At 58.4% G+C, this 267354-nt stretch overlaps 4 protein-coding genes, 3 long non-coding RNA genes and 1 pseudogene across 34 annotated transcripts; 3 read left to right on the top strand and 5 right to left on the bottom strand.

Annotated features, from left to right (window-relative positions):
* The first annotated feature begins 475 nt into the window (after window positions 1-475).
* LOC121817489 (uncharacterized) lies at window positions 476-9926 on the top strand. The gene is made up of 2 exons (XR_006057425.2): window positions 476-526; window positions 1066-9926. It is a non-coding gene; the product is annotated as an uncharacterized LOC121817489 (long non-coding RNA).
* Window positions 9927-57124: 47198 nt separating this feature from the next.
* Window positions 57125-105878, top strand: BRSK2 (BR serine/threonine kinase 2). Of its 23 annotated transcripts, none has more exons than XR_006057417.2 (23): window positions 57125-57277; window positions 85385-85479; window positions 85737-85822; window positions 87994-88134; window positions 89036-89152; window positions 89574-89607; window positions 89795-89863; window positions 90050-90196; window positions 90835-90866; window positions 91155-91319; window positions 91405-91502; window positions 91571-91721; window positions 93139-93204; window positions 94190-94213; window positions 94999-95059; window positions 95358-95934; window positions 96295-96343; window positions 99568-99691; window positions 100244-100424; window positions 100519-100608; window positions 100793-100887; window positions 102894-102941; window positions 104444-105878. XR_006057417.2 is itself a non-coding variant. In XM_042237777.2 (22 exons), exons 1-22 carry the CDS (start codon window positions 57184-57186, stop codon window positions 104461-104463), a joined length of 2469 nt encoding a protein of 822 aa, XP_042093711.1. In that variant the 5' UTR covers window positions 57125-57183; the 3' UTR covers window positions 104464-105878. The 23 variants fall into 23 exon arrangements, 18 of the variants coding, with proteins under 18 accessions (XP_042093711.1, XP_042093707.1, XP_042093706.1 ...); XR_006057418.2 differs by lacking the exon at window positions 104444-105878 and adding an exon at window positions 104034-104098; XR_006057419.2 differs by lacking the exon at window positions 104444-105878 and adding an exon at window positions 103986-104031.
* Window positions 81929-85858, bottom strand: LOC114110049 (uncharacterized). The gene is made up of 3 exons (XR_003586431.3): window positions 83502-85858; window positions 83306-83365; window positions 81929-83077 (listed from the first exon to the last, which is right to left on the bottom strand). It is a non-coding gene; the product is annotated as an uncharacterized LOC114110049 (long non-coding RNA).
* A 7942-nt stretch (window positions 105879-113820) lies between the features above and the next one.
* On the bottom strand, window positions 113821-165761 carry MOB2 (MOB kinase activator 2). 5 transcript variants are annotated; one of them, XM_060404380.1, is made up of 7 exons: window positions 165688-165761; window positions 134838-136490; window positions 134530-134722; window positions 127227-127390; window positions 126540-126633; window positions 114934-115058; window positions 113821-114695 (listed from the first exon to the last, which is right to left on the bottom strand). In XM_060404380.1, exons 3-7 carry the CDS (start codon window positions 134652-134654, stop codon window positions 114403-114405), a joined length of 801 nt encoding a protein of 266 aa, XP_060260363.1. In that variant the 5' UTR covers window positions 134655-134722; window positions 134838-136490; window positions 165688-165761; the 3' UTR covers window positions 113821-114402. The 5 variants fall into 5 exon arrangements, with proteins under 5 accessions (XP_060260363.1, XP_060260364.1, XP_027815887.1 ...); XM_060404381.1 differs by having other exon boundaries at window positions 134842-136490; XM_027960086.2 differs by lacking the exons at window positions 134530-134722; window positions 134838-136490.
* Window positions 165762-175500: 9739 nt separating this feature from the next.
* On the bottom strand, window positions 175501-191340 carry DUSP8 (dual specificity phosphatase 8). Its single transcript, XM_027959541.3, has 7 exons — window positions 191244-191340; window positions 185452-185789; window positions 183868-184006; window positions 180080-180246; window positions 179389-179548; window positions 179135-179258; window positions 175501-178879 (listed from the first exon to the last, which is right to left on the bottom strand). The coding sequence occupies exons 2-7, from the start codon at window positions 185680-185682 to the stop codon at window positions 177841-177843; spliced, it is 1860 nt and encodes a 619-aa protein (XP_027815342.1). The 5' UTR covers window positions 185683-185789; window positions 191244-191340; the 3' UTR covers window positions 175501-177840.
* A 1349-nt stretch (window positions 191341-192689) lies between these two features.
* Window positions 192690-263913, top strand: LOC121817488 (uncharacterized). 2 transcript variants are annotated; one of them, XR_009597891.1, is made up of 3 exons: window positions 192699-193525; window positions 254136-254266; window positions 263472-263913. It is a non-coding gene; the product is annotated as an uncharacterized LOC121817488 (long non-coding RNA). The 2 variants fall into 2 exon arrangements; XR_009597890.1 differs by lacking the exon at window positions 263472-263913 and having other exon boundaries at window positions 192690-193525; window positions 254136-257869.
* LOC106991825 (small ribosomal subunit protein uS19-like) lies at window positions 219600-220466 on the bottom strand (annotated as a pseudogene).
* KRTAP5.4 (KAP5.4 keratin protein) lies at window positions 241523-242630 on the bottom strand (the record flags this gene model as incomplete). The annotated part of the gene is given in 1 exon segment (NM_001009398.1): window positions 241523-242630. A coding segment is annotated over 1 exon segment (576 nt).
* Window positions 263914-267354: the final 3441 nt, after the last annotated feature.

Below are 267354 nucleotides of genomic sequence, written 5' to 3'. Positions count from 1 at the left end.
CATGGCAGCCCGCTCCAGTATTCTGCCTAGAGAGTCCCATGGACAGAGGAGCCTGACGGGCTGAAGTCCATGGGGTCGCAAAGAGCCAGACACGACTGACGTGACTGAGCAGAGCCCAGCATTACACACAGAGCGCCGACTGCTGTCTGTCGGTCCAGTGGCGGATGCCTGGCTTGTCTCCACTCTTGGCTGTGGTGAACGAAGCTGCTGTGAGCACGGGCGTGCAGGTTCCCCTCTGAGACCAGCTCTCATCTCTGCTTCGTCCTCCTTTTGGCCAAACAGCAGTCCGCTGTGTGGATACAGCTTCTTGCTCCGGACCCGTCCCTCGCTGGGCGTTCATTCGGGCTGTTTCCGCTCGTTGCTGCTGCCGCTGCAAGCTTTACGCGGGCGGGTTTTCATTGCTCTCCGGCATTCGCACGTGTGGTTTTTTCCCCACGCCCCCCAGCGGTTCTCCGACACCAGCTGGGCGTCCCACACACTCGATCCGGTTCCAGCACTGGCTTCCTGGCCAGCGCCAGCCCCTCAGGTAACAGGCTCAGACCCCCGGGACGGTCCCTGCCTGCACCTTAAAACGCCAGTCGTGGGTCCAGGTTGTCGCCTGTGCCTCTGACAGACTGGGTGTAGGTTGCAGGTCCTAAGACTTGCTTCCTCTTTGGGTTTGATTAGTTTCCCAGAGTGGCGCTCAGAACTCAGAGAAACGGCTTCCTTGCTAGGTGACCAGTTTATCATACAAGGATGTAATTTGGGTGGGAGGGTGCTCGGGGCAGGGTGTGGAGAAGGGGAGAGCTCCTGGCGGCTCCAGGAGCGCAGCGGCCAGCACCGGTCCTTATCCGTGTTCTGGAGGCTTCGTTACCTGATCGATTAGCTCACTGGCCACCGGTGATTGACCTGGACTGTCTGGGGGGATGGGAGTGGCAACCCTCTAACCATGTAACTGTTCCCCTAGTGACCAGCATTTTGTCAAGGGCAGTTACAGATCTTAAAACTCTTCTCTACAAATAATGAAAGGTTTAGCTGGGACTTCCCTGGTGAGCCAGTGGCTAAGACTCTGCTCTTCCGTTGCAGGGCTCCAGGCTGGATCCCCGGTCAGAGACCTAGATCCCGCATGCTGAGGCTAAGACCCAGCACAGCCAAAAGATAATGAAAAATTAAAAAAGGAGGAGTCAAGGGTCAGGAATGCAGGAATATTTAAAAAAAAAGACTTTAGCTCTCTGAGTGCCAGGCTTAACTTACTCCAACTGTTGTTTATAAACTAGTGAGTTTTGTAGTGTACATGATTCATGAAGCAAGTTTAGAAATGAAAACTGTGAGATCTCTGTCTTCGTCTGCCTGGGTGACTGTGTGTTTTGTCTATCAATGTACTCATCGATACGGTATGTTTCTGCCACTGGACGGTATTGCCAACGTTAACTTGTAAGAGAGCTCTATATAACGGGCTTAAAGAAAACTACATGCTTATATAAGTGTTCAGAAATAGAATAGAAACGAACCCATACGTATCTCAGGCTCATGTGATCTGGGAGATTTTCAACATTAAATTAATATCTGATATTAAAACTAGTTTGTTGGCTTAATTAATACAGACATTTCTTCAGAGTCATCAACAGTAAGTATACTTACTTTTATTGTACCTAGGTTTACTAACATCAAAAAATTCATGTTATCTTTGTTATAAAATTTGTCAAAAAATAATTGACATAGTATTTTCATAAGTGAATTAAATGTAAGTTGTTAGGTGAATTCTTTAAGAATAATTATGTTTTATGATACTTAAAAATAGTTTCTCCAAACTTTTTGGTAACTGGAAACTTCGGAGTTTTGTTAAATGATGGAAATTTATTAAGTATCCAGATCATTCCCAAATAAAATAAGATGCTGAAACATTAATGACTGCATATGGAAATGAAAGCGAAAGTCGCTCAGTCGCGTCTGACTCTCTGCAATCACGTGGACTGTCCGTGGGATTCTCCAGGCCAGAATACTGGAGTGGGGAGCCTTTCCCTTCTCCAGGGGATCTTCCCAACCCAAGGACTGAACCCAGATCTCCCGCGTTGCAGGCAGACTCTTTACCAGCTGAGCCCCCAGGGAAGCCCAGTTACGGGAGTACAATTACTGTATGTAGACTTCCTTTCACAGAGAAACTGAAGGTGTTCAGGACTACTATTAGCAGAGAAACCTGATACTACCCTGAGTGATTATCTGTGAGAAAGTACATGTTTCTAGAAATTATAAAAAATACTAATAAGTTTGTCAGTCTGCAGAATGCAAATGTAACCGACAGTCCATAATTTCTTACTCCTTACCAGAAACAAAAGTTTTTAAGGGTTAAAATTCTAATTTATATATATAATTAAAACTGCTAAAATTAATAAGGAAAATGTCTTCATATGCAAGGTTTCGTTAAGGGGAAAGAAAGTGAGTTTTGTGTTAAAGCTGGTGATCTCTAAACGGGAAAGAAAACAAGGGACAGACAATGTGGGCACAGGAAAAGGAGTCTTTAGAAAGGAGCTTTATGTGTGGCCAGAACTGGCTGAGCTCAGAATGAATTCAGTACTTCTAAGTCAGTCATTTTTAACATCAAGAAAAACAAAATTAAACTTTCTCTGCCGGAAGGAAAAGTTTCCGTAGCTTGCTGGTCTGACCCTTTTCTTTGATGGAAGCTCTCTGCACTGTCTACTCCTTGCCGGCCGCACTGGGCCCTCTCCCCTGCAGGGCTTCTCTCTGCCTGCCGTGAGCTGGGGCAGCTCTTCGCTGCCGTGTGGGGGCTTCTCTTCGTGGGGGCTACCCTGGTGGCCAAGCGGTGTCTCGGGCTTTCAGGCTTCAGTAGATGCGGCAGATTATTGGACTGATCTTTAATGAGAAATTGTCAACAGAGATTTTCTTCATAATTTTATAACTTTCTTTATGAACTTTATAATGTAAAGTTTTTTTAACCTTCTTTCTAATGTACTATGTTTTCAAAAACAAAGATTTTATATTGTGTAACTAAGGATTTTTACAACATATATAACCTTTTGCCTATTTGGCTATGAAGTCTTTGTTACTTTGGTTAAATGAATAACTAAGTATTGCTTCACAGTGACCTATGACCCTATTTGACCAAATGTTAATTTTTTTAAAAAACTTCTGTGTTTGTTTTTTTTTTTTTTTGCAAACTCAAATTCTAAATGATGTTTTTTTATTTAGAACTAACTTTGAATTATGAGATGTTTCATGAAAGTCGCTCAGTCATGTCTGACTCTTGGCGATCCCAAGGACTATAGTCCGCCTGGCTCATCTGTCCATGGGATTCTCCAGGCAAGAACACTGGAGTGGGTTGCCATACCCTTGTCCAGGGGATCTACCCAACCCAGGGATCGAACCCAGGGTCTCCCACACAGATTCTTTACTCTCTGAGCCACCAGGGTAACTCCGAGATGTTTCTTTGGGCTCCCAAAATATCTCAAAGATTTGTTCTCTCTTCTAATAAAAAAAGATGTTAAACTAAGAAGGCTTAATTGATATACTAAATTACATGAGCAGCATTGTCAAGTAAGAAGTAATGCTAAAGCCTTCTTTATGCTGTGTCTGTATAGGTATAAAATGTGGTTTCTGAAACTCAAATTTCTGGGAACCTGATATATCCTGGTATACTGTCATCAGGCATAATTCCAGTTATTATCTTAAAATGTTGTAATGTCCCAGAAATAAACTGCTTTCCTTGTCAATGCACTGTGATTAGGTCACGATGCTTAATCTTTAACCAGCGATTTTAAGTTTTTTGTCATTTGTACACGTGGTTTTACTCTAATCTTTAGAGATACGTTTCCTCTTCAGAGAAGTTCATGGAAAGGGCTCTGACGCTTCTCCAGAGGACATGGACACGGTTCTGATAAACTTCTGCATCATACCATTCAATCGGGTGAGAATTTACAGAAGAAACTGATGGCTCCATAAAACTGCTAACGGAAGATCAAGAGCAGTAGTTAATCCCCTGGGGACTTCCACTGTCGGCCGGTGGTTGGGACTTTGCCTTCCAATGCAGGGGTGCAGGTTTAGCCTCTGGTCAGGGAACTAGGATCTCACATGCCACGCGGCGAAAACGAAAACCAAAGCATAAGACAGAAGTAATGTAACAAATTCAATAAAGTTTAAAAAAAATAATTCCACGGAAATGATTCAGTTCAGTTCAGTTCAGTCACTCAGTCATGTCCGACTCTTTGCAACCCCATGAATTGCAGCACGCCAGGCCACCCTGTCCATTACCATCTCCCGGAGTTCACTCAGACTCACATCAATCGAGTCGGTGATACCATCCATCCATCTCATCCTCTGTCGTCCCCTTCTCCTCCTACCCCCAATCCCTCCCAGCATCAGAGTCTTTTCCAATGAGTCAACTCTTCGCATCAGGTGGCCAAAGTATTGGAGTTTCAGCTTCAGCATCAGTCCTTCCAATGAACACCCAGGACTGATCTCCTTTAGGATGGACTGGTTGGCTCTCCTTGCAGTCCAAGGGACTCTCAAGAGTCTTCTGCAACACCACAGTTCAAACGCATCAATTCTTCGGCGCTCAGCCTTCTTCACAGTCCAACTCTCACATCCATACATGACCACAGGAAAAACCATAGCCTTGACTAGACGGACCTTTGTTGGCAAAGTAATATCTCTGCTTTTTAATATGCTGTCTAGGTTGGTCATAACTTTCCTTCCAAGGAGCAAGTGTCTTTTAATTTCATGGCTGCAGTCACCATCTGCAGTGATTTGGGAGCCCAAAAAAATAAAGTCTGACACTCTTTCTACTGGTTCCCCATCTACTTCCCATGAAGTGATGGGACCAGATGCTATGATCTTCGTTTTCTGAATGTTGAGCTTTAAGCCAACTTTTTCACTCTCCTCTTTCATTTTCATCAAGAGGCTTTTGAGTTCCTCTTCACTTTCTGCCATAAGGGTGGTGTCATCTGCTTATCTGAGGTTATTGATATTTCTCCCGGCAATCTTGATTCCAGGTTGTGCTTCTTCCAGCCCAGCGTTTCTCACGATGTACTCTGCATGTAAGTTAAATAAGCAGGGTGACAGTATACAGCCTTGACGTACTCCTTTTCCTATTTGGAACCAGTCTGTTGTTCCATGTCCAGTTCAACTGTTGCTTCCTCATCTGCATACAGGTTTCTCAAGAGGCAGGTCAGGTGGTCTGGTATTCCCATCTCTTTCAGAATTTTCCACAGTTTATTGAGATCCACACATCTGATTACGGAACTGATTACTCAGCGATTAAGAAGAATGGAATCATGCCCTAGGCAGCGACGGGGGTGGACCTGGAGGTGGTCACACTGAGTGAAGCGAGTCAGACAGAGAGGGAGGAACATCACACCACAGCCAGTATATGTGGCATCTAGAAAGAGATGCTGCAAGTCAGCCTATTTACAACACAGAAAGGGACGCGCAGACTTGGAGAACAAGCTCGTGGTTTCCGATGGGAAGGACTGGGAGGGAAGGGTGGGGCGGACGGACAGCTGGGAAGTTCGGGATGGACACGCACACAGGCTGTATTTAAGATGTGTGGCCAACAAGGACCTCCTGCATAACACGGCAGAACTCTGCTCAGTGTTGTGCGGCAGCCTGGATGGGAGGGGAGGTCGGGGGAGAATGGGTGTGCGTGTACGCATGGCCGAGGCCCTTAACTGTCCACCTGAAACTGCCACAGTGTGGTTAGTCAGCTTTATTGTACAGAATTATACGTTTTTTAAAAATGATCAGAGGAGAGAAGGGAAGGGCAGAGGCAGGATAAAGGTAGGGATTTAAGAGGTGTAAACTGCTATGTATAAAATAAATAGGCTGCAAGCCCTACAAGGCTAAATTGTACAGCTCAGAGAAATATAGCCATTATTTTATAGTGAGTTTAAATGAAATATAATCTGTAAACATTTTGAACCACTTTATTGTTTACCTGAAACTCGTATAATACTATAAATCAACTATACTTCAGTTTAAAAATATAAAAATTTAAAAAAAAAATCAAATAGTAAAAAAAAAAAAAATTAGATGAGCCAGAATTCCAAATTCATTTCTATTCTATTTTTTTTATTTGTGAGACTGAATATCTTTATGCCCTATAATGAAAAAAAATATGCTTTAGTTTTTTTTTTTTTTAATTCATTCCATGGAACTGAATGGACTAATTTGGAGGATTACCATTTTTATGACTTTTTGCTCTAAACATTGCAGGTTCTTTTCTGTTTTGCTTTTCCAGATTTGAGAAAACCTTTCCTCTCAAGCTATCTATAACTTGCGACAGTTAGATAAAGTAAACCTTTGGAGACAAAGATTTAATAGCTATCTTTTCTCCCTACCTGCTCCTTCCAGAAGCTGGAAACTCTGAGTGAATGTTATTTTCAGTATCGTTTCAATACAACTCTGTTCTCCTTATAACAGCACACGTTAAAAACATCTGTTCTTTTACCAAGGCTTTGACTGGAACGTCCTATTTGAGCGGGACGTGCCCGGCCTCAGGCCAGAGGGCTTCAGTGTCAGTCGCTCACTTGTGTCTGGCTCTTTGTGATCCCACAGAGTGAGCCTGTCAGGCTCCCCTGTCCATGGGATTCTCCGGGCAAGAAGACTGGCGTGGGCAGTCATTCCCTGCTCCAGGGGATCCTCTTGGCCCAGGGATTGAATCTGAGGCTGTTGCGTTGCAGGCAGACTCTTTACCATCTGAGCCCCCAGGAAGTCTCCTTGAGGAACTAGGATCAACTCTGTGGAGCCAATAAGCCACCTGGGATCTCGCTTACAGGGTCCCAAGCAGCCTAAATGTGTATGCAAGGAAAGCCACTTCCTGGTAGGTACGGAAATCTCAAGATATTTGGGGGACCTGAAGAAGAGAGGGATTTAACCAGATCTGAAGGTATTTCGGGCGAAATCTGATGCCAAGTTCCTGCTTGGTTTTCCTGGCCTCAAGAGACCTTTAAAATTTCATTCTGAGATTCTTTATGAAAAGTTCCAGCAAAACCATTTAAAAGATAATAAAAACGTGATCAATTGCTATTCTTGTTCCACTTATGTAAATAATTATATTGAGTTAATTGAAACCTGACCAAATTAATCTTAATCTGGCTATCTTTGGTGAAAATGAAGGTGATTTTAGCAAAGTTGCGCTCCAGTAATATATTTTGTGGATATCAGGTTCTAGTGTCGTTGAAAGTATCTTTGAGATTTTGGTATTTACCTGTAATCTAGACTAGATCCTGAACTCCAGTTTCCGCTAATATCTGGCTGTGACTCTCGAAACTAATGGTCCGTTTTCCTTGCATCTTTTTGACTTGGAATCGTTGGGAACTAAAAACGCCCTTTTCCCAAAGTTATGTAAGCTAACATTGGACAACTTGCTATAAACGTCAGAGAAACCACCGTAACAACTCATGTATAGACGATCTTTGGGTCTGTTGTTGTATGAGCTACTCAGGACGCTTACCTAAACCCTTGATGACATAATCAGAGACATTTCACACTGCGAAGGACGCTCAGACCCTGACACCGAGACATCTTCAGCTGACTCCCTCTGGACTTGATGCCTGATTGTGACTTGGATTGCGACTGCTGCCCTCACAGGAGTGGTGATTGTGTGACGTCGGGATGACTGGCCAGTCCTGTGAAAGCCCTCCCGATGGAGATCCACAGACTTCTCCTATACTGAACACTGCCTAAGACTCACTTTTCAGAGGACTTCTTGCTCAAATGTGGCCAAAATCTCTCTGAAAGCGAACCTGGCGCTCAACCGTCTCTCTCTCTGTGGGATACGACTCTCTGGGAGTGAGCCTTCCAGGAACCACATGAGTTGGTACCAATGCCGAATAACCAAAGAGCTGATCATCAATGCTTTCTAAGTCTTCCCAGGTGGCGCTAGTGGCAGAGAACCCACCTGCCAATGAAAGAGATGTAAGAAATGTGGGCTCAGTCCCTGGGTCGGGAAGATCCCCTGGAGACGGAAATGGCAATCCACTCCAGTATTCTTGCCTGGAGAATCCCATGGATAGAGGAGCCTGGCGGGCTACAGTCCACAGGGTTGCAAAGAGCTAGACACAGCTGAAGTGACTTAGCACATTTTCTAAAGAAAAATTTGGGTCAAAAGGGGGAAACGTGAAAGCCAATCAAGCTAGAGTCAGAACTGCTGAGAGAGCTCTCCAGAATGGAGCCTGAGAACTGGGGATACACTGACGAAGTATGTCTTATGTGCATGGCGGCCTGGGGGGAAGCTGACATTGTGACCTGTTGATGCCATCCAGAATATCTGCCAAAACTCCAGGATGCTTATCAGATCCCTACCCTAAAATAACCTGTGATTCCTTAAGAACGAAACTTCTCTAGCTTACATCAGCATCAATCCAGCTCTCACCGGACAACTCTTACAGTCTCATGGTTTTGTCCCTATAAGCCCCTGATTTTCTCTTACATGTTGTTGCCGTTCAGTTGCGAAGTTATGTCCACTCTTTGTGACCCCATGAACTGCAGCACGCCAGGCTTCTCTCGTCTAGAGTTTGCTCAAACGTATGTCTATTGAGCTGGTGATGCCATCCAACCATCCCATCCTCTGTTGCCCCCTTCTCCTCCTGCCCTCAATCTTTCCCAGCATTAAGGTATTTTCCAATGAGTTGGCTCTCCACATTAGGTGGAACTTCAGCATCAGTCCTTCCAGTAAATAGTCAGAGTGATTTCCTTTAGGATTGACTGGCTTGGTCGCCTTGCTCTCCAAGGGACTCTCAAGAGTCTTCTCTAGCACCACAGTTTGAAAGCATCAATTCTTCGGCTCTTACTTGGAACATCTCTTGAGGTTACTAGAATCTGTGCCTCCCAAATCCTTAGAACCCCAAATGAAGTCTACTTGCTTATTTGCAGCCTCCTGGAAATTTTTTTTTGTCTGACAATGGTACCTCTGGTTAACATTTTGAACAACTGCCGCACTGATTTCCAAGATGAATGCATCTCACATCTCCCTAAGCAGCATAGGCGGGCTCTGACCGCTCCACCTCCTCACCAACACTTGCTATTTTCCATCTTAAAAAGTGCAGCTGTCCTTGTGGTACAAAGCGGTCTCTCACTGTAGCTTGATTTGCATTTCCTTGATGACGACTGGTGTTGGGCATCTTTCCATGGGCTTATCTACTGGCCGTCGCATATCCTCTCTGGAGAAGTGTCTCTTCAGATCCTCTGCCATTTTTGTTACTGTTTTAGTCGCTAAGTCGTGTCTACTCTTTTTTGGGACCACATGGACTGCAGCCTGCCACGCTCCTCTGTTCATAGGACTTCCCAGGTAAGAATTCTGGAATGGGTTGCCGTTTCCGTCTACAGGGGATCTTCCCGACCCCGGGACTGAATCAAAGCCTCCTGCATTGGCAAGTGGATTCTTTTGTTTCTTTGTTTGTTTGTTTCAGTCTCCAAATACTTTTTATTGGAAAGCCATGCATTGCCTTCATTTATTGTATTTCAAATCACTGTACATTTACTTTTATGAAAACACTGCTTCCATTTCCTAGTACAAGAAAATTGTTTCAGGCATGTAGAGAAATATGCAACTTAAATAGTGAAAAAGTGCACCATAATTACGACTGCATTGCAGTCGTTTCTGCATTTTCCGTGTTTCTTAAATAACTATCTTGTCTGATAACACACAATATAAAGAGCATTTGTGAAAAACAGACATTTACATATACGTCTAAAGTCCTATTGAGAATATCCTGTCGGCATCAGACAACCAATCACAGGCGCAGCTGCAGCCACAGGACATGCGTCCGTCTATCGGTTCACGCCATCAGCGAGCGGACTCTGCCGCTGAGCCACCCACTAAACTGGGCTATGTGTCTTCATTGTTGCGTTGTAAAAGCTCTTTATCTCTTCCGCCTCTATATGCTCTAGGTACGAGCATATAAAGAGAAATGATTTGCAACAATTTTCTCCAACTCAGTGGGTTGTCTCTTCACTTCTTGACGGTGTCCTTTTCGTGTTTTAATTTTTTTTTTTTTAAATTTGGCTGCACCCATGGGTCTTAGCTGCGTCATGCAGGATCTTTAGTTGTGACATGTGGGTTTTAGTTCCCTGGCTAGGGATTGAACTCAGGCCTCCTGCATGGGGAGTGAGGTGTCTTAGCCCCTGGACCCCCAGGGAAGTCTGACATTGCAATCGTGACGAAGTCTAATTGATGTGGGTCTCCTTCCGCTTGCGCTTCTGGTGTCAAAGACACCACTGCCTGATCCAGTATTTTGACGATTTACTCCCAGGTTTTCTTCCAAGGGTTTTCTAGTTTAAGCTCCTGTGTCAAGGTCTTTGATCCACTTCGAGCTCATTTTTCCATTTTCCTGTGCGGTATCTGTCCTGACCCCTGATTCCTGCTCACAAGTCCCTCCCCACCACCTGTGACCTGGAAAACGCCTGTGTTTACATCAAGACCCTGCCGTGCGTCTCCTCTCGTGTTAAGGCAAGGCTGTCTCCACACGCCTGGGCAGCTGGCACTGCTCCCTGGGATGGGGGCTCACAGCCAGTCCTGCTCTGAAGCTGCTCATCTCTGAGTCAACGCTTGGGTGCACAGGAGCTGTCGCTGAAGGGGCGCTGATAAGCAGTCAGCACCGACGGCAGCGCCCGCCAGCCGGACTCTATGGCGGGGACTTTGCACACCCCGCCCCACTCTGCCCAGGGGCCACACAGATGGGCTCACACAACACAAATGGGGAGAAGGGCTCAGGGAGCAGGAGCACTTTCCCGGAGGTCACACACGCAGCAAGTGACGGACAGCTGGCCAGATGAGCGAGTGTGCAAGGAGATGGTTCCACCTGGAGACACTGAACTGGAACCAAATCTCTCTCTTCAAGCCCCCAAGAGACTCTTACAGGTGTGCCCTGAGAAACACAAAGACCAGATTCCCAGCGTAGGGAATGTTGACAGATAAAACAGCTACCCTGGAGAGTGACCTCCGGATCCCTATAACTAGAGGCTCTTGCAAGACACTGTTAATTTTCCAAGTGTTTAATTCAGAGATGTTTGGAGGGGAAGTTTCAAACAACACCATGTCTGGGGACAAACTCCTCTGTAGCAAAGCTGGGTCTTTGCTTTTCACACGTGTCCTGATACACCAAGATGGAGCCAGCCTTCCGGCCAGTTTTCTCCAGGGGGCCCTCCCCTGCCTGGCTGTAGGTGAACAGGTGCAATGAGGGGGGCAGTCTTGTGGGTGCTGGCCTCCCTCCCTCCTGCCCGCTCCCTGTGCCCCCCGGCTTTAGCCCTGCAAGACTGCTGGGGGCCAGTGCTGTGTCAAAGCCCCTGCACCATCCTACCACCCCCAATCTCCTGCCCAGCTCACCCCAGCACCCCCAGCCCGCACTGCACTCCCCCTCCAGCCCCACCCGCAACCCCACTCCACCCCAGCTCCAGGCACCTCACCTCACCTCTTCCTACCTGAACCTAGCTCATCCCACCCCCACCCTACCCCACCCACACTCCACTCCACCCCGGCTGCAGCCCCACCTCCCTTCCCCTCTCCCTATCTATCCCAGCACCCCCGACTCCCCGCTGCCCCATCCCATTCCTTCCCCTTTGGCCCACTCTGGACCCAGCTCAGAAACACGCCCTTCCGTGACTCCATGCTGCCCACGTGCAGAGTGCAGCACGGCTTCCGCAGCATCGAGTGCGCAGGGGAGAAGCAACCGCTGATGGGCAGGAGCTCAGAAGGCGCTGTCACCACGGCGCTCCTTAAATGTGACCGTATATAAACTTACAGTCAACCTGCAGTAAAGCCAGAACCCACCGCTTCCTAGCGACCTGCCGGCCTATGCTCCTCCTCCGCCCGCCGGGAGGGACAGACCTGCCTGGGGGGCAGGGGTGGCCACACCTCCGCCGGCTGGCACTGGGACCCCGCGTGGAGGCCTTAGCTGGGAAATTGGCAAGGCCCACCTCAGGCTTAAGCTGTTTCTACTGGTGGTACCCCGTCAGAGGCGATTTTGTTGTTCAGTTGCTCAGTCGTGTCTGACTCTTTGTGACCCCATGGACTGCAGCACACCAGGCTTCCCTGTCCTTCACCATCTCCTGGAGTTTGCTCAAACTCGTGTCCATTGAGTTGGTGATGTCAGCCAGCCAGCTCATCCTCTGTCGTCCCCTTCTCAGCGTCCTCAATCCTTTCCAGCATCAGGGTCTTTTCCAATGAATCAGTTCTTTGCATCAGGTGGCCAAAGTATTGGAGCTTCAGCTTCAGCATCAGTCCTTCCAATGAATATTCAGGACTGATTTCCTTTAGGATTGACTGGTTGGACCTCCTTGCAGTCCAAGGGATGGACTCTCAAGAGTCTTCTCCAACAGCACAGTTTAAAAGCATCAGTTCTTCAGCACTCAGCTTTCTTTATAGTCCAACTCTCACATCCGTACATGACTATTGGGAAAACCATAGCTTTGACTAGACGGACCTTTGTCAGGGAAGGCATGTCTCTGCTTTTTACTACACTGTCTGGGTTTATCACAGCTTTTCTTCCAGAGGCAGTAGAGTGTTTATAATGCAGATCAAACCCAAACATGTGCTGTGAGGCGTCCTCACACTGAGTACTCTTCCAGAAGGTGAGTTCCTCCAGCAGAGGCTGGCCGCGTGGAGGCCGTCAAGGCAGGCCAGGGTTCGGCTCAGTGACACCCTGCTCCTCTGGGCGAGCCCTGCTGGACGGCCTGTGCCAGTGCAGGCTCCACGTCAGGTGGTCCACTAGGACCCTCTGTCTCAGGCTCACCAAGCCAGCTCCTGGCAGGCACCTCTGCACGCCAGGCCCAGCCCCCAGCCCGGGGGCACTGACGGCGGTGACGGTGGTAGTGCAGATGCTGCGGGCGCGGCGGCTCTGTGCTGACCGAGCCCCGACTTCGGGGCCCCTGGGCCCTGACCTCTCCGGCTGTCGTCCCCCGCTCTTCTTTCCTCCCGGGGAGGCTTCCTTCTGTCCCTGTCGGCTGGCTCCCCTTCCCCACAGGCGTGGTTTTTATTCCACTTCATCGTCACTGGTTAGAGTTTGGGGGAGCAGTTCTGAAGTCCCGCGTCCTCTGCTCCCGGGCTGCGCTGCCCGCTGGCGACCTCCTCGCAGGGTTAGGGTTAGGGTTAGGGTTAGTGCCTGCAGGGGCGGGTCAGCAGGGAGAGAAGGGGGCGTGAGGGGCGGCACAGGGCGGCCCCCCGCCCCGGCCCCGCTCTCCCCGTCTGGTCCGGACGCCTGCCTCCGTGCCCCCCACGCCAGCCCCCTTCCTCCTGCTGTCTCTCCCTCCGTCTCAGTCCCTCCGTGTCTCTGTGTCTCCCCGTCTCTGCGTCTCCCCGTCTCTCTATCTCTCCCCGTCTATCTCTCCCTGTCTGTCTCTCCCCGTCTGTCTCCTCATCTCTGTCTCTCCCCGTCTCTGTGTTTCCCTCCACCTCTGTCTCCCTGTCTGTCTCTCCCCATCTCTCTGTGTCTCCCCATCTCTGTCTCTGTGTCTCCCTGTCTCTGTCTCTCCCTCTCCCCGTCTCTGTCTCTCCCTCCATCTCTGTCTCTCTGTCTCTCCCCATCTCTCTGTGTCTCCCCATCTCATCTCTGTCTCTGTCTCTCCCTCCACCTCTGTCTCCCTGTCTCTCCCCATCTCTCTGTGTCTCTCTACCTCTGTCTCCCTGTCTCTGTCTCCCCATCTCTGTGTCTCTCTGTCTCTCTGTCTCCCTGTCTCTCTGTCTCCCCGTCTATGTCTCTCCCTCCATCTCTGTCTCCCTGTCTTTCCCCATCTCTCTGTGTCTCCCCATCTCTGTCTCTGTGTCTCCCTGTCTCTGTCTCTCCCTCCATCTCCGTCTCCCTGTCTCTCCTCGTCTCTCTGTCTCTCTCCCCTCAGGGTTCTCCCTCCTGGCTTTCCCCCTTGCTGGACTTGGTCCTCCTGTAGCCCCCAGTCGGGTGGTATTGATGTCCCCCCTCCCTGGAGCTCGCTCACCCGAGGCCGCGGGGTCCAGCCCTCCGCCACCCAGGTCCCCATCTTCCTTTGCCCTGTGCCCCTCTCAACCCCTGGGCCCCGTCCTCACAGTGGGCCCCAGGCTGTCGCTTGTTCTCATGGCTGGAACTGTCCCGGCACTGGGGCCCCCTCAGTGGCCACTGGCCAACGACTCTCTGCAACCCTCGAGGCGTCTGGGCTGGCAGCGGCCAGCCATCTGGAAGGCTAGACTCTTGCCAGCTGCTCAGCCACCAACAGGAAATTGTTTTCTCTTCCGAGCATCTATGGAAACTCACGCAACACCCCCGAATGGACAGAACCGTGGCTTCTCCTCTGCCCCTGCCAGCGCGTGCGTCCTGCCTCCTGAAGCAGTCCCGGGGCGGCGTCGGGCGCCCCCAGCTCCTGGTGTCCGGGGCGCAGAGCAGCAGAAGGGGCTGAGCCCTGCCACTGGGGGGCAACGTGATGGAGCGTGTGCATGTGTGTGTGTGCGGGCGTGCGTGTGTGTGGCCCTGCCCACGAGTGGGTGGTGTGTCTGTGCTCACGTGTGCACCTCTGGGTTTATGGGGGTGTTGCAAACTCAGCAGCTTCTCCTCTTGTTTCCGAGAAGGGCAGGGATGCTGGCTGACCGCGCCTGAGGAGGGTGATGGACGCCCAGCCCAGGAGCGCAGCGGAGTCCAAACACCACGACCAACAGGCGGAGTGTCTGTGCCTGGTGTCACCGCACTCTGACCTCCTAGGTCATGTTGATAAAATGTCTCCCCAGAGGGGAGATCAACCTCCTCTGTGATCAACAGGAGGCTGATTCCAGGCATCAGCAGAAAAATATATAGTAACATATGTATTAAGATTCTGTAGATAATCAGCAAGGACCTGCTGTGCAACACAGGGACCTTCACTCAATATCCTGCGGTTACCTATACAGGGAAAGAGTCTGAAAAAGAGCAGACACAGGCGTCTGTCCGGGAGGAGGAAATGGCAACCCACTCCAGTGTCCTTGCCTGGAAAATCTCATGGCGTCAGTCCGTGGGGTCCCAAAGGGTCAGACACGACCGAGCGGCCGCGTGCATGGGTGTGTGCATACAAGGCCGCGCTTGAAGACAGCAGTGTAAATCAACTCTAATATAAATGAAAATTTAAAAAAGGCTTTAAAGGCAGCCACCAGGAGAAGAGAAATAGGGTGAAGAGCTTTCAAACTACAATCAAGACAACGGAATAAGGAAAATCCAATCAATACGACGAAAGGCTGTGGGGGAGGAGCACCGGTAAAAACCACAGTGAGCAAGAAATGGGAGGCGCGATGCCTAGACGAGCGCAGAGCCGCCACTCCCCACGGAAAAGTGCCACGGGCTTAGGTCCCTGCGAAGAGTCTTCCAGATCTGAGGGGGTTGGAGAGGGATTAGTGGGCCATCTGTGTGCTGATTATAAGAGACACGGTCAGCAGCTAAATGAGAAGAGCCTGCGGACACAAAGGGACGGAGGAGGTGAAAGCAGCGTGCAGACGGCGCGCGGCTGTGCTGTGGGACTGCGCCCGGACAAGTGTCGGCTCACGCAGAATGAGGACCGGAAGGCTTCGACCAGACAAAGAGGAAGGTTTCATGTTGACTAAAGGTACAGTCCTCCAGAAGGCGGAGCAGGTCTGAGCCGTGCAGCTGAGCACTCACCTTTTCAGGTGAGATCGACCCTCACAGTGAGAAACCAGACACTCCCACAGACGCTGGTGGAGTAGTGGGTGAGTAGGTCCCCAGGGACGGAGCCACCCGGTTGGAGGGCAGGCCGAGCGTGTGGCCAGTGAAAGCAGCGGAGACCTGGGCGAGGGGGGGAGTGCCCATGAGTCCCTTGGTGCCCAACGATGGCCCTGCTCCTCAGGACCCTTTAAAAAGACTTTTGTAAACAACCTCCTGCTTAAAGCCACCCGGAAGTGACCTGTCTGAGCTGCACAGCAGCAGGGGGCGGGCGTGGAGGGGAGGCTGCTGCAGCCGCAGAGCATAGCAGATGCGCCCGGTGGGAGGGGAGGGCTCACGGAGGGCAACGAAAGCAGAGAAAACAGGAAACCGCCAAGCAGAGGCGCCCAGGAAAACCTCAGCTGGACTTCGGGGGGGAAATGAATTTTATTAAAGAGAAAGATGAAAAGTAACATAAGGACAGAAGGCAAAGGTGCGGAGAGTCAAAGCTACGGCTTTGCCGGCAGTCATGCATGGATGTGAGGGTCGGACCATAAAGAAGGCTGCTGCTGCCGCTGCTGAGGTGCTTCAGTCGTGTCCGACTCTGTGCGACCCCATAGACAGCAGCCCACCAGGCTCCCCCGTCCCTGGGATTCTCCAGGCAAGAACACTGGAGTGGGTTGCCATTTCCTTCTCCAATGCATGAAAGTGAAGAGTGAAAGTGAAGTCGCTCAGTCATGTTCGACTCTTAGAGACCCCATGGACTGCAGCCTACCAGGCTCCTCGTCCATGGGATTTTCCAGGTAAAAGTACTGGAGTGGGGTGCCATTGCCTTCTCCGAAACAAGGCTGAGCACTGAAGAATTGATGCTTTTGAACTGTGGTGTTGGAGAAGACTCTTGAGAGTCCCTTGGACAGCAAGGAGATCCAACCAGTCAATCCTAAAGGAAATCAACCCTGAATATTCATTGGAAGGACTGATGCTGAAGCTGAAGCTCCAGTATTTTGGCCACCTGATGGGAAGAGGCAACTCACTGGAAAAGACCCTGATGCTGGGAAAGATTGAAGGCAGGAGGAGAAGGGGACGACAGAGGATGAGATGGTTGGATGGCATCACTGGCTCAATGGACGTGAGTTTGAGCAAGCTCCAGGGAATGGTGATGGACAGGGAAGCCTGGTGTGCTGCAGTCCATGGGATCGCAAAGAGTCAGACACAACTTAGCAAGTGAACAGCAACAAAGAGAAAGATGAGTAAAATAAAGACAAAAACCAAAGGGACACACAAAGTCAACAGAGAGCTTCACGCACAAGTTTCTACCAGGAGCCTGAAGGTCTGGGTGAAACTGAGCAACGAGGGCATGGGAGGGGCTCGTTCATTTACCTCCAGGTGTTTGGGGGTAATGCGCCATGATCTGGGGACACACAGACCGATGGGACCCCAGTCCTCGGGGCACTGACTCGGTAAGGAAACCAGAGACCAGGAGGACGTGAGGCGGTGAGGGAGACCCACAGCAGGGCGAGCTGCGGGCAGCACCTCCTCGTGGAGGCGTGGCTGAAAGACGGACAGGGCTCCCAGCCCTCGGCCGGCAGCTGCCCACCCGCGCCAGCCTGCAGGCGTTCGCACGCTCACAGTCACGCACACACACGAACACCGGGTAGTGCATACAGACACACACAAAGGAAAAGACAGTGAAGGAAAATCCCAGGCGGCGTCACAGGAGACTGAGCTGGCAGGCCCGCCTCTACCCGAGCCACACACAGCGTCCTGCGCAAGGCAGATGCACCAGGCCCTCCCCTTCCCGGAGGCAAGCCCCTGGCCATCTGGAACTTCTCGGGCATGTCTACGCGAAAGCAGGTCGTGTTCCAAACCCGCCTACATAAAACACCGCCCAGCGAGGCGTCGTGCGTAGCTGGGCCCCCTGGGAAGCAGGCCTCTTCTCAGCCTGCGAGGGGCTCCCGCCCATCAGCGCAGGTGTGTCCCTACGTGAAGAGAGCTCAAAGGTGGAACTTCTCAGCGAATCCGGGGCGCCTCCTTCCCTTCATGAACCTGGAAACCTAAGCAACTGTCCTGTCTGGTTCTTAGACCTTAGCAGCATTCCGTTAAAATCTGGTATGAAACATTGACAGCAACTCTGGGGAGAATTGACACCCTGACAGTATTGAGTCTCAAGGTCCATGAATATGGCGTTTGTCTCCATTTTTAGTGAAAATCTTTAAATTCCCTCGAAATGGCGTGATTTTCACCATAGTGGTCTTACACATCTTCTGTTAGGTTCATAGTTATCTGGTATTTCTTGATGCTTATTATAAATATCACTTTCCAAATTCTACTGTGAATAGTCTGCTGCAGGCACCTAAATAACTGGTGTCTATGTGCTGATTTTTGTTTACTGTGGTAAAATATATGTGCGACAAAACTTCCCATTGTCACTGTTTTCAGGGGCACAGCTCAGGGTCACTGAACACAACTACATTGCTGTCCTGACATCACCACCATCCGCTTCCGGAACTTTCTCGCCACCCCAGATAGAAACTGTCACCCTGTGTGCAGATTTTGAAATCAGTCAATCAAGACTGAATTAGTTTGCTAGGGCCACCGTAACAGCATCCCTCACACCAGGCAGCTTAAATAACAGACGTCATCTCCAGTCCTGGAGGCTGGAACCCCAGACCCAGGTGAGGGCAGGGCTGGTCCTCCTGAGGCCTCTCTCCTGGGTGTGCAGACAGCCGTCTCCTTCCTGCATCCTCACAGGGTCATCTTCTGTGTCCTGACCTCCTCTTCTTATAAGGACACTGGTCACCCTGGCCTAGACCCACCCTAGTGACCACACGCCCACTCAGCCACTTTCTAAAGGGCCCAGCTCCAAACACAGCCGCATTCTGAAGTCTGGGAGTTCGGACTCCAGCATGAGAACCTGCGGGCACAGTTTAGCCTGTGGCGTTAGCTCTTTGGGGTTTTCTGTGTGTCCAAGCATGTTGCGTGTGAGAAGGTAATGTGATTTTCCCCTTTAATACCTCTTTCTTGCAGCAGTGGTTGGGACCCCAGCACTGAGCGCAGGCCCCAGCCTCAGAGGGACTGGCCTCCGTGACTCCCTTCCTGCGCCGGCCGCTTTCTCCTTCAGTGGTCTTTCCAGCTTTTCTTCGGGTCTGCGTGGCTGCACGCGGGCTTCCTCTAGCTGCGAGCGGGGCGCTGCTGCGCGCGGGCCTCTCGTTGCAGCGGCTTCTCCCGTCGTTGTCTTCGGGCTCTAGAGCTCGGGCTCCAGCAGCTGCGGCACACTTAGGTGCCCTGAGGCACGTGACATCTTCCTGGACCAGGGAGGGAATCCGTGCGCCCGCCTTGGCAGGCGGAGTCTTGTCCGCTGTGCCTCCAGGGAAGTCCAGCTAGTTACTGTTTGAATCCAGCGCAGCTACGCTGGGTTTTTCAAAAGCGTCCTCAGCATCTGCTGAGGTGCTCCCAGGGTTTCCTTCTTTGACTTGTGAGCCACGCTGACGCATCCACGGGGCCTTCGCCAGGATGCACTGTGTTTCGTAAACTCCTAGGCATGTTTTCTCTCACCACTTAATATCTCTGAAGTCAGGTGCAACTGTTGCAGTGAATGTTGTCTTTTCTCGTTATTAGCAAAGTGTATGCGACGTACCATAGAACGTAAATTACAGGTGCATGATACGGTGACGGGCCTCCCAGCTGGTGCTAGTGGTCGAGAATCTGCCTGCCAATGCAAGAGACACAGGAGACGCTGGTTCGATCCCCGGGTCAGGAAGATTCCCTGGAGCAGGAAATGGAAACCATTCCAGTACTCTTGCCTGGAAAACTCCGTGGACAGAGGAGCCTGGTGGGCTACTACAGTCCATGGGGTTGCAAAGAGTCAGATGCAACTGACCGCATATACACGTAACAGTGATTCACAGTTTTTGAGGGTTATACTCCATTTATGACTATTAGGCAACATAAGCTATTTTCCCTGTGTTGTACGATATATCCTTGTATGTATCATCTACAGCTATATAACTAGGTAGGTATATAACTATACCTAACAGTTTGTCCTCTTAACCCCCAACCCTACGCTGCTTTTCCCCCCATCCCCCGCCACCTCCCCGCTGGCGACACTTCGCTATTCCCTAGATAAGTGAGTGGGAGTGGATATTGTCTCATAATCACTGTCCCCCTGATGGCGGCTGTGATGTGGACATTTGGTCACCACCCCACCCCCCTGCACACAGGAAAACTTGACCTTCCCTCCTGTGGGTCTGGCTGGACAATGACCAGCCCTCCACAGCTGTCACCCAAGAAGCCCTGTAAGGACCATCTGGAGAAAGAATCTGGGTTCTCTCTCTTGTCTGAAACCCTGCTTAACACCTTCCAGTAAGGTTTTTTTTTTAATGTCAGAACTTACAGAATTGGCATCAGCTGCTTAGAAGGGAGAGACAGCGGACCACTATTTTGGAAAACACCAGGCTGAAACCCACGTGGGGAAAACTTTAATACACGCCGGAACACAATGTTGTAAAGCAAATTATATTCCAATAGAAATTAAATATAAAAATAATAATTAAAAAAGACACTCTGGCAAGGGGCGCAAGTCGGTGTGAAGAAGTGGAATGACATCCCACCACCTTGGACCTAACATATAAAATGTCATTTCTTCCCAATTAATTTTTAAATTCAGTGCAACCCCAACTGAGATACCAAGACACACTCACGGAGTTACACTGGTTGGTGATATAGATCTTGCGTGCCCAGTCGCTTAGTCGTGTCTGACTCAGTGTGACCCCATGGACTGTAGCCCACCAGGCTCCTCTGTCCATGGGATTCTCCAGGCAAGAATACTGGAGTGGGCTGCCATTTCCTCCTCCAGGGGACGCAGATCTTATGTAGGAAGAACCAGGAACACCCTGAGAAAGGAGAAACTGAGGACCCGGCCGAGGGGCTTCCCTGAGAGCTCCCTTGGTAAAGAACCTGCCTGCAGTGCAGGAGACCCCGGCTTTCTCCTGGGTCAGGAAGGTCAGCTGGAGAAGGGACAGGCTGCTCACTCCAGGGCTCTTGGGCTTCCCTGGCAGCTCAGCTGGGAAAGATCCGCCTGCAGTGCGGGACACTCCAGTTCAGTCCCTCAGCTGGGAAGGCCCTCTGGAGAAGGGAAAGGCCCCTCCAGTGTTCTGGCCTGGAGAGTTTCATGGACTGTATAGTCCACGGGGTCACAAAGAGTCGGACACGACTGAGCGATTTCACCTCCACTTTTTCACTTCTCAGCAGACGTGACACCTCGAGGCCTCTGTGACCGTTCAGGGCCGTGTGGTGCTGGCTCTGGAGTGGACCTGGGCCAGGGACCCGGGTGAGCTGGGTGGAGAGTTCATCTATGACAGAGGCGGGTCACAGGTCACAGGTAAAGACAGAACCTTCAGTGATGGTGCTGGGAGGACCAGGCAGCCTTCATAAGGGAGACTCACGGCCGTGAGGGGTGAGTGGCCCCTGGAGCGCCTGCTCTCCACTGAGCGCAGGCACCATCTTCCAGGCCAGAGGGGACACGCGGCATCTCTCAAGGCCCTCTCTGGCTTTCTCACCCCCTGCTGTCCACCCGAGATGTCTGTCTGTCTGTCTGTCTGGTGGGTCTGCTGCTTGCCCCGACCACCACGGAGGCCTCAGGGTGGCTGGGGTGCCGGCCTTCTCTGTCAGTGGCCACGGAGTTTATTGTTTGGGGCGATGATCTGAACATGGAACTTTCCACACTCAGCTCCAGAGAAAGCCAGTCTCCTCTGCCTCAGTCCTCCTGCCCTCTCAGGCCTGGCAGGTGGGGAGGGATGGGAGGAGCTTCTGGCTAAAGTGCCACAAACTCTTGAGGGTCCCTTGGACTGCAAGGAGATCCAACCAGTCCATCCTAAAGGAAATCAGTCCTGAATATTCACTGGAAGGCCGGTTGCTGAAGCTGAAAATCCAGTACTTATATGCCACTTGATTCGAAGAGCTGACTCACTGGAAAAGCCCCTGATGTTGGGAAAGATTGAAGGCAGGAGGAGAAGGGGACGACAGAGGATGGGATGTCCACTGACTCGATGGACATGAGTCTGAGCGGGCTCTGGGAGCTGGTGATGGTCAGGGAGGCCTGCGTGCTGCAGTCCATGGGGTCGGTGATGGTCAGGGAGGCCTGCGTGCTGCAGTCCGTGGGGTCGGTGATGGTCAGGGAGGCCTGTGTGCTGCAGTCCATGGGGTCGGTGATGGTCAGGGAGGCCTGCGTGCCGCAGTCCATGGGGTCGCAAAGAGTCGGGCACGGCTGAGCGGCTGGACTGAGCTGATGGCTGCATTTTTGCGGGGAGGACCTGCCACGCCCCTCACTTGGTCGTCCAGGCAGCGGCCCGTCACTGTGTGCCCTTCGAGCCCCTGGTTCCTGTCGGCTGTGTTTTTATTTCTAAGTCATGGCGGCTGACCTGCCTGTGTTCTTCGCTCTGTTTAGTCACTCCACGTTTGAGCTGGCTCAGGGTCGAGCTCACCCACTTTACAGTGGCATCTCCTTTTATTTCTTCACTCACTTCTGAAGCAGACGCTGGAAGTCCTGCCCGACCCTTGGGCTCTCAGAAAGTGGAGGGAGAACTGCTAGGGTCTCCGAGAGGCTCCGGTGTTTGAGGCGTTTGAAAATGTTGTCTGCGGCGCTGCAGGAGGCTCAGATCCCACAGACATGATAATGAGTGAAAACGGACACGGAGAGGATGTGGCATCTGATCTCACTGTCACCAAGTCCTAGAGGAGCTCAGTGGCAAAGAACCTGCCTGCGATGCAGGGGACTCGGCTTTGATAGCTGGGTCGGGAAGGTCTCCTGGGAAAGGAGATGGCAACCCACTCCTGGATTTTTGCCTGAAAAATCCAATGGACAGAGGAGCCTGGCAGGCTACAGTCCAAAAGGGCCTCAAAGAGTTGGATATGACAGAGGAACTGAACACACAGAGCTGGCAAAATGGATCTATTGATAGAAACCTGGTCGCTGGTGGTCTGAGATGGGGCATCAGGGATTCACTCAGTATAGTTCAGTCCCTTGGTCGTGTCTGTGACCTCATGAGTTGGTCTGTCGCAGACTCTGTGACCCCGTGGACCCCAGGCTTCCCTGTCCATCACCAACTCCTGGAGCTTGCTCAAACTCATGTCCATCAAGTCGGTGATGCCATCCAACCATCTCACCCTCTGTCATCCCCTTCCCCTCCCACCTTCAATCTTTCCCAGCATCGGGGTCTTTTCTAAGGAGTCAGTTCTTTCTATCAGGTGGCCAAACGATTGGAGCTTCGGCTTCAGCATCAGTCCTTCCAATGAATATTCAAGACCGATTGCCTTTAGGATTGACTGGTTGGATCTCCTTGCAGTCCAAGGGTCTTCTCTAACACCACAGTTCAAAAGCATCAATTCTTCAGTGCTCAGCTTTCTTTATGGTCCAAGTTTCATACCCACACATGACTACTGGAAAAACCACAGCTTTGACCAGACAGACCTTTGTCGGCAAAATGATGTTTTTGATTTTTAATGCTCTGTCTAGGTTTGTCATAGCTTTTCTTCCAAGGAGCAAGCGTCTTTTCATTTCATGGCTGCAGTCACCATCTTTAGTGATTTTGGAGCAAGAAAATAAAGTCTGTCACAGCCTGGCAGGCTACAGTTTTTGGGGTCACAAAGGGTCGGACATGACTGAGCAACTCACTTTGGGGGCCAGTGTTGTTCGTTACTGATCAAGCTGCTGTTGGAGAATACGAGGGAAGTAATCTTTTTCATCAGTTCAGTTCAGTCGCTCAGTCGTGTCTGACTCTTTGCAACCCCATGGATTGCAGCATGCCAGGCCTCCCTGTCCATCAGCAACTCCCGGAGTTCACTCAAACTCATGTTCATCGAGTCGGTGATGCCATCCAGCCATCTCATCCCCTGTCATCTCCTTCTCCTCCCGCCCTCAATCTTTCCCAGCATCAGGGTCTTTTCCAATGAGTCAGTTCTTCGTATCAGGTGGCCAAAGTATTGGAGTTTCAGCTTCAGCATCAGTCCCCTCAGTGAATATTCAGAACTGATTTCCTTTAGGATGGACTGGTTGGATCTCCTTGCAGTCCAAGGGACTCTCAAGACTCTTCTCCAACACCACAGTTCAAAAGCATTGGTTCTTCAATGGTCAGCTTTCTTTATAGTCCAACTCTCACATCCATAAGTGACTACTGGAAAAACCATAGCTTTGACTGGATGGGCCTTTGTAGGCAAAGTAATGTCTCTGCTTCTTAGTATGCTGTCTAGGTTTGCCATAGCTTTTCTTCCAAGGAGCAAGCGTCTTTTCATTTCATGGCTGCAGTCACCATCTGCAGTGATTTTGGAGCCCAAAAAATAAAGTGTGTCACAGTTTCCACTGTTTCCACATCTATTTGCCATGAAGCGATGGGACCAGGTATCACGATCTTAGTTTTCTGAATGTTGAGTTTTAAGCCAGGTTTTTCGCTCTCCTCTTTCACTTTCATCAAGAGGCTTTTTAGTTCTTCTTCACTTTCAGCCATAGGGTGGTGTCATCTGTATACCTGAGGTTACTGATACTTCTCCCAACAATCTTGATTCCAGGGTCTTTCTCATAGTGACCCTCAGAAGGTACAGGCTTACCCTCCAGGCCCAAGTGTCCCCAGTCTTTCCCCAAGGGTAGAGGCTGGCCCTGCAAAGCTCAGAGGCTGGAGCAGCAGAGATGGTGCTTGGGCAGTTTGGTTCCCAGGGAGGCGTGGGGAGTCCCTGTCCTGCCCTTCCGCTTAGCTATCCAGTCAGCAAGGCCCCCTCCTCAGTCTACAAGAAGACCCCTCAGGGCAGGGGCGGCAGGGGACATGTCCACCACCTCTTGATCCCAACACAGAGCTGGTGGGGGTTAAAGAGCCCCCTCTTGGGAATGCCCACTGCTCTCTGGGGCCTCTGCGGGCAGTGCAGCTATTTCCTCCAGGAGGCTCTGGCCAGTTAGAGCTACCCTGGACCCCAACGCTGTTCTCCATCTGCGACTGGCTGAATCATGTTCCCTCAAATTCCTGCGCTGCAGACCTCAGCCCTGGACGTCAGAGTGTGACTGTGTTTGGAGGCGGGGGTCTCTAAAGAGGTCCCTAAGGTGAATGAGCTCATTAAGCCACGGACCCAAGACACACAGGACAGGGATCTTTGTAAGAAGGAGGCCAGGACACAGACACACACAGAGGGACGGCCGTGTGAGGAGGAGGCGGCCGTCTGCGCGCCCAGGAGAGAGGCCCCAGGAGGACCAGCATGCTCCCACCTGGGTCTGGGGTCCAGCCTCTAGGACTGGAGACGGTGGACGTCTGCTGTGGAAGCCCCCATCTGTGACGCTTGTTACAGCGGCCTGAGCAAGCTCATACCCCAGCCCAGGAGTGAGCACACCTCCCTCCTAGTCGCCAGGCTTGCTGGGTCTGGCCGGGGTGTCTGGAACAGGCTGTCAGAGGCTCTGGTGACATCATGAACATACTCCCAAACTCGGGCCCAGTTATGCTTCGTCCCTGCAGCAATAAGAGCTAACACTTCCCTTCCGTCTACTGAGAATGAGTCCTTGGAAGAGCTTTCACACGAATTGGCTCCATTCTCTCTCGTGAGGCTGACTTGCTGTGAGCCTCGTTTATCTGGGAGGAGAGGACAGCAGGCTCCTGTCCTAGATGCTGTCCAAAGGCTCGAAGGCAGGGAGAGGCCAGGCTGGCCTGGTGACCCAGCACTGGGGCCCAGAGCCTGGACTCTTAACTCGGGCGGTGGCTTCTCCCAGTTGCCAGCCCTCCAGAGATGCCCCAAACTCCACACGGCCATCTGCAGTGGCCCATCCGAGGGAATGTCAGGCCCCGGGCGGTGGTCTTGTCAACGCAGCTGGACCGGGGCCACCAGCATCTTCAGGACACAGCTGGCCAGAGAGGAACTGGGGGCTTGGGAGAGGAACAGAGACCAGCAGCCTCCCCATTCTCTTTTAAAATGAAAGACGGAGAGGACAAGAGGGCGGAGGAGTCGGTGGGCATGGAGCACGTCTCTCTCCACGGATGCATCAGGGACACACCCTCAGACACAGAGCTGCATGAGAATGCCAGCTGAGAGTGCGCAGGAGGGCCTGGCCAGCAGAAAAGAATAGACAGACCCAGGCAAGACTCGGGAGGATGGAGGAACTAGGGGGAGACAGGAGTGTCAGAAGCGCTGGACCTGCAGGGGTCCGTTCCCACACCGGGGCGATTGTCTGAGTCAGAGGAGAAACCTTTACGGCTGAGAGTGAAACAGCTGATCTGTGGCGGCCTAAATGGAATGAGAATCAGACAGTCCTTGCTGCAGCCACACACACCCTGGACAGGGACGCAGGTCCCCTGGCAGGCGTGGCGGCCAGGAGCTGGAGCTTAGGGATTGTGGAGCAATCCCAGCGTGAGGGCTGCTGTTGACTGCCGAGAGACCCATCGACGGGATGTGAGGGAGGAGACTGTGATAGCAAACGCGGGTGGAGGAAACCCAGGCAGCGGTGGAAGCAAGGCGATACTGCTGAGTCACGCATAGTGGGTGGAGATATCACGCATAGGGGGTGGGGCCATTACACATAGTGGGTGGAGCCGTCACGCATAGAGGGTGGAGCTGTCACGCATAGGGGGTGGAGCCATCACACATAGGGGGTGGAGCCGTCACGCATAGGGGGTGGAGCCGTCACGCATAGAGGGTGGAGCTGTCATGCATAGGGGGTGGAGCCATCACACATAGGGGGTGGAGCCGTCACGCATAGAGGGTGGAGCTGTCATGCATAGGGGGTGGAGCCATCACGCATAGAGGGTGGAGCTGTCATGCATAGGGGGTGGAGCCATCACACATAGGGGGTGGAGCCATCACCATAGGCTCTCTCTCCCCACACTCCAGCATCGGCAGCTGAACAATAGAGAGGCTGGCCCATCAAATGCCTGACGTGTGAACTACAGAGTAGGACCCCACCAGGGTGCGCCTTTAAGTGACCGGTGCACCAATCTACAGAGTAGGACCCCAGCCAGAGGGGCCCCTCTATGTGCCTCAAACACCGAACAACAGAGAAGGACCCCAGCAAGGGAGCCCTGTAAGTGCCTGAATGGGTGGAGCTACGGAGAAAGACTGGCCAAAGAGGCCTTCTGATCGCCAGCTATAAGAGGCCGGAGAAAAGACCCTGATTGGGCCGTAACTCCTGCGGCAGAGGCAGTCCACGTCCCTGCACACTGGGCACCGCCAGGGTCCCTGCAAGCCAAGCAGCTGCGCCACCTTCATGCTCAACTCTCACTGGGGCAGAGCTGCCAAGGCAAAAAAGTCTTGTGTCTACGTGCCCGGGGTCGCTTTGATCGTGTCCAGCTCTTTGCGGCCCTGTAGGCTGTGGCCTGCCAGGCTTCTCTGTCAGAGGGGTTCTCCAGGCAAGAACGCTGGAGCGTGTGGCCGACACTGGCTGCCCTACCCTGTCCTGCTGCTCCAGCCACCAACTGCCCCGAGTACCCGGTGCTGCCAGAACCCCTGTGACCCAAGCAGCTGCACCACCTCCATACCCGGCCCTCACAGGGGCAAACCCAAGCCCTCCAGGGCAGCCGCAGGAGCAAACCCCAGTGGACAACCCACACGCAGAGGTGGAAGTTCAGGTCAGTTGCTCAGTCGTGTCCAGTTCTTTTCGACCCCATGGACTGCAGCACACCAGGCCTCCCTGTCCATCACCAACTCCCAGAATTTACTCAAACTGCTGTCCATTGAGTCGGTGATGCCATCCAACCATCTCATCCTCTGTTGTCCCCTTCTGCTCCAGCCTTCAATCATCCCCAGCATCAGGGTCTTTTCCAATGAGTCAGTTTTTCCCATCAGGTGGCCAAAGTATTGGAGTTTCAGCTTTTGCATCAGTCCTTCCAATGCATATTCAGGACTGATTTCCTTTAGGATGGACTGGTTGGATCTCCTTGCAGTCCAAGGGACTCTCAAGAGTCTGCTCCAACACCACAGTTCAAAGGCATCAGTTCTTCAGCGCTCAGCTTTTTCCAGTGCAACCCTCACATCCATGCGTGACCACTGGAAAAACCATAGCCTTGACCAGACGGACCTTTGTTGGCAAAGTAATGTCTCTGCTTTTTAATCTGTTGTCTAGGTTGGTCATAACTTTTGTTCCAAGGAGCAAGTGTCTTTTAATTTCATGGCTGCGGTCACCATCTGCAGTGATTTTGGAAGAAGACTCAAAACCTTCCCACCAGCTGTACAAGCTGCAGATTGAACCCACAAGATCAACGAGGCTGACTCTGTGTCCATGGAGTACATAAAGAGATGCTGAGAGCTCCCACAAAAGAGAACACACTAGTTCTGATAGCTGTGGACATTGGAGGCAAGAACACGCAGGCATAGGACCAGATGAGAACCTGAGCCGCCCCCACAGCAGATCCAGAGACAAGCGCAGTGTTGGAGGGCATCCTAGGGAGGTGAGGTGGACCGTGACCCAGCAAGGGAAAGGACTCTGACAGCAGTGACTCAAGGAAAACATTTATTATTCTTACGTTTTCATTTGTTTTGTAGATTCTTTTGATTTCTTTTCTTTTCTTTTTTTACCTCCCCTCCCCACCCCATTGTGGTTGTCAATTTTATTGGCACTATGAAATCTAATTAAGCTTTTGAGCTGTTCTTTTCCCTCAGTCACATTTTTTATTGTTGTTATAAACCTCTGCCTCTCTGTATGTTGGGCTTTTGCAATTCTGTAGAGCTTTCTTTTCTTTTTTTCTTTTCTCTTTTTTTAACTTTAATTTTAAACCTGCTATGATTTTCTCTACACTCATTCTTTGCTTGCCTTCCCTGATGTTCTTTCCCTGCAGTTAATCTTTCTTGTATACAAATCTTCTTTATCTATCTCTGTTTAACTTTGCGTGTCTATTCTTTCTTTTTTCTTTCCTTTCCTCTCAACAAATTTGTTAGTTTTGTTTTCGTCACCTTATTCCCCAACTGGCACCTTGCTTTGGTTTGTTTCCCAGTTTGTGCTTTGGTTAGTTTTCCTCTTAACTGGTAGATATCATTTTTGGTTTCCTTTGTTTGCCAGGTCAATCTCTCGTACTTTATCCTTGTTGGACTGTTTTGATTTTGCTTATGGGTGTATATGTATATGTGTGTATTCACACTTCTTATTGTCGTTATAAACCTCTTCCTCTATGTTGGGCTTTTTCAGTTCTGTGGAGTTTTCCTTCTTCCCCCCTCTCTCTCTTTTTTTGTTTCTTCTTCCTTTTTCCTTTTCTCTTTTTTATAATTTAAATTTTTTAAAACCTATTACATTTTTTCTACCTCTGTTCCTTTGTTTCCCTCTTTCCCCCTTGCAGTTAATCTTTTTAATCTACTTCTATTTAGCTCTGCATATCTAGTCTTTCTTTTCTTTCTTTCCTTTCCTCTCAGCATAGTTGTTAGTTTTGTTTTCGTCGCCGTATTCCCCACTTGGCATTTTGCTTTGGTTTGTTTTCCAGTTTGTGCTTTAGTTAGTTCTGTTCTTATCTGGTAGATGTAATTTTTGGCTTCCTTTGTTTGCCGGGTCAGCCTAGTGTCCTTTTACTTTAGTTGGCCTGTTTTGACTTTGCTTATGAGTGTGCATGTATATGTGTATATTCCATTATTTTAATTATTATTTTGCCTGATTCTGTAACTGCCATTTGTCTGGGGTTCATCTCTGGTTTCTCACTTTTGGGTAATTGTTTTAATCTCACATAATGCCGTAACAGGAGAAGGCAATGGCAGCCCACTCCAGTACTCTTGCCTGGAAGATCCCATGGACAGAGGAGCCCGGTGGGCTGCAGTCCATGGGGTCGCTAAGAGTCGGACACGACTGAGCGACTTCACTTTCACTTTTCACTTTCATGCATTGGAGAAGGAAATGGCAACCCACTCCAGTGTTCTTGCCTGGGGAATCCCAGGGACGGGGGAGCCTGCTGGGCTGCCATCTATGGGGTCGCACAGAGTTGGACATGACTGAAGCGACTTAGCAGCAGCAGCAGCAGCAACGCCATAACAAACCACTTGTGGAATGTTGGTTCCTGACCAGAGATGAAGCCCTGAGCCTTTGGAGTGGGACCGCGGACTCCAAGACCCTAGACCGCCAGAGAGTGGACCCCAGGGGGCGTCAGACAGACAGAGCTCGCACAGAGGAAGCCATGTGGACACAAGACCCACATCACCCAACCAGACCTCAAACACAATAAGTTAAAAAAAAAAAAGAAATTAACGAAAAGACAGAGAAGTATCACACAAATGAGGGAACAAATCAGAAACACAGACGTCCAGATAGATGAAGGGGAAACAGGCAAACTACCTGAAAACGGATTCAGAATGATGACAGTAAAGATGGTCAAAAGCCTTGACAACAAAATGGAGAAAATGCGAGAATCAATTAACCAAGACCTAGGAGAATTAAAGAATAAGCATACAGAAACAAACAACACAGTTACTGATATTAAAACTACGCTGGAAGGAATCAATAGAATATCTGAAGCAGAAGGATGGATCAGTGGCTGGAAGATAAAATGGTGGAAATAACTTCTGAAGAGCAGAATAAAGTAAAAAGAATGAAAAGAATCGAGGATCATCTCAGAGACCCTGGGACAATATCAAACGCACCAACATTTCAATTATAGGGATCCCAGAAAAAGAAAAGAAAGGATATGAGAAAACTTTTGAGGAGATCATAGTTGAAAATTTCCGCAACATGGAAAAGGAAATAGTCAACCAAGCCGAAGAGGCGCAAACAGTCCCATACAGGATAAACCCAAGGAGAAACGTGCCAAGACACATACTAACCAAGCTAACAAAGACTAAACACAAAGAAAGAATATTAAAGGCAGCAAGGGAGAAGCAACAAATAACATACAAGGAAAGCCCCATGTGCTTAATAGCTGATCTTTCAGCAGAAACTGTGCAGGCCAGAAGGGAATGGCAGGATATATTTAAAGTACTGAAAGGGAAAAATCAACAACCAAGATTACTGTACCCAGCGAGGATCTCATTCAAAATTGGTGGAGAAATAAAAAGCTTTTCAGACAAGCAAAAGTTAAGAGAATTCAGTACCACCAAACCAGCTTTACAGCAAATGTTAAAGGGACTTATATAATCAAGGAATAGAAGAGAAGAAACAAGATCTACAAAATCAACCCCAAACAATTAAGAACATGGTAATAGGAACAATCAGTTCAATTCAGTCACTCAGTTATGTCCAGCTCTTTGCGACCCCATGAATTGCAGCACGCCAGGCCTCTCTGTCCATCACCAATAGGAACATATATATCAATAATTACTTTAAATGTAAATGGATTAAATGCTCCAACCAAAAGACACAGACAGTTAAATGGATACAAAAACAAGACCCATATATATGCTGTTTGCAAGAAACCCACTTTAGACCTAAAGACACATATAGACTGAAAGTGAGAGGATGGAAAAATATATTCCACACAAATGAGAAGGAAAAGAAAGCCGGAGTAGCAATACTCATATCAGACAAAAACAAAATAAAGTGTATTACAAGAGATAGGGAAGGATACTACATAATGATCAAGGGATCAATCCAGGAGGAAGACATAACAATTGTAAACATCTATGCACCCAACACAGGAGCACCTCAGTACATAAGACAGACACTAGCAGACATAAAAGGAGAAATTGACAGCAACGCAGTAAGAGCAGGAGACCTTAACACCCTCTCATACCAACGGACAGATCATCAAAACAGAAAATTAATAAGGAAACACAAGTCTTAAATGATACACTGGATGAGACGGATCTCACTGGTATCTTCAGGACCTTCCATCCAAATGCAGAAGAATACACCTTCTTCTCATGTGCACATGGAACATTCTCCGGGATAAACCACAACTTGGGTTACAAATCAAACCTTAGTAAATTTAAGAAAATTGAAATCTTATCAAGCATCTTCTCCAACCACACTATGAGACTAGATATCAGCTGCAAGAAAACAACTGTAAGGAACATAAACACATGGAGATTAAACAATGTGTTTCTAAATAGCCAACAGGTTACTGGGGAAATAAAAAAATTCTAGAAACAAATGACAGTGAAAACACGACAGCTCAAACCTCTGGGACGCAGCAAAGGCAGTTCTAAGAGGGACGTTTATAGCAACACAGTCCCACCTCAGGAAACAAGAAAAACATCGAACAGACAACCTAACTCTACACCTAAAACAACTGGAAAAATAAGAACCAAAAAAACCCCAAATTAGTAGCAGGAAATGAATCGTAAAGATTAATAAACTAAAAACTAGTTCTTTGAGAAGATAAAATTGACAAACCTTTAGCCAATAATTATTATCAATTTAATCAAGAAAAAAGAGAGAAGAATCCAATCAAGAGAATCAGAAATGACAAAGAAGACAGCAGACAGTGCAGAAACAGACGATTATAGGAGACTATTATGAACAGCTCCATGACAATAAAACAGATTACCTGGAAGAAGTGGACAGATTCTGGGGAAAGCTCAGTCTTCCAAGGCTGAACCAGAAAGAAATAGAAATTATGGACAACCCAGTTACAAGCACTGAAATTTAAGCTGTGATCAAAAATCTTCCCAAAAACAAAAGCCCAGGACCAGATGGCTTCACAGGAGAATTCTATCACACATTTAGAGAAGAGCTAATGCCCTATCCTTCTAAAACTCTTTCAGAAAATTTCAGAGGAAGGAATGCTTCCAAACTCATTCTGATACCAAAACCAAAGACAACACAAAAAAACGAAAACCACAGGCCAGTATCTCTGATGAACACAGATGCAAAAATTCTCAGCAAAATTTTAGCAAACAGGATTCAGCAACACATCAAAAAGCTCACACACCACTATCAAGATGGGTTTACCCCAGGGATGCAAAGATTCTTCAATATATGCAAATCAATCGGTGTGATACACCACATTAACAAATTGAAAGATAAAAACCATATGATCATCTCAATAGATGCAGATAAAGCCTTTGACAAAATTCAGCATCTATTTATGATTAAAACTCTTCAAAAAATGGGCATAGAAGGAGCCTACCTCAACATAGTAAAGGCCGTATATGATAAGCCTACAGCAAACATTACTCTCAATGGTGAAAAACTGAAAGCATTCCCCCTAAGGTCAGGAGAAAGACAAGGGTGCCCACTTTCACCACTGTTTTTCAACATGGTTCTGGAAGTCCTAGCTTCAGCAATCAGAGAAGAAAAAGAAATAAAATAATCCAGATCGGAAAAGAAGAAGCAAAGCTCTCACTGTTTGCAGATGACACGATACTGTGTACATAGAAAACCCTGAAGATAGTATCAGAAAATTACTAGAGCTGGTCAGTGAAATTAGCAAAATTTCAGGATGCAAAATCAATACACAGAAATGACTTGCATTTCTGTATAGTAACAATGAAAAATCAGACAGAGAAATTAAGAAATCATTGCCATTCACCATCACAACAAAAAGAATTAAATATCCAGGAACAAACTTATCTAAGGAGATGAACTGTACACAGAAAATTATAAAACACTAAAGAAAGAAATCAAAGATGACATAAACAGATGGAGAGATATTCCATGTTCCTGGGCAGGAAGAATCAATATTGTGAAAATGACTATACTACCAAATGCAATCTACAGAGTCAATGCATCCCTATCAAATTACCAACGGCATTTTTCACAGAACTAGAACAAAAAAATTCACAATTCATATGGAAACACAAAAGACCCTGAATAGCCAAAGCAGTCCCAAGAAAGAAGAGCGGAGCTGCAGGAATCAACCTTCCTGACTTCAGATTATAGTACAAAGATACGGTCATCAAGACAGTATGGTATCGGCACAAAAACAGAAATATAGAGCAATGGAGCACGATAGAAAGCCCAGACATAAACCCGTGCACCTATAGGTACCTTATTTTTGACAAAGGAGGCAAGAATATACAACGGAGCAAAGGCAGCCTTTTCAATAAATGGTACTGGGGGAAATGGACAGCTCCATGTAAAAGAATGAAATTAGAACACTTCCTAACACCATACATAAAGATAAACTAAAAAAGGGTTAAAGACCTAAATGTAAGACCAGAAGCTATAAAACTCTTAGAGGAAAACATAGGCGGAACATTCGATGACATAATCCTCTACGACTCACCTCCTAGAGTAATGGAAATAAAACCAAAAGCAAACAAGTGAGATCTGATTAAACTTAAAAGCTTTTGCACAGCAAAGGAAACTGTAAGTGAGGTGAAAAGACAGTCCTCAGAATGGGAGAAAATAATAGCAAATGAAACAACTGATTAATTTCCAAAATATGCAAGCAGCTTATATAACTCAGCAACAGAAAACAACCCAATCAAAAAGTGGGGAAAAGACCTAAACAGACATTTCTCCAAAGAAAGATACAGATGGCTAACACACACATGAAGAGATGCTCAACGTCACTCATTATTAGGGAAATGCAAATCAAAACCACAATGAGGTATCACCTCACACCGGTCAGAATGACCACCATCAAAAAGTCTACAAACAATAAACGCTGGAGAGGGTGTGGAGAAAAGGGAACTCTTGCACTGTTGGTGGAAATGTAAACTGATACAGCCGCTATGGAAGACGGTATGGAGATCCCTTAAAACACTAGGAATAAAACCACCATCTGACCCAGCAGTCCCACTCCTAGGCATACACCCGGAGGAAACAAAACTGAAAAATACGCACACATCCCACTGTTCATTGCAGCACCATTTACAGCAGCCAGAACATGGAAGCAACCTAGACGGCCATCAACAGATGGACGGACGAAGACGCTGTCGTGAATATACAGAGTGGAATATCGCTCGGCCATAAAAACGAACGCCTTCGAGTCAGTTCTAGTGAGGTGGATGAACCTAGAACCTATTATACAGAAGGAAGTCAGAGAGAGAAAGCGAAATATTGTATTCTAACACATGTATTCAGACTCTAGAAAAATGGTACTGAAGAGTTTACTTACAGGGCAGCGGTGGAGAAACAGACAGAGAACAGACTTATGGCCGTGGGGAGAGGGGAGGAGGGGCACCTACATTACCACGTGTGAAACAGAGAGCAATGGGAATTTGCCGTATGGCTCGGAAACTCAAACAGGGTTTGACCTAGAGGTCTGCATCAACCTAGAGGGGTGAGATGGGAGGGAGGTTCAAAAGGGAGGGGATATGTGTATACCTATGGCTGATTCGTGTTGAGGTTTGACAGAAAACAGCAAGATTCTGTAAAGCAATTATCCTTCAATAAAGAAAAAATAAAAAGGGAAAAGAAAAAAGGAAAGAAATATATAGATATATTTATAAGGAAACACTGAACGGGTATAGGAGAAACTAATAAAAATAGTCACTAGTAGGAGGCCATGGGGGTGACAGGATGAATAAGGAAGACAAGGATGGGAGTGAGACTTCTCAATATAAATATTTCCATAACTTACCTTTCCGAAAAAGTAAATAAAAGTGTATAAACACACACACACAAAGTAAGATAAAATAAGAGACATTTATTCTGGGGCTTCCCTGGTGGCTCAGCTGGTAAAGAATCTGCCTGCAGTTCGGGAGACCTGGGTTCGATCCCTGCGTTGGGAAGATCCCCTGGAGAAGGGAAGGGCTACCCACCCCAGTACTGCGAGAGGAACAGAGACCAGCAGCCACCACGCTGTCTTTTAAAATAAGAGACATTTATTTTGAGGTCATGGTGATAAACACGTCAGGTGAAATTCAGCGTCACAGCCGCGTCCAGCTGGCATCTGGCAGGTTCACGCGGGCTCTGGTTGCCCCATGCTGGCAAGTCCTCCTCCATCTCCAGCCGTGGTCGAGGCACCAGCAGCAGCCCAGGGGCCCTGCACTGAGCTTTCTGGCAGCGGATCGGTGCTGGCGGGTGGGGCGTGGACACCCTGCCTCACAGGAGATGGACGGGGTAATTTCTTGGTGCATCTGGGGGTGATGGGACCCTCAGAAGGGGTACACGGCTAGAGGGGGTCCTGCAGCAGGGGACACGGTCTGAACTGTGTATCTCTGGTGAGCGATTAGTTGGACACGCCTTTGGAACTAGCTTCCAAGTCCAAACCAAGACTTGAGTCCTGGGAGTTCTGGGCACACAAGGCCAGGCGGGGGTGAGGGGGTGGGGAGTTCCCGAGTGGACCCTGGGGCAGAGAGGGAGCTGGGCTCACCCTAGTGGGGGGCACCGGAGGATGAGCCATGTCCTGCCGCTTGGGGAGGGGGGGCATCTATAATTCATGCGGACAAAAGGCCAGCTGCACCAGAGCCCCTTGGAAAACCCAGCCTCCCTCATCTGTCCACCACACAGCCCTCCGCTAGTGGTCCCGCAGGTGTCGGGGGAGGGGCAGCTCTGCGGCCCTGTTGGAGGAGTTTGCTGCCTCCCTGTGGGTCCCCGGGAAGGCCACCCAAGGCCCGTGCTCCTGGGGGAGTGACCACACCTCTGCATGGTCCTCGTGGGGCCTTGTGACCCTGCGGTGGACAGCTCTCAGCCAGGAGGCCAGCCCCGGAAAGTCCCTGCCTCCTGGCCCCCTTCGCATTAATTTCAATGGGGCCTTCAGTCTGATGGATGATCCCTGGCTGCCACTGGGCCCCGGAGCACAAAGGCCCGGGCCCCGAGGCCCACCTGCCCCATCTGGCCTGATGGACAGGGACAGGCTGCTCCCGCCTTTGTGGTCTTTCCCCTCCTCCCTCCTTGGAGACCCTGGCTGCAGGCGCCTGCCCTGCAGGCCTGTGGGGCAGCCAGAGCTGGCAGTGACTGTGGGAACTGACCTGGCGCTGGGCTGGACGGCCATTTAGACAGAGAATTGCCTGCCTGGAGGCCCTGTGGACAGACAGCCCAGCTCTGACCCAAATGGACTGGTGCCCCAGTGGCTTCTAGAACCTTCTGATGGCCCCTTTCCCCACCATCTCGCAGGGTCTCAGCCAACTCTTCCCTCCTGACACCCAGCCCCCTCCTACCCGCGTGCCATCCTGGGGGCCCCACCCATCAGATTTTCTTCCATCCATCAGTGCCCACAGGGGTCCCCTCGGCCACACCTCCGGTGCTGGCTACCCCTGACGTCCAGCCCTGCAACCTCTTTCCTCCACCTCCGGGGACCCCTCCCCTCCCCCCAAGGAATGCACATCCCCCTCTCTTCCCAGGTTCCCCCCAAATCTGGCCTTCTCCAGACACGCCTGGCCCCATGAAGGCAGGCATTCCGTCCAGAACGGAGTCAGTCTTGGGGCAGTCCCTGGTCTGAGGGCCTGCTGGGTGCTGGGGCAGAGTGGAGAGCAGAGGCAGGCGGTCCTGCGCTCTCTGCAGGGGGTGGCCGAGGATCTTGGGTGAAGCAGGTCCTGGCTCTCTGCCTTTGCCCTTAATGTCACCTATCTGCCAGGTGCCACCTGCTGCTGCCACGCCTCCTCCCGAGTGGGCGTGGCCTCCCACCCCTGGACACGCCTCCCTGCTTGTGCTCAGCCCTTGGCCCAGCTCTGTGGTCTTGGGAAGGCCTCTGTCCACTCTGGCAGGACCTAGTCCACGTGGCCACACAGGGATGCTTCTAGAAGCTTCACTCGTCATGAAAGTGAACACTTCAAGGCGTTCCCCACGAAGTTTGTGGCAGTTTGGTAGAGCAGCAGTAGACAGCTCTAAGGCAGGGCAGAGAGACTGGGAAGAATTAGAGATGAAAACACGGTTACTGATGCAAGCGGACTGTGTGCCAGTAACAACCTCCGGGGAAACAATAGGCTGCCCAGGGAAGGGAATGGAGTGGCACTGTGTGTCTGCTGGGGTGGGCAATACTCAGCTGCTGCTGCTGAGTCGCCTCAGTCGTGTCCGACTCTGTGCGACCCCACAGATGGCAGCCCACCAGGCTCCCCCGTCCCTGGGATTCTCCAGGCAAGGGCACTGGAGTGGGTTGCCATTTCCTTCTCCAGTGCGTGAAAATGAAGAGGGAAAGTGAAGTCGCTTCAGTCGTGTCCGACTCTGTGCGACCCCATAGATGGCAGCCCACCAGGCTCCTCTGTCCATGGGATTTTCCAGGCAAGAGCACTGGAGTGAGGTGCCATCGCCTTCTCTGGATATTTAGCTACAATGGTGTAAATATTGACCGTTGATTCAAACTTAGAGGAACTCTCTATATTGAGCACACAGGGAAGGACAGGTGAGGGACGGGTAAGGAGTTAGAGCGAATCCTCATCTCAGTCACTTCAGTCTCAGTCGTGCCCGACTCCGTGACCCCCTGGACTGCAGCTCGCCAGGCTCCTCTGTCCATCACCAGCTCCCGGAGCTTGCTCAAACTCACGTCCACCCAGTCAGTGATACCCAGGCTTCTCACCTAGCGTAATGGAAATGAGTGAGTAACACCAAAAACTGACCAGTTAAGGACTTCCCCGCTGGCCCAGGGGTTAGGGATCTGCCTTGCAAGGCAGGGGAGGTGGGTTTTGATCTCTGGTCAGAGGACTGACATGGGGCAACTCAGCCTGAGTGCTGCAACTGCCGGACCCACTCTCCACAACGAGAGAAGCCTGTGCCTGGCAGTGAAGACCCAGCACCGCCAAAATAAATGAATAAACAGACCAATCAGGAACTAACAGAGGAGGCTTTCCTGGTGGCTCAGTGGCAAAGAATGCACCTGCCAGGGCAGGAGACACAGCTCCGGTCCCTGATCTACGAGGACCCCGCACACCTCAGAGCCTCCAAGCCCCGGCAGCCACAGCTGCTGCAGCCCGTCTCCTAGAGCCTGCGCTGTGCAGCGAGAGAGGCCACTGCACTGAGAGGCCCGCGCGCGCCGCGGCCGGGAGTAGTCCCCGCTCGTCCCCACTGGAGGAAAGATTGTGCGGCAGGAAGACCCAGCACTGCCAAAAATGAAAGAGTAAGTGATTTTTAAAAACAAGTGAAAAGCCCCGAACGGTCCATCCTGGCCCCTGGCCCTTCTCGCCAGGCAGGAACCCTGACTTTAGGGAAAGTACTTTCCGTCACTGCTTGGGAAACAGCTTCATTTTCTTTTTCTGGGTGACCTTCAGTGAATGAGAATGTTCAATTTGTCCGCAGGCTGAGTCTTTGACCCGTGATCACAATTCCAGCTGCCTGGTGCTGACTACCACACACAGCATACCCTGCTGGCTCAGAGTGTAGCCCTGTCGAGAATTAACCCGTTTTATGGAAACCGAGTCCCAGGAGGCGTTAAGGACAAGGGATACGACCAACAGGTGATGCGGGGCCGGGGGCGGGGCAGGGCGGGGCCGGGGGCGGGGCAGGGCGGGGCCGGGGGCGGGGCATGGGGGCGGGGCATGGGGCGGGGCGGGGCATGGGGCGGGGCATGGGGCGGGGCATGGCCGGGTGTGGCTGGGGCGTGGCCGGGTGTGGCCGGGGCGGGACACACCTTGGCGTGAGACAAGTGTCCACACCAACAACACCCTTCTCCTGCGATCCTGCCTGTGAGGGGGAGCCCTCTGGCTCCTCCCTGAAGTCCCCTCTCCTGCCGTTGCTCGCTTGCTTCAGGGCGCACCCTCGGCAGCTGCACCAGCTTCCGGAGAAGTGGCCACGGGCAGCCATTCTCGAGGCTGGGTGGTGGGCGCCCACGTGCTCTTGTGCACGCACGGTGCTCCCAGGATGTGACCTGGTGGCCGCAAACACCGCATCTCAGTGCTGAGTGCCAGGTGTAGGGCTGAGGTGGGGAGGGTGTCTGACCCCATAGCCACCGGCCCATCTTGGCTGGAGGAGGGCAACGGGTGGGCAGTGGAGGGGCCCCTGGGATCTGCAGAGAGGGCGGCCAGTCGAGGGGCCATGCGTCACGAAGAAGGAACTGTCACGGCCGCAGATGCTGCGTCTGGCGTGGGCGGTGGAGAGGGGCCCCTCACGGGTGCCCCCGGCCGCGGTTCTGAGAGCGGGAAGGTGAGGAGCCGGGAGCGCCTGGCCACCACACGGCAGCTCCTGGGCCTTCAGGGCCCTCCATTCACCTGCCCCCCTCACACCAGCAGGTCAATTATCTGTGGACACGCCGCCTCAGCCTCAGGAGTAGGTACTGGCCATTAGGAAACACGGCTATCTGTCCTGCATTTGAGGAATTCTAATCAAAATGGAACGTCTCGACTTCCTTTCTGCTCCCGTTGATGTCTGTTGTGCACAGGTCAGACCCTCTTTGCTCTCGTAGCTGTTGGCCGGGGAGCTCTGTCCAGGGAGAAGTGGCCTTGGGGCTGACACCGGGACCGGAGGCCCCAGGGGGCATCAGCAGGTCTGCCCACTTGGGAGCAGCTGGGCCAGCAGCCCTGGATGGCGAGGACTGCGAGGGGGAGGGTGCTGATGCAGGCTGGGTTCACACACAGGGGGGTGCACCCCACTCACGCCGCCCTGGGACCACTCCCTGTCTGTTCACTCATTGCTGCAAAGTCCTCCTGAGAACCAACGCCGAGCTGGTAGTTTTCGCAAGCAGCCTGAGAGAGGCCGCAGAGCTGAGGAGGGCGCGGCCGGGGTCAGGGCTGTGGCTCGCGGCTGTGCTTGGGGTCTACGCGCAGTGACCCCTCTGGAGAGGCCCCTGAGACCATGCTCTCGGTGACGGCAGGAGCTCACAGGGCCCTCAGGGCCTGGCTGGACAGCAAGCCGCCACTGGTGCCTGCATCTCGTTGGCCAAACCAAATCTCACAGCCACGTCGCCCTGGGGAAGTGCCCATGGAGGCGCGCCTTGTCTTCGGCGGTGGCTGAGCGCCCGCCTGGGAGGCCAGGCTCTGCCGTCCTCAAAAGCCCGCTTAGGTCAGGGAGCAGCGGGAGAAACGGTGGCGGGCATGACTGTGGGCCCTCCAGGGCTGCTCTAACAACATCCGAACACGGGCTCTGAAGTCATTCACTGTTTCCTGACTGGAGGCTGGAATCCCACGTCTGGTGTGGGCAGGGTGGTCCTCCTGAGGGCCCCCCCCAGGCGTGCAGACGGCCACCTCCCCGCTGTGTCCTCACGGGGCCGTCCCTCTGCGTGTCCGTGTCCTGACAGCTTCTTCGCATAAGGGCCCCGGTCCTGTGGGATCAGGACCCACCCCGGTGCACCTCAGTCGTCTCACATCACCGCTTTAAGAGGTTGTGTCTGCAAATACAGCCACACCGGAGGCGCTGAGGTTTGAGCTTCAAGACGGGACCCTGGGGGACACATGCCAGGCCACGGCAGGGAGGCGGTCGGTGGCACAACCAGACCCCTTCCTGTTCCTGAGGTGGGAACATCCCAGGACATGGCCGAGGCCTCAACAGGGGTGGCAGCCCTGTCCGGGCTGGGCCCCCAGCCTTGCTCAGGCCAGCCCCCTGCTCCAGGGCTAGGCCTTCTCGGGCCAGGCCTGAGACACGCTGCTCACCAGGATGGTCGTTCGCTCGCCCGCCCTCTGACCCGGCCACTCGCCCCTTCACAGAGGCGCCCGAGCCGGGGCCGGAGAGGCCAGGGTCACTGTTAGGGGCCAGCGATGGGAGGAGGAGGCAGAGCCGCCTGGCAGGGCCCGGGCGCAGTGCGATAAGGGGCCCACCCATCGGGGGGCTCGGAATCGGGCCGGGCTGCACCCTCCACTGGAGGGAGGGGTGCTGTGGGCCGGGGACTGCTACTGGAGGGGCCGGGGGACTGGGGCCCAGAGGGGTGGGGCCCCCTCACGGTGACGCCCCGTGAGGGGCGGGGCAGGTGGCCGAAGGGGCACAGTCAGGAGGCTGAGACAGACCCAGACTGGGAAGCAGGGCGGGGCAGGGGACGGCGCCACGCCGGGGCTGGGTGGGGCCACAGGGCCCACGGGGCTCTGAGCACAGGGCACGCTTCGGGGGACGTGGCTGCCTGGAGCCTCCATGGGGATGGGCAGCAGAGAAGGGGCTGATGACCTCGGGAGCGGGCAGCTCCCTGGGGCCTGCCCTGGAGGTCGGGTTGGAGGGGCTGGATGCTCTAGGGGCTCAGGGATGCTCAGCTGCCTGAAGGTGGCCACCGCTCGTGGCCAGTGCCAACCAGAGCCGAGGAGTATACGGCCGTGGTAAGGGAGCGAAGGACTCGGCCCCGGGCTCCAGCAGGGCCGCTAGGCGTTGCCCATCTCGGGTCCTGCAGCCACTGGGCCGGACCCCGCCTCCCTCCGCAATGGGCCGAGGCCCCTCCCGGGAGGGGCAGCCCTGACAGCTCCTGTCCTAGCTACTGTGCTCCTGGGGCCCGGCCGGGGCAGAGGCGCAGGCCTGAGGACGTGGTCTCAGGGAATCTACACAGGTCTCCAGCAGCTGCACCCAATCCTGAAAGGCTCCACTTTCCAGCGACCAAAGAGGCTTCCAAGTCCTCACCCAGGCCTGTGCTCCCCCGCGGTCCCTCACTGCAGTAGGCTGCTTCCCGAAGCGCTGGTGATGGCCCCGGAGATCCTCCCATGTGTGCCCGGCAGAGTGGAGCCCACGGATGACCAAGGTCAACCACAGGCTGCCTGGCCTTCACAGGGGGCTCAGGAACCGGGTCAGGCCCAGACCGAGTGGCTGATCGTGTCAAAGGGGTCCTGAGGAAACAGGAGCAAAATCCCGTAGTGAAGGCCAAGTTCGTGGGAAACACTAACACTGCGAAAATGCAAATCTGCCAGCTATTTGCGTGCAAAGAATAGATGCGCAGGCTTGCCTAGCGATGAGACGCGCACACTCCGAGAAATATGGACTCAATCCACTGAGTTATATTAACTTTAATTATTAACATTCAACATAATTATTAGATATTTTTCTTCTGCTCCCATCTGAGGGAGACAGTTTGCTTGCACTTTGGAGACATCTATCTGACCGGCTTCTGGGGGTGTGAGGATGTTTGATGCACTTCTCCTAAATCTGAAAAAACAAATAATAATAAAACCCAAATTGAAAACATAAATAAGTGGTCTCACTGCAAGCCAGGAGCAGACAGAACGGGAAGGTGGGCTGAGGCACCTCCGCATCCCCTGCAGCATTCCAGGGCCAGGACCTCTCCAGGGTCCCCGGGGCCCCGAGTCGTTAAGCAAGTAAATACAAGGACAGTCTCACTGAAAACGCATCGAATGTTAAGCTGCAGCTCAGCCAGTATGAGCACCATTAAGTCTGGATTCGCCCATACCAGTCAGGTGGGGACTCCGCCTGGGCACGTTTCTTTTACATCAGCTCTTGGTGGTCAGCTCCAAGGGGAATGAGGGAGGAGAAATGCGCAGGCCCTGCCCCTACACACACACACACACACACAGTCATAGACACACGCAAGTGCACACACATGCACACACTCACAGACATGCACGTGCACACACACAGACACACATGTGCACACACTCAGACACACACACGCACACACTCACAGACACGTGCGTGCACACACACACATGTGCACACACGTACAGACATGCACGCGCTTGCACACACATTCTCACAGACGTGCACAAGCACACAGACACACACAGGTGCGTGTGCACATACACTCAGACACACGCATGTGCACGCACACTCACACACACGTGCACACACAGACATGCACGTATGCACACACACAGAGACACACAGGTACGCGTGCACACACAGACACAGGGGTGCACACACTCACAGACACACATGCACACACACAAACACGCATACACACACTCTCACAGACACACACACGTACACACACACACACACACACACGTCCCCACCCAGCACCCGTGTTCACTGTTTGTCTAACAAGCGTCATTGCCAGCCTGGCCTGCTGCCCCTTCGTTGGTGGTGGCACCGACCCGCGAGCACAGGCTCCTGTGGCAGCTCCGCCAGCGAGGGAGGAGGGGCCGATGGCTGGGCAGTCTCTCGAGGAATGGGATTAATGCTCCAAAAATAGGCGGCCAGCGCTGGGAGAGCCGGCTTGGAAACAAGGCCCTCCGCCCCGCTCCCTCCCACGGCCAGCGCGCAGACCAGGGCCAAGGGGCCGAGCTCCCTGAGCCGTCCAGCCACACCGGCTCCCAGCGGTCACAGGCTCCCTGTTCCCCCACCAAGTCCCAGGGAAGGGAGGGGAAAGGAACAAAGCCCCACCGTGAACACTGTGACTCCCATCTTTTGTCCAGCCTGCTTTGCACATTTTTAATTGTGGTTGAAAATAGAAAACTTAACCCTCTTAGACATTTTTAAGTGTGCAGTTCAGTGGTATTAAGTACCTTCACATGGTTCCGCAACCGGCTCCAACAGCCTGTTTTTTTAATTCCCCATTTCTTATTCAAATGCTGATGGGAATACACAGCTACCCCAGAGAGGAAGCAAGGCCAAGGGACCCGGGATCTTGACTCTGCGGCAAAAGACATCCCTACACTCTGGAGGCTGCTCCACCCTGTCCCACCAGCCGGTGTCCCCACCACCAAGCTGAGGGCGTGGCTCAGAGCCTCCTGGGACCCAGGGCAGTCCATTCACCTCTGAACTACTGGAAAGTTTCTGTCCTCAGGCCAGATCCTGATCCCTGGAACCTGTGCCTCTTGGCCTTGGGGTCCCTCAGGAACAGGGCTCCCCATCTTTCCTGGTCAGCCCTTGATGGCCTGAAGTACCCACAAACCCTGGGCCCTCCCGGGGCCCCCCACTCCCTCTCCAGGTGTCCAAAGAAGGGGAAGGAGCTTGTGTTCAGCAGGAGGCTGGGGGGCGGGAGGCTGGGGGGCAGGAACCTGGAGCAGCTTGGGCTGCAGGGGCTTGGTCCCTCCCCCTGCAGACAGAAGTGTGGGGGGCGGGGCTGCATGGAAGAATTGCCTCTGAGACCTCGCCAGGGCCAACCCACTCCGAGGGCCAGACACTGGGAAGCTGGGTGTGTACCAGCATGGCCCAGGCAGGGAGGCGTCTGAGACTGGCCCTGGGGGTCACCTGCTCCAAGCCCCCTGCCCTTGTCATCTCTCCCTCGCCACCCTGAGCTGGAGGGGTGGGGTGAAGGGGTAGAGTGGTGACCTCAGGAACCAGCGACCAGCCCAGCCAGAAGACAGTAAAACTTCCCCTTGGGGTCCCCCTAGGACAAGCTGGGGGGCATAAGTTAGGGAGGCTTGCCTGCTCACAAAAGTCTTGATTTCCTGGAGGACAGCAGATGGTAAGGCTGCCAGACACACCCGAGTGCTGGCGTCTCGTCCCTGCGGGGCTTGACCAAGGCTCTGTGGGGGCAAATGACCCCCCCAGCTAACAAGCCAGAGATGCCCAGGGACCCAAACTGGCCTCCCAGGCCTGGGGAACCTTCCAGGCCCAGGGTGCTCTCTCCACCCCAACAGCTTGTGTTCCGCCCCCCTTCCCGGCCTGCTCACCTCTGCCACCCTCTCTCCCGGCCCCCTCTTGGTAATCTGACTGTTCCTGCATCTCAGGGCCCCTAGGGGCCACCCCATGCTCACAGCTCCCAGGCTTCTTGGTCCTCGGGAGGAATGGGCAGCAGTGCCCGCTGGGCACCTCTGGATCCCAGTCCCAAATGATGAGGAGGGAGGCCCTAGTTGGCCCCACGTGGGCAGACAGGCCTCCTGCCCCAAGGCTGCTATTGCAGGGCACCAGCGGATTCGGCTCAGATGTTAAGGCCCCTGCAGCAGGGGGGCGCCATCAGGGGTCTCTTGACCTTGCTGGACTGTAGAGGGGAGACTGCAAGACCTGGCGGCACAGACACCGGCTACACATTCAGCCCACGAAACACTGTGGCCATGAGTGCGGGTCAGAGAACGGGCCTGGCAGAAACATCTGCAGCCAGCGTGCCAGGGACGCTGATGTCTTCAGCACCGAAAGGCCTCTTGCAGATCAGTGAGACGAAGCCGAACACCTTGAAAGAAAAGCAGGCAAACACATGAAGAGCTCAGTCACAAAAGAAAAATGCAAGTGGTTTCCAGAGGCAGAAGAGGACACCTTTAGCCTCGCCAGCGCGTGGAACCGCCCTGCGAGTGAAGGGGGCGGCTATCAGAGTATCAGAGCCTCCCGGTGTCAACACATGACGCCGTTCCGTGGGGGCGGACGGACAAAGGTGGTTCATGAGCATTCACATAAAGGGGGGTGAGCAGGAGAGCCCGGGAAGTCACCGCACCTGTTCGAGAGCGAGGGCGGGGGCGGCGCGGGGGGGTGGTGGAGAGAAGGTGTATAAAATGCAGCATCCCGCGCCCTGACCGCCCTCTGCTGGGAAATTCACTGCAGGAAAGTGATCAGAGAGGCAGGTCAAACACACGACTGCAGGTGGGCCAGACCAGCATCCTTGTTTGTAAGTGAAGACACAGTGTGAGCGTGGATTTTACACGGCAACTCGTTTGGACCACCGCGGGCCCAGACATTTGGTCAAACAAGAGTCTGGGTGTTTGAGTCAGTGCTAATGAGGTGGATGAACCTAGAGCCTACTATTCAGAAAGAGAAAAGCCAATATCGTATTTTACTACATATCTGTGGAATCTGGAAAGAAGGTATTCGCCGGGCAGACATAAAGGACAGACTTGCGGTCACAGTGAGGGAAGGGGAGGGTGGGGCGAGCCGAGCGAGCAGCGTTGGAGCATGCACAGAGCATCACCGTGTGGGAACAGGGTAGCCTGTGGGCATGTGCTGTGTGACGCACAGAGCTCAAGCCCACTGGCAACCTAGAGGGGTGGCTGGGCGGGAAGCCCAAGAGGGAGGGGCTCCATGCCTGTGGCTCATTCTTGTCGATGTATGGCAGAAACCAGCACACCATTATAAAGCGATGACCACCCAATTAACAAATTTAAATATATATCTGTCTAAAGAGTCGTGGTGTGTCTGGATAAGAGGAACATCTGAATTGGTGGACTCTGTAAAGCAGATGATTCTTCCAGTGGTGGGTGGGCCTCATCCGATCAGCTGAAGGCCTGAATAGCCCAGAAGGCTGAGCCTCCCCAGGTAAGAGAGAATCCCTCCTGCCCGACTACGTGACCTGGGACTTCAGTCTGCTCTTGCCTGCAGACTGGAACCGCACCACCTGCTTCGGGGGCCTCCCGCTCTCTCCCTCATTACAGGGAGAGAGACGGGAAGATCAGAGAGCCAGGGGCTGCACAGATCTGTGGCTTCCGTCCCCGGGAGACCCCAGCTAACGCTCACCGTCACGAAGCCTGCACCTGCTGCGGCCCCTGGAGCTCACGCTACAAAGGGACCTGCAGGGAAGGGAGCGGCTCGCTGGCTGAGCACCAGCCTTGTGCCAGGCAGGGCTCTGGCTCCCAAGATTCATCCAGAAACAAGACAAGGATCCTGCCTCCGAAGGCTGAGTTCCACAGCGGGAGATGGGCCAAAGGTAATGCAGAATGGACCTCAAAAGATGATACCTGCCATGGAAAAGGAAACGATGAGCAGGGGAGGGGCGAGCAGGGGAGGGGCGAGCAGGGGAGGGGCGAGCAGGGGAGGGGCGAGCAGGGGAGGGGCGAGCAGGGGAGGGGCGAGCAGGGGAGGGGCGAGCAGGGGAGGGGCGAGCAGGGGAGGGGCGAGCAGGGGAGGGGCGAGCAGGGGAGGGGCGAGCAGGGGAGGGGCGAGCAGGGGAGGGCCTCAGGGAGAATGGAAGGTTATGGGCTGAATCCTGTGCCCCAGATTCCCGTGTTTAAGCCCTGGAACCTCAGAGTGCAGCTGTCTGGAGCTGGGCCTTTAAAGAGGTGATCAAGGCAAAATGGGCTCCAGGCCATGGGATCACTAGAGTTGGACATGACTCAGCGTCTAAACAGCAAGGTAAAGTGAGGTCACTAGAGTGGGCCCTAATCCCCCGGGACTGGGGTCCTTACAGGAAGAGGAGGTCGGGACACGGACATACTCACAGGGACGACCCTGTGAGGACTCGGGAGGAGATGCCCGCCGTCCGCACGCCCGGGAGGGAGGCCTCAGGAGGCCCAGCCCCGCGCACACCTGGGTCTGGGATTCCAGCTCCAGGGCTGGAGACAGTGAGCGTTTGCTGTTTAAGCCAGCCTGGCGGACAAATCCTCTGACACTTGATGAAGAACATGCAGGCCCTTCCAGGCTGCGAGGACAAGTGTACCTGGCACCCAGGTGCCTGGCGAGGAGCCGGGTGAGGCAGGCCAGCTGGGGGGAGAGGAGGCCTGGGAGGGGAGCCGTGGAAGGGACGAGCCGAAGGGGCCAGGACCTGACTTTCCAGTCCCAGCCGCTCAGAGGCCCAAGGCGAGACCCAGACAGCAAAGGACTCAATTGAATAAACGTGTGCTCCAGCAGGCGCGTTCCTGGAAAGATACAACCAACCAAAACGAACTCCGAAAGAGATGGAAAATCCAAACAGACTTATCACAAGGAAAGAGGTCAAATTAATAATTTAGATTCGCAAAAGGACAAACCCTTGCCCAGATGGCTTCTCTGGTGAGTCTGACCAAACGCTAATGAAGAATTAATCCTAATCATTCACAAACCCTTCCAAGAAGAGGGAAGAACACGTCCCGACTCATTCTACGAGGCCAGAACCACCCTGATAGCAAAGCCAGATATAGACACCACAAGAAAAGAGAGCTTCCGACCAGCATACCCTACAAATAAAGACACAAAAGTCCCCGGCGAAATGTTAGCAGGCTGAGCCCATCAGCACTACATACCATGGCCAAGCAGTGTTGATCACCGGAATGCAAAGCTGGTTTGGTGTTTGAAAATCAGTTACTGTCATCCACCACGTCAACTGGACTTTAGAAAGCCGCATCACCTCAACAGACTTAGGAAAAGCGTTTGACCAAATGTAACAGCCTTGCGTGATAAAAACATTTAACAGATTAGGAATTGAAGTGAACTTCCTCCACTTGACAAAGGGTACTTAGGAAAATCCCACAGCTCACACCATATTAACAACGGAAGACGAGCTTTCCTCCCGACATCAGGAACAAGACACGGATGTCTGCTCACCTCCACTTGTATTCAACACTCTCCAGGAGGTTTGGGACAGGATAATAAGGCAAGAAAAAGAAATAAAGGCATCCAGGTCGGAAGAGGAGTAAAGCTGTCTCTGTATGCAGACAGCCTGAGCCTGAATATAAGGAGCGTAAGGAATCTGCTGAAAGCCGCCAGGACCAGTGAGGGAGGCAGGTTCACAAGAGGCAGCGCAAGAACCACGTGCATCTCTATACACTAGCAAGAGCAATCCGAAAATGAAAACACTGACACTTATAATGACATCATCAAGAATAAAATGCTTAAGAATACATTTGACAAAAGAAGCACGACACTTGTGTCGAAATGCTCCCCATGAGCACATGCTCCTTGGTAATCAAGACCCCCACGAGCACCACCTTCCCCACGGAGCCTAGGGACACGTGGTCCCACCTGCCCTGTGCCCCCTCTGCCCCTCCTCCCATCCTGGGCCCCCTGGTCCGCCTCCTCTGCCTTTGCAGGCCTGCCCAGGGTCCCATCTCTCCGTGGGCCTCTGGCCTGTCTTCAGAGCTGCACACCCTCCCTGGGGGCTTCGCTCCCACACAGCATCACATTCCTTCATGGCGGTGACTTGGTGACTCAGGGCTGTGAGCGTCTCCCCAGCTCAGTTGTGCCACCAGGCCTCGTAATCATCTACGCGCATGATTCTCTGTCCAGAGGCTGCCACCCCGTCTTTAATCCCTGCGGCCACGAGCCTCATCAGGCCACGTGGAGGGAGTGAGTGATGAGTCCACCTGCACTTGGCCTCAAAAAGCAAGAGCTGAAAAAAAAAAAAGCAAGAGCTGGCGCGTGGAGCCGGAGCCTCTGTCCCCGGGGATGCAAGTGGGCAGGACGGTGGGCAGGTGAGAGAGACCCTCTGCTGCAGTCACGGCCAGCCAGACGTCCCGTGTGGCCCCCGGACCCCCTCCCGGGGGAGCTGCTGGGCCTGAGCCCCACAGGCTGCCCTCCTGCCGCGGCTGGTCCACTGCCCTCTGCCCCTCACGGAGCTGAGTGACTAAGCCTGCTCGTTCCAGATCGTCCTCCTGAGGGCCTGTGCATGGGCTGTGGGCACTGTGGACCCACAGGATCCACGCTGACCCGGTGCAGTAGATGTGGGAAGGCGCAGCGGCGGCCGGGTACCCCTGCCCTCTCCTCTGAGCTCGGACCCTCAGGCAGCTCAAGCCCACCTCCTCCGTGAGGCCTTCTGCTGCTCACTGCCCACAGCCGGGGAGTGCTGAAAACGGGCAGAGGACGCAGGCTTTCTCTCCCCACCTGGCCCTCAGCTCCTTGGGTAGATCCCATTTGTGCCAGTCAGCTTTAGCCAAGCAAAATTCACAGGCAGCAAAACTGCCTGGGTTACGTGTGTAACTCGACGAGCTTGACAAAAGCCACAGCTGCATCACCACCACAGGGCCCTAGAGCACGCCCGTCCCCTGCAGCGTCCCCCTCTGCCAGCGACCTCTGTCCCCGCCCCGCACCTGGCCGCCCCGTCTGCTCCCCTCAGCGGCCGTCTTGCCTCTTCTACAGGGTCACACGTGACATCGCTGCACGCCCCTTGAGCCCAGACTGTTGGTGCGACGTGCTTGCCGTTCATCTGAGTCACGGCGGGCATTCGCCCCAGTCCTGTTTACTGTGGGGCAGGTGTCCACCGTGGGGATCGACCCCGGCCTACCCATCCTGCCGCTCACTGGAGGGCATTTGGGTTGCTTCCAATTTGGGGCCATTATGAATAAAGCTGCTGTGACCTACTGTATGAACAGCTCAGGGAAACTGCTCAGTGCTCTGCGAGCACCTAATGGGAAGGAAATCCCCAAAAAGAAGGAATATATATAGAGAGACAGATATATACACACACACACGTACGCGTATACGTGGGCTTCCCAAGTGGCTCAGTGGTAAAGAACCTGCCAGCCGACGCAGGAGACTTGGTTTCCGTCCCTGGACCACAGGAGAAGATGACAGCCCGCTCCAGTATTCTTGCCTGAGATACCCGTGAGTAGAGGAGCCTGGGGGGCTGCCGTGCAGGGGGCCACAAAGAGCCAGACGTGACTGAGCGACTTAACAACAGCAGCAACCCCCGATACGTATACGCACAGCTGGTTCACTCTGCTGAGGGCAGAAACTAACACAGCGCTGTAATCAATATATGCCAATGAAAATTAATTCAAAAAGAGAAAGCAGTTTCAGACAGCCTGTAACTTGGAGACGCCCCTGTTTTCAGTACAACCGTCATGTGTAATAATCTAAACCATGATGTGTTCAAGTAGCAACGCTTCTGGTTCCACACAGACTAAAATAAAACAAATTAAAACAAAAAACAAAGCTGCTGTGAACACTGGCATGCTGGCTCAAGTGGGCCGAGCTTCGCTTACTTGGGAAAATACCTATGAGTGGGATTGTTGGATTGCGTGGTAAGTGTATGTTGAACTTTATAAGAAATTACCAAACCGCTTTCCAAAGCGGCCAGGCGTCTGCATCCCCGTCAGCAACACACACAAGAGTTCCAGCAAGAGGTGCTCACTGCCCGCACGGGGAGTTTCAGTCGTTCCGACAGGCCTGTAGCTGCGCTTGCGCCTTTCCTGGATGGCGTGACCAATCTCTGCGGCCATTTCCCCCCACGTGCTTATTTGCCATGCTTTTCCCTTCTTGGCTGAAGCGCCTGGCCCAGTCTTAAACTGGTGTTCTATCTGTGTAGGCTGGGCCTTCGCTGCCGCGGGGGCCTTTCCCTGGTTGGGGCGAGCGGGGCTCCTCCGCGTTGCGGTGAGTGGGCTTCTGATTGCCGCGGTTTCTCTGGCTGCGGACCGCAGGCTCCAGGCACACGGGCGCCGGTGGCTACAGCGGTCGCGGCTCGCGGGCTGTAGCGTGCTCGGGTTTCAGTAGGTGCAACACAGGGGCTGGTCGACTGCGGCTCACGGGCCCCACAGCATCGGCTTCAGAGGCTGCAGCAGGCGGGCCCAGCAGCTGTGGCGCGTGCGCTTACTGCTCCGCGGCACGTGAAACTTCTCCAGGCCCCCCATTGACCGGTTGGCTTCTTATCCGCTGTGCCACCAGGGAAGTCCTGTTTTGCTCAGTTTTTAAATCAAGCTGCCTTCTTACTGAGTGGCAGGTGTTCTTTGTCTACTCAAAATGCGAATCTGTTATTGGGAATGTGTTTTGCAAACACTTTCTCCCAACTTGTGGCTTTTCATTTTCTTTACAGTGTTTTCATGGAGCACAAATATTTTTAATTTTGATGAGGTCCAGTTTATTATTTTAAAAATTGTATGGTTTGTGCTTTCCGTATTTTATCTAGAAAAGTCTTCACATAAACTCAAGGACAGAGCATTGTTTTTCTCTTTTCTTCTAGCAGTTTTATGTCTATAAGTCTTACATTTTTATCTGTACAATTGCTAGTTAATATGAATAAGCATTCGTCTAGTTGATATTTGTATCAAAGATGGTGAGTGAGCTTTGCGGTTCTTTTTTAAAGTTCCATTTATTTATTTATCTCTGGCAGCCCTGGCAGCTAGTGGGCTCTAGAGCCTGGGCTCAGTAGTCATAGCACCCGGGCTTAGTTGCCCCAAGACGTGGGATCTTCCTGGACCAGGGATTGAGCTGGTGTCCCGTGCAGTGCAGGGCAGATTCTTAACCGCTGGACAACCAGGGAGGCCCCAGGTTCCTTTATTAACAGCTGCTGCCTACTTATCTCCGCGCCTTCTGCTGGAACGAGTGTCTTTTCTCTGTGGATGGCCTCTGCACCTTTGTTGAGACCCTCTTGTCATAAATGCAGGGACAAAGCTCTAAGCTCTAGTCTCGCCCTCTGCTTTATCTATCTTTAAGCCAGCACTGTTCTGTCTTACCTGCTATAGCTTTATAAGACTTGGAATCTGGTAGTGTAAGTCCCTCAACTTCCTTCTTCTTTATTATTGTTGGAATTTTCTTCGTCCTTTGTATCTCTTTATAGTTTGGAATCATCTTTTCAAAGTCTTTTTAAAAACTGGGTGGTTTTGCTGGGAATCGCATTGGACCTAGAGATCACTATGGGGAAGCATCAGCACCTTAACAACACAGTCTTGGAACCCACGACCACGAGACTGAGCGGGACCCTGCGGGGGCTTCAGGCACAGAGTCCCCCGGGCCCCACACCTCTTGTACACAGGAGGGCTTCAGCCTCCGAGGCCTTCCCTGAGTTCTGAAGAGCAAATTTAATCGGAGAAGTGAGAAAAGGCATACACAAAGGCAAGGAGTCAAGAATGAAAAATAACGAGAGTCAAAGGCCAGGCTCCCCCTCAAGGGCCGTGGGAAATACTCTGAGCCATGGCCTCGAGCTGATTCGCAGGTGGAAGAAGTTAACTGCAAGCTGACCACCAGCATGGAGACCCCAGACTGGCTGGAACTGGATGGTTGATGACTGAGATTCCTGACACTTCACCAGCAACCCATCAGAGAATTGTGCACACCCTGTGACCCCCCCCCCACACACACACTGTCTATAAAATCCCTTCCCTGAAAGCTGTAGGGGAGTTTGTGCCTTTTGAGCACAAGCTGAGCTGCCCATTCTCCTTGGTTGACCTTGCAATGAAATGCACTTTTCTTCATCACAACCTGGGGTCAGAAGATTTTGGCTTTGCTGCACGTTGGGTGAGTGGGTCCAGGATTGGCTTGACCACAAACATGGCATGGCTCTGCATGCATTTAGGTCTTCTTAGATCTCTCGGCGATATTTTATAGTTTTTTGGGTACATGTCTCACACACATTCTGTTAAATTTTCCTCTAAATAATTCATGGTTTTTAAAATTCTATTTATAAGTTGCATTGTTCTTACACTTTCTCTAAATAATTCATGGTGTTTTATTCTGTTTAAAAGTTATATTGTTCTTACAACTTCAACTTCTATTTGTCCACTGTTAGGACACAGAGACAGGATTTTTATATTTTGGCTTTTTATCTTGTGACTTTGCCAAACTCACTTGTTAGTTCTAGGAGTATCATGTAGTTTAATCTACAGACAAAAATGTCATCTGTGGATCAAGATTGTTTCAATTTTCCCTTTCCAGTTATATGAAAATATTATTTTCCTTGCCTTATTACTTTGGCTAGGTGCTCTAGTAAAGTGGTGATGGATGTGTGCTGTCTTTTCCGTCGTGTCTGACTCTTTGCAACCCTATGGATTGTAGCCCACCAGGCTTCTCTGTCCGTGGGGTTCTCCAGGCAAGGATAGTGGAGCGGGCTGCCATGCCCTCGTCCCAGCGGTGTTCCGGACTCAGGGACGGAACCCCCATCTCTCCAGTTCGCGGCATTGGCAGGAGGGCTCTTGACCACTAGCGCCCCCTGGTGGCAGCGGGTGTTTCGCCCTCATTCCCACTCCGTCTTTCACCATCGAGTGTAACGTCATTGGGTTTTTCTAGATCCGCTTTCTCAGCTGAAGCGAAAGTCACTCCGTCGTGTCCGACTCTTTGTGACCCCATGGACTTTACAGTCCATGGAATTCTCCAGGCCAGAATACTGGAGTGGGGAGCTTTTCCTTTCTCCAGGGGATCTTCCCAACCCAGGTCTCCCGCACTGTGGGCGGATTCTTTACCTGCTGAGCCGCAAGGGAAGCCCAGGAATACTGACTGCTGCTGCTGCTGCTAAGTCGCTTCAGTCGTGTCTGACTCTGTGCGACCCCATGGACTGCAGCCCACCAGGCTCCCCCGTCCCTGGGATGCTCCAGGCAAGAACACTGGAGCGGGCTGCCATTTCCGTCTCTACTGGAGTGGTAGCCTACCCCTTCTCCCGGGGATCTTCCGGACCCAGGGATCTAACTGGGGTCTCCCGCCCGCGGATTCTTTACCAGCTGGGCCATCAGGAAAGCCCTTGTCCGCTGAAGGAGCTCCTGTTCGTCCCAGTTTACTGACGTGTGTGTATGTGCTTAAACCATAAATGGGTGTTGCATTTTGCCAAATGCCTTAATTGTTTTGCATTTATTGAAATGCTTTTGTGGTTTTCTGCTTCAGACCACTCGCATTGTGAACTGTCAGTTCTGAAATGTGATATTAACTTACATTCTTGGAATTAGCCTTGCTTGGTCATATGTGTTGTCTTTTTGTAAAAAAAAAAAAAAATTATTTATTTTTGGCTGGGCTGGGTCTTCGTTGCTGCCTGTGGGGTTTCTGCAGCCGTGGTCTGCGGGCTTCTCGCTGCGACGGCCCCAGTGCTGCGGAGCACAGGCCCTGGAGCACTGGGCTTTAGCAGCTGCGTCACAGGGGTTCAGTAGTCACAGCTCCCGGTCTCGAGAGCACAGGCTCCGAAGCTGTTGCTCCGAGGCTTGTCCAGGATCAGAGATCAAACCTGTGTCTCCTGCACTGGTAGGTGGATTCTTTACCACTGAGCCACCAGGGAAGCCCTTGTCTTCTTCTAATACTCTGGTAAGTGCTTCTGTCTGGGCTCATGAAGGGTACTGGACTTAAACTTCCTTTTCATGTCGTGTCCTCTCTGGACTTGGTACCAGGGTTAAGATGGTCTCACGAAAGTGTTCCCTCCTCCTCTCTGTCCTGAAAGCACTCTGCAGTGACCGTGTTATTTCTCCTTTAAAGGTTTGCTGAGATCCTCCAGTCAGGCCTCCCACCTGGACTTTCTCTGCATCAAGGCCAGTGCTGGGCCAGGTGGACGGAAGCCCGGCCAGGAGGGGCCGTGCACAAAGATGGTTCTGTGCTGTGTTAAGTGTGAGAGTTTGTGCAACCGATAGCAGGAGAGGTGCAGGAGGGAGGCTGCCCTGTGGCCCTGGAGTGAGGGCGGAGCGGGCAAGGGTGATTCAGGAATACGCTGGAAGTAGACAGGAGAGGCAAGCAGAGGGTCCCCCACGGAGCCCTGAGAAAGGACGATGGGTGTGGGCTGCACGGACACAGGAGCCTGGGAAGTGTCCAGAGAGGGAAGACCCCAGGGGCACAGGGTGCAGTGTGGGCAGGGGGTGGGAATCTTGAAAGCCAGGTGCTTTAGCCCAAGAGTATCCAGATAAGAACTGTTAGCTGGCCAGTGCTACTGAGGGCACAAGGATGTGTCTGGTAAGTCCTGCAGGCTGGGGAAACCAGGGGGCCGCAGCAGGCGCGGCTCCAGCAGAGCAAGACAGGCAGGCCACAGGCTATGTCCCTTCCCTGGCAGCTGCCCCCCTTCGGATGCCTGGGCATGCTGCCCTCCTCTGTGTGCCGATGGCCCTGGCCCGAGTCCTGCCCATCCGGACCTGACGACTCCTGTTGCGCCTTCAGCCCCTGGAGTCTCCCGTCCAGAGTCCCAAACTCTCCGTATATCCAGTTAAACCTGTGCCCACCCCTCAAGCCTGGAGCTGTCTGCAGCAGTCTGTTCTGTGGGGTGAGGCTCTGCACACCTTTGGAGAACCCAGCACCTGCCACCTGAAGACTCACTCAGTCTGCAGCGTTTTAAGAAACAAGCAGGAAGCAAGGCGGCGGGGCGGGGGGGGGGGGGGGGGGGGCGGCCTGCACGGGCGGAGGGCTGGGGTTGGGAGGGCTGTCTCCCTTTCCTGAGCGGAGAGAGGGGAGAAAAACGCAAGCCGGCCCTCCCAGCGCGGGTGCTGGGACGATCTGCGGGTTCCCTGAGCTGACACAGCCCTCCCTTCAGGCTGGGCCGGAGCAGGGCATTACCCTGACTGGAGTGCGGGCTGGGGCTGGGGCCTCGGAGCCCGCAGAAAACCTGCTGGAGAAAGGTGGCCACCCGGGACATGGCGGCAGATCAGAGCCACAGCAGGGCACCCAGCGGCTCAGAGGGTGCGGGCCGCGCCTGCACGGTTGGCGCTCCCTGCTCCCGGCCCTCACCTCCCCTCCTCCACCCCCCGCCTCTGCGGCCCTGGCTCAGGAAGCACGTGTGTTTTCCGCAAGAAACAGGGGGCCCCCCAGGTCAGGCTTCCCTCTGCGGGGTGGGCCAGCACAAAGGCCTGCTGTGTAGCCTTGGATGAGTTCTTGACTCCGCTGTGCTGGTCACCGTCGTGTACCCGGGAAAACCGAGTGGAGGAGCGCAGTGTCCCGGGCACTGCCTCCGGGCGCGCAAGGTCACGGCTGGGCCACGCGCCACGCAGCGCCGCAGCCCCCGCGAGGGGGGTGCGGAGGGGCTAGTAACGCCTTTCCAGCCTGGTGGTCGAGCCCAGCAGGGACGGCGCCGGGAGCCGGGGTCGCAGACCGTCCACCCCAGAGCCTGCCGCCTGCCCGGTCCTGGGATGCGCTTTAAAGGCGGGCCGCCGGGCAGCCGCAGCTCGCCCCCTGGGCGGGGCCGGGGGCTTGGGGGCGGTGGGCGGAGGTCAGGGGGCGGGAGACGCGCAGGCCCCGCCCCCGCCGCGGCCTCGCCCCGGCCCCGCCCGGACACCGCCCCGGCCTCGCCTCCCGGAGACCAGCTCCCGGGAGCGCCGGCCTCGGCCTGGCGGACGGGGCGGAGGCGGGGCCGGCAGGGGAGGCCGCTGATTGGTCGGCGCCGCTGATTGGCCGGCTCGGGAGCCACTCGCGGCCGCCGCTGCGTCGGGCTGCGCTCGTGCGGGCTCGGCTCGGCTCGGCTCGGCTCGGCTCGGCTGCGCGGCCGCGGACGGACGGACGGGCGTGCGCGGGGGGCGCGGGGCGCGGGGCGCGGGCCTCGGCGGCGGCGACGGCGGCGGCGGCGGAAGCCTTGTGCCCCCGCCCGCCCGGTCCTCTCGCAGAGGCGGAGGCAGCGCGCGCCGGCCGTAGCTGAGCGGGCGCAGGCGCGGGGGGCGGCGGCGCGGGGGAGGCGCGGGGTCTCGGAGCGAGCGCGGCCCGCCGGGCGCCGCCGACCCGGCCCAGCCGACGGACGGACGGACTCGCGCGGACGCGGCCCCTCCCTGCCGCCGCCCGCCCGCGCGCCCGCCCGGGGCGCCCACCTCGCCGGCGCCGGGCCCGGGAGCGATGACATCGACGGGGAAGGACGGCGGCGGGGCGCAGCACGCGCAGTATGTGGGGCCCTACCGGCTGGAGAAGACGCTGGGCAAGGGGCAGACAGGTGCGTGCGCGCCGGCCGGGGCCGGGACGCCGGCCCGCGGCGGGGCCGGAGGGCCAGGGGCGCCGATGGGCGCCGGGGGAGCCAGGGGACCCGCGAGGGCCGGGGGCGCGCAGGCCCGCGGCCCGGGAGCGCCGCGCGGGGGCCGGGGAAGGAGGCCGCCCCGAGCTGGGCGCCGCAGGCCGGGCCCGCGGATCCGGCCGGGAGCCGCGAACAATAGGAGGCCGGGCGCCCAGGCCCGCCGCGGAGCCCCGCAGGCCGCGCGGTAGCGGTCGGCCGGGCGCGGCCCAAGGACACGCGGCGCGAGCGGCGGGGCCCGGGCCCGGCCAGCGCCCCTCGGCCCGGCTGCAGGTGCGCGGGCCCGGCCGCATTGTGAGCCCCAGCGGCCCGGCCCATTGTGCCGCCGAAGGAGGGGGCCGGCGGGCGCCCATCTGCCGTCTGCCGCGGCCGCGCTAATCGGCGTGCTGCCCGCGCAGCTGCGTCCCGGGCCGCGCGCCCCCGGCCGCGACCCCAACTCCGGCGGCCGGCGCGCGGGGAGGTCGCCGCGCGCGTCCTGCGGGGACCGGCCGCTGCGGCCAGGCCCGGCCGTCCCTCACGGTGGGAGTGGGAGAGCGCCCGGGCCGCTCACGGGGCTGGACAGCGCCTCTCTCTCCTCCCCGCCTCGGCTCGTCTGCGACACTGCGCTCCCCCGGGGGAGGGAGAGGGAGGCTGCCGACGGGCCCGAGCGCAGAGCCCGGCCCGGGATCCCGCACAGGCAGCGGGGCAGACCCGCGGCCCGGGGGAGGAGGGGGCTCACCGGCTGCTCCTGGCCGGCGGTCTTTCTGGCAGCTGGGTTAGACCCAGCCGGCGGCCAGTTCCCCATCTGCTTTGTGAGAGGCTGCGCTCAGCCATTTTCTTCTTGCCGCTGGTTGGGCCTCTCTCGCGGCCCAGAGGTCCGATTGGCACTGATCCCTGCCCCTGTCTCCCTGGGAAGTTCCTGGGACCTCAGAGGAGGGTGCGGCAGGCGCGGGGTCCAGGAGGGAGCCGCTCCAGCCAGGGTCGCTGCCGGCCCTCCCCAGGCCCCCCAGGGTGGCCCAGAGGCGGAGCCTGGAGGTGGCAGGAAAGTGGGCCAAGCTCGGGGCTGGGTGGGGGTTGGGTGGGGGCTGTGATGTAACTGAGGCCGACAGAGGGTGCCTGGGCGGGGGAGGTGGGTGCTCTCCCCCTCCTTCTGGGTGGATAGCCCTCGCTGGTGCCAAATGCCAAGGCACCTGGGGCCCTGGGCTCTGGTGCAGCTGGCTTTGGAAGTGGGGGCGGCGGGCCGGGTTCAAGGAGGAGGTGGCAGACAGCCCTTGTTCAACTGAGTTCAAAATACGCATGTTTCCTGGCAAAAACAACCGCCGTTGGTGAAATCCTCGATGGCGGAGGGGCGTGGGGCAGCAGAATGCAGGAGGCAGTGAAATAATCTAATTATTGCACCAATAAAATGTTGTTATAAGGAAACATCGGCCTGTGAGGGGTGACAGCAGTGGATTATACGGCAGCGTGTCTCCGTGGGTAGGGCTGGTCTCCGTACTCTTCCTGAGTTGTTCTCTCGTGCAGTTAATTACAGGAGGTTCCCACTGTAGTTAACAGTGATGAGCACAAAAGGACGTGTGTGGCGTGTGAAGAGCAGGCCCCGCGAAGTTTAGAAGCAGCTCCTCGGGCCCCTGTCTCGGAGTGGGGCCCGCTCTCTGGCTGAGGCCCCTCTGGGGGTCTGTCTGCCCCTGCTCCTCCTGGCCTGAGTGCTCAGAGCTGCCCCCGAGACCCTGACGGCTGGAGCGCCAGCTTCCTGTTGGCCCGGCTCTTTGTCCCTTCTGTGGCAGGGTCGTCTAGAGTTGGGTGGACACGGCGCCTCGTGGCCTGCGTCCACCAGGCCTGCTCACTTGGCCTGCTGGCTGCTCTTTGGCAGCAAATGCCCAGAAAGCTGTGGCTTCCCAGGCCTGTCCCTTCACTCCTGAGGTAACTGCCTGACCTCATCTGGGGGCCAGGCTTCCTGCCAGGAGCCCTCGGGGAACAGTGCTCTGCGGGGGAGCGGCTCCCCCGAGCTGTGCGGTGCCCCCAGGCCCGGAGTGTGGGGGGTCCAGCCCAGCCCCCCTCGTCTTATGGACGCCTCCGACCTCCCCACGCGTGGCCTGCCCTCTGCCAAGGCTCTGTATAGGGGAGCTGGCAGTAGACGTCAGTGGCGGTGGGCCGTGTGCGGTGGCTGGTCCGGCCCTCTGGCCCCGGGTCCTGGGGGAGCACGTCCTCCTGGGAGGCGGGCCCACCCCTCTCCCCTGAGACACTGCCTTCGGGGAATCAGATGTGGGGTGGGGGACGCTGCAGGCATGGAGGGCAGGTGTGGACAGAGCCACCCCCTCCGTCTGGCTGGACGTCCCTCTGGTGGCCGCAGGGTCCCGCTCGCACTTCTGTTGTGACTAGCCACGAGTGGTTCTGTTTCGCCCGGTTGGCGTTGGGCTCAGGGCGGGGGGTCCGTCACTCCTGTGGTGTTGGGTCTCCCCGTCAAGGCTGGCGAGGTGGTCAGGACGTCATCTCCGCACAGCTGCCCTTAACGGCCTGGCGCCGCCTCTGTGGCGGCCTGGCGAGGGTCTTCAGCCTGGCTGCACCAGGGTTTCTGGTCGGTCGGGGGGCAGGGCCTTCCAGGCCCGCTGGGGCGGGTGTCGCTCTGCAGGGTGGAGCCCATTCGCTTGTCCAGGAGAGGCTTCTTCAGCTGGGGGGAGGCGGGGAGGCACCCCCAGAGGGTCCAGCAGGGACCGAGGAGGCCAGGCCGGGCTGTGCCATCGTCACTCCCCCAGCCCCATCAGGAAGTCAGCAGTGCATCCCCCAGGGCACAGCAGAGCCGGGGTGGGGGGTTCGGCACCCGTCGGCTACGAGGACCCTGGGGAGGACAGGAGGGAGGTGGGCTTGGGGTCCACCGGAGTAGGTGGAGTCCGCCCTTGGAAACCCCTCGTCCAGCAGGGAGGAGATGGGGGCTGAGACGGGGCTGTCTGGTGAGGAGTCCGTCCAGCTAAAGAGAAGAGGGGATCGAGGGGCTGCCCTGCTGCCCCTGGGTGGGCTCGCAAAGTGGTGGGTGTGCCGGTGGGAAGAGTCCCTCCAGGGTCTTGAGGGACTCCTGGGAGAATTAACATGGGTGCTGGTGGCAGGCAGGCTGGCGAGGACTCCTGGGATGGGATGGGGCAGGTGAGCAAGGGCGACTCAAGTGAGCTGGGAAGAGAGACAGGTGTGAGCTGGAGGGAAACAGGTGAGCTGGGAAGAGGCAGATGTGAGCAGGAGAGACAGGTGAGCTGGAGGGAGGGTTTGCACCCTGGGGTGACCCATGGCTCAGGACCGGGGGCGGGGGCGGGCAGGGTGGTGTGCAGGGCTGTGTCTGTTTCAGGAAGCTGAGCAGAGGGAGGCATCTGTGCAGCCAGCCAGTGGCCACAACCCGTTGGCCCCGGGGGTGGTCAGGGAGGGGCTGGTGCAGAAACCAGCCTAGGGTGCCGTGGGGGGCTGAGGCCCGGAGTGGGCGTCCCCGTGTGGGTGGACAGCGCAGGCTGGGCAGGGTGGGCCTCCACTGGGCGCACGTGGACCACCTGTCCCACAGGATCGGTCGGCCGGCCACATCGCCCTTTGCCGTGGGTTCGGAGCCTCCCGCTCTGTGCCTCAGGCCAGACCCAGTCTGTCTAGCCCACTCTATAAGCAGGGAGCAGGCTCAGAACCTAACGTGGCCCGGGACAGTGGCTCCCAGCGGCCGTGGGAAAGCCCACAATGCTCACGGCACCCTGGTTAGACGTTAGCACCCTGTCCTCGAGGAGCTGTGGGCAGAGCTGGGGGCCAGTGGGGAGCCCACACCTATGCCCCTGCCTCCCTGGGGTCGGTGTGGAAAGGCTTGGCGCCCCATCAGTGATGCTGGGACAGATGCCGCTCAGCCGTCCTCCCAAGGCACACACCCTCCCCCAGGCTTGGAGCCGGCCCGGGGGGGCTGTGCTTGTGCCCAGAGGGCACCTCTGCACAGGGTCCCCGGGGTGATGGGGGGTTTCCCCTCAGAGGGCGAGCCTTTTCCCGAAGGGATGGGAGGGTCTGGGTGGACCGAGCCCTGGGACCCCAGTCCCAGAGCGTCCCCGGCCCGCCATGGTCCCCTGTGGCTCTGAACACCTCTGGGTCTTCGGCACCCACCTCGCCCCCTTGCCTCATCACTGGCTGTGGTGCCAGGCTCTGCAGAGACGGGGTCGGGGGCAGAGGCCTGACCTGCTCTGGCAGAGCTGGGTGCTGTCCGGTGCCGCTCCGGCTGGGGCTTGTCTGTGTGGGGTTTGGGGGGGGGGGCAGGCGGACCAGTGGCGGCCCCCAGAGTGGTGTGGGGGGCCGCCTCTGCCCATGTGTGCCAGGCATCATCTCTGGACCCATCTCTCCAGGAGTGGCTTGTGGACAGGGCCAGGTCTGGCTCTTCTGGAAGCAGCCAGGCCAACGCTGGCCATAGCCCTGAGGCAGAGCCTCACTCGGGGGTCCAGGCGGGACCTCTGCAGGACAGGCACCTGTCTGACTGTGCGCCGGGCAGGGGGGTGGAGGGTCTCAGACTCAGCCCTGGACTGCTGGATGGTGGCCAGGGCCTCCCCGAGGCTCGCTGTTGACCGGCAGGCTGGGCTGTACGTGTTCGGGGCGCGTGTGCACTGAGGCCCCCGGGGCTGGCTCCCCCGCCCTGGCCTGTGCCAGCCAACCTCGACTGCTGTGGGTGGGGTGGCGAGGGCTCAGCCAGGAGACGCCAGGTCCCGGCTGTCCATCCCCACCTTTCTCTGGCTGCTTTTTCCCTGGTTTTCACTCCAGGCGCTTGTCTGTGGGGAGGTCTCTGGGCCTGCAGGTGTCAGGGATGCGGGGCAGTCTGGTGTCTTGAGAGGCTGGGCAGCAGCCCCAGCCACGTCTTCTCTGCCTGCCAACGCGCCCCGCTCGCTGCCTGCACCTTCCGTGTGCCTGGAGCAGGCAGGCCCTCCGGGTTCAGAGCCTGCGCACGGACAGCTTACGTGGGCCCAGGGAGGGTGTGTGGCTGCCGTGCACCAGGAGTGTCTGGGGGACCTGGTGCTGCCTTGTGCTCTGGTTTGGAGAGCACCTTTGAGGCCAGTGGCACCCAGAGGGTCGGGCAGTGCCTGCAGAGGTCGAGGCCAGTGGGCACCAGAGAGTCAGGCGGTGCCCGCAGAGGCGACTGCCCTCCGGCCACCCGCTCACAGCGTCCATTCCTGCCCGGCCCACCCGTACCGCCTGGCTGCTCAGAGCAGGGCCCCTTGGGGCCTGGGGCCGCACGAGTCATGGGCCTGCCTGTGGCCCTGGGCACCGCTGGGGGCCTGGCCTGCCCTGCCGTGCAGCAGGCCCCCAGGACCTTGTGGGTGCCTTGTTCCCTGCAGGGCTGTTCTGTGTCCATGGCCTGGAGTCACAGCCGAGCACGGCCCCTGGCTCTAACGCTCGGGGGGCTCTGAGCCCCAGGCCCCCCCCCCCCCACGGCCTCTGTGAGGCCCCGATGGCCGGTTGCAGCACCGGACGCATGCGGGCCAGCACCTGCCAGGGCCCATCGAGGGTCTTGGGGGAGGGTAAGGGCCCCCCGCACCTGTGGGTGGTTCCTGGTGTTGCCCTGGACTGCAAGAAGTCCTCGGACACGGAGTGGGCTGGCGCCTCCGGACGAGCCCAGCAGGAGAGCCCTCCCCAGTGACAGGCCTGGCCAGCCCTGCATCCCCTACAGGCTGGCCGAGGCAGCCAGGCCAGCCCATGCTGGGTGGTGGGCCCAGGGTGGCCTCTGTGAGCCCGGGGTCCAGGCCCTGGCTGGGGTTGTCAGAGCTGCCCATGGCCTGCCCGAGGTGCCGCCCGAGGCAGGGCTGCCGGCCACCGAGGGGAGCTGCCAGGCCAGCTGCCTCGGACTCGGGACAAGGTGGAGGCTGGGCTGGGGCTGAGGCTGCGGGGACAAAGCGGGGATTGTCTGGGCCGGGCCCTGAGAGGCGGCCCCGGCCTTGTTCTGCAGCCTCTGAGGGGCCAGTGTTTCGGAGCCGGGCAGCTGGGAACCCCCGCCGGCAAGGACATGGCCCTCCTCTCGTGGGTTTTCTTCCCGGCCGCTCGGCTTTCGTCCCTCAGGCCCAGGGAGGCCGCTGGCCTGTGTCTTCTCTACGCCCTGCGCCCTGGGCTGGATCGGGCCCCTGAAGTCAGCGTGTGTCCAGCGCCAATGTGGCGTCCTGGGACACCCCCAGCGGGGGTGCTGGCCTGCATGGACAGGGGCGCTCCCCAGGGGCTGGCCTGTCCTCATCCACTCGGGGCCCAGGCCCCGCCCCCGACCAGGCCCCGTGGTTCTGGGCTGGGCTCTGGGGGAGGACAGGGCACCTAGGCCACGGCTGCCCCCTGGGCTCAGCCAGGCCCCACATCTGGTCCTCCTCACCCCAGGGCAGAGGTGGGAGGCCCGCCTGGCCTGCATGATGTGGCCGGCACTGGGGTCACGTCTGGCCGTGGGCGGTTCTCAGGGGCGACGGGAGGCTGCTCGGCCAGGAATGTGGCCTCTCTGGGGGGAGGCTTGGCCGCGGTGCCCCGGGTGATTCCAGAGCTGTTGGCAGCCGCCGGCTCGGCAGAGGAGCTGGAAGGTGGGGTCTGAGGCGGTGCCTGGTGGGAGGGGTGGCCATGGGAACCCAATGGTCCCTCCCGATGGTCCCTCCTGAGGAGCAGTTTTGGCCTGGACTGCAGGCCACGAGGCCAGAGTAGCCCCGGGGCGGGGCTGGGCGGGGTAGCAGCCCTGAGGCCGCTGCCTCCTGCTCTGAGTTGCCCCTGAGCCGGGTCCAGCGGCGCGTTGGGCCCTGAGGTCCGGCTTCCTTGGGCATCGATTCGGCGCCAGCTGGAGGCCGGGGCACGGGCGGGCAGGGCCGTGGGAGCCCCACGCACTTGGGAGCACAGGCTCTGCTGCCCCCAGCGGACTTCCCCCGACCCGCTGTCCCGGAGGGCCTGCGACGGAGCTGGGCAGCCTCGTGGGCCTGCTCCCTCCCTGCAGGGAGTGGGGCAGGTGCTGGGTGGGCAGCTGCAGGGACCGGGGGATGCCCAAGGCCTCTGGAGAGGACTGCGTGTGGAGCTCCCAGCCCCTGCCCTTCAGGGTGGGGGCTTGGTGTGTTTGAGGGGCCGAGTCTTACACAACTGTTCAGAAGGAGTCCCTCTGCCAGCCCTGTGGAGCCAGGAAGGAGCTGGACAGGGCGCCCCATCCTGGGCCCACAGAGCATCTGGGGTCTCTTGTCCGGGATCTCTGCGGTCAGCCTGCGTGCAGAGCCCGTGGGGCAGGGCCCCCAGCCCAGGCTGTGCTGTGGGAAAGTCACACATCTCCAGGCCTCCGTTTCCCGGCCCGGCCCCGCGGTGGGCGGTGGTGGTGTGCCCCAAGGGGATGTACCTGCTTGGGACCAGGCAGGGGGCTGGCAACCACAGTCACTCTCGGGCCGAATGCGCGGCCTGGGCTGGGGGCCAGGGGAGGCGGCACTGGGACAGGACAGGTGGGCATCGTGCCTGCTTCTCCCTTCGGCAGCCGTATTTCTGTGCAGCGCTGGTTTTGGGGGCAGCGAGTGAGCAGAGTGGGTGGGGATTGTGGCGGAGTGGCTAGCTGTGCCGGGCTGAGGGCCCCCGGGGGACACGCAGACTGGGCTTGGGGGCTGTCTTGTGCCTTCCCATGGTGCACGGTGCTCTGGGGGTGGCCTGTCCCCCTGTGCCCCCACCCCTGCTGACCTCTCGTGCCCAGCCTCCTGCCACCTGGCCGGCAGACACCTCTGTTCTAGGGGCCTGCCGGGGGTCGAGGGACGCCAGCATTCCTGGGCTGCTGTGGAAACCTGCCACATAGGGACATTTCCAGAGACAGCAGTAGAGAAAGGAGCCCCCCGGGGCCCTAAGAGCCCACCCAGCCTCGGCAACACAGTCGCAGGGACAGTTTGCCTCAGCCCACTCCCCAGACATTGTTGTCGAACTGTGAATGTTTCAGGGCTGGGTCTAAAAGATACTCTTTATAAAGTACCGTACGCTTAGAATCCTGAGAAGTCAACACCGATTTCCAAAGCTGGCAGCAACCCCGTCAGGCGCCGGTTTGGTGGGTATGGACTGCTTCCTGGAGGCCGAGTCCCTCTGGCCCCCGGGCGCGGCCCCTGGAGGTCTGGCCGCCCTCACCCCCGCCCCAGCCCTGCTGGGATGGCCGTTGGTGCCGGCGGGTGGTGCACCGCGAGATGCCGGCCTGGCCCTGCCCGGGGGCAGTGGGCCCGCCCAGGCTGCCCTGCTGACCGTGCACGCGGGTGCTGGCCCGGGGGGGCTGCTCCGTGAGGAGCTCCCAGGGTCAGCTCTGTCCTGCAGCAAGTGAGCCTGAGGCAGTGGAAGATGGTGGCCGGTCACTCCCTGGTCCCTCAGCCCCGAGCCGCTGCAGCCTTTGGTGTGTTGGTGAGGAACAGGCACGGAGCGGGGGCCTCACGCGGGGGGCGGCGGGGCTGAGGGAGGCCGTCCTGGAGAGCTGGGACGGCTTGGGCGGGCGGGCACCCTGTGTCCTTCCATCGGGCTGGGTCCTGGCTCTGCCTGCAGGCTGCGGTGGCCCTGTCGCTGGGGGGCAGAGCGATGTCGTGTGAGGCCGGCCGTGTGTCCGCGGGGCAGCCTCGGCCTTGCCCACCCCCAGCCCTTGCCTCCAGCGCCTTCTTCTGGGTCGCCTCTGCTACCACGTCCGTCCTGTGACCTCACTTGGGAGCCCCTGAGCCTGGACCCCTTGCGCTGTCTGGGTCTGGGGTTTCCCGCCTGGCTTTGGGGGCTGCTTAAGGCCAGGGCACGTGTTCCTGCTAAAGTGGGGCTCATGCCGGGGGCGCCTGTTTCCGTGCAGAGCTGGGGGCCCCAGTGACCTGGGAGAACTGCTCTTCAGGCACAGGATGGTCAAGGACAGCCCCAGGGCCAGCTGCCTTTGGGACCTCCACCCTCCGCACTCGGCCCTCTGTCTTCAGGAAGGGCAGTGCAGGCCCTGGGCGGTGCCCGTCTCTGCCGCAGCCTCCTCCAGGGCTTGCAGGGATGAGGCTGGGCGGTCACTGGCGCACCTGGCGCCAGGCCCTCGCCCCGGCGGCCTGCGGGCGGAGCTGTCCAGCGCGGCAGTGCTGAAGTCCGCAGCTTCCTGGCGCCGCAGGAGGGAGGCTGCCATTAGTAGTTTGCCCTCCCACGTTCCCTGCAGCTGTGAGCAGGCCTGTGGACAGGCCCAGGGGTCTTCAGTGAGTTCCTGCACCTGGCTTCCCGGTGTGGGACTGGTCCTGTGCTGAGGAGGGGCAGGTGGGAGCACCTGGTGTGCTCCTGGGGGAGACCCTGGCCCCCAGTCCCCTCCCTGGGCAGAAGGAGCTGGTGGCCAGCTCTCCTGCGGCTGCTGCTGACCGGCCAGGCGAGGGGAGGGCAGGGTCCCTGCGAGCAAGTGCTGTTCGCCTTCAGGGCTGCAGCACCTTCTCTGGTCTCACGCCAACTCAAGGTGCCTCCCTGGGAGCCCTCACCCGCCTGTCCCCGGGCTCTGAAGGCTGTGGTGCCCCACACCACCTGGGTTCCCCAGGGAGGGGCAGGCACGCTGTGAGAGGCTCTGGCTCCCTCCTGGGCCCCCTTATCTCAAGGGTCTTGTGACCCAAGGGAGCATGAAATGTGGGTGTTCCTTCAGAACGCTGGGACGTGGGGCGGCCTTGGCGGGGGTTGGTGGGGGAAACAGCTGTGGGCCCGGCTCTGTGCTGACCCTCTGAGTCTGGGGTCTGCCTCCCTGAGCCCCTACCTGGGGGGACAGGGGTGTGGTGGGCGTGAAGGGCAGGTGTTACTCTCCACCGGCTCAGCCTCAGGCAGATCTGCCGAGCTCCCTGCACGTACAGGGAGGGTCCTCTGGCCAGAGGCTGTTCCTGCAGGCCCCTCCCCAGGCCTGGGGCCTGGACTCGGGAAGCAAGGGTCCCCAGCTTCAACCCCTACTAAACATCGTCCTGTGCTAGGCCGGTGGGGAGGCCGGGGACAGGCGGTGTTTGGGATGGACCAAAGCCTTGGGGCGGAGGGAGTGACCCCGTGTGTGGGGTGGGGGCTGGGCTGGGTGGACGGGAAGGGTCAGACGCTGGCTTATCCCTCCAGGCGAGAGCTCTTCTCGGATTGGAGGTTTGCTGGCTCTAAACCCTGATCCCAGGGGATCTGTGACGAGTTATTAAGTGGCACAGACAGGACCTCCTCCAGCAGATGCCGTGGGGCAGCTGAGGGCACCTGTGGGCGGGTGTGGGCTGTGCCACCTGGGCAGTGGGTGCTGGGCGCTTCTGGGGGCTGCAGGGACCCCTTGCCTGATGCCCAGGGGCCCAGGGTCTGTGGGCCACATTCCTAGATGCACGGTCGGCTTCGCTGCTGGCCCTGCTGGGCGTGTGGTGTCTCAGCGTCCGTGAGAGCTGGCTGCTGCCCTGATGCCGCCCACGCCCGCCCGTCCCTCTGCCAGAGGGGCACTCAGACCCCTGTCCTGCAACCCACCTTTGGGGTTGGCTGGCTGTAGGGCCTCGACCCAGGGGCTCTGCTTCCTGCCACCAGCTTTGCAAGGCACTCCCTTGCACCTGTGTGCTCCCCTGAGGTCTGCAGCAGGGGATGTGGGGCCCCCTCCCTGTTGGGGTGATGCTGCTGACGCCCCGTCAGGATCCAGGCTGGTGGGACAGCGCAGTTGGGCCGCCGGCCGCTTTGGGGTGAGGGCCAGGGTATGGGCCTGGGGCCAGTCAGGGCTGTGGGCCTCCAAAGGTGACCAGGGCCCCGACCTCGCAGGCTCACCTCCCGTCTGTCCAGGGGCTGAGGGTCCTGAGTCATGCCCGGCTGTGGCAGTCCTGCGGTGCCAAGTGGTGAGCGAGGGGACCTGCGGTGACCGAGGCCTGGTTGGCAGCCCTCCTGGTGCTGCTGCAGGAGGCGGTGGTCTCCGGCCGCTAGACACATCGGGGCATCTGGGTGAAGCAGGCTGGGCTCTGCTCGGGGCTGTCCTGACCAGGGCAGGACCAGACGAGCTGCCACGCTTCAGGGAGGGTGGCTCCCGTGCCCGTCCGCTCCGGCTGGGCCTGGGGCCCTGGCTGCCCTTCCACCTCTGCTGAGGCCCCCAGTGGGGCCCTGGGGAGGAGAGGGCCCCATGTGCACCCGTCGGGCCCTGGGCAGACTCTGGGCGAGTGGGCATCGGCGCACGGCGCAGGTGCTGTCTTGGGGACCCTGTGGTTCCTCGCTGGGCCTCAGGTTCCCCACCTGGGTGAGTCCTGCTGAGCCCGGGGCACCTTGGACCAGCTCCTATCCCCACGGGGCGCCTCTGCTCTGGGCTGCCAAGCGGCCTGTGGTGCGGGGTGGCCCCGGAAACAGCGTGGGTTTGTGGGGGGCTGTCAGCCCTGGGCAGGCTCGGGGTGGGTGTTGATGGAGAGGTTGGGGTGCCTGCGCCCCTCCTCTTCTCCGGCTCGGGGGGCCGGCAGGGCGAGAGCCCGGGGACCCCGTGCTGGCAGGACGGCATGTGCCTTCGCCTCCTGAGGTGTTGGGTCCAGGCCCCCAGGAGCCAGGCCTGCAGCCTGCAGGGAGCTGTGCGTGAATCCAGCGCCTCGCCTGCCCGTCCCTGGGGGTGTGCTGGGGGCGGCACGCGGGACTGGCTCTGCTGCCTGGGATGGGAGTCATGGGTCAGGCCAGAGGTCCAGGAGACACTGAGCAGGTCCCGGGGCCGACATGTCCGGTGGGGCCACTGCAGCGTCCCCGCAGGGCTGGGCTCCCGTCCTGAGACCCCATGCCCATTTGTGCCACGGGCAGGAGGTGGAGGGGTGGGCATCCTGCTGGGCTCCACGGCCTGGGCAGCTGCGGGCAGGGGCCGCCTGGGCCCCGTGAACGCGCTGGGGGCCCATGTAGGCGGGTGCTCCCTGCCTGTCTCATTCCCTTTGTCCTTCAGGGGAGCTGCCTGCTGACCGCTGAGCAGCGTCTATGCTTACCCTGCGCTGGCACCTGACACCCACAGGCCCCCTTCCGGGGACAGGTGCGCACTCCTGGCACCTGACCCCAGCTGGGCAGGGCCGGGGCTGGGGCCACAGGCGTTTCTCACTTCCTGCTGGTACCGCAGGCAGTGTGTGGGTCTGTCTGTCTGAGGGACCCGGGCAGGGAGGTTGCCCAGCGGCTTGCTGTTCATCTCATGCCCAGCACCGGCCGGCAGCCACCTCAGCCCCCGACTTCCCCAGATCACGCACCCGCTACATGCAGTCTCGAGGCTCCACAGGGCAGGTGCAGAGGAAGAAACCAGGCCCTGGGCCTGCCTGCAGCTGCCTCCCTGTCCCACCCAGGACCCCCCAAGCAGGGCTCAGACAGCTGGTCTCCTGGGATGAGTCTAGGATGGGGCCTCCAGTCCTCCGACCCACAGGAGGGGTGGGGACAGAGGCTTCTCGGCCCTGGGGAGGATAGGACACAAGCAAGTCAGCAGATAGTGTTTTAAAATGTGGGTGAGGGTTTTTTAAAAGCAGAGTCCACATTTGATACGGCAGAATGGTCCTGTGGCCCTGGCTCCATGCCCTCGGAGGGGCAGGAGTTCCTGGCCACTGACTGGAGGGCTTGTCTGCCCCGCAGCCATGCCCCAGCCCCACCCGCTGGGCCACAGGCGCTCGTGGCTTCCCAGGCCGACCCAGCGGCCTTCCTAGGCGTGCTGCGGGGGTGCGGCCACAAGTGAGCACAGGCCGCCTGGCAGACGGGTGGAGCTTGCCCTGCACGAAGCTTCCCTGCGTCCTGTGTCGGGAGCTGGGCGCAGGCAGGGCTGGGGGGTCACCTGCAGCTCCAGCCCCACAGGGTCGGGGCTGGGGGGAGGCCCTGGGCTCCTTTCCGCCCCTGGCTCAGTTCCGAGCAGCTCTGGGCCGGCTCCGAGCTGGAGGGCCCCGCACGCCCGGCCCGTCGCTGGGCTGCACCTGCCGCCAGGAGGCTGTGGGTGCGTCCGTCTGTGTGCGCCGTGGCAGGCGGTGCTCTCATGGGCCTCCCGGGGCAGACGTCCCCAGCCGAGTCGCCGTCACCGAGGCAACCCTGTCAGCTCCCTGGGGCCTGGGGGGTTGGGGGGACGAGTTTGCTGCTGGAGCCCCACCTGGGGCTGCAGGCAGCCTGCCTCTGCTGGGGACCCCTCCCCTCCCCTCCCGCACCAGGCCCCGGGTCACTGACCCTGTGTCGCTCCTGCCCATCAGCCCCACTCTGTCCGCCCGGCATCCCTGGGGCCCGGACAGCTGCCAGCTGGGGCACTGCGCCTGGCGTCCCCACGGCAGGTGCGACCCTGGCCCCTGGTGGCCGTCTCCTCGGATGTGGGGCTCCTTGCAGCTTGTCCTCAGGGCGGCTGCCGCCCGCTCCCTGGTCACCTCAGGCCAGTCACCCGCCTTCTTACAGATGCCTGTCTGGCGACCCCAGCATCCGCTCCCAGTCCTAAGGCTTCTGAAACTAGGGCACCAGCTTGGGGGAAAAAAAAACCTTACCAGGTTGAATTACTGAACAGTTGCTGAATTCAATCAGAATGTCTCATCGGGCTGATTTTACAATGTTGAGTTGATAAAGCAGTTAATAAAAGCCTCACGTGGTCATCTGCCACCGTTGGGAGCGGAGCCTGCTCCTTGGCCGCCTCGGAGGATCTCCCCGCGTGAGTGGGTGTGGGGTCTGGACAGGGAGGGGCCCAGATGGCTGTGGACCGTCGCTGGGTCACGCACACACCAGGGCTGACGGCTCCACAGCGCTTGTGCCCCCCAGACAGGGCCGCAGTCCCTCTGGGGCATCGCGGCCGTGGCCCCCGAGGAGACCAGCAGGGCGGGAGGGGGTCCCTCCGAGCGGGGGTTGCTGAGCACGCAGCAGGTGGATGCCCCGCAGAGACGCTGGCCGGGCCGGTGGGCTTTCGGTGGCGTGGCTGAGGGTCCTGGGGGCCCGATGTGTGCGGGAAAGCCTCAGCCTGGATGCGGGGCTGTGATGCCCTCGCTCTGGGTGTCGGCCAGGGGACCTCGGCTGGGGAGGAGCGTTCACCCTCTGCCCCTGCTCCAGGGCTCCTGGGGCGTGGGGAGGTGGCGGGCGGGACGGGGACGCGGAGGGGGCGCCGCCCTGTAGTCACCATGGCAACTGCACGCTGCCGAGCTGGGGTCAGCGTCTCTGGGGAGAGGGCGGCCTGCTGGCTGGGCCCTAAACCTCCTGGCCTTCTCCCGTCTCCCGTCAGCCTGGGGTGGGGGCACCTCGGCCGCCCTGGCCCTGACCCTGCATGCAGACTCCGCTCTGCCTGCCGGGAGCGCATCCTTCTGCAGCCCCGAGTGGGTCCCCCCTGTGCAGGGGTCCTGGACACGCCCAGATGGCTGGGTGCCGGGGCAGTGGCCTTTGGAAGGACCTGGGGGGAACATGGTGACCACAGGGGTGGGGGCGTCGTGCTGCAGCCCCAGGCTGTCTCTGCTCCCACCCGTCCCCGCCTCCCAGACCCACAGGGCAGCTGGGCAGCTGGGGAGGGCCCCCAGCTCTGCCTGCAGCCCCTCCTGGCTCCGGCTCCCCACTCCTGGGCTGGGCCTAGGGGCTGGGGCCACACCTGGAGTGTCTTGGGCCCCAGGTCTGCGCACCGCTCTGTCTGGCTCCCGTCCAGCCACGGTTCCTGCCTAGGTGTGTCAGACACTGGCGTTTCTCCTGGGAATTGCCGGTCTCCTCGGCTCCGGGAAGCAGCCGGCGTTGGCGGATTCGGATTCTAAAAGAGCTCGTCACGTAGGAGGGCCGGGTTCACCAGGCCTCCTTCCTGCCTGAGTCACTTCTGACTGTGTCTCCCAGCGACTCGGTTCACAGGAAATCCCGGGGCAGGTGGGCCGTGCACCGTGAGCAGGCCACTTGGGCGGGGGGTGACGGGGCCTGGACGCCGTGGGGAGGCGGTCGGCCAGTCCCAGCGCCCAAGTGGAAACTCTCCAGCACTTTAAGGCTACGAGTCGCTGACTCCTCCCCAGAGCTGCTGAGACGGGGCAGCAAGCCGGGGGAGGGAAGGAACTCCGCACGGGCTCAGCCTGGGCGACTCCGGGCCGGCCACGGAGCCTCAGAGCCGGGGCCCTGTGGTGAGAGCGGCCGTCGCGTGTCTTGTCTGGCAGAGGTGTGAGAGCCGCCCGTGGCCGTGTGCCTTCTCGTCGCCGTGACGGCCGCGTGTCCTCACCAGCCACGGCCTCCGCGTGTGCTGGCCGCTTCTCGGGGGTCTCCCTGCTCCACTTGAGTTGACCTGGGGCACCTCCTGCCTGGCCCTGCCCGCGCGCCACCGGGGCTTCCAGAGCTGCCCCAGGGTAGGGTCGGGGGCTGGCTGGTCTCCTGGGGGTGCTCCTTGGGTGGGGCTGGCTGCAGCCCAAGGCTTCACGGGTAGGGGAACAGCAGGGGAGGCGGGTCGGGGACCAGGCAGGTTACCAGCCACATTCAGCACAAGACAGGCCCTGCCGAGCAGGCTGGCACCGTGGCGGGTGGGGGGGAGTGGGCAGAGGAGGAGGCTCTGCCTCACCTTTTGGGCAGGAGGCAGGTGCTACTGGGGCTGGGGGCATGGGTCCCTGAGGCCCGTGGGGGCTGCCGCCAGCGGCTTGCTGTGAGCCCAGGGCCCAGCTGAAGGGAGTGGGGGGGGGGGTGCTCAGTGCCCCTGCTTGTCTGCTCCCAGCGTCGTCATGGCAACGGATGGTGGTTTGGCAGGAGAGAGGAGGGGGAGGGCTTTGTGTGAGGAGGCTGGGGATTTGGAGACCAGCTGGGATCCTGCAGGGAGGGCCCAGGGACTCTGGCCCCCAGCGCAGCCCAGTTCCCAGGAAGGCTGTAGACATGAGCGCCCCGTGGGTGTCCTGCCCGCCCCACCTCTCCCCTCCTCTTGAGGCCGGTGCCCGCCCTGGACACCCCAGGAGCCTGGGTCGGCAGGCACAGTATGGTGGGGGGCTGCGGCTGGGCAGCGAGCCTGGCTGTGCCCCCGGCCCTGGAGTGGGAGGCGGGCTGGCTGAGCACAGCAGCGTCACCCCATGCTGCCACCAACAGCAGGGGTGCCCGCCCCGGGGTGCCAGCCCCGTGTGCCCGAGCCCCAGCGGGTGCTGCGGCCACGGCCCCTCTGGTCCACCGTGTCCTGCTGCGTCTGGGGAGGGGCCCGACTTAGCAAGGCGATCAGGCCCCTCAGCCCACCCTGTGCCGCCTGCCCCTGCCACATCCTCCCCAAGGCCAGGCTGGAGGTTCTGTCTGCTGTAGCCCCGTCTGCTGGCTTAGCCGCTGGGCTGCCGGGGATGTGGGTCCCCTGGTTTCCTGGCTCCCCGTCTCTGTTCTGCCGTGTTTACCGTCGGCTCTTCACGTGGGTTTCTGGGGAGGCCGCCCAGTCTGTCAGGCTCCTTCCTCCCGGGGAAGCCCTCTGCCCTGCCCTGGCCTGCTGTGTGTCTCTAAGGGGCCTCCTCCTTGGGGTGGGGGGTCCCCAGGACCCCTCTGGGTGGGATGGTGGCTTCCTTCTGGTCTGGCGCGCCCTCCTGGCAGGCGACTTCCCAGGAGCAGCAGGCCGGGGGCGGCCGCGTGAGTGCTGGGCCCCAAGTGCTGATGGGGCCAGCAGCCCGTCTGGCTCTCCTGCCTCTTGCTTTGCGTCAGAGCTCCTTGAAGCCAGGCTTTTCCCTCTGCTTCTTGACCCTGACGGCGCCGAGTCCGTGGTTGCTTGGCAGCCCTGCCCCGTCCCCGCGTAGGGCACGGGCGGACAGACTCCTCCACTCGTGAAGCCCCGCATTTGCTCTTTCGCTCCCGCCTCTCATTCCTCGTCTCCGGACCCTCTAATCCCGCCAGGCTGAGAGCTGGGTCTTCTGCTCCCCGCGTGCTCGGGGCCTGCCCAGCTCACCTTCACGCTCCCCTGGCTTCCAGCCTGGGCGTGCCTCCTCCCCACTCTGAGCCTCCTCTGGCCTGCGTGTCCGGGCGGTCCCCCCGCTGTGGCTGCCCGGTGCTGAGGCTGGCAGCCGCGTCCCTGTCTGTCTCTCTGTTCCCTGCACAGGCTCCCTCCTTTGCGGCCTTGTTTGGTGTGTCGACCAGGTTCCGCTTCTTTTCCTCTTTTGGTGTTTTGGCTACCCGCCCCCCCACCTGTTATTTCTGTAGAGGTGGCTCAAGAAGTCTTCGCCCGGGGCCGCTGGGGAGATCCTCGCAGGGGGCCCGTGAGGGCTAGACTGCCTCGCTCTTCCGCGCAGCTCTGCGGCTGGCGCGCTCCACGCCAGCCTCTTTTCTGCACTGACTTCAGCTCGCGCTCCACGCTGGCCTGTCTGAGGCTTCACAGTCCTGTCCTCCGCGCCGGCCTGTCTTCCGCGCTGACTTCCTGTCTGAGGCTCCGCGCCGGCCTCTCTGTCCCACGAGTCCTTCTCTGTGTCCAGTCTGCTCTCTGGTCCGTTCGGTGAATTCTTTTTGCGCATCTTTTCCTCTAATTAAAGAGATATTTTGTAATATTATTGCAAAATCCTTTTCAGAAAACCCTGCCTCTCGGGTCAGCTGCAGCCTGCTCTGTTGGCTGTCTCTCCTCTGGAGGTCTCGGTCACTTTCCTGCTCCTTTGCCTAGGCTGTCGTCTTTATTGTGCACCAGGCGTCATTTATTCAGAAGATCGTGGGGGTCCCCCAGGAAGGCTCACCTTTCCCCCCGTCGGGCATGGAGGGTGGTAGGGCTTTCTCTGGGTCAGGAGTGAGTGGCCACTTCAGTGACTTTCTGTCCAGCTCTAGCTGGTGTCTCCGGGGTGTTAAGCCCCACGGTGTGGACGCCTCTTTTGTCACTGGTTTGAATGCCTGTCCCTGGAGAAGCCCAGTGCATACTTTCGAGTGAATGAGTGAAGCAAGCTTCCGTGGCCTCACCTTTGAGAGGCCGAGCCCGGATGTGGGTCCACTTGTACGCAGTGCACGGGCAGACCAAGGGCCTTTTGCTCTGGCAGGACCGTCTGCTCCGGGCGTTAGCTCTTTCCACTCAGCTAGCCCCTTTGGGTCTCATCCTCTGGGGTTGATCGTGGGCTGGTCGTCTCTTCCCACTTCACGTTCTCCTCTGCTCTGCCTTGCTGGGCGCTTTCTCATGTTCTTAGTCTCTATTTCAGCACTCTCTTTCTCTAGCTCTTAAGAGCTCCTCCTCGTTTTTTCATCCTTTTCGGGGACTTCTTGTTTTCTAGGTGTAGCAACTTACTAAATCCTGGTAAATCGGTGCAATAAACAGGAAAATAATTTAAAGCCATCTGTTTCTACCAAGCCAGTGCTGTTTCTTTCTCAGACGTCCTCTGACGTGTGCCTGGCCGTTTACCACCTGTGGGAGAATCGGGAACGTTTGGTCGCCTGGCCTTCTCCCGGGGCGTCTCCTGCCTGGAGTTCAGTGGGTGGTGTCTGGTGGGGGCATGCTGAGGGCAGGGCCAGGCCTTTCGGCCTGCCAGGACGAGGACGAGCAGGTGCCCCCTGGGCCCTGGGGTCCTGGGCTGTGTCCCTGGCCGTGCTGCACTCTCAGCCGGGGCGGGGGGGATGCTGACCTGTGCTGCCCCCACGGCTGCCCCCTCGGTGAGTGCCTGTCTGCTCCCGCAGCCCCATCCCAGCTGGCGCTGGCACGTGCAGCCTCTCTCAGGCACCCCACCTGGAGGCTGGCAGACCGGCCCCTGCCCAGCCCCCGCCACCTGCCTTCCTCCTTCCAGGTTCTGAGATCTCTCCTTTCTACCACCAGGCTCCCTCTCTTATAATCCGTGGGCTGGGGTCAGCAGGAGGCAAACACAAGGGACCCAGACCTGTCTGGCTGGCAGGACCCTGGCAGCCCCTCCTGGTGCTGACCCCCAGCCGACCTCCTCCCAGTTCCCCCCAGCATCCTGCCCGCCCCAGAGCCCCACCGGGCTCTGCTCCTCTGTCACCTGGACCAGCAGAGTTCTCTGGACCGCCCCCCCCCACTTCCTCTCCTGATTCATCACCCTCATTAGTGGAGCTGCTTCTCTGTGCGCCTCAGTGGGGCCGGCCTGGGAAACGCCTCCAGGCACCTCCTGGCTACAGAGGGTGCTCCTATTCCTGGCTGCCTCCAGAGCCCACGCCAGCCTGTGGTGGGGGCAGGGTCTCCCAGCTGCTGAGCCAGAGGCCTGGGTGCTTGGCACCCCCTTCACGCCCGGCAGGTGCCCAGCCTCTCCCGCCCCTTCTCAGCTTTGACCTGGGGAGCCTGGGCTGAGTGTCTCTTGGGGAGGAGGGTCTGTGTCCCCAGGGTCACTGCGGCCCCCTTCCCTCAACCCTCTGCTGGGCCCTGGCAACCGAGCCTTCATCCCAGGGCTCCAAGTTGGTGGTGTCTCTCAGCACCTTCCTACTGGGCCTGGAGCTGAACAGGAGCTTAGGGAGGGTTGGGGGAGGGCAGGCAAGCCCCCCGCCAGGAGAAGATGGGGGCCCTGACCGCAGCTCTGTGCTCACCGCTGGCCCAGCCCCGGGGGAAGGGGGGGGGGGGCGCCTTCAGGTCCCGAAGGGGCCACGCAAGGGGCGCAGGATGGCCACGGAGGCGGGCAGGCCTCCTGAGGGCGGTAGGGGGCAGACCCGCGTCTCCTTCCTCCCTCGGGTGGAGGGCTGCCCCACTGAGCCTGCGGCAGCCCCCTCTGGTGTCTGGGTGTTTGGGTGTTTGGCGGAGGCGGCGGGCAGGGAGCCCTGCAGAGGCGGCTGCAGTGCTGTGTGAAATATTTCAGGGCTTAATTAATTTAATTTGAGAGGTTCCTTTCGGAGCGTGAACAGTCGTCTCCCGAGAGACGTGCGCCGCCCCCTCCCCCTGCCGCCTGCCTGGCGCTGGTGGGCGCAGGAAGCCGCGGAGTCTATATTGAGAGCGAGCCGCGCGGTGCGGCGCGCCCCCGGCTCGAGTCCTCCCGTCGCGGCCTCCTTCCCGGCCCCGGAGGAGCGCGGCGCGGGGTGTGAGGGGGTCGCGGGGAGCTCGGAAGCGTGGGTGCCCCCAGGGTGGGTGTCGCGCGAAGCCTGGGCGCGCGGTGCGGGCGTCCCCAGCCGCCCGTGGAGGAGGGGAGGCTGGGGAGCTCGGCCCCGGGAGGAGGATGCAGCGAGAGCTCGCAGCGGAGCTCGGCCTGGGGGCGAGACAGGGGCCGCGGGCGGCGCCCGGCGCGGCGCGCGCTTGGATGTGGCGGCGACTTCAGAGCGGCCGCCCCGCCCGCGCGGGCCTGCGTCCCCGGCTCTGCGCGCGCGGCGGCCTGTTTGGAGCGGGCCTCCGGGCGGGCGCCCCCAGGGCTGGGGCCCGGGGCGCCTGGCGCGGTGGGGGGGGCCCCGGGTCCAGCTCTCCGCTCTCCCCGCGCTGCGCCTGGAGGGGCAGACTTTGAAGCCGCCAGGGAGGCGGTCCTGGACTCTGCCAGGGAGCGCAGAGGAGGCGGCGGCTGCTCGGGGCGCCCCCAGACGTCCTCCTGGGCTCGGCCTCTAGCCCAGGCCGAGGGACTCACTGGGGCCGCGGCCAGGGGCGCGGAGGGAACTCGGCGCGCTGCCGGCCTCCGGGGGACAGAGCTGTGTGGTCTTTCTCCGTTTATTCATCAGGGCTCTGCCTACTGAAGGCGAGGCCCGCAGCCCCAAGCTTCCCCAGCCGAGCATGGGCCCCGAGGGGGTGGGTGGGTGCGGAGGGAAGTCACTTGGGGAGGGTGCTGGGCAGCAGGCTGCAGGGCTGCCGGCAGGTGGGGGCAGGTGGGCGGAACATCGGCAAGTGGGGGTGAGGCTTGGCTTCCCTGCGACCCCCCAGCTCCCCCTGCACCAGCCCAGAGCACCGTGAGCCCTGTCCCAGCACAGGCTCCCTCAGGCTTGGAGGGAGCGAAGAGGACCCCCCAGTGAGGGAGAGTCCCTCCCCTAGGACCCCGCTGGGCCCTGGAGTCCCATCCCCCACCGGCCCATCCTTCCCCTGCCCCCACCCCGAGGCTGGGGGCTCCTACATGGTGTGCTCGTGGACTCTGAAGGCCCTTCGGGCTGTGGGAGGCCCTGTGGGGGTGTGGATGGGGCCCGGCATCCAGGCACCAGGACCCCGCTGGTGGGGGGCATCTCCTGAGGTTGGGGCCGTGTCAGGGGTGTCTGAGCTTAGAGGTCACAGCCGGGAGTGTGGTGTGGGAGGCTGCCTGCTTGGCCCAGATAAGAGGGGGGCGCCTTGGAGCCGACATCTGGCTCCTAGGGTACCCTGGCTCTGGCTTCTGCCAGCTCCCTGGGCAGGCGGGCCCTTCCCACTGCCCGGCGCCGGCTCCTGTCCGTGGTGCTGAAAGGGACTCAGGTGCCCAGCTCGCTGCCTGCCCTTCTGCAGCCCCGGGGAAGGGGCAGGTACTCACTCCAGCATCTCTGTCCTGCCTCCGTCTCTTTGCCCAGCACACCTGCTACTCCCCAAGCCTGTTCTGAGGGGGCGATCGGGAGGCCTGCCTTCAGGGCCGGCCGGCCGTGGGGCAGCTTCTCCTGACCCCTTGGGCAGTGGCACTTAGTGGGCCTTGGAGCTGCGCAGGCCTGGCCTGGTCTCGTTTCCCCTTCTGAGGAAGGGAGGGGCTGTTGCAAGGGTCAGGGTTCAAGTGGAACACAGGGAGGAGCCTTAGTTCTGAGTAGGTGGTGGTGTGGCTGGAGCCGGTGGCCGCATCCAGGCCCGACCGCTGCCCGGGGCACTGCCCCCGGGGTCTCAGCCATGCACAGGGTGGCCAGGTCTGCAGCCCATGGGGCGCCTTCCCCAGCTCTGTGCCTGGTGCAGGCAGGGTGAGGAAGGGAGCTGCGCTTGCTGGTGTCGGCTCTCACCCCACTCCCCAATCCTGTCCTTACATCTCAGCCCCCCTCGAGTGCTGAGGACTCTTGGGAACTACCTGTTTCGAACGCAGAAGGCCTCTGCTGCGTTTGGGTGGGTGTGGGGAGGGGCCCACCTAACAGTGAGTGACGTGAAGACACGTGCTTACGAGGAAGAGTGAAACTGTCAGCCTCTCTGGCATGTCCACCTCTGTGACCCCAGGAACTGTAGCCTGCCAGGTTCCTCTGTCCATGGAGTCCTCCAGGCAAGGGTACTGGAGTGGGTAGCCATTCCCTTCTCCGGGGAACTTCCCGACCCAGGGATGGAACCCAGGTCTGCTGCACTGCAGGTGGGTTCTTGACTGTCTGAGCCACCAGGGAAGGCCGTGCTTACATAGCATCCTCTGGAACCAAGGGAAACCCTTCTGAAGCACACCAGGAGGTTATGATGAGAGGAGACAGGGAGAATGCCGTGTGAGCTGAAGGCCGGTGCACAGCCCTCTGGGCCGCACACACACTGCCACAAGCCGGGTCGCTAGAACAAGTCTCATTTCCAGCTCCGGGAGTCGGAAGCCTGTGGGTGGCTCTCTCGTCCCAGGCCCCTCCCCCCAGCTCTCAGCAGCCTGCGGCACCGCCATGGCCTCTGCCCCCTCATTCGCGAGGCCTTTTCCTGTGTCTGGGTCCACCCTCCGTCTGCTTTTATGAGAACCTTGTCGTTGGACTTGAGGCCCACTTGTCCTACACACAGGGCAATTCTTCCTGAAATCTGTGACTTAAGTGCCTCTGCAAAGGCCGGTTTCCCAAACAGGCTCATGCATGGGGTCCAGGCATCGGGACATGGGCCGCTGTTCGACCCCTGCACACCTGGGTTTGGGGCCCCAGGCGGATCCCTGCCCCCGGGCAGGAGCTGCTCAGCCGCTGCCCGGAACACTCGAGGAGCTGCTGCCTTTCCTGGAAGGGCTCCTCGCCCACAGCCGGCACCCGCGGGTGGGGGGGTAGGAAAAGAGCCAGGTGAGCACAAGGGGTTAACCCTCACAGTGGTAGGGTGGCCTCTTGCCCACCCTTGGGACCCCCACCCACCCAGGCAGACCCTGGAGGGGCTGTGTCAGCGGAAGAGATGGGTCAGTGTGTCTCGGCGGAGCATCGCCTTGAGACAGGGCAGCAGGCTCCTTCGAGCAGTGACCCCCGGGATCCCAAAGGAAGCTGAGCTCTTGTTAGCATCTGACCTTGGAGAAAGGAGGCCGTCCATTCTGCCATATCCCACTGGCCACACAGACCAGCCCTGGGGGTCCCTGGGGAGGACCACATTGCCTTGGGGGCCACCAGGGGGCCCCTGGGGAGGACCACACTGCCCTGGGGGCCGCTGGGGGTCCTTGGGGAGGACCACACTGCCCTCAGGGTCCCTGGGGAGGACCACATTGCCTTGGGGGCCACCAGGGGGTCCCTGGGGAGGACCACACTGCCCTGGGGGCCGCTGGGGGTCCTTGGGGAGGACCACACTGCCCTCAGGGTCCCTGGGGAGGACCACATTGCCTTGGGGGCCACCAGGGGGTCCCTGGGGAGGATCACATTGCCTTGGGGGCCACCAGGGGGTCCCTGGGGAGGACCACACTGCCCTGTGGTCCTTGGGGGGCTGCATTCTGCCGAGGTGAGGGGTCAGCAGCGTACTGAGGTACAGACGAGTGCTCCTCGAGCTGGGCCTGTGCCTCCTGACTCATCACTCCTACCTGGGGGGGCCTGGGGAGCTGGGGGAGGGGCTGCTCCTTGGGCACACTTTCTTGGGGAGCCCCTCAGGTCTGCCTTGGTCCTGTGCCCCGCCTTTGACTGCCCCCTGGGACATTTGGTGGCTCAGGCTCCTCTCCAGGCCTTGGGCTCATGGAGAACCCGGACCCCTTCCTGAGTTCTGTCTCCAAAACCACCCATCCTCTCCATCAAGAGGGCACATGTGAGCCCCGGTGAGGGCGGGCTGGGGTCTCTGGGCCGGTACTTGGAGGGGGTCATGGGGGTGTGGCCAGGGAAGAGCTGGGAAGCTGCAGGAGCAGCTGAGACCCCCACTGCAGCAGGACCTCCTCAGAGACGCCACTGGGCTGGCCCTGGGTGCAGGGCCCGGGGCGCTCTGGTTCCAGGGACGGTCACTGGCAACCTACAAGCTGTCAGCAGTATGCCAGAGGTGTCCCCTCCCAAAGCGGAGACTCAGCCCTGTCCTGCCCTTCTCAGTTATGTTAACAAGCCGTGCCTGCTCCCACTGCCCTCCAAGCTCCCCGGTGCCGGCGTGGGAAGCCGGCTCAAGGTGGCCAGCTGTGCTAACCCAATTCCCCGTGAGCCAGTGTGGAGCGGCATCCCCCACCCTCGTCCAGGGAGAGTCCCGCGGGAGGGACGGCAGGCTGTCCGCCCCGTCCACCCCGGGAAAGCAGCATCCCCCACACCCCCACAGTGAGGTGTGCAGAGGCGGTGGAAACTGGGTCGCCATCAGCTGTGCCTGTGGCCCCGGGGAGCTGGCCACATGGTCCAGCGGTGCAGTGACGGTCATGGGGAGGGCCGGCCACCTGCCCCAGGGTCAGTGACCTTTAGGTGGTCCCATGAGCATCAGTGGCAGGACGCTGGTGTCCCCTGAGGCACCAAGAGAGGCTCTGGGGGGTCCAGGCTGCCCTTCCCTCCTCCTGGCTCCGCAGAAGGCTGAGGGGAGGGGCCCTCCGGTGCCCGGCGCTGTGCCCGCTCCCGCTCAGCCTGGTCACGTGGGCCCGAACCCCCAGCACCGGGAGGCCGGTGTGGGCACACTGACGGGCTTCGCAGGAGTGGGTGTGTCCCATCCCTCAAAGAGTTGGGGTTGTCAGACCAAGCTGGGCTTCGGGACACAACGGACAGCGGCCAGAGCGGCCCCGCAGCGACGTGGGTTCCAGTCCACCTCCACCCCCACCCCCGCGCGCTCCCTGCGTACAGAGTGACTTAGATCAGCATTGCCCATTCGGGCTGGGGCCCTCCCCCTCCCCCTCCCCCTCCCCCAGAACCTCCGGGAGACAAGCTGACTCCCACCCTTTCATGAGCCTTCACCCTTTTTTGGGAGGTGTGTGGCAGAAGCCACAGGAAGGGTCTCGGGTGGAGTAGAGGTGGATGGCCAGGGGGCGGATTGCCTGGGGAGCTGAGCTGCGTTGCCTGCCCCGGGGGCTGGAGGCCGAGGGCAGCCCGCCTCAGTTGGCCGCCTGGAGAACTTGGCGAGGGGAGCCTGGTGCCTGCCCAGCCAGGCCTGCAGAGGCTCATTGCTCAGGGAAGGGGGGAAAACAGTGCTGGAGGCTGGGAGTGTCGCCCGCCATGTCTGTAGGGAGGGGGTCCCCTGCAGTCCTGCTGCCTCCTCCCCCCTCGGCTTCAGCTGCCCTGCAGGGCCGCAGGGCTGGCCCCAGGGCACAGGGGTCCCCTCCCTCTCAGGTGCGGCAGCACCGCCTGTCCAGACCTCCGTCCAGCCCCGGGCAGTCTCTGGGTGGTGGGGTCTGGGCCCGCCCCAGGGCTCCCTGAGGGACACTGGCCCTGTGCTCTGTCCTGTCCTCCGAGCTGGCGGTCCCCGCATTGCTGAGCCCTCCAACAGGGTCTTTTCCGAAGGACCATGACCAAGAAGAAAAGGGGGGTCAAGGATGACCAGAGGGCCCGGGTGAGGCGTTTGCTCGGGACCACCCAACCCGGCCTCCAACCCCTCAGGCCCTCCAGTCCCCTCCCTGCAGGTCTGAGGCCCCAGGGTCCCCAAGGCTCCGCCATCCTGCCTCCAGCAGCTGGGGGTGGGAGCCGGGCCTGTGACTGCCTCTGGGCCCGCGGGCCCAGTGGCTGAGGGGAGGGCAGAGCTGCTCGGCAGGCTGGGCTGTCTGAGAGAGTCTTGCGGTCGGCACCTGGGCCTGGGTGCGGGGGTCTGCACTCAGCCAGCAGCCGCTGGGTCCCTGGACTCCCCAGGCCGCGCTCAGGAAGCCTGCCCCCCGTGTCCAGGCACGAGTGCTGGGGTGCAGCGGAGGCCCCGTGGCTGGGCCCAGGTTCTCAGGTCAGCTCTGAGGAGCCCTCCCTGCAGCTCCGGGCACCCGCCGCCTGAGCGGGACTGCCGGTTTCTCCGGCAATGATCTGCGACAGTGTGTACTTTTCTTCTCTTGCCTGTGCCCGAATTGGCTGTAAAGACAATAATTAGAGATAAAGTCACAATTGGAAAATGAGCCTGAGCAGTTGGAGGGCTGGTAATTAGGGCGGTCCTGGGCTTCCCTCACAGGCCCTCCCGAGGGTGCACTCTGCTCTCTGCCTCCAGAGAAGTGGTTGGGGCTGCTTGAAACCCAGACCTCCCGCCCAGAGGGCCCTGGGGCTGCAGGAGACCAGCACAGCCAGGGGGCCCAGAAGCCCCACCTGACAGGGGCACCTCTAAGCTGGGCTTTGCAGGGTGTGTAGGAATCTGCACAGTGGACTCTGCAGACAGAGGCAACAAGGGGGAGAAGGTGAAGGCAGTGAGGAAGCCGCCAGAGCTTTAGGACACGGCCGAGGGCAGCCCGCTGTGCCCAGGCCCAGCGCAGCTCCCCGCCTGCCTGCGGCGTGTCCCGGGCACCTTGTCCGCTGGGCTCTTGGTCCTCCTGGCCTCTCTGTATGTCGGTGTCTCACAGCCCCGGTGCGCCGTCAGCAGACCGCCTGCCGTGATAATCGGGGGGGGGGGGGCACCTCACACCCTGCTTCTGGGGACGCCTCTGTCACCCCCCAGGTCGCTATTGAGGCGAAGCTCACGTTCCTTCCTTCCCCACGTGTCTCTGAGTCCTGCCTCTTGAGGACACACGTGTAGGGGTATGTGTGTGCACTGGTGTGCCAAGCCCCCGTGCAGGGTGTGAGGCTTGGCGGTAGGGCTGCCGGTGACTCCCCAGGAACCCTCGCCTGTTCTGTTTGCAGTTTGTCCGGCGTCTGCCCTGGGCCTCAGAGGGGCTCATGTCCTCGGGAGCAGCCGGGCCACCGTGGCGGTGGCTCCTTGTGGCCTGTCCACCTTGTCTGGGCGAGGGGTCTGTGCCAGGCCTGGGTGCTGTCCTGGAGGCGTGGAGGCCCTGGGCCTCAGCTCTGAATTGCAGACACCGCTGCTGCCCCTGGTCCCTGGGGCCCGCTCACTCTGCTGTCTCCCAACCTGAATCACAGGCTCAGATCAAAGGCAGCTGGTGAGAGCCCCAAGCGCTGAGAGCCTCAGCGCCCACCCCCGCCTCGGGGCCTCCGTCCTCCCCTGAGCTGAGGAAGGTCAGGCTCAGGGCTCAGGGCTTCCACCAGGCTAAGTCCCCTGCCCTCGTCCGGCCCACCTGCCTCTGGGGAGCATGGATCATCTCTCAGACACCCGCAAGCTTGCTGCCCATGGGTGAGGCTGCAGGGGGAGCGGCGGGGAGGGGTCAGTGGGCAAGGAGGAGGACACGAGCTGCTGGGAAGGTGTGAGCATTCATGAAATGACCCCAACGGTCAGATAAAGAGATGCATGCCCCTTAGGGGAAGCTGCATGTGGCAAAAGATTTGTTTCTCAAGCAAAGGGCTTTGCAGTTTTGTGAGAGCTGTCCCACAGCGCCATCCAAAGGGGCAAGTGCACACCCAGCTGGCCGGAGCCATGAGCTGCGTCGAGGTCACAGAGCAGCAGCAGTGTGAATGAGACGGGCGTCCGCCCAGACCAAGCACAGGCTGCAGTGCTGGGGAGCCCGGCGTCTCCCCCGGGGCTGCCTCTGGGCTCCCACGTGCTGGAGGTGGCTCCAGCTGTGGTGGTCACCTCCGTGCCCATCGGGGAATGTCCAGGCGGGGCCCAGGCTGGGGAGGGGAGAGCCCAGGGTGTCTGGGTCTGAGGCCACAGAGGGCACAGGAGGCCAGGAAGCAGGCTGGGGAGGGGGAGAGGCTGCCAGGGGCTCTGTCAGCAAATCTCTGCGGGGTTGGGGCGGGGGGGGCAGGTGGCCAGCTGTGCCCACGTGGCTGGGAGGCAGCGAGCAGGACTGAGGGTCCCTGCAGCGCACTGGTGACGGTGGAGGTGTGTTGACAGTGTCCTGCCCGGGAGGGGCCCTGCACCTTCACCGGTGTCCCTGGCTGAGCCGGTGCCCAGGCCCCTCTGTCCAGAGGTCCGCAGGCCAGGAGGGTGATAGGTAGCGGTGCAGGGTCGGTGAGGCCCAGGGTGTGGGGGGTCGTGTGGGATGGGGTGTCACCCTGGCTCCCCACTGAGGGGCTGGGCTTCCACTGAGGTCTGGGGAGTGACTCCAGGTGTCACTGGCGAGGGAGTGAGGCCGAGACTGCCGCCTGGCGTGGGGCAGGGACTGTGCTGGGGGCAGCCTCTGGCCGGTGCCGGAGGAGTGCGGGCAGAGCACTCCTGGGGTCTGGCTCAAGACTCGCCAGGCAGGGCAGGGGCCCAGGGGCTGAGTGAGGGGCCCCAAGGGCAGGGTGCGAGCCGCGGCCCGGCCGGATGGGGTCTGAGGCCCGCTGTCCCTCCAGGCCTGGTGAAGCTGGGGGTCCACCGTGTCACGTGCCAGAAGGTGGCCGTCAAGATCGTCAACCGGGAGAAGCTCAGCGAGTCTGTGCTGATGAAGGTGAGGAGGGCGGGCGGGGGCCCTTCCGCTGGCGACCGCGTGCGTCGGGGGCACGAAGTTAGATGCTCCAAGATAGCCGGGTGGGGAGCTGGGAGCTCACGGAAGGGGACCCGGGGGTGGACTGGCAGGGACGGGGCGCAACCGGGGGCTGGGGGGCGGTGGCCAGGGACCGAGCACAGCTCGGGGGCAGGAACAGGGCAGAGCTTGGGGCAGGGAGAACCCCCGGGGGAGTCCCCAGTGACGGCGGCCCCCCGCAGGTGGAGCGGGAGATCGCGATCCTGAAGCTGATCGAGCACCCCCACGTCCTCAAACTGCACGACGTCTATGAAAACAAAAAATATTTGTAGGTATTGCTGGGTGCGGAGAGCGGGGCGGGGCCTCCGGGGGGCGGGCCTCTGGGCGCGGGGCCTCCTGGGGGCAGTGCTCCGGGGGCGGGGCCTCCGGGGGGCGGGCCTCTGGGCGCGTGGCCTGGGGCGGGGGGCAGTGCTCGGGGCGGAGCCTCCTGGAGGCAGTGCTCCGGGGGCGGGGCCTCGTGGGGGCGGGGCTCCGGGGCAGGAGCTGCTCAGGCCCTTTTTCCTGCCCTGTGACCCTCGCGCAGCCCCCACGTGCTCCTCACGGGCGTGGGGACCTCAGGCTGGTTGGCTGCGCTGTCGCCACGGCCTGCTGTCCGGCTGCCTGAGTGTGGCTGACCTTCCGTCACCACTGAGGCCGGCGACCTCTCCCTGCGTGGCAGCCCACGCACGTGCCCCCTCCCGCGCGTGGCCTGAGCGAGCGCACCCAGGGTGGAACCGCCCGCTCACGGGGTCTCCAAGGGGGCGTCGGCTCTGCTGCTGCCGTGGGCGTGGCTCGAGGCAGGGCCCACGTCCTCCTTGGGACAGCGGCGGCGGCGCGAGGGGGTGCGGGCAGGAGGTCCGTCTGGCACCGCTCCCACAGGCCCGCTGTTCCAGGGGCTCCTCGGGGCCTCCAGCCCGGCCCTGACTGCGCTCTGATGCACGCAGGACGGCCAGCCCAGGTGGCTCTGTTCTGAGCAGCCCTTGGGGAGCAGGGGGCCCGGCGCCCCACCAGCAGCCCCCTCCGAGTGTTTAGTGGCAGTGTGACAAGCCGCCCCCATGGGGCCCCGGGAAGAACAGGGTCCCCGCACTAGAGGCCCGGGGGCTGAGGGAGGCGGGGCGGGGTGAGGGGTGGTCCTGGGCCCCCGACACTGGTGAGCTGGAGCTGCCATCAGAACCATGATGAGGGGCACAACCCATGGGTCTCCCCTCCTGTCCACATCAACCCCGTTGGCCTGACTGGGGACCCACCTGCTCGTATCTCGATGACGGCCCGTGAGCCTGGGGTGCGGGTGGGTGCTGGGCAGGTCTTGCCACGTCTGCACACAGGAGACAGTCACTTGTCCTCCTGTTCTGATACTTATGGGGCTGCTGGGCAGAGAATGAGGCTCCTAGGAGGCCCCCCAAGGTGGGCTAGAAGCAGGGAGGGGCTGGGGATCGCAGGCTGGGTGGGGAACACAGTCAAGACAGGCTGGGTGATGGGACAGGATGCTGGGAGGACACAGGCCGGCCTGGCTGCTGCTGGGCCCAGTGCCCTCCCCGGGTGCCAGGGTGGGCCAGGAGCCTGGAGGTGGGAGCTCAGGCAGGGCCTCTGCCCCTCAGCTGGGGGCGCCGCCTGGACCCCCCTCTCAGGAACAGGGCGGGCCCCGGGAACTGCCCCTCTCCCCACTGACATCCCAGCGTGTCCCCGTCCCTTCCTCCCCAACTCCTCCTCGCCACAGACAGCCTGCCCCCCCACCGGCCCCTCCATTTTTGTAAGACCAGCTCCAGGCCCACACCCCCATCCCTGCCTGCCCTGATCCCACCGCACGGCCCCTGTCACCCCCTCCCATCCCCAAGCCCCCTCAGACCAGCAGAACCACCCCTGCCCGGCTCCCACCGGGGATTCCTTACGGTCTGTGCTCAGCCGGAGTCCCAGCTCCCCTGAGGACCGCCGCCCACTCCACCCCAGAAACCAGCCCCTCAGGCTCCACCCCAGGGAGGCTCAGCTCGGACACAGCCCCCTTCTCGGTTCAGAGGGCCATAGGGTTCCCCCCTACACCATCCAGCTGTGTTGAGCCAAGTTGGGGGCAGTCACTATCTGCCATCTGGACCCCCCTCAGGCCCCTCCCCCCCCAGGTCCCTCCCCTGCCCCTGCCCTCCCCCAACCCTGCCTCACATCTTCCCAGACCAGCTGTGCCCTGCCCCAGCCCATCCCTTTTGAGGTCCACCCTGCTGGCCCCCGGCTCCCTCAGAGCCTGAGCATCTGACGTGTCCTCGCTCATCCAGGAGCCCAGGAAGGGCCTGGAAAGACGAAACCTCAGGCTCACGAGAGGGTCAGCTACTTCAGTGCCCCCTGGTCTTGAGGCTCAGTGTGGGCCCGTTGTCTGGGCCTGCCAGGAGGGGAGTGGCGGGCGCCCACCTGCTGAGGGGCAGCGGTACCCTGGCTGGGGGCGCCCACCCGACGCCTGCCTGCCCCCTGCAGATACCTGGTGCTAGAACACGTGTCTGGTGGAGAGCTCTTTGACTACCTGGTCAAGAAGGGGAGGCTGACCCCCAAGGAGGCCCGGAAGTTCTTCCGCCAGATCATCTCTGCGCTGGACTTCTGCCACAGCCACTCCATATGGTGTGTCCCAGCCCTCCAGGTGCCCGGCCCCTCCAGGCACCCGGCCCCTCCAGGCGCCCCAGTGCAATTCAGTCGCTCAGTCGTGTCCGACTCTTTGTGACCCCATGGACTACAGCATGCCAGGCCTCCCTGTCCATCACCAACTCCCAGAGCTTACTCACACTCATATCCATTGAGTCGGTGATGCCATCCAACCATCTCATCCTCTGTCGCCCCCTTCTCCTCCTGCCTTCAATCTTTCCCAGCAACAGGGTCTTTTCCAATGAGTCAACTCTGCATCAGGTAGCCAAAGTATTGGAGCTTCAGCTTCATCATTGATCTTTCCAATGAGTTTTCAGGACTGATTTCCTTTAGGATGGGCTGGTTGGATCTCTGTGCAGGCACCCAGGCACCCCACCCCCCACCAAACAGCCCCCATCCCTGCACGTGTGCCTCTCCTAGCTCTTGCATCCCCGCTCCCACCGCCCCCCCCCCACTCCCTCCGCACTGGATCAGGCAGCATATCCCTACTGACCCCCTGGGGGCATCAGAAAGCTTTCTGCCAGGTGCCCACCCAAATCTCCTTGGTGCTTTCAGAGGCCCGGTGGCCAGGGTATCCTTGGTCTGGGGGCCCCAGGATGGTGCTGACCCAGAGCAGGTGTGGTGGGGGAAGGGCCCAGAGCAGGTGTGAGGTGTGGTGGGGGAAGCAGGAAAGGGGAGAGACTCCAAGGAGTAAAGCAGAGCGTGCCCCATTGCTGGCAGTCCTGTCCGCCCATCCTGCCACCCTGCAGCCATCGCGCCGAGGGAGACTTCCGATTGGCCGCTGGTGACATCAGCGGGCTGCGCTGCCATTGGCCTCCTGCTGTGAGGCGGGGTTTTAGCGGGGCCGCCGCGGTCAGCCTCAATCCTGCCTTCCTTCTAGCCACAGGGATCTGAAACCAGAAAACCTTCTACTGGACGAGAAGAATAACATCCGGATCGCAGACTTCGGCATGGCGTCGCTGCAGGTTGGCGACAGCCTGCTGGAGACCAGCTGCGGGTGAGCTGAGCCCCCAGCCGGCCTCCGGTTCTACACCGGCCAGGACGGTGGCCGCAGCCTGGCTCTATGGCTGCCCCGGCAGATGGCCCCGCGGCCTGGGCTGGAGGCAGGGGCCGGCGCCCCCGTGGGGCTGCCGGGGTGGGGATACGCGTACCCCGTGGTCCTGCCTCTGCCCGCCGGCTCCTTGGGTCCCTGGCTCCCGGGAGCATGCAGAGGCTATGAGGTTGTGGGAGAATTGGCACCAAAGCCCTGGAACCCCCCGTAGGGCGTCCATGCCAGGCAGAGTCTAGAGGCATGGAGCTGGGCTCCCCCTGCCCTCGGTCTCCACCTGCTGCCGTTCTGGAGGCAGCCCGGAAGTCCAGGGGGTGGGATGGCCGGGGCACGGTGCGTCTTGGGCCCTGACTTCGGCTTTTGCCTTCAGGTCGCCCCACTATGCCTGTCCGGAGGTGATCCGGGTAAGTAGCCACCCCACACCAGCCCTTGTCCAGCCAAGGGGCCTCCCTGCCCCGGTGATCGCAGACCCCCAAGTCGGGGCCTGGCTGCTTGTCCGAGGCGCCGCCCCCGGGGCCATCGCTTCCCGGACCCTCTGTCCCCGCAAGAATTCCGGCCCTGCGCCCCCACCAACCCCAGGACTGTCCGCAGGGGGAGAAATACGACGGCCGCAAGGCAGACGTGTGGAGCTGCGGCGTGATTCTGTTCGCGTTGCTGGTGGTGAGGCTCCCCGTGGCCCTCCCGGCGCCCCGTCGGTCCACCCCACGCACCCGCCCTCGCCCCGGCCCCGGCCCCTCCATCCCCCAATCCCCGCCCCTCCGCTCCCCCTGCACGACCCGCCCCCGCCCCTCTGCCGCCACACCCCGCCCCGCGGCTCCGCCAGCCCTGACCCCGCCCCGCCGGCAGGGGGCGCTGCCCTTCGACGACGACAACCTGCGGCAGCTGCTGGAGAAGGTGAAACGCGGGGTCTTCCACATGCCGCACTTCATCCCGCCCGACTGCCAGAGCCTGCTGCGCGGCATGATCGAGGTGGACGCGGCGCGGCGTCTCACGGTGCGTGCGCCCCGGGCGGGGCCGCGAGCGCGCGTCTTCCGGATCCGCTCCGGGGCGGCGCGGGGGTGGGGGAGAGTCAGGGCCTGAGGGGGGCCCGGCGGGCGTGGGGGGGGAGCCAGGGTCTGGGGGGGAGCCAGGGTCTGGGGGGCCCCCCGCTCTGAAAGAGGCCCAGCGCGCCCCCGTCGGGGCGGAGCGCCTCCTGCTCTCCCTGCCCTCAGTCCCCCCGCTCGGCCCGCGCCCCGCTGCGCGCTGCTCCCCTCCCGCCGCCCCGCCCTGAGCCCCGGGGGGCTCCCGCTGCCCGCCTCGCAGTGCTCTGCCGCTGCTTGCAGCCCCGCTCCCGCTAGCTCCCCGCCGTCTCCGGGGAGGCCTGTCCTCTCCCCCGTGGGTAGGTAGGCTCAGGGCGCTAGCCAGGCGTCTGGGATGGCCCCCCTCCGTGAGCCCGCTCCGTGCCCGCGCTCTCTGCCACCCCCGGCTCCACACCTGGCTCCTCCCCCTCCAGCCCCCGCCCGCTCCCTCCCAGCCGTCTGTCTGGCTCCTCGCTCAGCCTCCAGCCCCGCCCCTCCGCTCCTGCACCTTCGGCTCCCTAACGCGGCTCCGCTCCTTCCTCGTACTAACTCCCTGTTTCTCTTTCCTTGTAGCTAGAGCACATTCAGAAACACATATGGTATATGTAAGTAGCTCTTCCTGCCCTCATCGCCCGCTTTGCCTGCCTCTGTGGCCCGGGGGGCCCGCTAGGGACGACGGGGGGAGGGCCCGGCCCAACGCAGGCCTGCCTCCAGCCTCGGGCCCCTGGCCAGTTCTCGGGGACCCTGGCCGGCCCACGCTGGGCACAGGCAGGACGCAGGAGATGTGCAGGGGCCGGGCGCAGGGAGAGCAGCAGGACTCAGGCCCAGGGCCGGGGAGCGGGCGAGGAGCCTCGGGTGCTGCCAGAGGGAGTGACCGGGCCCTGTCCCCGCAGAGGAGGCAAGAACGAGCCGGAGCCGGAGCAGCCTGTCCCTCGCAAGGTGCAGATCCGCTCCCTGCCCAGCCTGGAGGACATCGACCCCGACGTGCTGGACAGCATGCACTCGCTCGGCTGCTTCCGGGACCGCAACAAGCTGCTGCAGGACCTGCTGTCCGAGGAGTGCGTGCGGGGGCCTGCCTGGGGGCGGGGGCGCCGCCCTGCGGGGACCCCCATCCAGCCTTCCGGCGCCTCTCACCCTCTGCAGGGAGAACCAGGAGAAGATGATCTATTTCCTCCTCCTGGACCGGAAAGAGAGGTACCCGAGCCACGAGGACGAGGACTTGCCGCCCAGGAACGAGATAGGTACGGGGTCCCGGGGCCGCCCGCGCCGCCCCTGCGGGCTGCCGGCCCTGACCCCGCTCTGCACGCAGACCCGCCCCGGAAGCGCGTGGACTCCCCGATGCTCAACCGGCACGGCAAGCGGCGGCCCGAGCGGAAGTCCATGGAGGTGCTGAGCGTGACGGACGGCGGCTCCCCTGTGCCCGCACGGCGGGCCCTGGAGATGGCCCAGCACGGCCAGAGGTGCGTGCCTCCTGCCGCCGCGGCCGGGCGGCGCTGGACGGGGCCTGGCTCCTCTCTGCACCCCGGCCCTGGGGCTGGGCTAAGGCTGCTGCGTGGCACTGGGCTGAGGTGCGCCTGGGGAGGTGTCGGGGTAGGGGCCTGCATGGGCTGCGGTGGGCTGGGCTGGCTGGCTGAGCTGAGCTGGACTGGGCTGGACTAAGCTGGAATAAGGTGATCTGGGCTGAACTCTGGGCTGGAGCAGACTGGGCTGGGTTGGGCTGACAGGGGCAGGGCTTTGCTTGATTGGCTTGGGTCAGGCTGGGTTCGGTGCGGCTATCCTGGACAGAGCTGGGCTGGAGTGGATTAGACTGCGCAGGGCTGGGCGGAGGTCAGCTGTGTTCAGAGCCGCAGCCCAGGAGGCTTAACCCTGATTGATGCTGAGCCCGTGTTTGGATCAGCTGTGGCCAGGCAGGGGTCAGGGATGTGGAATCTTGGTGTGGGGGGTCTGGGCCCCCCTGAGAAGCAGGGGGCATTGGGGCCCTGCAGAGCCTCTGCTGTTCCCGGGATGCTGGGCGAGACCAAGCCTCCCTGCCCAGGCAGGGCCTTCAGCCCTCAGGGAGACCCTGGGGCGGAGGCTCCGCGGGAGGTGTCACCGCTGGAGCCCCGGCCACACCAGTCAGCTGGGTGCTCGGCTCTGGGGCCAGCCGGGCCTCTGAGGAACTGCAGGCTGTGGGCCACCGTCAGGATTAAATGGGTCACCGACCCACCGGCCACGGCCCCCACCCCCGGCAGTCCCAGCCCCCACCCTCTGGGGTCCCAGCCTCTGGGGCCCTCTCCAGGTCTGCCAGCCACCGCGGTCCACCGCCCTCGCGTCCTGCCCTGGGGTGGGGGGCGGGGAGGAGCAAGAGGAAGGTCCTGCTTGTCGGGGCGCCTCTCCTGGAGGCGTCGTCCTTTCCGAGCCTTGCACTGGCTTCCCGCTCCACAGCTGCGGGCAGGCTGGGGGCTCGCCAGCCTCCCCCCGCCCTGCACACCCCACCTTTGGCCGTCCTGGCTTCCGCTCTGCCTTTCAGGCCCGAGTGCCTCAGGGGCGGCGGGGGGCTGGGGCGGGGTCAGGGGTCACCCATCCCAGGGGTCACTCACTGGAAAGCCGACCCTCCTCGCCCTCCGCACTTACTGCTCCATCTCAGAGGCTGCTCCTCCCTGGCTTGGCCCCTTGTCGAGGCGACAGGCCACCCCCCTGGGGTGGCGCCAGGTGTCCCCCGGGGCCGCTCTGCCCATCAGGCCGCCGGCTGTGCCACCCCTGCCCGACCGGCCCTCCTGTGCGCCTGGCCTCGGCCGGCGGGCTGTGCCCAACTCGGAGGTGTGGAGGGCCGGCCTCCTGGGCCACCTGGCGGGGCCGCGGCAGTAATTCTGTTTTCTCACTTTGTTCCCGCTGTAGTAAAGCAATGTTCAGTAAAAGCCTGGATATCGCTGAAGCCCACCCCCAATTCAGCAAAGAAGACAGGTATACACCCTGCCCCCCATCCCCCGCCCCAGCCCCACAGACAGCGGCGGGCCTGGGGGCAGGGCTGGGCCTCGGGTGGCCTCCCCCATCTGGCGAGGGAGACTTCCCGTGAGCCGGGGGGAGGGCTGGTCAGCTGAGGCTGACGCCCAGGAGGAGGAACGCGGCCCCCCAGGAGTGCCAGGAGACCCGGGCTCTGCCCGCCCCGGGCCCTGGGCTGCCCTCGGCTGTGGTCAGTGGGCCTCTGGGCCTGTTCAGCTCCCCTTCCCCGCTCCACACTGGCCTGTGTCCGGGGGCCGCCCGGCTGTCCACACGGACCAGAGTGGAGGTGCTCGCCCTGGGCGCCGCAGGCTCCCCAGGAAGGGGCAGGGGCTGTGCGGGTCCCAGGAGGTCCTGCACCCCGCCTGCAGGGCCCGCTGCCCGGCAGCGCCCGTGGCGGGGCCTCGCTTGGCCCGGGGCCCCTGGCTCCCCCTCCGTGCCCCCTCCCACCCCGGCTGCTCTGCGCTGGCGTGTCCTTCCCGCAACTCAGCTTCCAGGGTTAGACAGCAGGGCGTGGAAGCGGCCCCAACAGTCTGCTGCTGCTTCTCTGCTTCCTTCGTGCCGAGCGGCAAGCTCGCAGCTGCTGCCCCTGCCTGCCGCGGTGCGGGGCAGGCCCCCGCTGGGCCCGCCAGCCCGTGTCCCGTTCTCATGGCTGAGGGCTGAGGGCCCTGCCCGGCAGATACAAGTGGACTGGGCTGGGGCTGCTGAGGGCGAGGCACCGGCTCCGTGGCTGCGTCAGGTGGGGTGGGGGTCAGAGGGTCGTCGCCGGGGGGCTCCAGCCCACGGGTGCTGGGGGCCTGGCCAGCGGGGGCCCGGCTCCTCCCCGAGGCCCAGGAGCTGGCCGCGGCGTGGGCAGTGTGGCCGGGCGGGCGGTGTGGCTGCCCTTCACGCTGTTCTGTCCTCTTCTCTCCTGTGGCTGCCTCGACCCCTCCGGTTTCCTTCCTCTAAGGATGGCCGGTGCCGGCGCCCAGGGGTGAGCGGTGTCTCCTTTCCCTCGAGGCCACGTGGGTGGTGGAGCAAGGCCCTGCAGGCCCAGCCCCGCCCCAGAGGCGTCCGGTTCCTGCCCCAAGGGGGCAGCGGCCTCAGTGGTTTCCACCGGGCAAGCTGGCCAGTGACCTCTCTGCAGCCATGCCCAGGCCAAGTCTGCAGGCCACACGGAGGCAGGGTGGACAGAGTCCACATCCCTGCTGATGGCCGTCACAGGCGCCGTGCAGGCGGCGGGGGGGGGGGGTGGCTCTGAGCCATACAGGTGGACCGTGGGCATGGAGGCGCTAGGCTGGTGCCCAGGCGCCAGGGGTGAGGCGCTCGGTGGAGTGCAGGACTCTGGGTCTTCGACAGCTCAGCCTGGAAGCTCAGCTGGGCTCGGGTCAGTGGGTGTGGAGAGGGGCCCCCGGGAGCCTTGCCTCCCCTGTCCCTCTGCTCACCAGGCTCGAGAGCATTGCTGAGGGCCCTTCTCTGCCCTCTGGGCCTGGGGCTTTGGGCCTTGGACATGAGGCAGCTTCTGCGTGGGGGGAAGAGGAGCCCCCAGGCCGCCAGCTGCACCATGGGGCTCCAGTGGCCCCCAGGGGCCCGGGCCCTCCTGGGCCTGGTGCAAAGTGGGGGGGGCGGCAGGCCTGCCCTGGGCACTGCCAGGCCTGCGCTGGGCACTGCCAGGCCTGCGCTGGGCCGGGGCCACTGCGGGGCTCTCTGCAGGCCCACCCGAGGGGGGAGGCGCCGGGAGCCCCCGGTCTGAGCCACCCTGCGCGCCCGTGTTCCCAGGTCCAGGTCCATCAGCGGCGCCTCCTCGGGCCTGTCCACCAGCCCGCTCAGCAGCCCCCGGGTGAGTGACCCCGCCCCCCAGGGCGCCCCCCCAGGGCAGGGGGTGGCTGGGCGGACCCCACCCCACCTGCTGCTCGGGGGCTCCGGCTGCTGTCGCTAACGGCACGTTTTCTGTTTTGTTCCCTCGTGTGTCGTTTCCTTTTGTGGCGAACGCTCCCCCCACCCGCCTGTCCCCACTCCTGCCTTGGGGTCCTCCTGGGGTTGTGTGTGCTTGCGGGGGCGGGGCATGCGGGGGGCGGGGCATGCGCTGGGCTCTGGGGCCCCCCTGTTCTCCCCTGCGACTCCCGCCTGCACTGTAGCCTATTAGAAAGTTCATCCTGCCTCCCCCGCCCCCCGAGCTCCCCTTTGTGGCCTGCCCCCCGGCCACCTCCACGGAGCCTGAAGCTTGTCGGAGCGCCTCCCGGCCCGGACACCTCCTCCCTCCACAGGCCGCCCCGCGGCCCAACCCCAAGACCCAGACCTTGCCGAGCAAGGCCAAGCTGACCGACAAGCCACTGCAGGGCACCAAGTCCAACCCACTCCCGGCAGGCACCCAGGCCCAGCCCCTTGTCCCAGGGGGCCTCAGCCCCCAGCCGGCCCTGCCCCCGGGCCCACCCGCCTTGCCGTCGCCTGCCCAGCTCCCACCCCCTGGGACTGAACCGAACACCAAATCTGTCCCCATCATACAGGTGACCCCTCACCCCTCTCCGAGGGGCAGTCCCCTCCCTACCCCCAAGGGGACGCCTGTGCACACACCCAAGGAGAGCCCGGCTGGCACGCCCAACCCCACGCCGCCATCCAGCCCCAGCGTGGGAGGGGTGCCCTGGAGGACGCGGCTCAACTCCATCAAGAACAGTTTCCTGGGGTCGCCCCGCTTCCACCGCCGGAAACTGCAAGGTGAGAGTGGCCAGACACAGCAGAGGGGCTGGGGGGCCGCCAGCTCGGGAGAGGGGGCAGTGGGGCGGAGCTTGGGAGAGCAGGTGGGCGGGGCTCGGGCGGGGGCGGGGCTCGGGAGGGGGGCGGGGGGAGCTTGGGAGAGCTGGGGGCGGGGGCCCTGGCCAGCCGGGTACACCAGCCGCAGCGTGTCAACGGGCAGGGCGTGGGGGGCGTGGCCACCTCCCCAGCAGGGCCCTTTGGAGGCCAGAGAAGGCAGACTGGTTTCAGCACCAGGAGGCCGGACAGCTCGCTGTGCCCGCGGCCCTGCTGGGCGTGGGGCGGGGCGGTCATCGTGCTCTCTCCCTGTCCTTCCGCATGCAGTTCCGACGCCCGAGGAGATGTCCAACCTGACCCCGGAGTCGTCCCCAGAGTAAGTGGCCCTGCTCAAGCTCGAGTATGTGCTGCTGGCTCCTTCCCGCTGCCTGGACGTGGAGTGTGTGGGCATCCGGGATGGACCCTGGGTGTCAGGCCAGGGTCACTAGGGTGCTGAGGCCGCCTGCGACTTCACCTTGAGTGCCAGGGTCGGTGCGAGGCCGGGGCAGCGACGCAGCCTTGCCCAGGTCTGCTCCGAAGCCGCAGCTCAGGGTGGCAGGGACAGCACAGCTGCGCCTCAGAGTGACCGTCGGCTCCTGCTGTGAGCCATGGGCTCTACGCAGGGAAGCTGGCTGGCCCCAAGCCCCTGGCCAGCTGTGAGATGCCTGTAGGAGGGGCCTCCGCCCACCGTCCCACGAGAGGCGGAAGCGCGGCCTTCAGGCAACAGGCAGGCAGTGCTGCGCTGGATGTCTGGACGCAAGTCCCCGTGTCTGGGGCCCAGACCCCCGAGAGGTCCCAGCCTCTTCTCCCTTCAGCGTGTGAATGAGACCTGGGGGGTGGCCGTGGGCAGGCTCGCTGTGACCTCACTGCAGGAGAAGCTCCGTTACCACAGCGTCGAGACCCCGCGTGGGCCTGTGGACATAGCGCCAGGGTGGAGCTGGAGGGCCGCCAGCCCTAGGTGCAGGGCCTCGGGGTCTCTGGGACCCCCCGTTGGTGTCCCTTCAGTCAGGATTTCCTGCCATCATCAGAAGCTCTGGCAACCACGTTTGTAACTTAACTGTTAGGTTTTCTAGAAAAGCTTTAAAAAAAAAAAGCCTACCCAGAGCAGCGGACAGCACCGCTCAGGCGGCCCGCAGCCTCGCGCCCACTCTCGAGTCCTGGAGGCCTGGTCCCCACACAAGGGCCCTGGCTGGCACCCGCCCCCCACTCAGTGGGTATGGCCGATGAGGGAGCCGACGGGTTGCCCTAGGGCAGGGGCGTCCCCGGCACCCGCTCCTCGTGAGGCTGTGGTCGTGGGCCCGGAGACATCCCCTCCACGTGGTCGCAGCCTCAGTCCGTCGTGTGCGTGTGGCGTTCACACCCGGCCTGCATGATGGCCCAGACTCTCAGCTCCTCGGGCAGACGTCAGGCCGGCGCCTCGTCTTGGGCCGCAAGCTCTGTTTCCTCCAGGAGTCCCAGCCTTTGCTCTGAGCACCTTCCCCCAGCGGGTGAGGCTCAGAGTCTGCGTCAGCACGTGTAAGAGCTGCTATCAGACAACAGGCCTTCACCGACAGGCCCAGACTGAACCGCACAGGCCTTCCCAGTCCCTCAGGCTGCTGTCAGACCCGACGCCAAGCACACAGCTGAGTGCTCCTGTGACTCAGTGTCTTCTCGAGGGAGGTGGGGCGCTGGCCCCCACCGCGGGCTCCAGAGCCGCCTCCTGGCCCTTTTCTGAACTTCAGGCCCGCGGGGCTCTGGATGCGACGACGGCTGCGGAGCCAGCAGGGTGTGCGGAAGGAGGAGAAGGTAGCCAGTGATCGCCGGGGCCCGGGAAGGGCAGGTCCCACGTCTGTGCCTCGGAGTCCATGCCCAGAGGCCGGCTCCAGCCCCACAAGCGGACACGGCCTCTGTGGGCAGGCTGCCTGCCGCCCACAGTGTCGAGAGCCGCAGCGTTGCCACAGGCCCCAGAGCCAGCTCCAGAAACGGGCAAGAGAAAGGGGAGCCACACGGGAGAGTGCCTTGCAAGTTGAAGACCCAGCCTGGCGCCTGCAGGGCATCAGGCCCCACCACTCACTCTGCCAGTGCTGCCTGAGCAATACTGGCCTGGGCGGGCCCCCTGCTTGCGGAGCCCTGGCCCTGTCCACAGCTGAGCTCCTGGCATCGGGCAGGCGCTCCCGCCAATGCTTGTCCATCACCCAGCCTCTGGGTCAGGCCCCACTCTACAGTGTTGGTCAGTGACGGTCATCTCAAGGCCCATCCAGGGCTCCGTCCACCTCAAGGTTCAGCTGGTCACCAGCAGGATTCAGGCTCCTGGCCACATAAGCCTCCCCATTCCGTCCGTCTGTCCCCGCTGCGTCTAACCGTGTCAGTTTGTCCACACGAGGTGGAGGTCTCTAGCCAGCGGGAGGCCAGCCTTTCAGAGCCTGATCTTGGGGGAGAGGCCCGCTGCCCTCCTGCTCAGAAGCGAGTCCCAGCCTCGTCCACCGTGGGAAGGGCCTGCGTGGGCTGAATACAGGAGGCAGGATGTGTGCACTGAGGGGCGGCCCAGCCCAGATGGGGGCCTCAGATGAGGCAGAGGGACAGAGGACGATTGGCAGGGCAGGCCGGGTGCCTGTGAGGTGCGGGCTCTCGTGCAAGAGGGTGCTGCGGCCCTGGGTCCCTGGGGTGGCCCCTGCCCTGCTCCATGCAGCAGCTGGGCCCCCAGGGGTCTGAGTGAGATCCGTTTTCCAGGGGTAATCTGGGCGGGCAGGCGGGCACCAGTCCCCCGGGCTCAGAGGGAGGGCAGGTGGCATCCGGGCCCCAGCTTCCATCCCTGCCCCCCTCCCCGGGCAGACCTGCAAAGGTTCCCCCGCCCTCCCCACCCACACAGTCCCGATGGGCACCTCTCCCGGGGAACTGCAGGGAGGCCACTCTGCAACCCAACAGAGGGATAACGCAAGGCTGGGGTCGGGGTGTGCTCAAGGGCAGGGCGCTCCCCACTCTCCCCACCTCCCCTCCTCCCTTCCTGACGGGGTCTCAGCAGGTGCTGCCCACACCCAGGTGGGAGGGGGTAGCTGCAGGACCACTGTGAGGGCTTCGGGGCCCGGGGCGGGGCTGGTCAGGGGTTAGGATGGAGGGGCGATTAGGGCGGGAAGTTGGTCAGGATAGTGGAGTCAAGATGGGGTCACAGTCACGGCTGGGATGGGGGTCAGGATGGGGGGGTCAGAGCTGTGGGGTCACGGTCACCATGATGGGGTCAAGGCACGGGCTGTGGGGTGAGGGTCAGGATGGGGTCACAGGTCAGGGTCAGGATTGGGGGGTCAGAGCTGTGGGGTCATGGTCACTGTGATGGGGTCAAGGCAGGAGCTGTGGGGTGAGGGTCAGGATAATGGGGTCAGAGATCAGGGTCAGGATGGTGGGGGTTAGGGCTGTGGGGTGAGGGTCAGGATGATGGGGTCAGGGCTGTGGCTGAGGGTCAGGGTGCTGGGCCTGGGAAGGGGCCCAGTTAGGACAGCGAGCTGTCCGCAGCCCGGGGGAGCAGACAGGCCCACACTCGGCTCAGCTGGGGTGCCCTGAGCTGATCAGCTGTCCGTCCACACCCAGGCTCGCCAAGAAGTCCTGGTTCGGAAACTTCATCAGCCTAGAGAAGGAGGAGCAGATCTTCGTGGTCATCAAGGATAAGCCGCTGAGCTCCATCAAAGCTGACATCGTCCACGCCTTCCTGTCGGTGAGCCTCTCGCCACGAGGTCCCTGACCCTGGGACCCCGGCCTGGGCAGGGTCAGGGGGGCAGGAGATGGGTGTCCCCTGGGCCGAGCCCAGGCGGGGTGTGGGGGTGCCTCCAGGGACCCCTCACTAAGGTGGGGTGATGCACAGCCGCTCTGAGGAGGGGCCTGAGGCCTCACTGTGGGGTGGGGGGCTCTGCAGGCCTGGGGGATTCACCTGGGGCCTCGAGACTGTCCCTGGGAGCCTGGCGCCCTGTCCTGTGTGCCCGCTGCCTGCCTCCCGCAGCCCCGCGCCCCTCCGTGCAGAGGCTTCTCGGCCCGACCAGAGCCGCAGGCCTGAGTCCAGCAGAGTCAGGCTTTGACCCCGGGGGGCGCGTCCCCTACATGCGGCCCAGGCTCTGGCTCCGCCTCTACCCTCCCTCCGCCAGACCCTGCTTTCTGCCCCGTGTCGGGGTCCACCTGCCTGAGGTGGAGACCCCCTGCCACTGGGGTCTGGGGGCCAGGGGGTGGGCAGCTCCACAAGGGGAGGCCGCACTCACACTGCCTGCGCCCACAGATCCCCAGCCTCAGCCACAGCGTCATCTCCCAGACGAGCTTCCGGGCGGAGTACAAGGCGACCGGGGGCCCGGCCGTGTTCCAGAAGCCGGTCAAGTTCCAGGTGGACATCACGTACACGGAGGGCGGGGCCGCGCAGAAGGAGAACGGCATCTACTCGGTCACGTTCACGCTCCTGTCGGGTGAGCCGCTGGGGAGGCCTGGGGCCGCCCCTGGGGGCGGGGCTGGAGCGCCGGCCCCGTCGGCTCTGCCCCTCACCCGCCCTGTCTCCCCCAGGCCCGAGCCGCCGCTTCAAGAGGGTTGTGGAGACCATTCAGGCCCAGCTGCTGAGCACACACGAGCAGCCCTCTGCCCAGCACTTGTCAGGTGAGGGAGGGGCCTGGCCCGGCGGCCCGAGGGCTGGGGACGGGGTGTGTGTGGCCCCTCTGTGAGCCGCCTGGCCCGCAGCCACGCGCCCCCGGGAGCAGGGCGCTCCCGCACAGCGGCGTCTCTGCACACCAGGGAGGTAGGGCCGCACGCCACACTGAAAGGCGCCTCTTGTCCACTGTAGAACCCCCCCCGCCAGCTCCAGGACTAAGCTGGGGTGCTGGGCTTAAGGGCCAGAAGGTGGCTACCAGCTACGAGAGTAGCCTCTGACGCTGGCAGGTAAGGTGTCCGGCCCCACCGCCGGGGCAGGGAGGGGGCTGTGGGCAGGTCCTCTGTGAGAGCCAGGCTGGCCCGAGGAGGGCGCCCTGTGCCTACCCACACATCCAGCGGCTGCCTCCCGGCCCTGGACAGGCCATGCGGGCCCAGCACCCAGCTGAGCAGCTGGACACGGGGCAGCCCGGCCCCTGGCCAGAGAGAGCAGGCTCCTCCGGAGTGACTGAGGTCCTGCCGAGGCCCTGAGCCCTTGGGGTCCCCCACACAGCATTCTCCAGGGTGGGGGGTGGTACCCACTCTTGTATCCACTCTGGCTGATGTGAGGGGCTGTCCGCCACCCACCCTCCCCTAGACGGGCAGGACAGGGGGGCCTGAGGTCCAGGCGAAGCAGGGGTCTCCCAGTGGGCCTAGAGGGGTGCACACAGGGGCTGGCATTGCCCAGGCCTGCAGCGCTGGAGGCCCAGGAGCCGGAGGGTCAGCACGGCTGGGCCCTGGCGGGGAGGGGGCTGTGGCCGCGCAGGTGTGGGTGAGCCCTGGGGCTCGTGCATGAACGGTGAGCGGCGTGTCAGGGAGGGTGAGCGGCGCGGGTGAGCGGCGGCAGATGCCAGCTGACCGCGAGGCCCACGTGGGGCCTGGGGAGCGCAGCGTCCAGCCCAGAGCCCCCCTTTCAGGGCCCCTGTGGCCGACCGTCTGTGCTTCTGTGTGGGGTCCTAGAGGCCGAGTGGCCCTCGTCCATCCCGCCCCGCCATGCTCATTCCATCGTCTGTGTTCCACCTTCTCCCCCTTGTCATGTGTGCCCCTCTGATGGGGGGGGGGCTGGGGCTGGAGGGCTCTGACCCACAGAGGGGGCCCACTCCCCCAGCCCTGGGAGCTGGCTGGCCTGGGGGCTGTGCCTTTAATGCCCCCATCTCAGAGGAGGCAGCGCTCCCAGGGGGAGGCTGAAGCTGAGTCAGGACAGCTTGTCCAGGGAAGCCAGCAGGGGGCCTGGCGAACTGCCTGGAGGACAGGGACACAGGCCTTCTTTGTTCCTGGCCAGGCAGAGTCCAGCCCTAGGGGGTCCCCTCCCGTTTGCCAGTGTGCTCTGTGCTAGGCCCCGGCCCAGGAGCAAACCTGGTGGACCGACCCTTTTGCAGGGCCCCACCCCTGCGCCAGCTTGGGGCTGAACCGCCTCCCTGGAGACTGCTGGGTGCCAGCTCTGGGCCAAGCCCGTCTGCCCTCCCTTCCTTCAGGGAGCCCTGGACCTGGGGAGCCCAGGCTGGGACCCCAGCCCCTCCTCCAGGGGTCGGCCCTTACCAGGTCCCTCCCTCTTGTCCTGCTTGTCCTGAGAGCTCAGAGCCGCTGGATGTGGGGAGGGGGCAGAAGCTGGGGTCCCTCTGGGGCACGAGGCTGAGACCTGGTAGCCACTCCAGCAGGGCCCCATGCAGCCCAAGGAGGGGCTCTTAGAGGGCCTGGCTGCCTTCCCCACCCCCAGCCCACCCGGCCCGGCCCAGCGGGTGGAGAGGGTTGGGAAGAGGGTGCCTCCCTGAGTCTGGAAAAGGGGAGCCTTGCAGCCACCTGGTCAAAGAGTGAGTGGTAGGCTGAGGACCCAAAGGTGGCCCACACAGATCCCAGCCAGAGGTCTGGACCTCTTAGCTTCGAAGCGCGTGCCCTGGACCCAGAGTCAGAGGGGAGGGAGGGCCAGGCATGACCCCCAGTGCCCAGGAGAGGGGTCCCGCTCTCCGCTGCCCTCTGCCGAGCCCTGCCCGCCCCAGCGGGCGCCTCCCCGCTGAGCCCCGCACTCCGTGTTCTGGCGCCTTTCTGAGCACCGGCCCTCTTAGCCTGCCTGCGTTGGCTCCACCCCTTGGCCCCAGCCCCGCCCACCCTCGGCCACAACCACGCCCACTTCCTAGGCCCCGCCCTTCCCAGGGCCCCGCCCCCTCCCCGGCCCGGCCTGAGCCTGTCCCCCCAGCTCGAGGTCTGAGCTGGAAGCTGTGTTCACACGTCTCCCCTCCTCTCTCCGTTCTGTGCTCCAGACACCACTAACTGTATGGAAATGATGACGGGGAGGCTTTCCAAATGTGGTAAGAACCCCTCACGCGCACCGGGGCCCCCCAGCCTGTCACCCCATTGCTCACCCCTGCACCCCCTGCAGCCTGCTCTGGTGGGTGCTGCCCCCACCCCCGGCTGTCCTGGGGTCCCTGTGTGCCTGAGGAGCCCGGACACGCACACGGGGCCGCGCTTGCCCCCAAGGCGCCCGGCTGTGCCCAGCCCCCAGTCTCTGCCACCAGCCACCTCCCTCATTCAGTCCCCAGAGCGGCTGCAAGCCCGGCCCAAGATCAAGGCAGGCCAGGGAGGGACTCCAAGGCTCAGAGCAGGAAGGGGCGCCTCGGCCCCGAGGCCAGCAAGGCTCCCAGCTGCGGGCTCTGGCCCGAGGTCAGGGGGCCCCCGGGCCCTGGGCTGCAGGCTCGGGTCAGGCCCTCTGCCGTCGGCGGGGGCAGAGCAGGGCACCTGCTGTTGCATCATCAGAGCAGAGATGGGGGTCCTGCCTGTTCTTGCCCGGGTGGAGGCCTGGCTTAGGAGGAGGGGCTGAGGTGCCCTGGGGCCAGGAGCACAGGCTGGGCCCCCACGGCTGCCCCTTCCTTTTCCCTCGGGACGGTCTCTCTGGGACCCCCACTTTGGCTGCCTGCCCCAGCCCTCACCACACCCAAGCTCCATGCCTGTCCACCGATCCATCCGTCTGTCTGTCCGCTGCTGACCTCTGTGTCCACGCTGTGCCACCCGGGCTGGCCGGGGGTGGGGCTCCAGGCCTCCCAGGAGGAGTGTGACTGACTTGGGCCTCCATTCCCTGGGTCCTGCCTGGCCCTGGCCTTCCCACCGCTGAGGACTCAGGGTGATGGGAGGCCTGGCGGAGGAGGAGGGTCCCCGCCGGCCTGGGCCCCAGCCTGCCGCCCAGAGGCCTCGAGCCCCCCGGCTGCCAGCCCCGCTTGCTGCCGCGGCCCCGCGCTCCCGCGCGCCCGCCCTCGTGGGCCCCTGGTTCATTCGTCTGTTGTTCTCTCTCTTCCCTCCCTCCCTCCCTCCTTTTCTCTCTTTTCTTTTTTTCTTTTGTCTCTGTTCTGTGCACCCAGGCAGCCCATTGAGTAACTTCTTTGACGTAATTAAACAACTTTTTTCAGACGAGAAGAACGGGCAGGCGGCCCAGGCCCCCAGCATGCCCGCCAAGCGGAGTGCCCACAGCCCACTCGGGGACTCCGCGGCCGCTGGCCCCGGCCCTGGAGGGGACGCCGAGTACCCAGCGGGCAAGGACACGGCCAGGACGGGGCTGCCCGCCGCCCGCCGGGAGCAGCCTTAGACAGACACATAGCCCCCGCCCCTTGTGCGGCCTGCCGCCCGCCCGCCCGCCCGGGGCGGACCCAGGGCCACAGTCCGTCTAGACTGTCGTCAAGCCGGGGAGGAAAGGAAAGGGGGCCCCGGGGTTTGCAGCCCAGGCCAGGCCAACCAGGCCCGCTCTCTCTCTCTCTCTCTCTCTCTCTCTGTCTCTCTCTGCCTGTCTCTGACAACGCCACTGTCTCCACTCTGATACCAGGAATTATCCCGAAAAGTTAACATGTCACCTCCACGAGGCCGCCCTCCGTGCTCTCCGCCGGACTCCGGCTGACCGAAGGCAGCTGCCGCAGACCCACCCTCTCTCCTCCTGCCGCCCGCCCGCCCGCCTGCCCGCGCGGCAGCTCTGCCCAGTTTCAGCTCCGCATGGCCATGGGGAGGAGGACCCAGGCCCCCCAACTGGACGCGCGCTGACTAGCGCCCTCGGCGGGTCCAGCCGGCCTCCGGGGCGGGCCCGAGGGGGCGAAGCAGTCGTCTGGCCCAGCCGCCTCGGCCTCTCCCCGGCGCGCCCCTCCCCCGCCCCGCCGCTCCTCGTCCACGTCCACGCACCTCAGCGCCGCCCACCTGAGCCGCCGCGTCCCACCCCCCAGCTCCCTGGGGGCCGCAGGTGGAAAGAGACCCAGGGCCCAGCGTGCCCGTCGCCCCGAGGCTGGCCGAGATCAGTATTATTTATTTGCTGTTTTAACTTATTGAGTTTCTTCTCTGTTCAGGGAAGGGGCAGCAGCAGCGCCGTCCTGCCGTCTGTCCGTCCGTCTGTCTGTGTGTGTGTGTGTGTGTGTGTCTTGGGCAGGGTGGGGTCTGGGCCAAGGTGCCCCATGGACAGAGCCGTCGGGGTGCTGGGGGCAGCCGGCCGGTGCAGCGCCGGCAAGCTACTGTAAACTTTAAAGAATTCCTGCAAGATATTTTTATAAACTTTTTTTCTTGGTTGTTTTTGGAGAAGGGTGTTGGGGGGGCGGGCCGCGGGGCAGGGCTAGACTTGGAGTTCGGTTCTTTCTATACACACACATATAAATATATTTAGAGAATGGCGTGGTTCGCTCTGTCCCAGGTTCGGTCTGAGGAGACGTGACTCCATCCTGGGGGGCCCGGGCCGGGGCCCATCTTGGTTTTGTGTCCGGGTGTGGGGCCTGGGGAAGGCCTGACTTGGCCCCCTACACATAACACGCTAGACAGAAGAGGCATTGCAGGCTTTTTTTTTTTTTTACTAAAATGACAAAAAGTTAAAAAAAAAAAAAAACAACCAAGGACAAAGAGAAAGGCAGCGAGTCCCTGCCTCCGGAGGGCCGCGGCAGCAGGCGGGGTTGCATGCCCTGACCGCCGCAAGTCCACCTCACGTCCGCCTGCCTGCTCGCCCGTCGTGGATACATTTTAATGCTTCTGTTCCATTGACCCCGCCCCAGGCTGGGATCTCAGTACATAACAAAAACCGAAACACCTATAACAGCAAAAGCCACGCGGTCCCCGTGGGAGGGGCGTCTCCAGAGACGAGGACCGGAAAGCAATACCTCTCGTTAGCCCTCCTCTTTTGTACTCGGACACACAGACGTCACGGAAACGGACGCGCCCCACCCCGTGTACCCCCATCAAATAACTGTGAGCAACTTAGTTCCGAACAATAAATTCCTTCCGTAAAGTCACCCACGCCAGTCTCCGTGCGGGCGGGCGGGACGTGGGGCGGCCTGGGACCCAGGCAGCAGGCCTGACGGCGCGACGTCTGCCCGGCCGCGGGGGCGGGGCCGGGTGGCACGCTGCCGGGCACGGGCATGGGGCGAGCACGGGCATCGGGCGAGCGCGCCCCCGCCCGGCCACTGCGGCTCTGCTGCCTCCCCGAGGCCGCACCCGGGCCCTTCCAGGACGATGACCTTCCTTTCCAGCCCTCCTCCGGGAAGAGGCAGAGGGGCCTGTGGCCCAGCCCTGGAGTGACGGGCCGAGGCGGGTGGGCAACTCTGGAACAGCGGGCTGGCAGGGCAGCGTGGTCCCCGCCAGGGGTGGACCCCCCCCCCCGCCCCCGCCCCGTCGCTGCAACGCCAAGGACAGGCTAGACCCTAGGGCCGTGGGCCACCCAGCCCCATGTCCTGAGGGCAGCACCCGGGAGTCACCTTGCGTCCGTGAGGAGGGACGCAGAGCAGCCCCTGACCGGGGTCCCAGGGGGGAGCCAGAGGCCCGCGGAGCCGCCTCCCCGCGTGTGGAGGAGACTCTGCACCCGGCCGTCCGCACCAACACAGTGCGACCGGCCTGGGGGCTGGGCGGCCCGCTCGCCCGTGGTGGGGGCGGCGCCATCCCGGGCCCGCAGCAGCCCGACCGCTGTTCCGAGGTGCTGCCGTCTGGCCCTGGGGCGGGCAGATCCGGCCTAGGGTTCACGCGCTCCCCTCTCGGCCCTCGTGCTGGAGGCGCCGGGCTTCCGGGGCGTAGCTCCGAGCTTGGGGGCTTGGGGGCTCCGCTGCAGCGGCGCGGGCCCCGGACTCACGAGAGCCTGCGGCCGGGGGGGCGACGCTGGAAACCGCCCGGCCGCGGAGGAGGTCGGCGCCCAGAGGCCGCTCTGGGCCCAGGTTCTGCTGTGGCCCCTGCACTGCGTGGCGTCCCGTTCACTTCAGCTTAAGAACCGGGTGGAGGGAGGGGGTTGGCTTGCTGCATCCTGGCAAGGCGCGTGGCCGTCTGGCCCTTCCCCGGCCGCCAGAGAGGTCCTGTTGACCCGACGGTTCTGCGCGTCTTCACTGAAAGCCGCTGGCGCCGCAGGCCGCCTCGGCTCTGCCCTTGGCCCTCTCAGAGTCTGCGCTCTGACGAGTCGGCCTCAGTGGGCGCGACTGGCATCCCCCGAAGAGGGCACCGCAGTCAACACGAGCGACCCTCAGCCTCCCGTGGGAGCCCACCGGCGCACTCCCTCAGGGGGAGCGCCCTTTCCCGCAGTCCCGCTTCCACACCAAGCTCGCTCTCGGTTGTAAATAAAAGAAACCAAAGCAAGCTAAGCCTAAAGCCGCTGCTGCTACTATTCACTCCTATAACTACACCCGTGTGTGCCAGACAGATGCCTTCGGAGCACTTTAAACTGAGCACTATGTCTGTCAAGTAGACTTTAATGCGCCCTTGCAGAAAACAAAAAGGATCAGAGGATGGCGGCGCAGGCCTGGTGACCCACCAACCGGTGTGGGTGCTGCCCCCCAGGGAAACCCTGGGCGGGGGCGCTGCGCGCTGCTGGGGGCAGAGCCGGTGGGCGGGGCACCCAGCCGTGGCTGCAGCCGCCGCCCAGCCCTCCCTGCGCCCTGCCCGGAGCCCACCCCGACAGTGGCGCCCGCGCTGGGAGAGGCGCGTCCCGGCGCTGGCAGGCCCCCCCGCTCCCACCGGCCGGCCTCCGGGGGCGCTGCGGAGCAGAGAGCTGGCCGCGGGAGGGGCCTGGCCCGCCCCCCGCCCCCCGCGGATCCGCGCCCACTCCTGGCTCACCGCGGCCACCAGGTCCAGCCCACACCTCCCCCCTCCCGGGCCCGCCCCCATCCCACCCCCAGCAGCCCAGTCTCCCGGTGTCCCTTGGCAAGGGTGGAGGGGGCAGGGCGCAGAGATGGTGGCCAGGGCGGGGAGGAGAGAGAAGTGGAGTGAACATCAAAGCTGGGGTGTCTGCGTGGGGGAGGGGGGCGCGGAGACGGTCCCCCAGCAAGGTGGGGAACCAAGTGCCGGCCCCAGGGCGCAGGTGGGACTGCAGAGGCTATGCTGCGGGCAGGCCTGTCCGCGGGGTCCGGGCCCTGGGTGCAGTGCCTTCGTGGACCCTCTCCGGCTCTTGATGACCCTGTAAGAGTTCCATAGCCCGTCTTACACACGGTGCTGGTATAACGTGTTACCAAAAACCTAGGGGCTTAAACCATACAAGTACTGCATTTCGGGCTCTTGTTGACCATGATGGCTACGCCATTTCTTCTGAGGGATTCCTGCCCGCAGTAGTAGATATAATGGTCATCCGAGTTAAATTCACCCATTCCAGTCCATTTTAATTCACTGATTTATAGAATGTCGACATTCACTCTTGCCATCTCCTGTTTGACCACTTCCAATTGGCCTTGATTCATGGACCTGACTTTCCAGGTTCCTATGCAATATTGCTCTTTACAGCATCGGACCTTGCTTCTATCACCAGTCACATCCACAGCTGGGTATTGTTTTTGCTTTGGCTCCAGCCCTTCATTCTTTCTGGAGTTATTTCTCCACTGATCTCCAGCAGCATATTGGGCACCTACTGACCTGGGGAGTTCCTCTTTCGGTATCCTATCATTTTGCCTCTTCATACTGTTCATAGGGTTTTCAAGGCAAGAATACTGAAGTGGTTTGCCATTCCCTTCTCCAGTGGACCACATTCCACTGAGTCTGAAATGCAGTACTTGGATGCAATCTCAAAAATGACAGAATGATCTCTGTTCGTTTCCAAGGCAAACCATTCAATATCACGGTAATCCAAGCCTATGCCCCAACCAGTAACACTGAAGGAGCTGAAGTTGAACGGTTTTATGCAGACCTACAAGATCTTTTAGAACTAACACCCAAAAAAGATGTCCTTTTCACTATAGGGGACTGGAATGCAAAAGTAGGAAGTCAAGAAACACCTGGAGTAACAGGCAAATTTGGCCTTGGAGTATGGTATGAAGCAGGGAAAAGGCTAATAGAGTTTTGCCAAGAGAACGCACTGGTCATAGCAAACACCCTCTTCCAACAACACAAGAGAAGACTCTACACATGGACATCACCAGATGGTCAACACCAAAATCAGATTGATTATATTCTTTGCAGCCAAAGATGGAGAAGCTCTATACAGTCAGCAAAAACAAGACCGGGAGCTGACTGTGGCTCAGATCATGAACTCCTTATTGCCAAATTCAGACTTAAATTGAAGAAAGTAGGGAAAACCGCTACACCATTCAGGTATGACCTGAATCAAATCCCTTATGATTATATATTGGAAGTGAGAAATAGATTTAAGGGCCTAGATCTGATAGATAGAGTGCCTGATGAACTATGGACTGAGGTTCGTGACATTGTAAAGGAGACAGGGATCAAGACCATCCCCATGGAAAAGAAATGCAAAGAAGCAAAATGGCTGTCTGGGGAGGCCTTACAAATAGCTGTGAAAAGAAGAGACTGAAAAGCAAAGGAAAAAAGGAAAGATATAAGCATCTGAATGTAGAGTTCCAAAGAATAGCAAGAAGAGATAAGAAAGCCTTTCTCAGCGATCAAAGCAAAGAAATGGAGGAAAACAACAGAATGGGAAAGACTTAAGATCTCTTCAAGAAAATTAGAGATACCAAGGGACATTTCATGCAAAGATGGGCTCGATAAAGGACAGAAATGGTATGGACCTAACAGAAGCAGAAGATATTAAGAAGAGGTGGCAAGAATACACAGAAGAACTGTACAAAAAGATCTTCACAACCCAGATAATCACGATGGTGTGATCACTCATCTAGAGCCAGACATCCTGGAATGTGAAGTGAAGTGGGCCTTAGAAAGCATCACTACGAACAAAGCTAGTGGAGGTGACGGAATTCCAGTTGAGCTATTTCAAATCCTGAAAGATGATGCTGTGAAAGTGCTGCACTCAATATGCCAACAAATTTGGAAAACTCAGCAGTGGCCACAGGACTGGAAAAAGTCAGTTTTCATTCCAATCCCAAAGAAAGGCAATGCCAAAGAATGCTCAAACTACCGCACAACTGCACTCATCTCACGTGCTAGTAAAGTAATGCTCAAAATTCTCCAAGCCAGCCTTCAGCAATACATGAACTGTGAACTTCCTGATGTTCAAGCTGGTTTTAGAAAAGGCAGAGGAACCAGAGATCAAATTGCCAACATCCGATGGATCATCGAAAAAGCAAGAGAGTTCTAGAAAAACATCTATTTCTGCTTTATTGACTATGCCAAAGCCTTTGACTGTGTGGATCACAATAAACTGTGGAAAATTCTGAAAGAGATGGGAATACCAGACCACCTGACCTGCCTCTTGAGAAACCTGCATGCAGGTCAGGAAGCAACAGTTAGAACTGGATAAGGAAGAACAAACTTGTTCCAAATAGGAAAAGGAGTACGTCAAGGCTGTATACTGTCACCCTGCTTATTTAACTTCTATGCAGAGTACATCATGAGAAACGCTGGGCTGGAAGAAGCACAGGCTGGAATCAAGATTGCCGGGAGAAATTTCAATAACCTCAGATATGCAGATGACACCACCCTCATGGCAGAAAGTGAAGAGGAACTAAAAATCCTCTTGATGAAAGTGAAAGAGGAGAGTGAAAAAGTTGGCTTAAAGCTCAACATTCAGAAAAGGAAGATCATGGCATCCGGTCCCATCACTTCTTGGAAAATAGATGGAGAAACAGTGGAAACAGTGCCAGACTTTATTTTTTGGGGCTCCAAAATCACTGCAGATGGTGATTGCAGCCATGAAATTAAAAGACGCTTGCTCCTTGGAAGGAAAGTTATGACCAACCTAGATAGCATATTCAAAAGCAGGGACATTACTTTGCCAACAAAGATCCGTCCAGTCAGGGCTATGGTTTTTCCTGTGGTCATGTATGGATGTGAGAGTTGGACTGTGAAGAAGGCTGAGCATCGAACAATTGATGCTTTTGAAACTGTGGTATTGGAGAAGACTCTTGAGAGTTCCTTGGACTGCAAGGAGATCCAACCAGTCCATTCTGAAGATCAGCCCTGGGTGTTCTTTGGAAGGAATGATGCTAAAGCTGAAACTCCAGTACTTTGGCCACCTCATGCGAAGGGCTGACTCATTGGAAAAGACCCTGATGCTGGGAGGGATTCGGGGGCAGGAGGAGAAGGGGACGACAGAGGATGAGATGGCTGGATGGCATCACTGACTGGATGGACATGAGCCTGAGTGAACTCTGGGAGTTGGTGATGGACAGGGAGGCCTGGCGTGCTGCGATTCATGGGGTCGCAAAGAGTCGGACATGACTGATCGACTGAACTGAACTGAAATGAAACCATAGAAACGTGCCTTCTTAAGTTCTGAAGTTCAGGAACGGGGCCTCACTGAAATGGCCTCACTTCTGATGACCGTGGGGAGGGCCCACTTCCTTCCGCAGCTGTTTTTTTTTTTTTAGCCTTTGTTGGTTTACCCTTGGGTGCCCTGGTCTCTGTCATCGGGGCGCGCAGGCTCTTTAGTCGAGGCCTGTGGGCGCCGTCATCCTACAGCGCAGGGGGCTGACCAAGGACTGAACTACCCGCAGTGAAAGCCGATTCTTAACCACTGAGCCACCAGGGACGTCCCCTCGGTCAGCTTCTGGAGGCCCCTGCATTCCTGGCGCCAGGAGCACAGGCCAGCCCTTCTTACGCTGCGTCGCCCTGGTTCTCCCTCCTCGGTCTGAAGGAGCCCCGTGAGCACACTCAGCCCAGTCTCCCCCCTCAAGTCCAGCTGGTGAGCAAGCTTCACTCTCTCTGCAGCTGTCCCCCTCTGCTGGGGAAGGTAGCAGGCCGACGGGTTCCAGGCACGTGGGGGTGGGCTCTTTTCTGGGGGAGGGTGTGTGACTCTGCCCACTGCAGACTGCTCCCTAGCAAGTTCCACATCCACCTCATGTGTAAAACACACCCCTTTCCTGAAGTCTCAACCCACTACAGGGTCAAGTCAAACCCCAAACCCCACCTGAACCACCTGAAGCAGCTGATAGCAGACACGGAATATGAACTGTCCCTTTCCACGTGGGCGTTTGAAACTAGAAGCCATCTACTTCCAAACTAGAACAGTAGAGAAGGTACAAGAGGCCAGGTACGGGAGTTTCCATCCAAAAAGGGAGAAAATGAAGGAGGTGGATTTCAAAGTCCAGCGCGGCACAGCCCGTGAGGCAGTGCGCGGCAAGGCCCGGCAGTTGCCCTCCGTGGTTGCGGGCTCCACCCCCAGGACCCTCTGCCCCCTTCAGCCCTTCATTTTAGAGAAAAGGAGCCAGTGTCCTCAGCTGAGGTTCCATCAGTCTGCATCTTGCCCAGAGAGCTGTGAGTCCAACAGCCTCCCACTCGACCCTCTGCCCCTTCGGTCCAAGCTGGCTATGTTTCTGACGGAATGAAGTTCTCAGGAACCATGGCGCTATCGTGGTATGGCATGGGGGTTCAGTCCCTAAGACAAGAGGCTCCTTCAGATCCTCCCGAGATCCTTCCCGTTTCTGGCTTCCACTGGGCCGACTGAGGTCTGTTCCAAGACTCTCTGACAGAATCTCTGCCCTGGTTCATGTTCTACATTTCCAGCAAAAGGATGCCCAGTAACCCTTGGCTTTTTCTCTAGGCTGCATTTCCCGACAGGCAATCTCCTCAGTCCAGTGTCTTTCTGCAGTCGGGCTTGGCTGAGAGCTCAGACCATCAAGTGTTTTGATCCCTTTTGCTACTAGCTCGCTCTCAGTCTCTCAACGTGTATTTTACTATAAGCAGCAGAGAAAGCAGGCTGCACCTTTGACACTTTGGCTGGAGTCTCCTCAGCTAAACATCCAAGCTGCTTGCTCACGAGTCTGCTGCACGGACATTTGGGGACCCAGCAGGCCAGCTCCCTTCCGCCCCCTCCGGCTTCCCCCAGAGGGTCCTCCCTGGGCACCAGGTCAGACATGGTCCAGTTCCCCTGCGTCCCCTACTTCAGAGATCCATACCTAGAAGAGGAGGGGGACAGCTCATGTGGCCTGCAGACCAAGGGGTCACAGCGAGCCGGAAGGCAGAGGGGCGGTGAGCGGGATGGGTGGCCTGGGAGGGGCCGTGGCCTCCCAGAGGCGCAGGGCTCTTGGCAGTGTGTGTGTGGGTGCAGCGTGGTCAGCCAGGAGCCTGTCCTTCCGGGAGGCGGAGGGAGCAGGTGGCCCCGCTAGGCCTGGGGGCTGGTGGCATGCTAGGGTGGCTAGACTCCTGGTCTGCTGGCCACGACTAAGTTTGAGGTCAGCTGAGCGTCAGGAGGGCAGGAAATTCAGGACCAAGGAGGGCACGGGCTGGCGGGGAGAGTATAGGAGCCCCAGTAGCTGGGAGTCAGACCAGGGCCCAGGGTCCCATTACTGCCACTCAGGGTTGGCAGGGGATCGGGGTGGGGCGCGTGACAACAATCAATACCCGGAGAAGGCACAGGGCCCTGCGGGAGCCCCGTGTTCTGCCCACAGAGGGCTGGACCAGCTCCAAGGCTGTTCACACCACCCCCCAGCTATCCTACACCCAGCCAAGTGATGCTGCCCAGTCCAGAGGGGGGCCCTGCAGCAGAGCCTCCGTGCCGGCTGGCCAGAACGCCCACCTCTGGCCGACTGTGGCCCCACTGCAGGGTCCCTGCTGCCAGTGTGGAAAGGGCACGTCACAGGGAGACCGAGGGCCCAGAACCCCTGGGGACTTGACCCACAGAACACAGCTCTGCCCACAGCTCCTGGCAACCCGTGGACACGTGCAGCAGGGGAGTCCGGGGTGAGCCCCGGCAGGGACGCAGCACCTGCTCTCGGCCAGCACAGCTGTGTTCAGTGAGGGCTCCATGGGCTGGCCTGCAAGGGAGGGCGCTGCCCCGGGCCATGTGAGGAGCAGGGCGCACGGCCGGGCCGCCAAAGCACGGAGCACCAAGACGCTGAGGACACACACAGGGGCTGACCTGAGAGAAGGCTCTTTATTACACCCGCCCAGGGAGGCCAGGCTCTCCTGCCCCCGCCGCGGTCCGCACAGGCCGCGCCCCGGGGCACCGCAGCCCGGAGCCTGGCCAGCCCCGCTCCCCTCCTGGGCAGTGAGGGCAGTGGAGGGAGACGCTGCAGCTCGCGGGGCTCCGGACACCCGGCCTCCCCGCCCCTCCAGCCGGCCCTGAGCCAGAGTCCAGATCGCGCGGGGGGAGGAGAAAGGCGGGCCGGGGTCTCTAAAAGCCACTCCAGCCCGAGCCAAGACAAAGGGCGGCAGAAGCGAAGCCTGCGGGCCCCGCCGCGGGGAAAGGCCCCGCCCCGCTGCGAGTCTCCCCGGAGGTCAAGGCCGAGCCGGGGGCGGGGCGGGCGCGGAAGACCCGGAGGGGCAGACCCCGGAGGGAGACGCGGACGGGCGGCCCCGGGGGTGTCTGCCACGGACGAGCGGAGTCCAAGGTTCTCGGGGCCGACGGCAGAGAGTCCGGGCGCCCAGAGTCCGTGCGCGCACAGACACGGACGCGCGCGGCGCGCCGCCGCTCCCTCGGCGCGGGCGCCGCCGGGCTCACCTCTCCTTGACGTGGTTCTGTGCGCCCGCCGCCCCGCCCGGCCCGTCCCCGCCGCCCCCGCCGCACAGCGCCTCCGTCAGGTCGTCCATGACCGCCGTCTCTTTGGGGTCGAGCAGGTTGAACTCGCGGGCGAAGAGGATGAAGTGCACGTAGAGCGTGTTCAAGTGTCCGTGGAGCTCGAGCGCCAGCGTCTCCTTGAAGTGCGCCGAGTAGATGTGCGCCAGCACGTGGAACAGGTACCTGCAGATCTTCCGCACCAGCGCCTCGAAGGAGCTGGGGAACTCGCGGCCTGCGACCCGGGGCGGCCGGGTCACCACCGCGGCCCGGCCCCGGGGCGGGGTCAGCCCCCTCCCCCCGCCGCAGGCCTCCCTGCGCGCCCGCCTGCGGCGCCACCGACTGGGACCCGGGGCCCGCGAGGAGGGGCCGGGGCGATGGTGCCGCCCGCGGGCCACGCGCTGCCCCGGCGGCTCAGGGCGCAGAGCCTGGAGGGGGCGGGGTCGTGGGCGGGGCGGGGCGGGGACACGCACCGTATTTCGTGGGGAACACGTCCTCGTCGGTCACCAGCTTCTGCACGGAGCTCATGACGAAGTCCACGTACTGGGGGGCCGTGCACTTCACCTTCTTGCCCCGCTCGTCGTACCAGTAGTACTGTCTGTGGGGACAGGCGCGCGGTGACGGGCGGCCGGGACAGCTGGCCGCGCTCACCCTTTGCGCTACCCGGCACCTCCCCCTGCGTTAACGGCGACAGACAGCTTTCCCATCTTTCCCCGGAGGCCCTGCCTTGACTTGTCAGGATCCGGGGCTTCCCTGGTGGCTCAGATGGTAAAGCATCTGCCTGCAGTGCGGGAGATCTGGGTTAGATCCCAGGGTCAGGAAGATGCCCTGGAGAAGAGACTGGCACCCCGCCTGGAGAATCCCATGGACAGAGGAGCCTGGCGGGCTACAGTCCACCGGCAGCAGAGTGTCAGCCATGACCGAGTGCGCAACACGTTCACTCGTCCCACAGGCGGCTTCCTGCTGACCCCAGTATGGGCCAAACCTGCGCCCTGGGCCGCCTGGGGTGAGGGGGCCTCTGTCCCTGGCTACCTCACAGACTTCCCTGGCAGGTGGGGGTGGGTCAGGGCGTCAGGAGTTGCGGACACCCGGCCCAGCCCTGAGACCAGGCGCATCTCCCAGTTCACGAAACGCTGCTGTTCTGCCATCCTCCAGGCGTGGGCCCCTGCAGCCACCACGTCCCACTCTCCCCTCCCGCCCCAAGGTGGGCTCCAGTCTTCCCAGCAGAGGGCCCTGTGCCTGCAGGCGGGCTGGCCGAGCGCAGCACCGAGCCGCTGGCGGGGAGAGGGGAACTGCACGCTGCCTGGGTCAGTGGGCGATGACCAGGGCACCCCTTCTACGGCCGGGGTACCAACCCTGCCCCAGCAGACCTCCGCCAGCACCCCGCCCCCTCTCGCTGTCTTTACTGGGCTTCAGAACTGACAGCTCTCCCCAACACCATCCCACTTTATCGCAGGCCAGGACCCCAGGCTGGCCCTGAGCACCCTGCCCTGACTTCCTGAGCTCACTAAGCACCCCTGGGTGACAGCCACAGGGCACCCCTGCACTCCCAACACCTGTCAGACCTGCTGGCAGGACAGCAGGCTCTCCAGTACATGGCCGAAAGACAAGACACAGCCCAGGGGACCTCAGAACAGCCCTGCTGCCCACCCCTACTCCTCTAGCAGGAGCCCGGGCTCTTCTCACCCCCTTCGCCTGTGAGTTCATCTGTGCCCCTGGTCGGGCTGGGGTCAGGCTGCAAGACGGGAACACAGCCCACAACAAATGGGCAGGCCACCAGGAAAACGGCCGCCCCTCTCTGGACAAGGGAACACAGCCCTGACTGCCACTGGGTACCAGGCCCCAGCCTCCCCACTGCAGAAGGCAGATGACACCTGCCAGCCACTTCCACCTTGGCGAGGCCTCCCTGCCACGCCTGCGCCCAGGCTGCCCCAGCACTGTGGGCCCCGCAGAGCCCAGCACCCGCACGCCCCCCAAGGCCCCGGAGTGGGTCAGACAAAGCCCTGAGAAGCTGGCTGAGCTTCCTGCAGGGCCCCAGGAAGCAGACACCCAGCAAGGATCCAGAGCCCTCCCCAACACAGGGTGGCCCTGCTGACCGTCTGTCCCCTGCCCAGGCCCCTGCCCTGCCTGAGGATGCGCTGAGAGAGGACAGGTGACGCCCCTCCCCTCACAGCGGCCCCTGGGGTCCTGGGGCTGGTGCAGGGAGGGGGCAGCACCACCCCAGCGACTCCCCAGCCCTGCTTGGTGCTGACGCCCCTGGCCACCAGTGCCAGAGTCGGAAAAACCACTGCAGCTCGAAACCAGGAGGTCCAGACCCGGAGAGACCCACTCCTCGGGGCCTGCTGCGGCCCTGCCCACGCAGCCGGGACCCTCCGCGTTCAGCATTCTTCTCCGGCCTCGTTTTATTTCTGCACCGCCTCACAGTAAAGCTGACTGGCTGTGGCATGCAGCCTGACGGGTTTTAACCCCAACAGAGGAACAACGATGGGGCACAGCCCCCAGCCCGGCCCCTGGCCTGCTGTCAGCCCCCCGCACACTAGCGATGCGTCGTCAGGCACCCCAGGTGGCGTCCGGGGCCCGGCTCTGCCGTCCGCCCTGCCTTTCTCGTCACTGAGACGGACTCCTGTGGGGATGCACTAGTCCATCACACATCTGGGTGGCCTGCAGTTTGGGCAATTATGGGTCAGGCTGCTAAAACCCTCCTGGGCAGGCGTCTCTATGAGCCCCAGTTCCCATTTCTCTCACGTGGATGCTCGGGAGCAGGACAGCCAGGTCCACAGCAGGAATGCCACCGAGCTGTCCTCGGAGTGGCCGCTCCACCGGCACCCCCTCCACCCGCGCGGGCACGTGGCAAGGAGGTGACAGACGCTCCCCAGCAGCGTCTGAATCCGTGCTCTCTGCCTGCTCCTGGTGTTCCTCTGCCCGTGGGTGCACGGGGTCCTCCCCGTGGCCGGTCTGCGTCCTCTGCCCGGTCATAACCAGGTTTCTCACTGTGAGCTGTGAGGGTTCTTCATCCATTCCAGGCACTAGTCCTCCCTTGGATATGGGATTCGTCTGTGGTTTGTCTCTTTCTCTCAACAGTGTCTTTCTCAGAACAAAAGTTCTGCATTTTGGTGAAGTCCACTTTACTGACTCTTCTTCATGGATGGACTGTATCTCGCGTCATGACCAAGAACTCTTAGCCTAGTGCTACCTCACGAAGGCTGCTCCTGTGTTTTCTTCTGAAAGTGTTATGGTTTATATTTAGAGTTAGCATTTACTTCAAGTCAACTCTGGCAGAAGGAGACATTTGGATGACTGGTTTTTCTAACAGCATTAGTTGAAAAGACTATCCTTTCTCCACTGAATTCTTCTCATTCCTGTCAAACATCAAGGGGCCACGTCTGTGTGGGTGCGTTTCTGGATTCTGCTCTGTTGCACGGACCTCTGTGTCTCTTCACCAACACCACAGTGTTGATTACCACAGTTTTATAGTAACTCTTAGCACAGCACTGTGGGACTCTACTGATTTGACTGTTTTTTTCAAAATCACTGTAGCTATTCTAGGGATTCTGCTGCTCCCTGTACATTCTATAATCAGCTTATTTATGGATGAGAGCTCTGCTGGGAGTCTGACTGAAGTTGCGCTTCTACACTTCTGGTGCGCTGTCTCCCGTCTCTCCATCTGCGCTGGTTCATTCATCAGCGTTTGGTAGCTTCCTGCGTGCACGTGTCTCCTCAAGTCTACATCTAAGTGTTTCAGTGTTTTTGGAGCTACTGTAAATGATGTACCTTTATCAACTCTGTGCTCCAGTTGCACACTGCTAGTGTACAGACTATGGTTGATTGTGTGTGTGTGCTGAGCTGGCTAGATTTATTGAGTCAGCGTTTTCCTAGAGCTCTTGGGCTTGTCTGCAGACAATCATGCTGTATGCAAATACAGTTTTATTTTCTTCTCCAATTTAAATGGCTTTTATCCCTTTTTCTTGCCTTACTGCATTACCTATCTTGGGTCAATTGTGGTATTTTGTGCTTTCCAAGGAACTAGTTCATTTAATCTAAATTGTTAAATTTACGTAAGCAGAGATTCTTCTGATGCTTCCTTATTACCCTCTCAATTCCTGCTGGGTTTACAGTTATTTCCTCTTTTATTCCTTATATTGATGATCTGTATCTTTTCTCTTTTTACCTTTGTTAGTTTTACTAGAGGTTTCTCAATTTTACTTCTCTTTTCAAGGAACCGGCTTCTGGTTTCATTTGTTTTCGGAAATCCACGTCAGTGAGCTCTGTCCCTATTTTATCATTTCTTTTCTTCTGCTCAGTTTAGGGTTGTGTTTTTTGCTTTTTTTTCTGGGATTCCCCAGTGGCTCAGTGGTAAAGAATCTGCAGTGCAGGAAGACACAGGAGATGCAGGTTCGATCTCTGGATCAGGAAGATCCCTGGAGGAGGGCATGGCAACCCACTCCAGCATTCCTGCTGGGAAAATCCCACGGACAGAGCCTGGCAGGCTATAGCTGCAAAGAGCTGGACAAGACCACACACACATGTACGCACACACACGCTTTTTTCCCAGCTTCTTAATACGGAAGCTTGGGTTGAATTACGGTCTTTCTTCTTCTGAAACAAGCATTTAATCCTCTGAACATTCCTCTAAACCTTGCTTTAGCTGCATCTCAAATGCAGTTTAAATCCGCTGCATTCTCGTTTCAGTTTATAAGTTTCTTATCTCCCTGGAGACTCCCTCTCTGACCCATGGATTATTTGAAAGTGTGTTCATTTCTTGGGATGTCCCTGGCATTCCAGTGGTGAAGACTGTGTGCCCCACGTAGGGGACACATCCGACCTGCCTCGATCAGGGAACCAAGAGTCCCCATGCCACACAGCATGGCAAGAGAAAACAAGTACTCTGATTTCTAAACGGCTGGAGGTTTTTCTGTTACCGATTTCAAACATAACTAATTTTGGTCGGATAACTTACCCTGCACCTCTGATCAGTTTGCTAAGGTCTGTTTTGTGAGCCAGGATGTGACCTCCTGTGGTGAGTAACCCCAGTGCACCTGAAAGGAATGTGGATTTTGCTACTGAGGGTGGAGTAAATGTCTATTCAGTCCAGTTGGCTGATGGTGCTATTTAGTTCCAGATTCTTGCTGGCTTTCTATCCACTAGTCCATATATTACCAAGAGAGGAATGTTGAAACCTGCAACCATAGTATCTGTCCCTTCGGTTCTGTCCGTCTGCTTTGTGTAAAAGCTCTATTTGGCACAGATGCGCTCGAGGTCAGTACTTCTTGACTTGAAGTCTGCTTTGTCTGGAATGAGCGCGGCCACTCTAGTTTTCTTCTGACTCACGTCTTGCTGGCATCTCTTCCTCCACTTTTCATTTTCGACCCCCCAGTGCCACTGCGTTCACAGCAGCTCCTCTCATGTTCCCTGTGCACCGGCTCACCTTACAGCCTCTGTCTTGCCACCAGCACGACCACACCACGGCAGCAACCGCGATGGCGGGCCTGTCTGGATCTAAGTTCACAGTCGTCCACTGCGTCTTCCCTTTGCTTTCACTTCTTGTATTTCCCGCCTTCTTCCGCACTATCTCCTTTTAACTTATCTAGTATGATTTATGTCCCTTATGCAACTTTTTTAGAGGTTACTCAAAGGATTACAAAGCACATCCTGACCTTTCCACCCTGTACCTGGCGCCCAGGACCTCTTCTACATCTGGAGTCAGAACGCTGACCGCACACAGGGCTCTCCGCCGGCCCCCAGGCCACCACTGTCTCAGCGCTGCAGACACACACTGGAGGCCCGTCAGACAGCTATGGCTTTTGCTCACCTACCAGACACGTTTCAAAGAGCTGAAGAGAAGAGGCGGTCATCACGTCTGCCCATGTCCTCTGGCCCGCGGCCCGCCTAGTGCTGCTCCCTTCACTGCACGGCAAGTGAGCTCTCTGAGTCTCCCCTCGCTGACAGCGGTCCCCATCTTACCTTCACGCTTGAAGGACATTATGTGGCGCTCCCGGGAGACTGCTATTTCCATTCAGCACCTTGGCCGTGTTGTGGGGCCTCCTCCTGGCCCCCGATGGGGAAGGCTGGCCGCAGCCACCCCACCACGTCCCTGCAGGGGCACGGCTGCTGGCTCCGCTGGCTGTGACAGCGTGTTCTCGTCAGCAGTTTGATCACGTGCCTGTGGTGGATTCATCAGGTTTATCCTATTTCAAACTCACTAGGCTTCCTGAATCTGCAGGTTTGTGTCTTGGCCAAATTTGGAAGTTTTCAGCTGTTAGGTCTTCAAATGCGTTCCGGGCACAAGCCTCCTTCTCTTCTCTCGGGACTCCAAACTCCCCTTTGGTTCCAGTCCTTCAGGCATCAGCAGGGTGGAGAAGGGTGTCCGGCCTGGGCTGCAGCCCCACTCTGGGCCCTGGGTGGACCTGATGGCCCTGTGTGCCACAGACGGCACACGGCTCTGTGGACCTCTGACAAACCCCCCGTTTCCTTTTAAACTAACTCATGTGAGTTTCCATTCCTTGGTCTTGAACGATTCCTAGAAAGGCGTTTGCTCCTTGAAGAGAAACTATGACAGACCCAGACAGTGTGTTAGCCTTGTGTGACTCAGTGAAACGACGAGCCACACCACGTAGGGCCACCCAAGACAGATGGGTGGTGGTGGAGATTTCCGACAAAACGTGGTCCACCAGAGAAAGGACTGGCAAACCACTTCAGTGTTCTTGCCCTGAGAGCCCCATGAACAGCATGAAAAGACAGACAGATGCAGTGCAGAAAGACGAGCTCCCCCAGCTGGCAGGGGCCCGTATGCCACTGCAGAAAAGCGGAGAGAGAGCGCCAGAAAGAACGGAGAGACGGAACAAAAATGAAAACAACACCCAGCTGTGGGTGTGCCTGATGATGGAGGTAAAGTCCGATGCTGTAAAGAACAATATTGCATAGGAACCTGGAATGTTAGGTCCATGAACCAAGGCAAATTGGAAGTGGTCAAACAGTAGATGGCAAGAGTGAACGTCGATATTTTACGAATCAGCGAACTAAGATGGACCAGAAAGGGAGAATTTAATTCAGATGACTATTATTATATCTACTACTGTGGGCAGGAATCCCTTAGAAAAAAAGGAGTAGCCCCCATAGTCAACAAAAGGGTCCAAACTGAAGTACTTGAGTGCAATCTCAAAAACGACAGAATGATCTCTGCTTGCTTCCAAGGCAAACCATTCAATGTCATAGTAACCTAAGTCTATGCCCCAACCAGCAATGGTGAAGAAGCTGAAGCTGAACAGTTCTCTGAAGACCTACAAGACCTTCTAGAACTAACACCAAAAAAAGATGTCCTTTTCATCACAGGGGGACTGGAATGCAAAAATAGGAAGTCAAGAGACACCTGGAGTAACAGGCAAATTTGGCCTTGGAGTACAAAATGAAGCAGGGCAAAGGCTAACAGAGTTTTGCCAAGAGAACGCACTGGTCACAGCAAACACCCTCTTCCAACAACACAAGAGAGGGCTCTACACATGGACATCACCAGATGGTCAACACCAAAATCAGACTGATTTGCAACCAAAGATGGAGAAGCTCTATACAGTCGGCAAAACAGGACTGGGAACTGACTGTGCCTCAGATCATGAACTCCTTATGGAAAAATTCAGACTTAAACTGAGGAAAGTAGGGAACACCACTGGGCCATCCAGGTATGACCTAAGTCGGATCCCTTATGATTATACAGTGAAGTGACAAATAGATTCAAGGGATCAGATCTGATCGATAGAGCGCCTGAAGAACTACGGATGGAGGTTTTTGACAGGAGGCAGTGACCCAGACCATCCCCAAGAAGTGCAGTTCAGTCCCTCAGTCGTGTCTGACTCTTTGCAACCCTGTGGACTGCAGCACACCAGGCCTCCCTGTCCATCACCAACTCCCAGCACTTGCTCAAACTCATGTCCATCAAGCGGGTGATGCCATCCAGCCGTCTCATCCTCTGTCATCCCCTCCTCCTCCTGCCTTCAGTCTTTCCCAGCATCAGGGTTTTTTCCAATGAGTCAGTTCTTTGCATCAGGTAGCCAAAGTATTGGAGCTTTAGCTTCAGCATCAGTCCTTCCAATGAATATTCAGGTCTGATTTCCTTTAGGATGGAATGGTTGGATCTCCTTGCAGTCCAAGACACTGTCAAGAGTCTTCTCTAACACCACAGTTCAAAAGTATCAATTCTTTGGTGCTCAGCTTGCTTTATGGTTCAACTCTCACATCCATACTTGACTACTGGGGAAACCATAGCCTTGACTAAATGGACCTTTGCTGGCAAAGTAATGTCTCTGCTTTTTAATATGCTATCTAGGTTGGTCATAGCTTTTCTTTCAAGGAGCAAGCGTCTTTTCATTTCACGGCTGCAGTCACCCTCTGCAGTGATTTTGGAGCCCAAGAAAATAGTCTGTCAGTGTTTCCACTGTTTCCCCATCTATTTGCCATGAAGTGATGGGACTGGATGCCATGATCTTAGTTTTTTGACTGCTGAATTTTAAGCCAGCTTTTTCACTCTCCTCTTTCACTTTCATCAAGAGGCTCTTCAGATCCTCTTCCCTTTCTGCCATAAGGGTGGTGTCATCTGCATATCTGAGGTTATTGATATTTCTCCCTGCAATCGTGATTCCAGCTTGTGCTTCATCCAGCCTGGCATTTTGCATGACGTACGCGGCATATAAGTTAAATAAGCAGGCTGACAATATACAGCCTTGACACACTCTTTTCCCAATTATGAAACAGTCCATTGTTCCATGTTCAGTTCTAAATGTTGCTTCTTGACCAGCATATAGGTTTCTCAGGTGGCAGGTTAGGTGGTCTGGTATTCCCATCTCTTTTAGAATTTTTCAGTTTGTTGTGATCCACACAGTCAAAGTCTTTGGTGTAGTCAATAGAGCAGAAGCAGATGTTTCTCTGGAACTCTCTTGCTTCTTCTATGATCCCCAAGAAAAAGAAACGCAAAAAGGCAAAACAGTTATCTGAGGAGGCCTTACAAATAGCTGAGAAAAGAAGAGAAGTGAAAGGTAAAGGAGAAAAGGAAAGCTATATCCAGAGTTCTAAAGAATAGCAAGGAGAGATAAGAAAGCCTTTCTCAGCGATCAATGCAAAGAAGTAGAAGAAAACAATAGAATGGGAAAGACTAGAGATCTCTTCAAGAAAATTAGAAATACCAAGGAACATTTCATGCAAAGATGAGCACAACAAAGGACAGAAATGGTACGGACCTAACAGAAGCAGAAGATATTAAGAGGTGGTAAAAATACACAGAAGAACCATATAAAAGAGATCTTCATGACCCAGATGACCACGATGGTGTGACCACTTACCTAGAGCCAGACATCCTGGAATGCAAAGTCAAGTGGGCCTTAGGAAGCATCACTACAAACAAAGCTAGTGGAGATAGTGGAATTCCAGCTGAACTATCTCAAGTCCTTAAAATGACGCTATTAAAGTGCTACACTCAATATGCCAGCAAATTTGGAAACTCAGCAGTGGCCACAGGACTGGAAAAGGTCAGTTTTCATTCCAATCCCAAAGAAAGGCAATGCCAAAGAATGCTCAAACTACCGCAGAATTGCACTCAGCTCAGGCTAGCAAAGTAATGCTCAAAATTCTCCAAGCCAGGATTCAACAGTACATGAACCAAGAACTTCCAGATGTTCAAACTGGATTTAGAAAAGGCAGAGGAACTAGAGATCAAACAGCCAACATCCACTGAATCATTGAAAAAGCAAGAGAATTTCAGAGAAACATCTATTTCTGCTTTATTGACTACTCCAAAGCCTTTGACTGTGTGCATCACAGCAAACTTTGGAAAATTCTGAGATGGGAATACCAGACCACCTGATCTGCCTCTTGAGAAATCTGTATGCAGGCCAAGAAGCAACAGTTAGAACTGGGCATGGAAAAATGGAGTGGTTCAAAACTGGCTGGGAAAGGAATACGTCAAGGCTGTATATTGTCACCCTGCTTATTTAACTTATGTGCAGAGTACATCATGAGAAACGCTGGGCTGGATGAAGCACAAGCTGGAATCACGATTGCAGGAAGAAATATCAATAACCTCAGATATGCAGATGACACCACCCTTATGGCAGAAAGTGAAGAGGAACTAAAGAGCCTCTTGATGAAGCTGAAAAAGGAGAGTGAAAAAGCTGGCTTAAAACTCAACATTCAAAAGCTATTTTCTTGGGCTCCAAAATCACTGCAGATGGTGACTGCAGCCATGAAATGAAAAGATGCTTGCTCCTTGAAGGAAAAGCTATAACCAATCTAGACGGCATATTGAAAAGCAGAGACATTAGTTTGCCAACAATGGTCCACCTAGTCAAAGCTGTGGTTTTTCCAGTAGTCACGTATGGACGTGAGAGTTGGACCATAAAGCAAGCTGAGCGCCGAAGAATCGATGCTTTTGAACTGTGGTGTTAGGAAAGACTCTTGAGAATACCCTGGACTGCAAGGAGATCCAACCATTCCATCCTAAAGGAAATCAGTCCTGAATATTCATTGTAAGGACTGATGCTGAAGCTGAAGCTCCAATACTTTGGCCACCTGATGCGAAGAACTGACTCACTGGAAAAGATGCTGATGCTGGGAAAGATTGAAGGCCGGAGGAGAAGAGGACGATAGAAGATGAGATGGTTGGATGGCGTCACCGACTCAATGGACCTGAGTCTGAGCAAGCTCCAGGAGATGGTGGAGGACAGGGGAGCCTGGTGTGCTGCAGTCCATGGGGTCACAGAGAGTCGCGCATTACTGGATGAAGGGACAGTAACCACTGATATAACCCTACAAAAGCCTATAAAGCAGGGTACAGGTAGCAAGACTGACCAGCACAAGTCTGGAATCTCCAGATCTCCAAGTTTGACGTGGCAGAGCCAACATCTAGACACACCTCTGCCCGACACCGAATCCTGTGCCCCTTCAAGGAGCCTCTTCTCAAGCACTCTGGTAAAGGGCGACTGGCAGTGCCTCAGAAGGGCCCTGGCTTCCGCATCTGCCAGCCCGCGGGCCCCCTGACATCTCCTGGCCAGGTGCCTCCTGCGAGCTTGCTGTAGGCAGGCGATGCAGCACTGCCCTTGCCCCCTTCCGGCTGCCCAGCCACGTCTGCAGTAGAGGCTACCGCCTCACACTGAGGAGCCCAGGCTCACTTCGCGCACGCGCCCAGCACTGCCACACCCTCTGCGGGCCAGGCTGGGCTGCGGCTCTCTGGGGACACAGTGACACCCAAGCATGCCATCAGCAGCTCTCGCCGGGTGAGTAAGGAGTGGAGAGCAGCCGTCTTCTGCACTCACGCCCTCTGTGGGGCTGGGCTTTCAGGGGTCTCAGCGAGAGCAGGGCCCCTTGTCCAGGTCCGAGCCGGGCTGCCGCGGCAGCACAGCACACCCACTAGCAGGCGGGCTGCCAGCACACGCTCGCGTCAGCCCGGCTCGCAGGCCGTGCCCCTGGCGGGCTGTCAGAGAGGAGCTCCCGTGCCTCCCCCTTGGCCCACGTGGCCCCCTGCCCATGGCCACTTCCGTGGCTTCTGCCCCCTGGGCTGGGGGTGAGCCCAGGTCCACGTGGTGGCTCTCCTACCCACGCAGCTTCAAGAGCTACCGCAGAGGCGGGGTGTCCTGGAGTCCTCCGGGTGCCCGTTTCCAGAAGACAGCAGCCCCGCCAGGCCCAAGGAAGGGCACCATGCGGGGGGCACCAAAGCACCCCAGCCCCATGGGCCGGCAGCGCCTTCTCCATGCAGAGTGTGAGCTCCAGGTCGGCCCTCAGCAGGCGGGACCAGCGCCGGGAAGCGTCTCTGGCTGCACACACCCCGCAGTCTCAGGGTGCACGGCGGGCACGTCCTGCGGAAATGCCTCTGCCCCAGGACACACCCCGTCAGGGCCCGGCTGGCTCCTGGCACCCGTGCCCAGGGGGACCCACGCCGCCCGGGTCCCCCCTCTGCTGGGCTCTGCTTCCTGTTTCCCCACCAGGCTGGGGCCTCTGGGGACAGGGGAGCAGCCCTGGTGAGCCTCCGACAAGGACGCCACGGGAGCGGGGCGGCAGGGGCGGACGGGGCGCTGGGCAGGCCCGGCGGGCGAGCACTCACGTGTTGCACACGGCCATGGTCTGGCATGCCTCCCCCGTGCAGAACTCCGAGATGGTGCTGTACTGCAGGTTCACGTGGTGAAAGAAGGTCGTGGCTGCGAAGGGAGAGCGGGGCCAGAGCCTCTCCTCAGGCCCCGGGCACGGTGGCTGGCGCTGACCAGGCCAGAGGCCGCAGCCTCAGCACAGCATCGCCTTCGGGGTGGGCGGCACGGGCCACGGTGCTGAGCTGGGCAGACTGCCCCAGCCACTGCGACCCAGTGCCCTCCACGAAGGCCTGGGCAGAACACCTCCCACCCCGGCTCTTTCCGTCCCCAGCTGCTGGGAGACACCACTAACAGGGCCGCAGCACCGGCAGCACTCTCCTCTGAGGAGAGCTGGCACACGGCCCTGCGGAGGGTGTTCTGTGAGCCGAGTGCCGAGCCTGGCTGGCAGGTGCGGGCGAGCCGCCCCCCAGGTCGCGGCCCTCCCCACCCTGGCCCTGCCGCCACGCTCGCGTCCCGCAGCCTCCCCCGGCCCTGGTGTCCTGCACCGAGTTGCCCTCTCTGCAGGGACCCCAAGGCCCTGTGGGGTTGGCCGTCCCGTGCCTCAGCTTCAGTCAGCTTGTGTGTGCAGACGCTGGGCACCAGCTCCGGGGGTCCCTGGGGCAACGAGAGGCCGCGCCGCCCCGCCCCGCCTCGCCCCCACGCACTGTTGCTGGCCAGCCACTCGTTGAGGTCGATCTCCCGGGGCAGCACCACCAGCTCCTTGAACCCGAAGTCCGTGATCCTGGACTTGGCATACTCTGGCTCCAGGTACACCTTCTTCTCCTCGGCGGCGGCGGGCTTCTTCCCGTTGGGCTTGGCTTTGGACTTTCTGCGAAGAGAAGAGAGGCAGGGGTCACGGCAGAGGCAGGCGCGGAGGCCGCAGGCCCAGCTCCGGGGGCACCTCGGGGGCTGCAGCTCCTGCGGCCCAGGTGTGGGCGGAAGCCGCCCTGTGCCTCTGCGCTCCCTGCCCTGTCAGGGCCCAAGCCTGGAACCAGAGGCAACAGGGGGCTTGCAGCCCACCCGAGGACGGGAGAGTGGCTATACGAGCCGGCTCCCCCCAACCCGTGACACCACGGCCCCGCAGGGTCCTGCCTGACGTCCTCCCGCACAGGGGGGCCAGCAGCCCGCCCTGCTGAGGCCCTGTCGTGCGCCGGCGCCCCGGGCCACCCTGAGGCCTGCTGTCCCCACAGGCCCCCGCTCCCCGCCGCCAGCTAAGCGGCCCCGCGTGGTTCCAGGCACAGACAGACGTCGGCGCCAGCGCATGTCACAGAGATTTGACGGAACGGCCACTTCTAACGTTTTCCTTTCTCATCCCTTAAGAGTCTGCTGCCGTGTAACAAGACACACGGTTTTGAGGTGTTCTCTGGGCATTGAGCACCAAGACCCAGCGCTCCCGGGACTGAGGGAGCGCCAGCCCCACCTCGGTGGGGACAGCAGTGGCCTCACAGCCGGCCTCCCCCCCGCCCCCGAGGCCCGAGACAGAGGGGATGGCACATCCCCAGGGGGAGGAGACTGCCCGACGGAGCGGCCAAAGCCGCTGCCGGGATGCCAGCCCGGGCCGGGTTAGACCCGAGTCCCTGTGTCTTCCGCAGGCTGGGGCAGAGGGAGCCAGCGTGTGCCGTGTGCAGAGCAGGGCCCCCGGGCCGACATGGGGTCACACTGCTCCTACCCACCACGTTTCAAGGCCGGTCAGGCTCTCGCGGAGGGTGAGGGAGGTTCCTAAGAAGAGGGACTCGTCTTCCTTCACTCGAGTGCCTGGGATCTCCAGCGCAACATCCCGACTCTGAGCAAATACACGGCCGGTCCATCAGCCTGTCCTGAGCCCACCGACCAGAAAAGGCTGCCCTCAGCTGCGGACTCCTGAGGAAGGGCCATCTGGGATGGGGCGGGGGGGGGCATCCGAGGGCATAAATGCTCGGTGAGGCAGGCCACAGGGGCCCGAGGGGCAGCCACAGGCCTGGGGGGCGTAGCCTGGCTGGGGGGCGGGGCCGGTCTCAGGGTAGTGGGAAGACGGAGGACCCGGGCGCCTGGGGGAGACCCACTGTGGGCCCTGCACGGGGCGCCAACCAGACAATCTGTGTGGCCCCCCTCCAGCCCCACTGAGGCACAGGGGTCAGGGGGTCACACAGGATGGAAGGTCTGCAGCCCCTGACCTTGCCCTTTTGTTCTTCTGCTTTGAAAAGTTGCTAGTGGCTTATTTAAGAGAAACAGGAAGGAAAAATGCTCTCTGAATGCCAGGGAAATGTTTTCCCCTCAGCGTCGCACAGCAGATCTTTGCCTTAAAAGGCAGTGTGCTTGGCCTCTGGGTGCGGCGCGGCAGGGCCAGCACTGGGTGGGGGCCACGAGGTCCTGCGCTGGGCCCAGGCGCAGACACGGCACACACACGGGCACATGCGGGGGCACCTCAGGAGTTCTGGGGGGTGCGGGTCACAGGGGGCAAGCGTGGACACGGACCTCTGGGGGCCACGCAGCTCCCCCGGGGGCACAGAAGGGACCAAGCCCCAGAGGGGCTTCGGACACCGGTGGGCGGAGCGCGTTCTGGAGCCTGGGTCTGAGCCCGGAGCTGCCGCCGCCCAGCGGGAAGCCTGCACTTGCCTGGATGGTGCTGTGCCCACAGCCCCGGTCTCCCAGGGCCAGCCTGCAGCGTGCACCTCCCACCCCGAGTGGCCCTCTGCCCTGCCCATCCGCGAGCGTCTGCCCATGGACGACTGTGCGCTGTGCTCCCGGCCCCGCTGACCTGACCCCCTTGCCTCTGCTCCAGGTGGCGCGCCTGGCTGGGGCCAGACACCCCGAGTCAGTGGCGGCGGGTGGAAGGTGCCGCCATCACCCGCGAGGGCTGGGGCGAGGGGGCCCAGGCCGGAAGCCCCCAATGGGCCCGCCCCCGTGCCCTGCGCTCCGTGCAGCAGCCTCCCCCTGGGGGTCTTCACATGGGCAGCTGGGCCAAGAGGCAGAGGAAGTGGGCCTGGAGTCGGCGGTGAGAGCCCTCGGGCACAGGCTTCCGGCAACACGCAGTGACCCTGGAGCCGGGGTCTCCCCACCGGCTCAGGCACTGGACGCCCCTCCAGCTGACGCCCCCCAGGTGCCAAGCGCCGCTGCTGCCAGCTCCGTTCATCAACTCCTTCCAAAGGCACCGTGGCCAGCTCGGCCCCAGGCAAGGCTGCCCCAGGCGCCACCACAAGGACACCTGTGGCGAGGTCCTGACATCCGGGAGTGGTGGGCAGTCCAGGTGTTCCCACAAGCCACCCCTCCAGGCGCCGGTGCTGGGCGAGGGGCCGGGGCCTCCAGGCACAGAGCCGGCAAGGTGGCCCTGGACTGGGGGTGCAGACATGGGGGACGGCGCCCCTCTCCCCTCAGAGCCCGGCCGGCCCACCGCCTTCCCCTGATACCAACGGATACCAGAGCAGCCAGCGCCTTTTCCAGGGGGGTGCTCCAGGTGGCCTGGGCCGGGGGCCGCAGGAGCTGACATAGGCGGGCGGCCTGGCCTCATGGCTGGAGGGGAGCTGGGTTACGAGCCTCCTACAGACGGGAGGACGTGGAGTCCAAGTAAAACCCGGGTGCTGGGTGGGCCCACAGGGAAGCCCGGGGCGGTGCGAGGAAGGAGGCGCCCAGGGAGAGAGCTCACCTTCCCAAGACCCCACGTTCTGACGAGCGGGCCTGGGGCACCTGCACTCTTGACACCTGGAGACCAGACAGCCCCTGGCCATGTTCTCGCGGGTCCTCACGGGCCCTGGCGACCAGCCCCTCCCTAGAGCAGGGACGTGGGGGCAGACGACTGGGAAGACCCCCATGGAACCCCCGTCAAATCCCCACAAGCTGCAGCGGCCAGACGCTGTGGGGAGACACACGAAGTCGCTTCTCTTCTAGGTTAGAGGCTGGGCGGTCAGCGCCCCAAACAGAGCAGGCTTTCACAAGCTGTGCGTCCCCACCAAACAAGAGACCTGCTGAGAGGAAAGTCACCGGGCAGGCCGAGGGCGGCGGAGACCCCCGAGGCCAGTCCTCGCGCATCAGGTGCTCGTGGCGTGGCCCCACCCGGCACCGCAGCCTCCAGGAGCCGCCACGCGCTGGGCCCGCACGCTTGGGACTTCTCTCCCGGGAGGTAAGCTGCTCTCCGGACTCCTGGCCGAGTCACCACCTCTGTGCGAAGCCCTCCTGGCCCCTGGGGCAGGCCTTGGCCTCTCTCTCCCAGCCGGCTCAGAGGGCTGGCCCTGCCCTTGCCCTCCTTGGCACCCACTCCGGGTCTGGGGCCCCCCGCCACGCTGGGCGCACACAGCAGCTCCTGACACTGTTGGGGGCGTCACCGCTCCTAATCAGAGCCAGCATCCCAGAGGGGGCCCCACCAGCGTGCCCACACCCCACACCTCTACACGGCAGCTCACTCTGGGCTTCTGCTTACGACCCCGCGGAGTCCTCCGTGGCGGGGGCGGCTGGGGGCAGCCCCGTGGGGAGGAGGGCGGCAGCCACAGAACCGCGGGGACGCGGGTCACGGAGCCCGCCGGCGGCCGCTCCCCCAGGCACCGCAGCAGCAGAGCCGGGCCTCCCCGAGACGCCTGCGCAGCCTGGTTACCCTCAAAGAGTTAGGAGAGCAAACGGCAGTTTTCCTCGAGAGCTGCGATGCCCCCGAACCACAAGCAAACGCATGGCGCGCACACGGAGGCCGAGGTCGGCTGGGGCTCGTCTGAACTGCGGCTCCCGGGGGAGGAGGGCAGCTCTCCCTGCCAGCAGCGTGTCCGGGGCCCCCTCACCGCGGGGCTGAGCCGGGCCCCCAGGGCACGCAGCACGGGATGGACGCCCCGCTTGGGAGGGCCGCTCCCCAGCACCGCCCACCCCCCTCCGCCTTCCTGAATGCCCGACCGAGACGCTTCCATCCTGACGCAGAAGAGGCTCTGGAGAGGCTCCAGCCTCTCACGTGGGACACTGGAGGCTCTGTGGAGCAGCTGAGGGAGGTGAGGAAAGAGGCCCCACAGCAGACACAACCAGGGCAGGCTCTGGACAAGGTCGCTCGTCACAGGCTCCGGTCACCCTGCCCAGGGACCGGGGGTGGCGGGGGTGTGGCCCGGGGGCTCAGGAGGGCATGACTCGGGTCTGCTGCAGGCACGGCTCACTGCAGGCAGACGCCAGTCTCAGGAGCCCCCAGTTCTCACCCAGACCCTCTGGGCTGGACACCCGCTTTGGGGGCTCCCTGCCTCCCACAGACAGCAGGAAGGGCTGAAGTCTAGGGAGAACCTCACTCCAAAGTTCTGAGCACGCCCAGCTGCTCCCGCCCCAGGCCCACCCGCTCCTCAGCCCAGGTGGGGTCTGCACAACACGGAGACCTGACCAGGGGGAGGGCCACGCCTCCCCAGACCCAGACAGCCTGGGGCGGGACGAGGGACTCTCCGACGCCCGCGGCCCTGCCACGCTCACCTGAGCACTTTGCCAACTGCCTGAAGCACTGTCTTGCAGCTGAGACCGGCCTTGGGGGGCGGGCTGAGCAGAGCTCGGTCTGTGGGGAGACCACTGCGGTCTCCGAGCATGGTGGGCAGCGCAGAAGCGAGCCGGGAAAGCAGGCGCCCCGGCCCCGACGCTCCCTGCCTTGCTCGCAGCCCTGGCTGGGGGCCAGCCACGCCGGCCAATGAGGCAAGCGGGTGGGAGGGCGGCCGGGCCCCGGCTGGGCAGGGACAGCAGCTGCTCCTTTTACAGGCAGGGCCGGCCAAGCCCGGTTACTTGAGGGGACGCCTCAGTCGCCTTTCAAAGTGGCGCCGCTCAGGCGCTGTGTGGGGTGAGGTCACTGCTGCGGGGTTGGTGTGGCCCCAGAGAGGACCTGCTGGGGGGGCCCTTCTGACACGGCCAGGGACGCTCTGGGCAGGCAGGGCTGCGGGGAGAGGCGGGCTGTGCACCTGCAGAGCGTGGAGGCAGGCAGGCAGCGTCTCCATCCAAGTGCTCTTGGGAAGACAAGTTGCCAAGTGGGCACGAGGCAGAGGGCGGCAGACCCCGTGGACACGCCAGAGGCCTCCCGAGGGGGCACAAGACGGGTGTGACCGAGGTCTTCGTCACGCAGGCCCAATACAGGACCGTCAAGGACTAGAAAAGCAACCATCTGACAGGACGACCCCAGCTGAGCTCCAGCCTCTGACTGGTCACAGGCCCAGCTCGATGTCGGCGTGGCGCTGGCCTGCACTCAGCAGCAGCCCCATCCAGCAGGAGCGTGGCCCTGGGGCGGCCAGGCCCCCACACCGCGGCCTCAGCTGGACTCTCTGCCCCACGGCCGCATCCCACAGAGCCAACCACTCACCCAGGCTCAAGCTAGCTCTGCGCTGTGGCTAAGCCCCTAGGAGGACCACCCCACACGTGTGGAGCAGGCCGGCTGCCCGGCCACACGTGAGGACCAGGACAGGACCCAGGCACTGTACTCACCTGGGGAGCGTGAGCCTCCCTGGGTGGGGAGGATGCGGCCTGCCAGGCAGCTGGTGCAACTGAGCAGAGGGTGCCTCCAACTCCCCGCCACGGGTTGAGAACTGTCACTTCCTCAAGGGGCCCTGGGCCCCCCTATCGGAGCAGACAGAAGGCCGAGACTGACCCAGCCACCCTGCTGCCGGAGAGTCCCCTTCCCCGGCGCTCTGGGCTGGCAGAGCAAGGGCACGGGTGTGCACACCCACCTCGACAGCTACGTCCCCACCCAGCGGACACGGCATCCACGTGGAGCCGGGCATGCGCGCACCCTGATGCCTCCACCTCTGGTCTGCCCCCGGGGACCATGCCCACCTCCTCCCCGCCTGTCTGGAACCCTCCCACTCACGGCGCCCCAGCTGTGAGGGCAGCAGAGCCCAGAACCCTGGTTGAAGGTGCAGGAGCATGTGGTTCACGTAAAAGCAAGTGGGCAAGACTTCAAGGCTGAGTCCAATGAAAATGGAAAAGAACGAGGAAGAGCGATCATCGCAACAGTCCAGAAAAACACACGAGACAGATGAAACCCATGCCTCAAAAATTACATTTGGAAACCTCAGAAATAAAGCGAGTTAAAGAAAGAACTGAAGTGGCAGCCAAAAAGGCCAATAAGAGCGAGAACTGGGAGCTCCCAAATGAAGTCTAGACGAGGGGAGACATGAGGGGGGAGGGCTCCTTGCTTTTAATGGAAAGGGAATGAAGACCTTTCTCCACTGGGAGTAACCGATGCTGGACTTGCCCTCCACCATCAACAACCTCACACTGGATACACCATAAGCAGCAACTGGTTTCAGACGCTGGAGGACGCAGGGGATGGTGCCCTGGACGGCAAAGAAGGCCTGGGGAGGGCTGCGACGGCCCGCTGGAGGGCCCAGGGTCTCGGCCACGGCGGACACAAGAACAGAAGCTGGGGCTGCGGACACGCGGGGCAGAGAAGCAGCGGGGACGGGGCTTCCCAGGGCAGGGCCACGTGGATGGACAGAGGGCCACGAAGCCTTCGGCCGACTCCCGGGCTGAGGAAGCTTCACTGCGGTGCTCACTGGGGGCACTGCGCCGAGCCCTGCCTTTCTGCTGGGGTCCTGTCTTGTCTCCGCCTCGAGGTGTCTCCTCCTCCGGGCTCCTTGGTGGGGAGGTGACCAGCGAGGACCTGCGGTGGTGCCTGGCCCCTGCCTGCAAGGACCTGCTCGGCGGGGAGGGGACCCCTCTGAGGGGCCCCAGCAGCGAGTCTGGGAGGCCAGACGGGCAGAGGTCACGGGCAGCGCACCGGGGGGATGGGATGCCGAGCGCTGTGCCGTGGGCCCTCAGGTCCCTGGCTGAGCCCGCCTGGACACTCGCTCCAGGAGCAGCTACGGGAGGACACCCCACCCAGGAGGATGGGTGCGGCCCACCCCAAGGCTTGCATGGGCCTAAAGCGAGTTCCTTCCCCCCAGCTAGAGGACAGGTGGAGAACTCCCGAGGTCAGTGGCGAGAAAAGCCGGCCAGACACGAGATCGTGCCACAACCCCAGCAACACAGAACACAAGGCTGAGAGCCAGTCGTTTCCACCCTGAGTCCAGGCAGCTCACAGACAGAGAGGCATCCAGCAGCAGATGGGCCAAAGACCCTGACGCCGGGAAGGGTCGGGGGCACCAGGGGAAGCGGGCGGCCGAGGGCAGACAGCTGGGTGGCATCACTGACTCGGTGGACACGAGCTTCCGCAAACTCCGGGAGACGGTGGAGGACGGAGGAGTCTGGCGTGCTACAGTCCACGGAGTCACAGGGTCACAGAGTTAGACACGACTCGGCGAGTGAACAGCAAAAGCGAACACCGCCCGAGGCACAGCTCCCGAGGTTCGTGTCCAGTCGGAACTCACCAACCTCAGGAAAGGAGAGCAGCGCACCAGTGAGAGGGATGTCGCTCAGTCGCGTCCGACTCTTTGCGACCCTGTGGACTGTAGCCCACCAGCTCCTCCATCCATGGGATTTTCCAGGCAAGAATGCCAGAGTGGGTTGCCATTTCCTTCTTCAGGAGATCTTCCCTGACCCAGGGACTCAACCTGGGTCTCCCGCATTGTAGGCAGATGCTTTACTGTCTGAGCCACAGTACAGTTCAGTTCAGTTCAGTCACTCAGTCGTGTCCGACTCTGGACCCCATGAATCGCAGCACGCCAGGCCTCCCTGTCCATCACCAACTCCCGGAGTTCACCCAAACTCATGTCCATCGAGTTGGTGATGCCATCTAGCCATCTCATCCTCTGTCGTTCCTCCTCCTCCTGACCCCGAATCCCTCCCAGCATCAAAGTCTTTTCCAAATGAGTCAACTCTTTGCATGAGGTGGCCAAAGTATTGGAGTTTCAGCTTTAGCATCATTCCTTCCAAAGAATACCCAGGACTGATCTCCTTTAGGATGGACGGGTTGGATCTCCTTGCAGTCCAAGGGACTCTCAAGAGTCTTCTCCAACACCACAGTTCAAAAGCATCAATTCTTCTGCGCTCAGCTTTCTTCACAGTCCAACTCTCACATCCATACAGGACCACTGGGAAAACCACAGCCTTGACTAAGATGGACCTCTGTTGGCAAAGTAATGTCTCTGCTTTTCAATATGCTGTCTAGGTTGGTCATAACTTTCCTTCCAAGAAGTAAGTGTCTTTTAATTTCATGGCTGGAATCGCCATCTGCGGTGATTTTGGAGCCCCCCAAAAAAGTCAGCCAGTGTTTCCACTGTTTCCCCACCTATTTCCCATGAAGTGATGAGACCAGATGCCATGATCTTTGTTTTCTCAATGTTGAGCTTTAAGCCAACTTTTTCGCTCTCCTCTCTTTTATCTTAGCTCCTCTTCCCTTTCTGCCATAAGGGTGGTGTCATCTGCACATCTGAGGTTACTGAGCAATCTTGACTCCAGCTTGTGCTTCTTCCAGCCCAGCGTTTCTCGTGATGTACTCTGCATAGAAGTTAAATAAGCAGGGTGACAATATACAGCCTTGATGTACTCCTTTTCCTATTTGGAACCAGTCTGTTGTTCCATGTCCAGTTCTAACTGTTGCTTCCTGACCTGCATACAGGTTTCTCAAGAAGCAGGTCAGGTGGTCTGGTATTCCCATCTCTTTCGGAATTTTCACAGTTTACTGAGATCCACACGGTCAAAGGCTTTGGCACAGCCACGCTAGGAATCGAACCAACTGATCGAAAAGGCCCGAGAGGGCTCAGGGCTCAGCGAGGAGACAGTAGCGTCAGGGTCACCGCGGCTGCGTCCCGCCTGCTCCACAGATGAGAGAAACACTGGACACGTTCCAAGGAGATTTTAAAACACGTGTTTTTTGAAGATCCCAGTTGAACTTGCAGAAACTGAAATATCTGAGACAAAAAGCTCCCTGGATGGAGGCCGAATGCCGAGACACAGTGGTGACGACGGAAGGTGCGCAGCAGGAGCTCGAGGGGAGGGCCACGTCCGCCTCCTGGGAAGACCCAGCTCCTACGTCTCAACGGCGAAGCCGCACGGGACACAGGGACAAGGGCTGAAGGTGCCTGCAGGCAGAGCAGAGGGGCCAGTGTGAGGGGCCACGCGGCCACCAGGCTGGGCACGAGCGGCACCCGCACTCAGGCTGCAGCCAGCGAGCGAGCAAGGGCGGGTGGGCCCCGGGGGAAGGCGGCCAGCATTCTCAGACCCCAGCAAGCAATCCGCCAGGTCACAAACTGGAAACAACCCTCGCGGCCGCCGGTAACAGGCGAACAGGCCTCCGAGGCACCAGCCAGCCGAGTGAAGCCCAGAATGCCTGGGGAAGAAACCCCGCCCCCTGCCCGATGGTGCTGTGGGTGGGCCTCTGCCTGGGCACTCGTGCCCTGGAGCACGAGCCGCCCTAGTCAGGCGCCACGCGTTCAGGACGCTCGGGCGTCTGCACCCCCATACCCAGAGCCCAGCCCCGAGGGCGGCTGCCCCCAAGGAGAGGGCCTTTCAGGACACAAACAACGCCCTGGGCCTTGCTCCCACGGGCCCCCGAGTCCTTCACCATCAATAACTCGGGGCTGGGCCCAGGCCCCACTGCCAGAAGGGCACCCGTGAGCACAGAGACTGTGCACACTTGGCCCGAGTGCCCGGGGGGCGGACGGACCCAGGCTGATGAAGGAGGGCCTCAGGGCCCCCGCCGGATCGCCCTGCCCGCTTCCTTGGTGAGACTGCAGGCAAGACGCCACCATGACTTCAAGGTCCCCAGCCCCGCGGGCGGACTTTCAGGAGAACAGAGAGCAGCCTGCTGTGCTAGAAGGTGAGTCTGGAGAGCTCAGGCCTCCTCCGGGGCCAGGAGGCAGGGGGATGGCAGAGCTGGACCGGAGGCGCCCCTGCGCCAGAATCCTGTGCAGTGAGGGCCCTGCACTCGGGGTCCGGACAGTCCTCCCAACTGCCGAGCTCCTCTCAGACCATCGCACACTGGGAAACAAACCCCTAACCAGGCTGTGCAGGGCGAACGCCACGTGCGTCTACTTAAAGATGCCTAAACATGCCTCCCGCTGAGTGGGCGGAGAAGTTCCCCAGGCCGGAAGCCACCGCACGTTTCCTTTCGAGACAGCCATCTGCACGGCCCAGCCTCCGGGCTCCGCCACGGCTGCACAGGTGGAGCACGTGTGTCTGCACGGGGAGGCGCTGTGTGCGCGTGGGGGTGTGATGCGGCTGCTGGGCAGCCATGCCCTCCCTCCCCACGCCCGGCCCAGGCTTCCCCAGTGCGCCCCGCCACCCTGCTGGCCCCCGAGGGCGCCGTGGACTGGCACAGTGCCGGAGCTGCCGCCCTCCGGGACCACAGGCCCTCCTCCACAGGCCTGTGGCTGGTATCAGGATGCGTCTCTCCTCGCCCGCCACCTTCCTGAGCTCCGGTAAGCTTAGCTCAGTCGCGTCCGACTCTTTGTGACCCCACGGGCTGCAGCACAGCAGGCTTCCCTGTCCATCACCTCCCGGAGCTTGCTCAAACTCATGTCCATCGAGTCAGTGAGCTCCAGTAAAGGATGCAGAGAGAGTCAGGTGCCCATGTCCACCCGGACACCCTGCCTGCCTGCCCTTGACCCCTTCAGGAGGCTGACCCCAGGCGTGCAGAAAGGGGCATGCACCAAACTGGGCACCCCGACCAGAAGCAGCAGGAACCCACGCTCAGTCCTTGCACATAACAGAGCAGCCGCCAGGGCCCGGCCCCTGGGCAGCGATGGGGAGCTGGACACGAGCCACAGCAAGGGCTTTTCCACCTCAAGAGACCCCGTGAGAGAATGAAAAGATAGGCATCGTGTGCTGACCCAGGACTTCCCTCCCGACAGACGGAGCGCTCTCTCAAAATGCAACGGAGAGCAGGCAGGACACGGTGACAGACATTCCCCCAGAGAAGCTGCACCCACACCCACCAGGACAGTCAGAACCAGACCACGGAGGCTGACAGGGCCAGAGAGCACGTGCAGACACAGACCCGAGCCTCCACAGGCCACACGTGCCTCCCTGGGCACCCAGCCACCTGCTCCCCTCGGCGGGAGGACAAAGGCGCCGGGCACACGGAGACAGCGTGGGTGCTCACGGCGGCGCGATCCTGGTCTGAACACGCAGGAAGGACGGAGCCAGCCGGGCCCCCTCTGTGTGAGGCTGCGCCTCATGAGAGGACAGAGGACAGCTCTCCACAGCGGCGGGCGAGCCTCCCCGCAGCAGGCTCCAAGGGCAGAACCCACACACCGGACACTCTAGATGGGCTCAGGTTGGAATCTGAGGCCTGCGGCAGCTCAGTGGGTGCTAAGCCCCGAGGGTGTGGCGAGGGCCGTCCAAGGTCCTAGATCAGCCTGGTGGGAGGTCAGAGACTACGCCTATCTGTCAAAATTCAACAAAGCTTACGCTTCAGGCTCAGTGGAATGTAAATTACACCTCTGCAAGCTGACCAGAGGCAAACACGCACAGGCCCACAGCGAAGCAGGCACTCTCAGTGGCGCCCCTGCGGGGAGTCCCGCAGGCCCCAAAGACGCCACGGCCCACAGGGCGCCCGCCGAGGACTCCAGGCACAGGGCGCCCAAGGGCAAGAGGCGCCAAAGGCCGAGGGGGACCACAGGGCCGGGCGCCAGCTCCTTTCCGGTTCCACGACTCGGGAGGGGCACGGGGCTCTAACCCGAAACCCACACACCTGTGCGCTTGGAGCTGCTGTGCTTTCCCTTCGTGCGTTCTGTTGCAACAGAGCTATTCACGTATCGCAGGAAAGAGAGGGGGGACGACTGCGCCGGAGCGGCTCCTTTCTAGGCTGGATGTGGCTTCAAGCTCTGTCGCCACTTTCTCCAATCCCTTTTCTCTGACTGATCTATTTCACAATAACAAAGAGCTTCATCTAGGTTTTCAAAGACAAAAGGGAGTAGGCAAGGTTTGGGGGCCTGGAGTGGCCACACAGAGGCTCTCTCCTCCCAGGCCCGCCCTGTTTGTCCTCAGAGCCCCGAGAGCGCCTGCCCTCCCTCCCCACAGGCCCCCGGGCACCCCACCCAGCAGTCACACCACTGGGGCCACATCCAGAGGCGCCAGCAGCTTGGTGAGCTTGAGGCTGGGCGGGTGGATCGAGTCCCTGTTCAAGGCCCTGTGAGTGGAACAGGGGCTCCTGCGGTTTCCATCAGAAGGGCTGGGACGCCCACCAAATGTCGCAGCCGATGCTACCAGTGGTGGTAGTGGTGGGGGCGGCGGCGGTCACCACGCTGGCTCTCAGAGGGGAAAGCTAGAGATCCACTCAAAGAAACCAGCTTGGAGCCAAGGAGATGCGCACACCAGGAGAGGCGGAGGTGGAAGGCGGGTGGGTGGGGGTCGTCTGCAGTGACTGCCTCGCGGCCAGCACAGAAACAGCCTCCTGAGACCAGAGGCCCCCAGGGGGCAGGGGCAGAAGCAGAACCTCCCGTGGCGTCTCCTCACTGCCTGGCCTGCTCTGGACCTGCTCCGCCCAAAGCCAGCTGGAACCTCGATGGCCGGGAGCCCCGGGCACGAGTTCCCGGGCCTCCACTGCCCAGGGTGACACCCTCGTGCCAGCCCCAGGCCTGGGCCACCCCCTGCCCCATTCCAGCGCTCCCCTCTCCAGGCCCACTCACCTGACCCGACGCCCCATCTCATAGTGCAGGAGGCGGAGGCACAGCCGAGACAAGGCCCACATGTGACCCCACCGCCGCTGGCTCCAGGGCACTCGCACCTCCAGGAGGGCAGGCCCGGGACTAAGGGACGTGAATTTCTACTCCTGGCAAGAGCTCGGCTGCCCTGGGCAGGGAGAGGCGGGCCTCACGCGCAGCCCTGCGGCTGCTCAGGCGGCAGGTGAGTCACTGGGAAGGGCCACACCCCGCCTCCCTCCCAGCCCTGCGCCCCTTCTCTAGAGAAAGAGGAAGCCCCAGGCCACCAGGGCTCCTGGAAGCTGCCCAGCTCCTCACACTAACGGGGAGAAGGGCAGTCCCCCACCTCATGCAGCCCGGGCAAACAGGAGCCCCGCTAGCCTCGCCCGCCCGAGGCTGAGTGCTGGGTTCCCTCCGCATCCATCCCGTGTCGGCACACCACCCCCGGACCGCCCGCCAAGGAGGGCAGAGAAGACATGCGGCTGGGGCGGAGTGGCCCCCTGGGCCTGGCTGCCAGGCGGAGCTCGGAAATGCCCGGGCACTTGAGCAAGTGGCAGCCAAGCAGGAAGAGCACCTGACGGGAGCAGGAGGCAGGCGGCACCCCATGGGCTAGGGGACGGGAGCAGGCCGTCAGCTTCGTGTGAGGCTCCAGCCAAGCCAACTGCCCCCCGGTGAGAGGCTGGTGAAACCCAGCGAGTGGCCCCTGGGTCGCCACTGACTACGGGGCACCCAGGTCACGCAGCCGCCACTCCTGACCCCCCAAAGCGCTGGCCCGGACACAGGGACTGTCGCCTCCCCCCATGAGCCTTCCCAAGCCCAGCAGGCACAGAGCCCGGGCTGCCTGAGAAAAGGCTGAGGTGGGTCCTGCCAAGTCACCCCACCCTCCCCGCTGGTATAAACACATCGGAGGCAACATTTAGCCCAGGCACTGGAGAAGGAAATGGCAACCCACTCCAGTTTCTTGCCTGGAGAATCCCAGGGACGGGGGAGCCTGGTAGGCTGCTGTCTATGGGGTCGCACAGTCGGCCACGACTGAAGCGACTTAGCAGCGGTGCACGGGAAGGAGGCTGGGGGAGCCGCCTCCCTGCACGGGGCCCGACCCCAACAGGCGCTCAAGCACAGATACTGGGACTCCTCTGAATCTGAAATGCTAGAATCCAATCAAGAAACAGACATCCCGGAGGAATATGTCAGAGAGGCGGACGAGGCGCACTGCTCATGCAGGGCTGTAGGGAAGCTTCCCAAGAGGAAGGAATCCCGAGAGAAGACAGGCTGGGAGCTCGGCGGGGACGGAGGGTGACACCCCTCCCACGGTGAGCGCCCCAGGCTGGCCCCCACCGCCTCCAGGGACACCCCGTCGAGTGTCTGGGAGAGCCCCGTCACGTCCAGGGAGATGTCCCCGTGACCCAGGGGCGCCTGAGGCGCCAGGCTGGTGGAGCAGCTTCCAGTCGTGGACACAGGGCACGCGGGGGGACCTGGCGGCACCTGCCTGCCTGCCAGGCTGCTGTCCCGCGTGGCCGTCGGGCCCAGGGCAGGCCTGTCCCCGGGGGGGCGGGGGGGGGCAGGGCTCTGTGTGAGACAGTCCGGCCCCCGTGCAGGCTGCTGTGCGAGTTCTGGGCAGGCCTGTCCCCGGGGGGGCGGGGGGGGGGGCAGGGCTCTGTGTGAGCCCCCGTGGGGGCTGCTGTGCGAGTTCTGGGCATGTCTGAAGCAGGTGAGGCCAGAGGTGCTGAATGCCTTTTCAGCCTTCCGTATTTTCAGCTTTTACGACAGCTTTGGTGGGAGGGCGAGTTGAGGGAGTTCTGAGTAAGGACAGGCCCCCAACAAGGGTCGGACTCCTCGGACAGAACCTGCCGCCGCCGCGATGCTTCCCAGGTGGGTTCCTGACAGGGAGCCCAGGAGGGCAGCCTCGGCCCCTTTCGCCCCCAGCCGCCTGCTAGGCTGCGCCGCCTCCCAGGACCCCCTTCCTGTCCCTTTGGCGCTGGGCCTCCTCAGCAGCGAGCTTCCCGAAAGAGGGTGGAGAAGCGCTAGCTTTCCAGGGTTCGCAGGTGGAAAGCACTCCATTCTGATCTCGCCTTGGATTCATAGTTCGGCTGATGAGAAATGACTTCCACTTTGGAATTCCTTGTTTTTTAGTTTCCGGATTGGATTTTGTTCAGATTCCTGGTTAGTTTTGCTCTGTTCCCCTCTGAAGGTCTCTGAAATCCTTCCCTTATCCCATGCTCTGAAGGTCCCACGCGTGTTTCCTGGTGGGAGCGGGGAAGCTTTCACTCTGTGGGGCATGGGGTGAGCCTACTCAGTCTCAACTCGCTTCCTGTGATTCTAGAAATTTTCTAAGTTGCTTCAAAGCCCCTCTTCTGGAACCCCGCCATGGCTCAGAGGCCCCTGCACCGACGCGCCGACATCTTCACCACCGCCGACCTGGTGCCATACCTGACGTTGTGGCCCAGCTGGGAAATACCCCCAACTCGCCGCCTCTTCTTTACCACGACTGCCCCCTGTCATCACAGCTCCAGCCTCCAAGCGCTCCTGTTAATTCTCTGGGCGTTCCTCTTCTCTACTGGTCGGTTCTCACTTGCCGGGGGCTCCTCTGGGTCCTGCAGGCCTCTCAGGAGACTAACAGCAGTACCAGCCCATCTGTGTATTCCGTCCGCTCCCTCTTTTTCTACTGGTGTTGGTCTCTGCCTTCCTGTTCCCATAGTCCATGAGACACGGGGTGCTTCCTGGCCATCCACTCAAATTTAACGATGGGCCCCAAGGAGCTCACCGACAGTTTCGTGTGGGGGGCTGAGGGGGGCGAGGGGGGGCAGGGCTGGCTCAGGCCGCACGCAGGGTGCACACCCACCCCTCCACTGTCCGGTGTCTGGAGGGCTCTTCTCCCGGGCGGGTCAGACGCCATCCTTCCGCCCGGGGAGTGGACGGCAGGCGCCGGGGCCCTGGACACAGGCTGGGCTGGGAGCTGTGTCCGTTGGCTCTGCACGGCGGAGGCCCTGGCGCGGTCCCAGGATGCGCGCTCTCAGGACAGTGACACTCGGGTTCAAGGCAAGCAGGAGGGAGCAGGCTGTCCAGCTGCTCCTGCGCACCTCCAGACCGCCAACCAGCCCCTCGGAGGTCCCGAGGGCCCCGCCAGGCTCCTCAGACTTCCGCTTCCTCTCGCCTGCATTCCACCTGATCGCCAGCCTTCCAACTTCTGACTCTGCTGTCTCCCTGCTTTGTTCCCATCGGTCTCTGCCTTTCCAGAGCCCTCAGCTCTCATTCCAGCGGGGCTGGAGAGGGAGCAGATTCAACACACAAACGCAAAGTCCGCTCTCTTCAAGCAAAGGGGCCAACACGACAGGACACTGGCGGGCGGCCCCTGCTCCCCTCCAATGGGGCCCCTGGGCTCTCCCCTTTCTGACAGCCCCCCAAAGCTGCCACTCACCTGAGGGGTGCTTCCAGACAGGGGGTGCTCACAAGCTGCCCACACCCCTCCTCCACCCACCTGTGGGCAAGGCTTCCCACCCAGTTCAGGCAGATTCACGGACGTGGGCCAACCCTGCCTATGGGCCCAGTGGGCTTCAGAGAAAACTCATCTTAACAGTGTCCCCGCACAGCTCAGCCTTGCCCGACTCCCCTCCTTCCATCCCTCATCCTCAAATACCAGTCAGAGAACCCTGGGACCCAGCCCTAAGGGTCAGTGGGCTACCTGCATCCTGTCCAAGGCCGTGGGCTAAACCCAAGGCCCTGCCCAAGGCTTCCAAATGGACGCCTGTGTCTTCACGGAGACGTGCCCAGAGGCCAGCACAGAGTACAGGTCCGCCACCCTCTGGACTCTCTGGCCGGAGGCAGGCCGGGGCTGGGAACTCAGGTTCCTGCCTGCACAGGAAGGGCAGGCCATGTGGGCAGCAGGCACGTCCACATCCACCCAGAAAGAGGCCCTGGGGAGCCTCCTGCTCGCGGCCCCTCAGCCACCCTGCCTTCACAGGACCACACCGCCACCAGCCACCGCCCCCCTCGGGATTCCGAAACCACGTGGAGGAGGCCTCTGCGGCTCAGGGAGGTCCCCGCCCCCTCTGCTGAGGCCACAGGCGGAGTCCCTGACGCTGGATGACCTGCCCCAGGTCTCAGGCCACCGTGGCAGAATGGGTACAGCGGACAGTGCGCTCTGCCGGGGGTTGCTGCTTTCATGAGGATTCTGGGAAGTATTGACAAAAACTTCACTGAAGGTCAGTGACTGGCGAAACGCAGCCCCTGGCCTTGGTGGCCCTTAGCTGCTCAAACACGGGCCGGCACTGAAGCCAGCCCCCCGTGGTGGCCAGGGCTCCCTAGAGCACGGGGCACAGGATGGACACGTGCCCCTGAGGGCCCTCACCTGAGGGGTGCTTCCAGGCAGGAGGTACTCACGAGCTGCCAAGACTCCCCCAAACAGGATCCCAGTGGGGACGGCGGGGGTGGGGAGGGGGCGTAGGCGCGGGCGCGGTACAATGAAGGAGGCCAGCAGTAGGGCTGTCGAAGGCCGAACAGCTACTTCCCCGTTCAGACACCCACACTGAGACACTGATGCTGCCGGGAGACCCCATCTCCAGGCCCTGCCCCGCCCCATGCAGGTGGGACCCAGAACCCGAGGCTCCCACCTTCCCACCAAACCCCCCCGTGCCACGCCCACCCAGTAGAGCGGCAGCGCCGCGCAGCCCGCGTGGACGCGGGGCCCCGCTCCCCGCTCCGCCGGCCCGCGCCGCGGTCTGAAGCCCGGCCCCGGGGCTCCGGGCTCGGGCATCCTGCGTGTCCGGCGCGCCCTCTGGTGGACGCAGGGGCCACAGGCGGAGCTCCCCGAGTCTCCCCATCCCCGCCCCCGCCCGGAGAACGCGAGGCGGGTCAGACCGCCTCCGGGGTGCCCCTAGACCAGCCCAGAGGCGTGCAGAGCGGGCTGGGTGGGCTGAGGCGGAGAGCGGCCAGCACTTCCCAGTGCGCCCCCTCCCCATGGGATAGCTGCGGGGCAGTCCAGCCAACTCCCGGCTGGCAGAGCTTCTGCACCGCCTGGGCCCCCAGGATACACGACGTGGGGGAGCATTTTCCACAGGAGCAGAACGCAGGTGCCGAAGGCAAGGACAGTGATCCAGCAAGCGTGGCTGTGGGAAGGAAAGGACATCTTCCCACTGTGCAAACAAGGCGCCGAGCACCAGCTGCTTCCAAGGTCTTGCTCCACTGGGATGCGCGGCTTCTGCCTCCTGGAGGAGATCCCTCAGCATGGTGAGTGCGGCTGAAGGAAGGGGCAAGCAAAACCCTTTCCCCACAGCAAGCACGTGAACCCCAAGAGCACCCCAAGACCCTGCCAAAGGCTCATGAAAAAAGGTAATGACGGCGTCGAAGCAGGCTCAGCCCCACTGACAAGAAACACCGCGCCGGGAGAGATGCTCCCCTCAGCAGACAGGGCCGGAGAAGACGGTGGGGGGCGGCAGCCAGGGCAGGGCCCGGCCGCCAGCCAGCCGGCCGGGGAGAGAAGGCGCGGGAGCCCGTGTCCCAGCCGCGGGTCCCGAAGACAAGCAGCAAGGACAACGGTGTTCGTGACAGCACCAGGGAGCGACCGCCCCAGACGGGGTGGCACGGCTGTCGGGGGTGCAGAGCCAGAACAGACCCACCCTCCTGAGCTCACCCGTCTCCTCCACGGCCTCCATGCCTCCGCGTCCTGGGCCGGGCCCCACAGCCCGTGCCATCGGCGTGGGGGCCACCAGGACCCGCGGGCCGGACAGCCCCACACAGCAGCCCCCCGAGACCCCGCAGCTCTTGGCCGGCGCCACTGAGGCTCAGGGGAAGGCTCGGCCCGAGGAGGGACGCGGGACGGGACTTCTATTTGGGAAAAGCCTCCCCTCGCGCACTGACATGCTTCACCGCTGTGGGTTCCGGGAGTGGAGGATATGAAAGGCAAGGGTCCCGAGCTCGGCGGTGAGCTCTGAGGGGCTTCGGGGTGGGGCTCGGAGAGAGGAAGGGGTGTGGGGCCCCCACGAGGAGAGGCCAGGGGGAGGGACTGCCCCAGAGCTGCAGGGGGCCCCATGCCGCCCCCTTCACTGTGGACAGTGGCTGCCAGAGACTGTGGAGGACCAGCCAGGTCCCAGCGCCTTGGGGGCCCAGCGCCCAGGGACCCCCAGGTGGGGCTGTGCTCAGCCCAGGCCCATCCCAACAGCAGTGGCCCCAAGGCCGGGTCGGGCTGCGGCTCAGCCCCGCCCGACACTGCACGCAGCGGGCACACAGACCACACGCGCGCACACGCAGCACGCCCTAGGCCACGTGACAGGATGCATTTACCAGCGGTCATGACTACAGCTGGACAGAGGCCTCCAGAACAGGCGGCTGCGGCCTCTGGCCCTCCGTCTGCGGCGGTCCGCACAGGGCCTGGGCCCTGCTGGCCAAGGGCGTCCGCTGGGGGTCCTTTCTGTACACGCAGGGGGCACATGAGAGCCCAGTGCAGAAGCGCAGCGGGCACCGGGGCCGGCGGCGGTGCTGAGGAGGCCGTCGCTAGAGAAGCCGGGCTGTGCCTGGAGACAGCCAACGGGAAGCGCCCCCCAAGCGCGCGGCCCTCAAGCGTGTCCAACGGATCCGTGTTTCTACAGGCTGGCTGCGAACTTCAAATGAAGGCTGCTATTTTCAGAGCTGCTTTTCAAGTTCTACCTCAGACAGTTATTCAAAGTGTCCACTTAACGAATAAATGCCCTTCCCAAACACGTCTTACAGAGCTGTCACACCGACACCCCGCACCGCTGCCCAGCTCGCCACCCCGGCCCCGTGGCTCCCTTCCTGTGTCCGTCCCAGGCTCCAGCATGGCACTGGGCCTGCGCTTTCCAGGCCTGCAATTCTCCAGATCAGTGGGTTTGGTGGTTTAAGAGTCAAGACAGGTCGATGAGAAAAACACTGAGTTGGAGAGCGGGCCCGCCCGGGGCCTTTCTGCTGCACCTGGTTCCCTCCCGTCTTTCCCTCCAGCCTCGGCTCAGCTTCGAGCCTGGCACTGGCCGCTCTGCACCCTGGCACCTAGACGTGGAGCTGGGGCAGCGGCTCCCCGCTCTGGGTCAGGCTCCCCACTCTGGGTCTCCCTGGAGCCCTTCAGAGGCCCGACCCCAGCCTCTCACCCACACAGGGACAGCCCACACAGACGATCAAACTCCTGCTGCTCCGGACCCAGGGCCCGCAGCGGGTCAGGGAGCTTTGTGACCACAGCTGCCCCGGGCAGAGCAGGCAGGTGGGAAACCAGACTGCTGCCACGCAGAGAAAGAGGAGCTGAGGGGCGAGGGGACCGCAGGGGGCACCTGTGTGGCTCTGGGGGCAGCAGCCCCCACGCGACTCCCTCCACGGGCAGAGAAGCTGCTCGGTGTCCCTGCTGACGTTCTCACAGAGGGCTCTCAACACGTGCGGAGACAACCACAGGAAACATCTCGGCGCGTAACGCACATGATGGGGCAGCACGCTGCGTGGAGAGAGCCAGGAGGGCAAGGGCCTTTGCGAACGCCAGGGAGCCCGCCACCGAAGACACGTGCCCGGGAAGCAAGGAGGCGCCCAGCACAGGGGCGTCTGGGCTCAGGCGGGCCCCGCGCGGCGAGGTCTACCGGTGTGGACAGGCCAGCCCGGGCCAACCCACACAGCTCCTTTCTTGGGGGAGCCTGGATGGGGAGGCAGCCCAGCCCAACTCTGACACTTCGGACAGCAGAAGTGGGACCTCTAGAGCGCAAAGCTGAAGAGGCCAGCACTCCACCCAGCGCACACAGGCTCGCACACAAGACTCGCTCTGTTTAAAGAGATCGAAAGAAAGGGTGGCGGGTGGAGTCTGATCCAAAGTTACTAGAGAACAACAGGGGACGGCACAGAGGCTGAGACCCCACCCCCAACGCGGGCACACAGGCCCGACTCCTGACTCAGGGAGACCGCAGACGCTGAGGGGCGACTGCGCCCGTCTGTCAGCTACTGAGCCTGCGCTCTGGAGCCTGGGGGCCACGGAGCCCAGGAGGCCCGCACCCCGACAGCCTGTGCTCCGCCACAGGAGACGCCACCGCGACGAGAGGCCTGCCCACGGCCACCAGAGCGGCCACGCTCGCCACTAGAGCAGGCCCGGACACAGCGACGAGGACCCGGCGCAGTCAGAGACGAGCTCAGAGGGGAGTAAATGACGTGTTTTTTAAAGTGGAGCTCTCTTTCAATAAGGACACACAGAGAATGAGTAAGTAAGAATCAGAACAGCCTCTATACCAGGACAGCATGTCAGAAAGATCTACCCCTGAAAATAAACACTATTACCTATTAATTCCAAAACTGTTTTAAAAATCAGGGAAAATTAAAAAGCCAGGACAGAACCACCATAATCATGAATCAGAATTACAAAGACTCAGACCGACAGCAGAGAACCATTGCCTCTCGGCACATAATCGGTTAGCAGCACACCCTCCTGGAGAGAAGCCCACCTCAGAGACAACGGAAAGCCCAGACAGGACTGAGGGCCGCCGGGAAGCCCGCTGCTCCAGCCCCGCTGTTAGCAGCGCACCGCGCTGGCAGGAGAGGCCCCTGGCCCCTCAGCACGGTGAGGCACAGCCACAGAACGGGCCAGGTCTCCCACGGAAGTCCTGGGCCCTGCAATGGGATGGGGAGGGCCAGCGCGGCTCCAGGCCACCTTCAGTCTTTCCACGCGTTGTCTGTTCCCCAGGAAGTCCCAGAGATGATGACCATCCCAAAGCAGTGGGCGCCCCCGGCACCGGGAACATGGTCTCCACGAGCCATTCCCACCACAAGAAACCAGGGCTCCCCGGAGGAAAGGCAGGCCGCAGCCGGGGCTTCACTGTCACAGCAGAGAGCGGGGTCACTCTCCGAGGCCCCGAGAGTCACTGTCACAAGGCTGGGAACCAGCTTGAATAAGCGCCCAGAGGCCACGGACGGGGCAGACTGACCATCAGGGAGGATCGGAGCTGCAGCAGCCTGCAAGACGGAGACGGCTTCAGCCCATCAATTCTCAGTGGGGTGCACACTTTACGCCTTCTTGGTTACTTGGAGAAGGCGTTACAGAATCAGCACTTAATTCTGAGAGCTGGTAAGCAGAGGCAAGGAATCAAGCGTTTATCCAGCCTCGTGTATATTGATGTGGGGCCACTAGAGGGCTGACAGGACAAAGCGTCTCCTCAGAGGCGTCACGGCCAGAGCGCCTGTGCTCCAGGCTGGCCTGCGGCCTTCGTCCCCGTGTCCACACCCCAGAAAGGTGAAGGCTCACACCTGCTCTCTCCCCCTCAGTCCGTGAAGAAGAACAAGACACACAGTGAGCAGAAGTGTGCGCCCGAGGCCGACTTGGGCAGCGAGACCCTGAGTTCCAGAAGGGAGTGCCTCCGGCCGGCTCTCAGAGAGGCCACGTCGGGCTCTGCAGAGCGCGCTCGTCCTGCGTGTGGCTGCTGCAGGAGGCCGGCACCGCCTCTCGCTGGCTCCTCTGAGTGCGGAGGACAGGCCCCGGGCCACCACGGCCCAGGAGGACACTCCCCCGGGGCCCGGGGACACCTGGAACGAGAGGCGGCGCCTCGCTCGGCTGTCTGCCGGCTCCCAGGAGGCCGAAGGGGTGCTTCCGTCTCCCCAGGTCCCTGGTCACCCAGGGTGGCTGAGCGGGGGAGGCCGCAAGCTGCCCCATCTGAGCTGCCCTGGAGCCCAGCACTGGCTCTGTTCCCGTCACAGAGGGGCTGCTGTCACACCTCAGACCCCAGCGGCTCACAGGAAGCTCTGCAGGGCGCAGTCCCGCTCACACCACAGGGACCCACCAAAGGGGCAGCTTCGGCTCCCCTCCAAGGCAGAGGGCCAGGCAGACCTGTCTCAGCAGAGGCCCTGACCGAGGGCAGCCTGCTGTGCGGGGATACTGGCGTGGTGCCAGGGGCGGCAGAGGGGGGCGCAGTGCAGGCTGCAGCGGGCACCGCCCCAGGCCGGCCCCAGAGGCCGGCGCACAGACGTGAGCCCTCCCTGCCTGCCTCCAGAGGGACGGCTGGAGGGGCCCGATGCTGCAGGAGCGCGGGGACGGCGACGCGGGCGGGGGCCCTTCTGGGCATGGCTGGCCACCCGGTGGAGCAGCAGGGAAGAGCGAGGCGCTGAACGGGATGGAAGGAGGAACTACCCGGGGTCCAGCAGGCTCTGCGAACCTGTGAGGGGGGTGCCGCGGGGACAGCCGGCCCCCCCCAGCACACGTCAGGTCTCTACTGGGAGGGTCTCCAGGGGGTCACGTGAGGCCTGCTGGGACAGGAAGCACGCTGGAGCAAAGCCTACCCAGAAACCCCAGTGGGCACTGGCCCCCTGACCTCACAATCAGATCCAGGGGCTCCAATGCCACCAGCCAGCGACCCAGAGCAGAGGCAGGGCCTGCAGACAGGAGCGCGGGGGCGGCCTTCACTCGCGAACAGCTTCAACCTAAACACTCCAGAATCAGCAGAGACCAGAAGGAAGGATCTGACTGATTTTCATCAACAGAGGCTGCTTTCAAAACCCTTCAGTAAGAAACAGGCTGAGTCGCTCACGCAGCCGATGTCTACACGGCGACCCATCTCGCTGGAGAAGGGCCAGGCTACCCACTCTGGTATTCCTGGGCTTCCCTGGTGGCTCAGCTGGTAAAGGACCTGCCCGCAAGGCAGGAGACCTGGGTTCCAACCCTGGGTTGGGAAGATCCCCTGGAGAAGGGAAAGGCTACCCACTCCAGTATTCTGGCCTGGAGAGTTCCAGGGACAGTCCATGGGGTCGCAAAGAGTCGGACACGGCCGAGCGCCCTTCACGTCCCCGTCGCCTGTCTCCAGCCTCTGCCTCTGGCCCTGGAGCGGCAGCCAGGCTGCTCCCGGCAGCCTCTCGTCCCTGTTTCGTCCACACTGCCCTGCGCCTCAACCTGAGTAGGGCTTCGGCCCGCTTCTCGGGAAGGTGGTGCCTGCACACGCGCACGCTAAGGGTAAAGGGGGTCTGCCCTCCCCCTCGGGGTATCTCCGTGCATGTGCCTGTCCACTTACGTGAGGCCAGCAGAGATGGGCGGTCTTGCGTCGTGGACAGCCCCTCGACTACAGCCACCAGCAGCGCGGCCAGGCTCTCCCCAGGGGCCTGGGGCGCACCCCCCCGCCCCTCCCTCTGTCCTCTGATGGGGTCTGGACGTGCCTTCTGCGAGGGCCGCGTGCACCACGCCTCCCCAGGCGGCTGGCCTTTCCCCTCCTTAGGGGTCTCTGCGCACACGCGTGGGCCACGTTTTCCCCATCCGTTCGCCCACCAATCGACACTGAAGACACTTCCGAATCTTGGCAACGGCGACTAGCGCTGCAGTGGACGTAGAGACGTCTACACGGACGTAGAGAACTCTCTTCAAGAAAGCGACTTCCTTCAGATACACTCCCAACAGCAGGCTGCTGCACCAGCCGCCAGTTCCATTCTGTTCCCTGAGGCCCCTCCGCGCTGTTCTCCACGGCGGCCGTGCCAGCTGACATTCCCAACCCTGCAGAGCCCTCCTTTTCGCTACATCCGCGCCAAGCCTCGAGACCTCTCGTCTTCTTTCTGGTACCATTCTGGCAGGAGTGAGGTGCTATCTCGGTGTGGTTTTGACGCGCGTTTCCCTGATGAGTGATGCGGAGCACCTTCTCGTGCGCCTGTCGGCCTCTGTGTACTTGCTTCGGGAAGTGTCTGTTTAGGTCTCCTGTGCGCCTCAGCTCCCGGTGTGTCTGGGTCTGGAGCCCGGGTCAGGCGGGCGGCCGGCTGCCCTTCTCACCCGCGCCAGGCTGCCTCAGGCACTCGCTAACGCTGCCCCACCGATCTTTCCTGCTGCTGCCTTTCCTTCTGGGGTCAAATGCAAAAAAAAAATCATCACCAAGACCAACGTCAACACACTGCCTCTGTTTTCTTCTGCAAGTTTTAAGGTTTCACGTGTTAGGTTCAAAGACTTAATCCACTTTAAGCTCATTTTTGCGTGCAGCGAAAGACAACGGCCCAGCCTCATTCTTCCGCACGTGCATTTACTAGGGAGACCACCCCCTGCCTGTTGTATAGTCTTGGCTCCTTTGTTGTAAATTAACCAGCCCCACACACGGCTGTCCCCCCGCCCCCAGCCCCGGGGCTGCGAACTCTGTTCAACTGACCTTCACCTGTTTTGGTGCCAGCACCACGCTGTTTTGGTTCGTGCAGCTTTTTAACATGGTTTCAGATCACTGCGTGTGATGCCTCCAACTCTGTTCTTTTTCACAATTGGTTTGGGGTCTTCTGTTTTTCCTCACAAATTCCACAATCATTTTTTATGTTTTTGTAAAAAGTGCCATTGGAATTTTGACAGTGATTACGCTGAACCTCTAGGTTGCTTTGGATAGTGTGGGCATTTTAACCGTTGGTAGTTTTTCCAATCCATGAACACAGAATATCTTTTATGCCTTCAATTTAATTAACTGATGTCTTATAGTTTTCAATATACAAATTTTTCACCTCCTTAGTTTATTCATAAATATTTTATTCTTTTCAACGTCACTGGAAATGGGATCATTTTCTTAATTTTTTTGTTCTGGCCATGCCACGTAGCATGCAGGCTCTTGGTTCCTCAGCCAGGGCCTGGCCCACGCTCCTTCAGTGGAACCCAGAGCCCAGCCACCGGACTGCCAGGCAAGGCCCCTTCATTTCCCTAACGGACAGGGCGAGCGCCTTTACGAAGACGGCTGGGAAGCTCGATCCTTGCCCTCATTTGCGTCTGGGCCCTGAAGCTGGAGGTCAACTATTCTAAACGCTGTGACCAGAAAGCCGCACAGGAGTTGGGCGGGCAGGCGGGAGGTTCTCCAAGCCGAGGAGCACAGGCAGGGCTTTCGGCGTCAGAGGCTCAGGGCAGGGGCACCCACGGGTGCGGGTGGGGACGGAGGGAGATGAGGACCCCAGCCCTCAGACAAGGGCGTCCAGAAGGCCTTCTGGGCAGGGGCACGACCCGGTCAGTACTCTGCTGGTTTGCAGAAGGTGCGAACCAAAGATAAAGACATGCGCTCCCCAATCCCACCCATGGGTGCCTGGGTCTAGGAGGGCCCGAGGCCCTGGAGCTGGGTCAGCCCATGGCACCGTGGGCCCACCCGGAGGGCGCCCAGGAAGCCGTGACCCGGTGTCATCACACCGCCCACAGGCGACTCCTGGGTCAGGTCCCGCGGGCAGGGCCGTGGGCCGCGCAACCAGTCAGGCCCCTGCCTGCTCCAGCATAGGCTCGCAAGGGCCAGGGTGCAGCCTCTAGCCCAGACCCTCCAAACCTCACTCGAGGGACATTTTATTGTTTTCATTAGAGACCACGTGACCCAGACTTCTGAGAAAAACACTGAGAAAACTGCAGTCTACCTGCGAGCCGCTCCCGGTGGGCGGGGGCCGTGACAATGCTACCTGCGAGCCGCTCCCGGTGGACGGCGGGGGAGGTGGGGGGGGGGGCGGGGGCCGGCCCGTGATCACCACTGCTCTCCCGTCTGCGGTGCTGCCGGAGGAGCCTGTGACGCTGACTGCAGCCCATCAGCAGAAGGCTGGGGACGCCGCAGGCCCAGGGTCCCGATGGCACTGACGCCGTAAGGCCCATGGACGCTGGGCAAACACAGCCGCGCACCCAGCCCTGCTCTGCCACCCCCGCTGGGCAGGCGCGGGCCAAGGGCCCTGTGGAGACGCGCTCGCCGCACCCTCGCAGCAGCGCCTGCTCCTACAACGCAGCCACCACTGCAGGCATGACAGGAAGAGACGTGAGGACGTGGCCCCCTACCCGCGAGGAGCCACGGCCCCCAGGGGGAGGCGGCAGGGCCAGCCTAAGGCCTGGAGACCTGAGAGAGCAGCCGCGGCCACCCGGCTGGCGGCAGAGGAAGGGCCTCTGAGCACCACGTGCAGGGCCGGCCGTGCTGGCCCCGGGTCAGCCCTGTGCCCGCAGGTCCTGGCTGTGCAGACAGGGGCAGGCTGACGGCAGACCCCATCAGGCCCCTGCTGCTCCGTCCTGAAAGGGTCCACGCCGGCCCCACAAGCACGCCTGCACCCCTGGGAGGGCAGCTGGACCTGCCTCAGTCCCCAAGCAGGAGCCGAGCGGGGGGCGGGGGCCCTGGGCTGGCCTGTGCACGCCCCTGCCCTCAACCGTGTGGACGGCCATGCGGGCCCGGAGGGCCCCAGCTCGATGGCTGGGCAGGGCCCAGGACGGCGCGTGAGCAGATGTGAGCTCCACGAGCTCCACGGCAGGTGGCGGGCTGCGCCTTACATGGCGCCACCTCACAAGAGAGTGGCCGTCTACTGTGAACCAGGGCCCGCTGTCCTCCTGGCGACAGCTCAGACTCAGGGCCCGCAAACCACCAACGCTCCCACCTACACCCACACGTCCAGTGAGGAGGCAACGCACGAGGAGAAAGGGCACAGAGCACCCAACACCCCGGCCGCGTACGAGCCAGGGTTCACGGGTCCTTCCTGCCTGGCGGGGCTGACCACCGCACGTTAAGCCCGGCTACCCTCGGCTGGCCTGGAAGGAAGTGCACAAGAGCCAGCAAGGTCACAACAAGAGGACACGCTTATTTTTGTACGAATTATAAACGCCAGAGCTCTCAGAACTCAGCTGAGCCCAGCACTTCTTCAGCCAAGAAGGTAGGAGGCCTTCCCGCAGGAACAAGAGAATGTGCTCAAAAACAAGGGTTTCCATCACAAAGCACTTCCCACCCCTGCTGCAGGCCCGCGCCCGGAGAAGCGCCTGGGCCGCCGCCACGGGCACTCTGCAGACAGCACCCCCAGACCCGGGCCCCTGCACAGGGCCACGCGGACCCAGCCCAGCGTTCTGCTTCCAGGGGGCGGGAGCAGGCCGGGCGGGGGGGGCGGGGACAGCCTGTGACGACGGGCGGGACCCACAGGGCCTCCGCCACGCGCCCCAGCACTTTAAGCGCTCAGTGGGCGTGAGCATGTCCACATCTGTGAAGCTAGTGGACATGACCGCGGCCATGAGAACACCTCCACACAGCAGGCGCCTCGCAGAGAACTCCTCCCAGCCAGAACCAGTCTGCAGGGCTGGGGCTGGAGCCTCCCCATCGGGTGCCAGGGCTCAGGGAGCAGCCGTGAGTGACCCCGAGCTCACCTGACCTGTGGACGGCATGGGCGGGGGGTGGGAGTGAGCCCTGCTCCTGGCGCCTCTCCTGGGACCAGAGGCCATGGGCCCAAAGCCCCGAGGCCAGCTGCCCTGGTGCCCGCCGCCCTGGTGCCCGCCTGCTGCTGGGCTGTGGGAGTGAGGCTCCTGGGCTGTGGGAGAGAAGAGCATCCAGAAGGGAGGTCCCACGCTGCCCCGGCCACCAGAGGCCCACCTCCTCTCAGGGGAGGGGCAGAGCCCTGTGCTGGGAAAAAGCCGCGGCCCCCCCTCTCCGCACACACCCCATGCCAGGGATGCTCAGGAACATGGGCAGCCCCAGCCCTGAGCGCCCCCGGACAACACGCTGCCAGCTGGACAAGGGAGGATGGTCACGACGCCAACCACCCCACACTCCCAGCAAGAAGGTCCTCCAAGAGGACAAGGTCCTCCCAGAGAGTCATCCTGCGCCCGGGGCAGCAACCGAGATGAGGGAGAGGCGGGGCAGCCCGGGGCAGCCACAGCCTGCGCTCTCTTCTGTGGAGTCCTTCTCTGTTCACTCACCACCTTCAAAAGCTAAGAGACCACAGGACAGAGGACCAGACGTGGGCAGCGGGGTGTCCACAGTCTCTCCCTCGGGACAGCTCAGCCCTGCCTCCTGCCGTCACTCCCAACACCCAGGAGGGGCCGGGCACGGCACGAGCTCACCTGGAGGACCGCACTGGCCCAGGCTCTCCGTGCGCCCCGCCCCTGCCGTCTTCCCCACGGCCCCAGGGCCCACATGCGCCTGGACTGGGAGCCCCACTCTGTGAGGGCAGCGAGAACGGAATTCCTTTCCCAACAGAATCAACTAAATGGCATGCATAGTCCCAACACAGAGAGAGAGAGAGAGAGAGAGAGTGTGTGTGTGTGTGTGTCTGTGTGTGTGTGTCTGTGTGTGTGTGTACACACGGGCACACAGCCAGGAAGGGGAGGGCAGGGACATGAGCTCTGGTCCATCCCCAGGCCCTGCCAGGGCTGCAGCCCACAGACGCACACCCAGCCCCCGGCTCCCTCGGCCTGGACACACGCACAGGCAGCTGCGCCTCGGGTGCGCTGCTCGGGCTCCCGCACGGCCACAGCCCCTCTCGGCAGGAGAGCCTGCGCCCAGGGGAGACGCAGAGTTGGGCGCGCCGGGGAGAGAGCGCCCTGAGCTGGGGGCCAGCACCTCCCAGTTCCTGTCTCTGCTTCTCCCTGTCTCTTTAAGAATAAGTCCCATTCATCCTGACACTTGGGATCAGATCCCCTTACAACACCGGGCTGGCCAGGGCTGTGCGTCTCCGTGGTGACCAGGGCTGGGAAGTTTCGGTTCATCTCCGCATCCATCAGACACTGCACCTTCAGATTTCCCTTTATTTGGTTGTTAAAAATTCTGCAAATGGAAAACACTCAATCCCCTGGCAGACTGTGAAAAGGCACACGCGACAGTTCTTTGCTCAAAAAGATACAGAAGGTTTAGAAAGATGAAATCGGGAAGTCGTCTTGCTCCACTACCTTGAAAACGGTTCAATAAAGTTCTGGATGAAAATTAAAACCTGTGTTTTCTTTCTCGTATTTAAAAACTGAAGGAACTTTTTGGCCAACATAATAGCAAGGATTCACCTCAGTCATAAACAGCCAGACGGCTCTGCAAAGAGCAGGCCCGCGAGTGACTACAAGACCCCGTGCCCAGCCCAGCCCAGCCAGGGACGGTCTTGCTGCCACCTCCTGGCCGACGCAGGCCAACCAGCACCTTCCCCACCCGCGCCGAGCGGCACTCCTGCCCACTGGGAGCCAGCGGCACCCCAGCAGGGCACAGCCCCAGGCCCTGCCCAGCTGGACGGTGAGATGGCTCCAGGCTGAGCCCCGCTGGCAGGCAGCCTGCTCCTGGGGCTGCGGCAACGCCAACGCAAGGATCCCTCACCTGACCCAGGGCCCAGGCCCTGCGGAGCCAAAAACGGGTTCAAGTCAGCGCTGGCCCCACAGGAAAGAACCTGAAACTCAGCAGCTCAAGTCCCTCTCTGAGAGACTCAGAGGCTCCACTTCCAGAGGGCTGACAATGCCCCCAAGAGAGCGCTCTGGTCCTAACCAGCACCTGGCACACGAGGACCAAGAAGGATGCCAACCTCTCCAGGCCTCCTGGGCCGGCCCTGTACCAGGGGCCTCTGGGCTGTGTGGAACCACACCCTCCACCCAGCACAACAAGGAAACTGCCTCCTTCCCGTTTCCACGGGTGGGAGGGGGAATGAAGGGTTTTATGAGGGTCATGCTGTGCAGACAAGCCTAGACAGTGTGTTAAAGGGCAGAGCCGTCACGTTGCTGACAGAGGTCTATACGGTCAGAGCTACGGCTTTTCCAGCGGTCACGTACGGATGTGAGAGCTGGACCATAGGGGAGGCTGAGCGCTGAAGGGCTGATGCTTTGAACTGCGGTATTGGAGAAGACTCTTGAGAGCCCCCTGGACAGCAAGATCAAGGCAGTCAATCCTAAAGGAAGTCAACCCTCAACATTTACTGGAAGGATTGATGCCGAAGCTTCGGTCCTCTGGCCACCTGATGTGAAGAGCCAACTCAATGGAAAAGATTCTGATGCTGGAAAGACTGAGGGCAGGAAGAGAGGCGGGACACAGAGGATGAGATGGGTGACTGACTCAAAGGACATGAATTTAAGCAAACTCGGGAAACAGTCAAGGAGATGAAAGCCTGGTGTACTGGAGTCACGGGGTCACAGAAAGTCAGACATGACTTAGCGAGCGAACAACAATAAAGGCCAGAGCCCCTGGCCCCCCGCCCAGCTCCCCACCCTCCAGGCCCCGCCCCTGCCCCCCCGCCCAGCTCCCCACCCTCCAGGCCCCGCCCCTGCCCCCCTACCCAGCTCCCCACGCTCCACACCCAGGCCCTGGCCCCCCATCCAGCTCCCCACCCTCCACACCCAGCCCCTGGCAGCTGTTAGGGCCTGACGAGGGGAGCTCACCTAAACCACTGAAAAGCACGAAGGTCTCTGAGCAGGCGTGGATCAGGGCTCTGGAGACCCAGCAAGCCCTGTCCAGAGGGAGCAGGCCAGCCACTCGGAAGCCCCTCTCCGGTTTCCATATTTTCCTTCCACTCCGAGGCGTGGCTGCGGAGCCCAGCGTGCACAACCACCAACCAAGGCAGCGGGGGGCCGGGAGGGGTGTGTGCCCCACGCCTTCAGACACCATCCTCCCAGAGGGGGTCCATCCCACGGCCACGTGGAGGACCTCCGGGTGACACCACCGAGTCAGCCCAGAAGTGGGAACAGAAGAGGTCACAGTCAGCTGGAGAAGCGGGGAGGACCCTCCCCTGCAGCCCCAGCTGGGAGACAGGGTCCAGCAGAGGCACCCCTACAGGAAGAGGCCCTGCGCTGGGGTCGCACCTGTCAGCCCACAGGCTGGCAGGAAGAGGGAGGCACCCCCCCCCCCCCCCCGCCCCAGCCTCGGAATGGAAACTGCCATTGCCCAGAGGCCTGTTTGTTTTGGAAGTGCCTCACTAAACGGCTTCCCAGGTAGCTCAGCGGTAACACGCCTGCAGGAGAGGTGAGACTCAGGTGGGGTCCCTTGAGGGGGGAAGGTGCCCTGCAGGAGGGGGCGGCAACCCATTCCAGTACTCTTGAAGGCTTCCCTGGTGGCTCAGACGGTAAAGAATCTGCTGCAATGCAGGAGACCCGGGTTCGATCCCTGAGTCAGGAAGATCCCTGGGAGAAGGGAATGGCAGTGCTAAGTTGCTTCAGTCATGTCTGACTCTTTGCAACCCCATGGATGGGAGCCTGCCATGCTCCTCTGTCCGTGAGATCTTCCAGGCATGAATACTGGAGTGGGTTGCTATTTCCTTCAGGAAGATCCCTGGGAGAAGGGAGTGGTTACCCACTTCCGAACTCTTGCCTGCGGAATTCGATGGACAGACCGAGGGGTTGCAAAGAGCTGGACACAACTGAGCAACTAACACTTCCACTCTCACCGGCAGGCGGCTGGGACAGTGGTGACCACTTCCTCTGCCCTCCCTCCGAGACGCCCCCAGGAACTTGGGGGACGGACCGACGGGGCCAGTCACGACCACAAGCTGGACCACACCGACGGGGGAGCTAAGCCTGGGTCCAGAGCGGGCTGGTGTGAGGACAGAGCCAGCAGAAAGTGCTGATGCAGGCGGCCCCACAGCCCCAGCACGCGCCCCCAGGCGACCCAGGACGCCTCTCAGCGTGGAAGGCGCGGACCCGCGGACACGCTGCCGCAGCAACTTCACCTTCCGCGCCCAGCACCGCCACCTGGGGGGAGAGGAGACCCAAGGGGTGGCCAGGCTACTCCCGCAGCACCTGGGGGCAGGAGCGCGGACAGCGCTGGAGCGGCAGTCGGCGCTGGCAGGGGCAGCTGGGCGGGAGGGTCACGGATGGAGGGCGCGGTCGGCAGGGGCTGGCATCAGGCACCTGCAGAGCACAGAGCCCCTGGGCCCTCCCTCCCGCCTGAGTCACCCCGAGAGCCGGGCCTGCTGCAGAAGGGGGCTGCGTGCCCCAGGACCCGGCGGCCACTCGCCCCAGCAGCACGGCAGGGCGGGCCCCAGCGGCGCCGGCAGGGGCTAGGGGCCTGGCGAGCAGAGCCCTCACCCGCACTCTGCACACAGGCACTGCCGAGGGCACGCGGGGCCTTCTCCACGTGGACACAGAACTCCTTCCCACCACCCACTAGGAAGGTTACTGTTCATCCTCCGCCCATTTCACAGAGGATGAAACTGAGGCTCGCAAAAGTGAGACAGGACATCTTGTGACGCTGCAGTCGGGATTCAAACCCCAAACCATCCAGGCCCTGAGCCCCATTCACATCTCTGAGCTCTTAGCTCAAACAGAAACTTTTCAAAGGCCCCTCTCACAATCCCCACTAAACAGCTCTCGTGTAACCCCCCCAGGACCCCGCCCCACTTCTCAGCATTGCACCCACCCTCTGGGGGAGCCCGCCAGCAGCAGCAGGGGGACATCAGGCTCGGCCACTGCAGGCAGGCACGCACAGCCGCACTTCCCACCAGCAAGGAGACTTCTTGCAAAGAGAAAAAACCAAACGATGCGGAGAACGTGGCTGCGGCCCAAAGGCACGTGGCTCCAGGCAAGGAAAGCCACGCAGCCCAGCCTGCACCAGCCCCTACTCACCCTAAGTGTCCACAGTCTACCCGCTGGTTCCAGCTGTTTCTAGCCCCCTGTCCCCAGGCTCCACTCCAGGGCAGAGCCCTGCACACGGCCCAGGGTGTCCCGGGCTGGGAGAAGTGCTGGGCAGAAAGAAAAACAATCCGGAGGAAGACAAAGAAGGGCAGGCCCTCCAACCAGGTCAGCTGGGAGCAGACATGGGGATGCGTGCCGAGGTCACCACCGAGCGCCGAGACCAGCTCGCAGGGCCGACGCGCTCCACACAGGCGCAGGGGGTGCCCCGCCGAGCACACTGCGCCCAGGCCAGGCCTCCCTCTCGGACCCCGCAAACCCCTCCCCGACAAAACCACATGGGCCTGGGTACAGCCGAGTTTCCAGGACACAGCAAGGGCAGTGTGGAAGGGCTGGTGCAGGCGGATCGTCAACAGAGGCATCCACAGAGGTGGCCGCCAGCACCTGCCCGAGCAGGCGCCGCCCAGGCCAGCACGAGCGCTGGACGAGTCCAGCTGGTGCCACCCAGCTGTCCAGCTCCCTGAGATGAGGCGTCGGTGAGCCCAGCGGGCAGTGACACCAGGGCAGGGGTGAGAAGCAAGGCCAACAGCTGGGACGGGGTGCTGCGGCTACCCCAGGAGCACCTGCCAGGCGGAAGGCGGGCGCTGCCCAGCACCCGCCGGGCTCCCTGTGGCTCTGCGGGTTCCCGCCTGCCAGTCTCTCACCCGCAGCACAGCCCTGGGGACGCTTCGTGCGAGCGCCCCCTGCAGACCCTCCAAGCAGGAGGACAAGTGAGCAACGACCTGTCACCACCAAATGCGCAGACACTGGGGCTCGTTCCAAGAGGGTCCCGCGCGGACCTCCCTGGTGGTCCGGTGGTTGAGACTCCGCCTGCCAATGCGGGGACACGGCTCAATCCCTGGTCAGGGAAGACCCCACAGGCCTCAGGGCAACTAAGCCCCCGCGTGCAACGAGAGAAAGCCCGTGTGCCATGCTCCATGTGACCGTGGCTCCCCTTGAAGGGGTCGGTACACCCGCCCAGGCCCTCTTGTCGCACGCCCAGCCGCTGCTCCTGCCTCGGTGCCTTTGCACGGGCCATCCTCCTCCCAGGGACATGACCGTCCCTCTTCTACTTGGAAAGCGCCTATGCACCCTCCCAAGCCACCTGCCTGGCCCTCGGCGCCCCCAGTGCCAGCCTGACCCAGTACAGACTATGTTCTCCGTCTCATCCTGGGCTCAGGGCCCGGCCCACGCCAGACTGCGAACGCAGCAGGGCCTGGAGGTCTCCCGGCGAGAAGCGTCCGGCGCACGGCTGGCTGAGATAGGCTGGGTCACAGCAACATCTCTCAGGACCAGCGAAAAGCAGGAAGAGTCCAGGTGTCCATGAAGAGGCGAGACACACGAATCTCCACCCCACGGATCCTCACTTGGCAACAAAAGGACAGCCGAGGCCAGCGGCAGCACGGAGGACTTCCACGGCAGAGCTGAGCGAGCGGGCCGCAGGAGGCCACGCGCTGCGCCCCCGCTCCCTCTACAGAAACGGCCCAGCAGGCAGGTGGGCAGACGTGGGCCCTAGAGGGCCAGCGCCCAGGGCTGGGGTGGGGACAGGGAGCCACCGAGAGCCAGGCTTCTTTCGGGGTGACCACAGTGCTCTCAAACTAAACTGTGGTGACGGTCACGCTTCTCTGTAATTTTACTAAAAATTAGTCAATTGCACACCGGACGCAAGCAGACTTTACGGTGTGCAGCTCACAGCTCCCCGAGGCTGCTGAAGTTCAGCCCGGGTGTTCTCACGATCGGATCTGACAGCCAGCCACCGCGACATCCTCCCCAGAGGCAAACTGCCAAGGGACAGTCATCAACACCCAGTTCAGACACCCACAGGGGTGGCAACCACAGCCCTGGGTCCCCTTCACTCGAGAACATGAGGCCTGCGGGCAGAGCCACTGGGCCTGAGAGGCCTCATCTGCACAGCAAACCCTAGGCACAGCCCAAAAGTGCCAAGCCCGCTGCCCTCTGGAGTAAGCGGCCTGTCCAGGAGCCGATCTTCTTCGGCCAGGAGAGCCAGGAAGCCCTACCCTGCACCTCTCCCGCCTCCTCTGCCTCCAGGGAGGAACAGGAGGCGCCGACGTCCAGGCTGGGAGCCGCCCCAGTCAGGGGCTGGCGGGGTGCACGGCCCCGCCCTGGCGGGCAGGTCCCTGCAAACTTCACCCGGTGGGCCCCACCAGGCAGAAGCGAAGGGAGTGCCTTTCCTCTCTTGCATTCCCAGATGCTGCCGGGAAGCTTCTGGAGTGGCTTTGTCGGGCAAAACATAAACCACGCTGCTATCAACCACTCCCAGATGCCCGCCACTGCCAGCGAAGGACGGGTGGAAAGGCGCCCCAGCCACCACGCTCTGTGGGGTGGGTCCCTCGCTGGCCCAGCTCACGCAGGTTCTGCTCTGGATGAGGAGGGTGCCAGCCTGTAAGCCGCTGTCCAGAAAGGAGAGAGCCAAGGACCAGAGACGTGACCACACGAGAAGTCACGGCCCATTTCAAGTTAGAAATTACTTTTGTAAAAGGAGAGGGACAAAGCTACCACGCACCGACTTCAATGGCCGGCTCAACGCCAAGCAGAGGAAACGCACAGGAAGACGGCGGATGTGAGCTGCCTGGCACAAGGCTCTCCTGCAAGTGAGCCCAGCAAAGCCCAGCAGCAAGTCGTAACATGCTGGCTTCATTTCCAGCTCCCCGAGCAGGTTTCCTGCAGGCCTCGCTTTCCTCACCCACGACAGGGAGAGCTGAAGATAAGGCTGCCAGCCTTGCTCAGCAAGGCCCTGCAGCGATGGGGAAGATGCAAGCTCACAGAACCGTCTGTCAGCCGCTCCTGTGGTCAGGACGGCGAGCAGGAGAGGGGGAGGGCGCCCCACTCGCCACTCCACTTGCGGCCACACTTTGTCACTCAAGACGAATGAAGGCAAAGAAAGTCCTTCTTTTGGAAAGAACAAAAAACACAGAAAACATGAAATCTCTATTCCAAACAGCCTGGTGACAGCGGATGGTACAAATCAACAAAAATATCAAGAAACAGTGAACACACACACTCTCCCTCAATTCTTCCAGGCTGCAGCCTGGCCAACTGCAGCCCCAGCGCTGAGCACGTAAAAGGCGCCAGCAGGAGCCAGGCCCCTCACCTGCCTCTGGCCAGCTCTCCTCAGAGGCACCAGGTGGACCAGGGCAGGCGGTCTGGGGTCTGCACCGCTCACGTCCCCTGTGGCTGTGAGGTCCGGGCCTCGGCAGCCCCCTACCTCACAGCAGATGCTCAATAAACTCGGGGGATGGACAAGGGGACACCCCGGCGCTCCCAGCTCGTGTCCCAGGACACCCACCCTGGAAATATGTTCTCAGGATCAGAACGTGACGACTGAGATTATTCCGCCTTCTTTTTAAGGAGCAGGGGGTTCATAGTGAAGGAGATGTGAAAGAATTCATGATTCACCAAATCCAACACGCAGTCCACCAGGTTTAAAAAGACACACAGACACAGATAAGCAAACTCCATCCTAACCTCTCTCTTGAGAGCTCAAGTCACTTTAGGACTGCCTACTTTATAGCCAGGCGGCAGCGAGGGCTCCTTCCCTCCGCAGGGACCACAGAGGCAGCAACTCCAAGACGGTCCCTTTTAAAGCTGTCTTCCTCCAGCACGGGCACCAGCCACTGAGCACGAGAAAGTCACTGCTCTGCTGACCTTGCCCAGATGGCCACCTGGGTGCATAGCCTTGACAAGGGCCTCAAGAACAGCTGTGGTAAATTTCTGGTTGTCCACAATGATAACCATGAAGTCCACAAGGCACAGACCTTGGGCAGTTAGAGAAAACAGCCAGCCGGTCAGCTTCCAGGGACAGAGCAGCAGACAGGAGCACAGAATGATGACAGAAGAACACGATCCGCCGCCTCCTCGGCAACCGCGCTCACCAGGCTGGTCCCCCTGACTCGGAGGCCTGCGAATCCAACTCAGCCATTCGTCTGCTCTTCTGAAACCAACCTGCAGGAGGCCCAGTGGCCTCCAACACCGTCTCTCCTGATAAAGGCAGAAAGCAAGCACCCACCGTTCAAAATAACACCGCTGCCTGCCCTCCAGTCTCGGTGCCTGCGAGCGACAAAGGCCTCCCACCAGGGCTTCCACCTACGCCACCAACGCCAGGCGCCACACACCGAGCTCGGCCACCTCAGCGCGCCCCGCCACAGTGTGGTCCTTGTCACCCGGCTCCCACGTTACAGATGACTGTTTAAAGGCGGGTCTGGAGAAGAAGCGACCACCTAGAGTCACACAGCTATTGAGCAGCAAGGCTGGGATGGGAGTTCCGCCTCTGCAAGAAACCAGGTGAGCTGCCTCGCCCCACAGCACCATGCCCTCCTGGTCCCTGCGCTCTGGCTCCAGATCCTCCCCGGCAGTCAGCACCTGTCTTTGGCCTTCTGACTCCTCCCTCACGCTGTCTGGTCTCCCCCTTCACTAGACTGCAGCCGACCTGCCAGCAGGGAAGGGTCTCATTGGTCTCATGCTGACTGTCCTGCCAGCACCCTCCACTGCCTACGCCAGCAACAGCCTGATCAGACAGTGACATGAAACGTACACGGGACCTTTCACCTCCCTTCCAGGTCTTCGGTGTCCAGACAAGCCTTCTACCTACCCCAGCCAGGCAAGCGCTCCCTCACTCCCACCCCAAGGCCCTAGAGTAACTACCCAGACTCCAGAGGAGCGCTGTGCACGTTAGAGCCAGACTAACGAAGGACCGCCCAACTGGGTGAGAAGTGCCTGCCCTTCTCCATCCTCAAAAAGTTAAAAGAAAAAAAAAAAAAAAAAAAAGAACAGAAAGGAAGGAAGAAAAAAGGACCGAAGCAGGTAGAATAACTTGTGGAGGACGACGTGACGTCCCGCACGTTGATCTAACCTCCAGCAAGCCCAACACACGCCGAGGGAGGGAGAGCCCGGCCCGGGCCCGGTGCTGATGCTTCCTTCCTACCCCGCCCTGCGGCGGCCGCCCGCGGAAGCGCCGAGCGCACCCTGCCCGCCGACCTCGCCCGGCGGACGCTGGCAGAGTTGGGTTGTTTTGCTCTTTTTCCCTCCTTTTAAAGGGACTGTCCTCTGCCGGCATCAATGTTATTTCTTGCAGAAGCAAGTTCCCCGCGCTGACCGGCGAGCAGCCCGGGTCCGACCTCTCCCGCCGCCCGACAACCAGCGGCGAGGTGTGGCCACCGGCCCCGGTCCGGCTCCCGGGACGCGGCGCTCCGCGCGAGCGCTCGGCCGCAGGCCGGCCGCGGGCCCGCTCCCGGCCCGGCCCCGAACCCGTTCCCGGGAGCCCCGGCCCCGGCCCGACCCGGGGTCGCCCCTCGCCCGCCCGGTAGGATGTCCTTGACCGGTGCCGCCCGCGGCGCGCCCTGCGGCCCGGCCCGCCCGCCCCGCCGCCGGACTCACCCCATGAGCCAGTCCATGGCTGCGCGGGGCCCGCCGCGCCCGCCGCCCGACTCACTCGGCCCTCAGCCCGCGGCGGCGGCGGCCGGAAGTAAACACTCTCTTACTCACTCCCACACGCGCGCCGCGGGCGCTGCCGGAAGTGACGCTAGCGCGACGCCTGCTGGGAAAGGTAGTCCCGGCTGCTACTGCGGCCCCCGCCCCCCGCCGCCGCGTCCCCAGGAGCAGGCGCGGGAATTTTCCCTTACGCCCTGGGATGTCCCTTCACACCCCGCCTGTCCCCTCACACCTCGGATGTCCCCTCACACCCTGGATGTCCCCTCCCACACTCCCGGATGTCCCCTCACACCTCGGATGTCTCCTCATACCCTGGATGTCCCCTCACACCCTGGATGTCCCCTCATACGTGCTGTCCCCTCACACTCCCGGATGTCCCCTCACACCCCGGATGTCCCCTCACACCCTGGATGTCCCCTCACACTCACTGTCCCGTCACACCCCAGATGTCCCCTCCCACACTCCCGGATGTCCCCTCAGATCCCCGGATGTCCCCTCATATCCCCGGATGCCCCCTCACACTCGCTGTCTCGTCACACCCCGGGTGTCCCCTCACACACTCCCGGATGTCCCTCACACACCCGAATGCGCCCTCACACCCGCTGTCCCCTCACACCTGCTGTCCCCTCACAACCCGGATGTCCCCTCACACCCGCAGATGTCCCCTCAAACACCCGAATGTCCCCTCACACCCCCGGATGTCCCCTCACACCCGCAGATGTCCCCTCAGACACCCGAATGTGCCCTCACACCCGCTGTCCCCTCACACCGGCTGTCCCCTCACACCCCGGATGTCCCCTCACACTCACTGTCCCGTCACACCCCGGATGTCCCCTCACACCCCGGATGTCCCCTCAGATCCCCGGATGTCCCCTCACACCCCGGATGTCCCCTCACACCCTGGATGCCCCCTCACACTCACTGTCTCGTCACACCCCGGGTGTCCCCTCACACACTCCCGGATGTCCCTCACACACCCGAATGCGCCCTCACACCCGCTGTCCCCTCACACCTGCTGTCCCCTCACACCGGCTGTCCCCTACACCCCCAGATGTCCCCTCACACCCCTGGATGTCCCCTCACACCCCGGATGTCCCCTCACACCCCGGATGTCCCCTACACCTCCCGGATGTCCCTCACACCCCCGGCTGTCCCCTCACACCCCCGGATGTCCCCTACACCTCCCGGATGTCCCCTCACACCCCGGATGTCCCCTCACACCCCCGGATGTCCCCTCACACCCCGGATGTCCCCTCACACCCCCGGCTGTCCCCTCACACCCCCGGATGTCCCCTCACACCCCTGGCTGTCCCCTACACCTCCCGGATGTCCCCTCACACCCCCGGATGTCCCCTCCCACACTCCCGGATGTCCCCTCACACCCCCGGATGTCCCCTCACACCCCTGGATGTCCCCTCACACCCCCGGATGTCCCCTCACACCCCCGGATGTCCCCTACACCTCCCGGATGTCCCCTCACACCCCCGGATGTCCCCTCACACCCGCAGATGTCCCCTCAAACACCCGAATGTGCCCTCACACCCGCTGTCCCCTCACACCGGCTGTCCCCTACACCCCCAGATGTCCCCTCACACCCCCGGATGTCCCCTCACACCCCCGGCTGTCCCCTCACACCCACTCTCTCCTTACACCCCCAGAAGTCCCCTGGGTTGAGAAGACCCCCGGAGGAGGGAATGGCACCCCACTCCAGCGCTCTTGCCTGGAGAATCCTGTGGCCGGAGGAGCCTGGTGGGCTAGAGCTCGTGAGGGCGCAGAGTCGGACACGACTGAGCGGGCACACGGTGAGCTCAGCACACTCAGTGAACTCTGGTCGGAGACGGTGCTGCCTGCCCGATGCCATATCCTCCTCTTCTCCTTCCCTTTCTCCTGTTCCTTCATCTCCTCCTCCTAGTCCTCTACCCCAGCTTCGCGTGTAGGCAGAGTGGCCAATGAGATGCAGGTGGAAGTCGCTGGGGGGCTTGCAGGGTATCCTTTTCATCTTTCCATCCCACCCAACCCCGGCCCAGCCTCCCGGTTCCTGTCAATAATGGGAAGACAATGGCTAGAACTTCTGCAGCCATCTTGGACCATGAGGCATGCTAATAATGGCAGAGCAGAAAGATGGAAAGGATTTGAGTTTACTGCTGAAACTCTGAGACCTCCACAGCAGTCTCGCACTTCTTACTACTGGACCTTTTTTTTTCCCCCCACACTGTGTGGTTTGCAGGATTTTAGTTACCCTCCAGGAATTGAACCCAGGCCCTTGGCAATGAAAGCATGTAATCCCAACCACTGGACCAGCAGGGAATTCCCTGGACTTCTTTTAATTGAAAAGACCTTATGTTGCTGTGCTTTCCAGTTTAGACAATTGCCTGATTGATATCCCATCAAAATGTGTGTGCTCTTCTAGCGTTGAGGCGCTCGGGTGTAAAAACTTGTCCTTCACATTGGAGGGGACGTCTTGGTACTTCCAGATAACTGATCTCCCCCAAAGGTGCAGTCACCTAGGTGTGGCAAGTTCCTAAATTTTCATGAGATCTACCCCTTCGGCATGCGTACATGTTATTTTAGATCTAGAATGTCCCTTAGTCCTGGGCTCTGCAGTCTGTCAAGGGGACATCCTCCGTGCGGTGGCACGGTGAGGCTTCCTGCGATAATCAGACTCTGCGTGGACTAAACCACGGTGAGGGGCAGCAGAGCTGGACTGACCCTTCCAGGAGGTGGCGGAGGTGAACCCCTAACACTGGCAGACGGGGTCTTTGCAAATGAAATTAGTTAAGACAAGGTTACGCGTGTGGGCCCTAATCCAGCATGACCAGTCCTGATAAACAAGGGATATTCGGGCACACTCAGGCACACAGGAGAATGTCACGTGAACGTGAAGGCAGAGATCAGCGCTCTCAGCGCCAGGCCCTTGCTGGGCAGTGGGGGCAGAGGCAGACCCCTGACGAAGGAGGACAAGTGTGAATGGCTGCTCAGGAAAGGAGGGATTTGAGTGAGCCCTGCACCCAGGTGGAGAAGGGAAGGGCAACCCACTCCGGATTCTCGCCTGGAGAATTCCTTGGATGGAGGAGGCTGGCCGGCATACAGTCCATGGGGTCGCACAGAGCTGGACGCCACTGAACTGACTTAGCGCACAATTGCATCTGAGATTAGGGGAGCCACGGATAAACATGGGGCACACGGCACCAGCGGCACCAGAGCAGGGGCACCTTCCAGGAAGAAAGGAGCAGTGGCTGGTGGAGGAGGGTGCTTGCAGGCAGCTCAGTGGAAGTGGAAGGTGAGGGAGCCCACGGAGGAGGCCTGGTCGTGGCGACCCCATCCAGATGAGAGGGGCAGGGGCTGGCACAGTTAATGCTGCTTACTGGAGGGCAGCGGAGTGAGGGGAGGGAAGGAGGGGGGAGGGTGGGCAAGGGGAAAGGAAAGGAGCCAAGGTGCCAGCTACACTGTAGGTGGCACCTGGCAGCTTGTCCTTTCTGGGTCTGAAGGCCGAGGATGAAATCTGGCTGGAGACACAGCTGTGGCTGTTAACAGCAGATGTGATCCTGAGCCCTGGGGTGTGGCAGTGGGCCAGAGGCCCGCAGCAGGGGGATGCTGTGGGCAGTCGGGGCTGCAGATGGGCCAAGGGGAGGGTCTCGGAGGAGGATGCGGGAGGCTGCCGGGAGGCTGGAGACCGCTGAAGACCCGGACTCCCAGGCCACACTTCCTCCCAGCCTGCAGGGCCCTCGGGGGTCCGGCCCGCGCGGACCGGCCGCCCCGTCCAGGGCGCGGGCAGCAGGTGGCGCTGCCGGGCTGCTCGCCTGGATCGGGAAGAGCTGGGTGGGAGCTGAAGGCCGGCCAGGAGCACACGGAGGGGCGCCCGTGTCTAGTTCTCGCCCGGCAGGTGTTTGCGCACCTGGGGCCTGGGGCGGGGGCACCGTGCCCTCTTGGCGCGGAGCAGGTCCTCACCATGCCCCCCTACGCTCCGGGCCCGGGGCCCGTGAGAGCGCGCGGAGGCGGGGGAACAAAGCGGCAGCGGCGCGTGGAGGACCAAGGGCGCCGCGGCGGGCCAGGTCCGACCCCGCGCGAGCTCAGCGCCCGCGGGCGGCGCACCCACCGCGCCTAGCCTCCGGGCCCTGGCTGTGCGGGGCGGAAGGGCGGGATCTGCGCTCGCAGAAGGAGGACCCCAGGGCGTGGAGTGTTACGGCGACGTGTCCTGAAGCAGGCTCCCTGGGAACCCCTACACTGTGCTGACGTCACCGCCCAGCCGGCCAGCCCTACCCTCGCCCGTGGGGGCGGCCGCGCCCACTCCCCCCACTGGCGGGGCAGCCACACCCTTCCCCTGCTGGACCCCGGGGAGGGCCAGGGCACCAGCCACCAGCGGGGAGAGCTGAGGCCCCGGCTCTACCCTCACCCCGTCCTAGGGCCCCAAATCCAGTCCCTCCCGGGGCTTCCTGTTAGGGCGGACTCACGGGGAAGGGCCTCGCAGCTGCTCCCCACAACCACCCCCACCACTCCCGCTTCTAGATCTGCTCAAGCACCTGGCGCCTGCTCCCCACAGCTGACCACCAGCAGGGGCCAGGGGCAGAGGCTGGCTCCTAGGTGCAGGAACCTCAGAAACAGTGATGGCCCGTGGGAACCAGGGCTGAGATCAGCCGGCATCAGGGTGTAGAGACTCCGGGAAGGAGCTCTGAGGATCTCTCTTCTTCTCCCTCTGGGCCCACGGGGGGTCTCAGTCCTGCAGGCCTCTAGTTGCCCAATTTTGGCCTTGATGTCCACAGCCCGAGATACATGGGACCCCCATCAGCCCAGTGTCCTGGGCAGGTGGGTGGTGCCACTGAGGCTCTGGTAGATGAAGCAGGTGAAGGTGCGGTGAGCTGAGCCTGCTGCCCGCCAGGCCTGGCTTCCCCGGATCCGGGCCCTGGCGGAGCAGGGGGCCTGGTGGACGGGGGGCTCTAGGGCCGGGGCTTGGCCAGGGAAGGGGCAGAGACGGGAGGCACTGGGGCAAGGGGCTGCTCTGCTCTCAGGCCCCTGGGAGCCGCCGGCCCAGAGTCAGGCGGGAGGCATGGAGCGGCCCTGGTCGCCATCCTGTCCTACACGCCGGCCCCCAACTCCGGGCACCGGGCTGGCTGGACTTCACTGCTTCTCCAAATGTTTCCAGATGTGAACTCCCACTGGACAGGTGCGGTAGGCTGGGGCGCTCCAGAGGGGGCTTTGTTTCCTACTCGTGTCAGCACCCAGGCCCTCTCTCCTGCCTGCCTCCATCCGGGACTCCGGCCCCCTCCCAGCCCCTCCTCCCTTCCCCCACTTCTATTTCAAACTCTCCTTGGCTTTTTATAGCTACGTCCACCAATTGTGTCAGGCTGAGGCTGGCTTCCGCCGGCCCGATGCCCGTGGTGCCAACTCTCCTCTCCTGGGCGGATCTGCTCTGGTGGGTCTGGGCAGAGTCTCCAGGTGTCCGTGTTGGGGGAGCCCTAGGGGTGTTTGTACTGCCAGGAGGCGGGGTGCTCCACTTAATTCAAGGGGGAGATGGGGCAAGGGGCAGCTTTCCCTGTTCCCGAATTGCCCTTGGCTGCCCTGGTCTCCCAAGTGGTGTTTGCTCAGAGATGGAGAGAACCAGGTCTGCCCTGGTTCTCCCCAGCCCCTCCCCTGCCGTTCCTCTGGCCTGGGGCACTAGAAGGCTGGCTCAGTTTTGAAAGGCTGGAGGGAGCTCCCCCAGGGACCTGCCTGGAGCTGGCCAAGCCTGGCCCTGGAGTCGCCCTGTCCCGCAGCCTTTGTGCGTTTGGGGTGGAGGCAGGGTGGGAGTTCTCGTGTCCTCCTCCTTCGTGCCCCGCCCCCCCTCTTGGCTCTGGGAACGGCCCCTGCCGCAGCCTTTTCCCTCCCTTCTGCCCAAGACTAGCTTTGGTCCCACCCTCAGTCCCCGAGGGCACCACTCCCCTCGTCTTGCTCCCGGCCAGTTCTCCTTCCCTAAAGCCGCATCCTCAGGGTCTGGCATCTCCTTCAGAAGGACCCTGTGTCTGGAGACTCCCCAACCCCAGGGCCAGGAGCAGGCCCAGAACTGCCTTACTAGTCTAGAAACCCCGCCCCTGCCAGAGGTTTCTCTGGGGTCTCGGCCTAGTGAGCCCCCGCTGCCTAGCGCCCATGAGAAGCCTACTGGCAGTCAGCTGCCCCCCAGCTTGTGTGGCCAGCACCGGGCCCCTCTTTCTGGAAGAGTAGCACGCCAATTCCCCTTGTCCCCTCTTCAGGCCCTCTGAGGTTCTGTGGCTTCTCCCCTTCTCAGGACAGAGCACTTTTCTGCAGAAGAGATGAAGCCCCAAGCTGCCTTCCAGAGCCACAGAGGGCTGTGTCTCCCTCCTGCTCCCTGACCAGCGGCGCTCGGCTCCCGCATGGCCCTAGTGGGCACAGTCCCGCCTCTGCCCTCTCCCTGCGTGCATCCCAGCCTCTGCACATGCAGCCTGGCCTTCAGAGGCCAAACCACCACCTGCAGCCTTCCTGAGAACCAGCCCTCTAGGCTCTTGGCACGCTCTGAGCCTCAGAAACACCTAGACTGACCCACTCACAGAAGCAGGGTCTGAGCTGCAAGGGGCCCGAGGGGCCATTGAGGCTGACTCTGACCCTCTGGGCTGTGGGGGAAGTTGGGTCCCCTCCTGGGACCTTGGAGAGGGTTGACTGGGTCTCTACGGTGGTGTCCGACTCCAAGTCGGGTAGTTTGTGGTTGCCATTGAAACTTCGCTGAGCACCTTTCCTTAACCAAGGACAGGATGCCTATTGTCCAGCCGGAGGATGGATGGAAACGCACAGGTGGTGCTGGGGGAAAGAACCCACCTGCCAATGCAGACAGACTTAGACGCGGGTTCGATCCCTGGGTCAGGAAGGTACCGTGGAGGAGGTCACCGCAACCCACTCCAGTATTCTTGCTCAGAGAATCCCCGAGGACGGAGGAGCCTGGCGGGCTGCAGTCCTTAGGGCTGAACAGAGTCGGACAGAACTGAAGTGACTTAGCACGCACGCAAGAGTGTGACAGACGGCTCCTACACACCCACCTTCCTCCTCTCCCTCCCTCTCTGCCTTCCTCCCATTTACCCACCCACCATCCATCCGTGTGCCCCTATTCACCCATCCTCTCCTTAATCCCCCACCTGCCCATCCATCTCTCCCTCCCGTCCACTCACCTACCCACTCATGTAGCTACCCACCCAACTGTTCATCCACCCCTGTGCCTGATAGCCCTTTTGATTTGTAAAGGCAGTGCCAGACACTAAGCACTGATTGTTGAGGTGTCCGTTTCAAAGGCATCCATCTGGAATAAACACATCGCAGGCTTGATCCCTGGGCCAGGAAGATCCCCTGGAGAAGGGCATGGCGACTCACTCCAGCATTCTTGCCTAGAGAATCCCATGGACAGAGGAGCCTGGTGGGCTGCAGTCCGCGGGGTTGCAGAGTCAGACATGACTGAAGCGACTGAGCAGGCACGCACACCAGCTGCACAGCGGGAGTCAGGCCATCCTAACCTCGAGGGTCCCCCTGTGGAAAGTCCTGGCAACCTAGATAACTGTCCCCTTCCCTTAATTCCCGCTCATATCTTAATTCACCAATGAAGAGTGAAACTGCAAAACCCTGGGCACCCCACACTTGACCCCAACAAGAGCACACCCCAGGCCTGGGCTCTTCCTCTCTCCTTGTGGCCTCTTTGTATGACCCCAGGCGGAATGGCAGCCCACTCCAGCATTCTTGCCTAGAGAATCCCAATGGACAGCGGAGACTGGCAGGCCGCAGTCCACGGGGCCGCAAGAAGTCGGACACGACTGAGCGACGAACACAGCATACTGTGTACTTCAGGGCCTGTAACAAGCCTTGTTTTTTCAAAGTTCCCTGATGGTGGTTGCTGAGATGTGCGGTGGGCAAGTGTTTGTGGGGGTGTCTGCAAGTAGCATCGGCCCAGGTGAGGGCCACGGGCATCCCAGCCCACAGCATCTCGGTCAGCAGTCTGAGGCCAACCACAAACAACCCCAATGCGCCCATCTGTCCCCCATCCCAAACCCGTCAGGTGCCTAGAGCTCCTGGTCTTGGGGTGCAGGGTGGCGGGGGAGATGTGGAAACATAAGTAGAGGGCCCAGACCTAGGTGACCTGGTGTGGCCGGGACCAGACTGTGGTCAGGAGCAGGCGGAGGCCAGCCCCCGAGGTCCAGATCCGGCCACCCTGCCTGCCTCATTCAGTCCTGGGGCCGGCTGACCCCTGGGAGCCGGGGGGCTTGGAGTCTTGCCCTGGCCCCAGGGCCCCTGCTGGTCTCCCGTCCTACAGAGTTGGGGTGGGGAAGCGCCCCTGCGCTGCTCCAAACAACCATCAGCTTTTTCCTGCCCTCCTCTTTATTGACTCCAAGGGGCTGCCAGAGCTATAAATAGATGTTCTTGAGCTAAAAATAGCTTTGCCAGAGGACAGCCAATGCTTCTAGCTTTTGGCCTCTTTGAGGACTCCTAAGGATGCAGGATTCAAGGACCCTCCCTCCTCCCGAAGACACGGAGGAGGGGCCCGCCTAGCTTTCTCCTGCTGCCTGAAGCACACATACACCACTCAAGTGTGTGTGTGACTCACATGCACGTATGCTCACGTGTGCACGTGTGTGTGCTCACACACACTCGCACAGACACAGGTCTGGCTGGTGTCACTGGTTTAGGCTACCTGCCTGCTCAGAAAGGAGGGTCCCCAGGATAGGCAGGTCAAACCACCAAGAGGGGTCAGAGCCCCCAGTGGAGATCTTGAGCCACATTAGCCATAGGACAGTGGGGCAGAGGGCACAGATCTGCCGGGGACGCTGCCCGGAGACTCCAGAGCTGAGGTTCCCAGGAAACTCAGGGAGTGGTGCCTGGCACATCACAGGCACTCAGTACAGTGGAGCCGTTGTTATGGTAACGGCTGGGCAAGCTTTGGAGGGAGCCAGGGGAGTCAGGTCCAGAATGTGTCCCAGGAGACACCGTGGGGATGCTCAGAGCTGCAGCGTGGGCGAGGACGCTCGGCGGCCGGGGAGACGCTGACTGCAGCCCGGCCACCCGGGCAGGGAGGGAAGGAGGCCTGCAGGGGGCGCTGACTCCAGGGAGAGGAGCCCGGCGGCCTGAGACGCACAGGGCGCTTCCCCCCAGGGATGCCCCGTGCTTTGGGCTTTGCACGTTCTGTAAGGAATGTAAACAACGCCCTAAAGCTAGTTGCAGATGCTCTGGAGAGCTGGACCCCCGTTTCTGGTGAAAAGGAAGAGCTGTTGTGTGGAAGGTACATGCGTGTACTCACACGCTGCTCGCGCGTGCACACACGTGGAGGTCTGTAGGGAGGTGTGGAACTGCTCCCAGGAGTTATTTCTGAAGAGGGGGGTGGGGGGAGCTGAAGGCCTAAACTGAGACTCCCTTTTATACAGTTCTGCTGCTGCTGCTGCTGCTAAGTCGCTTCAGTCGTGTCCGACTCTGTGCGACCCCACAGACGGCAGCCCACCAGGCTCCCCCGTCCCTGGGATTCTCCAGCCAAGAACACTGGAGTGGGTTGCCATTTCTACGTTATTTAAATTCTCAGTAGCTTGAAACAGCAAAAAAAAAAAAAAAAAGGGCTGTTCTACATCCTACATCTGCCCCTCCCCCTTCCACCCCTTCCCCCTGGGTTTGGGGTTCTGGGTTCAGAGCCACGAGTTGGGGACAGTCTGGCTTTGCAGGTCCCATACCCCCCACCTCCTGGCCCCAGGAAGCCCCTCCACACCACCTCCCACCGGCCTGAATAAAGAGGCAGCCAGACGCACGGAGAAAACACCCATCTCAGGATTTATTACAACACGTTGTTTCCAAATACAAAAGAAGGGGACAGGACAGGGAGCAGAGAGCGGCCGCGATGGGGAAGGGGGCGGCAAGGAGGGGCGGGCAGGTGGGTGGGCAGCCCAGTCCAGAGGGACCAGGAGCCGGGCGGGCGGACCTGCCACCTCTCCTCCGCTGGACTTTCCAGCAAATAATAGGAGGGGGCCAGGTCCATTCTGGGGACCCCATGCCAGGCCACTGGGCTGGCAGGAGGGGGGAGGGCCCTGGGGCCCCACTCCACCCAACCCAGGGAGTGGGTGGGACTCACCAGGGAGGGGCTCTTGCTGGGCGCCTGGTGCCCCCAGCATGGGGACAGGCGTGGGCTGGGGGGCTGAGACAGGGACTTCTCCCGTCACGACTCACTTCAGCCAGTGTCTCAAGAGCAAAAGCCCCCATGTGCCCCGGGCCAGAAGCCACAGGGCACCAGCAGCCCTGGAGAAGGGTGGAGGGAGGGGAACGGGCCGTGGGACCTGCCCCCAGGGCTGTGGGGCTCAACCAGTAGCCCCCACCGCTGTCTCCTGGACAGCACAGGTGTGGGGCGCGGAGAGGGGACCAGTGCATCGTCCACACCCAGGGTCACCTCAGAAACCCAACGCCATAGACAGACAGGAGGCAAATTTACATAATCAATAATAATAATAATAATTAACCAATAATAATAAATACTTAAACCTCTAATCCATAGATTGCAAATACAACAATGATAGCTTATTTTCTTGGGGGAACGGGGTGGGGACAGAGGGAACAGGAACAGAACTTTCTCTCAAAGGAGGTTTGACGGGACAGGAGCTGGGGTCAAAAGAAGAACAGACAGAATAACCAGCTGGAGGGCAGCTGGGGGCAGGCAACCCCCACCCACCTGCCCAAGCACTCAGTCCTGCCCAGGCCACCCCTCCGGCCAGGCCTTGGCCTCTTCCCAAGGTGACCAGCATCCACTCTTGGATGCTCCAGGACATCTGAAGGTCGAGGGACACCCATTCCTGCTGCCAAAAGCCTTGGGTGCCCCCCTGACCCCAGATGGTGGGGGGTGAGGATAGCTGGGGCTTTTCTCCTGCCCTCACCCCTAGGCTGGCCCACCTGGGCCAAAAAGCTAACGGTGGTTGGGGACTGGCATGTCACCTTGAAGATACCAGGGAGACTTGGGAGGGGAGCGCTCCACAGGAGAGGGGTGTACGGGGTTTTTCTCCTCCGAGGGCCCTGTGGGGGCTGGCAGACATGGGGGACACCTCCAGCATCTGCTCACATGAGGGGCCTTTAGCTGGAGGGGGCTCTCCCAAGCGAAGGAAGGCCTCCACACTCCACCCCACCGCCACCCAGAGGCATGAGGCGCCTCCTCTGAGAGTCACCTCCACCCGCAGAACAAGACCCGGCATCTATCTGCCCTCTGACCAGGGGAGCCAGCACGGCTGGCCCAGCTATTCCCACTGCCCCCCAGGGGCCAAGATCCCCCTCTGCCAGCTCCCCACTTGGCAGCTGGTGCTGGAGGGGGTGCTCACAAAGTGGAGGAGAGGGTAGCAGCCTCCTCGGAACTGCTGGAGCTCGTGCAGCTGGACCCAGGCTCAGATGGGAGTGGGGGTGTTCCACCTCCACCCTGCCCTGGGGACTCACGTCTCCTCACACTCAGAGCCCCCTTCTCTACACTGCTACCCTCTTCCGGACCCCACCCTGGCCCCCCAACACCTGGCAGGCAACAGGCTGGGGGGATGGGTGGCAGGGACGCCCTCAGTGGCATGGAGCTGGCAGGGGGCTGTGAGCGCCTCCTGGGGGCCCCCCGCCCCCCCCCCCCCGGCTCCGGGACACCCCCTCCCAGAGAAGGGAGGGGCAGGAGAGGACGCAGCGGGAGGGCAGGGGGGCTCTGCGGCTCAGTCTGCGGCAAAGGTTTTTTATCCTTTTTTCCCCTTTTCTTATGTAAAAAGTGCACGAAAGCTCAGCAGCCTCTTTACAAGGGTCAGCAGTGTTTCCTGGGGGAGGGGGCAGGGGAACCCCAGGCCTGGCACCCCAGCTTGCAACTGAAGGTGGCCTCATATTGCTTAGAAACGTGGGTTTCATTTTAAATACCAGACAGTAAAAATAGAGCTCCGAGGACCGCCCGCACTGTTGCCAAATCATTGCCAGAATGAACAGCTTAAATAAATAAAAAATTGAAATATTTACTTCTCGATAAAAATCGCAGTAAAACCATTTACCTTTCTTTGCATTATATATAATATATATTTATAGCGGGCCCAGCCGAGGGCAGCCAAGGGCTCGGGGCGCCGCGTCCCCGCGGAGAGGCCGCTCCGGCGGCGGTCAGGACACCTCGATGACCTCCACGCTGCCCGAGAAGCTGGCCTGCTTGCCCAGCGCGGCCAGCTCCTCGCCGCGCGCGCGCCCCTCCACCATGCCCTCCTCGAACTCCATTTGGCAGCTCCGGCGCTTAAACTGCGTCTCGGGAGCCGGCTCGTCGGGCCAGCCGGTCCTCGCGTCCCGGGCCTCGGGCCTCGCCGCCTCCCGCCGCCGCAGGTCGCCGCCGCCAGCGCCCGGCCCCCCGGCCCGGCCGAAGGGTGCGAACCGCGCGCCGCCCGCGCCCTGCGCGCCCTCGGGGCTGCAGCACCAAGGCCCGTCGGGGGAGGGCGTGCCCGGGGAGTCGAGCGGCGGCGCCCAGCCCCCGGGGCCGGCCGGCTGGCCAGGGCCGGGCAGCCCGGGTGCCGACAGGGCCGAGAGGCCGTGCCGCGGAGTCTGCCGGGTGGCGTCGCCGAAGTTCAGGCCGAGGCCGTGCGCCGGGGAGCGCGCCGGGGAGCCGGCTGGGGGCCGGGGCCGCCGGCGTAGCCGGGGGCGCGGCTCAGGCGCCACGTCCGGGCTGTCGGGGCTTGGGGAAGGCAGGCCCAACGTGCCCCCTGACGGGCTGTCCAGTTTGCAGAGCTTGGGAGCCTCCCCGGGGTCCGGGGGCCCGGGGTCGTCAGGTCGCCGGCTCGGGGTGTAGGCCGACTTTATGTCCAGCGAGAAGGAGCGCTTGAGGCGGTTGGTGTCCTGGAGGCGGTCGGAGGAGAGGTGCAGGCCGCGGAGGCCCTGCTGCAGCGCGCTGGTGGCCGGGGCGGGGCCGGGGGCCTCCGCACCCCCCGTCGGTGCAGCCTCCCTGGAGGCGGCGTTCGCGGCACTCTCTGAGGTAGGTGGTGGCGGCGGCGGCGGCAGTGGGGCGGCAGGGCCCGGCAGGGGCTCCGGGGTCCCGGGGTGGGACGCCCCGTCGCCTTGCAGGGCGGCCAGAAGCTTCAGGCTGCGCTCGTACTCCAGCAGCTGGCCCAGGAAATTGAAGTTGGGCGAGATGGACGGGCGCCGGTCCTTCACGAACCTGGGGGAGAGCCGCGGGATGCGGGCAGGGCTCCGGCCGGGCCAGGCAGCTCCCTAGGCTCGCTCCCGCCCCCAGTGCCCACTCGGGGGCACCTAGCCGCTGGGCAGACCCCGGTGGGCCAGGGCTGGCCTCAGGCCCCGTCCCTGGCCCAGAACTGTGGCTCCGCGGGCGAGCAGGTGGAGAGGGCGGGGCGAACGGTGGAGGGGGCGGGGCGAGCGGTGGAGGGGGCGGAGCGAGCGGTGGGGGCGGGGCTACCTGTAGGCGTCGTCCGAGGACATCCCCATGGTCTTCATGATGTAGGCGATGGCGATGGTGGCAGAGCGGGAGATGCCGGCCAGACAGTGGACGATGACTTGGCAGCTGGACAACTTGGCTTTATCTGGGGGCAGGGGTCCACGTGAGGGCTGGGGCCGCACAGCCCTTCCCTTCCCCCAGGTTTCTCCCGCCTTCTCCCGCCCCCGCCTTCCAGCCCTCCCCGGGCCTGGGCGAGAAGGTGCCGGCCACCTCACCGATGAACTCGATGGACTTGTCCAGCCAGGGCAGCAGCTTTTCACAGTAGTTGTCATTGATGGGAATGCGCAGGAAACGGCTCTCGCAGATGAAGTCGGGCTTGGGGCAGGAGTTGCTGGCGTTGAGGACGTAGCTTATTCCGTTTTGGGTCATCAGATCCTGGGAGGGTAGGGAACAGGGTGGAAGCGGGTGCCGCCGGCTGAAAACCGGGATGCCCTGAAGGCGTGGCCCGGCTCCTGGGGCCTTGGAATCTGGTTCCTGGAGCCGCCGCCTCCCCCCCACCCCGCCCCAATGCAGAGCCTGCAAGCCCCTCGCTAGGTGGAGGGGTGGGGGGCCGCTCCTGCAAGGCCCGCTCCCAGGAATTTTAAGGCTGCGCTGCCTGGGCGGTGGCTTTACCCTCTTTCCGCATCACCATTTTTAAAACACGGGGTTCTTTCAGGGCTGGCCAGGGGCCCAGTGACATCAGCAGTCTGGCATGTAGGCTGCAGAGCCAAAGGGGCAGGGAGCCGCCTCTCTGCCCAGCCCTGCCAGGCCCTGCCCCCGCCCTGCCCTGGTCCTGCCGGGACCTCTGGGGTCCTGTGAAGCCACAGGCAGGCTCATACCCAGGCACATCTGCCCCCACATCGGCGTACCCGCGCCACCCACCCCAGACCAGCCCAGGAGCGGCTCCAGCTCCGGCTGCACACACACCTTGTTCAGGACATCCTTCTGAGAGCCCAGGTAGAGGTGAGGCAGGATGCGGGTCAAGCCCACGCTGGGCGCAGGGAGGCAGGGCTGGGAGAGGCTCATGGGAAGCAGGGCAGCAGGCTTGCCTTCGCAGAGGCCGGGAAAGCAGGAGGAGAAGGTGGCAAATCCCCCTGCGGGCGGGTGGGCGCGACGTGTGTTGGGGGTGGGCCGGCTGGGGACGGAGGGCGGCCGCCCAGCCTCCCCCGGCACAGACCCCCAGCCCAGTCTGCCGGCAAGCCCCCAGCTGGAGCACCTGGTCTCCGTGCTGGTCCTGGAGAGCTCCAGGTTGTCACGCTCCTATCACCTGCCCCTAAGCCCACATCTCTCCTCACGCCAATCAGGGGCTGGCCTCCCTCAGGACGCTGCTGTGATGCCCATAAAAGTGGAGGCCGCACAAATGACCAGCCAGCACGCAGCACGTGCAGCACCCAGGCACGAGCGTGTTCAGAGGCCACAGGGGTCTTCGCGCTGTGGCGTGGGGCCAGGCTGGGCCTGCCCGCCTCTCCCCCAGGGCTGATGCAATCCCTCCAGTTGGCCGGGAGCCCCGGGCCAGGCTTGGATGCCAGGACAGAGAGGCAAGGGCTTCTGAGGGCCACTCCCCCCCTGCCCCGGGCATGACATCACTCTCTGGAGCTGGCACAGCACACAGGGGCATGTGCGCTCGGGTTACGGCTCCATTCCACCCAGCAGGGGACGATGGAGGAGCGGAGGCTGGGCTGAGAAAGCAGCGCCGGGGACCAGGGCACGCGGGCCACACGCTCTACACGTGGCCGGCGTGTGTCCGGCCTCCTTGCCCGTGCGTGTGCATTGGACCGCACGTGGGCAGAAGGAGCCCCTCTGCTGGTCAGGAAGGGGCTGCAGGGGACCCATGGGCACACATCTGACTCAGCGAGTGACCTCGGGCTTTGGCGTCCTGGTCCTGCCTGCCCCAAACACTGTGCTGAGGTCCACGGAAGTGGACAAGCAAACAGCCAGGCCACGGCCAACCGTGTCCCCAGGAGGCGGCAGAGGGGCGAGGCGGGGGCCCGCAGTCGCAGCTGGGGCCACACCTGGCTGATTCCTGAGGACAGAGATGCCTGGCGACCTTGCTCCTCACCCCTGACTCTGCTCAGTGAAACCAGAGTGCCTGCTTCGTGCACTCCCGGGGCCCCTAACCAAGGCTGGACTTTGGGGGACCACAACCTCCAGGCTAGGGGCATGGAGCTATCAGCCTCGCAGGGGAGCCTTGCTGGTTGGACAGGGAGAAGCAGGTGACGGGGGCACCAGCACTGCTCCTCAGGTCCCCTGAGGGGAGGCTGGCCGGGCCCCAGCTCACTGTGCAGAGCCAGGGGCCCCGGCTGCTGGGACTGGGGGCCAGTCCCCCCAGGGCAGGGGCGGGGCCTGCACAGTCTCTCTGAAGACCCTTCTCTGCCAGTCCCTTTCGTCTGCTTTCTCAGCAGCAAAGACAGGCAACTGTGTGGGGGTGGAGAATTCCACCAGGAACCCCCCCTTCCTAAGGAGAGCCTCTAGGAGGGGCAGAGATCTGCCAGCCTTTGCTGCAATTTCTGGAACCCCCAAGAACGCCCTCCAGGAACATTCAGGCAGCTTGGAGTGCTCCCTATAGACTCCAGTCCTCCCATGATTTCCGGACACCCCAGGGCCTGGGAATGAGTGACATGGGAGGGCAGCATCCGTGCCAGCAGCCCTGGGCCGTCTGTCCCCCACTCCCCGGGGCACAGCCTTCTCAGGGCCTGGGGAGGTGTCCAGACCTCCTAAGGCTCTCCAGGGCACCCTCCTTCGGTAGGGTAACCGCGCCACAACCCCCCCCCCCCCAACCATGCCTTGCAGGTCAGGGAAAAACGCCTGGCGTGTCCGGGAGGCACTCCCGGCCCCACCCGCCTCTCTCACTGCGTGCTCCAGTGCGGATGCGCCCGGCCGGGATTGGGGTCACGCCCCGGAGCCCCCACTGCCCGCCAGAGTCCCCGGCTGGGGCTGCACCGCCTTCGGCACAGGGGCCGCAAGCGCCGCAGTGGTCTCCGGCCGGTCCGAGAGTGGGTGGCGCGCAGGGGCTGGCTGGCCCGTGGCGACCACACTGGCCCGCATTTCGCGCGCCCCTTAAAGCGCCAGGCGCGCGTTCCCATCCCCGCCGGGCGTCATGGCGAGCAGCCGTGCGGGAGGGGCGCGGCGTGGTCTGGGCACCGGCTCGGCGGGACCCCGGCGCGCCCCACTTCCACCGCCCGCTCCCGCAAAGCGCCCCACCCTGGAGTTCCCTTCCCCCTGGCTGTGCCGCGCGTCTCCCTGGCGCCCCTCCGCACACCCACGGAGGGGTCTGTCCTTCCCGCGGGCGTCTGCCCAGCCCGCTGCGTGTGCCTAGCTCGCTGGGCCATGATGGCCTGCATCTAACCCCTCGGCCCTGCCCTTCTCCAGGGTTCGGGTGGGCGCTGCCCCGAGCCTGGTCCCTCCTCACAGGGTCATGACTGCTCCCTGGCTTGCTCTTCAGAGAAACGGGGCAAACCCACTCACCCTGGGGCAGGGCACCGCCAGGTTGCAGGGGACTTCCCACCCAGCTCACCCGGGTCAGACCAGCAGGGGCTCTGGCCAGCCCCGGGGTAAGGGGGGCGCTGCTCCGGGACCCTCTTCTCAAACGTCCGGGAGGGCCTCTGGTGTCACTTGTAGCAAGGGCACACACGCGCTTGTGTGTGGACACACACAGGGGCTCCCCGGGGGACTGCGGGCGGAGTGGGACACCTGTGACGCCCCCCTCCGCTCGGCCCACACAGCCCCAGGGCACATCAGCTGTGTCAGCTCTGCAGCTTCTGGCTCCCAGAGCTCACACACGCACGCACATACACATACTCACTCACACACACACCCCATCCACACACGGAGAGCACAGCACACGCTCCTGGGACCTGTCCTCTGAGGGGTCTGCCCGGAGCCCCGGCCCCTCCAGGTGCAGGAGCAATCTCACACGAGGGACGGCCTGGCGCCCCCACACCCATCAGGCTCAGCAGGGGCTCAGGGCGGGTGTCGGAATGAAGAGCAGCACCCTAGCAGCCGTGTGATGCTGGGGGTGATGCCGGTGTGGGCCCTCCCCCACCCCTCCGGCCGTAGCCCAGGGCACCCAGGCAGGGAGGCCACAGAGCCTGGGGGACAGGCCCTGGGCCACCTGGGGAGGGGGCTGGCCAGCCTGATCTGGGGGAATGGAAGCCCCATGGGGACCTCCGCTGGCCGGGCAGATAGCAGTGGCGATCAAGTAGGCAGTTGCTAGGCTCCCTGTGCCAGCTGGAGCATTCAGAGGACCCCCCCAGGGGGGGATCAATTCCCGCTCAGACTGGGGTTTCCCCAGGGTGGGGCCTATGCCTCCTCCCTCAGACCATGTGCGTGTGTGTGGGTGCATGTGTGCACATGTGTGGGTGGCGGGGTAGCTTCCAAGGCACACCAGGTCTTTGCCCAGATCCCCCCATCTCCCCTGCCTCAGGCCTATGTCGGGGTTTCCCACTGTCCATGTCTCACCTGCTGGTGGTGGGCCTGGGCCCTTGCTGGAGAGGGAACCTGAAGTGTGGGGGCCGGAGGGAGGGGGTCGGTGGAGTCCCTGAGAACTCAGAGCTCCTGAGCTTCGCCCCCACTGGGCCCCCACTGCCCCAGCAGACGCTGGGCTCTGGGCTTAGAGAGGAGAGCAGAGGCCGATCCGGAATGTGGCCCTTTGGACAGCGCCCCCCGCCCTGTCCCCGCCCTGCCACCAGCCGGGGAGAGAGGTCTCAGGAAGGCACCTGTGAGGATGGCCACGCTGTCGAAGCAGCCGTCAAGCTTGCTGAGCAGGATGGACAGGAAGCTGTCTGCAGCCAGCACGCTGGCGTCCCGGGTGCTCTGGTCGTAGACCACCACGTCCTGAGGCTCCGTGGCCTCCATCTGGGCAAAGGGCAGAGGTCAGGGGGGCCAGGCGCCCGCCAGTCGCCACATCCCCTGCCGCCTCCGCTGCGGCTTGTCAGGCGGTGGAAAGGGGGGGCCTGTCCCTGTGGTGCCCCGAAGGCAGGGAGGGCAGCGGCCAGCTGCAGTGAACACCTGGACAGCTGTGAACATGCAGCCACAGGGCAGCCCCCCAGAGCAGGGAGCGTCAGGGGACACACCCCCCCGAGGCAGCCATGCTCCCACGTACAGTTAACAGACACCGGGGGCCGGCCCCTGCAGAAGAGACGCAGGGCAGGCGTGAGTTCCCAGGGGGCGCACGTGGGCGCCCTGACCTCCGGGCGCAGGGAGGCCTGGCTGGCTCCCAGGGAGGCCGAGGGCCCCAGGAGGCACATGTCAGGGATTCTGAAGGCTGGGTGGGGGAACCTCTGGGTCTGGGGTCTCCTTCCGTCCCTGGCCAGTGATGGGGCCTCCGGGGGCTGCAGCAGCCCCTCCTTGCCCCCAGCCATCCCAATGGCAGCAGTGGGAAGCTGGTGCCCACTGGCCTCCCCCCTCCGCTGCCGGCCAGGGGTCCAGATGTGAGCCACTGGGCTCGGAGCAGCTGGTGGCCCGCCCCCAGCTCGCTCACCCCTTAAGCCCACTGAGCTGCCAGCCCTGGGCCGATGATGTCACTGGCAGCCAATGGGAAAGCATTCTGGCCCAGCGCTTGCTGGGGGTTAGTCATCGCCGGATTCCCCTCACTGGAGGCCGCAGGGGACTCCCGTCTGGCTCCTCTCACATCCCAGCTCTGCCCCAAGCAGGGCCGGTGACCAAGACCCATCCCTGAGCCTCTGGTCTGGCTGGCGAGCCAAATCTCCCCCATGAGGGCTCCCCGGGTCACAGTCCAATGTGGGCTCGATGCCCCTGGGCAGCAGAAACAACTGTTGGCTGCAGGTGACCAGAGATGGTCTTGCAGGCCTCAGAGAGAGTTCCTGGTCCTCAGGATTCCAGCGGGGAATACCGGGGGCTGGATGCCCCTGTGCCTGTGTCAGCCCCCCAGCCGCCCGTCTGGTCCTCTTCTGAGTCCTCAGGGCGGTCAGAGTGGGCCTAGCTGCCCCCCTCGCTGCCTGTCTCTCTCCCGTGTCCCCCACCCCCATCCATGGTCTGTGCACAGCCACGCCACATGACTGGGCCCTTCATGGAGGCCTCTGTGTGGGGCCGAGTGGCGACCTGGTGGGCTCAGTGGCTCTGTGGGGAGGGCAGGAAGCCTGTAGGAGGGTGTTGAGTCTGTCGGTGGAGGGTCACCCTGGGAGGAGGGCTCTTGTAGTCCTAAGGTGGACAAGGGCGCTGCCTGCCAATGGCTTGGAATCTGACCCCGAGGCGCACAGGGCAGCTTCAAGGGCAGAAGAAGGGAAGGCTGCCCCAGCCCTGGTTCCCGGGGGAGCCAGAGAGACGGGCGGGCCGCGTACCTGGCTGCGGGCGGCAGGCTGGATCAGCTCAGCGATGGTCACCTTGCCCTGCTGTAGCCGCCGCTTCACCAGCTTCGAGCAGCAGATGTTGACGGAGCTGAGCACGTGCCAGCTGTTGTACTCCACGAAGGAGCGGCTGTCGATGACCAGCGGCCCCCCGGGCCCGCCCCGCAGCAGGCTGGCCAGCCTCTTGGCGTCCATCACCTTCCGTGGGAGCCGGTCCCCGGCCATGGCGCGGCAGTGGGCAGTGGGGAGGGGCGACCCCGGGAGTGGGCAGGGGCAGCTCCAATGGCCTGGACGTGGCCTAGGGTTTGGAGTGCCCAGGCATGGTGCCAGACCTGTGGGGAGAGGCGGATGGTCAGTGGTGCCGCTGGCCCCTGGGCCTCGGACGGGCTGGCGAGGGGACTGGCCCAAGGGCAGCAGCGGGTCTGGGGCTGACACGTGCCCGTGGGGAGGGCTCTCGCTCCCTCTGGCTCCTTCATGGAGGTTGGGCTCCCTAAGCCCGCTGCTCTCCTGCTGGGGTCTGTGATGCTGGGAAGGGTGCTCGGGAGGGGGCCAGTCCTGTTTGAGCCCTCCAGGTCACAGCGCCAGCCTCTCAGCAGGACGTGGCAAGGTGAGTGGGGACCGCAGCAGGCAGGGCCGCGGGACTCAGGCAGGACGAGGCCCAAGGGTCCCTCCCCGGGCCTAGGACCCCCAGACGCTCACCCTCCCAGAGCACCCCCTTCTGTCCCCGCATCGCCTGTCCTGTCTTGGGGACGCAGGTCTCTCCCCGCCCGCCCCTTTCTGGACGGCGTGGCCTGCTGGCTCCATAAGCCGATCATCTGGATGGGGTGGAGGGCGGGCCGCTGACCGGGCCGGGAGCTCCGTGTCCCAGTTCTGTGGGCCAGGGTTCAGGCACATGGGGGGCCAGCCTCCTCCTCCTCCTGCAGGGCTGGGTCACACACTTACGGAATGGGGGAGACAGTACGACGGGCACCACAGACAGCAGTGCCCTGGGGTCTAGGAGGCCCCTTTGGGGGCCTGGTGGGTGCAAGGATTGCAGTGCGGTGGGGAGCACCCAAGGATAGTGGTCAGCGGTTAGTGTGGGTGACTGTGTGTAGGACCCTTGGGCTCAGGGGTGCCTGGAGGGAGTAGGAGGTGGGTGGGACGTGAGGCTCTGGAGTCTGGGCGGAAGCCCCCTCTGATTTGGTGCCAAGCCTCTGCCACCTGCCAGGACTGGCCTTTCTCAAAGCCCCCCCACCCAGGCCTCACAGTGCCCAGGGAGGCATGCATCTTCAGGATGACGAGTTTGCTCGAAAGCTGGGGAAACTGAGGCTCGGGGGAGGGGTGGAATCAACCCAAGGTCACATCAAGGACACTGGACAGAACCGGGCCCATGGCAGCCCTGTTCACCCGGGGTCTTGCCTCTGCCAGCTTGGGGGCGGGGAGGCTGAGAGAAGGACTCCCCCACAGAGCCAGCGAGGGAACTCCCTGGGTAAAGCCCCCAGCCGGCAGCCACAGAGGGTGCTGGGGTGCAGCGCTTGGGGACGCACCTCACCTTTCAGTCAGCACTGATGGCCCTGGGGACAGCGGCCACCGTCTCTGCGCCAGCCCCTGGGGTGAGCTCCCAGGCTGCCGAGCAGGTTCCAGGGGTCACAGAGGAGCAGGTGCGAGGCAGGTGGGGACTGGCCCGCCCGGCATGGGGAGCCCAGGGCTGGGCCACTGGAGCTGGTGCAAGGGAGGCCCTGGACAGTGCTGGGCCTCGGGTTCCTGCCCACAGATGCTGCCCCTCAGGCGCTCGGGCGCCCTGACGGTGGGGGCAGGGCTTGGGTGCAGACAGGACCCTGCCCTCCCCAGGGCCACAGCAAGACAGTGGGTCTGCCTGCTGAGGGGCCCGGCCTGCTCCGAGGCCTCTGTCTGTGTCCCCAGGGGTCCCCAACTTGACTCCTGGTCGAGTGGTTTTGAGAGGCTTTTTGGAGTCTGACTGACTCCGGTCAAGGCTGGGACAGGCCCCGCCTCCAGGCCCACCCTCCCCCCACCCGACCCACCTGGGCAGAACCTCCTACCAGGGGGTGAGGGATCTGCGTCCAGTCCAGAGGCCCAGGACCCCGACAAGGAGGCTGTCGTGGGGTGGGGACAGCACGGGCAGAGCATCCTCCCGTGGGTTAGGGTTAGGGTTAGGGGCAAGGTGGGGGAGGAGGCCTTTGCTGCCCCCGCGGCCAGCCTGCTGGCCCCTGCTCTCCAGTCCTTACATGGCCGGAGGGGCGTGAAGGGGTGCCCACTGCACGGAGGGGAAAGGAGGCTGGCAGGGGGCAGGGAGGCGAGGGTGGAGACCCACAGAGGAGGGGGTGCCAGGGCTGGAGGGGTGGATGGCTGGCTTGTGGACCCACCTGGTACCTGGTCCCCACCCCCGGCTCCTGAGGAGCCTCCAGCTTGGCCTATTAACGGCTGTAGTATTGTTATTCGCAGCTGAGGGGGACTCATCAGCAAGTTGGCACCTCCGTTGTTGCCATGGCAACAGCAGGGGTGCCAGGCAACCGCTGCTCCTGCGGCAGCAGGCGGAGCTGCAGAGCCAGGTCCTTTCCTCGCCGCTCCCCGCACCCGCCCTCAGGTGCCCAGCAGCTGGGTGGGACCACCCCAGCCCAGCCCGCCCCTGCCGCCCCACCAGGTCCTAGCCCTCCGGTCACCTCCCACATGCACCGGCTCACTCTCCCATCCTGGGGAGCCCTGCCCTTTCTGGGCGGGACCCCCTGCATCGTGCTGGCCCCCCGGGCGGGCACCTGGCCCCCAGGCCGTCCTTGGGCAGACCCTTCACCTCCCCAGCTGCGACACTCAGACCAGGGCGAAAAGCCGGGCAGAGCAGGGAGGGGCAGAGATGCTGCAGTAGGCCAGGCGGGCGCAGAGGAAACGGATGTGGAAGGGGCTTGGGCCTCCCAGCTTCTAAGGACCCCCTGCAGGCTCAGCCGAGACCCCTCCCCTGGGCAGGGAGCAACCAGAGCCTAGGTCAGCTGGGAGCCTGGGTCAGCCCCACCAGAGAGCAGCGGCCGAGGAGACAGCGGGTCCCAGGCCAGAAGCAGGAGGAGCCCCGTCCCTCCCCTCCTGCCGCTGGGCCAGGCCTGGGAGGCCACAGGCTCCGCCTCCCCGCTTTTCTGGGGGAGGCCAGGTACACGGCGCCGCCTGGCCCTCATGTGAAATGCAGGCTGGACACAGCCCTTTGCACACTGGCCACACTCATGGCACGGTACTTACCCCGTTCCCACAACCCATCCCAGCCCTGTGTGCCATGATTCATGTGGTCGCTGCACGGATGTGTCCTCACCGTCTGCACGCGAGTGCCCGAGATCCCAGCACGCCCCAGCCCCAGATGCAGCCACAGCCTCTCCTCACTGGTTCCCATGGCCTCCAAGAGGGACATCTGTGTCCCTCAGCGTGTGGACGACCAGAAAACTCCCAACTAGGGGCATCCTCACCACGGCACTTCGTGCTCAGCATCGGGGGAACGCGGGACCCCCAGAGACAGGCGGACAGAGACCGAGGCCACCACTCAGCGTGGCTCTGGCCTGGCGGAGCCCGGTCACAAAGGCAGGCCTCAGGCAGGGCTGACGGCGGACAGACCCTGGGTGCTGGGTGTCTGGCTCACTCTGACCCTGGGCAGGCTTGGAGGCGGAAGCCAGGAGAGAGGCTGGCAGGGGGTGGCCTCTCACGGGCAGGGCCCCACGTGCTCACCAGGCTTGCTCTCTGCACTGCCCCCCCAGCTCTCTGAGATGATTGGTACAGGACCCAAGCTGCGTCCACTCTGTCCTGACTGCTCTTGGCAAGGCCAGGCAGAGCCAGCCTGACCTGGGGAGGCTACGGACTTGGGAGACAGTGGGGTGGGGCTCTACCCTCAGTGCCCAGGAGTTGGGGCTGAACTGGGACCGAGGGCTTGGCACAAGGGTCCTCAGGGACGCAGGCTCAGAACGCACCAGTCTTGGCCTCCTCTGCTCCTGCCTGGCTGGTTTTAGCCCCGCTGATCTGCAGGACTTCTACTGGGCACCCCTCCCCCATGCTACCTGCCTGGGCTGGCACCTACCAGTCACCGTCTGAGGGTTCAGGCAGAGGGGGCCTGTGTGGTCTGACGGTCACAGCCCGAGCCTCATCACTCTTGCTGTGGGCTCACCCCTTCCTCTCCTCTCCCTGGGAGCTGCACATCTAGGAGACAGGCAGACGACCTCCGCTTCCTCCACCCCCGGCCTACGGCCCCCAGAGCTCTCTGTCTGGTTGCAGCTTCTGGGCCTCAAGGTCAGCCTCAGCCTAGAGGAGAGGTGATGCTGGGAAGGGTCCTGGTGCATAAAGGGGCTTCAAACATCTTTCTGCATCTCTGTGCCTAAAACCTGCCCTTTCCAGAGGCAGCCTCTGGGACCCAGGAAGCTTCCGGAGGGCAGCAGGGGACTAGAACCTGCCTAGCAACTCCCCCAGGGCCCTAGGCTGACTACAGCAGGAGGTATTTCAGTTAGACTTCAGGACGAACTCCCAGTCCCTGGTCACATGACCTGGCCATCTTTGGCAGATGCTTATCAACCATCTGAGTAGCAAGTGCCAGGGACACCTAGCCTCCTGGGGCAGGACAGGGGTGCTGGATGCCACCCGCGTTTCCTGGGCTGCTGTGAGCAAGAAGGACTCGGGGAGACGCTGGGAATGGACAGTCCCTCAGACCTCCACAGACCCCCAGGAGCAGAGGGCACAAGGCAGGAAGAACCCCCTCCCCTTCACTAAGCTGCGCAAGAAAACTGCAGACCGCACACTGCACGCACCGCCTTTCTCCCTCATCCTACGGAGGCCACCCACCCCCACCCCATCACTGCGTGCCCAGGCCCCAACGCTCCCCCTTGCAAAGTCAGTACATTTTTTGCAGCAGGAAATTAGAAGGTGAATTCTCCCAGAGGGGATGACCTCGTGCGGACTGGGCCCATTTCTGCCCCTTCCCCTCCAGGCCAGACTGTTACATACCCTTTACCCCAAGGTGGGTGCACAGGCTGAAGGAGGCTGGTTGCACTCAGCCTGGCAGTGCCAGCCCCTCCCCCAGCACCCGCCGCGTCTGCAGCAGGCTGGCGGCTGGCCTTTATTCCGCAGAGGCCAGCTGAGCTCCCTGAGGTGGGGGTGCCCATCGCAGCCTCGCAAGACAGGGGAGAAGGCCAGACAGGGAGCGAACCTCTCCTGAGGCTGCCACCCGCCAAACGCCCTACGGCCCAGGCCGCCGCATCTCCGCGCCCGGCCCTGGCAAGGACGATCCTTTTCAATCCTGGTCCCTGTGGGGGTGCTTTTCGGGGGGCACATGGGGCTCGGATAGATCCATGCTCGATCTTAATGGTTGTCCTCGTCCTTAATTCATGCCCCTCCCCCACCAAAATAAGAAAGAATCGCGCGTAGAAAGGCGGCGAATCGGTGGCCGGGTGTGTGCCGGGCCGGGGTCCGCGGGGCGCCGCGGGAGGCGGGGGAAGGACTTCTCGGTCGGGTCCGCGGCGCTCCTGAGGGCCGGTGGGGGCCGCTCATCTTCAGGCCATCTCCTCCTCCCCGTGCCCGCCCCACGCAGCCCCCCGAGCGCTCCCGATGCAGCGCCCACCCGGCCGAGCCGGGCGCTCGGGCAGCGCGCCGGTGAGCCCCCAGCCCCCCGGCGCCCCGCACGTACCCCCAGCCTCCCCGGCGCCTCGCGCGTCGCCCCCAGGCCTCCGGCGCCCCGCGCGCCCCCCCATCCCACCCCGCCGGCGCCCCGCGCGCCCCCCAGCCCCGCCGGCGCCCCGCGCGCCCCCCAGCCCCGCCGGCGCCCCGCTCACCTCGCTCTCGCTCGCCTCAGGGCGGCACCCGGGACCCGCGCTGCGGTCAGCGCGCCCGCTCCGCCGCGCAGCCCATGGGCCCGGCGGGGGCCCGCGCAGCCGGGGCCGGGGAAGCGCGCGGGTCGCCGCCGTCGCCGCCGCCGCGGGGAGCGCTCGCACGGGCCCGAGCGCGCGCACTGCGGGCGGGCACGCGCGCATCCCACCCCGCGGCTCGGCGGGCGCGGCCGGGGCTGCTCCGGCTCGGGCTCGGGCTCCGGGTCCGGCGTCCGGCGGGGCGGGGGGGCGGGGGCCGCGGAGCCGGCTTGGCCGCCGCGCTCGGCCGCGAGTGACAGGCCCGGGGCGGAGGGCGGGGCCGCCGGTGGGGATGAGGTCATGCCGAGCGAAAAAAGCCCCTGACGTCACCTGCAGCCAATCAGCGCACGCGGCTCGGGGGCAGGTGACGTCAGCCAGCGCCCCGGCTCCGGGTGCAGATTAGAGGCGGCGGCCGTGGGGGGCGGGGGCCGGGCTCCGCGCGGTCGCCCGGCGCCCTCTGCCCTCCCCTCTCGCCCGGGCCCCGGCTCTTAAAGGGGCCGCTCGGCCTCCGATCCCGCGCCTGGAACCTCACCTCCAGGAAGCCCTCCGGGCCCCAGCGCTCCGCCCCACCTGGAGACCCCCCAGTGTCATCTTTTACACCCGCGGAGGGTCCAGTCGTCCGGGTCCCGAGCGCGAGCTTCCTCTCTCCACCGCCCTGGCAGGAGCTGCCCCCCACCCCACCCCACCCCCGGCAGTCTTTGTTCGTGCGGGGGGCCTGCCGCGGGCAGCAGCTTCTCTAGCCCGGGGCGGGCACGAGCGCACCCCGCGAGCCCGGCCCAGGCGGCGCTTTACTTTAGGCATCCGCGCGTCCCCTCTCCACGAGCCCTGGCGGTGGGAGCCTGGGTCTGCATTTTACGGGGTAGGGGGTGGAGTGGGAAGCTCAGAGGCGAAAAGGTGTGCCTCTGGTCACACAGCTGAACTCTGGTGGGACGTGGCGGCCCCCTGGGCAGCACTGTACCCCCAGCCCCACCGATGACCTCCAGCCTTTGTCACTTCCAATTAAAAGTCCACCTTAAGCGGTGCTCTCGGGACCCGCCCTCGGAGGGTGCCCCCAGCCCGGTAAAAGTAGTTGAGGGTCCGCCCCAGCAGACCGCTGTTGGAACACAAGCCCTCGGCCGCTTGGACGCTGGTTGTCCAGAGCGGGAGCAAACATAGGTAATTACACCTCCGGCGGTGTCTGGCGGAAACACCCCGGGGCGGGGAGGGGAGCGTCCGGGAGGCCATTCCAGGATGGACAGACAGCGACTGGAGGCCGCGGAGGCGCAAGGACCACCGCAGGCTGCGAAGACCCCGTCCTTCCGCCGGCTCGGGGCAGCCGCGGGGCGGGGATGGGGGGTGGGGGCAGGGGGGCATGTTTCGGGCATCTGTGTTGTGCCAGGTGTGTACTGAGCACTTGTGCCAGGCCCTGGGGGCCTCGCTCTGAGGAAGGGGAGAAAGACTTCTGCCCAGGGGGCCAAGGAGCCCTGGGAGCCTTTGAAAGTGATAATTTTGGGGGGGGATGTTGTGACCAGACGACTCAAACATTCCTTAACCCCCGTCCCCACGGCTGCCCAGTGGAGAGTGAGGGCGGGGCCTCCTCTGGCCCGTGGGGGCATCTCAGGGCTCTGAGAGGCTTCGGCCCCCCGAGAGCACAGCTCTTTCGCCTGAGAGGGGGTGATTTGAGAGGCCCCCTCAGCCGCGGCTGTTTGAATGAAGGGTCACAAAAATCCTTGCAGGAGACTGCTTTCTATACTCTTCTGGGACAGGTGGGCACTCGGGACCCTAGAGCTGCGAGTGCAGCTGGGGAAGGTCGTGATGGCTAGGGCCTCGGCTGGGCCCTCTCTTTCCCACTTTCAATTTTCCTGACCTCTGGCCTCAGAGCTTCGTCCACAGTGGTTGCTTAGTAAGTCCTTGGGGCCTCTCCCTTGCTAGCCTGAGCACTCAGGTGTGAGTATTTGTGTGTGTGTGTGTGTGTGGAGGAGAGTCTGTTCTTGGCTCTGAGCCAGCAATTAGGATAACAAACATCTTGGGGTGGGGGTGGGGTGGGGCTGTCCCGGAAGGAAGCACTGGCTAACTCCAGGGCTATTTGGGGCTGGGGCTGGGTTGAGGTCCTTCCTCTTTCCCTGCCGGAGGTGGAACCGAAGGAGTAAGGTGTTGCTGAGCAGAGAAGCCCTGGCTGGAGATGGACCCTGAACTCAGCGAGGTGCCCAGCCCAGTTGTTGCACGGCCAGGTCAGGTCCGGAAGGAGTGTAGGGTGTGGCGGGGAGCTTGTTGCATTTGGGCTCATTCCATATCTGAAAAGTGGGGGAGGCTTGCTCCTGGGAGAGGGTAGGAAGGTTCAGGCTGAGCCCCCCAGCTGGCCAGGTCACCTGAGCCCATATCAGAGGCCCTTGGGGAAGCGTGGACAAAACCCAAAGGGGCCTGGGACCCTCAGGAGTGGGGGACAGAACTGTCAGCTGGGCTGGGGGGACTCCTCGCTCTCTTGCTCCCTAGGCCCGATCCAGGATGAGCCCAGTAGAGAGGGCAAGGGAGGACCGTCCAAGTGGCTCCTCTTCTGCCCAGCCCAGGCGTGGTCTGCGCCTGCGTGTGGCCAAGGGCAGCTCCTGGCTCTGTCCTTGAGCAGGCGGCTGTAAACTGAGGGGAGGGGTGGTGTCCTGGTGCCCCCTCTGGGAGGGAGGCGATGGTGTGCAGTTTCTCCGGCTGTGTCTGGCTGGGGGAGCGTGTTTGGGCCAGGGTTATTTTATTTTTTGGCCTCACCTGGCTACTTGAGGGATCTTAGTTGACGCCACTAGGGACTGAACCCACGGCCTGGGCAGTGAGGGCAATAATGTAAATCGCTGGACTGCGGGGGAATTTCCAGTTCAGGATTATTTTATCATCCAAGGAGTCATTTCTCGTGTAAAACCTGGGGTTCTGCAAGGATGGCGCATTTGGGTAGGGCGGCACCCACTCTGGGGAAGACAGCGACCTCCAAGGTCACCAGGATGCTTAGCAGCATTCTTGGTTCTCTGCAATTGGGAGCGAGACCACCCTCCCCTCAAGCACCACCCGCGGAGGGCCAGAGGTCTAGATGCCTTGCCTGGTGGGTGGCCCTTGCCGCTCAAGCCCCCAGACCCCGCAGGCTCAGGGAGGGGCGGCCAGCATCTCGGCGGGCGCGCAGCTTCTAAGGGGCAGGAGCGGCTTGGGAAGCTGGCTGCGGGCTGAAGGGACTCCTCGCGTGGGTTACAGCTCCACAGCTGGCCCTCGGGATGGGGCGGCAGTGCCAGGCGGTCAATGTCCAAGTCGGGCAGGGCAGGTGATCGCGGCCGTGCCAGCCCGCACGTGCAGATGCCGCCTGGGGGTCCCCAGGGTGGAGCAGAGTCCTGCGAGGGCCCCGGGAGGCGCCGCGGCCCCTAGGGGGCGGGTCGAGCCGGTCCGGCCCGGCGCGCTCACAGCCCCCCGCCCTCCAGGGACCCGCGCCCGCGGCGGGCAGGTGCGAGCGCGGTCGCTGCGGCCCGTGCGCTCCCCCTTCCGGCCGCCCTGAAAGCCGCCTTCGGCGCCAAAGGAAACGGAGCTCGCCCGTCAGTGTTTCAGCTGATGACCCGTAGTAAACCTGTACCCGCGGCGTTACGTTTCCCACAACCTTTTTAAGTCAAGGTAGGGTTAGTACGACGCCCATCTCGGGTGTTCCAACAACGGCTTTTGGCAGCTGCGCTGACCGCCCGGAACTAGTCCTAAAAATCCCCGGGGCCACCCTTCCCAGTCTCCCCTCACTTTCTGACCCATCCCGTCGGTGCTGCTGTTCTTGAATTTCGTACACGCGCGGGCAAGCGGTGTGCGTTCTTTCGTGCCTGACTTTTTTTTTTTTTCCCACGCAACAAAGTACTTTTGAAGCTCGTCGCACCCGCGCTCCCGCCGCCCGGTTGTAACGGAGCAGTTGTCTGTTGTGGGTGTGCGCGGATGTTTCAACCGACTCTCCGTTTCCATGCGAGGGATCCTTTCCGTATCTCGGCTATCAAAAGCCGTGCAGTGAACTGGCCTCCGGCTGCGCGCTGTTTCTCTTTGGCTGTGCTGGCTCTCGGGCGGCTGCTTGGGCCTTTCTCTGGTTGCAGCGAGCCGGGGCAGCTCTCCAGTCGCAGTGTGCGGGCGTCTTACTGCGGCGGCTTCTCTTGTTGCAGAGCGCGGACTCTAGGTGCTGGGGCCTCAGTAGTTGCATCTCGAAAGCCCAGTGGGTGTGCTGCACGCAGGGGCTCAGTTGCTCCTGGGCATGTGAAATCTTCCTGGACCTGGGACTGAGCCTGTGTCCCCGGCGTTGATTGGCAGGGGATTCCTAACCTCTGGACCACCAGAGAAGCCCCTTCTATTTGCTTTTAATCTCAGATTATTCACATTTCAGGCTATCTTCTTTCCTAGTATGTTATGACATTTTTTGTAGTATGGTATAACAAACACCTAGCTGCGGGACCCAAGCATGTCAACCTTTTCTCCCATTTCGCTTCAGGTTGTAACACCACAGTGCAGACCCAGCGGGCTCTCTGAACCTCTCCCACCCCTCTGTCCGGAGGCAGCGCCACTCCAGAAGGCCAGTGTCTTCCTGGCTCTGCTTTTCTCACTCGGCTGCATGTGTAAGGCCCATGTACACCACGTGGTGTTATCTGTGCTGTAAAATATTCATGTGTGGAATCATCGCAGCCGCCTTCCTGCAGATTCCCTTCTCCCCCCACTGCCTCTGTGCATCTTTGTTGATGCAGGCGAGCCTGGTCCCTCCCTCGCGGCTGCGGTGCGGGTCTCCCCTGGTGAACACGTTTCTTCCGCTGCTCGTTCTAGTATAGCGGTGCCGCCAGGAATATTCCAGCAGGGATCTCCTAGCGCCAGGTGGGGTAGTCATCCAGACCAGCTGTGTCAGTGGCGCTGGTGAGTCTGTTAGAAACACACTCTTTAGCTGTGTAGATTCTGAGGATTAGAATGTGAGCATGTCTGGGTGTCCATTACTCTGTCTACCACAGTTGGCATGCTATCTTAAGTATCTGGAGGTATTCACTCTTTTTTTTTTAAAAAAATTTTATTTACTTGGCTGTGTCGGATTGTAGCCGTGGTGTGTGCGATCTAGCTCCCTGCCTAGGGATCAAACCCAGGCCCCCTGCATTGGAAGTGCAGCGTCTTAGCCACTCGGCCATCTGGGAAGTCCCTGAAGATATTCACTCTTGAAGACACTGGCCTCCTGCTTTCTTCCTGGAAAGGTTTTCAGTTACAGATTCAATTTCTTTAACACCTATAGGACTGTTCACACTTTATTTCTTGTCTCAGGTGGGATATAGTTGTGTTTTTCAGGACGTTGCTTATTTCATCTGAAATTTGAAATTGTTCATGTAATTTATGCTTGGACCTAGTCGTATTTTTCTTGTGTGCAGGGTATGTAGTGATGTGCCTTTTCACTTCTATTATTTGTAATGTATCTTTTCCTCTGTTTTTGGATCAGTATTGCTCGTGGTTTGTAAATTTTGTTAATCTTTATGAAGAGCAAACACTTGACTATGTTAATTTTCTCTGTTTTGCATCTGATTTCAATTTCATTGATTTGTGCTCCCTTTTAATATTTATTTTATTTGTTTTATTATTTTCTTTCTTCTACCTTATTTCAGATTCAATCCTCTTTCCAGTTTCTTGAAAGTTTAGATAGCTGATCTTCACTTACTCTCCTTTTCTAATACATGTGTTTTGACCTATAGATTTTTCTCTGTTGTTCAGTCACTAAGTCATGTCCAACTCTTTGCAACCCCATGGACTGCAGCACGCCACGCTCCCCTGTCCATCACCATCTCCCAGAGTTGGTCAGAGCCATGTCCATCGAGTCTGTGATGCCATCCAACCATCTCAACCTCTGTCACTGCCTTCTGCTCCTGTCCTCAGTCTTTCTCAGCATCAGGGTCTTTTCCAATGAGTCAGCTGTTCACATGAGGTGGCCAAAGTATTGGAGCTTCAGCATCAGTCCTTCCAGTGAATATTCAGGGTTGATTTTCTTTAAGCATTGCTTAAGCTGTATCCAGCAGGTTTTGATGTCATATTTACATCATAAGGCAGTCCAAAATATCTTCCAATTTCCACTGTGATTTCTTAGGCTTATGGGTTATTTTGAAATCTATGCCTTAATTTTCAAACATTTGGGGATTTGAAGGCAGATATCTTTCTCTTACTGAGTATGTATCAAAGCACACGCTCTGTCTCTCTGACAAAGCATAAACTCTGTATTATTTCAATATATGTTAGTGAAGTCAAGTTGGCTAATCACATTCAGATCTCCAGTACATCATGAGAAACGCTGGGCTGGAAGAAGCACAAGCTGAAATCAAGATTGCTGGGAGAAATATCAATAACCTCAGATATGCAGATGACACCACCCTTATGGCAGAAAGTGAAGAGGAACCTAAAAGCCTCCTGATGAAAACTAAGATCATGGCATCTAGTCCCATCACTTCATGGGAAATAGATGGGGAAACAGTGGAAACAATGTCAGACTTTATTCTGGGGGCTCCAAAATCACTGCAGATGGTGATTGCAACCATGAAATTAAAAGACGCTTACTCGTTGGAAGGAAAGTTATGACCAACCTAGATAGCATATTCAAAAGCAGAGACATTACTTTGCCAACTAAGGTCCGTCTAGTCAAGGCTATGGTTTTTCCTGTGGTCATGTATGGATGTGAGAGTTGGACTGTGAAGAAAGGAGGGCTGAAGAATTGATGCTTTTGAACTGTGGTGTTGGAGAATACTCTTGAGAGTCCCTTGGACTGCAAGGAGATCCAACCAGTCCATTCTAAACGAGATCAGTCCTGGGTGTTCATTGGAAGGACTGATGCTGAAGCTGAAACTCCAATACTTTGGCCACTTCATGCGAAGAGTTGACTCATTGGAAAAGACTCTGATGCTGGGAGGGATTGGGGGCAGGAGGAGAAGGGGAAGACAGAGGATGAGATGGCTGGATGACATCACCAACTCAATGGACGTGAGTTTGAGTGAACTCTAGGAGTTGGTGATGGACAGGGAGGGCTGGCGTGCTGCAATTCATGGGGTCGCAAAGAGTCGGACACGACTGAGCGACTGAACTGAACTGAACTGAACTGAACTCCCTACTGACTCATCTCCTTGTTCCGTCAGTTACTGAGCTATGTTGCCATAACAGTGAAAATTCTCAGTTCTGTTTGTGGATTTGTATTTTCCTTCTTTCAGTTTTGTCAGCATTTCTTTATCTATTTTGAAGCTCTGTTATTTGGTTGATAGAAATTTAGGATTGTTTACTTTTTCGGTCTCATTGACTCTCAGCATCAGTGCTTTGTTCTTTCTCGTAAGAGTTTTGTCTTAAAGTCTACCTTGTCTGACACTAATATAGCTACACTAACTTTCTATAAAATTAGTGTTTGCATGATAGAGCCTTTTCCCATTTTTTCTTTCTACCTTTCTGGGTTCCATTATTGAAAGTGTGTCTTTTGTAAACAGGATGCAGTTGAAAATTCTTTGAATTTCCCAATCTGACATTTGACTTTTCTTGGAGCACTTAGATCATTTGCACTGACTGGGACTTACTGACATTGCTGGGTTTAATCACTGGATTTATTTTCTATTTCATTCATCTCTTCTTTGTTTCTTTATTCTTTTATCTTGCCTTCTTTTGGATTCACCGAATTTTAAAAATTCAGTTTATCTCTTCTGTTAGCTTTGGAGTTATATGTTCCTGTATTATGCCTTATTGACTATTCTGGAGATTAAATTTTACGTTCTTGAAGTCTCATGGCTTCCTGAACAGGGAAAGAACTTCACAACTCTTTAATTCCATTTATCCTCTACATTTTATTTCTGCAGATGTTAAAGGTCTCCCAGGATGTTAGTGTATTGTTTAAAACAGGTATTTGTGTGTGTGTGCTTACCAACATGTTTACACTTGCCACTATCCTTTGCTCAATTCCCGATCCTCCATACTCTCATATGGAGTTATTTTTCTTCAGCCCGAAGGACGTCAGTATTTCTTGTGTTGTAGGTCTTCCAGTGACATCATCTTTCAGCTGAAAACAACTCTACTCCACTTAGATTTTGGAGGATATTTTCATCAGGTATAAAACTCCAAGCCGGGAGGTTTTCTTTCTCTCAGCTCCGTGAAGTGTCACCCCTTATCTTATGGACCCCATCACTGCTGGTTAGAGGTCAGCTCTCACTTCTATGATTGTTCCTTCAAAGATGCTGTGTGTTTCTCCTGTTGCTTTGGCTGTTTTCTCTGTTCTTCTTTTTCACGTTTATTTTTATTCGCGTGGCTGTGCCAGGTCTCAGCTGCCACCAGCCCTGCTGGCTTTTCTTTCCTGGTCCAGTTCCTCCTTCTGGTTTATGCCGATGTCCAGCCCTCACCCACAGCTGGCCAGTCGCCTGAAGGAAGACGCAGCGACTGACGCTCGGTTTATCCGAGAAGAGCTTTCCCTCTCTGGAATGTATTTCATCTGGACCTCATTGCTCCCACAATTCTCTGATGTCATATATATATTAGTGTGTACATCCCACTTAAAAATGTAAGTGACTAAATTGCGGTAAAACACATAAGATTTACTAACGTCTTTTTAAGTATTTTAATTTTTATTCTATATTAGAGCTGACTTGTGTTTGTGTTGGTCGGTCAGTCGTGTCTGACTCTCTGTGACCCCTTGGACTGTAGCCCACCAGGCTCCTAGGTCCATGGAATTCTCCAGGCAAGAATACCGGAGTGGGCTGCCATTCCCTTCTCCATAGCTGATTTACAGTGTTGTGCTGATTTTAGTTGTACAGCAAAGTGACTCAGTTATGCATATACATGGATCCATTCTTTTTCAGATTCTTTTCCCGGACAGATCATTGCGCAGCATCGAGCAGAGTCCCCTGTGCTTCGCAGCGAGTCCTTGCTAATCACCTAGTTTGTATATAGCAGTGTGCAGATGCTAATCACAACTCCTAGTTTATCCCTTCCCCAGGCTTTTCCCTTTGGTAACCATACATTAAGGCAAAATGATAGGACACTGAAAGAGGAGCTCCCCAGGTCAGTAGGTGCCCAATATGCTACTGGAGATCAGAGGAGAAATGACTCCAGAAAGAACGAAGGGCTGGAGCCAAAGCAAAAACAATACCCAGCTGTGGATGTGACTGGTGATAGAAGCAAGGTCCGATGATGTAAAGAGCAGTGTTGCATAAGAACCTGGAATGTCAGGTCCATGAATCAAGGCAAATTGGAAGTGGTCAAACGAGATGGCAAGAGTGAACGTCAACATTCTAGGAATCAGCAAACAAAAATGGTCTGGAGTGGGTGAATTTAACTCAGATGACCATTACATCTACTACTGTGGGCAAGAGTCCCTTAGAAGAAATGGATAGCCATCATGGTCAACAAAAGAGTCCGAAATGCAGTACTTGGATGCAATCTCAAAAACGATGGAATGATTTCTGTTCGTTTCCAAGGCAAACCATTCAATATCACAGTAATCTAAGCCTGTGCCCCAACCAGTAACACTGAAGAAGCTGAAGTTGAACGGTTCTATGAAGACCTACAAGACCTTTTAGAACTAACACCCAAAAAAGATGTCCTTTTCATTATAGGGGACTGGAATGCAAAAGTAGGAAGTCAAGAAACACCTGGAGTAACAGGCAAATTTGGCCTTGGAATGCGGAATGAAGCAGGACAAAGGCTAATAAGAGTTTTGCCAAGAGAACGCACTGGTCATAGCAAACGCCCTCTTCCAACCACACCAGAGAAGACTCTACACATGGACATCACCAGATGGTCAACACCAAAATCAGATTGATTATATTCTTTGCAGCCAAAGATGGAGAAGCTCTATACAGTCAGCAAAAACAAGACCGGGAGCTGACTGTGGCTCAGATCATGAACTCCTTATTGCCAAATTCAGACTTAAATTGAAGAAAGTAGGGAAAACCACTAGACCATTCAGGTATGACCTAAATCAAATCCCTTATGATTATACCGTGGAAGTGAGAAATGGATTTAAGGGCCTAGATCTGATAGATAGAGTGCCTGATGAACTATGGACTGAGGTTCGTGACATTGTACAGGAGACAGGGATCAAGACCATCCACATGGAAAAGAAATGCAAAAAAGCAAAATGGCTGTCTGGGGAGGCCTTACAAATAGCTGTGAAAAGAAGAGAGGCGAAAAGCAAAGGAGAAAAGGTAAGATATAAGCATCTGAATGCAGAGTTCCAAAGAATAGCAAGAAGAGATAAGAAAACCTTTCTCAGCGATCAAAGCAAAGAAATAGAGGAAAAGAACAGAATGGGAAAGACTAGAGATCTCTTCAAGAAAATTAGAGATACCAAGGGAACATTTCATGCAAAGATGGGCTCGATAAAGGACAGAAATGGTATGGACCTAAAAGAAGCAGAAGATATTAAGAAGAGGTGGTAGGAATACACAGAAGATCTGTACAAAAAGATCTTCACGACCCAGATAATCACGATGGTGTGATCACTCACCTAGAGCCAGACATCCTGGAATGTGAAGTCAAGTGGGCCTTAGGAAGCATCACTACGAACAAAGCTAGTGGAGGTGATGGAATTCCAGTTGAGCTGTTTCAAATCCTGAAAGATGATGCTGTGAAAGTGCTGCACTCAATATGCCAGCAAATGTGGAAAACTCAGCAGTGGCCACAGGACTGGAAAAGGTCAGTTTTCATTCCAATCCCAAAGAAAGACAATGCCAAAGAATGCTCAAACTACCGCACAGTTGCACTCATCTCACACATGAGTAAAGTAATGCTCAAAATTCTCCAAGCCAGGCTTCAGCAATACGTGAACCGTGAACTTCAGATGTTCAAGCTGGTTTTAGAAAAGGCAGAGGAACCAGAGATCAAATTGCCAACATCCACTGGATCATGGAAAAAGCAAGAGAGTTCCAGAAAAACGTCTATTTCTGCTTTATTGACTATGCCAAAGCCTTTGCCTGTGTGGATCACAATAAACTGTGGAAAATTCTGAAAGAGATGGAAATACAGACCACCTGACCTGCCTCTTAAGAAACATGTATGCAGGTCAGGAAGCAACAGTTAGAACTGGACATGGAACAACAGACTGGTTCCAAATAGGAAAAGGAGTACGTCAAGGCTGTATATTGTCACCCTGCTCATTTAACTCATATGCAGAGTACATCATGAGAAACGCTGGGCTGGAAGAAGCACAGGCTGGAATCAAGATTGCCGGGAGAAATATCAATAACCTCAGATATGCAGATGACACCACCCTTATGGCAGAAAGTGAAGAGGAACTCAAAAGCCTCTTGATGAAAGTAAAAGAGGAGAGTGATAAAGTTGGCTTAAAGCTCAACATTCAGAAAACGATGATCGTGGCATCTGGTCCCATCACTTCATGGGAAATAGATGGGGAAACAGTGGAAATGGTGTCAGACTTTATTTCGGGGGCTCCAAAATCACGGTAGATGGTGATTGCAGCCATGAAATTAAAAGACGCTTGCTCCTTGGAAGGAAAGTTATGACCAACCTAGATAGCATATTCAAAAGCAGAGACATTACTTTGCCAACAAAGGTCCGTCTAGTCAAGGCTATGGGTTTTCCAGTGGTCATGTATGGATGTGGGAGTTGGACTGTGAAGAAAGGAGGGGTGAAGAATTGATGCTTTTGAACTGTGGTGTTGGAGAAGACTCTTGAGAGTCCCTTGGACTGCAAGGAGATCCAACCAATCCATTCTAAAGGAGATGAGTCCTGGGTGTTCTTTGGAAGGAATGATGCTAAAGCTGAAACTCCAATACTTTGGCCACCTCATGCGAAGAGTTGACTCATTGGAAAAGACTCTGATGCTGGGAGGGATTGGGGGCAGGAGGAGAAGGGGAAGACAGAGGATGAGATGGCTGGATGGCATCACCGACTCGATGGAAGATGAGTTTGAGTGAACTCTGGGAGTTGATGATGGACAGGGAGGCTTGGCGTGCTGTGATTCAGTCGGACATGACTGAGCGACTGAACTGAACTGAACCATACATTTGCTTTCAAAGTCTGTGAGTCTGTTCCTGTTTTGTAAATAAGTGCATCTGTATCATTTTGGGGCTCCTACCCATAAGTGATACTGTGTGCTTGTCTTTCTCTGTCTGAGCTGCTGTACTCAGTCTGATAATGTGCGGGTCCGTCCATGTCGCTGCGAATGGCATGATTCCAGCCGTCCTTTATGACTGAGTAACGTTCCACTGTACATGTGTGCTGCAGTGGACTCTTGTGTGCATGTACCATGGGCTTCCCAGATGGCGCTGGTGGTAAAGAACCCACCTGCAGGAGCCTAAGAAATGTGGGTTGGATCCCTGGGTCAGGAGGATCCCCGGAGGAGGGCATGGCAGCCCGCTCCAGTGTTCTTGCCTGGAGAATCCCGTGGACAGAGGAGCCTGGCAGGCCGCAGTCCGTCGTCACAGAGATGGACACGACTGAGGCGGCGTAGCGTGGCATGCATGTCCCACAGCTTCTGTGCCGTCCTCTCCTGGTGGGCATTTCGGCGGCTTCCATGTCGTGGCTCTTGTGAACATTGCTACTGTGAGGACTGGGGTGTGTGTATCTCTTTGAATTGTGGTTTTCTCACAACGTACGCGCCGTGGTGGGATTGCTGGGTCATGTGGTAGCTCTGTTTGTAGCTTTTGAAGGAACTTCCATTCTGCTCTCCATGATGGTTGTCTAAAACTTACTGATGTCTTTTGACTTACGGGTTTTGCAATTAATTTGGCCTTTTCCAGTTACCAAAATGGGACTGTGGGCCTTCCGTACGTGTTACATCCCTTCCGGAAGCAGAAGCTTTGCTCTCTTTGTTTTTACGCGCCGTCACAAGCCTTCACATCCCAGTGGGTGGGAGTGTGGGCTCAGCATCAGCCTCTGCGGCTCTCAGTCCTGGCTGCACAGCTCTGTAAGTGGGGACGCAGGGAAGGTGTCACTGGTTTGTGGCTGCCCTGTAGGAGGTGGGATGAACTGTCTGCCCCCAAAGTGGCTCGGAGATCAGCCCTGATGACAGCAAGAGGGCAGGACAGTGTTTATGACTCACAGCGTGAGGCTCTGGGTGAGCGGGTCTGGGATGGCTTGAGTGGAGGGAGGGTGTGGCTTTGGTTTTCCCCCGACCAGGGATCGGGCACACTGGGGCTGCTGCGGGCATTCTGGAGGCGCCCAGTGCCAGGCCCACGCAGGAGGGGCTTTGCTTTGGTCTGGCTGCTTTAGTCAACACACTGCTCAGCTCAGCACTGAGCCGGGTGCGCACGGAACTCAGCGCTGGCCGGCACAGCGTAGTCCCGCCTCATGCAGCTGCTTTACCATTCACGGAGCACTTCCTGCGAGGAAGGTGCTGTCAGCAGCCCATCTTACTGGTGTGGACACTGAAGTGCAGGGAGGACAGGTGACTTGCTCAAGGCTGCTCAGCTAGCTGGCTGTGGAAAACACACACACGGCGTTTGGGAGACGGGGATCACGTTGGCTGAGGACGCTGTGGGCAACTCAGGCAGGTGGGCTGTCCGCAGGTCCAGGGATGAGCGTGGCCACGGGTATAATTCTGACACACACCCTGCCCACCCCAGCAGAGGGCTGTAGACAGACAAACAGCGCAAACAGCAATGGGTTCTGGGACGAGTGTCTTCATTAGGTTACGGGACGGAGAGATCTGAGTGGCAGGGCAGAGAGAAGCCCGTGTCTGCTCAGATGTCCTCGCGGGAGCAGGTGCAGCTGGTCGGGGCTCGGCACTGGCCATTCACTGGTGCAGGTGGCTGGGGTGGTCTCCAGATGCTGGGAATGAGGCTCTGGAAGTCATCGTTGGACATACACTCCCGTCGCATTTGACCGGAGGTCAAAAAAATGTTCATGCTTGGAAAGGGAGGAAGATGGGTGGCTTCACTGGAGCCCAGGACTCCTGACCAGGGATGGTGCTGGGTCTGGTAAGAATCCCTGCAAAACCGAAAATTAAATCTTGCGCTGGCAGCAAACGGGGACACAGCAGCTGGACTGGGAGCAGCCACAGGAGCCGCAGCCCCCTTTTCCACAGCTGGAGCAGGAGCAGGCTGGCACACAGCAGCACACGGGCACACAGCAGCTGGAGCCGCAGCCCCCACATGAGCCGCAGCCCCCTTAGACCCCCCGCAGGAGCCGCAGCCCCCCTTAGACCCCCCACACGAGCCGCAGCCCCCCTTAGACCCCCCACACGAGCCGCAGCCCCCTTTGCCACAGCTGGAACAGGAGCAGGCTGGCACACAGCAGCACACGGGCTTGCAGCAGCAGACGGGCACACAGCAGCTGGAGCCACAGCCTCCACATGAGCCGCAGCCCCCACAGCTGGAGCTGCAGCCCCCACAGCTGGAGCCGCAGCCCCCACACGAGCCGCAGCCCCCGGAACAGCCAGAGCAGCCCATGGTTCTGCTGGGCTGAGGGTGGAGTAGGTCAGAGCAGCAGGTGGAGAGAGGGAAGCGGCTCAGTGTGGGGCCTCGGGGGCCGGAGCCTCTACATACCTGTGCAGGCCAGGTGAGAGCGGGGCACATGCTCCCTTCCTGGTTCCTGTTTGTGCCAAGTCTGGGACTTTTTTCTTGTTTTCCTCTGGATGTCAGCCCCTGAAGTAAGGTCCATATATCATAAGCTGTTACTGGTCACTCGTTGGATCCAGTTCCCCTTGTTGAATCTGTGTCCAGACTTGAGGGAGATCCCCGAAGGTCCAGCCCGTTCCTGAGACTAGTTGATTAAAGGGTATAGATAACCGCACAGGTGATGCGCATGGCTCTGTTTATCCACTGCTAAAGTTACAAGGAAGTGGAAGTGTTATTCGCTCAGTTGTGTCTGACTCTTTGCAACCTCATGGACTGTGGCCCGCCAGGCTCCTCCACTGACTTATCCCCTTTTACCAGTTATTGGACATTTTGTCTCTTTTTGTCGCTATTTCAAACAATACTGCACTTTTCTTGTCCAAAGCTCAGTGCGTGTTGGATTGAAAAAAGTGAAAGTGTTAGTTGCTCAGTCAGGTCTGACTCTTGGAGGATCCATGGACGGTAGCCCACTCTGTCCGTGACATTTTCCCAGCAAGAATACTGGAGTGGGCTGCCATTCCTCTCCAGGGGATATTCCCCACCTAGGAACTGAACACAGGTCTCCTGCATTGCAGGCGACTTCTTTACCGTCTGAACCACCAGGGAAACCCAAGATTAGAGTTTTAGGAATCTACCTGGAATTAAATTTTGGACATTTTTTGAAGTCAGGGTTTCATTTTCTAATTTTTTCCAATACCAAGGTCTTCCCCGTAGGCTGCAATGTCCAATCGTCACATCAATTCGAGGAAATGCTTCTAACATTTTACTGTTATATGAAATACTGGTTGTGAGTTTTTGGTGCAGATTTCTGACAGATTAAGGGATGCTCCTTTTAGTCGGGCGATTTTCTGTTTGTCTTCAGTGGATGCTGAAGTTTGTTGAATATTTCTGCAGCTGTTGTAGTGGCTGGAAGTTTTCTCCTTTGATTAGCATGGTGAATTTTAGGATTGATTTAAAATGTAAATAGTCCTTGTGTTCCTGAGCATGGTTACAGCTTTCACAGTCTGTTATTACTGGATTGGTTCTGCTCACGGAGTTTTTATGCCTAGTTCATAAACAAGAGTGGTTTTCATTTTCCCAGACACCCCTGCCCCACTTTTGGTGTTGGGCTCACACCAGCCTGGGGGCAGGGGGGATGGGTGTGTCCCACATCTTCTCCTGGCTGGAGAGGTCTGTTGCGTGAGGAGTTACTCATCGCTTGCTCGTTTGGTAGAACCTGTTTGTGAAGCGGTGTGCGTCTCATGTGAGTGTCCGGAGGGTGACATTTCACTCGTGTTTATGTGGCTGAGATATCCTTGGGTGTCTGTCTCTTCTTACGACAAGGTCGTCACAAGTCCAAGCTTTTCTCATTTATTGGCAGGCGCTTTTGCATCGGCGTCTGCTGTTTGATGACTGCTGGGTCTGTCGATGTGCTGTTCTGGGTCCTGCTTTTTACACACTGCTGCTTTTCAGTCGCTCCGTCGTGTCCAGTTCTTTGCGACCCCGTGGACTGTAGCCCGCCAGCCTCCTCCGTCCATGGGATTTCCCAGGCGAGAATGCTGGAGTGGGCTGCCGTTTCCTGCCCCAGGGTCATACACTGTTACACTTAGCTTATATTCCTGCTCCTGCCCTTCTGTTTCCCTGGTCAGTTTTGCCAGGAGTTGGTGAATTTCTTAGTCTTTGCAAAGACCAGTTTCTGGTATTGTTGATCTTTATTGTTGATCTTTATTGTGTATTTAAAAATATTTTTTATTAAAATAGATATTCAACAAGGACCTACTGTGTACCACAGGGAACTATATTCAATATTTTGTAACAACCTATAAAGGAAAAGAATCTGAAAAAGGATAGATTATAACTGATTCAGTTTGCTCTCCGCCTGAAGGTATCACAACACTGCAGATCAACCATGTTTCACTAATAAAGAAAAACTAGATCCTGAAAGTCTGTGTAATGCTCAAAGTCCTGCGATATGGTGAGACGTGTACACTTAAGTGACTAAAGCAAGATTCTAAATCAGATGTATCTGTGATGCCAACACACACACACGGACACACATAGACACACACAGACACACACACACAGACACACATAGACACGTACACAGACACACACACACAGACACACACACACAGACACACACAGACACGCACACAGACACACAGACACACACAGACACACACACAGACACACAGACACACAGACACACACACAGACACACAGACACACACACAGACACACAGACACACACAGACACACACACAGACACACACACAGAGACACACACACAGACACACACAGACACAGACACACACACAGACACACACAGACACACACACAGACACACAGACACACAGACACACATACACAGACATATTCAGGCGTAGACGCAGGGAGATGTTTAAAAATTAACATAACTGCTTTTTCCTTGTCTTAGAAAAACCTGCTGCTATCTTGCATTGCTTTATAATAAATAAGCATTTATGAATTTGAAAAAATTAACTATTTTTGTTCCCGCCTTGGTTTCCTTCTGTTCTATTATTTTCTCTGCTGTTTCTCTGTCTATTTTCTGTTATAGACACTTTGCTCATTAATCCCTGGTCTTTTTTTTTCTGAAACAAGCATTTTGGATTAAACACTTTTAAAATAAAGCTTTAGTTCCATAACCCTGAGTTTTGACACATACTATTTTCACTACTAGTCAGTTGTAACTGTTTTTATAATTGGCTTTTTGATTTTCTCTTTGGCCCCTGCATTGTCCAGAAATGGTGGAAGTGTTCCTAATGAGTAGGGTTTTGTGGCCGATCGCACAGCCTGATTTCTGCCCGAGGTGCGAGGAGGCCTGAGCACAGGGCCCGGCCGCCTGGTCTCTGTGGGCACGCCCCCGGCTGGCAGTTCCTAAGTGGCCCGGACGAGCTTAAGAGCCCTCTGTGTCCTCCAGGCTGAGTGAGCCTTCACTACAGCCTGTGGTGTTGTAGACGCTCCACGGCCTCACCAACTCTTTGTCTGTGTGATTATCAGAGACTAAAAGGAGGGTGTCCAGAACCTCCCAGTTGGGACTCTCCTGGGGTCCAGTGGCTGAGACTCCGTGCTCCCCGTGCAGGGGGCCTGGATTTGATTCCTGGTCAGGGAACTAAGATCCCACACGCCGCAGCTACGCCCTGGTACAGCCAAGGGAATGAAAAGAATCAATAAAAAAAGGAGACCTCTTGCTTGATCCGCATTGTCCTGACGCTGGCTGGCGTGCCTGTTGCGGGCCAGGGTCTTTCAGCCTCCTCTGCGCTCGTGTTTTGGGGTACTCTCTTGTGACTACTGCAGAACCATCTGAAAAACTCCCGTATTTGGGGGTTCTGTCCATTAACCCGTGAGCGGAATCCATGTGACTCAGTGTGATTTCTGATCTATTCACTGTTGCTCCTTCCCTTCTCTGCATTTAGTTGCCCTATTTTAATGCTCTCTTTCTATCCCTCCTTGCAGATATGGGGTTTCGAAGCTTTTCTTTTTCTTTTACCTTGATTGACTTAGAAGTTATTTACTGTATTCCCTGTGTTACTAACAAGCCTCTCCATTGCAGACATATTCTATTTATTTATGTTTATTTATTTGGCTGCCCTGCGTCCTAGCTGCAGCATGTGGGATCTCGTTCTCTGACCAAGGGTTGAACCTGGGCTCCCTGCACAGGGAGTGCCAGAAAAAGAAAGTGTTAGTCACTCAGTTGTATCTGACTCTTTGTGACCCCAGGGGCTGTAGCCCCCTGGGCTCCTCTGTCCATAGGATTCTCCAGGCAAGAATCCTGGAGTGGAGTGGGTGGCCACTTCCTATTCCAGGGGATCTTCCCGACCCAGGGATCGAACCTGGATATGCCTCATTGGCAGGCAGGTTCTTCACCGCTGAGCCACCAGGGAAGCCCCTGTCTCATGCGTGTTTTAAATAAAGATTGTCTGAGTGTGCAGGGCCCTCTGCCTGCCTCTGCGGAGCGGTGCGCGGAGCTCAGGGAGCTTCGCCCGGCTCCGTCCTGTGTGGCTGCGTCTCTGGGGTCGGAGCGCCACCTGTTCTGCTGCCGCGGTGTGTTCTTGCGTGTTTCCACAGCCAGTGTTTGTGTCACTTCACCCCGCGTCAGCTCTGCTGGCCCTCTTCTCACCCCTGAGGCCTCCTCCTCTCACCCTCCTGCTTCTCAGAGCCGTCCTCTGCAGCCCCCTCACCGAGCGCGTCGTAGCCGACTCTGCTTTCCGTGGGAGTGGGTGGCTCGCCCCCCTCGCTGTGGGCATTATTTTCCCTGGGGACGGGCTGTTTTCCCCAGGGCTGTCTGTGGCCCGTCTTTGCTGAGGTCCGGCCGTCTGCGCCTCCTCCCTGAGCGTCCGTCTTGTGTTCCTTTCACGAGTTTGCTGAGGGTGTGACTGTCTCCGCCGCCTTAGGTGCTTCAGGCCCCCGAGGGTGCCTGGTGTGCCGTGTGCGCAGTCGTGTGTGACTCTGTGCGACCCCCTGGGCCGTAGCCCACCGGCTCCTCTGTCCGTGGGATTCTCCAGGCAAGAATGCTGGAGTGGGTTGCCATTTCCTGCTGCAGGGGACCTTCCCGATCCAGGGATCGAACCAGTGTCTCCTGCTTTGCAGACAGATTCTCTGCCCGCTGCGCCGCTGGGGAAGCCGGTGCTTTTCCTCGCCGTTTCGGGAGATTCTCTGTGAAGTGGCCTGTCCTCAGTGTGTGTGCCCGTTCTCTGAATGGGCAGATGTCACGCTGCTCTGCCCGTGGTTTTAGAAAAACCAGCCCTCCTGACATAAGATTCGCACATCGCACCGTTCTTCCGCTTGAAGCGCGCAGCGCAGGGAGCGCCTCGGCGGTCCAGCGGTCAGGGCGCGGCGCTCTCACGCAGAGGGGGCAGGCTCCCTCCCTGAGCGGGAAACTAGGCTCCCACAAGCTGCATGGCCAAAAGAAAAAAAAATACACAGCATCGTTCCGCGATGACCAAATTTAGAACATTTCAGCACCCCCAGAGAGACCCCACAGCCGTCCCTGGCACCCCCCTTCCTCCCCAACCCGCACCCCGCCCCTCCCCCGTCCCAGGTTACCTTCCGTCTCTAGGTTAGCCTGTTCTGGGCATTCCACGTAACTGATACTACGTGAGACCTGTTGTGACTGGCTTCTTTCCCTCGGCATGTTGAATTTAAGGCTCATCCACGTCGTCAAAAGAATCTGCCTGTTCGATCCCTGGATTGGGAAAATCCCCTGGAGAAGGGACCTGCAACCCACTCCAGCATTCTTGCCTGGCAAATCCCATGGACAGAGGAGCCTGGTGGGCTGCAGTCCAGGGGGTTGCAAAGGGTTGGACACGACTGAGCGACTAACACGCTCACTTCCATTTTTTTTTCACATATTGTCAACGCATCAATGCTTCATCGCTAGGTCACTCCTCTCCTTGTCACCAAGTGTTATTCCGCCGTGTGGATGGTCCGCCTTGTGTCTACCCATCTACCTCTTGATGGGTATTTGGATTGTTTCCAGCTTTTGGCTGTCTTGGGAGATGCTACTACACGTTGGGATCCAAGCTTTTGTGCTGACGTGTGTTTTCATGTCTCTTGAGTGGATGCCCGGGAGCAGAAGCGTTGGTTGTGAGGTTGGGTCTTTGAGGACCTGCTGGCCTGGCCCCATGAATCGGAGGCGACTTTCTCAGGTTCTGCGTTCCATCTCCTGGGTGCCATTCTGGGTGTTTTCTCTGGATTCCGCTTTCTCTTTGGCCGTAGCTGATTGGAGGCTACTTTGAGTGTTAATTATCAGAAGTTCTACTTTGTCTTTTTCCAAAGATGCCTTTGCTCTTTTTTGGGAGGGCACGTGACATATAGGTCTTAGTTACCTGACCGGGGTTTGAACCCATGCCCCCAGCATTGGAAGCACAGACTGTCAACCACTGGAAGGAAGTCCAACCAAGGAAGTCCCTGCCTGCTCTATTTCCACCTGTTCGATACCTTTCTAATTTTTATTGCTCAAATATTTGAAGTGTATTCTGTTTACCCACTGAGTACATTTGTCTTTGAGGTTCCAGGGTTCTAAATCTGCTGCTTGTTGTTTGGGCTGAGACAACATTCCTGGGTGGTTTGGCGTTTCCTGTGGTGGTTAATGTCGAATGGTGAGCTCACAGTTCATCTGTGCTTAACCTGTGGGAATCGTCCAGTGAAGCCGGGGCTGGGTTCTCAGCTGCCTTGCTGGTGTTTGGGTTTTTTTCTGGCCTACTTCTTCCCTGTGTTAAAAACAAAACTCAACTACATTTTGGAGATCTTATTTCCTTTATTCAGCACGCTGTGACTCAGGCAGCACCCCGTCCAGCAGACAGAAGAAACTCCAAGGAGCTGTGCGCAGGGAAGGCTCCTCCAGGCAGGAGGCAGTCGCGGTAGCCAGGAGTGGGCCGGGTGCGTGTGGGTTGGTCTCCCTGGGGCGCCGGGGGTCGGTCAGGAGGCGTCCCCTGAGCTGACCAGGCCGTTCCTGATGGACTGGCTCAGCATTCCACTCCTGGGAGAAGCTGAAACCGTCATTAGCCCTGTCTCGGTTTGGTGGCATAGGGTAGCAGAAGCGCCTCGGTTTAAGCCCACTGCCTTGCTTTTGACACCCTTGAGTCAAGGCCGGGGGTCTGTGCGGGGGCAGTCCCCCGCTTCTCTCAGCAGAAGCCGCCTGCTCACCTGTCGGCCCTCACATCCGCCTGGGCTCTGACCTTGGAGCATGTCTCCTCCCCAAGCTGCCCCCCCTGGCGCCCGGGAGGAGAAGGACCCGCCCTCCGGTGTCCCTGCTTGCCCTGCGCCCCCACTGAGGCGGCAGGGGACTCCCCGGGGGCCGTGGAGGGCTGAGCTGGAGCGGAGATTCGGGGTGTCCAAGTCGGTCCCCTGCAGTGGTCGGGGGACCCCCCGGCCCCAGGAGGAGGCCGATTGCCTGGTTGCCAGAGGGGATTTTGAAGGCGCTGTCGCTCAGAGCAGCCGCACACATCGAGCTGTTGGAGACTGGAGTCCAGCGGGGGGCTCTTCACAGATGAGGATACGCCTGCAGGGCCTGGACCAGGGCCTGGTGACAAGAGTCCGGGTCCTCAAGGCGTTTCTGGTCGCGGTGGGGGCTGGGAAGATCAGAGGCGAATGCGTGGGATGGCTGCGTCCCCGTCCACTGAAAGCTTGCAGTAAACGTAGCCCTCCGGAGCAACTGCAGACCCTCTGCGGAAGCCTAGCAGCGAGCCCAGCCCTGCTGTCCGCGGAGGACGGGAGGAGGGAAGTCCTTACCCTCTTGTAAAGAATGTGATGGTTTAAATCACAGCCTCAAAGAGCCAGCAGGTAGCAAAGCCAAGTCCTGTTTTCAAGGTTTCCAGATCAACCAACAAGAACAGAGGATTCCTTTTCACCGTAAATAGAGAATCCAATGGAGAGTAAGCCATTATTTAAAATACCAGCAAAATCTTAGGTATCTAAGGATTGATCTGTAAAGAATGCCCGAGACCCCTAAGGGCAAAGTGTAAAAATCTGCTCGGAATCTTAGCTGCTGGACCACCGCGGCAATCCCTGTTTTATTTATTTATTTTTAAAAAGAACTCAGAGGAACTGAAAAATGGAGGCGTATACTGTGTTTGCATGGCATCCCGACTCGATGGACGTGAGTTTGAGCAAGCTCCGGGAGTTGGTGATGGACAGGGAAGCCTGGCGTGCTGCAGTCCTCGGGGTGGCAAAGAGTCGGACATGACTGAGTGACTGAACTGAACTGATACTGTGTTTTGGGGTGGAAAGAATTAACATCATAAAATGCTAATTTCCCCATATGATGCTCCATATTCAGTTCAGTTCCAATAGAAGTCCCAGAAGGATTTAATTTGGAAATTTCTGCATAGGTCTAAAACTTCTGTGTAAAGTTGATGAGTAACTGAGGCAGTTGTGAATAACGGGCAAGAGGGAGCCCTCTGGCAGATATTAAGGTGTTCTTCAACTCTCGGATGCTAAAAGTTTGCTGCCAGCGCCGAGACAGATAAATAGACAAAGGGACAGAGGAGGAGCCCAGAAAAGACCATGCATTGGAAACCCTGATTTTTCAGAATTGGACACTCGTGGACACTGATGTCTCCGCACAACTTATGGCTGTTGTAAATAGTGCAGCTGCGGACACTGGGATGCGTGTATCTTTTCGAGTTCGTGTCTTCTGTTTCTTTCCGATGCAGGCTCAGGCGTGGACGTGCTGGGTCGTAGGGTACTGTTTCCCACAGGCGCTGCACCAGCTTGCTTTCCCCCCAGCAGTGTGCCAGCGCCCCTTTTCTCCACTTCCTCACCGCCTTGTGTTAGCTGTTTGCTCTTTGGTGGCCATGCTGGCCTGTGTGAGGTGATATCTCGCTGTGGTTTTGACTTCTGTCTGCCTGATCATTGCTGACGGGGAGCATCTTTGCACGTGCTGCTTGCCCATCTGCATTTCCTCTTTGCAAAACTATCCATTCAGTTCTCCTGCCCTTTTAAAAAAGTTGGGTTATTTTTCTTTTTGATGCTGAGCTGTGTGACCTGATTCTGTGTGTTAGATGTTAACTCCTCATCTGCCGTATCATTTGCAAATATTTTCTCACGTTCAGTAAGTTGTCTTTTCATTTTGTGGATGGTTGCCTTTGAGGTGCAAGAGCCTTGAAGTCGAATTAGGTCCCATTTGCTTATTTTTACTCTAATTGCCTTTACTGTAAGAGACAGATCCAGAAAGTACTGCTGTGATGAATGTCGAGGGCTCTGCTTGTCCTCTAAGGGTTTTATAGTATCTGCTCTTACGTCTAGGTCTTTAATCCACTTGAGTTTATTTTTGTATGTGATGTTAAAGAGTATTCTCATTTCATTCCTACGCTGGTAGCGGTCCAGTTTTTCCGGCAGCGCTTATTGAGGAGACTGTCTTTTCTCCACTGTATATTCTTGCCCCCTTTGTCATAGAGTAATTGACTGTTTGTCTATGGCTCCATGGGGCTTCCCTGGCGGCTCACTGGTAAAGCATCTGCCTGAAATGTGGGAGACCTGGGTTCGACTCCTGGGCTGGAAGATCCCCTGGAGGAGGGCATGGCAACCCACTGCAGTACTCTTGCCTAGAGAATTTCATGGGGAGAGGCGCCTGGCGGGCTACAGTCGATGGGGTCACAGAGGCGGACACGACGGAGCGCCTGAGAAGCAGCATCATGGGTTTATTTCTGGGCTCTCTACCCTGTTTCATTGATCTGTGTGTCAGACTTTTGAAAATTGTAAAGCACTATAGAATTTGAAGGATTTTTCATTCAATAATTTATAAAAGGTGGGATGTGGCTTGCTGGGCAGGGGATCCTGGTGTTTTATACCTCCTCTCCCCAGCCGTGGCTGGCCCTGAGGTCTTTCTGAGAACCAGCATCCCTGTCCTGGGACCTGGGAGGAGAAGGAGGTGGGAGGGTGGGTGCCTTTTACCCACCCGGGTACACCTACCACGCCCAGGACCGCTGCCCATCAGGACCTCCTGGGTGGACCGCCCACTGCCTCTCCCCCAGGGCTGAGCCCTCTTGTCCTGGAGGCAGAGAGGGAGAGGCTATTTGCGGGCTGCTGGGAAGACAGAAACTAGTGCATGCTCTGTGAACGTGTGGGCATTCTGGCTTGGACCTCCCAGCGCGATCCTCGGATCCCAGAGCACGTTTACAAAGAAGCACCAATTGTCACCACCCAAGAAACAGGGTGAAAGGAAGGCAATCACAGTCGGCGTCAGAGATGGGACATGTTTATTAGAGGGAATTCAGTCGTTATTTTTATAAACAGAGGGAGCTGGAGGCAGCAGGAAGGAAGGAAGGAAGCTCTCGTAGGGAGCAGAGGGCACAGGGAAGGAGGGTCCTTCGCCATCACTCAGAACATGGCCCTGGCCTTGCAGGGTCCCAGCTGGCCCAGGAAGAGCAGAAGGTGACCCACACGTGACTCTGAAGGGCCACCTGATTCTAAGGAGATGTGTCTCCTGTGACCAGAAATACACATCTCCCTGGAGAGCAGGGTGAGCACAGGCCCCAGTGCTGAACCTGGAGGGAGACGTGTACCTGAGCGAGGAGGAGGGGAGGCTGTGGGTAAATCAGGGAGGGTGTGTGGAAAGGAGCTGATGCCGGAGAACATGAGACGATAAGACTCCAAACATGAGGGACCCAAGGTCTGGGGCAGAGCCTCAGATCTTGCGCTGGCAGCACACGGGGACACAGCAGCTGGACTGGGAGCAGCCACAGGAGCTGCAGCCCCCTTTTCCACAGCTGGAGCAGGAGCAGGCGGGCACACAGCAGCACACGGGCACACAGCAGCTGGAGCCGCAGCCAGAGCCACAGCCCCCACACGAGCCGCAGCCCCCCTTAGACCCCCTGCAGGAGCCGCAGCCCCCCTTGCCACAGCTGGAGCAGGAGCAGGCTGGCACACAGCAGCACACGGGCTTGCAGCAGCTGGAGCCGCAGCCTCCACATGAGCCACAGCCCCCCTTAGACCCCCCACAGGAGCCGCAGCCCCCCTTGGAGCCCCCACACGAGCCACAGCCCCCTTTGCCACAGCTAGAGCAGGAGCAGGCTGGCACACAGCAGCACGCGGGCACACAGCAGCCGGAGCCGCAGCCAGAGCCACAGCCCCCACAGCTGGAGCCGCAGCCCCCACAGCTGGAGCTGCAGCCTCCGGAGCAGCCAGAGCAGCCCATGGTTCTGGTGGGTTGAGGGTGGAGTAGGTCAGAGGAGCAGGTGGAGAGAGAGAAGCGGCTCAGTGTGCGGCCTCTGGGGCCGGGAGCCTCTATATACCTGTGCCGGGGTCAGGTGAGATGCTGGGCACATGCTCACTTCCTCGTGACTGGTTTTGATTTCTCCAGCCCTGTTTTCCCTTTCGCTGCTGCCTTCTTCCTGGCTCAGGAGGAAGCATCCGCTTGCTTTGTCCCCTCTTTGTCCTCTTCCCCTTTTCTTGGCCCCTGTACTTAGGACCTCAGGCTTTGGCGCTTCCCCGGGGCCTCCAGGGCACTGGTCCCCTGGCCTCTCTGCTGACCTCAGATGACCTACAGATGGCGGAGTCCACGCGGGCGCTGTTGCCTTCGCTGTGCTGGCATCTCCACGACGGTGTCACTCTTACATGAGTAGAGTTTAAAGATCATTCTTGGTCTTTACTGGAAACAGTAAAAAAAAAAAAAAAAAACCGAGAAGAAAGCAGGTTGCCTGTGAGCCTGTCACCTGAAGGTGGTTTCTGCTTGGCTCCTAGGCGTGAACGAGTATGTCGGCGATTTTGCCTCTTTTTACTCGAGCCTCTGGCAGTTCCTTTAATATCCAGATAAGAAGGCTCTAGCCCCAATCCCCTCATCTGACTCATTGGTAAATGGACTGATGCTGGGGAAAACTGAGGGCAAGAGGAGAAGGCGGTGACAGAGGAGAGATGGGTGGATGGCATCACTGACTCAATGGACGTGAGTTTGAGCAAACTCAGGAAGACAGGGGACTCAGAAGGATAGGAAACTCGGGAGACGGGGAACTCGGAGGACGGGGAACTCGGGAGACGGGGAACTCGGGACGGGGAACTCAAAGGCCTGGAACTTGGAAGGACGGGGAACTCAAGACAGGGCAGCCTAGTGTGCTGCAGTCCATGGGGTCACAAAGAGTCGGACATGACTAAGCGACTGAACAACCCCCCACCCTGGTATTAGAAGGTAGCCCCTTTCCCTCCCTGAGTGCCTTTGCCCTCCCCAGGGTCTCAGGTCCTGCTCTTCCCCTCTCCGCTCAAACCATCTCCCCCGAGGCTGCTGCTTTTGCTGCTAGTCCTCCCCCCTAGCCTTGCTCCATGGGAGCAAGAGAGGTTCCCCTCTAGTCACTAAGCCACTGCTGATCCGAGGACACTGGCTGAAGGGATGGTTCTAGGCCCTGAAGAGGGCATAAGAGGATTACTCTGCTGAAAAGGAGGACTTAAGCCTGCGGCTCGGGTGTCAGTGCTCCCGAATCCACTTGGGCACCAGCTCCTCCTCGTGCCCCCAGCCCAGCTGCCCTTGGCTGGGCATCCTTGCTTTTCATGAGGATTCCCTGCCCTTTTCTCTGCTTTTCTTTCAGTCTCTACCTCCAATTCTGGTCCTGAGAAGGAGCCCTGCAAATTACATGATGCTATCGGTAAGGATGTACCTTTCTCCTCCTGAAGCTTGTCTTCTGCTTGACCTCACAGTCTGCAGCACCCGTGTTCGGTTGCGCCCTTATCTCCGAGCTTCCTAGTATATAGTCAGATAGCAAGCTCTACATCTGTGGGTGTGACTGGATTTCCTGGTATTGAACCATCCTTGCATGCCTGGAATAAACCCATGTCAGTCATAGTTTAGTGTGATACAGTGTTCTATCCTATTGGTTAATATTTAGAAAATTTGCATCTCAGAAATAAAATTTGGAGGGGATTCTAGGAAGATGGCAGCTTAAATATGTAGCATGTCTCCTCTGTTGTCAACTCTGGTTCCAACCCATGTGTCTTTCAAGGGCAGTGGGCAGGGAGGTCGTGAATGGGGTTATGGATGAAGTTTCAGCTTTCTTTGAAACTCTGGACTTGAAGAGAGCTTGGAAAGAGTCCTGACCCTGGCCTGGGGAAATAGTGGGATGCAGTGGGTCTGGAGGGAGACTTGGATCCTTGTCGTATAGATGAGAGTTTGTTTCTAGGCTCTCAATTCTGTTCCATTGGTCTGTGTGTCTGTCTTTATGTGACTCCAGAGGACCCCAGAGCACTGTGGGAGTCAGGTCAAGTGTCCTCATTTTCTGTCCCCAAGGAGGTAAGAAAAAAGGAAGCATGAGTCCTCTCTACTTCTGGAAGAACGGTGGGGACACGGGGCAGCGGAGTGGATTCCTCCCGATGCCCCGGTGGGGAGCTGACTTTTGCCTTGTGCCGCCTAACGGGCCTCGGGGCCAGAGCCCAGCGTGCCTTCCACATCCTGTGAGAATGCAGCCAGCACAGGTGTCCTATGGATGCAGCGGACTCCACGGGGCAGCAGGAGGTCTGAGATCACACTTAAGGGGCGACAGGATTGGAGGACTGGGCACCAGCCCCCAATAAAATGGAGCTTCTGCTGTGGAGGCGTGACAAGTAAGCAAAATGCAAATGAAGAGTAGCTAAGGGGAGTCAGGTGCACACCCAAAGCTTTAAAAAACATTTAATAGGCTTTATTTTTCTGGAACAGTTTTAGGTTAACAGAAAAAATGGAGTAAAAAGTACAGAGGATTTCCACACACACCCTTTATTTCTACCCGTACGATTTCCCATTTTTTAAAAAAACATTTTCCATTAGTGTGGTATGTTGGTTGCAGTTGATCAGCCAATACTGATCTATCATTGTTTAGCCGAAGTCCACATTTTATTTACTTGTTTGTGGGTGTGTCAGGTCTGAGTTGCAGTGTGAGGGCTCTCTAGTTGTGGCACACGGGCTTGGTTGCCCCTTAGCATGTGGAATCTTCGATCCCCGAGCAGCTTTTGAACCCGTGTCCCCTGCCTTGGAAGCTTGGACTCCAGCCACTGGGCCAGCAGGGAGGGTCCCTTTAGAGTTCACACTCCGTGCCGTGCCTTCTGTGGCTTTTGAGAAGAGTGTAAGGACACGTGTCCGTCGTGGTTGTGTCATACAGAGTAACCGTTTCGCTGCCCTAAACATTCTCTGCCCTCCGTTGATTCATCTCGGCTCCTTACCATCACCCATCCCTGCAAAGCCTGATCCGTTTGCTGTCTGCACAGCTTTGCCTTTCCGGAACGTGGAGTGCTTGGAGTCACGCGGTGTGTAAACCTTCCAGACTGGCTCCATTCAGTAGCGTGCTTTTCAGGCTCCTCTCTGCCTTGATAGATCACTTCTTCTTCTTCTTTCTTTTTTTAGAGAAATGTGCTTTTATCGGCCAGCAGGCTACTTGGGGATGAAGCGGGAGGAGGGGGTGGCCCGGATACCGGGCCGGCCCTGCTTCACGGGCTTGTAGGTGATGGAGAACCCGCCTGGGTAGTGGCCAGTCATCTCAGGCTTGGTTTCCACCTGGCTGAAGGTCTTGCCGTTGTGGACGCCAGCCGCGCTGCCCACCGTCCCGGGCAGAAGGCTCGTGCCGCGCCGGCGCGTCTTCAGCACCTCGGGCTTCTCCCCGGGCGCCTCGCGCAGCCGCTTCGGCACGAGCGCGGCTCCCCCGCGGTTCCGCCGCCGGCGCGCTGCGTAGCTGCATCGGTTGCTCACGGGACTCGTGCAGCGGCTGGTCGAGGCCTGCGCCGCGGTAGGAGAGCTTGCGGAAGGGCCGCTTCTCCTTTTGTTCCACTTCCGCCACCTTCCCGGTTCTTGAGAAAGGATCTTTCGTCCTCGATCGCTTCTTTTTGAGAGCTGAATAATATCCCATTGTCTGGATGGACCACAGTTCATCGGTCTACTCACCTGCTCAAGGGCGTCTCGGTGACTTCCAGGTTGGGGTCATTACTAGTGACACTGCTGTGGACGCCCATGTGCAAGCCTTTGTGTGGACGCAAGTCTTCCGCTCCTCTGGGTAAATGCCGAGGAAGGCGAGGGTTGACTAGGAGGGCGCGAGCATATATTTCGTTTCCTGGTGGCTGCATCGCTCCGCTTTCCTGCCGGAGCGTCTCGGGCGGAGTCTCACGGCCGCTTAAACCTGCCGATGCTGGATGCTCCGCGGCGCGGGCTGGCTTCCACGCGCTTGGCTGTCATCTGACGTCTCTTTGGGGATGTGGCCTTTCAGATCTTTTGCGCGCTTTCAAACTGAGTTGTTCATTCTCTGTCGTCAAGGTTAGGAGCTCTTTGTGTAGTCTGGATGCCAGTCCTGTGTCTGAGATGTGCTTCGGGAAGATTTTAAACGTCTGCCCCCGCTGTGGCTTGTCTTTTCATTCTCTTAACAGGGCTTTTGCAGAGCAGGTATTTTTAATCTGAATGAAGTGCAGTTTATCATTTTGTATGGGTCACGTTTCTGATGTGTCTAAGAAGTCCTCACAGAACCCAGGGTCACCAGATTTTCTCCAACTATCTTTTTAGAAAGCGCATGTCTGTGTACTTTTGACTGCACTGGGCCTTTGTTGCTGTGCTGGGCTTTATTTAGCTGCGGCGGACGCTCTCGTGGCGGTGCCTGCGTCTCTCATTGCGGTCAGTTATCTTGGTTTTGGTTTAAGTTTCCCTGATAACTAATGATGCTGCAAACCTTCCACGAGACTGTTGCCCGTTTCTAGATCTTCCGATGAATATCTGTTGAGATCATTTGCCCACTTTGTCATTGGGTTATCTGTCTCTTTGAGTCGTAAGAATTCTTAGTATATTCTGGTTACTAGGTCCTTAACAGATATGTGACCTGTAAATATTTTTCCCATCTTGCTGGTTATCTTTTCACTTTTTTGGTCATGTCCTTTGATGCACAAAATGTCGAAACTTCATTAAAATGCTGTCTATTCTTTTCTTTGGTTGCTTGTGTTGTGGGGTCAAACCCAAGAAGCCATTGCTAAATTCGAGGTCATGAAAATTTACCCCCATGTCTTCTAAGAGTGTGGAGGTCCAGTCTTCTCCACATCTTTTTTTTTTTTTTTTTCCTTTTTGGCTGTGCTGCTCAGCTTGTTGGATCTTAGTTCCCCAACCAGGGATTGAACCTGGGTGCTTGACAGTGAAGCACGGAGCCCCAACCACTGGACCTCCAGGGAAGCCCCTCAGCACCACTTGTTGAAGGACTGTCCTTTCCTCGTTGATCCGGGCGCCCTTGTCAACAGTCACTGGTCACAGACGAGGTTTGTTTCCAGGCTCTCGAGTCTATCCCATCGGTCTGCGTGTCTGCCCTCCTCCTGGTGCCACACTGTCTTGACAACAAGAGCTCTGTAGTGAGTGTTTGAATCAGGAAGTGTGAGTCTCTTTTCTAACTATGTTTTTAAATTATGGTTCTCTTTTCAAGGACTGTTTTGCCTGTTTTGGGTCCCTTGAGTTTCCATATGCATGTTAAGATCATCTTGTCAGTTTCTTCAAAGAGGCCAGCTGGGATTTTGATGGAGGTTTCATTGAATCTGTAGAGCGATTTGGGAAGTGTTGCCATCTCCACGTTGTTAAATCTTCTGATACGTGAATGTTGTATTTGTCAGCCTGAGCTGCCACAGCAAAGTACCGTAGACTCATGGCTTAAACAAAAGAAATTTGTTTTCTCACAGTTCTGGAAGCTGGGGTCCAAATCACTGTGCCAGCCGACTCAGCTTCTGGCGAGGACTTTCCCTTTGGTTGCTGATGGCCGCCTTCTCACTGTGTTTTCCACACGGTCTTTCTTTACGATGTATGTGCTTAGGCATGGGGGGAGGGAAAGAGAGCAACAGAAAGAGAAAGAGAGGAGGAGACAGACACAGAGAGAAGGAGGGGCAGAGAGATGGACAGACAGAGAGAGATGGAGAGACAGAGAGATGGAGAGACAGAGAGAGATGGAGAGACAGAGAGGTGGAGAGACAGAGAGAGATGGAGAGACAGAGAGAGGGATGGAGAGACAGAGAGAGATGGAGAGACAGAGAGAGGGATGGAGAGACAGAGAGAGATGGAGAGACAGAGAGATGGAGAGACAGAGAGAGATGGAGAGACAGAGAGATGGAGAGACAGAGAGAGATGGAGAGACAGAGAGATGGAGAGACAGAGAGAGATGGAGAGACAGAGAGAGATGGAGAGACAGAGAGATGGAGAGACGGAGAGAGATGGAGAGACAGAGAGGTGGAGAGACAGAGAGAGATGGAGAGACAGAGAGAGGGATGGAGAGACAGAGAGAGGGATGGAGAGACAGAGAGAGAGAGGGATGGAGAGGGATGGAGAGACAGAGAGAGATGGAGACACAGAGAGATGGAGAGACAGAGAGAGATGGAGAGACAGAGAGATGGAGAGACAGAGAGAGATGGAGAGACAGAGAGATGGAGAGACAGAGAGAGGGATGGAGAGACAGAGAGAGAGGGATGGAGAGACAGAGAGATGGAGAGACAGAGAGAGGGATGGAGAGACAGAGGTGGAGAGACAGAGAGAGATGGAGAGACAGAGAGATGGAGAGACAGAGAGAGATGGAGAGACAGAGAGATGGAGAGACAGAGAGAGATGGAGAGACAGAGAGAGGGATGGAGAGACAGAGAGAGATGGAGACACAGAGAGAGATGGAGGGATGGAGAGACAGCTTGAGAGACAGATGGAGAGACAGAGAGAGAGGTAGGAGGGTCTCTGCTCTCTCTTCTCATAAAGACCCTCCTCCTCGGAGTTCCCATCCAGTGGTTAGGATTTGGCATTTTCACTGCCAAGAACCAAGAGATATGACCAAAAAAAAAAAAAATAGAGCACTATTCATACAGGATGAAGGCCCACCCGTGTGACCTCACTTAACCTTGATGACCTCCTTGCAGGCCCCACCTCCAAATATAGCCAAACTGGGGGTTAGGGCTTCAAGGTAGACTTTTAGAGGCACTAAACACAGCAAACACGTGATGTTTTTTGACTTACTTGGATCTTTAGTTTCTTCCCGTAATGCTTTGTCATCTGCAGAGCATCAATTTCACACTTCCTTTGTTAAATTTACTCTGAAGAATTTTATTCTTTGCAGGACTACGGAATCGCATTCTTAATTTGATTGTTCATTGCACGTGAACAGATGAGCAGTCAAGGTTTGCACGTTGACCTTGTAGCCTGAAAAGCTGCTGGGGTCATTTGCAGCTCTTAGACCTATAGTCATTAGCAGCTCTTGGACATTACCAGGCAGAATACAAGCAAATCCAGTTACAAATTCCCAGGCAGAATACAAGCAATCCAGCAGAAAACACACTGGGGTCATTTACCAGCTCTTACATATTCCCAGGCAGAATACAAGCAATCCAGCAGAAAACACACGGGGGTCATTTACCAGCTCTTACATATTCCCAGGCAGAATACACGCAGTTATCTGAAGAGCAAACTGTGAGGTTCACTTGTGCCCAGCTCTTTGCGACCCCGTGGCCTGGAGCCCGCCAGGTGTCCCTGTCCTTCACCGCCTCCCAGAGTTTGCTCAGATTCGTGTCCATTGAATCGCTGAGGCCATCTAACCATTTTATCCTCTGCCGCCCCCAATGAAAAGTAGATCAAATTCCTTGGTAGTCAGATAAAAGCAAGTCAAAGTAAGAATGAGTTATTTGATGTCTACCAGTTGGGAAAAAATTAACAAGAATAATAACACCTATTTCTAGTGAATCTGAAGAAGAGGGTGCCCTTATACGCTTTTTCTGGAAATATTAATTGTTGCACTTTCCTTTTCTCGAAAACAGCTAAAACAATTAGGTGATATCAAGACAGTTTGCCTTGAAATTGCTAAAAATGAAAGCAAACGTAAACACACACACGGATACTTTAGATTAGCATCGGCCAAAAAATACCACCCGGTTAGAAACCAGTAATAACGCCCTTTAGGAAGATTGGATGAGCCTCGCCAGGTGGATGGGAGAACGTTCCCTGAGGCTTCGGTTAGTGATAAATGCACTGTTGCTCAGTCAGTGAGTCCGACTCTTCGTGGCCTCATGGGCTGCAGTTTGTCAGGCTTCCCTGTCCTTCACTTCCCTGGAGCTTGCTCAAACTCACGTCCATCGAGTCGGTGGTGCCATCCAGCCTTCTCCTCCTCTGTCGCCCCCTCTCCTCCTGCCTTCAGTCCCTCCCAGCAGCAGGGGCTCTTCCAGTGCGTCGGCTCTTCCCCTCAGGTGGCCAGAGTGCCGAAGCTTCGGCGGATAGTTGCAGATAATGAGCAGAACAGCGCCCTATTTTGTCGCAAACAATACAGCGTGTCTCCTGCGTGTATTTAGGGCGTGTCCCCGAGGCTGGGGTAGCATGGTGGTTGGGTGGGGTCGGGGGGAGGCGGGAGGGCTGGCCAGGAAGGTGACCATAGAGGAGAGAGTCCAGTGTGGGAGCTGTGCTTGTCTGGGCGTAAAGACGTGAAGAGCCGTATAAAAGTCAGACCTTCAGCCCCTTCCCAGGAAGGGTAGGCATGATAACGCGTGCTATTGGAACCAATCAAGTTGCTTACAAAGTAATGTGACTGGTGTGGTTCTAGCTGGCTTAAGCAGAGGGCAGTCAGAGTGGGTGCACGGGTGCCTAGTTGCTAAGCCGGCCCAGCTCTGTGTGACGCCATGGACTAGCCCTCCAGGCTCCCCTGTTGGCGGGGCTTTTCAGGCAAGAATAACTGGCTGCCACTTCCTCTTCCAGGGATCTTCCTGATCCAGGGGTCGAACCCCGGGTCTCTTGCATCTCCTGCCTTGGCAGGCAGGTCCTCTACCACTGAGCCAGCTGCGTAGCCCACAAGTTAAGACGCAGCCACATCAACAACGTTTGATTTGAGAGCTTGTGTGTGCTTTTCTGTGGCTGTCCACGGGGTATTTTCCTGTTTCAGAGTGGGTGCACCAACAAATCCCATTACGGGAGAGGCTTTCTCATCAGGGGCTCGTGTCCTGTTAGGGGCAGGAGAGCGGCCCTAAGGCTCTGGATTTCATGGGTCTGTGAAGCTTTACAGTACGGTCCTAGGGAATGACTTGTCCTTGGCAGCTTTTCTTTCTGCCGTCGAGGATGTGGAAAAGCGCCCACCGCTGAGACCAGCGGCAGGTGTCACCTCGATCGTGAGCAGAGTTGAAACTCAGTGGCAAGGTCAGCTCTCTGCATGAGATTTCTTCTTCTTTTTGACCACGCAGCATGTGGGATCTTAGTTTCCTGATCAGGGATTGGATCCATCCCCCTACCCCCATTTTAAATTAATTTTAAATACTTATTAAAAAGAAAAGAAAATGGGCCCATCAAGACCACCCTGTCCTGGTGGCTGTCTGTCCATGGTTCCAAAGTCAGCCACAGGCCTTTAGGACAGAGGATAGGGGATACCCTGGGGTTTGTTTCCCACTGGCCCCCAAATACAGAGCGCTTCCACCAATCTGGCTTCCGGCTTTCGCCAGAACCCCGTCCCCTTCATGGGAAGTGTTGTCTCAGCCAGTGGACCTCCAGGGAAGCCACTGCGTCGCACCACTTCAACCATGAAAAATGAGATTTTTCCTCTTTTTTTTTTTTGTGGGTGGGGAGAGTTTTGTCATAAACCAGAACCTTCCTGTCTCCTGCAGCCTTGGGAAGCATCACTGCTCTAGTCTGAGGGGGAGGAGGGCTGCCGGCCACGTCTGTGTCCCCAAGTGCCCGCAGGTCCTCCGTGTGGCATCTGGGCTCCGCAGCATGGTGCTTGCCCTGCCAGCCTTCCCTCCCATTTCCAGGGCGCCATCTCAGCGCCCAGCATAACCTACAGGCTGATCGTGCTCTTTCTGTCTGCTTCTCTTGATTGGACAGTCACGATCTCGAGAGCAGGTCTTCTACACCGCTTGCTGCTATTTCCTGAGTCAGAACAGGGCCTGGCACCCAGAGGCGCTGCGTAAGTGCGCATGGAGCCCGTTGAGGGCTGGCGGCCTCTGAGAACCTGGCATGTTTCTCTTCTGAGAGCCCAGAGTTCCGGCGTCTAGAGTGCCTTCCTGTAGGAATTATTTAGAAGATCTGGGTCATTTCCTTCATCATTCTTGTGTTATTTTAAACCATATCTTTGAATCAACAAGATGTGAAATTAAAAGCCGCTTGCTCCTTGGAAGAAAAGCTATGAAAACCCTGGACAGCATATTAAAAAGCAGAGACATTACTTTGCCAACAAAGGTCCATATAGTCAAGGCTATGGTTTTTCCAGCAATCATGTATGGATGTAAGAGCTGGGCCAGAAAGAAGGCTGAGCACTGAAGAATTGATTCTTTCAAACTGTGGTATTAGAAGAGACTCCTAAGAGTCCCTTGGACTGCAAGGAGATCAAACCAGTCAATCCTAAAGGAAATCAACCTTGAATATTCATTGGAAGGACTGATGCTGAAGTTGAAGCTCCAATACTCTGGCCACCTGATATGAGGAGCCGACTCATTGGAAAAAACCCTGATGCTGGGAAAGACTGAGGGCAGGAGGAGAAGGGGGCGACAGAGGATGAGATGGTTGGATGGCATCCCTGACTCAGTGGATGTGAGTCTGAGCAAGCTCTGGGAGATAGTGAAGGACAGGGAACCCTGGTGTTCATGGGGTCACAAAGACTCGGACACGACTTAGTGGCCGAGCAACAACAAAATAAATGTGTAGTTTAAAAAGGCTCACGAGATAAGCTCAGAGTCTCATAAGAGGCTGGTCCCGACTGCGTCAGAGCAGAACAGAGCGCCAGCCAGCAATGAAAGAAGCGCTGCTAAGGCCCTGAGGGCGCAGGAGCTGGGGGCGGCCACGTCCCTCCCGACACCGGAGCCGTCCCTTCAGGTGGCAAGCGTGCAGAGGTGTCCCTGCCCTCTGCCTGGCGCCCACCAAGGGGTGGGAAGCTTGCACCACCGGGCCACACTCTCTGTACTTGCAACACCGCCCGAGTTCTCGCTTCTGTGAATAATAATCTGACTTGTAGCCTTATCACATGTTTCTGAGGAATGACTAGGAATTGTCCCTTAGGACGCATTCTGAGAAAATGCATCTCTCAAAAAGGGAATTTGAGTTCAACTTCACCGGTTTTCACTCCCACTGGCGTTTCTACGGTGTCTCGTCTACAGAGCAAGTAAAAAAGAGCCACAGTGAGCCCCAGCTGGTGCTGGAGAGCGTGTTTATTTAGGGGTTCTTTGGGGTCTGGAGCAAACCTTGGTGGGCAGAGGACAGAGGAGCAGGTGCTGGAGAGCAAGGTCCAGGGAGGAGGGGAGACGGGCTGGGGGTCCTGGGCAATCCCAGGATGGGGGAGCGTTAGCGACCTCCTGGGGGTCCTGAACCCGCAGAGCTCAGATGCTCCAGGTGGTGAAGGGGGGTGATGGGGAGGTGGGCAGGTCTCTGGCAGTAACAGCACTAGTTGGTCCTTGGAGCCAGTGAGGAAAGTGGGGGTGTTTCTGGCTCAGACCCGGGTAAGAGGCAGACGCTAGAGCAGAGGTGAGAACGACAAGCTGCGGGGGGAGCGCGAGGCGGCCCTGCAGCGCCGCCAGGGGCCAGTCTCGGGGCGCCTTTCCTGACGGAGGTGCACGAGGCTCTGCTGTCTGAGGACACCGGGCGTCTCACGGGTCACAGTCATGGGAGCTCAGATCGGAGTCACTTGGGGGGTTCAAGGTCACAGCTTCAGATCTTGCACTGGCAGCACACGGGGACACAGCAGCTGGCCTGGGAGCCCCTGCACGAGCCGCAGCCCCCCTTAGACCCCCCAAAGGAGCCGCAGCCCCCTTTGCCACAGCTGGAGCAGGAGTGGGCTGGCACACAGCAGCACACGGGCTTGCAGCAGCACACGGGCACACAGCAGCTGGAGCCGCAGCCCCCGGAGCAACCAGGGCAGCCCATGGTTCTGGTGGGTTGAGGGTGGAGTAGGTCAGAGGAGCAGGTGGAGAGAGAGAAGCGGCTCAGTGTGGGGCCTCCGGGGCCGGAGCCTCTACATACCTGCCCGGGCAGGTGGATCATATGCTGACTTCCGATTATTACTTTCTGTTTGTGCCGTTTCTCCAGGGCACACGAGTGAGTGTGTGTGTGTGTGCACACTGCCTGCCCGTGTGTGTGTGTCTGTGTGCACACTCCCTGCCCCTGTGTGTGTGTCTGTGTGCACACTCCCTGCCCCTGTGTGTGTGTCTGTGTGCACACTCCCTGCCCCTGTGTGTGTGTGCACACACGCTGCCTGCCTCTGTGTGTGTCTGTGCGCACACTCCCTGCCCCTGTGTGTGTGTGCGCACACTCCCTGCCCCTGTGTGTGTGTGTGCACACTGCCTGCCCCTGTGTGTGTGTGCACACTCTGCCTGCCCCTCTGTGTGTGTCTGTGCGCACGCTGCCTGCCCCTGTGTGTGTGTGCGCACACTCCCTGTCCCTGGCCTCTCCTTGGCTCTGCCCGCCATTTCCTTTCCCAGGTTTCTAAATTTGATCTCTTGCCATTTTGTTTTGCAGTTATTAGTGGAAGGGACTTTCTGGAATGCGTAGCTTTTCTGGAATTTTCTAGAATACAGTATCTGCCATTCATAGTTGTGTGCTGCTCTCCCTGTGGGGCCCCAAACAAAGCGCAGACCTGCACTTCCCTGCAGGTGCCTTTGTGCTCCTGCTGTCCCGAGAAGGCGTTAGTTACAGAACCAAACTTGAGCCCGCTTGCCCGACACTCAGCAAAGCCAGTCTGCTGACCGTCTGCCGGAAAGGAGCGCCGTGTCTGTTGCAGGCGCACCAAGCAGGCGGACTGGCAGCTCCAGTTCCAAAGACCTGAACTCCCCCACGGCTTTCAGAGAAGGGCTTTTTTTTTTTTTTTTTCTTCAAGTCGCATTTATGTATGTATAGCCATGGCTTGCAGGATCTTAGTTCTCCAGCCGGGGATTGAACCCACGCCCTCAGCAGTGACAGCACAGAGTCCTCACCACTGGACTGTCGGAAGTTCCAGGGGGAAAGGTCTTTAAAGACAGCGTGAGGGAGAGGGTCCCAGGGCGGGCGACGAGCTCGCGCAGTTCTCAGAGAGGCAGTCAGGTGAAGCAACGGCGATGTCTCAAGAATCTTGGTCATCACCCTCACGGCTCCAGCTGTGCTTGTGGGCGGCCTGCAGTTAGCTTCTCCCACCTGCTGGGGTTTCAGTATCTGCAAAAGGGTTCCAGGATGTGGTTCACGATACTATCCACAGCTAAGGAGGAAGAAATAGTTTATGGCTAAACGATTGCTACTGTGTCTTGCTGGACTCTTTGCCTTTGTTTCTGCTCTTTTCGCTTCTCTGATTTGCCCTTTGGAAGTCGAGGAAGACCTCAGAGGCTAGAACTTTTCTGCAAACAAGAGGTGGGGAACACGGGAGTTGTTGTTATTGATTATTTTGGAGTTTCTGCACATATGATCCTGTCACCTGTGAGCAAGGACAGCTTCATTTCTTCCTTCCCAACCTGTATGTCTTGTATCTCCTTTCCGTGTCTTAGTGCGTCAGCTAGGGCTCCGGCGTGGTGCTGGAAAGCAGTGGCGGGAGAGGGGTGCACTTTGCCCTCGTTTCTGATCTTAGCGGCAAAGCTTTGAGCTTCTTACCGTCAGGTGTGATGTTACCTGCAGGGTTTTTGCAGGTGTTCTATTGGGGGTTCCCTGGCGGCTCAGCTGGTAAAGAATCCGCCTGCGATGTGGGAGACCTGGGTTCGATCCGGGTTGGGGAGATCCCCTGGAGAAGGAAAAGGCTGCCCACTCCAGTATTCTGGCCTGGAGAATTCCATGGACTATACAGTCCACGGGGTCGCAAAGAGTGGGACACGACTGGGCAACTTTCACTTCCACTTTATCAGTTTGGGGAAGTTTCTTTCTATCTCTAATTTCCTGAGAGCAAATCATTGGCAATCACCGTTAGAGTGAAGTTTGTATAGGTCACATAAAGGCCCATTTTAGACACGTAACTTGCAAACATTGTTTTTCCTATCTGTGTTGTCTTTTCACTCCCGCAGCGATGCTCTTTGAAGCATGAGTGTCTTTGATTTCGATGAAGTCCAGCTGATGTGTTTCCCCCGTTGCTTTGCTTCTTGTGTCATATCTGAGAATCCTTCGCCAAACCCAAGGTCGTGAAGACTTACACCTGTGTTTTCTTTTAAGAGTTCCATAGTCTTAGCACTTAAATGTGGGTCTGGGGTCTAATTTTGAGATCGGTTTGTTTGCTGATTGCCGCCTTGGGTCTCAGCTGCTGCGCGGGAGCTGCGCTCCGTGTCCGCGGCGTGTGGAATAGTGGTTGCAGGGGCGGAGCCTCTGCGCCTTCCATTGCGCTGTGGACTCTTAACCCCTGGACGACCAGGGAAGTCCCTCGTGGGTCCAGTTCTAGTTAATTTTTGTGTATGGTGTGGAATAAGGCCATGTGGGTCTCCAGCTGCCCCAGCGCCATGGTTGAAAGACTCTTTCCCCCTGTTAGACGGATCCCTCCCCACAAGGTGGGAGTGTTTGGCTGATGGTGATCACCAGTAAATGATTCCGGGTGGTGTTCGTCAGCCTTGCCCCTGGAGCACACCAGTCCCATCTGCAGAGCCCCCGGACACCCACTGCCCTTTTGGTGATGGGCTGTGCAGTCTTTGTGTTTCCTGCTGGCATTCTTGGCCTGGGCCTCTCTGGTACCAAGCCTTTGACTGTGTGGATCACAATAAACTGTGGAAAATTCTGAAAGAGATGGGAATACCAGACCACCTAACCTGCCTCTTGAGAAATCTGTGTGCAGATCAGGAAGCAGCAGTTAGAACTGGACATGGAACAACAGACTGGTTCCAAATAGGAAAAGGAGTACGTCAAGGCTGTATATTGTCACCCTGCTTATTTAACTTCTATGCAGAGTACATCATGAGAAACGTTGGACTGGAAGAAACACAAGCTGGAATCAAGATTGCTGGGAGAAATATCAATAACCTCAGATATGCAGATGACACCACCCTTATGGCAGAAAGTGAAGAGGAACTAAAAAGCCTCTTGATGAAAGTGAAAGAGGAGAGTGAAAAAGTTGGCTTAAAGCTCAACATTCAGAAAATGAAGATCATGGCATCCAGTCCCATCACTTCATGGGAAATAGATGGAGAAACAGTGGAAAGAGTGTCAGACTTTATTTTTTTGGGCTCCAAAATCACTGCAGATGGTGACTGCAGCCATGAAATTAAAAGACACTTACTCCTTGGAAGAAAAGTTATGACCAAGCTAGACAGCATATTCAAAAGCAGAGACATTACTTTGCCGACAAAGGTCCGTCTAGTCAAGGCTATGGTTTTTCCTGTGGTCCTGTATGGATGTGAGACTTGGACTGTGAAGAAGGCTGAACACCGAAGAATTGATGCTTTTGAAATGTGGTGTTGGAGAAGACTCTTGAGAGTCCCTTGGACTGCAAGGAGATCCAACCAGTCCATTCTGAAGGAGATCAGCCCTGGGATTTCTTTGGAAGGAATGATGCTAAAGCTGAAGCTCCAGTACTTTGGCCACCTCACGTGAAGAGCTGACTCATTGGAAAAGACTCTGATGCTGGGAGGGATTGGGGGCAGGAGAAGGGGACGACCGAGGATGAGATGGTTGGATGGCATCACTGACTCAATGGACGTGAGTCTGAGTGAACTCTAGGAGTTGGTGATGGACAGGGAGGCCTGGCATGCTGCGGTTCATGGAATCGCAAAGAGTCGGACATGACTGAGCGAGTGAGCTGAACTGAGCTTATGGGAGATGAGTGTCTCTGACAAAAGGTTTCAGGCTCTGTCCCAGCTCTTCTTGGTGTTGACAATGCCAGCAGTTCTGGACGGGCAGCACAGCTGGAGAACTAAACGTACGGGCAAGCTCTTTCCTGAGGCCTGTGGTCCTGTGTGTGGCAAAAAGAGGCAAGTGATTTCCCCCTGACATCCAACGCTGGACTTGATACGACCTATTCTTTAAAAGTTTTGTCTTTAATCGGAGGATCACGCTTCACCTTGCTGTGCTGGCTTCCGCTGTATCCCGTGACTCAGCCGCAGCTATGCTTGCATCCCCTCCCTCTCGGCCTTGCCGCCCCCTAACCCCACCCCGGCCCTCTCGGTTGTTGCCGAGCGCTGAGCTGGGCTCGCGGCGCTGTCAGCAGCTTCCCACCAGCTCCCCGTCTCACGAACGTAGTCTGTGTGTTTCAACGCTGTTCTCTGCGGTCACCCGCCCGCTCCTTCCCCACTGTACCCACAGGGCTGTTCTTGATGCCCGCGTCTCTGTTCCTGCCCTGCTGGAAGATTCGTTCACCAGTACCGTTTGTCTAGACCCCATGTACGTGTGTCGATAGACAGTATTTATCTTTCTCTTTCCGACTCACTTCACTCTGTATAGCAGGCTCTAGGTTCATCCGCCTCACTAGCACTGACTCAAAGCCATTCCTCTTTGTAGCTGAGTAATACTCCACTGGATCCATGTACCTCCACTTCTTTATTCTTTCATCCATCCGTCAGTGGGCATCTAGGCTCCCTCCAGGTCCTGGCTATTGTGAACAGCACTGCAGCAAACTGTGGGGTACATGTGTCCTTTTCAAATTGTGGTTTTCTCAGGGTGTAGGCCCAGTCATGGGGCTGCTGGGTCGTATGACCGCTTTCGTCACAGTTGTTGCGGATATCTCCGTACAGTTCTCCATAGTGGCCCTAACAGTTTACATTCCCACCGGCAGTGCAAGGAGGTTCGATGTGACCTGTTTCTTAAATGTTTGTATATCTGGCTGCACCAGGTCTCAGCACACCAGGGCTAAGCTGCAGAGTGTGGGATCTAGTCTCCTGACCAGGGGTCGAAGCTGGGATTGGCCCTCTGCATTGGGCCCACCAGGAAAGCCTGATGTGATCTGTTTTCTTCATGTGACTTAAAAGCATCTGGACAGTGTGTTCTCATTTCTGTGTTTTGCTTTTGATTTGAGGTGGAAAAGTGTACCTGCCTTGAATGTTTACAGCTCCTTGAACTTTTGTTCCCATGTTACCACCACATGTGAGACTAAGGGGTGCTCACAGTGTCCCAAATCTGCATATTTTTTAAAAGTTTACTAATTTTTAAAATTAAAAATGAAATATTAAGAAAACATCAGCTCATCCAGCTCTTGGCCACACATGGTTTTGACCACATGCTTCTAATATTTTGTGTCCTGACTTTTTGTCACTACATAATAGCAAAGCCACAGCCCCAAGTCACAGTGATCCCACAGGCGTTGGTACTGTTTGTCCGGAGTCCCCTTACCATCCACCCAGAGACTCTATCATAAGTCGTATAAACAAGCGTCCACCATTTAGTTTTAGTGCTGGCTAATTCCATCCTCTGATAAATAATTTTGTGTTAAACAGCTATTTCAACAAAATTTGTGAATTTACAGTATCCTTTCCTCCCAATAAATAATGAGAACTCAGTGCACAGAATGAAAAGGTCTGCCTGTGGGACGTCGTTGGTGGTCCTGTGGTTAAGATTTCGCCTTCCAATGGAGGGGGCACGGGTTCGATGCCTGGCTGGGGAGATATCCCACACGCCTTGTGGCCAAAACCCCCGAAACATAGAGGCAGGATTGTAACAGGTGCAGTAAAGACTTACCAAAAAAATGGTCCCCATTGAAGAAAAACTAAAAAAATTTTTTTAAAAAGAGAGAGAAAAGGTCTGCATGAAATACTGTAAATTTCAGCAAATATTACCAACACACTCTGGTTTCCACTACCACTGATGGTATGACAGACATTTAGAAATGTTTCTTCTGAGAAAGGCTGTAAGAAAAGAGTCATGGTAAGACAAGGTTTGTTGAAGACAGTCTATTTATTTAGCGGCTTCACAAGCCCAGAGTAGAATTTGCTAGACCGAGATCAGAAGGAGGTGGAGTCACAGAAGAGGGGAGGATTATTTGGGCCCCAGGCGCTGGGAGGTCAGCACCAGCCCTGAGGTTATGTGAGAACCAGGGCGGGGCAGCAAGAAGCCAGGAAATGGTTGGAACAGCTCTGTGCCCATCAGAGGGTGAGGTGGGTTTTCTGTGGTTTAGCCCCTGAGCAGCCTGCAGGTGGATTTCAGCTGCCAAGGAGGGAGCTTCTCTTGGATTGAAAGTGGCAGTGAATCCTCAGATGGCTCAGGCAGTACAAGGGGAACCCCCTTCTCCATCAGGAAGTGTGGAACAGGATCTCTGGTCCCAAAGATTCAGACTTCACTACCCTGGAGAGAATGGAGTGTGCCCTGGGGGTCTGGACGTGTCACTGCTCACAGTCAGGGAGCTGAGACTGGCTGGAACCGCCTGAGGTCTGAGCTCAGCATCTCAGATCTTGCGCTGACAGCAAGCAGGGACGCAGCAGCTGGACTGGGAGCAGCAGGGTCTGCAGCAGCTGGACTGGGAGCAGCAGGGTCTGCAGCAGCTGGACTGGGAGCAGCAGGGTCTGCAGCAGCTGGACTGGGAGCAGCCACAGGAGCTGCAGCCCCCTTTGCCACAGCTGGAGCAGGAGCAGGCTGGCACACAGCAGCACACGGGCACACAGCAGCTGGAGCCGCAGCCTCCACATGAGCCACAGCCCCCCTTAGACCCCCCACAGGAGCTGCAGCCCCCCTTAGACCCCCCACAGGAGCCACAGCCCCCTTTGCCACAGCTGGAGCAGGAGCAGGCGGGCACACAGCAGCACACGGGCACACAGCAGCTGGAGCCGCAGCCAGAGCCACAGCCCCCACAGGAGCCGCAGCCCCCCTTAGACCCCCCGCAGGAGCCGCAGCCCCCCTTGGAGCCCCGACAGGAGCCGCAGCCCCCCTTGGAGCCCCCACACGAGCCGCAGCCCCCCTTGCCACAGCTGGAGCAGGAGCAGGCTGGCACACAGCAGCACACGGGCTTGCAGCAGCAGACGGGCACACAGCAGCTGGAGCTGCAGCCCCCACACCTGGAGCCGCAGCCCCCACAGCTGGAGCCGCAGCCTCCGGAGCAGCCAGAGCAGCCCATGGTTCTGGTGGGTTGAGGGTGGAGTAGGTCAGAGGAGCAGGTGGAGAGAGAGAAGCGGCTCAGTGTGGGGCCTCCGGGGCCGGGAGCCTCTATATACCTGCCGGGGCGGGTGTGACCTGGGCACGTGGTCCCTTCCTGGTTCCTGGCGGGGCCGCGTTTGCTTCCTCCTTGCCCCTGTGCTCTCACTGACTCGTGAGCACCTGTTTTCTCAGGTTCCTAAATGTGGTGTCTTCCCCCACTTTTGGCTCCTATAATTAGGGCCTGAGCTCTGCTTGCCCGTTCCTTCCCTGACATCCCTAGGAACTGGTCACCTGCCCTTTTGCCCATCACAACTGACCCTCGATGGGGTGGCCTGAGTCTGCACCGCAGCAGAGCCCCAGGGGCCTCCTCAGCGTCTGCCTGCACAGGACGCGGCTCGCGGCGCCGAGCGAGCGGGCCCAGCTTACCCTCCGCACCCAAAGGCAATCCTCTCAGCTTGTCTAGGAGAATATTACCCTCCAGTTCGTCTTCACACTAAATTTTATTATTTACCATATAAAGATTAATTTTAATTTTTTAATCAAGGTGCTGGACATATAGTTTAAAAATTTTCATGAGGCTTTACCCCAGGAATTTTCCTCCAATTAAAATAGATAAATAAATTTTAAAAAAGTCTGACAGACTTAAGAGATGCGCATTACTAATGAAAGAATTATGTGCTTATGGCTAGATTAAATTGAAATAAAACTAAGAATCATATTAACAATAACTATGTTTTATTTTTAGACAATATAATGCTAATACTACTCTCTCATACTATCATAGTTAAAAAAGATTTCCTTAATATCTGAAAATGAATCAGTGTAGTTACCCGTGTTAGACCATGTCTGACTCTTTGTGACTCCATGGACTGCACCATGCCAAGCTTCCCTGTCCTGCAGAGTGGCAAAGACAGCATTCTTCTGTAAGACTGGGAACAAGGAAAGAATGTTCACTATTACCCCTTCTACTCAAAGTAAGTTTGTCAAATTAAAAAAAAATTGCTAGGGTTTTAACTGAACACAGTAATCAATTTTTGGAAAATTGACATCTTTTCAACATCGAATCCCATGATCTGTGAACATGCATAGCTTTCCATTTATTAAATCCTCCTTAATTTCCTTCAATAATGCTTTATAATTTCACTTTAGAGAATTTGTACATCTTTGATAGGATTTCTGTTTCTAGGTTTATGCTTTTAGGAGATCAATTATAAATAATTTTTGTATTTTAGTAAACATATATTTTAAAATTTCTGATTGCTGTTGTCAGCATCCTTGGAAAAGTTAGTTAATATTTGTTGTTTCCCCACTGGTCTTGCTAAATTTACTTATTAACTGTGATGCTTTATTTGTAGATTATTTTGGATTTTTCTCTTGTGGTAGCTCGTATTTCACCTTTCAGGATTTCCTTGGCAAATGCAGCCCGCCCTCGGTGCTTCTCGCTTCTTCACGAGGAAACCAGGAGCATTCCTAGGGGCCGCCTCCGCTGCCGACGTGAGCGCTGCTACTGTCCGGCTCACTCGTACACTTGCGAATCCCAGAAATCACGTCCACTGGCGTTGCCTTAAACACTCAGCGTAGGGATCTGCTTGGCTGCCCCGGCAAAGGACCACTTCCTGGGTGTCAGAGTCAGTAGGAACTTCTTTTCTGACAATTCTGGAGGCTGGAAGTCCAAGGTGAAAGTTGATTCTGGGTGAGACCTCTCTTTCTGGCTTGTCTCCTTCCATGATGTCTGTCAGGAGAGCAGGGGGCACAGAGAGCTGATGTGTCTCCTCTTCCTATAAGGACAGAAGTCCTCCTGGGTTAGAGGCCCGTCCTTACTACTCCATTCAGCCTTGACTCTGCCCTTACAAGGGCTTCCCTGAAGCCTCGGCTGGTAAAGAATCCCCCTGCAGTGCAGAAGACCCTGGTTCGATTCCTGGGTCGGGAAGATCCGCTGGAGAAGGGACAGGCGACCCGCTGCAGATTTCTTGGGCTGCCCTGGTGGCTCAGACGGTAAAGAATCTGCCTGCAATGCGGGGGACCTGGGTTCCATCCCGGGGTTGGGAAGATCCCCTGGAGGAGGAAATGGCAACCCACTGCAGTACTCTTGCCTGGAGAATCCCATGGAAGGAGGAGCCTGGTGGGCTACAGTCCACGGGGTCACAGAAGAGTCAGACACGATTGAAGCGACTGAGCGACCGTTGCTTTTAACAGCCTCATCTCCAAATGTTACACGGGGGCTTCAACCTAAGAGTTTTGGGGGCACAGTTCAGCTCATTGTGGCCGTTACTCTCTTGTATCTGTCTGCGTGGTCTCCCGCGTCGCAGGCAGGCGTTCTAACCTCTGCGCCACCAGGGAAGCCCCTGTATGTTACACTGCCGGTGTTCATCCCTTCCTGGAGATCTGTGTGTGTGCTTTATGGGACCATCTTCCTTCAGCCTGAAGGACATCTTCAGTATTTCTGGAAGTGTGAGTCTGCTTGTGAAGAATTTTCTTAGTTTTGTCTTTCTTCACTTCAGTTCAGTTCAGTCGCTCAGTTGTGTCCGACTCTTTGTGACCCCATAAATCACAGCACGCCAGGCCTCCCTGTCCATCACCAACTCCTGGAGTTCACTCAGACTTACGTCCATCGAGTCCGTGATGCCATCCAGCCATCTCATCCTCTGTCGTCCCCTTCTCCTGCCCCCAATCCCTCCCAGCATCAGAGTCTTTTCCAATGAGTCAACTCTTTGCATGAGGTGGCCAAAGTATTGGAGTTTCAGCTTCAGCATCAGTCCTTCCAATGAACACCTAGGACTGATCTCCTTTAGGATGGACTGGTTGGATCTCCTTGCAGTCCAAGGGACTCTCAAGAGTCTTCTCCAACACCACATTTCAAAAGCATTAATTCTTCGGCGCTCAGCTTTCTTCACAGTCCAACTCTCACATCCATACATGACCACTGGAAAAACCATAGCCTTGACTAGACGGACCTTTGTTGGCAAAGTCTGCTTTTCAATATGCTATGTAGGTTGGTCATAAATTTTCTTCCAAGGAGTAAGTGTCTTTTAATTTCATGGCTGCAGTCACCATCTGCAGTGATTTTGGAGCCCCCAAAAACAAAGTCTGACACCGTTTCCACTGTTTCCCTATCTATTTCCCATGAAGTGGTGGGACCAGATGCCATGATCTTCGTTTTCTGAATGTTGATCTTTAAGCCAACTTTTTCACTCTCCTCTTTCACTTTCATCAAGAGGCTCTTTAGTTCCTCTTCACTTTCTGCCATAAGGGTGGTGTCATCTGCATATCTGAGGTTATTGACATTTCTCCCGGCAGTCTTGATTCCAGTTTGTGCTTCTTCCAGCCCAGCGTTTCTCATGATGTACTCTGCATAGAAGTTAAATAAGCAGGGTGACAATATACAGCCTTGACGTACTCCTTTTCCTATTTGGAACCAGTCTGTTGTTCCATGTCCAGTTCTAACTGTTGCTTCCTGACCTGCATACAGATTTCTCAAGAGGCAGGTCAGGTGGTCTGGTCTCTATTCCCATCTCTCAGAATTTTCCACAGTTTATTGTGATCCACACAGTCAAAGGCTTTGGCATAGTCTTTGTCTTTCTTAAATATCTTTATTTAGCTTCATTTTTGCAGAACTTATTTTTTCAAAGTAGAGTCTCCAGTGCAGAGTTGTTAACAAGTTCCCTCTCTCGCTCCTTCATAGATGGCGCGCCGTTGTCCCCTGGCTTCCGTGGTTCTTCTTGAAAAGTCAGCTCTAAATGTTACTGTTGCTTCTTTGGGAACTGTGTGCCATATTCTTTGCTTTTGAGACCTTAAAATTTTTTTCTTTCAGAAGATGATCATTTTGTAGCTAGGGTTTTAAAAGTGTCTTCTTGAGTTTTGCTGAACTTCTTGAATCTATGAGTTGATATCTTCGGTTAAGTCTAAGGTATTCTCAACCTCTGTCTTTTGAAATATTGCTCTTGCCCCACTTTCTATCTTATTTCCCTCTGATTTGCCAGTTACACTCATGTTATGCTTGCTGGCTCGTTCCCACACATCTTTCACACTCATCTATTTTTTGCATTCTCACTTCTATCTGCTTCAGTTTGGATGTTTTTCCACGGACTTTTTTAAAAAATTGAATTCCCTAATTCTGTTTTTTTTTTTTCTATGTCCAGTCATCTGTTAAAGCCATCTGATAAATTCTGAATTTTATATATTGTACTTTCCAGTTTTAGCATGTCCATTTTATTATATTTGTAGGGACACTCTTTTGGTGGAATTTTCCCACCTTTTCATCTAGTTTGTCCATATTTTCCCTATGTTGTCTTTAAGTCTTTGCTAACTAACAGTCAGGTCCGAATCATTTTTGAGTCTGCTTTTATTACATTTTCCCCTTGTGATTTCTTGTCACATTTTCCCATTTCTGGTTTTTTCTTTGGCCATGCCTCGCAGCTTTCAGGATCTTAGTCCTCTGAGCAGGGCCTGAACCCAGGGCCTGGCAGTGACAGCACCAAGTCTGAACCGCTGAGCCGCCAGGAAGCTCCCTCCTGGTTCTTTTTTCGTCTGGTATTTTTTTTTACTGGGTACTGGCTACTTTTTATGGAAGAACCATAGGAGTTTTGCACGGTGTAGTGTTGCATCGTGGGAGAGCCCTCTTTTGGGGGGAAGGCTCCTGCTATTAGGAACCCTGTCATCTAATCCCTCTTGCTTCTGTACCCCATTGTCTTCAGACACACCCTGTGGCTCACCTGGCTTCATTTTAAAGCGTATTTCGTTACTGTCTGTCTGTGCTGCGTCCTCGCTGCTGTGCGGGCTTTCTTTAGCTGCGGAGAGCGGGACTCCTCTCTAGTCGTGGCGTGAAAACTTCCCACGTGGTGTCGTCTCTTGTGGAGCACAGGCCCTGGGCCCCTGGGCTCAGCAGTCATACCACACGGGCTTCGTTGCCCCCTGCACTGGCGAGCGGATCCGTATCCCCTGGACCACCAGGGGTCAAGCCTGTGTCCGCTGCACTGGCGAGCGGATCCTTATCTCCTGGACCACAGGGAAGCCCCTAGTTTGCTGTGGTTGCTGTTTCGTCGCTAAGTCACACCTGAGTCTCTGCGACCCCGCGGACTGCAGCGCGCCAGGCTTCCCTGTCCTCCGCTCTCTCCCGGAGTCCGCTCAAGTTCCTGCCCACTGAGCTGGTGTTGTTATCACGCTCTGCCACCCTCTTCTCCTTGCCTTCAATCTTTCCTGGCATCAGGGTTTTCTTTTAGTTGCTGCGGTAGGGATTGTGGGCGGCCGCCACTTGCCACATTTCGCGTGGCGGCAGAAGCCCGCTGCTCGTGGTCTGCAGTCTCCCTGTTCCACGCTGGCGTGGTCTGTTTGTGTGCATTCTTGTTCTTCCTCCTCGGTACCGAGTGTGTGCCTTTCATCTGAAGCACCTTCACGTGTCATTGCTCTGAGTATTGTTCTCCCGTTCCTTCTGGTCTCTCCGTGTGGGACACGTGGCAGAGCTGTGATGGAGCCTCTGATCGCTCTTCCACGGTTCTTGGCTTCTATTTCGTGGCTGAGCCCTTTATGACTCTTGGAGTCTGGCTGGATTTCTCAGGGTTGTCTTCCCACCTTCTGACAGCTCGGAGGGGGAAGCTGTTCTCTGCTCTCTCCCAGGTCCTGGTCCAGGTTTGGTGATGTTTGGCTTGTGGGAGCATCACCAGAGCTCCGCGTCGTCTTCTCCCCATGTTCTCCCCGCGTGCGCGTCCGTCTGTCCCTAAACGTCCCCTGTATGTGAGGACCCCTGCCAGGCAGGGTTAGGAGCCCACCCTGCTGCATTATGGCTGGCGAGTGTGACACCTGTGGCCGGACAGTGGATGTTGGTAATGTCCGGCGCAGAGGTCCACAACACCCTTATCTGCTTGTGTTATTTTTCTTTTCTAAACACCATGAGAAGATCAGTGCAGAGTGGCTGAGCCCACTGCATCTGCAACCACGGCTACAAGAGAGTCGGGAGAGTGCTATCCAGCCTCTGTGACGTGAGAGAGGAGGGGCCTGGAGAGGGGGCTGGCCCCAACACAGCAAGTTTACTGCCCCCCCACCACCAAGGGAAAGCCCCACTGCTGGACAGTCACACACCCAGGACGCACACGCCACATCCTGACTCAGAGCCCAGGCCTCTCCGCCGCGCCCTGGAATGTCTCCTGGCTACAACATCGGTGGTGGAGTATGGTCGTGGCTGGAGGCAGACGGGACACCTGGCGGTAAGTGCAGTCAGGGCTTGGTCAGCTGGCATGGGCTTCCGGACACCCACTTCCAGTGAACCCCCTTGTTCATCAGTACATTGTACAGAGACTGCTATGAAGAGTTACACTGGGAATGAATTTGGTTGGCGGTGACAGAGATAATTTTATTGACAGGGCATTTTATTGTATTTTAACAAACAAGTATAGAAACCTGCTGTGAGGAAGGGAGTCTTGCTGGACTGGGCTTCACTGGAGAAGGAAACTTGGATGTGATCAAAGCAGCATCTTTTCTTATTGAGAAGCCAGGAGCTGGCTGTTCTTGGCCAGACCCTTCACGTGAGGGTCAGCGCCTGGTTGTGGCAGATGATGGCCCTTAGAAGAGTCAGGACAGGTGGGGGCCACTTGGTGTTTGGAGGACTATTAGCACACGGCCCTCCTCTGCATAATGACATCCTAGAGGGATGGGGATAGCGCCGTGGCTCCTCATGTGAATGGTGCTTCCTGCTGGAGTCAGGCCATGCAGGGAAGAGGCCCACAGAGCAAGATGTGTCCAGGAGAATGACAAGCCAGACAGCCTCACAGATGCCGCGGCTGGAAGAGGTTAGCTGAACGCTGGACTGACCGTTACATCAGATCTTGCGCTGGCAGCACACGGGGACGCAGCAGCTGGACTGGGAGCAGCAGGGTCTGCAGCAGCTGGACTGGGAGCAGCCACAGGAGCCGCAGCCCCCTTTGCCACAGCTGGAGCAGGAGCAGGCTGGCACACAGCAGCACACGGGCACACAGCAGCTGGAGCCGCAGCCAGAGCCACAGCCCCCACACGAGCCACAGCCCCCCTTAGACCCCCCACAGGAGCCGCAGCCCCCCTTGGAGCCCCCACAGCTGGAGCCACAGCCCCCTTTGCCACAGCTGGAGCAGGAGCAGACGGGCACACAGCAGCACACGGGCTTGCAGCAGCTGGAGCCACAGCCTCCACATGAGCCACAGCTCCCCTTAGACCCCCCACAGGAGCTGCAGCCCCCCTTGGAGCCCCCACAGGAGCCGCAGCCCCCTTTGCCACAGCTGGAGCAGGAGCAGGCTGGCACACAGCAGCACACGGGCTTGCAGCAGCAGACAGGCACACAGCAGCTGGAGCTGCAGCCCCCACACGAGCCGCAGCCCCCACAGCTGGAGCCGCAGCCTCCGGAACAGCCAGAGCAGCCCATGGTTCTGGTGGGTTGAGGGTGGAGTAGGTCAGAGGAGCAGGTGGAGAGAGAGAAGGGACTCAGTGTAGGGCCTCCGGGGCCGGAGCCTTTATGTGCCTGCCGGGTGTTTACCAGGCCGCTGGTCACTTCCTCTTGAATGTTATTCCAGGGTCATGCTTTTGTTTGTCGTCTTTTTTTCCGTGAGTTCCTGTTGCCTGGGTCACTGACAACTTTCTTACGTTTCTAAATTTTGCCTCTTCCTCATTCATTCTGGATTTCAGTCTGTCCTTCCTAAGCGTCCCCGGTACTTGGTCACCTGCCTCTCGTTGGACTGTGTGTGACCTGTGAGGATGGCATTGGGTCCAGCCTGCTTCATCCCTGTTGGGAGTTTGCAGGTGTGATTAAGCTCAGCATCTTGAGATGAGAGACTATCCCCGTGGGTGGTGATGGGTTAAGTGAGACCACATCCATCATTGTGAGAGAGAGGCAGGGGGAGACCTGAGCACGCCGAGAGGAGGAGAGGGTGTGCGGTGCAGCAGAGGGGATTTGCGGGTGCCGCTTTGAGCATCTGAGTGAGGTGGCCACAAGCCAGGGCGTCCTGGCAGCCACCGGAAGGTCGTGGCAGTGAGAGCTGGGCTCTCCTTGCAGCCTTGCAGAGGGAGCACGGCCGCGCTGACGACTTGACTTACGTGGGACTTACAGGGCTCGAACCCATGAGCCCCTGCCCTGGCAGACAGATTCTTATCCACTGAGCTGCCCGGAACCACGGTTATTGACCTTAACCCTCTAGCAGAACACAGTTGAGTCCTCGAACCATTTTCAGCTTTTAGTCTCATTGTCAAAAGATCGAACGTACAGAGGTGACTTGAGGAGCTTCTGAGGGCGTTATTAGCCAGAACAGGGGTCCCTGAGGCCGTGTGCAACGCCCCTGGGTCTCTGTTTCCCAGACCCTTACGTGTTCTTTCAAGAAACCTGGGGATCTCTTTGGTATCTAGATATCCAGATCTCTAACAGAGAAAATGTGTAACTGGGAAAGGAATACCTCAAAGTGGAGTGCTGACAGCCTCTTATTAGAAATGCTGAAGAAGCTGGGGCCGCAGTGTTAGTCTCTTGCGTGTTTGTATCTCGTGTTTCCTGGAGCTGGCGAGACACCCCCGGCTGCCGGCGACGCGGCCCCGGGTCCCAGGCGCGGTTTCTTGGGTCCGTCACCAGGGGGCGCCCAGGTTCCCGCCGCTGTCTGTGCGGGAGCAGAACTCGCTTGACTCCAAACTGGCCTCGTTTTGAGCTTAAAGGCTCGAGTTTAAGATCTGTATACGTTGTCTGACTTTGGAGGCCCAACCCAGAGAGGGTGTGCATGTATTAGAGTTAACCGAGTAAGAAAAGAAATAACAATAAATTACAGATTTAAAGAAATGACAGATACCACAAATATGACCAAACCTGAGAGGATGAGGGGTTTCTTCCCTGGTGGTGCAGAGGTTAAAGCGTCTGCCTGCAATATGGGAGACCTGGGTTCGATCCCTGGGTCGGGAAGATCCCCTGGAGAAGGAAATGGCAACCCACTCCAATATTCTCGCCTGGAGAATCCCATGGACAGAGGAGCTTGGTGGGCTACCGTCCACGGGTCGCAAAGAGTCGGACACGACTGAGCGACTTCACTTCACTTCACAGTGGCTCAGCTGTAAAGAGTCCACCTGCTGTGCAGGAGGCACGGGAGACACGCACGGGTTTGATCCCTGGGTCGGGAAGATCCCCTGGAGGAGAAAGCGGCCCCCGCTCCAGCATTCTTGCTCGGACAGTCCCACGGACAGAGGAGCCTAGCTTCACAGAGAGGCAGACGTTAGGGAGCACAAAGGAGGGAAAATAATCTTACTTTGTGGAGTGAATCGCCCCGGCCTCTCTTCTCTACCCCGGGCGTCCTCCACTATGGTTTTCCTTTATTATTATTTTTTTTTGGCCACATATCCTTCATCACTCAATCATATGACGACAGTTTCAGAGTCTTACTTTCCAAAGTGAATACAGAGCTTTCCGTTTTTCCTTTATCGTGGCTGCTTGAGGGTTTTTTTTTTTTTTTTTTTTTTTAGTTGTTGACTTTGAACATTTGAGGTAGCCTCATGATACTGTCGTGTAAGTATTTAGGTTTGCTATCAAATCTGGGGAAATATTAATCAAATGTCTTTACATTTGTGCTCTAAAGCTGCAGGGGATCAGCACTTTGTGTGGCGTTTAATCTTATTGTTGTTCAGCTGATAAGTCGTGTCCACCCTTTTCAATCCGCTCCCCCATCCTTCCCCCCGCCGCCCGGCAACCATAACCGCAGCACGCCAGGCTCCCCTGTCCTCCACTATCTCTCAGAGTTCACTCAAACTCCTGTCCATGGAGTCGGTGATGCCATCCAACCACCTCATCCTCTGTCGTCCCCTTCTCCTCCTGCCTTCAGTCTTTCCAGGCATCAGGATCTTTTCCAGTGAGTTGTCTCTTCACACCAGGTGGCCAAAGTATTGGAGCTTCAGCTTCTGCATGAGTCCCTCCAGTGAATATTCAGGACTACTTTCCTTTAGGACTGACTGGTTGACCTCCTTGTTCGCCTTCTATTTCTTTTTAATCAATTACCTCTGTCGGCCTGTTTGTGATCGCATCCTTGGTGGAGCTGGCCTGTTATGTGTTTTGCACTACCTTTGACTGTGTCAATATTTTCATGTCAAATCAGCAGGAAACTTAAACCTTTACCAAAATATTCATGTGATTTGCTACTGCGCATTAATTGGATTATCAAATAATTCATGAGCTTTCCTTACTTCTGTTTGAAATGTATCGCCTCTTGTTAATGAATTCTGCTGTTGGCGTGATATGGAAATTTTGCTGTAATTTGGGCCTTTCGTCAGCATTACTTCCGTGGTGTTTCAGACAGTAAAGAATCCGCCTGCAATGCAGGAGACCTGGGTTTAGTCTCTGGGTTGGAAAGATCCCCTGGAGAAGGGAATGGCAACCCATTGCACTATTCTTGCCTGGAGAATTCCATGGACAGAGGAGGCTGGCAGGCTATGGTGCGTAGGGTCACAAAAAGTTGGATATGAGTGAGTAATATTTTCACTTTTAGGAACGGCTTCTAGCTTATTTTTGCACGTTTATTTCACATCTTATTACCTGTTTTCCTTTGAACTTTTTGCTTTGCGTTGGGGTAGAGCTGACTAACCAGGCTGTGATCGTTTCAGGTGGGCAGTGACATGACTCAGTCAGACACATCCACGAGTCCCTTCTCCCCCAAGCCCCGCTCCCATCCAGGCTTCCACGTAACACTGAGCAGAGTTCCATGTGGTATACATCCGTCTTAAATATAGCAGTGTGTGCACAGCCTTTCCAGACTCCCTAACGATCGGCTCCCCCGTCCTTCCCCCCCAGCAACCGTAAGTTCACTCTCTGAGTCTCTGAGCCTCTTTCTGTCCCATAAGTAAGTTCATTTGTACCATCTCTTTTTCGATCCCACGTGTAAGGCACGCCGCTCATATTTCCCCGTCCCTGTCTGACTGGCTTCACTCGGTGTGACACTCTCCAGGTCCACCTATGGACCTGCTGCCAATGCCGTTTCGTTCTTCTCAGTGACCGAGTAAGATTCCGTTGTGTGTGTCTGTGCGTCACCTTCTCGTCCCTCGCTCTGCCAGCGGACATCGAGGTGCTTCCGTGTCCCAGCTGTTGTAAACAGCGCTGCTGCGAGCACTGGGGAGCGTGCGCCCTCTCACACCATGGTTTTCTCTGATACATGCCCAGGAGTGGGACTGCAAGGTCATTTGGTAGCTCTGTGTGTACTTTCTTAAGGAGCTTCCATACTGTTCTCCGCAGTGGCTGTACCAACTTACATCCCCACCAACAGTGTAGGAGGGCAGATTTTACCACTTTTGATGAGAAGTCTTTCTTAGTTCTTTAAGAAATAGGTGTGAAAAGGACAGAAGAAGCTTTGCTGCTGCCTGCTCAGCCCAGGTCCCGTGCCCTCTCCTGCCTGCTCAGCCCAGGTCCTGGGCTCTCCGTTTCCTCTGGCCGCGCCGGGACTCTGACGCGGCGGGGGCGTTTCCCCAGCTGCTGGGAGCGGGGCTGCCCTCCAGCCGCGGGGCACGGGCTTCTCGTTGCCGCGGCCTCTCTGGCTGCAGTTCTTGGCTCTCGGGCGCAGCGCACAGGGTTAGTTGTGGAATCTTCTCAGACCAGGGATTGGATCCACGTGCCCCGCACAGGTGGGCGAATTCTTAACTACTGGGCCCCCATGGAGCCCCGTCTCAGTTTTTCACCTGGAATTTTTAAAAACGTATCTCCAAACACTTTTGGGCTTCCCTGGTGGCTCAGACAGTAAAGAATCCTCATGTAATGCGCAAGACCTGGGTTTGATCCCTGGGTCAGGAAGATCCCCTGGAGGAGGGCATGGCAACCCACTCCAGTATTCTGGCCTAGAGAATCCCAAGGACAGAGGAGCCTGGCGGGCTATGGTCCACGGGGCCGCAAAGAGTTGGACCGGACTGAGTGACTGAGCTGGCAAACCGCAGTTCAGAAAGCAAATCTGTCCTTTAACAACAAACTTGTCCTTTTGAGTGCATTTGGTACATTGCGTGTGTTCAGATTTCTCTCCTGAATTTTTGAAGATCTATTTAAGAGGACTTAAAACATCAAATCCACGCTGCGAGTCTTCCACAGCCTTCTGTTGGCAAACCATAGCAAACCGTCGTTACTTTTAGATTCTTTGGCGAAAAACGTGAGCTATTATGGAAGACGCTGCAGCAAGTTAAGAGGGAACTGCCCGCAGGGATTCTGGCAGCTGCACACCGCCTGGCGCTCGCGTGTGCACCTGTGGTCCTGAAGGTGGGCGCACACCATTCCCTTGGCTGTACGATACTGCGACCACCAGAGCTGCCCACGGGCTGGCTGCGGGCATCTGCGTCTTTCCCTTTGTCGAGTAAAGTCACAGGTGGATTGTTCCCTGTCGGTGGAAGTGTTTCACGCCGCTTGTTAAGCTTCCTGTGGCAGTAGCAATGGACAGTCAGGGCTCACCATTTCCAAACAGCGGACACAGCCCTGAAGACGTGTTTGTGCCTGGTTTATTCCACGTATCGGTTTATTTTGTGCATATTCTTATTTATTTTGGTCAAATTTTCATGAACTATTTCGGATAAATGAGTCACGTGTGCTTTTACATTTTGACATAGTGTTGAGGGCTCGTGCAAAAACGAGTACAGTTCAGAACCTGGTTCTGAAGTGTCCTAAGAAAGCTATACATAGACCTATACACACCCCGCATCTCTCTCTTCACCCACTCACGGACGCTTAGGTTTCGTGTTTTGTCCGTTGTGAAAATGCTGCAGTGAACACTGGTGTCCTGTGTCTTTTCTGATCGTGTCTTTGTTCCCTTTGGGTTAATACCCGGAAGCAACATTGCTGGGTCACATGACAGGCCTATCTTTAGTTTCTGGAGGAGCCTCCCTCCTCCGCAGTGGCTGCTCCAGTTGACCTTCCTGGCTGGGAGTGCGCCAGGCTTCCCTACTCTCCGCATCCTCGCCAGCGCTGGTTATCTGTTGTCTTTATAACTGTGGTCCTTCTGATAGGGGTGAGGCGGTATCTCTCAGACCTGTTCTGGGGAGGTGTCTTCTCTGGGTTCGCGTGCGCACTTTGCATCACCTTGGATTTCCCGGGCATTTAGTCCCGGCCCCTTCTTAGCAGCCCGTCGTCTCAGCCCCTGGCACTGCCCCGGAACGGCAGCTCAGATGCGGCACGTGCTGTGTGTGTTTCCTGTGGCTTCCAAACCAGAGAATCGGTCGAGTCAGTGGCCCCCGCAGGCCAGACAGACAGCCATCCCTCCAGCTGAAGTTCGTCCTTTGTTAATTATCAGTTGACACTGTTGTTGTTATTATTGTTTTTTGCCATACGGATTTTTCTTTTTATATGTTTATTTTTCTTTTATGCCAAATTTATCTATCTTTTCGTGAGCTGCTGAATTTTGTGTCGTGGTTAGAAACAACTATCCCATCTCAGTATTATTTTAAAAGTCCCTCTTTTGGCCATTTGTGTTTTTATCTTCTGTTGGAGTCTTTTTTCTGTATGCAATTTATTTTTAGAGTAAGAGATGAAGTGGGGCGTCCCTGGTGGCTCAGCAGCGAAGAGTCTGCCTGCGATGCAGAAGACGCAGGAGACCCAGGTTCCATCCCCGGGTCGGGAAGATCCCGTGGAGGAGGGCATGGCAACCACTCCAGTACTCTTGCCTGGAGACTCCCGTGGAGGGAGGAACTTGGTGGGCTGCAGTCCGCAGGGTCGCAGAGAGTCAGACGCGACTGAGTGACTGAGCTCGAGAGGTGAAGTAAAGGCGCGGTTCCGACGTTCAGCGCCCTCCATGGCTGCTCTAGGTATTTGGCTGCGCTGGGCTTTGTTGCTGCGCACGGCCTCTTCTGTAGCTGCCGTGCGTGAGCTTCTCACTGTGGAGCATGGGCTTTAGGCACCCGGGCTCAGTACTTGCGGCTCCCGGCTCAGTACTTGAGGCTCCGGGCTCAGTACTTGTGGCTCCGGGACTCAGTACTTGAGGCTCCCGGCTCAGTACTTGAGGCTCCGGGCTCAGTACTTGAGGCTCCGGGGCTTAGTACTTGCGGCTCTGGGGCTCAGTACTTGCTGCTCGTGGGCTCAGTACTCGCGGCTCCCGGGCTCTAGAGCGCAGGCTCAGTAGCTGCGCCGCTGGGGCGCGCGGCACGTGTGGTCTTCCTGGGCTGGGGATGGACGCAGCATCTCCCGCGCTGGCAAGTGGACTCTTTGCCGCCCGGGAAGGCCCTCCCTGCATGGTTGCTTTAATATCCGTCTGTGGAATAATGTATTTTTGAACAAATTTAATATGCTATCTTTTGTATGTAGAAAATTCTCACACGTTTTGACCTTTCTCTGGTGGTTCTGTTCTTTTATTTGTTGGATTTTTACACGTGTTCCAAGCTGTTTGAACGCTCATAACTTAATAGATTTGCTATCTGGTTCCATTTCTTTTTGGGCAGTGGACTCTTTCTGAAACTGTTGCTTCTCTCGATTTCTTTTTGGCTGTGCTGGGGGTTTGCGGCTGCACGTGGGCTGTCTCCAGCGGGTGCTGGGGCTGCTCGCTGCGGGGCCTGCTCTCATTGCTGAGCGTGGGCTCTAGGCACTCAGGCCACAGCAGTTGTGGCAAGAGGGCTCAGTAGTTGCGCGGCTGGGGCGTGGCTGCCCCGCGGCACATGGAATCTTTGCAGACCAGGGATCCAACGTGTGTGCCCTGCTTTGGCAGGCGGAGTCTCACCACTGGATCACCAGGGAAGTCCTGGTCCCCTTTCTGTTCAACGTTTTCTTAGCTATTTTTACGTATATCTTTTTTTTCCCCCTGTATAAATGTGACAGTCAGCATAGCTACTTAAAATATCTTCTTAGTATATTTATTCAGATCCAATATATAGATTAATTTAGGAAGAATGACTTGCTTAAAATAGTAACACTTCCTGCTCCCTGCAGCAAGGTGTGAGAGTGTGGCTGGGAGCTGCAGCAGCTGGGGTCGTGGCAGGACAGCCATTTAGAAAGTTTCCTCCCCTCTTTGACCGAGTATTAGTTGAAAGAAGGACAACTGAGACTGTAACCAGAGGGGCATTAGGCTTCCAGAAAAATCACAAGGAAAAACATCGCAAGGAATGGTAGTAGCTGTCAGATGGGACCCTAATGGGAAGAGTGGAGAGATTCAGCCAGTTACTGGGCAAGTTGGAAATACAGTTCTCCTCCCAGGAGATGTGAGTTTGACCCGTGGGTCGGGAAGATCCCCTGGAGGAGGGCATGGCAGCCCACTCCAGTCTTCTTGCCTGGAGAACCCCATGGACAGAGGAGCCTGGTGGGTTACAGTCCACAGAGCTGCAAAGAGTCGGACAGAACTGACGCAAACGCGCACAAGAGATGAGGTGAGGATACAATTTACTTAGCATATAGCCCAGGAAGTAGTTATAGACAGCAAGGATCACTTCCTGTTTAGAGGCGGTGGCATTCTTGATGAGCGTGTTGACTGAAATAAGTCACTGTTGAAATGGCATCACAACATTGGAAGCTGCCTGTTCCACTGAAGCTGTGAAGTCTCATCACGTAAATAATTTCCATGTTTTTCTTTTATAATAAACCAACAATATCCAAACTAATGCTATCCAGCGTCTCTAAAATTTAGTTTCACTGTACTGGTATAAACATTTTGAAATAAAAATGTATAAATGAAAAAACCTTCCTATTAAAACAAGAACTATCCATCCTTTTATTCATGACTCTCTTTATGGGTCTCTATATTACAACTTTCTTCACATAGATTTTTAAAGACTTTTATTGAAATACAAGTTCACGGAGAAGAGTGTCACCATGCTCCCTGTGAAGGTTTTTCACGTTAATGCCCATAACCTGCAAGGCAAGTTTTTCGAAGGTGGGCCACTAAGTATAGTTGAGGCTTAGAGGCAGCATCCGTTTAGCGATGAGCCTGTAGTCGAAGGCAAAGGTTCTCCCCTGTTCCAGCCATGCAGCGCACACTTGACTGTGTGTAATATTGAGTACCCATCTTTGGCAGCTTGACAGATTTTCACAGACTGAACATGCATGTAACCGGCGCGCCCAGATTTAGAAAGAGAGCGTCCCCAGGCCCCAGGAGCTCTCCCCTGTCCTCTTTTCAACCGCTTTCCCCCAAGGAGCCCCTCCCAGTCCCTGGTGGCGTAGGCCAGTCTGTTCTGCGTGTGTGTTTATGGACTTCACGTGGAGTCGGTCCCAGCGTCTGCCTTTCTGTCGATTTCTTTTGCTCAACATCAGTCTGTAAGATTCCCGTTGCTGCCTGGCAGCCCGCTCCAGGGCTCTTGCCTGGAGAATCCCAGGGGCGGCGGAGCCTGCTGGGCTGCCGTCTATGGGGTCGCACAGAGTCGGACACGAGTGAAACGACTCAGCAGCAGCAGCAGCAACAGTCTGCTGAGCGACTAAACCACAAGCAGTGTTTCTTTTCTATTAATGGACATCAGGACAGTCTCCAGTTTTTACTGTTAGAAGTGGTGCTTTTTCGTGCAGATTTTAGAGATGGGTTTTGTGGCGTTCACGTTTAGGAGTGGAGGAAGTCCGTTCCGTCACTGTGTTTCTGTTCTGTGTGCGTGGAAAGGCTGTTGGTTTACGTTTTATGTCTGCAGCCTTCTGCCTGAGCTCACTTTTTCACACCCCAGGTGTGCAACGGGAACACACGTAGACGATGATGACTTTGCTTTCTCTTTTCCGACTGCTACTTTGTCTCATTCTTACTAATAACTGTATTTTAAAATGCCACCAAAGCAAGGAAAGTGATGCCAGCAACAGGGAGATTATAGTAAATGTTGCCAGAAATACCTTCAGAAAAGAGATTGCGCCTGTGTGTTCCTCGCATCAACAGCGCGCAGTAGTTTTCTGAACTCCTCACTAGAGTGTCCGTTAAAGGAGTGTCTTGGGGACTTCCGTGGTGCTCCAGTGGCTAAGACGCCGTGCTCCCAGTGCAGAGGGGCATGGGTTCGATCCCTGGTTGGGGAACTAGACCCAACATGCTGAAACTGAGGTCATGTGCCCAAACTAAAAGATCCCACTGCCGCAACTAAGACCCAGTGGAGCCACACGAATTTAAAAGAATATTAAAAACATAAAGAAGTATCATGGAGACAGAGTCCTTGAGAGGGGAATGTGTTTATTTAGAGTCCACACCAGGTCCAGATTGGACTGTGGCCGGTGGCGGAGGCACAGGCAAATCCTGGTGAAGGGCGGTGCTGGGCCAGCTGATGCGGGGCTGAGGAGAGTGGGGGCACCTCCTGGGTCTGTGGTCCGGACGTTGGCCTTGTGGGATGGACCAGGTCGGCCAAGTCCAAAGCACGAGGGGCAGTGGACTCCAGGAATCAGGGGCCTGCGGGGACTGCAGTCATGCGGAGACTGGGAAGGAAATGACTTCCTCGAGGCAGAGGAGGTGGGGATCCAGAATGGACAGAAGGCATGAAGTGGCCTCCCTTCGCCTGGATCTGGGAAGCAATCTGCTGGGACTGGAGAGTTGGGCTCCCCATTCTAGAAAAGATGGATTCAAAACTGCCACTTGCTAATCTTGGATGGGCCACCGGTCACTTCCTAGATTCCTGGGTTCCCAGGAGCCACTTGAGGTCCCTGGACACAGCTTCAGATCTTGCGCTGGCAGCACACGGGGACACAGCAGCTGGACTGGGAGCAGCAGGGCCTGCAGCAGCTGGACTGGGAGCAGCCACAGGAGCCGCAGCTGGAGCAGGAGCAGGCTGGCACACAGCAGCAGACGGGCACACAGCAGCTGGAGCCGCAGCCAGAGCCACAGCCCCCACAGGAGCCGCAGCCCCCTTTGCCGCAGCTGGAGCAGGAGCAGGCAGGCACACAGCAGCACACGGGCTTGCAGCAGCTGGAGCCGCAGCCAGAGCCACAGCCCCCACACGAGCCGCAGCCCCCCTTGGAGCCCCCACAGGAGCCGCAGCCCCCCTTAGACCCCCCGCAGGAGCCGCAGCCCCCCTTGGAGCTCCCACAGCTGGAGCCACAGCCCCCTTTGCCACAGCTGGAGTAAGAGCAGGCTGGCACACGGCAGCACACGGGCTTGCAGCAGCTGGAGCCACAGCCTCCACACGAGCCGCAGCCCCCCTTAGACCCCCCACAGGAGCCGCAGCCCCCCTTAGACCCCCCGCAGGAGCCGCAGCCTCCCTTGGAGCCCCCACAGCTGGAGCCACAGCCCCCTTTGCCACAGCTGGAGCAGGAGCAGGCTGGCACACAGCAGCACACAGGCTTGCAGCAGCAGACGGGCACACAGCAGCTGGAGCCGCAGCCCCCACAGCTGGAGCCGCAGCCCCCGGAACAGCCAGAGCAGCCCATGGTTCTGTTGGGTTGAGGGTGGAGTAGGTCAGAGGAGCAGGTGGAGAGAGAGAAGGGACTCAGTGTGGGGCCTCCGGGGCCGGGAGCCTCTATATACCTGCCGGGGCAGGTGTGACCTGGGCACGTGCTCACTTCCTGGTTCCCATCTGTGCTGTGTCTTGTTTGTGGGCCTGGAATCCATGGACTTCTGTTGACTTTTCCCAGCAGACACCCTCCTAGGTTTCTAAGTCTGGCTTCTTCCCTGTCTTGTTTGTTTCCTGTAAAAAGGAACAGTCCAGCTTTGTGCTATTTCCAGTTTTCTGTTGACTACATATAACTGGGGGTCCTGGGATCTTTCCCAACATCTATTTTATGTACTGAAAACCTCCCCATTACTTATCTTCAGAATTTTATTTTTTAAAATTAGAGGTTTGTAGTGGAAACAAAAGCAAAAGTAAGCAAGCAGGACTGTATCAAACTAAGAAGCTTCTGCACAGCAAAGGAAACCAAACCACGAACAAAGATAAAAGGCAACCCACGGAGTGGGAGAAAATATTTGATTAATCATTTGTAGATCATTTGATTAATCCTTTCTGATAAAGGATTAATATCCAAAGTATATAAAGAGCTCATATCACTCAGTAGTGAAAAAAAGACCCTCCAAAACGGGCAAACAGTATGCTTAAAAAATGGGCAGAGTATCTGAATAGACTTTCTTTTCCCCTAAGGAAGACGTACAGGAGACCAACAGACACGAAGAGAGGCTCAGCATCCCTAACCATCAGAGAGACGCAAGTCAAGACCGCGAGATACCTCACACCTGCGAACAGCTGTTATCAGACAGACAGCAGATAGCAAGGTGAGCAAGTGGAGAGAAGGGAGCCCGCGCGCTGTTCGGGGGCCTGTAAGTTGGTGCATCCACTGTGAAAAACAGTATGGAGTCTCCTCAGAAAATTAAAAATAGAGCTGTCATATGAGCCAGCAATTCTACTTCCGGATATTTGTCTTAGAGAAACGAAAACATCACCTTGAAATGACATCTGGACCCTATGTTTATTGCAGCATTGTTTACGTTAGTCGAGATCCGGAAGCAACCTGCATGCCCATTAGGGATGAGTGGATGAAGGCGATGTGGAGGGTCATGGGATACTCTTCAGCTGTAAAGGGAAGGAAAGGTGTCCTGCCGTTTGGGGCGATGTGGATAGACGAGGGTATGGTGGGGGCTGCCCCAGTGGCTCAGCAGTTAAGACTCTGCCTGCAGGGCAGCAGAGGCAGGGGACACAGGTTTGATCCCTGGTCGGGAAGCTTCCCTGGAGAAGGAAACGGCGCCCCACTCCAGTATCCTTGCCTGGAGAGTCGTGTGGCCAGAGGAGCCTGGCAGGCCACAGTCCACAGGGTTGCAAGCGTCGGACACGACTGAGCGACTAGAGAGAGATACGTCAGTTATTTCTCGGGAAAAACGTGAGGTCTTAGTTAAACAAAACTGGAGAAGTCGAGAAGCAGGCAAATTACCCACAATCCCACGCTCCAGAGTGTCGCGCGCGCGTGCGTGCGTGTGTGTGTGTGTGTGTGTGTGTGTGTGTGTGCGCGCGCGCGCGCGCTGGGCCTTCCTTGCTGCCCGCGGGCTTTCTCTAGCTGCGCTGAGCAGGGGCTGCACTCGGCCCGAGGTGCGCGGGCCCCTGGCGCCGTGGCTTCTCCTGCCGTCGAGCACGGGCGCTGGCATCACAGGCTCAGCAGCTGCGGTGCGTGGGTTGGTTGCCCGGCGGCGCGCGGCATCTTCCTGGACCAGGGATCGACCGGTGTCCCCTGCATCGGCGGGGTCCTCACCGCTGGGCCTCCAGGGAAGCCCTAGAGCGTCATATTTCGGTTGATCCCATGTGATTTTTTGTAAACAGGCATGTCCCGTGGTTCCTCATTCTCCAAGGTCACCCATGCTTTTCAGTCCTCAGAAGAGACTCTCTTTACGGGTCAAACAGGAGGAACCCCGGCCCTTTTCCTGGTGGCCGTGGCCGCCCCTTTCCAGACCCAGGTCTAGCCTTGAGTCCCTGGGCGCCTTGTGTTCAGTGAATCTGGCTGGTGGCTCCTCGATCTCCCTCTGACCCGCTCTTGCAGACTTCTCCCAGCTCCTCTTCCCTGCCCCCTGACTGCCGTATGCTGGCCCAGAGAGACTTCCGGGTGACTGGACTCTCCCTTCCCTACACGGCTTCCAGTGGATCTCCTAGGACCACTAGTGGAGGAAGACACCCTGTGGCCTGGTCTGTGCCAGGCTCAGCATCCTGAGTGACGTTTGCTGAATCACAGCCCGGGTCAGGGGGCTGGCCCCATAGGTGGTGGAGGGGCAGCCAGTTGTGGGCAGAGCTTGCAGGGTCTAACTAGGCTGTTAGACCTCTGTTTGTAGGAAAGAAGAGATGGATTTAGGATTCAGGAACAGTGGTTGGCAGGTTGTCTGGGTGGTCAGAGTTTGGAAAGGGCATGGCTGGAAGCTCAGTGGCAGCTTACTTCCAAAAACCAGCTGCAGAAGCCCAGAAGGGGAGACCTGGCTTAGCAGAGGCAAGTAGAGAAAATACCTGATTGTCTGAGTTCAGCTGGGGCCTAGATGACGTAGCCTGCGATGCTGCTGGCCACACGCACTGGTCTTGTCAGGTCTCCCCAGGACGGTCAGAAAGGGAAGAGGAACTAAAGAGACTCTTGATGAGGGTGAAAGAAGAGAGTGAAAAAGCTGGCTTAAAACTCAACATTAAAAAGACCAAGATCATGGCATCCAGTCCCATCACTTCATGGCAAATAGAATGGGAGAAAATGGACAGATTTTATTTTGGGGGCTCCAAAATCACTGCCGATGGTGACTGCAGCCATGAGATTAAAAGACTCTTGCTCCTTGTAAGAAAAGCTATGACAAACCTAGACGATGTACTCAAAAGTGGGGACATCATTTTGCCGACGAAGCTCCGTATGGTCAAGTTATGGTTTTTCCAGCAGTCATGTAGAAGTGTCACAGTTGGACCATAAGGAAGGCTGAGCACTGAAGAATTGGTGCTTTCAAACTGTGGTGTTGGAGAATGCCGGGGGCCAGCGTGAGGAATTCCGCCCATGGCAAAGGTCATGAGGAAGGAGGCTTGGCATACGCAAAGGCGTGATCAAGCCTCAGGAAACCCCCTGTTCCCGAGCATCTAACCCCAAAACCAGAGTCTGTTTTATGCTCTCACCTACACCTCTGACTTTACGGGGGCTCTCCCCCATAACCGTTTCTCTCGGAGAAGGAGTAAACGTGCAGCTCCAAGGCAATAAAAATTCCTGGGCGTGACAAGAGTGTTTCAGCTTACGGACTCTGAAGGTTATCTAGCCCACCTGTATAGGTTCGTCCGGCCACATGTGATTGTCTACAGCCTCCTAACCTGAGAGGCATGAGATGTTTTAGACTTGCTAAAGGCAAATTCTTTTGGGGAGTTAGAAATTATTAGTATAGTTGGTTAGGAATTATATTGGTGAAGGGTCTCTTCATTTGTTGTGTCAATAATTGCTGCTAATTCCCTGCTCTGGGTGGGACAAGGATGTCTCAGGTCAAACCTCTCTGCTGACAGACTAGCTTGTGTGACAGGATTATCCTTACTGCCGCCACTAGGCACATGATTGTTTACTACCTCTCAACCATAAACAGCACAGAGAGTTTTGGAGTATTTTGAGAGTCTTAATTAGCATAGGACTTTTTCTTCTGTTTGAGTCAATAATTGCCGCCAGGCCTCTATATCCTTAGGCACCTGGGAATATATTAATCAATGTATTTGGAATATAGCAAAGGAAATATGGTAGTTTTTGATGTTAGCAATACTAGACTTTTTGAGTTAATGGATTTTCTCTTTTGTAATAGATCACTGTACTTATATATCACTGTGTCCTTGCTGTGTAAGAATGTAACTTTATCATATCTTAAGACTAAATAGATCTTAAGGGGAGCATTGGTGAAAGGATTTTCATTTGTTGGGCTGATGTTTGCTGCTAAATCTCCATGTTCCCTACACTTATAATGAATATAACTAACATATAGGAGAAATAAGTATTAACCTTTAAGCATATAGGAGAAATAAGTATTAACCTTTAAGACTAATCCTGTTAACCTTGGGTTAAATAAATTCCTTTCTTGATTGTAACTCACTACACCCTCACCCTATAGGAATGCAACTTTATTTGGAGGGTGGTGCCTGGTTTAAGAAAAAACACCCTTGGAAGAAATAAGTTTTTGGTTATCAGAAAGAAAGGATCATAAAATGTCAGCAGGTCTCACTCATGGCCAGAAGATGATGTAATATTCCTAAGACCTTTTTTTTATACATTTATGTGAAGCACCTGATTTTGATAAAGGTCAGGACTGCTGACCCCAGCACGACTCTGTATTCATCCCTATGTGTAACAAAAGGTATATAAGCAAACCCCAAAATAAAGAAATCGGATCAGTTTCCGGAAAGACTGATTCCCCCATGTCGCTTCTTTCTTACTCCCGTTTTTCTGGCTGAATTCCCATCTGGAGCATGGATGCTATTCCACGTAATCCAAGTTATTCAGCCTCTTTTTCTCCACTAATCTTCCTACTACACTATCCATTTCTAATCTCTCTATATCTGTGATTAAATATGTATTTTTCCAAAGACGCCGACTCCGTCCCCCCACCTTCGAATCACCCTGGATCCACCGGGGCTGGACCCCGGCAGGAGAAGACTCTTGAAAGCCCCTTGGACTGCAAGGAGATCCAACCATACAATCCTAAAGGAAATCAGTCCTGAATATTCATTGGAAGGACTGATACTGAAACGGAAGCTCCAACTCAGTGGAAAAGACCCTGATGCTGGGAAAGATTGAAGATGAAAGGAGAAGGGGGCAGCAGACGACGAGACGGTTGGATGGCATCACTGACCTGGTGGACGTGAGTGTGAGCAAACTCCAGGAAATAGTGGAGGACAGGGGAACCTGGTGTGCCGCAGCGCATGGGGTTGCAAAGAGTCAGACACAGCTCGGCGAGTGCACAGCAGCAGCAGGACGGTCAGGGTGTCCCACCTGCCCGGGAGCTGGACCCCAGGGGCTCAGGGCTGGGTCTCGACCAGCTCTGCAGGCAAGCTTGGGAGCCCAAGCTCCGTTTACCCCCACACCCCCTGCTGTGCCCTTCATCTGCACACCCTACCCCCAGCCCCCCCAGCCTGGGAGACGGTCCTGTCCCCAGTGGAGAGTCTGGTACAGAAAGCAAAGGCCAGAACAGGCAGACACGACTGAAGAGTTTGGAGATAAAGGCTTCGGCCCCGGTGCGCACCCCCGGCCCCAGGCTGCGCGGGCTTCTCTCTGTGGCTGGACCGGGCCGCTTTCCGGCGCCGACGAGGAGGCAGCTGGACACCGGTGGCTCTCTGAGCAGCACCCCGCGTCTGCAGTATTTCAGCTTAGCGCTTGCCGGTCTCGTCTGTGGGACCCGAGGCCCCGGCGAAAACACGCGCAGAGCAGCTGGCAGCAGCCACCGGGGCGTGACTGGGCGCACACTTGGGGGTCCCCAGCCGGGCCTCAGGAGCCTTCCAGGTGCACGACTGGCTATGATGGGCTCCGAACTCTGAGTCCCCGCCGTTCAGAAGGCGTCTCTCTCGTCCTCTGATGTGCATGTGAACACACGTGCGCGCGCGCGCGCACGCACACACACACACACACACACACACACACACACACACACACCTCTTTCTGAGCTTGAAGAGCAGACGTGTTTGCGCAGCAGCCTCGCTCCCTTCTCTGCAGAAGGGCTGGTCGTCTCCAGGATTCAGGCGCGTGGGTAGCGTGGGATTTCCCCGTCCGCTTTTTTTTTTTTTTAAAGGCTTGAAAATATAAATCCCTTTCAAGCAAATGCGAAACCACTTACAGCAGCTCCAGCGCCACCCTGTGGAGCTTACGCGGAACCACACCGAAGACCAGAGGCCGGTCGCTTTCGGTTCTCTGGTGCTGCGACACGCCTCTTCACCGCTCGGCTTCCCGCCGCGGATCCAAACGGTCATGGCCGCGGATCCAAACGGTCATGGTGTTTAGAATTCTTACCCCCAAGTTAAGTGATTGCAGCCATGAAATTAAAAGACGCTTACTCCTTGGAAGGAAAGTTATGACCAACCTAGATAGCGTATTCAAAAGCAGAGACATTACTTTGCCAACAAAAGTCCGTCTAGTCAAGGCTATGGTTTTTCCTGTGGGCATGTATGGATGTGAGAGCTGGACTGTGAAGAAAGCTGAGCACTGAAGAATTGATGCTTTTGAACTGTGGTGTTGGAGAAGACTCTTGAGAGTCCCTTGGACTGCAAGGAGATCCAACGAGGCCATTCTGAAGGAGATCAGCCCTGGGATTTCTTTGGAAGGAATGATGCTAAAGCTGAAACTCCAGTACTTTGGCCACCTCATGCGAAGGGTTGACTCATTGGAAAAGACTCTGATGCTGGGAGGGATTGGGGGCAGGAGGAGAAGGGGACGACAGAGGATGAGATGGCAGGATGGCATCACTGACTTGATGGACGTGAGTTTGAGTGAACTGTGGGAGTTGGTGATGGACAGGGAGGCCTGGCGTGCTGCGGTTCATGGGGTCGCAAAGAGTCAGACATGACTGAGCAACTGAACTGAACTGAAGTTACTGAGGAATGGGGCTGGCCCCCGACCCCTCTGCAGCCAGCCTCAAACCTTCACAACCGCCCCTCCTCTGGCGTCCCTGTGGCCCCGGTGGCTGCTGGCCTCCGCCCCCTCCCGAACCCGATCAGGGTTGCCCCCCTCCCTGCCACAATCAAGCTGCCTCGGGCAGGTGGGTGCCCAGTTCTCTCCTGAGCCCCAGTTTCTCGCACAGTGCATGCTGTGGGCGTGGAGCAGTCTGGGTTGCCCGGGGCAGTGGGTTGCTGAATGCTCTGCTGGGATTCAGGAAATCCAAAGGAGACAGAGAGAAGAGGGATGTTGAAATGGTAAATTACCAGAAACAGTAAGAAAAGAATCATGATAAGACCAGGACGTGTGCGGGGAAGGGATACGTTTATTGAAAGGAATTGCAAGGATTCTCAGAATCTGTAGCCGATTCTCAGAGAATTAAGCCGGTGAGTTCAGGGGAGACATCTGAGGGCTGCGGTCGAGGCTTTTCACAGGAAGCTGATGGGAGGTCAGGGGTCAGACCCTCTCAAGGGTGAGCTGGGTGTGCTCTTTCTACTATAAACACCCCTGGTCCCACATTCCCGACACAGCAGCCCAGGGCTGGGATTCAGGGCTTTGAGGTCGGGTATTGATCTCCATCCAAGGCATCTGCTACATATGGGGTGTGTGTTGAAGAATCAGATCTTGCGCTGGCAGCAAACGGGGACACAGCAGCTGGACTGGGAGCAGCAGGGTCTGCAGCAGCTGGACTGGGAGCAGCAGGGTCTGCAGCAGCTGGACTGGGAGCAGCCACAGGAGCCGCAGCCCGCTTTGCCACAGCTGGAGCAGGAGCAGGCTGGCACACAGCAGCACACGGGCACACAGCAGCTGGAGCCGCAGCCTCCACATGAGCCGCAGCCCCCCTTAGACCCCCCACAGGAGCCGCAGCCCCCCTTGGAGCCCCCACAGCTGGAGCCACAGCCCCCTTTGCCACAGCTAGAGCAGGAGCAGGAGGGCACACAGCAGCAGACGGGCACGCAGCAGCTGGAGCTGCAGCCAGAGCCACAGCCTCCACAGGAGCCGCAGCCCCCCTTGGAGCCCCCACAGGAGCCGCAGCCCCCCTTGGAGCCCCCACAGCTGGAGCCACAGCCCCCTTTGCCGCAGCTGGAGCAGGAGCAGGCTGGCACACAGCAGCACACGGGCTTGCAGCAGCAGACGGGCACACAGCAGCTGGAGCCGCAGCCCCCACAGCTGGAGCCACAGCCCCCGGAACAGTCAGAGCAGCCCATGGTTCTGGTGGGTTGAGGGTGGAGTAGGTCAGAGGAGCAGGTGGAGAGAGAGAAGGTGCTCAGGTGTGGGGCCTCCTGGGCCAGGAGCCTCTATATACCTGCCAGGGTCAGGTGAGATGCTGGGCACGTGGTCCCTTCCTGGTTCCTGTTCACACCACTTTCCAGCAGAAAAATTCTGAGTGTTTAAAACAGATTTAGTCATGAACACATTGTGGTGTTTATAAGAAACCCTCCTGCTGTGTCTTGCGTGTTCCCAGCACACGGCTCCATCACCTGATGGGCTTGTGTTCCTTATTTGCAAGAGACAGAGGTTGAGCCTCAGGGCCATACTGGGCATCACCCTGGCACGACGCCTGACCACCTCTGTACTGTGAAGTCTTGACGGTGCTGATAGGGCTCACAAGAGGCGGCCTCAGGGCGTGGAGAGAGTGCCAGGCAGAAGGCCACTGCAGGCGGCGGTGGGGAAGATCCTTCCTGTTAATCTGAGGGATTCAGAGCACCTGTCACCTGCGATCCTCGCCACACGGTCCGAAGCCCTGCCTGAGTTGGGTTGTTTCACTTTTCCATGGACTTGAGTCCCAGGCCTGGCCGTGCTGACCGTGCCTCAAGGGATCTCCTATATCCAGCCAGCCAGCCACGGTTCAACCAACTGGGGATTGAAAATATTCCGGAAAAAGTCCAGACGTTTCCAAAAAGCAAAACTTGGATTTGCCCTGCTGGCAACAGTGTACATAGCGTTCACGTTGCGTGTACAGCTGTTCACGAGGCATCGACTCTGCATTAGGTCTCACAGGCGTGTAGACACAAGTTGGAGTGCAGCGGAGGGCGTGCGCGGTCAGATGATAACACTGTGCCGCTTGACGGGCTCCCCTGGGGGCTCAGAAAAGCCTCCACCTGCCAGTGCGGGAGATGTGGGTTACATCCCTGGGTCGGGAACATCCCCCGGAGGAAGAAACTGGAACCCGCTTCAGTATTCTCCCCCGGGGAAATCCCATGGAAAGAGGAGCCTGGCGGGCTAGAGTCCACAGGGCCGCAAAGAGCCGGACACGCCTTAGTGACTAGAGAACCACAGAAGAGCGCGGTTTTATGCAGGAGACTTAGGCGTCCTTGGAATCCGGCGCCCACGGGGTCCGGGAACCGGCTTTCTGCCGCTGCGAGCGACGCCTGCCGCCTTCCTGCTTCACTTGCGGACCGGCGGCTCGGTTTCCCTTTGGTGATCAGGGCTGGTCGCTGCAGCCAGCACAAAGCCTCTGTCGTGGGCGCTGCGCCGCAGCGAGCGGACGTGGCCAGTGGCCGCCCCGCCCCAGCCCCGTGGCCGACCGCCGGGCCCCTGGCGGCGCACCCGGCCCTCTGGAGCGAAGGCCGTGCGCCCGCAGGGCCGGAGGCTGCCGGTGCTTCAGCGGGTGCGGCGGGCCGCGCCGGCCCTGGCCTCCCGCGTCCTCCATGTGGTCTCGCCGCGGTTCGCTGCTCTCCCAGCGGCTTCCCTTGGCCCTTCCTCCACGGCCGCCCTCACTCGATGGGGCAGCGACCCGGGTGGGGACCGTGTGTGCTCCCTGGGGGTTTCCGGTTGCTTGAGGCTTTGTCTGTTTTTTATTACCCTTATCTATTTATTTTTGCTGCGCTGGCTTGTCCTTGCTGGTGCGCAAGGGGCTATTGATATTTATATTTTGATATTGATTTTATTATATTTATTATATATTATATATAATTAAATAAAAATATATTCAATATATTTAATTTTATTTAAATATACAATTCAATAAATACTTATATAAACATAATTATATATAATATATTTATTGGGCTACTGATATTTATATTTGATATATTGATATATTGATATATGAATATATAATTGTATATAATACATTTATTGGCCCATTGATATTTATATTTTGACATTGGTATATTTTTATTATATTTATTATAGTATAATAAATAATATATTTATAACATATATAATAATAATAAAATATAAATATATTATATAATCAATAATTAAATAATAAATATATTCCTGCCTCTTGAGAAACCTATATGCCGGTCAGGAAGCAACAGTTAGAACTGGACATAGAACAACAAACTGGTTCCAAATAGGAAAAGGAGGGCGTCAAGGCTGTATATTGTCACCCTGCTTATTTAACTTCTATGCAGAATACATCATGAGAAGATGGGCTGGAGGAAGCACAAGCTGGAATCAAGATTGCCGGGAGAAATATCAATAACCTCAGATATGCAGATGACACCACCCTTATGGCAGAAAGTGAAGAGGAACTAAAAAGCCTCTTGATGAGAGTGAAAGAGGAGAGCGAAAAAGTTGGCTTAAAGCTCAACATTCAGAAAACGAAGATCATGGCATCTGGTCCCATCACTTCATGGGAAATAGACGGGGAAACAGTGGAAACAGTGTCAGACTTTATTTTTTTGGGCTCCAAAACCACTGCAGATGGTGACTGCAGCCATGAAATTAAAAGACGCTTACTCCTTGGATGAAAAGTTATGATCAACCTAGATGGCATACTGAAAAGCAGAGACATTACTTTGCCAACAAAGGTCATTATAATATGTAATATATTAGTTAATTACAATATATTCATATATTTATATCTGGGCTGTTGACATTTGTATCCTATAAGCAGCATCTTCTCCGGTGTGCGGGGGTTACTGGCTGTTGCAGTGGCTGGGCTTCTCCCTGCCGTGGCCCCTCGCTGTGGAGCCGGCTCCAGGCGCACGGTCTTCGGGGAGTCGTGGCTCCCAGGCTCCAAAGCCCAGGCTCCAAAGCTCAGGCTCAGCAGTTGTGACGCACGGGCTTGCTTGCTCCTTGGCACGTGGAATCTTCCTGGACCAGGGATCAAACCTGTGTCCCGTCTTTGGCAGGCGGATTCTTCCTGACTGCTACACCAGGGAACTCATTGAGGTATTGAAATCAATATTCAATTTGTTAGCATTACAGCTTAAAAAATCTTACATTTTAAAACTTTATAAGGTAACTTATAAACATAGAGAATAAATATAATATTTATAGCTATTGACATTTATATTTTATAAAATAGATATAATTTAATAATTATATAAAATTTAATCCAGTATATATTTATAAATATATACTGTATAATATATATATTCAAAATATAACTTCAAAAATGTAGAGGTACTAAATTTGACAATCACTGTCAGAAGGACCTATGGTTAATGTTTCATTAACTCAAGCTGGAATGGTCCAAACTTTCTTAAGCTAAACATGCCATCAATTTTTAAATTCAGCCACATTCCCTTTCCCATTTTAACCACAGGCATACATTGGTTATCGCTGGTTTCACCTCTTCTGTGATCACTTCACTGTTCTTGGGTATTCTGTTCCATTTTTTTCAGGCTTGCTCCTCCTTTTCTGTTTGGAGAGTTTTTATTCTTTTTAGAAAATTATTGCTACCATTTGGCTGTGCTGGTCTTCATGTGGCACACGGCCCTCTCTCTGGTTGTGGCGTGCAGGCTCAGTAGTCGCCACGTGCAGGCTTAGCTGCGTGGCACGTGGGATCTTAGTTCTCGGACCAGGGATGGAACCCACGTCCCCTGCATTGGAGGGTGGACCCTCAACCACTGGGCCGCGAGGGAAGTCGCTTCTGCTGCGTCTTTGTTTCACGCTCCCTGGCTCTTCGCTCTGGGTGGAAGGTCTGCTGAGAGCTGTGATCGGTCCTGATGTCCAGCCTCCTGATGGAGGCTCCTGAGGAGGCTCAGCCTCCTGGTGAGCCCGTCCGAGGTGTTCTTCGTGTCTTCACGCGGCTTTGATTTCTAGCATTTCTTTGATTCTCTCCTGGGATTCCCACCCCGCCACCCCGCTGCCCCCATAACCCATTAGCACTTGGGTGTCTTCTTAGGGCCTGTAACACACGCAGTGATCTCCTAGCCTGAGAATTCCAACCTCCCTGCCGTGTCTAAGTCTGGCTCTGATGCTGGGCGCTCTTGCCTCTGAGGACGCCCTGTGATTTCTTGTTCAAGTGGGACACGATGTATCCGTGGGTGATGGGAACTGCGGCAAGCAGGCCTCTGGGAGGTGCAGGCTAGGCGTGTGGGGGGCGGTGTCTGCTTCCTGGGCCTGGTGACCGATCAGTGCTTCTCAGCCCTCCTCGCCTGCTGCAGCGTCAGGAGAGCTGCCGGGGCTGGCACTGGGGGCTTCCCTCCCCGGAGGTCACGAGCGCTGAGGAAACCCCCACCGGCTGGGCTGGTAAAGTAATTTATCGTGAGGGCAGACCTTTTTTTAATCTTTCTTTTTTATTTTTTAAATTATGAAAATGCGATAACACATTTCCAAGAGCCTTGGAAAACACAGAGCAAAGCTACTTGCGCTTCCGCTATGTATTACAACTGTTTGTTTCAAGTAGAAAATTAAGGCTTTTAGTTGGAGTTTCCGTATCAAACTCTCAGAAATTAATAGGATGAATGTACAGAGAAGTAGAAGTATATAGCAGACCTGGGGAGTATTATGTGCCAGTTTCACATAATTAATATTTGTACAACTTTCACGTAACAGTAGGGTACAAATTCTATCCAAGTCCCCTTAGAGCATAAGCTCGGGGACACTGGAACATGCTCGGGGACACTGGAACCTACCCAGGGACATAAAGCAAGGCACAGAAATTTCAGATCTAAAGGTTCTGAAATCGTAGAGTCTGCTCTTATTACTGTGGAATTACATTAGAGGTCAGTATCAAAAGATTTTTAAAAATAACCCCTATATTTTCAAGTGCAGTGTGGCATTCACCAAGAGAGAGCTATGACTCAGCAGCGAAAGAGGGCAGATCGTGTTAAGAGTGCTCTGCGGATTTCAGAATGCCCCCTTGCCCCTGCCCCTGTCAAAAGCACGAAGGGGTTTTTCTTGTCTCCGCTGTGAGAACCTAGTCGGGTTCCTGGAGGTAAAACTCATCAGAGTGTGGGGACCCCATTTGACTCGGTCTCCCTGGGGTGTTAATTCGCGGACTTGTCTGCACTGAGCCTCCAGCGGTTTGCGGGCTGGGCGCGGGTTCCCGCAGATGTTTCTGCTTCTCTGATTCTCTGTATCTGCCTGCCTGTCTTTCTCCAATTTTGGGGGGCCACACTGTGCCCTGTGACCTCAGGTCTTTGATGGATCTGAGAAGAAGTGTTGATCTTCAGTTTGTTCAGCATTTTTCCTTGTTGTGTGCCTGGGAATGGCCATGTCCAAGCTCCCTGCATGCTAGACTGGAATGATTTAGACCCTCAAAACTCTTAGCAAGCACTAACACGTAACCTCCTTTAGTACATAGTGTTCACTGACCAGATACACAAAACCTTTGATGTAATGAATATCAAGTGCTCCTAAACACTTCAGTACTGTCTTTAGATTTAGTTGGGATCGTTTGTAACATTTGTCTTGAAATGATTCTAAAATCAAGGGCTAAAATATACGAATACTCAGTGGAAATCACATGGTGATTTGGAAAGATTCTTTAAATTGGGAAGTGCTTAAACACATACAGAGGGTGAGGTAGCATCACCAGCTCCATGGCCATGAGTCTGAGCAAACCCCGAGAGATGGTGAGGGACAGGGAAGCCTGGCGTGCTGCAGTCCACGGGGTTGCCGAGTCGGACACGGCTGAGCGACCGACGACAGCAAAGCATATTACGTGAAATGTAAAATTGAGATACCACTCGTGTGCCATCAAATTTGCCCTTTAGAGTGTGTAATTCAGTGACTTTTCAGGAGATGAAGTCACACAACCATCACTACCACTTAATTCCAGGACAGTTTCATCGTCTCAGAAAGAAATTCCATGTACGTTTAATGGGGAGGCTCCATCTCCCTCCTTCAAACCAGCCCATGGTAAACACCCATCTGCCCTTTGCCCCTGTGGACTCACCTGCTCTGGACACCGCAGATGGATGTGGTCGTATGATATGGGGGCTCTCACTGAGCACGATGCTCTCAGAGCTCATCTCTCTTGCACCCTGTGTCAGAACTTCATTCCTGTCTAGGGGCAAATGATACGCCATTGTGTGTGGGGACCGCATTTTGCTAACCCGT

This window comes from Ovis aries, chromosome 21 (assembly GCF_016772045.2).
Source record: "Ovis aries strain OAR_USU_Benz2616 breed Rambouillet chromosome 21, ARS-UI_Ramb_v3.0, whole genome shotgun sequence".
Classification (NCBI taxonomy): domain Eukaryota; kingdom Metazoa; phylum Chordata; class Mammalia; order Artiodactyla; family Bovidae; genus Ovis; species Ovis aries.
Note: the sequence above shows the minus strand (reverse complement) of the source record. Positions and strands in the feature narration are given on the sequence as shown.

Bases quoted from the DNA above. Each gene is read 5' to 3' on its own strand.
- DUSP8 (XM_027959541.3), bottom strand. From the start codon at position 185,682: ATGGCCGGGGACCGGCTCCCACGGAAGGTGATGGACGCCAAGAGGCTG. The intron at 180,247-183,867 runs GTGCCTTCCTGA...ACCCGCCCGCAG, and splicing joins CAGCGTGGCCATCCTCACAG to GGGGATTTGCCACCTTCTCC. The intron at 179,259-179,388 runs GTGAGGTGGCCG...CCCTGCCCCCAG, and splicing joins CAAGTCCATCGAGTTCATCG to ATAAAGCCAAGTTGTCCAGC.
- BRSK2 (XM_042237768.2), top strand. From the start codon at position 57,184: ATGACATCGACGGGGAAGGACGGCGGCGGGGCGCAGCACGCGCAGTAT. The intron at 89,864-90,049 runs GTGAGGCTCCCC...CCCCGCCGGCAG, and splicing joins TTCTGTTCGCGTTGCTGGTG to GGGGCGCTGCCCTTCGACGA. The intron at 91,320-91,404 runs GTGCGTGCGGGG...CACCCTCTGCAG, and splicing joins CAGGACCTGCTGTCCGAGGA to GGAGAACCAGGAGAAGATGA.
- MOB2 (XM_060404380.1), bottom strand. From the start codon at position 134,654: ATGCCACCCAGCTGTCTGCCCTCGGCCGCCCGCTTCCCCTGGTGCCCC. The intron at 126,634-127,226 runs GTGCGTGGGGGC...CTCCCTTCGCAG, and splicing joins CGAGTGGCTGGCCAGCAACA to CCACGACCTTCTTTCACCAC. The intron at 114,696-114,933 runs GTGCGTGTCCCC...CCCGGGTCGCAG, and splicing joins CGTGTTCCCCACGAAATACG to GCCGCGAGTTCCCCAGCTCC.